Source organism: Serinus canaria, chromosome 2 (assembly GCF_022539315.1).
Source record: "Serinus canaria isolate serCan28SL12 chromosome 2, serCan2020, whole genome shotgun sequence".
NCBI classification, from domain to species: domain Eukaryota; kingdom Metazoa; phylum Chordata; class Aves; order Passeriformes; family Fringillidae; genus Serinus; species Serinus canaria.
In genome coordinates this window covers 149,176,206-149,417,495 of record NC_066315.1, presented here as the reverse complement: position 1 = coordinate 149,417,495, position 241,290 = coordinate 149,176,206, and the positions used below count along the sequence as shown (strand labels likewise).

Genomic DNA, 241,290 nt, shown 5'->3' with positions numbered 1-241,290 from the left:
AACTGCATTTATCAAAAAGAGAGTTGCATTTTTCCAACACCCTCCCTGCTGCTGGCAATTGGCAGCTTATCAGGAGTGCAAGCACTTGGAGACAGTAAAATGAAGGAGTCAAATCCATAATTTGGTCGTTCAGTGGGGGATTGGGAACAGGTAATTTCTTTGTAGTTATTCACAGGCTGTAATTTCAGAAACATTTTAAAACAAGGAAAAACAGAAGTGGCTGTGTTGCCCCTCCAGCCACCTTGCATTGATGCAGAGATGCTGAGGGGTTCCCATCGCAGCCACCACCAAGGACTGCTTGGTGCCATGGTCACACCAGAGTGTGAGTCTCTCAGAAATGTTCATTGTGTGGGAAGACATTGTCTTCCTGCTTTTTTTCCTCTTCCAAGGGCCTAGCCTGCTCCTCCACATCTCAGGAGGAACAAAGGCCCTGTTGTCCCTGCAGCGGAGCCTTTTTATCAGCTGTAGCCACAAATCCTTGGAGCAGGGTGGTAATAAACACTGAGAGTGTCTGGGGTGTCAAACACCCATTGTTGTGCTTCAATGATTCCCCCAGCTCTGCTCTCATTTGGCGCTGCCAAGCCGCTGATTGCCTTTGTGGCACTAATTAGAGTTGAAGCCTTGCAGTTGGGCTGCTTGTCTTTTCCACCGCTGTTTCGGTAGCGTATTTATTTGTATTTAAATTAATTATGGATCAATGTTAACTCAGGGTATGCTTTATTGCCCAAGCAATGCCAGCTCTGACTTCTTAAATTTGTCTTTTTATGACAGAGTCAATTTGGTGTCTGGGAGGTTCTTATTCCAAGTAGAGTCTTCTGGACAGCAGCCAAATATCCAAGGATAGTTACTTGGAGTGAAAACTCGATGGGAAATGCCAGGAGGGTTCTCTGTGTTTTCACAAAGTTCTCATCCCTCCCACAATCCCTCTCCTCCTCCAGGGACATAATAATGTCTCATAATGATTCTCATTAAACTGGAAAAATGTCAGCTGACATTATTCAGGGATAGGGAGGGAGTTTTGGGGAGCTCACTCGTGTACAGATTGTGTTCCCCAGGATACCCAGAGTTAAATTAAGGGGGGAGTCTGCTGTAAACCCAGGGCCTGTCAGAAGAAAGAAACCTCTGGAGCATAAGTGGATTTCTAGGTGGTAAAAGTAATTTCACCTTGAGGTTCTTTCTGATATTTCAAAGCAAAACTCGAGGAGAGGCAGTTTGAAGTTAAATTCAGGGGCAGGGAAAAGATAAAAATATTAAATTTGGCATGGGAGGCCATTAGGAGTCTCCTAGTTTATCTCAGCATCCAGAGCAGGATCAGCCACAGAGAAAACTTGCATTTATACAGAATTAATGCACAGACAAGTAAAACTATTAATTAATTCCAGCACAACAGACCCAGGCAGGCAAAATAACTTTAAACCTTTCAGTGGGGAGTACAGGTGAGAAACTTAAGATGGTCTTGGAAATAGCAGTGGCAACCAGATCCACTGTAAGATGTCCTCTGCAAGAGACCACACAGGGCAAACCTGAACCTGAGACATCTCTGAGCTGAACAATCCCAGAAAACACCTCTGGGTTGCTTCTTCCATGAATCCTTTCCTCAGGATCCCCCTTGGGGTAGTTCAGAATTTCACTGGAGTCAGCTACAGACCTTGATGAGCCATGTGAGGGAAACTGAGCTGGGGAGACCTGCTGGAGGGGAGGTGTCAGATCTGTCACTGTCCCTACCTGGGCAGAGAGCGATGTTGCAGAACTTGGTTTGCTTCTCCGGGCCCTCGCAGGGGTTCCCACCGAACTGGGGGGGTTTGCAGGTGCGGGTCCGGTCCCTGTAGCCTCTCCCACAAGTGGAGGAGCACAGGCTCCACGGAGACCACTCGTCCCAGGTGCCATGCACTGCAAGGGAAGCAGAAGAAGTGACTTTTCCTTTCCAAAGGAGGCCTGAGGAAGTGAGGGAGCCCACAGGGCACAGCTTCTTCCCACCCGGAATGAGCAGCGTGTGGGAAGTTGGAGAACAAACCAACCCAAAATGTGCAAGAGGAACATCAAGTAATTTTTTTATGCTTTGCTATCAACACCAAGTGTCTGCTGCTTTCCAGTCTTTGAAATAAACCACAAATCACTTTTGGCTGACCTTAATTTTTCAGATTTTTGAACCAACAGGTCATTTTTAAAGCAAAAGATAGATTTAGCTAGAAAGGAATAAAACCCCACTACCCTTAGGGAAGCATCATCACCATAATTTTGTCAATTCTTGCCTTTTTTTCCTCCGTCTCAACATTTTTTCATTGAATCCTCAAAGACTAAATCATTTTAAGGCTTTCAGAAACACTGTAGTCTGTCTACTGATTATTATCATAGATCAGTAACAACTCAGAGGCAAAGTTAGGGAAACTTGGAAGGGTAAAATGGAAGGGACAACATTCTCCAACAGAGCTCAAGACATCACTGGTAGCTCCTGGAATTAGACATCTAATTGATTTTAATCTAATCTAATTAACCTTCTAATCTATATTAATCTAATCTTCTCCAATCTAATCTAATCTAATCTAATCTGGCCAAGTTATTTATGGAATTTTAGTCACTATAATCTCCAGAGGCCAAATGTTATAAGAATGCACTGATCTCTCTAAATGGACTTCATCCCTTCCAGCTTTACCAGAGAAGCTAATGCCAAATCAATAATCCTTCAGAAAAAGAAGAAAAACAAATAAACAGGGACTTTTCCAGTCCTTCATCAGCTGTTAACAGCAAGTGGTGCCCCATTGTCAGGAAAGGGGGTTAAAAACTAATTCTCACCAGGCATCTTGCATGAAAAGAGATAACCAGAGGAGGAAACACAGGAAGGAACATGGATGGTGATTTCACCATGGATGGTGGTTTCACCATCATAGAATTGTTTCTGAACCATTATGTTGCTGGTCAGGAGAAATTAATAACATGCTTAGCTTAACAGCAAAATTCTTCAAAATGATTATAGAAACATAGAATGGTTTGGGTTGGAGGTGACCTCAAAAATCATCTCCTTCTAAATCTCTGCCATGGGCAGGGACACCTTCTACTATATTCCAGGGATGGGGCAGCCACAGCTTCTCTGGGCACCCTATGCCAGGATCTCACCACCCTGACAGGGAAGGATTTTTTCCTAATATTCAATCTAAACCTATTCTCTTTCAATTTGAAGCCATTCCCCCTTGTACTGTCACTCCATGCTCTTGTAAAAAGTCCCTCTCCATCTTTCTCGTAGGCTCCAAGTCACCTCAGAATTTATTTTTCCACCAAAATTGTTCCCGACCTGGAAATGCCCCAAAAGGTACCTGCCTGCAGGTGTACTGAGTTCATGGATTTCAGACAGTGTGGAATTGTCCTCACCATGCAAAGCAGGTGCCCACAAAGCAAGCTTGTGGTGCTTGGTCTAGCAAGAGTCTCTGTATGAGGCCTTAAGGCATGGAGAGAAGGAACAGGGAACAAAAACCATCTCCCTCCAAGAATTGCAGAATCATAGAATGGTTTGGAATGGAAAGGAACTGAGAGATTATTGCAATATTCTTGCTTGATGTCCAGGAGGAATGATGAGGAGGACTCCATCTTTCGGAAGGTTAATTTTTTATTACTTTATTAAACTATATTATATTAAAGAATACTATACTATACTAAAAAGTACCAAAAAAACCTTACGACATACTAAAAAATAATAACAAAAACTCGTGACTCTTTCCAGAGTCTCAACACAGCTTGGCTCTAATTGGCCAATGAGTCAAAACAACTCACACTAGAGTTCAATCAAGTAATCACTTTCAGTAAACAATCTCCAAACACATTCTACATGAGCACAACACAAGTGAAGCAAATAAAATAAAAATTGTTTTATTTTTATTCCCACTATCCAAGGTTGCTCCAAGTCCCATCCAACCTGGCTTTGGACACTTCCAGGGATGGAGAAGCCGCAGCTTCTCTGGGCAACCTGTGCCAGGGCCTCCCTGAAATATCACAGTGGAGGCATCACAGGTAGCCAGTCTCCCTCCCCTGCTGGCCACCAATACCTGGGCACACGGCAGAGTTGTTGCACTGTCTCTGCTCCCGGAGAGGGCCACTGCACTGGGTGCTGTAGGAAGACGAAACGCAGAACCTGGTCCTGGTCTGCCAGCCCTCCCCGCAGGTGGTCGAGCACACGCTCCACGGGGACCACTCCTCTGCTGCAGGGTCACCTGGGGGGGTTGGAACACAAGGTGAGGATGTGGCATCCTTGCATCTCCAGGGAAGATGTTTCCAAGTGACGCTTGGCCAGCGGTGAGATCTGTGAGGCTGCAATGTGTCTGGCAGGTGGGGTGAAAGATGGGTGGGAGGGTGTGAGGGCACTGGGGAGAAAATGTGAGATTGAGAATGGGCTAAAGGGGTTTTTTTGGGTACTGTGTAGGGCTGTAGGACATACATATTATAAAAAAAAAATAAAGAAAAAGGATGCTCTGGAAGCATCGGGTCATTGGGAAGGACAAGCTCCACCACTGAAGGTGGCATAACCACTCCAGAACTTTGTGAGCTGGGAAAGGGAGCCTCCATTTAGAGATTGTACCAACAGGGATTAGTCAGAGTAAATATATCCATAAATTGTTCACTTTTAAGGGTTCCACCCCTTTCCCTGCCTTCTCACAGCCCCTGCCAGTGCAGATTGGCAGAGGAGGAGCTGACAAAGTAGAAGGTGATGGTGCCTAAGAAGGGTCAGCTGATGAAAAAAGTTTTCTTGCCATCTCCCCTACCTGTGGAGATCTGCTGTGAGCATGTGACACGGAACAAGGATGGCTCTTCCAGGGCATCACATAGTCCCTATCAACTGCTTATCTGATGGGGCAGCGTTGGAAAAGCAACTAAAAATATCCCATTGATGGGAGTGAAAAGCTCTGAGATGTATTCCCTTTGTCGCTAATATTCCTGCTGGGGCTGTTTCAGCAGCCACAACCTCCAAATAAGTCACCCTAAGCATGAAATGAGCAGGGAAAGGATGGTTTGCCATTAGTTTTCATAGTCAATGTTCTACTCCTTGAAGAAAAATGCTTTTCTTCCCCACATGAAAACAGAAGCTGGCTCTGTTCTATTTAACCAAGCCATGCAGTGTTTGGGGTTTTGGATTTTTCATGGATTGCTAATAATTACACATAATCAACCTGGAATGTAGCATTTTGTATGTATAGAACACAGGCATATGGCAAAAAATAAACACCAGCACAGGAGAGGGGCAACCCCTTCTCGTGACAAATTCTCCAGAACCTGGGACTGCCCTGTGCCTCATCCCAAAAGGATGCATTTGGCAAACTGTGGGTGATAGGAAGGATCACAGCACTGGTAAATGTGACTCCAGGGGTCATCCAGGGAGCTTGGATGCGCTATCCCACACCACCATCCCATTCCCTAAAAAAGCTGGGCAGAGGATGCTGTATTAAACTGTCAGGCTGCAATGTGGAGAAGGAAAGAGACCCTGCGGCTGGAGATCTCAGTGAGGGTTATAAACTAGCTGCATGAAAATATCAGAGCAGGAACTGTAAAGGTTGGTGACCACCAAATTTCCCAATATGGCCTAAAACTGTTAATGTCTGGGTTTTTTCTCAGGGTAGTATATTTATTTTTAATTTATTTTTATTCCTATTTATATTTATTAACTACTGTTTTCCACATGCAATGACATTTCAAGCGTTTGTGTCTCTCATCAATCTGCTCTCTGGGATTTTTTTGGTAGTTATCTGTGTTGTTTGGTTTGTGTCATGCTTTTCAGCACATCTGCTTTGAATGCCTCCTGTCATTCCAGCAGTTGGGAATTAAAAATACACCCACTGATTGAAGCCTGTTGAATTAATATGTGTTGAGGGGGAAAAGTGTAGAGGAAGACCTGTCTTTGCTGTAAAATTGACAGGATTTCACTCCTTCATTTATTGTCTGGACACAGAAAGTGGTGGAGGTGAGGATCAATCTTTCCCTGCCTCATCTGTGCCATTGCAATGATTATCATGAGATGTGACTGCTGTTGTTCATTAAGCCAAAGTTGCTCAAAATCGATTCCTTTTGTGTTTTATTTCATTTTTCTGCCCAGTTGGTCCCACTTAGAAAGTTATGGACCACTGGTCTTTCCCTGGGATGTGTAGGAGACATTGTGTGTTTCAAGGCTTTGGGGCTCCAGGAAAACATCAGTTCCATGTCCTGTTTCACAAGTATCAGATCTCCTGGTAGAGAGAGATCTGCATTTCCATGGCAATTTTCTTGCTTTTCCAGAGCCAGAGTCCTGCCATGCTCCAAGCTCACCTCCAGCAAATTACATTTATGGTTTCATCACTTCATCATTTGCCATCCAGAGTATCCCAGACTCCAGCAGATCCCTCTCAGGCACACAGATCCCAACCATTCCTGCTCCCTTGCCTGCTTGGATGCTCCATGAACAGCTGGTGCCTTTGCATTTCTCCATGCACCTTGAGCAGCACCCAGTCTCTCAGGGGCAGGCAGCTGGGGGATTTGGTAGTTAAACACTCCAAGTCTGAATCCCAAAATCTTTCTGGGAGGCCCGAGGTGGGACAGGGGAAGCCTTCAGAGACACAGGAGCCTCCTCCATCAGCAGCTCCCTCATGTCACCAACCTCCCCCTCAGACCTGGCTTGGGTTTTGCAATCTCCATATTCAGAAGTGTTCCTGTGTTGCTGGATGAATGAATGGCATCTCTGAACCAAATCCCACCTCTCCTGCCTCTTTCCTCTTCATTATTTCTGGCTTTTACCCTTTCACAGCAGAATAGCTGTGCTTAGAGGTAAATCTCCTCAATTATGGTCCCTCACATTGCACAAATCCCTGGCTTTTAAACCTATAATACAGTTTATTTTCTAAGTGCTGGTGACTCCCTTGGGCTTGGTGTCATTCTGAACCAAGCAATTCATCTTAGTCCACTGGGACATTACATCCAGCCTAGTCTCAAGCCTTGCACAAAATTAACTAATTTTCAAACCAAGCAAGACACAGTTCTGAGAGGCTCTCAGGCATGAGACAAATTCACTCTCTACTCAAGAGAAACACAATAGTGCCCATCATCAAAACTACCAGTCAGAAGAATTTCTGCACTCCTCTGGGTCAAATGGCACCAAATGCAAATTACTGAGTGAAGTATATTGCAATTATTCATGCCAGAAGTGGATCTGACTCTGGTTTTTGATATAATGGCAAGATGTCTACCCTGCTCATAGGGTTTGAAAGCTGCCTAGTCCAGCTCAGTACTGTTTTGTAATTCAACCTGCCAGAGATTATAGAATCGTGCAATGGTTTGAGCTGAAAGGAACCTTAAAGATAACTTGTTTCAACCCCCTGCCATGGGCAAGGACACCACCCACTATCCCAGGTTTCTCCAAACCCCATCCAACCTAGCCTTGAACACTTCCAGGGATTGGGCATCCACAGCTTCTCTGGACAACCTCTGCCATGGTCTCACCACCCTCATAATGAAGATATTTGTTCTAATATTGAATTTAAATCTACCCTCCTTCAGCTTAAATCCATTGCCCCTTGTCCTGTCACTCCATGCCCTTGTCCCAAGTCCCTTTCCAGTTCTCTTGGAGAATCTTTAGGCACTGGAAGAGGTTTTAAGTTCTCCCCAGAGCCTCTGCATCTCCAGGCTGAGCACCATAAAGTTTTTCAGCCTGTATTTATAGCAGAGTGGCTCCAGCCAAACTTGTCTTCATCCCCAGAGGAGAAAGGGCCAAGCCCTGCCCAGCATCACCACCAGTGCCTGCAGGAAGCAATCTCAGCAGGGCTAACTTCTGATTAGTCCTGTGACGCCCCAGAGTAATTTGGGGATTAACAGGAATGTCCCAAAGGATTTTTCAGGGCTCTCTACCCCACTTGAAGTGGGAAGATGGCCCTTGCTGCTCCCACAGATCCAGGTGCAGCAGATGCAGAGGGTCCAGCAGGTGCTGCAGAATGAGACACACTGGGTGTTAACCCAAGGGATTTGGCACTGCAATCCAGGATCATTCCAGCTCCTGGCTGCAGTGTCCCCATCAGTGCCTGCAGCTGCTCCATGACTCTTCTTCCCTCAGCACTAATGGAGCAGGACATCCCTGCCATCCTCTGCCAGGAACCCTTTTAGTCTGGGGATCCATCTGACACCTCCCCATGTGCCTCTCTGCTCACATCCTGCTGCTGGCAGAGTCCTTCTGAGCCAGGAGAGCCCCTGCCAGGGACCTGCTGGGCTGGATCTGGCTCCTGTGCTGTCGCTGGGGCAGGCACGTGCGCAGTCAGCAGCACCCTGGCTGAGAGCACAGCCTGGAGGCCAACAGGAGCTGGACACCAAGGATGTGAAGGGCTGGCAGGAGAAAATGCTGCTCTTCAGCTGGCCAAAGCTGTCCCCTCATCCACAGTCCTTATGGATGGCATCAGCTGATTTCTGTATTTCATCTTTTTCCAGGTCTTGAGCAGTTGTGAAATGTCTTATTCCCCACAATCTGTGCCCAAAGGGAAGTTGTGGGCTTTGCTTCTGCATCCTCAGCTAAAAATTCCCTCAAATCCCTTTCTGGACTGTACCCTCTGCGTCAACATCTCCTCCATCCTGATTTCCTTCCAGCCTGGGACAGCGACAGGGATGTGGGAAGCTTGCAGCAGGACAATGCACATCTCCCAGCCCATGCTGCCCTCAGGGATGCCACAGCCCAAGCCAGCCATGCTACAGCGGTGGCCAAAATGGCAGGGAGGTGACAGAGACGTCACTGAGCCCAGCTCCAGCACCCAGCTACACGGCCGGAAGAAACGCCAAACTAAAAACCTGATGGCTGAGTTACAGGCTGGAACAGGAGCTCTGGGGAAGCACCTGGGACCAGGCAGAGTAGGAACAACAGGAGCCTGCCTTGAAGTGCCTTCCTTTCCTCTGCATTTGGACAGGGAGATTAAGCTCAGCTTTTCCACGTTGTAGCAGTGCAAAGGTCCTTCCTCTCCTGGAGGTTTTACCAGACTCCAGGTAATAGAGCTGCTCTCAATGGAGGGAGCAGAGTCTGTGCAGGGTAGACAGGAAATTGAGGCTGTCCCCTGCTTTGTGCTGAAAACCACAACCCCAACAAGTCACCCCCAGGTACTCCACACCACACAGACTCCTGATGCTGCACAGTGGCAAAGTCCTCCTGGGCTGGGTGGAGAACAGGTAACCCACACCAGAATATGACCCTCTCTCACTTCGAATCAAATCACCTCTTTGAAACCTTTCTAGAGCACAAAATGCTGGCATGGTCACTGGGCAGTGATTTTAACCTCTGGCCAGGTTCAGCACACTGCGCTTTGCCTGAGACCTCTGATGTGTTGAGATCCTGCCACAACACCAAGGCATGAAGGGAGAGCACAAAATCTTTCCAGACTGAATCACAGATTCACAGGATGATTTGGGTTGGAAGGAACCTTAAAAATCATCTACTTCCAACACCCCTGCCATGGGCAGGGACAACTTCCACTAGATCAGCTTGCCCAAACCCCCATCCAACCTGGCCTTGAACACTTCCAGGGATGGGGCAGATCAGATCTGGCAGAGATCTAGGTCGAATTCATCCCCATCTTCCCAGATCATGCTGTCTGATATTACTCCACATTATTCCCCTTCTGTGGCAGAAGGGTGGAAGGTCCTGCTGCAGAACCTACTGGAGACAACTCCTTGCTCAGCACTAAAGACCCAGGGACAGAGGAAACCAATCCTGCTCTGTCCCCACCAAGCCCTGCTCACCCTCTCTCACAGCCAATGGGAAGGCATGACATGGACATTAGCAAAAGGACTGCATTGCACCAAGGTCAGCTTTGGCTTCATGAACCACGTGTGGTTGGATAATTCAGACAAAGCAGTGACTCAGAAGTAGGCAGGGTGATGGGAAAACATTCTGTGGGGATGGATGGTCTTGTCAGGGCTTTGTGTCTGTCCCTTTTTGCCTTCTCTGGCCGATGGTGACGACACAAAACCCCGTGGGGTGATGGAATGGGAACACAGGGGGCGATGACCATTGTTCAGCGCGTGACAACATGGGGGGAGCGTCCCCCACACTGACCTGGGGGGAAGGAGATGGTTGGGGAGGGGGTCATTGAAACAGTGCAGAGAGCCCAGCCCCGCTGGGCAGTGCAGTGACCAGAGCAGTGTCCCAGCTCCAGAGGCCGCTGTGGGAGGTCAGAGCTTACCTATTTGAGGTGCAGGGTACCCGTAGTGCTGCAGTTCGTCAGGGTCCTCTCGCTTTCTGTTATCTGTGGACCTCAGCGATTGGCTTCTGGAATTATAGCGTCCATTGGCTATGGCAAGGTAATGGGTCATGTAAATACACCTTGGTTCACTCTGCAAGATCTTTCACTACAAAGGTTATACGCGTTAACAACAGCGACCTGCGACGTTCCCCTGACATGACCACCTGCTTTCCAACCCCAGCACCCCTGGCCACCAGTTTTCCCTGAGGTTTCAGCACCAACCAGCCTGAAAGACTTGGGCTGCTTGGTGGTTCAACCCCTTTATTTTGACTAAGATTTGGGACCATGCAGAGTATGATCCCCTATGTCTGGTCTTTAATCAATTTCAGTGGTTTTTGGGTGTCTGCACTCCTTGCTGCACTTGTGGAGGATTCATCCTCTTCAGACGTGCTGGCACTGAATCCCACCATCCCTAGTGGTGTTTTGAGATTTATGGCGGCAACTGGCAGGGTGGTTTTGGTGGGAAATTCTTCCTTGCAACCAGCACCTGCCTAGAAATACCCTGTAGAGGAGCCAGAAAACGCTGAGTGGAGCAGGCAGGTGAGGGCAGGTGGAAAGGAAAGGGATATCTCAAAAGGAAGTCTCCTTCACAGACTTTACCCTGCCACCAGCAACAAGGAGAGATGAAAGTCTGGTCTCAGCAGAGTACCAACTGAGCTATAACTGGGAACATTTCCTCCTCAGTGAGAGACAAGCTCCTGACCCTTGTGTCCTACTGAAAATCTCCCAGTGGAGCCCACGGTGTGGAGTTCAGAAGGTAAACAATGCATTCACAGTAAATCAAAGGCATCTAACTGTTCCTTCCAAGCCCACACTCTGCCAGCTTTTCATTTTCATCCCGTGTGGATCAGCCATGAGTTGGCTGGAGGGAAAAACTAAAATTTCTGTTGTCTGTACTACTGGACGTGCTGTAACCCTGACACATTCCCTTCCTAGCAAAGAGAGAAACAACCCAGCAATAACAACCAAATTCCATCTACTAGGAGTGCCTGCTGTAAATTAGGAGAGCTCAGCTGACTCCACAGGAGTCACACAGTATAGCAGAGAGCAGAGCTGAGCCCGAGTAATCTGTGATCTGGCAGCCAATTTGTTTCCAAACAGCAAGTACCAGACAGAAGATCTTTTCCCCCAAGGAGGCAAAACAGTCAGACATCTTTTCAAGAAGTATGAACTGCCAAGGGTTGAAATGGTGACAAATTTGGTCCCGGAACCCTGAGAAAATTAATAAAGGTTAATGAAGCTTCAGTGTGGTGGCAGGAGTCTTTATTGCCATCCAAAAAGGGAAAGCAGAGGAGGCAGAGGAATGATTCAGAGAGTCCCTGCCAGGAGCCAGGCTTTATATTCAGCAGTTTGGATCATGGGAGAGTTTGTGAAATTGTATTATTTACCATCACAGTTGCCTGAAAGCAGAACTTGAGGAGTCTAGGAATTGTCACATGGACTCCTCCAAATGTTCCCAGCACCAGCTGGCTGCTGGCTGGAGGGGATGGGATGGGGCAGTCACCCACCTTCCATCCTCTAGGGAAAGATACCCACAGCCTGAAATCAGGACCACAAACATCCTGGTATCTGCAAACACCTCTTTTTTGTCTGGCTCTTTTCTGGAATAGAGAGATCTCAAACCCTTTGCTTTTAATAGCTAAAAATCATGGGACTTTCCTGTGGGAGATTCAGTTCAAAAAAGACAAACTCTAAGTAGTTTTCCAATACTAATTTTTTTGAGTTTGTTAGGAGACAACTTATTCCCATATTTGGGACTTCTCACATCCCCACCACCCATTCCTGGCTGTACCCACACACTTTCATCTGCTCCATTTTAAGTCCTCTCCATGAAATCTCACAAACCACAAGAACACACAAAATCTCCATCTGCATCACATCCCATGGACTTCCCACAGACTTTTTTTGGCTGGGAGGAGAAAGTGGGGCTGGGCATCAAGGAGTAGATGTGGAGCTTGGATGGCTTTGTCACCTGCCCAGAGCAAGGAAGGTGACAGGGAAAACCTGGGATTGAATATCCCAGAAGCAGTCAGTGTTCACAGATGGACAGAGACATAGGAGGCAGCACAGAGGGAAGGAAAGATAAAAGAGCAAAACAAAAGTTTTAATTGCAAGTCTAACACCCTGAACCTCATCTCCCCAATTATTTGGCCCCGTGAAACTGACATCTCCTAATGACTTATCCCAGTCTTGAAGGACTGAATGATTTCCTTTGCTCCTTGACAGGTATGTCAAGTCTGCACTGTTAGTTCTCATGCTAATTAAAGCTAATCAGGCCTAGAGGCTAAATGAGCCACCCCTCCAGCTTCCCCCAAGCTTCCCCCCTGCCAGGGACACTCCACAGCTGCAGAAAGCCTTCCTGCCCTTTGGAAAAGCAGAAAGCCAGTTTGTCTCTGTTTAACACAGAGCACAGCTGAGATTTAACCTGGACAGTTTCCCTGGAGAGATGCACAAACCAGTCCGGGTTCCAAACACAGCAGGGAGACACCAGGTCCCTTCAGATCACAGGGAAGTTGGTGCAAGTCCTGCTTTGCTGTAGGCACCTGAACTTTATGGGCTGGAGGTCAAAAACTAAAGGAAGTGGGGACCTGCTTCGATTTCAGCAGCCTTTTTCCCACATCAGGGTCAGTGGAGAGGAGTGATTCCAGGATTAACAGAAGACCTAGACCAAATTTACATCCCAGATGGATAAATGCAGTGAAAATGGCACAAAAAATCCAATCACCTTTCAAATGCCAACAGGAGGAATAGAGGGATAATGCTCTTGGAACCAAAAAGGGATGTTTCAACTGCAAGCAGAGGCAAGCGCATGAGATTTTGAAAAAAACACAGCTCAAGTGTGGATGTGGAGGATGATCAGTGCTGGCAGGAGTAGGAATAGGAAGCAGGTGACCAACACTTCTAATGAGAACATGCCATGTGTCAGACAGCACCTCGCAACACAACCCAGGGAAAAATAAAATAAAGGCAGAGACTTTGAAGTGCTGTGGACCAAGGTTTTAACATCCAAACATGTGTCACCGCAGCTACACACTCGGTACTCATCCCCCAAACAGGAGAGGCAAAGCAAATAGCAGGATCATGAAAATTATTCAGGCAAGTTGGGATGGTGGGAATGAAGGGATGAACCAGAGCAAAAAGTGCAAAGAGATTGTTAAAAAAATACCGAAAAAAATTAAAATGAATCTCTGTGCAGTAAAACTGAAAGGAAATGTGGTGGCTATGGAGGTTTTGGGGCACCTATCAGCTGCTAAAGAGTAAAACTGAAAAGTACAAAATTACTGACGACCCCTAAACCCCAAAACGTGGATGGAGAAGAGGCACTTTTGGAGGCCACTGGATGTATTGCAACTACACCCAAAGCATTTCAATTTGAATATGTGAAATTTGTGAAAACATCACTGAAGGAGATCTGTGACTCTCAGACGTGAATGCCTGAACCAACCGGTAAAAAAGGGGGCAGGGCAAAGTCTCTGCAGCAGCAGCAGCAGGTACCAACAAAAGCTCCTCCAGCTTGCAGTGAGTTCTAGCCTGGCCTGCAGGGAATGAAGATGCTCCCATACATGCCCAGGATATTTCAGCTCCGTGGTTGCAGCAAAAAAAAAATTAAATTAATGAGAATCAGGGGTGGCAGACACTGAGACTGAGGCTGAGCTTTGGGAATGTCATGTGGAACACGCATTCCTTCACACCACTAACAGCTGAAGGGCTGCATCCTGAACCTGTTGGAAGCTGAAAATCCAGCTTGGAATGACAGGACCATGCCAGGGTCACCCTCCTGCACCTGACATCAGGATGTGGTCACCCCTTTTCACAGCCATGGGGAGCTGTGGCTTCCCAATCTGCATATCCAGAAATGTCAGGGATGGTTCTGTGCAGCCTCTGCCAGATGGGATGGCAGGATTTCAGCTGGCTCCTCTGCTGGTTCTCCTTCCCCAGGAATAAATGCAGGCTGCCCACATCTCTGGTTGTTCTTACATCTTTCCAGTACTGCTGAATTCCAGTGCTGGGGGTCAGGGCTGTGACATTCCCCCTCTGGTTTGGATGTTGCCCATCCTTGAGAGGACCCTCTGCCTGCCAGGTTGTGAGCAAACCCAGAACCCTGCAGCCAAAAAGAGCCACTGGAGCACATCCCTTTCATCCACAGTGGGTGGACCTGGGAAGTTTCTCTGCAAGCACCCACCACACTTGGGTTGGCATTTTTTCCCTCTCTATAAAACAGCAGCTCCTGCCCAAATCCAACAGAGGGAGGAAATCTCTGTCTGTGCTGAAGAGGAGGATATCACCAAGTCCTTTACCAAGGCAAAATCAGAATTACAACAAATTTCCTTCAGCCACAATAAACTTTGTGTTTTCCTTGAGCTGCCACAAATAAAGGCTCTGCCTAAGCCAAGCTGCTGTTACCAGACAAAGCTTCCTTCCCAGTTTGGGATGAGTCTTCAATACAGCTTTTCCTCAGCATTTCACAGCTTTTGGTTTTGCCCATGGAAAACTTACCTGGCTCACTTTCGGTTTGGCTCGGGTGTGTATCCGTGGGGAAATTTAGCCAGAAGATCATCAAGCAAGAGATTATCACATGAAACAGCAGAAATGGTGGCCCAAATGAGTGGGAAAACACAAATACCACATAAAAATGGTACCTGTAGAGTCATTCAGCCACGCTTGTGCACTGATTTTAACCTCTGTGGCCTCCAGGCAACGTGCTCAGACTCAGCTCTGGGGCCCAGGTGTCTGCACCCACATTTTGGTGACCAGGCTGGCACAAGTCACAGCTCTTGCTAAAAATGAGAGGTTTCTCCTATCATTCCCACTCCTGCATGCTGAGACCTGCTGAAGGCCCACCTGGGGGCAGCTCTGGAAGAGGAAAATGGCAGGACCTGGGAAAGGTCCCCCTGGGGGAGGAGCTGTGTGACAAGACAGCTCTGGAATGTTTGCCATGGCCTGGAAAAATAAAACAACCAACTAAACCCTCAAAGATCTTCCATAAAAATTTCTCTCAGCAGCTCCAGGGAGCTGAGTGTCATCACACTGAGAAGCTGCCCCAGAGGCTGGAGATCCAATTAAACAGCTAAAACACTCCTGCTAATCACTCATCAGCTTTTGAGCCACTTTGGCAGAAGAGGGAAAGGAGATGAAAAAAGATGGGTTTATCCTTGTTTTGAAGGTGGAGGGGATATCTGTGTTATTCTAACACAACTTGCTTGGCCAGCAGTTTTTCAGTGGACAAGTTTCAATTTACCTCCACAGCAAAGAGGAAAATATCAGGGCACTCATCCCTGTTTTGTTCTGCTGTTTTATCAGGATTACAGATGGCCCTTTGTTCAAGGAAAATATGTCTTCCTGCTTTTTTTTTCCCTACTAGAAAATTAAGACCTCAGCTATTCCACAATACCTGGAGAGCTGGTCAGGTATTATTACAAGCTGCTTAAATGCTGAACAATTGAAGATAAAGTTCTTCTCATGGCCAGTTTTTTTTTTCCTTCATTTTTTCTTTTAATTAAAAAAAGAAATTATTAGAATCTATTTAGCTGCAGCTTATAATGAACACTTGGAATAATAACAGTTCCAGGGGAAGAAGAAACATTCTACTCATCCCTAACAAATCTATGAGCAAAAGTCAATATGAAAATAACAGTGACACATTTAAAACAGGATTTTTATTCTGCTTTTAAATCCTCTTATGTTTTGGTGCAGATCAAAGTAAAGAGAAGGAAAAGATACGTGCAAGAAAATTAAAAACCCTTCTTGGGTCAAAAGTGCATCTCCTTAGGCAAAGGCAACAGGGGACAGATTCACTGAGAGGCAACTTCAGAGCCAAGTGAACAGTTTTGGTATGAAGAGATGCAGGTTTATCTTGAAGTAGGACACAGACCTCAAGATGTGCATGGAGAACTCTTCTGGAAAGATTTATTGCTCACATATCCCCTCAAACCCTTTCCAGCACGAAAACATCAAAATGGAGCTCGGCAGTTTGTGTGCAAAGAGGGTCTTGGGACAATTAATCAGAATTAATTTATTTCTATGGAATAAATCAGTTTGTGCTGCCTGACTCTGTGGTACTCTCCTTCCACACTAGGACTTTCCACTGAGCTTAAAATTCCTTCTTCCCAAATAATCTGAGCTGAACTAAGCCCATTGCAGTTTGGAGGAAAAATTGACTGGGAATGCAATGGAAAAAGGACATGAAGACAAGTGAAATTTATTGAATCACAGCCCCTTCAGGGCTTTTTTTTTTTCACTTAGGATTGGCTTTGCTGAATTGTTGTGTTCCAGAAAAAGTGAAGTAAATAATGAGTAAAAACTGATTAATTCTTCACTGCTGCACTCCATGCCATGGAAATCCAACCCAGTCTCCATGGTTCTCCACCCCATCCCACCCCCTGCCACCACAACTTCAGGAGATCTAACATGAAAAGAACCAAAGTTTTGCTTCTGGGGAAGATCAAGGGAAGATGTTACATGCCCCTGCTCAGTGCTGATGAGGTTGGCCCTGGAAAACAGAATCTTCCCCCTCTCACCACTTCAAGAAGCCTGCAGAAGAACAAAACAGGTCCCATGGACAGCCTGGAAGATGGTTAGGGATGAGGAAGGATGTCCTGCAAAGAGAATCTGGGGAACTGGGTCCCTCCTAGTTTATCCAGCATAGGGGGGACACATCAGGGAGGGTTTTTGCCTTTTGTCCCATGTGTTCCCATGGTCAAAGAGTGACCAGCCCTGCAGATGCCCCTCTCCCACTCCCAGTGCCATCTCTTCCTTCACACGCCAAGGCTGGTGTGGCCCTTCCTCCAACTCCACTCAGGCACACCCCAATCCCACAGCTGGACTTTTGACTTTGTTTCAGGACCAGCTTCCAGGTCCTTGCATTTCTACTCTCCCTGCCACAAGCCACAGCTGAGTCATGACTACAAAGTCACCACCAAGCATGGGGGACACAGATTAAATATCCCTAGTATGGGCAAACCTCAGAGGGAATTCAGCAAATGTGAGTCAAGGAGATGGAATTCAACATACCAGGTTTCATTAAAAAAAAAAAAAATCTAAGCCTAATTGCAACATATTTTAAATTTATGGAAATGTTAAAAAATGCATGAAATCATTTTAGCCCTTATTAGAGGAATACATTTGTGTCCCTTTATTTGAACTTCCCCCTTATCAGGAGATACTTCCCATCCTTTGAAGACAGTTGAACTTTCCTTAGTTATTTGGCTAGTCAGAGGAGTTATTCAAACATTCTCTATTCTGAATTTGAAATAAAAAGGGAATAATAAAATAAAAAGGGAATAATTATAACCAGCCATTTGCTTGCATTTATTGGGCTGAGCTGTGTATGCATTTGGCTTTGTCTCTTCATCCCCCTCTCAACACAGCTTAAAGCAATAGAAGAACTGGGGATGAAAGTGCTGGAGGTTCAGCACCTCAACCCATCAGTATCTGATGGTGTGGGCACTCTGTGTCCTGTTCCCTGGAGAAAAGGATCTGGAAAGAGGATGCATTACAAGGGGAGAGTGGAGCACACACCGAAGCCTTTGCATCACTCAATTCCTGTCTAGCAGCCAGATCTTTCTCTGAATCTTATCACCAGGGGCTTTCATTTGTAAAAGAAAGGGGCAGGGTCACTGCTCTTGAACTAAACCAAGAAGAAGCAAGATTCACATCTCTCTCAGCTTTAATTATTTGGGAGAACTGTAAAAAAAAAAAAATGCCTGTAAGGACGTGGCACCAGGATAAGAAAACCTGACGTAAGCCTGCTTACAGATTCCTATAAATTCTTTGGGCTGAAAGCCTGGAAGGTGCAGGAAGACTGTGCCAGCACGTGTGCGTGTGCATGCGAGACAGGCAGGGACAGGCAGGGCCATGCACAGCCGAATCCACACATTCCCCTGGGCTCCCTGCTCCAACACAGCCCTGGGGCAGCTTCCCCGAGCTTCTGCAGCACCCTCCATCCTCGATGGGGATGAGGCCATCCTCCTCCTCCTCCCGGGAGCCGCGCGTGCAAGGGAACATGCCTCCACTTACTATTGCAAGCCTTCCTATTGCACAGCCGTCCTTCCTCCAGCACTCCCTCGCAGGCCAGGCCCTCGTTGGGAAGGGGCTTGCAGGAGCGCATGCGGGTCTGCAGGCCGCCCCCGCAGTCCTTGGTGCAGTCGCCCCAAGCCGACCAGGAGTTCCAACCACCTGGGCAAGATCCAGAAAAGCCCCGTCAGCCTCCGTCAGAGCCCAGAGCCCAGAGGCAGAGCAGACCCTGCCGTGTACCAGCTGCCAAGACTCAAAACTGGGGTGTCTCTAAAAGTGGTGGGACTGGACGCTGCAGGGTAGCCCAATGTCCTGGGTTGACTATATGATGCTTTTATCCCCAGTCATCTTGGTCTGTTTATGCTGAATAATAAGTTTAGATTGTTTAAGGCTTGTTCCAAGAGTGAAAGGGGGAGAGAAGAAGCGTGCAGGTTGTTTTCAGACACTGCGCTCACTCCTCCGCATTCCTGCTCCTGGACTGTGTTGTCTGTGGATGGACAGACAACAGGACAGAGCTCTCCTTTGTTTTAGTTAGTTTTAGCTAGCTGAGACAAAGAAGTTCCCTGCACTGTGGGGTTTTTTTCCCTTTTCTTTGGACTTATTTAAGCCTGCTCTGGACTGAACACCCAGCAGAGCAGCGGCAGCTCCACCTGTGGCCCACCAGGCTGGGCCTGGGCCGCGACATTTCCAGGGCCGGAGGGGGGATTTTCTGAGTTTTTCGTCTCTTTTGGAGCAGCAAGGGGTTTTAATGTTTAATATTGTTTAGGTTTTACTGTTAATAAACAGGTTTTCTCCACTTTTATCCAAGGAGGTATTTTTCTCCCGGACCAGCTGTGGGGAGGAGCCAATTGAACCTGCTTTCCTAGAGGATCCCCTCTGGGGGGTTCTCTCCAAAATTTGCCTGGAACCACGACACCCAGAAAGCCAAGCAGGGGAAGGGAGAAGCATTGCCTGACTTTATGTTGAATTCTCTTTAGTTATTCCTATTTCTAGAGTTTAAGAAGTGTTTGGACAATGCCTTCAGGCACATATTGGGGTTCTTGGGGCTGTCCTGTGCAGAGCCAGGAGCTGGACTTCAGTGATCTTTGGGGGTCCCTTCCACCTCAGGATATTGTGATTCCAACTAGTCCTGTGCTTAGTGTGGCAAAGAGCTCCCCTCTGACAAGACCCTCTGTCCATTTTTGTGTCCTGTTGGTTTCCAACCTCAGAAGACATGAGCAAAAACCACTTCAAGGTACAAATCCACCATCAGTAAGGTTGTGCCCCCTCCTTCTGCCAGCACACAAATACACAATGTGAAGACAAGGAAGGTGAGAGGGGATAAGGTTCTACCACCCATATTCCCCAAAAAAAGACATTTCCTTTCTTCACACTGCAGACTCCACCAGCCACAGAGAGGCACTGCTCTCTGGGACAGCTTTGGTGGGGGAATAACATGGGAATGACATTCTCCTCCAACACCCTTTGTAGAACCCACAGGGAGCAACCTGTGAGTACCATAAGATGAAGGTGCATTTTTGGCTCCTCTCCCAGGCCATGCTCAGTGCTGGTGTCAGCAACACTCTGCTTTCCTCACAACAATCTACAGCTCTGAAAACTGATGGATCCACCAAACCACCTGGCTGCAGGGGTGATCCTGCTACTTAAGGGAAATTCTGAGCCTCTGCAGCCTTCTCCACCCTGTGTCTTTCCAGCTTCCTGCCAAGAGCAACTGGCCCGGGTGGAACGTCCGTAAATGCTGATGGCAATATGGACTGTGAGGACCATCTGAATCTGGCTGGCCTCCCACAGTCCAAACCCCTGCAGAGAGCACAGCAAGGCTGAGTTTTGGGTTGTAAAAGTCAGCAGGGGGTTCTCCAGTCTTCCAGGTGATGGATAAGCTGTCACATCCCTCAGTGGTCAGTTCACTCCCCATCAGCCACATGAAGCAATCTAAAATCTGCTGAAATAAGCCCTGGCTCCACTGTTCTGCACCATCGTTTGCCCACCTCATGTGGAGGAGCAGAGGTGGCCCTTCAGCCCAGAGGTGGCCACTTTCACATGGCTGCTCTTCCTGCTGTGAATTCTCTCATTACCCACAGCTACCCTTGGAGATGTTTCAGGTCCAGGGAATTCAGCTCTGTGCTGTGCTCAGGCACAGATGAGGAAAACGAGCTAAAGATGCAGGGTTTTTTGAAGACAGGAGACACTGGGAAAATTCTTGTTTTTAAAATATAAATTAAATAACCCACCCCCCCTCTTTTTCTTTTTTCCCCCTTACCAACAGACAGAGAATTCAGAGATGCAGATGATGCACTTCAGCTGACTCAGCCTCCCTGAATTGCTATTTATGAGACTGTGGCTGTACTCTGAGCTCTGGGCTCTGCTGGTCCCTACACAGGACACCAACCCTTCTGGAAAAATGAGCCTAACTAGGTGCCAGATCATAATTTAGGGACATTATTAGCACCCTCTTGCACAGGGATGGGCAAATACTCATCCATTTACACAGCAAAAACCCACCAGTTCAGACTCTGCTTCCTCCAGCCTGGTTGTGGTTCAACTTTTCCCTCCAAGGCAAAGTGAAAATAAACACAGGCTCAGCAACATTCCCTCTGCTCATGGCCATAGAAGCTGCTCAGATACTTAATCATGAGAATAACATGGAAAAATGGAGCAGGAAGGAATTGGAGGGCAGTCAACTTGCCAGCAAAATGCCCAGAGATCTTGGAGGCAGCATGGAGGATGGAACTGTTACTGGCACAAAACAAATACTTGACCTTGAAGAAGACTATCTTTCCTTCAAAAGTCACTTTCTGTGCTGGTCACTTTTCTAAAGAGCACAGGAACACAGACTTGTCTTCCATTTCCTTATGGAAGACAGATTGTGTTTCCTTTGTAAGGGAAACCGCTGGTGTAATGGGAGTATCCTGATGCCAGCCTCAAGCTGATCAATAGGATATCTGTAACCAGACACCCTTAGGAGTTAATCAGCTCCTGGCTTGCCCTTTTCAGGATGTCTTTCTTTCATCTTATTCCCTTGCAGTTTAGGAGTGAGGCTGGGAAAGGGAGAAAGCAGCTTCACACAAGCCTTGGCTTGGATTGTGATTTATTTGGGATGGCTTTTGTTGAGACAAAATGCATAATTGCTCCAGTGTCTTTAGAAGTTATTTTATATTGTGTTTGTAAGCAAAATTTGGGCCCAGACTCACTGGCTGTCATTGTGTTCCCAGTTTGATGATGGATTATTCAAACAGTTCTGCATTTTGGGACATGACCCATTATGGCACTGATCCCCTAAAATACAAAGAGAAATTAATGCTGTCTGGTCTCACTGCAGGAAAGGGGGAGGAATAATGAAGGTGCCAGTGTTTGAGTTCTTAAATCACAGTATCACGGAATCATGGAATGGTTTGGGCTGGAAGACACCTCAGAGGTCATCTCATTCCATCCCCTGCCATGGGTGGGAACACCTTACACCAGCCCAGATTGCTGCAAGCCCCATCCAACCTGGCCTTGGGCACTTTCAGGGATGGGGCAGCTGCAGCTTCTTTGAAAAACCTTTGCCAGGACTTCACCACCCTCATAAGGAAGAATTTCTTCCTGATATCCAAGCCAAACCTCCTTTCTTTCATTTTGAAGCCATTCCCTTTTTTTCCTGTCACTCCAGGCCTTTGTAAATATTCTCTCTCCATGTTTCTTGTAGGCTTCCTTCAGGTACTGGAAAGCCACAATTAGGTAACCCTAAAGATTCTTTTATCCAGGTTGAACAATCCCAGTTCTCTCAGCCTTCCATCACAGCAGAGCTGCTCCATCCCTCTGAACCCCCTGGTGCCTCCTCTGGACTTCTCCAACATCTCCATGCCCTTCCTGAGCTGGGTCCCAGGGCTGGAGTCAGCTCTGCACGTGGGGTCTCACCTGAGCAGAGCAGAGCAGAGCAGAGCAGAAGGGGTAACTCTTACTCTGCTTATCCTCAGCAATGGGAGAACCAGGCAAAATAAGATAAAAACTGTCATGATCTCAATCCTTAACTGGAATGAGATCAGTTTATGAGACTGAGCTCTGATAACTTCCTTCCTCTCCTTACTCCTCAGTTTCCATCCCATTTGTGAGTGCTAAAGAGGAGCTAGAGAACTACCAGGGCACTTAGTAAATCAACCCAGGCATTTACAGCCAAGACAAAGGTATTCCCCACTTTATGGAGTGGTCCTTTTTTATCATCAGGTTGTACCATGGTCCTGACAAATTAAATGCTGCATGTTATTTATCTTGTTTATTGGCTGTCAGATAAACCTTTTGAAATTCTCCTTCTTTTCCTGGGTCTAGTCCTTCACTGCTTCAAGTGATTTGTCTTTTTTAGTGGAGCTGTAAACAAGTGGTTAAGGGTCTATTATATGAAGTTATTCCTATCCCACATTTCAAGGGGGGGAAATGCTGTGCCATGAGGAAAACACAGGGTTCTTGTGCCCACTGCTGCATCTGGCTTCTGGAAAGGAGTGGATGAGGGAGCTGGGGGGGAGGTCAGCCTGGAGAAAAAGGCTGAAGGGAGACCTCATCTCTCCCTACAACTCCCTGGCAGGAGCTTGTAGTGAGGTGGGTGTCAGCCAAGTAACAAGTGACAGGATGAAACAGCCTCAAGATGTGCCAGGGGGGAGTTTGAGATTATTTATTTGGAAAAATTTTTTCACAGAAAGGGTTGTTAAGCACTCGAACAAGCTGCATAGGGAAGAGGTGGGGTCAGAATCCCTCTGAGTGTTCAAACAAGGTGTGGATGGGGCACTTGAGGACACGGTGGTGGTGAACATGGTGGTTGGGCTTGGTGATCTTTTCCAACCTTAATGATTCCATGGTTCTATGAAAAGAATGATCTACAATGGCCGTGGTGTCACACAGATGCTTTCAGCCCAATGCAGGAGCTGCAGAAGGGACACAAGTGTGATATGGTCCCTGCAGAGGCTGCACAGCTGCCCCATCCCTCAGTCCATCACTCAGTCTCTGCTGGCTGAGCTGACACAGACACCCCAACCTCTATAAAACCTTCATCCCCACGTGCCCACCACACAATCCCTTGCTCTGCCCCTTCTTCCATTTCAAGCATGGGAAGCTTGGAATCCACATGAAATGTAGTGCAGGCTCGCTCTGAAGTTAATGGGACCCTTTGCAGGCAGCCCCTGCTACCCCTGGAGTCCTGTTCCACGAGCTCTCAGCAAACTGCTGCTCCTGCTGATCGATGCGGGTTGAGTTGCCATCTGTCCTTAATCCACAAATAATGAGGCTGCTGCAACTGCTCTATAAAGGATTTTGCTTTTCAAAGGCACAGAATCCTCCCAAGGTCGCACACCCAACCCGTTCCCACTTTATGAAGTTTTTCTCAGCTATGGCCTCATAGAACCAAGGAGTTCTCTCACTTTGCCCTTTATGCCCCTAAACTGGAGGAGCTGTGGCTCATGCCTCCAGCTCCAGAGGTTCCCACCACAATCAGCAGTTGTCATCTTGATCATACAGCCAGGTTTAACTTGTATTTTTTATTTTTGGAGAGCAGCCCAAGCTCCTAGAATGTGTTTTACCGAAGGTGGCTGTTGCATCTGAGGCTCACGGCTGGTCTGAGTGCCTGTCATTCAGGGAGGCCTTTAATCCAGTTTCTAAAGAGTTTTTTGATCCTCCTCAGTCAATTCTTATCATGTCCATGGACTAAAACAAATTACTTTTCATGCAAGGCTGACCCAATGCATTTTAATTCTCCAGTTAAATGGAGAAAATTCCAAGGTGGTTTACATCAGCCAGCAAGATCATATTTGGCATTTCTCATTCTGAATCTTAAGCACAGATTCCAAAAGAATGGGTCTTTCCTACTGCAAATTAACTGAGAGGACTCCACTTAGACACCTCATCCAAACACCCTTGATCTTCAGGAAGATGTGCATCCTGATCTGGAGTTTATCTTCGCAGCTGACAGCTGCAATGTGTCTCAGATGCCAGTCACTCGATCATGCCTTTTAATTTAACAGCAATCCCTTCAATTAGATGGCAGTGACAACAGCAAAAACTAAAAACCTACATGAGACAATCAATAAAATACAGCAAAAGGGGCTTTGCTGATACTCCACATCCAACTCCGATTTTGCTTTTTTGGATTTAGCCTCTCACTGACCCCAGCTGAAGATGCATCTTGTTGGCAGCTGTCTCCAACTTGGTAGGTCAGGGCATTTTGTGTCTGAAAAACATGTCCAGACTGCAAAAACCCCACCAGATCTCTGTGTGCTACCACTGGGAATATTTGAAGTGGAATTTATATTACAGTTTCTGAATCATCTCAATTAGCAAATGAGGGGGGAAATGTAATTTCTTATGTAAATAGTGAGGAAGGATACTGAAGGGAGATCAAGAGTGAGATTGTCTTATAACATTTGAATCCTGAATTTGTTACACAATGGGACAAATCAGGGAGCTGCTCCTTTATCACTCTCCTTACTACTGTGCTGGAAAAGAGCAAGTCCAGAAGGGGTTATTGAGAAGACATCCTTCTATTACACCAACCTGTGATTGCTCTCTGGAAAGTCATACATTCAGTCTGTTCTTTCTGAGGGAAAAAAAGGAGAGAAATCTTCCAGGGGGATGTCCCCTCCTTGTGCCCCATGTGATGAAAGCCACAGCAGCACGAGGGAGTTGCTCCAGTGGTTTCTTCTTTGCCCTTTCCAATATAAATCCCTTGGAACACTTTGCTGTTTTGCAGATTGTGGACATTAATATAAAAACCAATGCCCCAAGATCTCTAAAAAGCAAAATCATTCATTGCAAGGACATGCAGTTATAGGACAATGGGGAATGGCTTTAAGCTGAAAGAGGGTAGATTTAGATTAGATAACAGGAAGGAATCTTTACTGTGAGGATGGTGAGGATAATGAGGCCCTGGCACAGATTTTCCAGGGAAGTTGTGGCTGCCCCATCCCTGGAAGTTTTCAAGTACAGGTTGGACAGGGCTTGGAGCAACCTGGGATGGTGGAAGATGTCTCTGAACAAGAAAGGAGGCTTGGAATGAGGTGATCTTCAAGACCTCTTGCAAACCAAACCATTCCATGGTCATTTGACTTTTCTTCATGGAAAGGAGGTCGGTGAGGGGAGAAAAATTATAAACATGCATTAAAAGTTGATGAGCTTCAGGGCAAGGTAACCAGGGACTGACTGCTCCTTGAGTTTTCCAGAACTGGAATTGAGGGGTGTCAAATGAAATGGGCAGGAGGCAGGTGCAAAACCAGTCAAGGACATAATTTACAGACACAGAGCAGTGTCAAACGGTGCAATGCTTTCACAGCAGGAAAAGGCACCAAAGTTTCCATGAATATAAAACCTAACTGGGGAGATGCATGAAAGACAAACCCATAAATGGTAATAGATACAGAGCCAGCAGCTCTTTTCCAGAAGTTCCCTGGGCTTCATGCTGCTGAGCTGTAAAAAGTTGGAAAGGACCTTCAGGATCATCAAGTCCAACCTCTGACCTTCTTGACCAAATCACAGCACTGAGTGCCACATCCAATCATTTCTTGAACACTTCCAGGGATGGTAATTCCATCACCTCCCTTGGCAGCCCATTCCAATGTCTGACAAGCCTTTCAGTGAGGAAATTCTTCCTGATCTCCAGCAAGAATCTCTGCTGGCACATTCTCTCTTCTCCTGTTGCTGGTTGCCTGGGAGAAGATGTCGAGCCCCACTTGGCCACAACCTCCTCTCAGGCTGTCTGGATGTTGTATGTTTGTCTTGTTCTGCTATTTTCCCTTGCTAGCCACTGCTAATGGAGGATATTGGGCCAAAAAAACCCTCATCTGGCCAACAAGAATGTTCCGGTTACTTTCCCAGTTGCTTGGCCTTTTCCTACCTTGACTTTAACCCTGTGACTCTCCTTCATGGAGAGGTGGTCAGGGCACAGCCAGCTCCACGTCAGGTCAGTATTACCCACCACCAAAATTACCAAAATCTGCTCAGGTCACTCACTTCTGGGCACCCAAATAAATGATGTGATTTTTCAAAGCTGCTGAGTGGCCAAAGCTGCCACTGACTCCCACAGCATTCCCCAGTCCCTGAAAATGAAGGTAACGAGGTCAAATCTGGACAATCATTTAGGACCAGCTTCAATCTCCCTCTGCTCTACAAATCACTTAAGGAGGATGGAAATGAGGCCAGTGTGCAGCTTTCAAGGAAACCCAGCATAAAGCTGTGCTTATTACATGAATCCCTGCAAATGAAACACTAGGGATAAAGAGAGATTATTTATGTGGAAATGGTGGGGGAGGTGGGCAGGGAAATGAGAAAGGGAATGTTTAGTCTGGAACAGGAGATCAAATAAAACCATGGAAGAATCTTCCCATAAGAAAGCCATAGAGGCCTAATCACTTAACTCATTTCAAAGCAGAGCAGGCAAAATATCAGAGAACAGACTTGTGAGGAGAAATCCAGCCTGCACCACCAGGGAGGAATGAAATGCTTCTCCACCCTGAACCTCTCTGAATTTGTATAAATCACGCCAGAGCTGGGTTCATGCACTGTTTGCTTCTTCACGTTGCTGCAGACCCCAAAGCACAGAGGGGACAGATCAGCTCAGCCACATGCGTCTCCCCATGGTCAGGAAGATATGATCCCATTAAAATCTAACTGTGCAACACAAGCTGAGTGGAACCTTCCCTGACACCAGGATCACTATCTATTTTCATAAAAAGCAGTCAAAAGAGGACATTTGTGAAATTTCCTTTCATGTCTTTACATGATCTGCTGGGGATGTGGTTTTTTTTGTGGGCTTGGCAGTGCTGGGTTAATGGCTGGGCTCACTGATCTTAGACTGTGTTGGCTTTTCCAACTTAAACAATTCAATGATTCTCTGTTCCATCTTTCCTGGCTGGAAGGGCCAAGGTTTTCACCTATAAAACACTTGCAGAACACTGCATAAACCCATAAATGTAATAAAATGCAACACCCAGGGCTCTGCAAGCCTGTGCAATTCCATCTTGTTTCCTGAACAGCATTTCCAGCTGAAGAATTCCTGTGGTCCCCAACACTGCAGTTTCTCACTCCTCCTCAAGCTGTCACATATTTCTTCTTGCAAGAGCACTGCAAGGCAGGGCTGTGCCAGTATTGTTTCTGCAGGATGAGCTGAGGAGGTTTTGTAAAGCTAAAAGACTTGCCTGTGGTATCTTTACAACACTGAGAGTCAAATTGTCTTCAGCTGAACATCTTCCAGGAGGACAGGGAGAAAATCACCCTGGGGGGGGGACAACCCAGGAGCCAAGTGTCCCCTCTCAGAGCAGTTCTGAGGAGGACACCACACAATTTGTGTCACCCAGCACTGCTGGCTCCATGAACAACTCCCAAAACAGAGCCAGAAAGGCAGCACCTTTGCACTATTAAACCAAATACTTAATGCAAAAACTCCATAGGTTTTGATAAGCACAGCCAATCCCTCTTCATACAGAGATGTGGATTTTGCCTGGAGGGGAACAGAGGTGGCTAAAAACCACATGGAAGTGTTTTTTGTGAGGTCACCTCTGAGGCAGGCTGGGGAACAAGCAGGTTGTCAGCTGGCATTTCTCCTGCCAGGGTCCTTTCCTTCTCTGAGCTGTAAGATACACTCACACTGCAGAGGAAGATGCTAATCCAGGCTGCCTCTGTCATTCCCAGCTCTGCACTTGACACCTTGTTTATGTTTTCCACTGCAGAAAGGAGCAGGTTTCAGGCTTCTCTCTGTGCCTCTGCCTCCTTCCAAGTCCCCTCATTAAGAGGGGGCAGGCAGAATGGCTGGGTCATGTAACACATGGGTGAGATGAGGGAGAATTTGGAGGAAGTCGAATCACAGAATAGTAGAATGTTTTGGTTTGAAGGAAGCTTAAATATCATTGAGTTCCAACCCCTCTGCTATGGCCAGGGACACTTCCCACTATCCCATGTTGCTCAGAGCCTCATCCAACATGGATTTGAATACTTCCAGAGATGGGACGGCCACAAATTCTCGGGGCATTCTATGCCAGGGGCTCACCACTCTCCGAGTGGAGAATATCATCCTAAATTCCACAATTCCTTCAGTCCCAGGAGAAGGCAGGGATATGTTCAAGCCATTGGAGGCACCCAAATGAGAAGTTCCTTTCAGGCTCTTTAATGACACCTTTAGGAGGCAGCAGCTGCAGTTCTGCATCTGGGATAATCACCACGTGATATCCAACATGCCTTGGAACCAAGGACAAGAAATCAATCAACCTTTACCAGCATTATACTGACAAGGTTAATATTGATCTTTTGACATTAAGGTGTGGTATGAGAGTCCTTAGCATCATTGCTGGGAATCTGAAGCTGTGGCACTATAAAACAGACTGCAGGCACAGCAATTTGCTCACAGATCCCTCAGAGACCCTGGATTAGAATGAATAAAGCAATTCTCCAGCCTGATTTGTAATTGACCGTTCCCAAAGTCATCGCCTTTTCTATCAGTGGAGAGAGGAGATTATTCAAACGTGTCTGTCCCTTCAAAGTTCCAGGGTGGCACAAGGAAATGCCAATGGAATTTGTGTGGTCCTGCAGGCAGCAGAGTTGTGGTCTCAGCCTGTGTTTTTAGCCTGAAAACTAAATAGGAGTTAAGCCCTTGTACTTTATAATGTCTTGATGTAGGACAGACATTGCCTTGCTACAGGTGAGGTCTCCCTCTGATTTCTCCTATAATCACCACTAAAAGAAAACCTTTTCCCCAAAGAAAGCATCTCCACGAGAATTTCTTAACCCTGAGTCTGCTGATCCAGCCCCTCATACTGGTAATCTTCAGCCCTGAGAGATCAAAGTCTTAAAGGCTTAAACCCCTTTGTTCCTAGAGACAAATCTGATGTGAAATTCCCTTGGTCTGAGGTGCTGCTTAAGAAAAGAAAGGCAGAGAATCCAGCGATTAAATCATCACAGATGAGGAGATGACACCGAGGCTCAGCATTTACCCAGGAATTTGTAAATGACTTTTCCTGTTGTTCCCATTTGCCATTTATATTCCAGCAGTGTTAAGAGGCCTTGAGTAAAATGAGACTCGCTCTGGGATTGGCACTCCTTGGGCAAAACAGGCACAGACAGCCCTTGATCCTGTGAGCCTGCTCTAGGCAGTGCCTAATCACTGCTGTGATTGGAGCTGCAGAGCCAGGGAGGCAAGTGTGTGTGGAGAGGGGAGAGAGGAGTGGGTTGAGTAACAGATATACAGGGATCCAGGCCACTTTACAAATTATTGACCCTACTTAATTGCTAATCATCATGTGCATTAGCTTTTTTTTTTTTTTTTTCTATGAGGGAAGGCAGAAAAATATCCCTGTGTTACAAGACTGTCTGAGCCAATAGGAGGGTCCTGGGTGGGCCAAGGGTGGTGTTTTCCTCCCAGCACATTCCCCAGATTGACTGGAAATTAATCTATGTGAGAAGAGAGGATGGAGACAGATGGTGGAAGATTTCCCTGCCTCATTTTTCCCTTTCGGCACCCTTGGTGCTCGGAGGAGTCAGGAGTGGTTGGGTTATCCTGGATTGCCAGGACTGTTCAGGATGGAGAGCCAGAGCACCAGGTGATTCCCTTTCCTATAACACTCCATGAAAAGAGGAACATGGCTAAATCTCCTTTGGATAACCTCATTGCAGCCTTCCAGTAGTTAAAGAGGGTTTAGAAAGGAGGGAGAGTGAATTCTTTCATGGACAGATAAAGATAGGACAAGTAGGAGTGGTTTTAAAGTCATAGAGGAGAGATTTAGATGAGATATTAAGAAGAAATTCTTCACTCAGAGTGTGGTGAGACACTGGCAAAGGTTGGCAAGAGAAGCTGCAGCTGTCCCATCCCTGGAAGTGCCCAAGGCCAGGTTGAATGAGGTTTGGAGCAATCTGGGATAGTGGAAGGTTCTGTCCCATGGCAGGGGTGGAACTGGGTGATCTTTAAGGTCCCTTCCAACCCAAACCATTCTGTGATTCTACCACTGCAATCTCCCCTAGAGATACCAACTGCTTGGCCAGCAATTCTCACTTCACACAAGGCAAACAACCTCTAATAATTGTATCTACTAATAACCAGTGACTGCTGTCTGAGGACTTGTGTCACATTTTTTTTTTCTCTAGGATGGCCCATGAAGGCCAAGAGCAGGAAGCTGGTGAAGGATGGATCTGCCCTGTTTGGCTTCAGAGGCTTCCCAAATGTCTCAGGTTGGATAGGATACAGCTTTTTTTTTTTTTTTTTTTTTTTTTTTTTTTTTTTTTTTTGAGCACATCAGGATGAGCCAAGAGCAGCATCTACTGGCCGAGCTGTTTAGCAAGACCAAGTGTAGATCTGGCACAATCCACAGGTTTTACACATCTGTGAGATATTTTTAGGTTTTACCCAAGCACCAGGATTAGCACCAGCATTTCCCAGCTGTTGCCACCAAAGCAAACATCTCAGCCCTGCACACCTGGTCTTGGCTTTTATCCATCCCTAATGTGAAAATTGCTTTTTAAGCTCACTGTGTCTTGGGTAGCACATCTCAAAAGATGAAAGTATTTGTGTATCTCCATTCCTTCTTAGCAAAGTCCTCCTTGCACTTCTCATTGAGGTTTCCTGGGATAAAACAGGCTAAAGGGGAGTAGCAGCCTATTTATGGACACCATCCTGCAAAAAACTTTCCATGGGGGGTATTCAAGTGATCTAACTCTATAAATTGAAAATAAAGGGTACAAGGAGGCTAAGCCTTTTCTGGTGTCTCCTGGTGGGACCTAAGAGAATGTGTGGACTTCAAAATAGGAGCTCAATAAGAAATGGTGCTGACAATGCTGGGTTATGAGTAAAGGTTATGGGAAGGGGCTTCACCTCTCAAAACTGTCCAAATGTGTCAAATTCATCGTAGTTATCAGCCCTTGGAGTTTTTTATTCTCAATTTGTCTCAAAAGGCAGCATGAGCATGTGTGGGAATGAGAGCGAGATATCAGTAAAGCTACACCCAAAAAATGTTAGCAAGATAAAAAAGGAAATGGAGAGACTGTGAGTTCATCTTATTAAGAAGAGTGAGAAGAAACCCCATGAAAAACAGGCACAGCTCATGTCTCCACCTCTGCAGCCTGGAGCACTCAGCTGTTCAGGCACTGACAGGAGAACAGAGCTCTGAGGAACTCCAAATCAATTGCACATAAAACACAATTTCCCCCCCTCATGAGGGCCATTTCTCCCAGCAGAGCAGGATTTAAAGGGGAGTAACACAAAAGCAGCCTCATCTGTATTCTGAGCTCACTGCAAGATCCCAGACCCCCCCAGACCCCCAGTGCTCTAGCACTGCCAGGTGAGCTACGAACAGCCCAGGTGATTTAGAGCTCTGTGGTGCAGATCTGGCCACTTGGGCACATCATAAATAAAGCAGGAAAATAAGAACTCAAAAAAAAAACCCCAGACTTTATATTTGGCCATGTTGCTAGAAACATCCATTCCTCTCTGCTGATTATAGAAGGAGACCAAATGACCTCCTCAGACACCAAGGATGATTTTAGTCAGAGAAATCCTTCTCTCATCAGGAAGGAGAGATGGCAGAGAACCACAAGTGGTTAAAATGAGCAGGACCCACAGGCCAAAGCTGTATGAAAGGAGAAGGAACAACCCTGCCTGCTGCAGGCAGGTGGTGAACTTGCTCTATCCAGGTGCTCCTCCTGCTCCTGCTGACTCACAGCCACGTCCAGCTGTCCCTTTGGCAGTCCCCTCTCAGGACAGCACCTGCAGGTGTTCTGTGCAGACCAAACTGGAACCAGGGCACCTGAGGTGTGCAGAGAGCTGTGCCACTCTGAAGGGGCAGGACCAGCAGCATCACAGCAGTCTGGATGTCTCATGTCAGAAATCTCATGCATGACCCCAAAAAAGTCATCTTCCCTCTGCCTGGTTTCCAGAGTGGGAGTGTCTCTGATAATGATGGGAAAGAGGATGAAACTGGGAGAGGAAAGACAAATTTTGCTCTTTGTGGCCATGAGCTATGGACATAGAACCCAGCTGGAAACAACCCTGTTGTTTTGAGCCTGTTGTGATCCCACAGCCACAATCTCATCCAGAAAAGGATTGTAACCAGACCCACTTCTTTGGGCAGGTGTGGTACCTGCCCACATAAAACAGTCAAGACAGGTGAGGAAGGTTTTTGTTCTGCTTGATTCTGGTCCATAGATGCTGGAAGGGCTGAGTCTATGTAGGGCATGAAGGAGCCCCTTCATGGGGAGGACAGGAAGGTTCTCACAGGGAAATGAATCACCCAGCTCCTCCAAACTACAGCACGGCCTGGGGTGTGACCCACTGCCAACAGAACCAGGACTAAGGTGGTCATTAAGGTTCATTTTACCTCTTCTTGAGGATGCCTGACCTTGTCCAATGTTTTGTGGTGATTTCCATAACTTCCACCTGGTTTCATGCACGCATTTCTGGACAGGGCTTCAGTGCAGCACTTGTGGGAGAAAAGGGAAAGGCCAGGGGGAGTTTGAGTCTTCCTCCACTCTCTGCCAGAATGATCTCCTGGTTACAGCAACTGGTACATGGAAAGTTATAATGACAAGTGCTTGGGAAAAAGGACTTGTCTTAAACCTAAGAAAAAAAAGATAACTCCAGGCTACAGAAGCCCAGGGGTCTGGTTTCAGCCTGATGCCTCCTGGAAATTATCTATTTCTAGATAAAAAGTGGAATCAAAAAGCTGCTTCCAAGCAGATGGGCTGGTTCTGATCCCTGGCTGAGCAGGCACACGAGGATCCACACAGGTAATGCGTGAGCAGAGGCCAAATAAAGAACAGAACAGCAACCCAGGACAGGAGGGGCACAAGCCTGAAGGGAAAGGTTGAGCTCTGGTGTCTCCCTGAATAATACAAGGCACAAAATATCCTGTTACCAGCCTGGGGAGCAGACAATTAAAACACTACTTGAAGCAAATGTCTCCTGACTCTGGCTCAGAATTTCAATTAGGCTGGGAAGGCTTATTGCACTTAAGTGCAGGTTAGTGACATTTCAGGAAGGAGAGATTGATTGGGAGCTGGGTCACAGCTCAGCAGCGGGGATCATGTCTGGGGGCCTGTCCTTAAAAACAATGTGTGATCTCTGCGTGGCATTTTCCTTGTTTAGCTCGTTTATGTTTCCTTTGAGAATGAATAATCCCAGCAGCCAGAGCTGTGTCCCCTCCTTTCAAACACTGCTTTCTTTTCTTACTCATTTCCTTTTTCAAAGCTCTTTCAGCATCCATAGGTGTCCAAGCAGTATTTCCTCTGGTTCTTCTCTTCCTCCTAAGGTAATTGACCTTTTCTTGTCTCAAGAATCAGGTTCTGACTTGCAGGAAACTTTTTTTTTCTTACTGGTTCACCAGCTTTGCAGAGCCATGAAAAACAGGGGAATGTCTGCAACTACAAACTGCAGGTACAAACAACCTCACTCCAGCATTTCTCTCTGGAAAACAAAGCGGGGAAATGCCCTCAACCAGCTCAAAAATGAAAAAGAATTATTGGAGGACACCAAATGTGCACCTGGAAAAGTCGAGTAAGTGATAAACTCATGCAGGACCATGCACCAGGTCCTTTGGTGTGCTTACTGGTGACTGAGAGAGCTACAGCTTTTGGGAGATGTGCATGAGACAGGATTTTTTCCCCCATAAAACATCCCAAAATTCATTAATTCCTCACCATTCCCACACATCTATACTGCAACTGCTGTAACCACACAACTGCATGGACTAATAAAAAACATCACACAAAATGAAACTCTCACAGATGGAAACTCTCTGGTCTACCACTTAAACTCCAGCGCAGACAAAAGCCCTGCTAGGGACACACTGGAGAGACGAGGAGCAAAGCAAATAATCAGGTATGATTAAATCAACCAGGAGAGGTTTAGACTGGATTTTAGGGATTTCTTCACTGGAAGGGTGGTCATATTCCAATAGGAGCCAAAATACTAAGGACTGTATAACTTGAGACCAATGAACATTGAACCAGAGAATTTCTCTGGGTTTTGACTATGTAAGTATGTGAAAAATCTAGTAAAATTCATGTGTGATTGAAGGACTTTCTCCGCACAACCTAGGCAATGTGTGGACGAAATTATTTCTGTTGCACATCCTGGCCAGAATAAAGTAATGCCTTGATTGTTCAACACTAAAAAAAAAAAAAAAAAAAAAAAAGGAGAATTTCTGTTTTTCCTGCAGTTTCAGTGATATTCACCCAGTGCCAGGCACTCAGGAAAGAGGAACCAGCCAGCTCCCACCCTGAGTTTCCATTATGATCCCAAGTGTAGAATTTGAAGGTCCTTCTCACCCCTCATCCACACTCCACCTCTAACCTCAAACAGAGCCAGCCTGCACTCAGCAGGCTTAGAAAAACCTTTCCTAAAAGCCAGGCTTCCCCTTTGGAAATGGATTTGGTTGTGCTGAAAGGCAAATATTTACCAGAGAAAGTTCTGGTGTGTCCTTCAGGGATCTCTGCACATGAAGGGCAAATTACTGGTGCTCGCTGCTTGGAGCATAGTAGTAAAACATGATTTTTTTTTTTTTTTTTTTTCCTTCATCAAATGGTGTTTTCTTTTCCCTTGGTCAGCTCTGAGAAAGGTTTTATTATCAGAGGAAAGTCCATTTTGTGCTGTCACTGATCGTTCCCCAAGGAGCCATTGATGGCCCAGAGCCCCTCAGAAACCACCCTGGCCCCTTGAAAGCACCGTGGAGTTTTTCCAACGCCCCTCCAACAGATTATTCCTCTCTGCATCCGTGGAGTGAGATGAATCCATGGGAGACTTAGGGGGGTTATTTTGCCCATGAATTATTTACACCCACTGGGTAATACTTCAATTTAGACTGGCCTTGTTTAACGCTTGTAATTTTTAATTCTTATAATTCCACCTCCAGCAAGCAGAGGCTCCTGAGAGCAGTAGATTATATCTCAGCGGGCACACTCTGGGATGCATAAATAACCTCTCCTCTGCTGACAGCGCATGGGAAATGGGCTGGGCTTTCACTGAGGTTAAGATTCCTCCCCCCTCTCTCTCTGTCTTAAAGGAATCTTTATCTCCGTGCAGCTATTCTGTAACATGCCTCTGTTTGGTAGCAAAAGAACTATTTAAATGCAAATGTTGACTTTTTGCCAGGGGCTGGAGGGAAACTACTTGTCTAATTATGTCCTTCCAAAAGTACAACTGGTGCTGTTTGTAAAGGAATTGCATCAGGAGGAGTTGGGACTTTGGTTCCTTGCACTCCTAAACACCTCTGCCCATACTGACTTCTACCCCTTGAAGTCATTGCCAGGAAAAAAAACCAAAATAACCTAAATATATGAATATATATAAAAAAATATACTAAAATCAAAGCTGTCTTTTGATGAAATTTCCTCTTCCTTTGCCCAGCCTTCTGAAGATGAAGGAATTGGGATCACGGCATGTTCATTCAAGTTTGAAATGTTTGGGTTTTGTTTTCTCTTCTCCTCTGTCTTGAGTCTGAGTTTTCAGACACTGAATATCAGGGAGACAGGGTCTGCAAGGTGACTTTTGGGCTGGGGCCCACTTCAAAGGGAAAGAGGAGATTCAGACTCTGAAGGTGAATGAGAGGGAAAGAAGACCTGGAGGGAAGAAAAAATGGAAAAGATGCCTGGAGCAGGGTGATTAATTTTGGCAGGGATAAACCAATCATCACTGTTTTGTACCATTTTCCTCTGCTGATTTCTGATTTGAAGCCAAAATTAGCCAGACCTTCCAGACTTGCTTGCAAATAAAACAGCCCAGAGATGCTGAAAGAAGACCAAAGTTACACCAAACAGGGAAAGGGAAGAAAACACAGAATACCCAACCAATATCCCCACTGAAGCACCTTCAGCCAGAGAGAGAATTAAACACATATTGGGTTCAACTTTGGGCCATGTCCCCTGCTCCCCATAACCAAGTTTTGTGTAGGAGCAGCAAGGGCTCAAAACAACTGGAGACAGATTTGTGGGATCCATCAGGAGTGGATGGGGCAGTGCCTGGACACACCAAAGTCTTCCTCAAGCAGAGAATGTTGGGAAGGGGTGGATGAGCTGTTAGACCTGTCATACACGGGAGCTGCAGCAGGAGCTGGAAGCTGGGAAAAATCCCAGTGGGATTTATGGGTCTGCCTGTGAGATGCTCTTCATGAGCCACACCAAGGCTTCCCACATCCTTCCTCATCCTTCCCCCTCCTTCCCCTCTCACAGCTCAGGCTCTGCAGGCTGATGAGCTCCAGCCTGTGCGATTTGATGTAGTTCAGTTACCAAGGAGACAACGATCTGCAAAGGGGAACCTTTGTGGCATCCGGGGGAGGAGAATCGACAGATCATTCAGGGCTTGAGGATGGTCCCAGGCCCAGAGCTCAGGAATTGAGGAAAGCAATTGTCCTGGTCCTCCTGAGGTATCCCGGGTGGGCTGTAGGCTAGAGGACCTCCAAAATACCATCTCGAATGAGATCAGTCTGTGGGATGAGGAAGAGTCAGTCTGTCCTTAAAGCCTGTCCTTAGCACCAGGTAGACTGTTCAGCTGGGACACTGGAGGTGAGAAATGGTCTCTGTCTAACATCACCTTACATCTCAATGAACCCAATGGGAAAATAAGGATCACCTAAAGCTCCTTCAGTTGAGAAGAGTTGGAATTGAGGTTTCAATCATTCTGCTTAGATCAGGGCTACTTTTTCAGAGTGGGGTAGTAAAATTTGGCAATCTCCTGCCAGTGTCCTGGCCTTCCTTTTTCCTCACCCTCCAAAACCAAGGGGTTGTCCCCCTGCCCTGACATTTACCCAAACTCAGGTGGAGTTTAGGTGCAGCAGGAAGGGTGCATTGCTTTGGAAGTCAAAAGAGACACATCTCTAAAAACAAGGATTGTGAAGGATAATAAACCCCCTTAGCTGGAGCAGTGCTGCTTTGGCTGTTCCTGACTGGTCCTGAGCAATAACTTCAAGTCCTGACCCAGCATCATCCCAGCTGGGACTGGGAAAAACTCCTTCCAACAGGCATTCCCTCCCAGTCCCCACCTGATGATCAAGCCATGACCATGAAGGATGAGTGATGAGGGACCTCACTAACTAGAGAAAAGCTGTTTAGTGAGTGTCTGAAGAACAGGGTTAAAACCCAGGAACTCAGGGGCTGATCCTTCCTCCAGCAGCTGGGGAAGAGTGAAAATAGAATTCAGTTCCGTATATTCTCCTCGCCTGGGGAAGGCTCCGTAGCTGAGTTGTCAGGTTAAATCTCTTCCCAACACGGATCCTGCAAATAACTCCTTTGTTCCTTTTTCAGTTCAGCAGCTCAAACTCCGAGGCAGTGACAGTCTCCTGCAAGGATTTCATGGGAGACGAGGGAGGCTCCTCCAGTGTCAGCTTTGAGATGTTCTCTGCATGAAGGAGGCTGTGAAAAAAGCACTCGAGATGTGGTGACCCCACAGTGAGCACCTGGGTTTAGAGGAACCTTAAAGACCATCTAATTCCACTTAAAGACCATGTAATTCATGGGCAGGGGCACCTTCCACCAGCCCAGGTTGCTCAGAGCCCCATCCAGCCTGGGGAATTTTTTTGTAATCCCAAACACCTACAAGGCACAGGAATAAACCTGGATGTGGTAGCTCCTTCATTGGTTTTGGAGAACAGATTATTAGGGCTGGACTGGGTAAGGATTAGGGGTGGGTTGAGTAGCTCCTGCCTAGGGATGGATGAGCCAGTTCCAAGGTGGTTCTGGTTCTTGAGTCTTGATACAGCAAATTAAAAAGGATGGTCATCAGTGTTACAGAACATTTCAGGCTAGTCTGGGGACAGATTTGTTCAGATTTTTGCATCCCCACCCTGTCTGGGAAACAGCAGGTACTAATTTTGGAGGGCAAAGAGGGAACATGGAAAGCAGACCTGCAGTTGTCATGACAGGAATCTGTGGGAATGATGCACATTTTCAGCTGTAACTGGTGCTGTTTCTCTGTGCATCAGTTTACAGGAACATCATTCAGGCTGGGGACATGTGGGAAGGATAAGTCATTCCCTGTCTAGCGAGCCCTCCAACTCACCCAGCCTGGAACACCCACAGGCCCTCCCCAGGCTACCCTGGGCTCCATCTGCACTGTGCTTTTCAGGTAGAAGTTCTAAACCACTTCCCAAGTCCCCAGTCAGCAGAGAATCATGGAATCCTAGCATGGTTTGGGTTGGAAGAGATGTTAATCTTGTTCCAACCCACCTTCCACTATCCCAGGGTGCTCCAAGTTCTGTTCAACCTGGCCTTGGATACTTCCAGGGATGGGGCAGCCCCAACTTCTCTAGGCAACCTGTGCCAGGGCCTCCCCACCCTCACAGGGAAGAATTTCTTCCCAATATCCAATTTAAACCTGCCCTCCTTCATCTTAAGGCCATTCCCCCTTCTCCTGTCACTACATGCCCTTAAACAAACAAATAAATATCCCGAAACAAAACCATTGGTGGGGCTTAAAAATCTACAAATGGAAGAGCTACCAAGACCTCAGAAGATGAACAAGAGTTTCGTAAGTAATGAATAACATAAATTATATTTCCTGAACTTTGTTTTCCCATGGCTCACGGAGCAGCCACACAACACAGCGAAGGAATATAAAGGTTATTTTACTCAGCACCAAAGTGCAGCTGATTCTGGTGTGGAACACCCCAGTTTCCAATTGACAGTGGTTTTGGGAAAGTCATGCTCCAGCAGTCATTGTTCCAGAACTTTCACACCCCAGGCAAGCAGGATCTCCAGGCTGAAGATACTTTTCCAGCACCTCTGTGATAGGATCTCACTCAGGAGCAGGAAAAATGAAACAAAACAAACACACAAAGCCCCTCACAAAATCCAGTGACAGCAGAGCAGCAGAACAAAGACCTCAGCACAGAGCAGAGCAAAGATGATTCATCAGGGCATTTGATAGAAAGAGTTCCCTAAAACTCTTTTCCTTAGAATATCTAAGTTGTTTTCTGACCTAAAGACAAATTCTTCATGGAAGCATCTGGGTTTTTCTGTGTTGTTAAATAAAAGAGGCGAACTCTTTTAACAGAACTCGATGTTCTGTGTGGGACATTCCTGCTAGACCCATTTTGAGGGGGAGCAGGCAGACAAGAACTGGAAGTGTGTCACTGCTGGGGGAGTTAGGAGAAGATTTTTAAAGGGTTTGGAGAAATAAAAGGGCATGAAATTTAAGACAAAACTCTTCAAGTGGGTGAAAATATCCTCCCATGTCTAATTAGAAATTAGAAGAATGTTCAAAAGGAAATGAAAGATCTGTGATGTGAATCATGGAATGAAAGTTCTGTGATGTGAATCATAGAATCATGGAATGGCTTGGGCTGGAAGGGACCTTAAAGACCGTCTCATCTGGGTTGGAAGGAACCTTGATTATCACCTAATTCCAACCCCCCTGCCATGGGCAGGAACACCTTCCACTGTCCCAGATTGCTCCAAGGCCTGTCCAGCCTGGTTTTGGACACTTCCAGGAATGGGTCAGCCACAGCTTCTCTGGGAAACCTGGGCAAGGACCTCACCATCCTCACACGGAAGAATTTCTTCCAAATACCCATCTGAGGCTCTGGAAAGAAAAGAAGTTGGACTCCAGGGAATGAGTCAGTAAAAACTCCAGCTTGTGATACACCCCAAGGCAGAGTGGCAGCAGAATTCCTCCCTGATCCTCTTGCCCTCTGCAGGTTTAGGGGACACATCCATTAGTCCTGGATCTGAGTAGGCATTTCTGGAGAGGCGGGAATTGCAAGGAAAAAAAGAAAGAAAATAAAGGGAGGAAAGCAGCCTTGACAACAAGTGATAGGACAAGGCAAAATGGCTTCCAGCTGAACTAGGGAAAGTTCAGGTTGGGTAACAAGAAAAAGTTCTTGACTTAAACAGTGGCTGAACATTAGAGCAGGCTGCCCAGGGGAGTGGTGGAGCCACCATCCCTGGGAGCGTTTAAAAACTGAGTAGACCAAGGACTTTGCCATATGGTTTAGTAGGCAAGACGGTGATTGGTTGAAAGTTGGATTTGATGATCTTGGAGCCTTTTCCAGCCTTAATGATTCAAGGAAGGAAGTGGCGGAAGGAAGGAAGAGGTGGAAGGAAGGGAGGAAGGGAGGGAGGAAGGGAGGGAGGAAAGGAGGGATTGCTTTTTGCTACTAACCTCTCTCTGAAAGCTTTAAAGATATTTAAATCTTTTATTCCTGCGGGGAAACTGAGGCACAAAGACATGACATTTTTTGTTCAAAGACATGTGGCCACCCATGAGCAGAGACCAGAAGCCCCTTTCCTCTGTTATGTGAGAGCAGGGAGAGTCACTTGACAGGCATAAAATCCATTCAGGAAGGCGTGAATGGAAGGGGTTGGACACCACATCCCATCAGCAGCAGCCTTGGAGAGGCTGCATTTGCAGAGCCCTGGCTCCTGGTGGTTGAGTCTCCCAGAGTGAGAGCAACATCTGCTCAGCAGAGCAGGGCACAGCCGAGCAGAAAAAAAGGTCAACTGCTTCCTCCCCCCGCTCCCCTCCAGGTTGGAAGCAGGGAGAGCTCTCCACCACAGCACTGTGGATGTTCCCTGGGCTCCTCACCCCCCTGATAATTATCCCACCAGGCCATGCGAGAGCAGCAAAGCCTCCCTGGGGCCAGCGCGTCGTGAGGGGAAGCAAAGCGGAGGAAAAGCCGCGTGCTCGCGGCCGCCCTGGATCCCGGAGAGGAAGAAACCCAACCAGCCAGTCCCTTCCCTGTGACCTGAGCTCACCCCTGGGTCCAGGGAACCTTATGGGCTGTGACACAGGACCAGGCTTGCAGGAGGGGATTGTGTCTTCCCGGGATGCGGAGCGCTGAAGGGGACACGGCGTAGGTTTGGAGTCGTCGCGGGGGTCTGGGAGTTCTCCCTGCTGCCTTGATTCAATGTGACAAACTCATTTCTTCTGCAGCGTGGCTGCGTTTAACCAAATGGCAACTTCTGTCCTGGGCTGAGATGTGGCATTTGGGAGGGCAGAGCTGTGGCATTTTGGAGGGCACAGTTGTCTCTCCCAGTGAGGCCCCACAACCACATTGACCTAAGTCGGTCGTGGTAAATGTTCCGTCCCTTCCTGCTGTCCCCAAACTCTATGGGGTGACCCCAGAGATGAACACACAGCTTCAGACATGGCTTTAATCCTCTAACCCAGCAGCCCAGACCCTTTTTATCCCCCCTGCCTCCTTGCACCCACTGAAAGTCATCTGGATCTGCAGAACTCTGCTGTGCATGCATCACCTGCCCTTTCCCTGCATCTCCATGCTTTGGGGAGCTATGCCCACAGGAACATGGAATTTCCAACAATTTGGGTTGGGAAGACCTTAAAGATCATCTCATTCCACCCCTTCTGCTTGACCAGGTTGCTCCAAGCCCTGTCCAACCTGGCCTTGGACACTTCCAAGGATTGGGCAGCCACAGCTTCTCTGGGCACCCTGTGCCAGGTGTCACCCTGTGCCACCTTCACAGTAAAGGAATTCATCCTCTGGAGCACTTACAAAGATGGAAACACTAGTGTTCATCTCTAAATGGCCTCCAAATCCCAACTTCATCCAGAAACCTGATCCAGCTGGTCACAGACTGAGATCCAGCTGCCAAGCCCAGCTCCTTGAAGTCCACTCAGGTTTGGGGCCAGGTCACTCTAGCTCATTCAGAATATCTGAATGATAAAACATCCTGGACAAACACCCTGCTCCACCCACCCCCACACCCCCTGCTTCCAGCAGGATCCAGGGTGTCCAACACTGATCAGCAACAGGAGCAAAACCCTTTCATTTCATGCCCCAAGGTAGCCAAGAGCACCACACCAGGCACAGATTTGAGCCCTGCAGGGAAGAAAACATCACTTTACCCCCTGAGAGAAGGGAGAGCTTTGCTTTCAGAGGAGCAAATGCCATCTGTTCCCATCGCCCACAGATCCGGCCACGCTGCGCGGCTGCGTCACCGCTCCGCCGAGCACAAGGCATCAGAGACAGGCTCCAGCAGCCTAAGGAATGCTTAACCCTCCTCCATCCTGGCCAGGAGGGTGCTGCCAGGACAAAACCAGGCCGTGAACACCATCACACCTGAGCTGGCACAATGTAGGGCTGGCAGTGCCCAAAAGGTGCCCCAAAAAGTTGCTCCAAATGTCCCTGGTGATGCTGCATCCAAGCAGGGAAATCTGGAAAACTCAGGAGGGAGGACTAGGGAACACAGAGAACTGCAAAGCAGAGGGAAGACAGCCAGGTTTGGCTCATTGCTTCTGGCCTTGGAGCACCCTGGTGCCGCCAGGAAATCCCTTTCACACCCACAGGAGGGGGCCTTCAGCAGCAAAAGAGCAGGGAAGCTCCTTTGGGATGGAAACCACCTCTACCAGAGAGACCTGGAGTAAACAAGGCAGAGGAAAACCTGATTCCTGTGCTTCCTCCTCCAGCTGAAACCTGCTTTGTTCAGAGGGCTCCTGTATCGCTGTTTAATGATCCACTCTGCATTTACATTTAATTAGAGGAATGAAAGAGCCAATTAACAAGATCTACACTGAATGCAAACAAAAGGGATGGCTGGTGACTCAGCTGCAGGGGCAGAGCCAAGGGCTGGGGCTTTGCAGGCAGCTTAACCAGAGCCCAGGGCAGGCTGTGGCCAGGGGGCACCATCCTTGTGCCTCCTTTCTGACAGTGCAGGGGTTGCTCCATGCTTTGGGCCCCCTCATGGATCCAAATTCAAACTCATCCCTGTTTTTCTCCCTTGCAGTTGGTTTTCATCTGGGTAACGAGCAGAGTCACTCACCACACATTGTAATATTGCTGATGTGGGGGAGGCCAAGACCTTGCTCAGAGAAAGGAGGGGAGGCCAAAGCACCCCTGTCAGGATGATTTTGGCTCACTAGGGTCTCAAGAATTTCCCAAATGATACAACTCCCTGTGCACAGCTGCTGTGAGGGCTTTAACTTACACCCCGGGAATTTATCCTGCATCACCCTTCCTGTGACAGCACAGCTGCTTGTGGGTCCTCACAGCCAATCAGACCAAGTAAGTGATTTAAAAAAGCTTATTTTTTTGTTTTTTAAGCTACACCAGTTCCCCATGCAATGTGGCAGGTGGTGGTTGCTGAGGAAGGAAGGAGAGACTTGGTGCCCTGGGCTGTGTGAGCTGGTCCCAGCCCTTCCTGCAGTGTGAAATTCATGTGCAACAAGGCTGAAAATGCTGCCAGTGCTGGTCCAAACTGAGAGTGAACAGAACCAGGTGTGTCAGCACAAGCTCTACCTTCTCACAGGGTTGGATCTTATTAATCCCAGATGAAGAAACATCTCCTCTGTCCTGCTGTGAGCCAGAGCTCATCACCAAGCCCAGCTCCAAATTAGGCATGGAAAGGTGTGGGTAAGGAAGATCCCAGATGGAATCCTGGTAATAAGAGGTCAGGCTTGAAAGGAAGGGAGCAACAAGAGGGTGGGGAACACAACCCCCAGGCAGGGCCTGAGGATGATCACGAAGAGGAGGCAGGCAGGAGAATAACCTGAAGGTTAGCTGAGGGTGATGTGAGAGCAAATCTCAGCAACCATGAAAGGGGAAACCTCCCGAAGGTTTAGACTTACTGAGAGCCTCTTTTCAATTTTAATTATTGATTTCTTTGTTTGCTTTAGTGCTGTGGAAAGGTAAGGCCTCAGCAGTGGAGGAATACTGTGGGATGCACAGGCTTTAGCAACATTCTGCTCGCAGTGCTCTTGGGCTCCAGCCCTTAGGGATGGATCCCACAAGAAAACCTCTCTTGGAAAGGGGATGGACAGGATCCAGCAAGGTCAGGTGGTACCCCATTTCACCCCAAAGATAATATTTTCAGTTAGAACCAGTGCAAAGTTGTGCTCAAACTGAGATGTCACCCATAACCACTCCTCATCCTCCTCCTCCACTATCCAGTCTCCTTGCTAAAGATCCTGACTCCTTCCCTCTGAGGCTTATTTTGGGATAGGTCAGGGCCTGCCATCACACCCACCACCCACCTCCTGGAACAGCTTTGTTGGCTCAGAGGGGAGCTCAGGGTGACTTGCTGAGGAGTGAACGTCTCCTCTGGGGCCAGCTGGAGTTACTGCCTCTCACGGGCCCTGGGAGCTGAGTTCCTCTGCTGCTCAGTCAGTCAGCTCAAATCAGAGCTGAGAGACAGAGCTTGTGGCACAAAGAGATCAGCACACCATTTACTGCAGTGGATGTCCCAGATACAGTAATGAGGGTTATGATCAAACTGAGCTTGGAGAATGGCACGTCCTAGGACACATGTGCTGGCAAATGAATCCCTGTCATTACCTGATCTGCCCAAAGCTGAGCTTCCCTGCCTCTCACAGTGCTGTCAGTAAGGATTTTTGAGTAGTGAGCAAGGATTTTCAGTCTGGACTCACTCCTCTTAATGGTCTCTCCAGCTCCTTTGTTGAAGCACCTCCAGCTGTGCTGATGCACAAGTGAGGAGTGTGGATCCATTATCAGAGGATAACCTTGACTTGCCCACGCTTGGCTCACATCCAGAGCAGCAGGAGATGCCCCAGCCATGACCAGAGCACAAACAAGAACAGCCCAGTGTTCTCACCTCTGCAAATGGAGCATCACAGAGGTGACAGCACCTTCAGAAGATGGAATGGAGACTTTTTCCATTAGACAAATTATTATTAAAGACCAGCCCACTTCTGTTCTTGCTCACCCTGGTGTAAAATCAGAGCCCTTCAGGTGAGCTGAGGAGTGACCCCACCTTTGCACTGAACTCTGGTTCTTTCTTGGTTTAGGATGAAAAATTTCAGTGTTAGGCAGGCAGCAAATGGAGTAATCAGTGTGATGGACAGAGGCATCCTCAGGGCACAATGTATTTCATCACTGAAGCACTGAAAACCTACACTGGGCCACCAGAGATGTCTTCTCTGTGCCACCCACCTGCCTCCTTCAATGCTGGACATTCCCTGTTTTTCCAGAGTAAATTCCAGGGTGCCATCATTTGTCAGATGATTTTTTTTTCCTAAAAGAGAAGCAGCTCCATGACCAGACTTTAATCATACCAACCACTGGAGTATTTATTGACTATTAGAACTATTCCCATCCAGACTTGCTAAGAGCCATCATCACAGCTCAGAGAGTGCTGGTGCTCAGCACTGTGCATCTGTTTGCTAAAAGATGCCAATTGCTTTCAAGATCTGAGTCAGAATAAAGGAAGAAAAGAATAGGAGGGGGAAAATAACGTGCAAAAATGCCTCGACTTCTTCAAGGTCATGGGCAGATGAAGGATCAGTGCCTAGGCTCTCCTACAAAGTTCTGGACCAGCATCTTTAGACCACTCCCATCACAAGACTAAGCTAAATTGGGTGCTGAGCCCATGTCACGCACTACAGATGACACACTCCCAAGATAAAACTAATTTCAGCATGCTGCACCATAAGAAAACACCCACGTGGAATAAAGTTTAAACTAACATTATTTTTCTTCTTTTTTTGGCAAGAATACATAAGTGGCAAGACCAGATGTTTCATGAATTCATGCATTCTATCGGCTTGTTTGCCTTCGATAAAAGCAAAACTCCAGAGCAGAAATGTGCAGTCAATATTTGGGTTTTTCAGCCCAAAAGTATTGGGCAAGGTGGCTGGTCCAGGTTTTCCCTCTGTTTTATTTTTGCAAAAAACATAATCTAAAACAAAAGCAACAAATTCACTTTCTAGGTGCAGCCAAAGATTTCATCAGCCCCAAACACTCACAGCCCTGAAGGGACCTTGAGCATGGGATCACAGAATGGTTTGAGTTGGGAGGGACCTTAAAAATCACCCAGTTCCACCCCCCTGCCGTGGGCAGGGACACCTTCCACTGTCCCAAGTTGCTCCAAGCCCTGTCCAACCTGGCCTTGGACACTTCCAGGGATGGGGCAGCCACAGCTTCTCTGGGAATTCCATTCCAGGGCCTCACCACCCTTAAAGCAAAGAATTTCTTCCCAATATCTAATCTAAATCTACTCTCCTCCACCTTAAGGCCATTCCTCCTTGTTCTATCACTACAAGCCCTTGTGCAAAGTCCCTCTCCAGCTTTCCTGACAGCTGGATAATTCCAGGTCTGCCTCCACCTCCTCCTGTGCATCTCTAGATGCAGCCCACTGACCTCTGCCCATGGCAGAACCTGAAGAGATTCCCATTTATTTACATCCTGCTCCACAATCCTAAGGAGCCCGTGGGCTGGGGAGGCCCCACTGGCTAAATGACCCATGGCTGTCATTTCTGTGTGTCTTTCTAATGTTTGTTGAAAAACATATTAAGATTTTTATTTTTTAGTTGCCTTCAAGAACAAACAACAGGAAAAAAATGTGCTGTGCCTCAGGCACTCTGTTTTATTGCCTTATATAGAGTTCATGCAATAAAGCCCATTAATTAAAACATGAATATTTAAAACTGCTTTCAAGAATGGCAGCCTTATCTCACCAGAGGGAATAAGAAAGAAGGTGGGGGGGGGGGAAGGGGGAAAAAAGTGGTAAAACACAAGAAAGGCAGAAGATAGTTCATTTTGCCAGAGGAGCATTCAATTATTTAATTGCTGAATTAATGCTTTGTCCCCAGGTGACACTGGATGTTCATTTGCAGAGGGAGGATCTGGATGGAAAAAGGTGGGGAGGGAAGGAGTGGGGGTGAAAGAGAAGACTTGGAGTTTTAATTAAAATGTGAGGTAGACAAAGTTGTCATTTCTGTGAGTGCTGCCTTTCCAAGAGAGGACTTCCTCTGTGGAATGGTCCTCGAAAGCAGAACAGCCACAATTATCCACTGCACTGAGGATTGGGCAGGGAGAGGCAGCTCAGCATCACAGCACCGCCTTGGAGGGACTCTGCTCCTCAAAAACACACCTGAGGGGCTTGGTGTAATGGGAAACAGCCCCCAGGGCGGGAAATGGAGACAGGAATGGGAAATCTGGGAGCCAGGAGTGTATTTCCAACCCTGCACTGGGCCTGTGCACAGGTACCACACCTGAGCTGGGATGTGGGGAAGGAAGGAGTTCAGCCAAAATTCTCCAAAACCATAACTCTCCAGTAAAAGCCCCAAAAACCAGTGTGGATGCTGCAGGGGAAGATGCTGCATAAGCAGCACATCAGGGAGTGGAGAGAGCTTTGAGGAAGAGCTGGGGGTCCCTAGGAGGGGTTCAAACCACCAGTCAAGCACAAACTGGACTTAGAAGCAGCGTATGGAGCAGGAGAAGTCTGTGCTGTGGAGGGTGGGGCAGAGGGATGCATATCCCACATTCTTTTGGGATTTGGGGACAGCTTTGGCCGAGTGCAGCCTGAGAGCAAATCCTTCTTTGTCCCCTCAGAACCCCAAACCATGCAGGCTGTCCCTTCCCACCGAGCTCTCAAGCCACTCTGGGGAGCCCCTCAGTGTGCTTTGGCTCTGGAGGGAGTAACAGCAATTCTGCTTTTGTGGGAAGGATCCCAGCAGGATAAACAAAGCCATCTCCTCCTGAAATGCACCAGGAGGCACAGAGAGGCCTCATGGCACATTTTGGGAGAAGCAGGGAAAGGTTGAAGGATGAGTCAGCCTCTTGTTCCTGCAGTGAGTTTGTACACTGCAGGTCTCCAAGGATGCTCTCCATCCAAGAGTCTCAGCACTGGGATTTGTTCATGGATGAGTTGGAAGAGACCTTAAAAATAACTTAGTCCCAACCCCCTGACATAGGTGTCCCACTGGATGTATTTGGTTTAGGGTAAATTTGGGAGATAATTTTTAAAGGTGGTTTTTTTAGAAAAGTAGATTAAGTTGTTCTTTTTTTAAACTGGTTTGGGAAAAATATTTATTCTTGGAGAAAAGTGGGAAAATTTTCTTATTAAATAATAAAACAAACAATATTAAACAATAAAATCTTGTTGTTTTAAAAGAGATTATAAGCTTAGAAAAGTTTTTTTTTGTGTTATAGTTTGTTTTATTTAGTTTTTTACTAGTCTTTTTGATGTTGGAAATGTTGTGGTTTAGGCTTGGCTTGGTGGGTTACAGGTGTGAGTTGTTGGTGCTTTTTTGGGTGTTTAGTTTAGAGTAGGCTTAAATAGGCTTAAAGAAAAGGAAAAAAAAACCCCAAAACTATAGTTTAGGGAACTTTTTTGTTTTAGTGAGCTAAAATTAATTAAAAATAAAGGAGAGTTTTGTTTTGTTGTTTGTTTATTTGTAGATAATAATAGTCTAGGAATAGGAATATGGAGGAGTAAGATTATATTTGAAAATAAATTGTGTGGGGTTTTTTTCCCTTTCTATTTTTGGAATAAGTTCCAAAGGTGTAAAACTTATTATTTAGTATAAATAGAATAGATGATTGGGGATAAAAGTATAATATAGTTAATTTAGGACATTTTATCCCTTATCTTTATACTAATTTTAAAGGGGAAGGGACACCTTCCCCTACCCCAGGTTGCTCCAAGCCCTGCCCAACTTGACCTTGAACACTTCCAGGGTTGGGGCAGCCACAGCTTCTCTGGAAAATTTGAGCCAGGGCCTCAGCACCTTCACAGGGAAGAATTCCTTCCTAATATCCAATCGAAACCTACCCTGCTTAAACTTAGGACCATTCCTCCTTGTCCTGTCACTAAATGTTCTTGTAAAAAGTCCCTCTCCAGATCTCCTGGAGCCCCTTTAGGCACTGAAAGGGACTCTGAGATCTCCCTGGAGCTTTCTGTTCTCCAGACTGGACATTCCCAACTCTCCAGCCTCACTCCACATTCCCCTGTGTGTGCACATCCACACTCCAGACCCAGCTGTGTGCTTGTTCCTCTGTCTCTCTGGACATGCACAAATGTAGATGAGCCCCAGGGCAGCTCTGTGCTTCATCCATTCCTTCCTCCACCACCTCTTCATTCATTTCATTTTCCTTCTGTGGTATTAAAAGCATTTCTTGGAGTGCCCAGTGCCTGCCCTGGCTCACTGAGAGGAATCCTGATCCAGAGAGAGAAGATACAAGACAAACACTCCTCTACAAACCTTTGAAGCCTCCAGACCTATTTATGGCATTTCTCCAAAGCCTTCTGCTCATCCAGCCCCTCTCCAGAGAGGAAGACCACTCCTGCTGGGTGACACTTCTCCCAGGACATGTTGGAAACCCCAGATCTCCTCTTGTTCTGCTCCTGGGATTTTTTGTTTGCTTGACATAGATCCCTTTGCTTCCTGCACCCAGCACAGGAGCATCCCCACCCCAAGAGTGGAAGTGCAACCCCAAAGCCAGAATAAGCATGTGGGACTATGAGGGAGAGGTCCCAGGACACCTCCTAAAATTCTTTGCCAGGTTTTCTTTCCAGGTAGAACTCCAAGGAAAGGACATTTCTGGGTTTATCTAATTCATACTCCTTCAACCACTATTGGAGGTCAGTCTCACCTCAAGGATGCTCAGTCTGCTCAGTCTATGAAGTTTCTGGTGAGTGTAAGCTCAGCCTGAGTGATCCCACTCACCAAAAAAATGGCTAGTACAGCAGTTAACTGGTTTATCTGACCCACCATTCCATCCAGGCCAGAAATGCTCCAGATATGCCCAGAAAAAAGCCCCAGGAGGGTGCTGGTAGGACAATCCCAAAGGCATTGCTGGAAAATGAGGGTCATGAAGGATTTGGATATGAGCAGGAATGAGAGGGGTTGAGATCATCACAGGAAACTTTGCATGGTAGGAAATTCCATCCTTCCCAGTAATCACAGAGCTCTGCTCTTCAGAAGGGACAGTAGAGTGCCAATCCAGCAGGCTCAGGAGTGGGGATGGCTGGGCATGGTCCTTAAAGGTTTGGAAAAGCTTCAGTTTTTCTCTTCCTCTGCCCTGAAGCCAAAAAAAACCCAACAGATTGTGCCAAGACCAAACCCACACCGAAGACTCCACCAGGTCCAGTGAGAACAGGCTCAAACGTGACACTGCTGAGCTGGGACAGGACACCAGGGCTGGTGGGAGGAAAGGGATGGCACACAGGGGGACACTGCAGGTGAATCTGCTGAGCCAGGAACGCCATCCCTGCCCTGGCAGCGGGTGGGACCCAAATACCTTTGGGATTGTCGTGGCTCACCCACAAGGTCTGTTTTCTCCTTGATGATTCCTCAGCTGCAGTGGGTCCATGGAGGCAGCTGGCTGAACTCCCCAAAGAGGCTTCCTGAGCTCCTCCGTGGCCCAAAAGCACAGAAGCACGACAAGCAATCTCCTTAATGACTTCTCTATGGTTACCTAGGGATTCTCCTGGTCCCTGCATCTTTTCTTCTTCATCAAGTGCCCCCCCAGCAACCCAGCCATCCTCCTGAGCAGCTCCCTTGCTGCCTTCTGTTGGCCTTCCTCTTAAAAACATCACTGATCTCAAGTCATGGCATCACTCCTTGATCCTGGCTGACCCTAAAGAGGATGCTCACAGAGCTGGAGCACCTCTCCTATGAAAACAGGCTGGGAGAGTTGGGGTTTTCCAGCCTAGAGCTCCAGAGAGACCTGGCACAGGTTGCCTAGAGAACTGGTGGATGCCCCATCCCCTGGGAGTGTCCAAGGTCAGGCTGGATGGAACTCTGAGAAATCTGGTCTAGTGGAAAATGTCCCTGCCTGTGGCAGGGGATTGAAATGTGATGATGATGTTTAAGGTCCCTTCCAAACCAAAGCTTTCCATTATTCTATGAATTCCTGCCAAGCAGGACATTAAAATGAAAAACAAACAATGAAACTGAGCAAACAAAACAAAGGAGAAAGAAAGGGCATGAAAAGGAGAGGATTTTGTGGACAAAATTGTCATCAGCCAATTTACTGATAATTCTTTAACTGACCCCTGCTAACAGGGAAGAAAACGAGTGTTGAGTGAACCCAGCTGTGAACAGCAGTCCTTGCACATCTTCCTGAGTGTTCTCCTGGGAATGGCCAGTAGCATCTTCCTAAGCACATCCAAAACTGGAATTCTGGTGCAAAAACCCTTCTAATCCAGGTCTGTAGAGATTATTCAGTCCCAGTCCCAGGTTAATGGGCATCAAGAGCAAGCTGGTACCATCCAGCACTACTTCCACCAAGCACTACTGCCCAGAGAATTGGTGGATGCCCCATCCCTGGAAGTGTTCAAAGCCAGGATAGATGGGGCTTGGAGCAACCTGGGATAGTGGAAGGTGTCCCTGTCCATGGCAGAGGGTTGGAAGAAGATAGGTTGAAAATCCTCTCCAGCCCAACCCACTCTGTCATTCTGTGATCTTCATGGACTGGAACTGTTCATGGAGACTGGAGCGGCATCTCCCATCAACAGGACAATCTTGCCTGTGGATATATTCACATGCACATCACCCCTGACTTTTAGCCTGGTTGGCCAAAGACTTTTGTGGTTGCCTCACAGGGCACTAACTTTAAAACCCTGAAGCTCAGAGCACACCTGAGCGGCTTCCTTGCCCACCTGAGCAGCTTCCTTGCCTGCCCACCTGAGCTGCTTCCTTGCCCACCTGAGCTCTGGGCTGGGCACTTATGGAGGTCTAATGGCCAATCTGAACCTGTCCTCATCATCCCCATGGCACATGCTCTGAAGTGCCTTTCTTCCATACCTCTACTTCTGACCAGAGTTGGGAAGAATGGGATTCTAGTGACAGTCTTGGTCACAAGTTCAGTCAAGTTATGGGAAGGAGATACCAAAACTAACCCTCAATTTCATCCAGCAGGCACTTGGGATACAGAGATGCATAGGACGTGCACATAGATGATTGAATAAAGCCTTCCATATGGATGGGTTTAGTCTGGGAGAGCACATTAAACAGGGAAATGTGGTAGAACCACCATTTTCCTTGTCCTATTCCAGCTTCCAGGAGATCCTGAAGCAGAATCTCTGTGTAGGTTCTTTTCTGATCAGTCTTGGGGTCTCATCAAAAGCTGAGGGGCCAGAACCCTGCATCTTTGTCCTTCAGACTCCAGATTTACGACATGAACCAGAAAAAGAGTGACAGCACCCCTGCTCCCAGCTGTTTCTCCTGTTTTCACTGCACTGAATTTCATCATTTTTCTGTGGTTTGGGCACCTTCAACTCAAATACACCCAAACTCCTGACCCAAACCAATGAGCAGGGAAGTGCCAGCTTCCAAATCCCAAAATCTAAACTGCCAGAGACCGGGCATCCTTCTCTTCATCCAAGCAAGGCAAAAAACCCAGCGACTTGCACCAGTTCCTGCCTCAGGGCATAGGGAAGCATCAGACTCCTCAAAGCGCCCAGGAAACAGCAGGGATAAGTTGCCAGGGCAGCCCAATTTCTTTAGGAAGCTGGAGCTGCAGCTTTCACAGCCTCCAGGTCCCTTCTTTACAGCTTCTAAACACCGTGCAGCTCCCAAGCCAGTAACTGTTTGTTTAATGACATGGACCACTCAAGACCTATTGAGAGCATTCAGCTTAATGAGGTGTGTGGCAATTATCTCTCTATTGAAACTCGAGCCAGGGAACACAAAGAAATATATTTAAACTCAACAGATCTGCAATTCTGATGTGCTAAAGGACGTCCTTTCCCAGCCTGGCTGTCTCACCGTGCTGAAGGATAAAATATGGGATTTCAGTATCAGATTGTTGTCTGCAAGAAGGGAGTGTGCCAAAAGGGAATTCAGCGGCTGGAGGTGACATTGGCAGAGCCACCCCAGAGACACAGAGCTGCTGAATCCTCCCCAGGATGCTTGCTGAGAATCCCAGACCAGGTTTCTAACCTAATTATCCCAAGCTTGCTCCAATACTGTCCTGGGGAATGTGGGATTTGTAGGAGATAGAATCAACACCTGTAGATGTTGTTAAAATTTCACTGATTGTAAGAATGAGAAAATGTGGGAAAATAGATGAGTTACAGAGGTGTTGGTGATGCTCTGGAAGTTTTACCGAACCTGCAGGAGAAACAGAAACTCTCCCTCAACATTTTTAGTGTTGGAGAATCTAGGCATTACTTTATTCTGGCCAGGATGTGCAACAGAAATAATTTCATCCACGCATTGCCTGGGTTGTGCAGCGAAAATCATTCCATCACACATGATCTTTACTAGAGTTTTCATGTATTTTATACGGCCAAGCCCAGAGAAATTCATTGGTTCAATGTTCATTGGTCCCACATAGGGCAGCTCTTAATATTTGAGGTCTAGGGAGTTCAGGCACCAAACAGATGAAACAAACACCTGAAAATCTCTATAGACCCAGTTCCTCTCATAAAAAAACCAAAAAAAATCCATTTTTCAGCCTTGCTCCCAATACCTAAATACATCAGAAAATCAAGGTGGGTGGTAAAAAGGGCCAAATATTTAGGCTAACTGGTGAAAGTGGACAGGAATGGCTCTGTGCACTCTCCCTTTGAGGTGTCAGCACCATCACCCTCATTTTCTCCATTCATAGATGGAAAACTACTCCGGAGATGTGATGATTTTGACTCTGGTGTCAGTGTTTCCCTGAACCTTGATTTCACCTTGTACTGCCAAACAAAACATTTTGCAGTGACTGCTACAGAACCTGAATACGAGAGGATGTAAAAAAAAAATTAAAATTAAAAAAAAAAAAAAGAGAGAGAAAAGGGAAACTGAAAAGCTGAGCCTTTCACCAGGCTGCCACTCATTAAATTACCCGTAAAAGTCCCCGTTGCAATAATGGGAGTAGTTGCCTGTGAAACTCCCTCGGCAACTGGATGTAAATTCCACCTTTACTCTCCCTGCGACAACAACGGCGGCGCATTGAGCCGGTAATTGCTGATGTTTCTGCATTGTGATCATGTCCACAAGCTGTTGGCTTCACAATGGAACTGATCGCTTTACTTTGCTCCTTTTTCTCCACGCTGTCTCTGTAGGGATGGATCTGCAGGGATGGGTTTAGTGCTGAGAGCAGCCGACACACGAATTTCTGCCCTGTCACTTCACAGCGGCGCTTCATTCACGCCTCATTCTCCCTGGGATCCCGTGAAGCACCTGGCGAGGTGTGGGCTGGACATTAGGAAGGGTTTGTTTGCTGAGAGAGTGGTGAAAAATCAGATCAGGCTTTTTAGAGAGGTGGTTGATGTACCATCCCTGCCAGTGCTTAAGAAGTATTTGGACAATGGCTTTAATTAAACTTTTGGTCATTCAGTGAGACTAGATAATCATTGCAGGTGCTTTCCAACCGAAAACTATTATTCTATTCTATTCTATTCTATTCTATTCTATTCTATTCTATTCTATTCTATTCTATTCTATTCTATTCTATTCTATTCTATTCTATTCTATTCTATTCCATTCCATTCCATTCCATTCCATTCCATGTGTAAGGTCTTTGATGATCCCAGAGGAGAACAGTGGGGCAGGCAGGGCTTGTACAGGTCTGCAGAGATCTCAGTGCTTAAACTGAGCCAGAATCCCCCTTTTCAGCCCCCAGGGAGGAGTTCTCCTCACTTGCCTCATCCATAAAACATCCTGACCCCAGGCAAGAGGGACATTCCCAGAAGGAGCTGCCCATATTGGTGCAGTGGGGATTCCCTGCAGGTGACAAAGTGACCTCTTTTCCACATGCCAGGCTCTAACCAACCTTCTCCTCCAGGAGCTGGGAAGGAGTATCAGGTCTTGCTGTCAGGTGCTGAGATTTGGAGTTAAGCTGGGGTGACATCAGGTAAAATCTCCAATGATTTCAGCAGTTCACGCAAGAAAACTTTACACATGAGGAGAAATCAGCGCTTCCTTTCCCTGTGTTTTGCTGTCCATCTCTCACCACATCCAACCTCTGCTCTCGGGGATGTCCAGGGACAGACACAGGTTCTTATGAGTAAAAAAAGAGTTACCCATTTTGTTAAAAAAAGTTGCAGTTACAAGTTGAGCTGGGAGCTAGTTGCTGGCAGAGGAGGGTTCTTTGTTGGCTTCATGTTGTAACCGCCTGTTAAGAGTCGGTCCTTAACTCGCTGTTGTTAAGAATTCCCATTTTTGTCAGCACCACCCTGCCTGTGGCCAGGTGGATGGCCCTTCTCCGACTGTGAAGGGAGGGGACATCGGAGGACATGCAAGTAAACTCGGACCCAGAATGCAACGAGAGAGGACCCCCACCCCACTTACCAAAAGAACCCCCAAAACAATGATCCAACACAGAATTAGGAGATCGAGGTGATGTCTGGTCATGAGGAACAAAGTCCAGATCCTGAAGAGATGCTGAGAACCTTTTTTGCCCCTTGCCCTAGCCACGGAAGACATCAGCTGGAGCCAGGAGCCTGGATTCCAAGCCAGCAAAGCAAAGAAGACCTAGTACTAAAACTCTTGTGAGGCTTGAATTCACAGCTCTGCCTGCTAGTTGGCCAAAACTGCACTTCTTTCCTTTAAGCCACTCCTGGGAGCTGTGGTGGTGTGACTGTGGACCCATCAGGCCTTCCCACCTGATCACTTTTAATAAAGACATTAAAAAGGAATATCTCCTGTCCTATTTATTTCATAGGTGGAGGAGCTGGAATGCAGCACGCTTTCCTGAGAAGCAGTGAAAATGCCCTCACCCAATTCCCTCTGCTATTTGGCTGGGAAATCCAGCACCGAGGCAAAACTGAAGCCAGACACCTTTGTGTGCAAGCTCAGCTGCTCCAGCCAGAGGGATTCTTGCTGGAGGAACAGACTGTGTGTCATAAGGACCTAAAGATGTCAGGGAGAGGATTGAGATCTGCCCCATGGAAATTACTGACCGCTCTTTATCAATCTCTGGAGCTTTCATGGCCACCAAAGCTCATCTCAAACATAGGAAATGACTTTTCGAGTTATTCCTGCCCTGGGTGTTAGAGGTTAGAGATTCGAGAGGAGGGGAGCTGTGCCACACAAGATGATTCCTGCATTAGGGAGGGTGGGAATTTATTCATTTCTGTGTGTCTGGCTCCTCTTCCATATCATGGACCCCATTCAGGACACACTGAGCCACAAATCCAGGCAGCCACAAATCCAAGCTCAGCCCTGCTGAGGAGACCAAAGCATGTTTTGACCAAAAAACATGCCAAGTATGAAGCAAAACTTCCCAACATCAGGGGATGTTTGGAGAGCATGTCCTGCAGTGAGAGATTTATGGAGTCTAGCCTACTTAATGCAGCAGAGGTTGAGCAGGAACTTGTTCATGGGCCTCTCCAAACAGAGATCAGACAGTCTGAGACACCTTAATCAATGTGGCAGAAGTGGAAAAGCACCTAAAAGTGGAAGATGAAATACCACTAACAAAACAGAGGTGATGAGCACATGTGAGGAAGGGGGATTTGATTTTGTTCAGAGCAATGGGGACAGCAAAAGAATGGAAAAATTTAGCAGGAAAGGCAGGAAAATCCCCAGCACTTCAGTCTAGCATTACTGCGTTTCAGTTACACATTCATTATAAAAACCCCTCCAGCCCTGGAGCCACCTGATTGATCAAGAAGCAAATAATATATTTTGAGGGGCACTTTTAGCCTTGTTTTGCAGCCAGCATCCTGGAGCCCTCCAAAGCAGCAGAAGGACATGAAGAGCAGAAGGACCAGAGAATGATGTTTATCTTTTTGGGCCACCAAAATGTGACAGCACTGCAATGGTCTTCCAGGAACGCTCACATGGAGACAAGACTAATTAGACATTCATTAAGTGCCTAACTCAGCACAGCACTTAAGCACACATTTAACCTTCTCTCATTACAGGGTCGCATCAACATCCCTGTTAAAGCTCCAATTACAGAATCCAGCTCACATTTGGGAGGGCCACCAGCACTTTCAGACTGTGAAGAACCAATGCTCAGCATTTCAGGAGGTTTTCCCTTCTTCACTCTACTGCCCTTGCCTTCCAAACCTAGTCCAAGAATGCCAGTTTGCATCCCAAAAAAGTGAGTTTACATCTAAACATCAGGACCTAAAAACACACCTCTGCCTTCTTCCCACATTTCCTGAATTAGCCAAGGGAGATCTGATAATGACCAAAAATGGTTTCCATGTTGAATTGTCTTCTCTTGGAAAACATTTCCAGTTCCAAGAGTTCAGAGCTTGTCTTGCTAATCACCAGACAAGCTCCATGTGCAGCAAGACCAAAATGTCCAAGGGATCACCTGAGGTATTCTTCTGCAACCCACCACTGCCTGCTGTACCCTCTGCAGTGTCTGTGTGGGACAGCGAGTGCAAAGAGAGTCTCACTAAACCTGGGAAGGAAATGTGGAGCAGTTTCTCCTTCCTCCAGACACTGAAGAACAGGTGCTCGACATAAGACAGGGTGACTTTGGCAGAGTTTCTTTGTGAAGTTCCCCACTAAATGATCATAAACTTCCCTCTGCACCTGAGCCAGGTGTAAAATCACTGGCCATGAGTGAAAACAGGCTGTCAGTTATGTTTTATTGAGAGTCCCTACAGTTCTGGAGCAATGGGATCCTCCTGGAGAGAAGATTTTCATGGGGATCTCACCCACAGGCCATGAGCCGAAGCACAGCTGTGTCCACTGCAACATCTCATTGTAGATTTGCACCCATCCATTTGCTTTGGAAATACCCAAGGAATAAAAAGGCACATTAGGGAAAGTCAGGTTTCATATTTTAGAATTGTATCTGGGCACCTGGCAATTCATAGAATGGTTTGAGTTGGAAGGGACCACAAAGATCATCTCATTCCAACCCCCTGCCATGGGCAGGGAACTTTCCACATTCCTTCTTGGGCCTTTAAAGTCATCAGAGTAGATTAGTACAACTCATACATCTCCGCTTGTTCCAGGATGAAAGTGTTAAGACAGGCCCAGAAAAAACAAATGACTCAGAAAGCAGCAGGGAGGGAAAAATAGCAATGATAATAATAATAAAAATTAAAAAAAATTAAAAAGCTTGTAGGGGAAAAAAACCCACTACAGACACAATTGGAACAGCAATGATTGCAATAACCAGCATCAGTACTTGGAAATCAGGAACCCTATCAAAATATTCCACCCACAAGATGCTGTTAAGGGATTGCTGACTCCCTGTCCAAATTGGATCTCGCCTCCATCTTCCTGATCAAGCCTTTGCATAAATCAAAACAGACACAGTGACAGACAGAGCAGCACATGGAGAGCCCGGGCACCCTGCAAGCATCGTTTCTGTGTGGATGGCATCCCACCAGCCAAGATGATAATTCCCTGTCTCCAGTATGGAGCAGATGTGAGCAGCCAGCAGAAAAATTATCTGCACTCTACAAATATTTGACACCCAAAAAGGATTTTGATTCAGCCACCCTTGAGCCTCTTTCATATTTACTTTGTGGGAACATTCAGGCACTCGAGCTGGACTAGGAGAGATCCCTACAAAAGCCAATATTAAGCTTGAATGCTTCAGGATTTGCTGAAAATCTTATTTCAAATTTCACCTTTGGTTGCAGTGAGAAAGGTCACACTGCTTGGGTGGAAGGCATAAATCACCCAATCAGCAAATTCCAGGCATGACACATGACAGAACTCCGAGAGGCTCCTCAGAGCTGTTCACACAGGAGAAAAGGGCATTGCAAGAAAAAAAACAACCCAAATCTGGAGAGTCTTGTGCTCATGGCCAGGGAGGGAGGCATGACTGAAGAACTAATTTGCAGGATTTATGGCTCAGCTGTGCCTTCATGTATTGATTCACAGACCAGTGAGAAACAAAATCTCCCCCAAAATACACTCAGGAAAGCACGAGTACCTGATCATACTCTGATCTCTCAGCTAATGCCAGGCTGCAGTCTGTAGGAAAATCACTCTGCTCAGCCTGAATCTGTGCCTGGTCACCTCCTGCCTACTGCAGAAGCAAATCTGGCCTCTTCCCCTCAGCCCTGAGAAATCCCACCCTCAACAGGGGTGGAAACGCCAGAAAGTATCCTCAAATTCCTGACCCTGACAGATGTCAACTTCCTGCTGGTGGCAGAGGACATTTCAGTCCAGCACCTGAAGAAGATGAGACCTTGGGGGGAGGCTCACGTGGGGGTCTGAGACTCACTGAACTGGAGGCTCCATTCCCTGCCACCTGTGTTGCTGTTCAACATCACACCTCTGCTTTACATAACCTGGGGTGGGAGCTGAGGACAAACACCCCGGAGCAGACCTGACACAGGCAGTAGGAAAAAGGCTCCACTTTCAGACCTCCCCTGAGTCCCTTCTGCTTGGCAAGGCTGTGTCAGGTCTCTGGAACATAATCAGACTTCAGGATCATCCCACCTTGACTCACAACCCTTTTTCTCATGGCTCTCCCACCTCCCCAGTCCATTTCCATCCCACACCATACTCAAGACCACAATCAAAAGCCAGTGAAATATCTGAGGAATGAGCCCAAGTAACCCCATGCAAGCAGCGTGGTGAATTCTCTTTCTGAAAGCCTCCAGAAGGAAAACGAAGCTGAGAACAAAACAACCTTGCTTTCTGTTGCCATCGCCTTCTGAACCAGACCCAAGAATTAAGTTTTCCCTAGGAATTAAAAGTGGTTGATAGGGCTGCTGAGAGCAGCCCGCCTCAGGAGGTAGCTTGGATCCTGTTTTTTTCTAGGACATCTGTAATTACTTTGGAAAACTGCTCACCCTCAGGTATGAAGCTCCCTCTCAGCAGCTCAGAGGCTGCAGGAGTAAAACAAGCAATGAACAAGCCCCGAGAACGAATTGCAACAACTCCGGGAATATTTAGGGGTAGCTGATTTGCAATTCCAGTCGCAGGCTCATAAAGAGACTCGTGGGTTACCTGACCTGCCTGTCGATTGGGAAATGAAATTTTTCATGCCAGGCATCCACAGATACGGACACAGAGGTGACGGGGACAGTGTGAGAGCAGAGCCCAAGCAGCCCTCCCTCCCCAACACCCCCCGACCACCCTCCACTCACCCAGGAACTCCGCTCCGTTGCTGTCCTTGGGGCTGCTCACGCAGTTCTCCAGGTAAATTCCATCCTTGTAGCAATCCTCCTTCTTCCTGGTGAACCCCAGGATCTCGCTGGCCTGATCCAGGACCTCCCCTCCCGAGCAGGAGCACGGGGTCTGCATGATGCCACAGGGGTGGGAGCTGCTGCTGATGGCCAGGCAGGCGTCCAGCCACTTGCAGAGCATCTGGCAGGCGGCTTTGCTGGGGTTCCTGTTGCCCACCACCAGATACTCCACGGAGAAGTCCCTCTCCTGAGCCTTGGTGGGCTTCCACCGCATGGGCCAGGTGTCCACGCCCGGCGGGGCCGTCTGCTTCATCTGCAGGAATTGTTTGTTGGACTGGAGGAAGGCAAAGCGGGTGGAGCCATCGCAGAGCTTCAAGACATCATCAAAGCTCTCCATGCCCAGGTAGGTGCGGGTGGACTCCAGGAAGGAGTCGAACTGGTAGGTGCGGATGTGCTGGTGGTCACATACGCCGGAGGGTTTGAGGATCTTCATGTACAAAGTGTACCTGCGAGGGTCGGGGTTCTGGATAATCCAAGAGCACAGGGAGGAGTTCAACGGGAAGACGGCGAAGGAGGAGAAATACCCAAAGAATTTCCCTTGGACCAAAGTGGTGCAGGGAGTCTGTGCCAGGTCCAGAGCGACCACGGTCCACACAAAGTAGAGTGGCGATACCAAAAGCAGGTTCAGGGCGGATCCAATGCTCCTCATCCTAGGTCTCGGGTCCTCTGGAACTCAAAGTAAATGTCAAGCAGGTGCCAGATCCTGGACATAACAGGGACCAGCTTAGAGGAAAAGCAGAGTTTAAGAGGCTCTGGATCCGAAATCAAGCCGATCCTCCCATGTCTGGATTTGAGCTCCCTCCTGTGGCCATAAACAACACCTGGAAAAAACAGGGAAGGGAAGGAGGAGGGAAGAGAAAGAGAAGAGATTTGGGATTTGGTCTTTTTGGTGCTTCTTTGTTGTTGTTGTTTTTATTAACCCTTCACATGGCTGAGAACCCACACAGCAGCACCAGTCCTGGCATTTCTCATGGGGGGAAGATGCAGCCCCACATCACCATCCCCAGACTTGGTTTGGGGTGTCTCCATCCCCAGGTTTGATTTGGGGTGTCTCCATCCCCAGACTTGGTTTGGGGTGTCTCCATCACCAGGTTTGATTTGGGCTGTCCCCATCCCCAGGAGGGGCTGAACTCTGACTCACTCAGGGGGGAGTGCAGCTGTGACCTGCTTTCCTTCCCAGTGCCCCCTTCCCATGCAGATCCCTCTGCTGAGCAGAGCAGAACCTTGCCTGTGAATCTGAACCATCTCCCCAAAGAAAACAGGGTTGGTATCTGGGTTAGGGAGGCTCCAGCTCGCTCCATCCCCAGGGAGCTGGTTCAACACAGACTTCAGGCTGCACCTGGGGAGGGTGGGCTGGAGGTCAGCATGGCCAGCTGGGCTCTGCCTCCTCTCTTCCTTCTGCCACTACTTATTTTTTAATGTCCCTCCCTTTCTCTCTCCCTTCCACCAAAATAGTGCAGGGAAGGGAGTTGTTGCTCAGGAACCCAGCTCTGGTGTAACCCTGAGGCCAGACAGGATAATGGATGGCGCTGTACACCCACTACAGGAGACAAAAAGGACAATAAAGACATATTTTATCTCTTTCCTCATCAGGCACCCACCTCTCCTTTCACCCCTGAGTGCAGGACACCCCACAGCCTGTGGTGCTGTAGCCAGGCTTAGAGCATCTGCTGAGACTGAGAACCCTCTCTGCCAGTGCCAGGACCTCCTTCAGCCCCCAAAACCCCTTCAACCGAAGTAGAATCCAGCTGCAATGCCCTAAGGATGCATTCCCTGCAACCTCCTGTGGCATAGATTGCTCCTTCAGCCCAGCTTCCCAGAGCCCTGCTCCCCCCCACCATGCCAAAGAGGCACTCGTGCAAATCTCCCTCTTTCTCACCCCAACAAAAGACTCTCCTATGGTCCCTTCCCTCCATCTCCTCTTTCCAGGAGAGAAGAGAGAAGGGGAAATAAGATGAGCAGCAGGACTTTCCTTAACTTGTACCCTCTCCCACTATAGGAGGGGGTACACCCCCAAATTTGGGGAGGGGTTCAGTTAACAGGGCAGGAGGGGCAGACCCTCAGAGTGTGGGGCAGGACTGCTGACCGCACAGCCGTGGCACCTTTTCCCTCCCACCTTTCCAGCTTTTTCCTTTCTTCCCCTCTCAGCTCACCCCAGGTAGAGAAAATCGGGCGTTTCCCCTCGGGTGAGGCTCATCCTGACCCTGCAGCGCCTGCTGCCTCCAAAACAGATCTGCTGCCCCTTTTCCGAAGGACAGAGGGGAACCTGGAGGGGAGAGTTCCCCCATCGAGTCAGACAGATGCCACCATTCCGGGAGACTTCGCGGCTCATAGTGAAAGCAAGTGCTCAGGACCTCTGCACTGAAATGCAAACAGCCCAATTCCGGAGGGGCAAACATTGCAACCTCCAAATAATTCAGATAATTTGGGATGTGTTTCCCACGATCAGGGTGGCACTGCCGGGAAAGAATTAGGGTGAGAAGCTGTGGAGAGGGGCATCTGCATCCGGGAAGGAGGGAAAACTCGTTTTCATTGCAGCCACTGATCCAGCCCCAGCCCCACTGCTGTCCCCAGCCCTGCCATCTCCCACCTCATGCCAGGCTCTGCTTTCCCAGGCTGCAAACAGAGGGAGCCTTACAAATTCCCAGCAAATCCACAGCTCAGGCAGCTAATCCCAGCCCCAGGAGAGACTGAAAAACAAGAGATGAGAAGCCCACAGACCATCCTGTGAATCTGGGAGGAGATGAGAAGCTAAATGCACCTCCACGTTCACTCAGCTTCTCTCCCTGCTCTATATCAAAGACTTGTGTCTGCCTCTGCCTTCTTCTGCCAAAACCTTTTCTTTTGGGCAGGAAAGGGTTAGGGAGCTCGAAAGTCCGACCTGCTATTTGCAAACTGTGTTTCATCCTGGCTTCAAATCACTGCAGCCCCTGCTACCACATTCCTGAGTGTGTGTTAGACCTGACACTAATCAGCACAGAGTCCAAATGCATTTGGACTTAAATTTTTTACAAGTCAGATCCCCACTCCTGGCTGGTTTGCAGTCTACAAAGCTCGACAGTGCAAATCTCCCCTTGCCAGGCTCCTGCCTGCCTCTGGGGCCAGACTTCAGGAGTGAAAAAGGGATGAAAACCTGGTCTTGCTTGGAAAAAACACAGGCACCAACCAAACATCTTACAAATTTCCTGATTAGCAGGAGGGGTTGTCCAAATAGGACTGTGAATATTTTAAATATCAGATTCCAGAGCTGACAGGCTCTTGCTTTATCTGAGACTCTGAGAGGGGCTCTCTTAGGGCAGTGCTGGAAAAGCTCATTCTGTTTGCAAATCCAAGCTCTACCCGACCTTCACCCTGCTGAGCCAGCCAGGGAACACAGAATTAGGGAATATATTGAGTTAGAAAGAACCCACAAGGATCACAGAACCACAGAGCAGGCTGGGTGGGAAGGGACCTAAAGATCATTTTGTCCAACTCTCTCTCATGGGCAGGGACACCTCCCGCTATCCCAGGTTGCTCCAAGCCCTGTCCAACCTGGCCTTGGACAGTTCCAGGGATGGGGAATCCAGAATCTCTCTGGGCAGCCTATGCAGGGCTTCAGCACCCTCTGAGTAAAGAATTTCTTCCTAAAATCCAATCTAAACCTGCCCTCTGGCAGTGGGAAGCCAATCCCCCTTGTTCTGTCACACCATGCTCTTGTAAATAGTATCTCCATCTTTCTTGTCATCTTCACCTCTGGTCCAGAGCAGAAACCTGCCTTTCCTGGTTGGAAGCAGGAGCCAGCAGTGCCTCCATAGCAACCAGATGATGAGGAGACAGGGTTTGTTTTGAAATCCAGTCCCTAATGGTGACTTCAGCTCCTGGGATTCAGCCCAGGCCTCCTGCTCGCCACAAACTCAATTTTTCTCACGCTGACCACAGACCTGCTTCTGTCTGAGGATGTGGCGAGCACAAAACAAATTCCCCCTCACTGCCCCTGTCTGGGAAAAGCACCATAAGAGCCAGCAAACTTTAACCAGACCTGTTATGGCTGTTAAGTCTCACAATTGATTTCCCCTCAGTGCAGTCCCATCTGGAAGGTTTCAACATAAGGAGCATAAACATATAATTTTTTTCCTCTTTTAACTAATCCCTGCTGAAGTGGAAATCTCTACTCAGAGCAAGAATGGATGGGCAAAGCCCCCTCCAGACGCGGATCTTTGGCTCAACAGGTGTTGGATGTGGCAGGGAGGGAAGATGCAACAGGCACCTGAGTGGCTGATGTGTGTCAGCAGAGACCCATCTCCTACATTTCCATCCCAAAAAAGCCCCAAGGGGGGCATATAATCACAGACTACAGCCTGCAACTGGGGAAGCGATGTTAAATGAGTGAAAAACAGATTATTGCAGTGGTGGAGGTCACATTCTATGGCACACAGTTAAATTAACCCACATTCCCATGGTTTTTGCCACAGTCAGTGGCTAGGTAGCCTGGCTCTTTCTGGGATTTTGAGTGATGGAAGATATCCCTGCCTGGTCCCATCCTTTGGCTCCAACTTGGAGCACACAACACCTCCCCAAACCTTTCCTTCCATCTCTGTCTGGGAGATGGGGCTGGCAGAGCAAAGCCTGGGGACAGCAGGTGACACTGGAGCACCTTGGGCTGTCCTTTGCCTGCATTTCTCAAGGACAAAAAAAAATATTGTTGCCTTTGTGCATGTGTCCCTTGAAAAAATGGTTTTTCATCCCAAGAAACCCACAGAAAGAGGCTGAAAAGTTTGGTCTGAATGGTCCTTCTGCTCTGGTTACTTTGTGCAGGTGTCGGGGTGACAAAGAAGGAGATTATGAAGAGCTGTGAGCCACCAGTGAGGCTCCTGCACCCTCACACAGCTGGGCACAGCCCTGGTAACTTTTTCTACCTCCTTGCTGAGCATTTCCCATCCCACTCTGGCATCCTCTGTATCAGAAGTCCACTGGGACAGACCTCCACAGCTCAAATCAAAACCAGGCAAGGACTGAATCGCAGGTTACACCTGGGCTGCCCAGGGGATTTTGACATCCAGTTTAAGCTGGTCCCAGTGAATTCTGGAGCCCAAGAGGTTTGAGCATCCAGTTTGTGCTGCTCCCAGTGAATTCTGGAGCCCAAGGGGTTTAGGCATGCAGTTTGTGCTGGTCCCAGTGAATTTAGGAGCCCAAGGGGTTTGGGCTTCCAGTTTGTGCTGGTCCCAGTGAATTTTCTATGCAAGCCATAGAATCATCAAATTATTAAGGCTGGAAGAGATCTCCAAGGTCACCAAGTCCAAGCTTTGACCACCATGGTGAGCCCTGTCTTCCTACAGGAATGATCTGGGTCTGAGGCTGGATTTTGCCAACACCCTCGTGTTCCTGCTTGATTCCTGCACACGTCCTGCACCACCACAGCCATTCTGTGGGGAGCAAAATCATCCTGATTTTACCCACAGCAGCCTGGATAGCCCAATTCACCCCATCCCAGCACAATGGACACCTCCAAACTGGCGTGTCCAGCCCTGCAGCTGTGCCCAGCCCAGAGATTTCAGCTCTGCCTGGGCAGGAGGAGCCTGCAGGATGCTGCCATATCCTGCTTTCCAAAGTCCCTGCATGGCAGAGTCCTCCCACGAGGGAAGGGTGACATCCCTGGTGGAGCACCCACCACCTCCCCTGCCTGTGCTGGTGATGCTCCTGGAGCAGCAGCGAGGATGTGGCCAATGGAGGGCACTCTTAGCCATGCACACAAACCCACAGGCACACAAACACTCCATGGAAAAAAAAAATAAAAGGAGAAAAAAAAATCAAGATGACTGCAGAAAGGGCATCCTTCCCCATTGCTGCCTCTAGGAGCATTCCCAATGATCTGGGAATCTGATCTGTTCCCTCTCCTGATCTGTTCCTCTCCTGATCTGTTCCCACTGGTTCAGCACTTCCAGCTCCTCTTTCTCTGTCCATTGGCTCCAGATGTGCCACTGGCCAGGATTTACTTCCCTCTGCTTTTCCTTCTCCTGACCTTGGTGCAGGGCTGACGTCCCAGCAGGGTGAAAGCCACTCTCACCAAGCTAATCCTCCTTTCCTGGGGCTTCCCATTTCCATGAAAGAAGGTCCCCAGATATCACACTAAATATTCCTTTTGCCTGAGGCAGAAAAATGCCTGGCCCTGAAAAGTCCCTTGCCACTCTGAGAAAACACAGGAAAGGAATTTGTTCTGTCCTTATTCACAAGGAACTGTGAGCAGAGAGAAAGAAAAAGCTGCAACAGCTTGGAAATTTTGAGGTTTTTTTGTGAGGGAGCAAAGCAGAGTGGGAATGCCTGGAAAAACACAGTGGCATCTGTGAGCTGACAGCACAGAGAGGAGTCAAGAAGAGCTCAGACCTGGCTGTTGTTTGGCTGCAGTGGCTCTGCTGGGCTGCAGGGACAGGAGTTAACCCTGAAAGGCACCCAGGGAGCTTGGACAGGTTCTGGAGCTGCGTCTCTTCCATAAAATCAGAGCTCAAAATCAGGGTTTTTCCTTAGTATTGTTTTTTATGGTCCATTTTCATCCCTGGAAGTGTTCAAGGCCAGGTTTTGAGCAAGGGAAGGGCATCCCTGCCTGTGGCAGAGGGGGTGGAATTAGATAATATTTAAGGTCTCTTCCAACCCAAACAACTCCATGATTTTCAAACCACGGATTTCTGTATGGCCACCTCACATCCTGGAATATTTGCTCCATCACTGCAGAGACTGATGTGCTTCCCCCTGCCTCTCTCTGAGTCTCCTGAGTGCAGAGAAAGCCAAAATCTCACCTGCCTGTTGTGTTAATAAATTCTATATATACACACCAGCATCCTTCATCCCAATTTTCTCCCATCTCCAAGCAGGAAAGGCACCTGCAGACCCCAGCAGATATGGAGCAGCCTCCAGAGCAGCATGAACAGGGTGGGAAATGTTTGATTCTGATGGAAATTGACTTGTGGGTCAGGATCCTGATCCTACTTCAACTTTCAAAGGCTGGAAGAGGGGATTTGGGGAAAGGGAGGGCCTGGAAATGGAACATCCTGGGGTTCCCCAAGTGGCTTTAAGCCACAATGAGGAAACTCCAAAGCCTCTGAGCTTGAGCTTGAGGTTGAACCCTCCCATCTGTGATGTCCTCCAGCACTGGCCAGATGGGGAGACACAATCAGGGGGAGCCAGATTTGAGTCCTGATCCAGGATTTGTGCACTCTGTCAGTGAAGCATCTCTGCCAGTCCTTTCCCACCTGAAAAGACGGATGTGAGAAGCATCCTCTGCTATCCTTTGGGGCTCCATGATCTGAAGAATTCCAGCAGAGTGCTGGAGATGAGGATTCATTCCAACCAACCAGGATTTCATCCCAAAAGGAGATGAATTTAAAGACTCCGGTGTGTGTTCCAGATGATGTTGACTGTAGATGGGCTAAAAGCTCCCAGGGTTTGCAAGGTCAGGCTCAGTTCCTTGCTCTGGATGATTTTTTTTCAGTTGGTGGGATCAGGGGACAGCTGAGCACAAAGACTGGAGCTCAAAATCTAGGATCCAGTCAAAATTCTGTAGGGAAAATCCTGGCCAAGCAGGAGGGCCAGCTGTGCTCCAGATGTGGCTGCCTAAGGAGAGGGGGCTCAGGGCTCTGTTTGCTCCAGCACAGCCTCAGCCAGGTGTTGTCTGTGCCCTGGGTGTCCTTTAACCATCACCTCATCCCAATCCACATCTATTTTTGTCCTCAGCTTTCCTCTACGTGTGTGCAAATCCCTTGGCATTGCCTGTTGGGAGCCCTGGCAGGACTTGGAGTTTCTCAAGGATTTCACAGGAGTGGCTTTGATGTCCTGGCACAGCAAAGTCGAGGAGCACGTGGGGGTTCTTGGCAGAAGGTTGTTGATTGGGGTCATAATGTGACATCTCACCCTGCCTCAGTTTAGCTCAGTTTAAGGGAAGCAGACTGAAATCCCAATTGGGAGTGGGATTACAGCAAGCCTGCTGTGAGTTCCCAGGCATTTCCTCACTCCCAGGGGAGTACACAGCCCCTCTGATCCAGGTAAAATCAGCTTTTCTTCCATGCCAGCATCACCCATACTCCCTGCCTGGTCTAACTCTCACCCATCCCCATCAGTGGTACCAAAAAATACCATGGATTCTGCACCAGCAAATCCTAGAAAAATCCTGTTTCACCATTCCCTTATTCCTGCCTGCCAGTGCTCACAGCCAACCCTTTGGGGTCTTTTTCCCTACATTTCCACATTGTTTTTAAGTGTCAGGGTTACACAAGAGGGCCTCTGAGGGCAAGGTCACCCCAAGGAGTGAGCAGAAACACTTCCATCGCTGCTCATTGGAGCTGGGAACCGGGATGGGATTGATTGGGAATTCAGCTGGAGGTTAAAAGCACTGGCATTAGCTGGGGAGCTAAGTGGGAACCCCCTGGGGATAGGGGGTGTTTAGGGAGGGGCTGTGTGTGCGTGAGGCTCAGGCTTGCACAGGGACATGTGCACAGGGATGTTTGGCACAGCTAAAACTGGGCTTTGGGATTCCTGGGGTGCACATCCTGACACTGCTCCCTTCTGCATCCCACATAAATCCCATCCTCAGGCTCCTTTTCTGGCCCCTGAGGAGAAAAGCCTTGACACAGCTCCTGTTCCTGTGGCTAAATTCCTATTCCCAAAGCAGAAGAGCCTTCCACAGGGCCTAATGCTCTTTCCTGAGCTGTGTCCTGGGATGGTCTGGGGTGGGGATTATTGGCCAGGGCAAAAACCTCACCAGGAAATGTCCTGAGATGTGTAGGCAGTGATGTGTCAGTGTTTCAGGTCAAAATTTAGGAAGAAATTCTTCCCTGGGAGGGTGGGGTGGCCCTGGCAGAGGTTGTCAGAGCAGCTGTGGCTGCCCCATCCCTGGAATTATCCAAGGCCAGGTTGGACAGGGCTTGGAGCAACCTGGGATAGGGGAAGGTGACCCTGCCCATGGCAGGGAGTTGGAACTGGGTGATTTTTATGGTCCCTTCCAACCCAAACTTTTCCTGCCCCATGGCACCTCAGAGCTGGGCTGCCCAAGGGAAAACAAAGGAGACAAAGACCCGAAGAGCTGATTTTGCAACCAGCTTGGGGCTAGGATCTGCACAAGCCCAAGTCCTAGTGCTTCTCCCAGCACCAGGGAAGGAGATTTCCCCTTTGCTGCTCTCCAGCTCGTACCTGGCTGTGGATAATCAGCAGCAGGAGATGACCAGAGGCCTCTGACCTGGAAAATGTAATGTGGGTTCTTCTTCTGGCTCCTTCCACAGCTTTGAATGACAGTGCCTCAGTTTCCCCCCATCAGACAAATAATTTTTCCACTCCCCCAGTGATGGGGATGAATTTCCTAGGAGGCAGCTGGGAAAAGATGGAAAGACTGCATCAGAGTCCAATTTTACATCAACCCTGAAGGTGCACCATGCTGTTTTTGAATGCTGCTGCCTCAGCAAAGTTAAAACTGGATTGGGAACATTTCCCCTTCTGACAACAGGAATTCAGCTTGTAATTTTAGGCATTCAGTTTCCAATGCCCAGTGAGGACGTCATTGCACACAGAAGTACCATGAGATCCTATTGCTCAGATTTGCAATTTTCCAGCAATGGGAAGATGGAGATTCAGGCTGTGCCCTCAAAAGACACTTAGAACACAGGTCCTTTCAGTAAAACCAGAACTGTGGCCATCCCTGCCCTCACTTTCACTGTCCATAGAGTGAGGACCACAGAAGAACTTGAATTCCAGGACTGCTTTAGCTGTGGGAGAGATTCCATCTGCTTCCACAGGGTCTGAAATGAGGGGCTTTGGAATCTCTGACACCACACTAGAGTAGGCAAATGGGAACTTCCCAGAGTCATGGAGGTGGCAGAAATATCTGAGCTTGAACAGGGTGTGGAGCCTTTCTACCAAGCTGAGCTCAGCCCCTGAAGGTGGAGAGAAACAGAGACAAAGCAAATCCCTTTTCAAGGCCCAAGTTTGTGGATCCAGCCATGACCTTGAAGCAGCAGAAGTCTGCACCCTGCACTTACAAAGCAGAAGGACAATAAATATGAGTGTTCCTGCAGCACCTTCTCCCCGAGGTCCTCGGGGCACATGGGGAGCAGCAGTGAATTAAGGCTGGTGAGGCAGGGAGCCATCCTCACTAACCCCAAAGCCTGAGCACAAACTAAAGGAAGTAGTTTTTCACACAGCTCATAATTCAATTGGGGACCTCACTGCCACAGGATGCTGTGGAGGCTAAAGGCATAAAAGGGTGACAAAATGGATTAGGGAATGTGTGGAGGAGAGGCCAATCCATTGCTCTTGAGCAGGATGGTCTGGGTGCAACTGGCAGTCTCAGGGTGGCTCTTTCTGTGCTTTTCCTTCAGCCTTTCATGGGTTATCCAGATGGTTTGGGTAGCCCTGGGTTGGGGCAATCCCCAGTTTCAGACTGGGGGATGATGGATGAAGAGTATCCCTGAGGAGGAGGAGGATTTGAGGATTTTGGTGGATGAGAGGTTGGACACAAGCTGGCAGTGTGAGATTGCAGCCCAGAAAATCAACCAGATCCTGGGATGCTTCAAAAGAAGAGTGGCCAGCAGGGTGAGAGGAAGGTGATCCTGCCCCTCTGGTGAGACCTCAGTGCTGGATCACTCAGCACAAGGAAGGCATGGGGCTGGTGGAGTGGATGCAGAGGAGGGCATCCAAAAAATTATCTGAGGGCTGGAGCCCCTCTGCTGTGCAGACAGGCTGGGAGAGCTGGGCTTGTTCAGCCTGCAGGAGAGAAGGTTCCAGGCAGACCTCATTGCAGCCTTCCAAAATATACAGAAGGCTTGGAAGAAAGAGGGAGAGATGCTTCCTACCAAGGCCTGTGGCAACAGAACAAGAGACAGTGGCTTTAAACTGGGTGCAGGTTGGATAAAAGGAAGGAATTTTTTATAATGAGGGTGGTAAGGCCCTGGAAGAGGTTGTTCAAAGAAGCTGTAGCTGCCCCAAACCTGGAAATGTTTAAGGCCAGGTTGGATGGGACTTAGGACAACCTGGCCTTACTTGTGGAAGGTGTCCCTGCCCATGGCAGAGGTTTTGCAGCCAGATCCCTTCAGGGCCCCTTTCAAACCAAGCTCCACTATCCTGCTGCCCATGGAAGCAGGGGAATGGAGTAGATAATAAAAATCCTTTCCAAAACCATCCCACCCTATGATTCCATGATTCTATGTCTCTTACTCCTTCCCTAAACAACCATTCTTTCATCTACTGTAGAAAGGTGCAGGGATATTATATCAAGCCACAAAAATTATGTTCACACTGCCAAACCATCTACAGAGCCTGAAACTGAAGAGTGCCACAAATCACATCCACGTTGTTAAAGTGGTTGGATCCATCCTCCCATTCCACTCTGTGGGAAAGCAGCCCTTGGGATGGATGGTGATCTGCCCTGACCTCAATTCCTCTGCAGTGTCACGCTGATCCCCACGCAGGGCTGTGCCTGAGCTAACCCTGCTGGACAGCAAAGGATCCTGCCTGCTGTGCTCCCCAGAGCCTCCCCTTTTCCTCACAGCCTCCTGGGGCAGAACCTGCCTTCCAGGCTCCCCTGTAAGAAACCCTGGGATGCTGGAATGCAGAGAGGCTGGCAGAGGGATGCAATCACAGCACAGGCGTTAACAAGCTGGATTATTCCTCTCATCTCATCCATCAGTCTCATGACAAGCAGTTCAGGATTTGCATAGAGGAGACAGATGTACTCTGCTCCCCTTTCCAGTCCTCTCTCCAGGAACCTTGAGCAATGTGATGAGGGAGAGGAGATTACGGGTGAGGGACAGGCAGGGGGGTTATTGGGAGGCGAAGTTCTTCCTCTGTTCTCACTTTCCTTGGCTTTGTTCAATTGCAGGAGATGATGGAGGACATTATGGAGTGATTTGTGCAGCACTGAGGATGTGCTGGTTCGGGGCTGGAGTTAGTGAGCTGTCTGTGTGCAGCCTTGATGAAGATGAAGGGCTGAAGGAGAACTGTTTATATTTATTCTGAGGAGGGCTCGGGTGATGCTTCATCACAGGGGTGACAGCAGAATCTGGGGTTTTTACACACTCCTTTATTTGTATGAGTATTTGCTTCTGGCTCGGAGGACGGGAAGACAGGACTGAAGAGCTGGAGGGCAGCTGGAGGTCTGCAGGCAAGAGGGCTTAAATTTAGGTTACTACACAAAACCCAAGACCTTGGAGGGGAATTCAGCTACAAAGCCATGTGCTGGCAATTCTCCTTGCCCCATTTCCTCCGGAGAAAGATTTTGAGGCTCTCCCTTCTGTTTCCAAGCCAGCAGTGTTTTGGGAAACCTCAGCCCCAGGTGTTCCCAAGCAGTCCTGCAGTGTCAAACACACCTGTGCAGCACAGGAACCTGCTTCAGTGAGCCAGGAAAAATGAGGAAGGTGCCAGGAAGTGAGGATTGGTGCCTTTTTTGCCCAGAGGATAGACTGACCCAGCACAGTGGAAGCCTCCAGTCTCCCAGGACAACCCCTGGAGGTGCAGGGGCATCTCCACATGTAGTTCCAGGCTGGAATCCAGCACAGCATGGTTGGGAATGCAAGCCCCCACCTCGTGCCAGACACAATGAGCAGATGGCCCTCCTTTAGTTCCTGAAGAACAGGAATCCACTTGCCAAATCAATGCTAATTTGCCCTTTTGCTGTCTGTCTCCACAGGCTACAGGCTCTACTGCTGAAGGATAAGGAGCAGGGGCTGTGTTTTGGCTCTGGGACCAGGCATGGCACAGTTGTGGACACACCCCAGCCCTCCATCCCTCTGAGAGGGGCTGGCCTCATCCCACAAAGCTGCAGGAGAGAGTCCCTTGGCTCAGCCATCTGCCACCATGTGTCCTGGCACTGCCTTGGGCCAAAGCTTCACCAGGGAGCATGGAAATAATTAATTGGTTTGGATGATCATGGGACCACTCTCCTGCCTGTCTGTAATCCCTCAGTTATTTATGAGGAGAAGTGGAGCCTCAGAGGGGGTGCAGGGACATGAACAGCAAAAGGGAGTGTTCCCTCAGGTGTCACTACAGGAACTGAGGGGTGGGGGAGATCAGAGAATCATAAAATCATGGAATGGTTTGGGTTGGAAGGGGGCCTAAAGACCACCCAGTTCCCAGCCCGTGCCATTGCTCCAGCCTTCCACTAGACCAGGTAATCAGCTCTCTGATCTCCCTCTGGGGAGCAAATCCAGGTATCACCTCTGTGGGATCAGGTAGATTTTTGCATTGGAGCCACATCAATGGGGAGCCTTTTTCCTGTCTTACCATTCTCTGCACATACATCATCAAATTTTTGAGTAGACTGTGACCCCTGCCAGTGCCAGCAGCGGATCAGAGCACTCCCCTCAACCCTCAGCATTCCTGACCCAAAGAGAAAGGTGAGGAAAAGCTTTAATCCAATTTTTTTTTTTTTTGTCAGGGCTGCCCTTTGGCAACTCACAAAAGCCAAAAAACGTGGGTAGAGCAGGTAGATCTTGGTTAGAGGAGCAGGAGCATAAAGTTTGCTGCCAGTGCTTTTCATGAGAACTGGATCAGTGTTTTTTCCCTCTCCCTCTTTCCCTCCTTCTCCTTTTCCTTTGCAAAGTGTGGCAGCGTGGGGATGAATCGCCCGATTGTGCGCTCCTCTTTCCCCCACCATGCCGCTCCAACAGCACGGCTGGGGGATGGAAAAGGAGCCCAGCTGCCTCTTGTGGGCTGTTCTCTCTCCACCCACCAAGCACTTTAAATCAGACACAAATTAACACCAACTCCTGGCATCCTTTATTAGCCAGGATTGGCTCAGCCTGAGTTTGATTTGCTTCTATCTTCTATTTTAATATTTCGTATCTTTCCGCCCCAGCCCCACCTTCCTGAAGGGCACACCTGACAATACCAGCAATGCACTGGAGAGCAGGGGTGGCCCTTCAGCTCTTACAGGTGGTGATGATTTCTGGTTTCTCGAGCTTTGAACCATGCACTGTGCCCCAGTAGGGGACAGCAATCCCTCAAATGTCTCGTATTTCTGGGATTTTTTTAACCCAAACTGCTCTCAAAGCGTTGTTGAGGGAGAAACGCCATGCACAGAGTCACAAACATGATGAACATCACCTTTAGGGTACAGAGTGTTTGTCATTTGTCATCTGAGAAGGAAATTATGTAAGATCTCCTCTCCAGCTCAGGGAATTGAGGTAGCTGAAAATTTGACTGCCTAATGTGGGACAAGGTGCAGGTAAAAACCTGGGTCCTGCAAGGGATCACTGTCTCCAAAGGCTCCCCAGTGGAGATGTCCCCACATTCTGGGAAAGGTCATCAGTGGCACCAACATGGTCACTGATCCTCGTCACGATTGGGATCCAGGACCAGAGTCTACAGAAGAGCCATCACTGGTGGAGATGCACAAAAGACTTCATGAAGGGCCACAGAGATGGTCAGAGGGCTGCAGCACCTCTCCTCAAAGACAGGCTGAGTGAGCTGGGGGTGTTCAGACCGGACAGAGAAAAGAAGACTCTGGAGACACCTCAACACAGCCTCCCAGTGCCTTAAGGGAGCTTATAAAATGGAGGGAGAGGGACATTTTACCCGAGCAGATAGGGACAGGGCAAGGGGCTGTGGTTTTAAATTGAAAAAGGACAGATTTAGATTAGAGATTGGGAAGAAATTTTCCCCTCTTAGGGTGCTGAGGCCCTGGCACAGGTTGCCCAGAGAATCTGTGGCTGCCCCATCCCTGGAAGTGTCCAAGGCCAGGTTGAATGGGGCTTGGACAACCTGGGATAGTGGAAGGTGTCCCTGGCCATGGCAGGGGGTCAGGACTGGATGATTTTGAAGGTCCCTTCCAACCCAAACTGTTCCATGATTCTGTGTTCACAGGGCCCTGTCCCTCTTATCCTCCTATTTTTATTAGTCCCCATCAGCAATGTGCTTGATGGAGACAAGGTAAGAACAAATAATGGGTTTCCTGCTGGAAGCACCATGGAATTGTCTGTCTCCTCCTGGCTGGCTGCTTGGCCACGTTTGCCAAGCCGCGCACCATTCGGCAACTGTCAAACCTTTTGTGGATTTCCATCTCTGCAATATTTGTTTCTTAGCAACTCTGTTTGCTTTTAGCAAAAACAAAATGTCTCTGCCTGTGGCATGCTATTTCGGGCAGAAATGGTGCCGTTTCAGGTCCACGCCAGTCAGAAGGACCCTGGTGAAAATGGTCCTGTCTGCCCACTCACTCTGAAGAGGACTGAGTGAAATTCTTATTTGTTTCCTGCGTTCCACCTGCCGCAGGGAAAGCGCAGCACTCCTGGGCACGGACTGTGGCAAACAGCTCCTACTGCTACACTGCTGTTCCACAGCCCCTGCCATTCCTGGGCCCTGGAGTGGATTGTATAACCCAGGTAATGAAGGTACAAGTCAGCAGCAAATTTTACAGCAGAGCAAAGTTCCAGTGAGAAAACACAGTTTGTGACCCCTGTGTACTTTATTGGGAATGTCCTTGGGCTTGCAAACTTTGATTGGATCCAGCTCAACCAGAAGCTTTGCCAGCACATCCTGCTTGAGAGAAAGACCAATGAACTTGGAGGCCTGACCTTGTAAAAAAGCTCAGCAACAATTTCTCCCATGGACCAAGAGTGAGCAGCACAACGTGAGGGTCACTGTGTCATTGCAGGATCCGTATCTTTAATTTCTTTATTTTCATGTCATCACAGAATAGTTTGGGTTGGAAGGGACCTTTAAGATCATCTCATTCCACTCCTTGCCAGAGACACTTTCTGCTAGACCAGATTGCTCAGAGTCCCATCCAACCTGGCCTTGAACACTTCCAGGGATGGGGAGTCCATCCTAGTGTTTCATTCCCACCAAAGTGTTACAAATCCAGTCTCTGTCTAGTGGAAACTGGAATGAGTAGCCAGCTCCTCTGCAACATAAGTTTTATCCTCCTTCATGTGTTCCCAGTAAGGGTAAAGACACAAAAACTGACATTAAACAGCATCATCACCTCTTGAGATTATGATTTAGGAGATCTGATCGATTGGAAACTAATTCCAATTAAAAACCAACCAGGCAGAAATGCTGTCTCACTTCACAGGCTCAGGAAGGAGCTGAATTAAATAAGATCCCAGAAAAACAAATGGGACTTGAAGGCATTTAGCATCAGTGTGGGGAGACGGATGAATGGAAATGGGACTTTTAGAAGGTGAGGATCAGCTGTGCTTTAAATATAACTGCAGACATCAACTCTCCCACCCATCACAATTCCTCTATTTTATATTCTCAGTTTGAGCCAAGTTGAGTTGAGTTGAGCACATCACCCTGAACATACCCCACACCTATGAATTCCTCGGAATATTTAGGACAGGATAGAGATCTCACCAACTCAGTCTGACTCTGGCATAAGGTTCCTTTACTTCTCCATTTCTCTGTGCCCACAGGAACTGCTGACCCCCTGATGTCTGATTTGTGGCATATTATGCACTTTGCAAGTGGCTCAAATAATGATAATTCTCAGTATGAACCCAAAAACCCCCAAAAGCTGGTTAAAAACCAGGCTAGACAAAGAGGGAAAAAATAAGACTTGAATTTTAAAGATCTGTCACTGGCAAAACAGTAGGTGCAGGATGAGAATAGAGGGAAGGAACTCAGCAACCCCAGAGTTAAAATCTTGAGGCCTCAGGATGTCTCTGAGAATCAGTGAAGCTGGACATGGAACTCAAGTGGTGTGGGAACTTGTACAGTTTGGAGCCATTTTCTCTGGAAATAAGGACCATCCGTCTTTGATATAGATCCAGAGTTATTCACTGACTCCAAGAAGCCTCAGTGACGTCAGCGGGGCCAGGAATCCATCTCTTTATTCCTGAGCTGAATGCCTACATATTGTTTTCATGCAGCTGTAAAGACCTCTTTTATGCATCTTCTTGATTTTTCTCTGGCTCATTCATCCTGATTCATCCTCCTCTGCTCAGAGCTCCTTGAATATCCTGCAAGGAGCCCACACACTCAGACACATTCTTGCCCGAGCCTACATCACAGTGTATTTGTCCAAATAATTTTTACTGAAATAAAGTTCCTGCCTTGCAAGATTGCCAAGAGCAATTGTTTTGGTGAATCATAAATACTGCAGAAAGTAAATGTTGGTTCAGGTTGTTTGTTTCCACCCTTGGCAGACCAAGCTCTAAGGGTGCGCACATTCCTCAGGAAACTGAGAATTTAGTTCAGCAAATAAACAAAGATGACAGTGGATATTCATCAGGAGAGTCCTACATTTGACTCTGGGAGGTGAATCTGCAGAAAATCATGAACTTCTCCCTGGCAAGGATCACCAAACAGCAGCAGAAATGTGGCACTAAATATGTGTGTATATCCTCACCTTCCTGCTCAGCCTCTTCACCTCACCTGCAAACCACCCTCTCCAGGCTAAGGAATGACCCAGGAAGACCCCAGGGCCAGAAAGAGAAGATCAAGTTGATTGTGCCACTGTAACTTGTGGGTTGAACCACAATGGAGAGAGGAACTGTGCATTTTATCTGAAGCTTTTTCAAGGAAAAGGACACAAATTGCCCAAGACTTGAGAAAATGGGGATTTTTTTTCACCTCCACTTTAACCACTGGGTTTTGATGTTTAAGATGTAGGCAGGACCACCTGGAAGATGACAGAGTCATGGATGGTTTGAATTGGAAAGGACCTTCAAGATGCTCTCACTCCATCCCCCTGCCATGGACAGGAACACCTTCCATTAAATACTTGGAATGAGTGATTTAATCCATGCTTGGATGCCTAAAAGACAGAGATGAAAATCTGAGCTGTCCCCTCAAAATTCCTTGGTCTTTCTATGGGAAGAAATGGGAATCTGCAGCAGGCAGTGATTTTGGACAAAGATCCTGTGGTGCAAAGTGTCTTGGGCAGTCCCCCACTGAAAGAGGAGCTTCCAGAGGCACATTTTGGGATCACTGCTGTCCCCATGTCTTTGGGAAGGGCATAAGTTCTCATGGACAAATTTATCCATGGACAAATTCCTCAGCAGCATTGCTCAGTGAAGACAATTCATGAGGAGACAGAAACCTCAAAACAGGGATCCAGATGCCACTTCAGGACTAATGCCAAAAATGTTGTTGAGCGAGGTTCCTTTTCTAGAGCTCACTCTGGATCTGTTTCCTGATATCCATGGAAGATCCTTATCTTCTTCAGCAGATGCTGATTACAAGGCCCTGTAAATTTTACTTTAACACAAATAGTATATAAAGGTAACACTGTCATATTTCATAATATGGTGACTGTAATTCCACTCCTGTTAAAGAGCAATTGCAGTGCAATTATGATAAGTGTGTTCTCTGACACGCTTTAATACCACAAATACAAATGTAACCTAATTATACTCCATTACGATATATATTACTATTGCAATTGAATTTTGCAATAATGCAACGATATAATTGGTAATTATGGGATGTATTGCATGTATCAGTGCTTCACATGTGTGCACACATGCACACACCCCCTTGTGTCTCAGGGAAGAAGTGACTGAGTGGTTCATGGTGTGGCCGAGAATAAATACTGTAAATGTCACTGCAGTGCTGTACATTCAATTCAGGTAGCACAGGGACACCAGAGAGCCAACACAAACCACTCACTCATGCAGTTAATGTTCTTATTATATCAACAGAAATAATTATTGATTGAGGAAAAAACCAAACCACAGTATAATTACGTTTTAATTGCAATATAATTCTGCTGTAATTACACTTTTTCTGTTATTTGGCTCGGCCAATAACAATCAGGTTAGTGAGACATTGTTCTCATAATTTTAAAAGATTGTATTATTGTGTGATATTGTACAGCATCCCGAGAGAAGAGGTTTCATCACTGATCAATTATTTCAACATAAGCCTGGATTAGTGTTGGAAAATTAAGAATAAAAAGCAACACTGCTGAGTAGCCCCTCCTGAACCCTTCATGGCTCTGTATCATCAAATCACCAGCACTCAAAAAATCTGAAAAAAATATTACAGGGAAAGATGAGATGCCAGAAGATGGGTCTTTACCCTCAGTTTAGAACCCTCTGTCAGATTTTCAGGAGTCTTTTTGAAAAACCCAAAGTGTTTGGAGTGAAAAAGGAAGATTGTTCTATCCAATTCTACATTCTCTCCCCAAAATATCACTTGATTCAAGAATACCCAGGAAATATGAGGGAGAAGGTTATGGATGCTGATTCCACTTTTCTCAAGATGCAATGCCATGAACACCCCTGGCTCCCTCCAAAGTCATTGGTGATGGAAGATGCTGTTCCAGAGAAGCTCTAAAGAGAATTTTGTTACTTGTCTCAGAAACCAGAAAGGTCTGGGAGACCTCACAAGTTACAAGAGACAATTATCTCATCATCAGCCTCGGAACATTTTTGTGCTCAAAGCATTGGCAAGAACAATTAGTGTCCCCCCTGCCTGCATTCCCCCTCTTATTTCCTATTCATTAAAAAAAAATAAAAAATCAAACTGAATGAAAAAGTTGGAGAAGGAATGAAATCCTGTGTGCCTCCTGGATACTCTGGATGATACAGTAGCCATGGCAACAAGCAGTACAACAGAACTCCTTTACCTTTGGTTTTTCCTTTTTTGTCTTAATGTTTACCAGAAAAAAAAATTGAATTTTTGTTCCCAGTTCACCTCCTGTGTAGGCCAAGCTAAACACTTTGCACAGTTTCTCATGAAGTTCTCCCTCTTTTTCATCACTTACATGTGGACATGACCAAAGCCCATCTGAAATCAGTTTGTCTATCAAGTTTTCAACCCCTGATATTAAACCCCCTCAAAAAAAAAAAACCCAAAACAACAGGAAAGGAAGGTGGGAGGTGATCTGGAGACATCCTGAACAGCACAACAGTTTAACACTGAGTCATTCCCACAGCAAACTCCAGAGACCAAAGGTTCTGGAGGGTCCCAGGAGGGATTAAACAGATTCACAGAGGCACGTTCGATCCATGGTTATAGAACAGGTTTTTTCAGACACAGCTCCAAATCAGAGAAAAATAATCATCCTTCAGTCAGCAACTGCTGGATGTAAGCAGTGAGCATCACAGATGGGATTACTTTATTCTCACTCCTTTCTACTTTTCTGCTCATTGGCATCTGCCCAAGAAAGAGATGGAGCCACCAACACTGGAAGGGTTTAAAAAATTTACAAATGTGGTGCTTAGGGGTGGTTTAGGGGTGGCCTGGCAGTGTTGGGTTAATGGTCAGAATCCATGATCTTCGAGGCCTTTGCCAACCTGAATAATTCCATGATTCTGCCCTGTTTTTACAAGCTCCATTAATCATTGGTCTCCCCCAAGATGGCTGTTAAAGATTTTGTCTTCAAAGTCGCACCCAGCCTTCAAACTTCCCACCTGTCCTGGAGAACAGAGGTGTTGGAAGTGAGGGATGATCCCAAGAGAGGACCTGAGCCAGTGAACCTTGGATCAGCATTTGACAAAGGCTCTGGCGTGGTCCCCAAGCTCAGGAAGGATCTCAGGTGGGATTCCCTGTCTGACAAATGCCAAAGGGTGCAGGAAACCACAGGTCATGTGCAGATCATGGGCTGCTGGTCTGAGCTGTGTCTCCAGGGCTGGGAATGGTTTGTGAATTTTCATGGCATTCCAGGAAAATCTGAAATGAGCACTGGGGCACAGGAGATGAGCTCAGAGCCATGGCCCAGTGCCTGCCACTGCAGAGGTATTTGAGCCTGGAGTCGTGTGGGTTTCTTTTTTTAAATGAGCTGATTGCAGGCCAAGGCTCCAAGCAGAAGTTCAGGGTGGTGAGGCCATACCCCACAGACATTAGATTCATCCAGATCCCCTGAGAAAACAGGACTCTTCTTGACTACTGGGAAAAGAACAGGAGTTTTATGTTGTTGTTGTGTGGGTTGTTTTGTGGTGGATTTTTTTGCCAACAACCCCCACAGGAGACACTGACTGGAGCCTGGCTTTGACCTTTGCTCTTTCTCACCTTGCCCAGCAATAACACCAGGGACACACAGAGCCAAGGAACCTTCACCCCTCCTTGCAGCTCCAGCCCTTCCTTCTCTCCTGGAGCAGGCAGGCAGACTGCAGCAGCTCCGAGAGGGGCCAAGTGTTCTCATGCTGCTCCCCAGAGCCAGGAGGCTGTGGCAGAGTCAGGCTCTGTGCTAGGGCTTGGGCTTGCAACCAACGCTGACACTGCATTGCAGCACTAGGAAAAGTGGGGAGGGAGGAAAACTGATGCACACCCTGCAGGGAAAACAGCAGAGGTGGGATCATCCTCCCCACCTCTGGTGGGAATCCTGTGTCCAACAGGGCTCTGCTTCCATGGCACTTCATCACATAAATACACAGAGGGGAACCTAGCACTGACAGGTGAAATAAAAAAAAAAAAAAAAAAAAAGAGATTAAAATAAAAACCCAACTCCCAAATGTGTAAAGCATAAGCCTAGCTGAGCTGGCACTTCTGCTTCCTTCCACAGCCTAACTCATTACTTTATTGAGTGCTCTGGGATACTTGGAGTGTGAGCCTGTGCTCTTAAAAAAATACACCACTGTCCTACAGTCAATTCCATTCGTGTTCAATAGAAAGCAGATCAGGCTGCTACAGAGCAAACCCTGCCAGAACCAATAACTGTACAAGCCATGGCGTTATGCTAAGATGCTGCTTCAATAAATTATCAGCTAGGAAAAGTCTGGATCCTTTAACACTCCAGAGATTTGTGACTGCGCAAACCTGTGTATGGATACAGATAAATGAAGTTAAAGAGATTCACCGGGTGCTATTGGCTGAGGATTCTGTGAGTAACAAGGAATGACACATTTAAAACCCTGGGTTAAAATTGGGACTGGCTGGCCCATCTCCAGAGATTAAAAAAGTCCATATTTTAGGAACACAGAAGGTAAAGAAGGGGGAATCCTGCATGTCAACCCCCAAACCACTGTGTTTATGTAGGGAAAGGTCTGTAAAGAATGATCCCAGTGGATCCCTGGGACTCATTTATGCTGCCAGGTCATGTTAAACACTGAAAACAATCTCCAGGAGAGGAAGCCATAGATTGGCTGGTGAGAGAGAGGAGATTTGGGAGGACCACCAACAAAATCTGGGGAAAAAACCGGGGAAAATTTTCCACTTTGGGAGAGAAAAGCTATTCAGTTGAATCCACTTAAAGAAGAACTGGAGAATAAGTCCACTGAGATATAACACTGTGAATTCTGTCCCCCCAGCACATAGTTAATGCTGAGGACTCAATGCCATTCCTGGAGGTCTTGAGGAGTCCCTTGAGATGGAGAGAGGTTTTTCCAAGAGTTTAGGTGGTTTGTGTCAGAAATCATAGCAAGGCTGCTCCTGAAAGAAGCCATCTCATCTCTTCCAGAGGGCCACACCCTTCAAAGGGTCCTGAGTTGTGTCTTCTCATGAGCAGAGTTTCTGCTACTGAGACATCCCCGAGTCTCTGGCAACATTAAAAATGGTCAGGTGGAATCTATGAAGCAATTTCCTGCTAATCTACAGGGATCCAACTTTCTCCTCAAAACTGGGGCAAAAAATCGATTAAGAACTTCCTGTATAACCTCAAGAGTACTGAAATTTGCTACAGCATCTATTGTGCTCACCCACCATTCACCCTACCCTTCCCTTTTTGAAACATCCAGCATCTCCTCAGTGACCCAAAGGACCACGTATTTTACTGTTACATAACAAAAATACTCAAACAAGGCAGGGAATGAGGAAGGGGAAGAGCAGCTACGAACAATGGACTGAATTTTAAGTCAAAGAAAAAACCAAAAAGTCCCCTGCCCAAACATCAGCCCAACATCTCTCCCTCCCTCAGTGGGCGCCCAGCTGAACCACAGCCTCGGCTCATTGCCTGGCTGATGAACTCTGAAAGACTGCAGCCTCAAGCAGTTCTCTTCCAGGGAGTTTCCTTGCATTTCTCTTTGCAGCCTGTAATCAGATATGAAGCTTTTTTGGGAGGCATTAGCACAGATGACACTCTGCAGAGAGGAATTGTGTTGCAGCGTCTGTAAGTTCTCCTTCCCTCCCCAGCTGATGTTACTATTATTGTTCTGCAGTTCATAACAACATGACTCGGAGCATTTCCAATTTGTCCTCTACACAAACCCCAAAAAATGATCTCTTCTTCCTTCCCATGTTGTTGGGTAGAATGAAAGTCTGACAAGAAAGTCTCACAGATATGTACGCGTAGCAGAAAGATTTTTGCATTTGAAAGATTTTTTTTTTTGTAGGATCTGATGAAGGAATAGAGATGGAAGCAAGTTTTGATATAAAAGAAAAGAATTGCTGGGCCAGTCTTACTCCATAACTAAGGAAGTAAAGGGTGTGCTAGTTAGAAGGGGTTTTTATGACTTAGAGCAAAGGATAAACCCACCCCAAACAAGATGTTTTTACCAAGCAGAAAGAGAGCACAGGCAAACAAGTCAGCAAATGCTGCAAGTAGAAAAATGGTCTCAGAATTTTCCACTGCAAGAAAATTGAAAAACAGCTTCTAGCTTAAACTGTAATGTACTAACTTTTAGTGATTGGAGAATAGTGACATGAATATGGTAATTACAGTAGTTATGACAGGCTATAGATAAAAGTTAAGGTATAGATTGGTTCTACTGTATTAAGATGCTCAGCAAAGAAAATAAATATAATGCACTGTAACCAAAACCAAAGGGTGTCCAGGCCTGCCTGCAGCTGGAGCTGACAGCTGTAGGCACAGGCTCTGTCATCCACAACCCTGGACTGCTGTGACATCTTGGATGTAATAAACTGCATTTTGAAGAGCCACCTGGAGTCTTGCATCTCTCATTCAGGCTCTTACACCATGTTTCCCTTGCCAGATTGAATTCCTGGGGTGGCAGCAGAAAGGGGAGCAGGTAGTGGGTCCAGTGTGGCAGAGAGAGATCTACTCCATTTCCAGGCCAAGCCCATCTGTAGAGGGACTTTTGACAATTGAATTCCCAGATCTTGTGCTGGGAACAGAATTTTCCATCAGTAGCTTTTGTAAAATGAAACAGGGCTGAAACTTTTAATGGTGGAACTTGCATGAATTTTATTTAATTTTGCTTGTTGGCTGTTTTTTTCCTAAGAACACGGATTTACCAAAAATAAAGGCAGTTGCTTTTACAGTGCTGGAAAAATTCAGGTTTTCCTTCCAGGAGAACCTATTTACAGCAAGATCTGCTTTCTTGGGAAAGCTGAGATGGAACAGCTCAACTTCCCCATGTCCTGGAGAAATGCCATGCTGGGAAGTTGGCTTTGGGCAACTTGGAATGAAGAATGGTGAATTTCATTTTTAGAGGACTGGCTTGATTCCTGTTTGGACCACTGAGGGGAAAAAAAGATAACTTTCTGTTTGGATCAATCATGAAAAAAAAGACATCTCCTTTTTGTGGCTCCCTGTTGAATTTTGTGATGCTTCCTGATTTTTAACAAGGTTGGTGTTTGCACCTATGAAAATGCAAAGCAAACAAAACTAACAACCCTACTGATGATATTTTTCAGTGAAACTGAAAGATTTCTTCTCTGCCACCTGAGATCTGGTCTGAGAGACACCGCTAGGGAAGGATGGATGGAGTCCAGTTTCTTTTTGCTTTCACTGTTTATTTTAATCTCTGCAGTCCCACACCTTTTACAGGCATGAAAATAAGCTTCCAAGCAAAGATCTTCTGCTGGTATAAACCAGAAAAACTCAATCCTATCAACCAAGAAATGTCGTTTCAAAGTGACTCATTATTTTTTAAGAAGGGACCAGAGAGAGAAAGCTTCTTTTCTTACAGTCAAATGATGCCTCTCCTTAGCAATTCAAGGGAGTGAGGCTGGGGAAGTGTCTGGAGCACAAGTTTACTGGGATTGTTTATTTTGGAGAAAAGGAAGCTCAGGATTCTTGCTCTCCACCTGACAGGAGGGTAAAGCCAAGTAGGGGTCAGTCCCTTCTCCCAGTTAACAAGTGACAGAATGAGAAGAAATGGCTTCGAGTTGCTCCAGGGAAGGTTTAGATTGGCTATTAGGACAAATTTCTTCACAGAAAGGGTTGTCAAGCACTGGGAGAGGTTTCCAGAGCAAGTGGTTGAGTCACCATCCCTGGAGGGATTGAAAAGACTGTGTAGATGTGGGGTTTAGGGACATTGTTTAGTGCTGGCCATGGCTGTGCTGGGTTAATGGTCAGACTCCACAATTCTAAAGGTGTTTTCCAACCTAAAATGCCTTTTGTTCTGCTGAAGGAGTTAAGAAAGCTGAAGGATGCTCCAGCATCCTAGATAGCTTTGATCCCTGAAAAAGAAACAGCCTGGCTTGACGTTCTCACAACACCAATGAAGCAGGCAAACAGTGCTCTGGAGGGTCCTGTCCCACCCTCTGGGACTGAACAGCAGTGATTGCTCAGTGCAATAATCCCAAAAAAAGAGCTGGTCATTTTCCAGAAGCTAATGACAAGTTTGTTAGTTAATGGCCCAGATCAGAGCCAAGGGCGATTAATGATCTAACAAACCAGTCGATGAACTGGTAATGAAGACCAATTATGATCCGTGTCATCACCCCCCCCACACCAAAGAATCCCCTTTTATTAGTCTTTTCTCCCCTCTGTAGAGGGTCTTGGATAAGCCAGGGGCTATTTCAGGAAATTGCTGGCTCCCTGGAAATCAATAACCAATCAACACCTGGAGCTTGTGCTGAAAAAATGCATATGCCAGGAAACAAACCCTGCAAGAAACATTTTACCTAGAAAATTAATGAACCCAACATGTAATGTGATTTGCCTTAGACTCAGCTGTTCAACAGCTTGTTCAAGGGACTGTTTTTTCTTTGTTTAAATCCCTTGCTAAAAATTTACAATGGAGGGGAAAAGCACATGGAAGGGGAAAACCATTTTCTAAGTTATGATACCGAGTGAGCTCAGAATGAGCTCCTTTGCTGTGATAGCCAGGGAAGCAGAGTAAAGGTTTGTCCAAAAGGGGCATCCATAATGTAGGGATGTTATTTTAGGAACTGGAGAGCTCACAACAAACTTCCCAGGTCCTTAAACAACCCTGGGTGGTTGGGAGAACATTGAGTCATAGATAAGACATGGAGGGATCTACTCCATATCCAGGCCAAGCCCATCTGGAGAGGGACTTTTGACAAGAGCATGCACCAGTAGGACAAAGGGGACAAAAAAAATCTAGGAAAAGCTCTGCTATGTCTAATTTGTATATCCAGCACTGCAATAAAAGCTAATGGCTGGGTTCTTTTGTCCTGTAAATCCAGAAAAACATCCTATTTCCTTTCTTTGCCACAGTTCCTCCTGTACCCCTACAGCAGGCAAAGTGGACTCATGTCTCTATTGTATTTTTCTGTAGACAGGAAAAAAAATTACTTTTTCTTCAGCATTAGCTGTACCCTAATCTGAACTTTGAACTCACCAGGTCATTAAAAGCTGATTAAAAAGATACTCTGCCATAAAATCTTAATACTGTTTTCAGCAGTACAATAAGAGACATTATTTGTGGTGAACACATCTCTCCTATTTAGGACCTAGAACTGCTGATTCAGAGTCATTGGGGAGACTCTTCCTTTCAGTATCCACCCAATTTAATCACCAGACAATTTCTTTTTGAGGACATGATATGGCAGCAGTGGGCAGTGACAGGCTCTGCTCAAAAGGGAGTCAAAATATCACTCAGGAGGTTTGGGAATTCTTGGAGCCAAGGGCTGTGACCCCAGAGCTGGGTACTGTGCCAGGATAAGACACCTGCATTCTCCTAAGTCTTGTGTGGTGAAAGTATGAAGAGCTTTAACTCCAACAATCAGCACCTACACAAGATTTACTCCCGCTTTTAATAATGACAGGGCTGGAGGCTCAGAGGAAGGAAGAGTGGCAGAAGCATGGGAGCCTTCAAGTAGTCAAGAGAGAAAGGCAGCAGCCTCCTCCGAGTGGTTTATCCCACCAAAGAGCTGAATCACTTCTAGGAGCAGATGATGGTGGTGCTTTCAAGGTCTGGGTGTGATTTCATGCCTGGTTCTGCCATGAGGCTCTGGCTTTGTGGGGAGCAGTGGGAACAGTGCACTGGTGCAGTCTGCATTGATGGCAGCAGCCCAGCCCAGCTCTGATTGCTTGAGCTGCACTGGTGTAAATCATCTCTCATCCCCCCACGATAATGTGAGTCACTGATCCTGGCACTTGGCTGTCTTGGCAGGTCTCCCAGAATATGTTGCATGGCTCTCAGCAGCCAGGGGATGCTTTCAATGGGATTTGTGGGTAGAGGGATATTGACTTCTCTATGCCTTGGTTTCCCCGTTGGTGGAACAAAGCTAATAACCCTTACCTACTCCTTCAAAAAAGAAAGGAAAACCTTATAAAAAAAACTCAGCCAACTGAGGTTTATGTAATGCTTTGTGATCCTGTGGCAGAGAGAACTCTAGGAGAGAAAAGTCCAGTTATTCTGAATAGTTTTAAAAGTCTCTCCTCCACACTCTGTCGATTGGCTCATGCTGACTTAATCTCTGAACTCAGCTGAGCATCTGCTCGCCCAGAATTAGCCCCGGGGATGGGAAACCCGATTCACATTCCACTTGCAACCTGCAAGGTGAGGCCCTGATCTTTTCTGCCAGCTGGAGCTGGTTAGAGGGTATTGTCTTGTTTCCCTTTTTAAACACTGAGCTGTCCTGCTAAGTCTTGTCTCGCTCCTTTGTTCCCTGGTGATCAAATTGATCTAATTCACTCTTCTTTTTCCACACGTTTACAAGTTCTTTATAATACAGCACCTACCACAGCTGCCAAACTTTTTTTCATTTCTTCTCCCCCTCCACTTCATCTAATCTTTATTAATTAACTAGTTAATAACCATCAATTATTCTATAAATAAACGAGTGGCTGAGCAGCCTCTGTGCAGTGGTTTCCTCCTTCTGAGCAGCATGGTACCAAATTCTCCAATTCACAGTCTTTGCAGCAGCTATTTTAATAGAACAAAATTTGTACCCTGGGACAAACTTTTTGCTGTTGCCCAAGAACAGAACATTTCAAATGCTTTGAGTACTTGAGAGCAGTGTTAGGACTGCCATCAGTCTTCTGAGCTTCAGGAAAGTTAAAAAATCACAGCAGAGCTCCTCACTTCCACAGACACCTTTTGTAACATCCCAGCTTTTGGAGGAGGCCTGAAGAAATGCAGCCATCCATGCTAGGCCACTAAATTTGGGATAGGGGGCCATAAGTGTTTCTATTTTGCACCCATGCAAACCCAGTGGGTCAAAAACTGGTTTTTCTTCTACCAGAAGAAACAGGAAGGCCAAAGAAATGAGAATGGGACTGATATTTCTCTTCAAAACAAGATAATGGATTGGGAACTGTGTTGACTTGATTCCCAGGTTTGTGACTTGTGGGTGCTCTCAGGTTAAATCACTTGGTTCTGTGGCTTGGTTGCTCTACTAAAAATGCACCATGGGGTACCAGACCTTCCTTAGAACATCTCAAGAAATGCTTTGGAGTCTCCCATGAAAGGCTTTGTGGTAGGAACCAGCTGTTTCCAGCAGGATCACACCAGATTCGTGCAGATGTGAGTGCTGAGGGGGTCTGCAAAATCACAAATCACAGAATGGGCTGGAAGGGACCACAGTGGGGTCATCTGGTGCCACCTCCCTGCTCCAGCAGGGCCCTCCCAGAGCACAGGCACAGGATTGTGTCCAGACAGTACTGGAATATCTGCAGAGAGGGAGACTCCACACCCTCTCTGGACAATCTGTTCCAGTGAGTTTTCACCTGCACATTAAAAAAGTTCTTCTTTGTGTTCAGATGGAACCTCCTGGGCATCAAATTTTGCTCATTCCCCTTGCACCATGGAGCAGAGCCTGGGCCCTGCTCTGACCCCTCCCTGCAGACACTGCCAGACATTGATGAAGTCCCCTCTCAGCCATCTCCTCAAGGCTGAACAGGCTCAACCATCCCAGAATTGGCCCAACTCTCTCAGAAAGTCCCAATGTTTTTTGCTATTGCCCTCTCCAAAACAACAATACAGTGCCCCTCTGATCTCTCACATTAACAGGGAGCTGGGGTTGTTTAGCCTGGAGAAAAGGAGACTCAGGGTGACCTTATCACTCTCTACAACCCCTGAAAGGTGGCTGTGCTCAGGTGGGGGATTGGTCTCTTTCTCCAGGTTCTGACAGAACCAGAGGACAGAGTCTCAAGCTGCATCAAGAGAAATATAGGTTGGATATTAGAAAAAAGTTTTTCATGGAAAGAGTGATAAAGTTCTGGAATGGTCTGCCCAGGGAGTGGTGGAGTCACCATCCCTGGATATGTTTAAAAACAGACTGGATGTGGCACTGGGTGCCATAGTTTAGTTGAGGTGTTGGGGCTGGGTTGGACTCGATGATTATGAAGGTCTCTTCCAACCCAGTGATTCTGTGAATTCTGTGAATTCTGTGAAACCCAGAGGTTCCCAATGCCACCAAGACCAGACCCGTTACAGTTCACAGAAGAAAGGAGCAAGGCAACTTTACAGATGAGACCATGGGCATAGCAAAAGTTTGAGGTTTACATTGTTGACGTGGGCTCCAGATGAGCCAGCGTTTGGCCCTGTTCACTGAGACTTGGCTCATCCTCTTGTACCTATGGCTGAGGTACTCCCCAGTCTCAGTGTTGGAAATCTTCCCTTTGATTCCCCCAGAAAAGAGACTTTTCCTTTCCATCATAGACGATCAGCCCTGTTCTGACTCAGTCTTCCCCCAACATGCCCCTGAAATTACCAGCAAAATTCTCACTGATTCTAGGAAAGAACATGTCAGGGCATTAATTTCTTGCTCTTCCTCCCCAGAAGGAACCATTTACTCTTCTCTCCCCTGAAACAGTTGGTGAAATTATTCACCACTGCACTGATGGAAGAAACGACTCTGCTTAATAGAAGCAGATAGAAAAAATATGAGGTCATTTGGTCACAAATGAAAAACTTGCCCAGTCTTATAGTTTAGTGCTGAGTTTGCCTGGCCCCTTTTATGATTAGATTATTACTTATTCACTTATTCGTCTATTTAATCATATCAAGGAAGAGTGCCCTACATGACCCTTCTGGGTACTTGCTGATTCCTTTGTTCTTTTATTCGGCTTTTAACTGAGATTATTTCCATACAGGTTCCTTTCATAATGAGCCTTGAATTATTGTACTTTATCATCCATAAGGTGCTTCTCTGGTTTGCTGGTGTATCCCTTTCTACCTGAGCTATTCCTGCAGGACACATTACTCTTAAATGACTCACAAGGATCAGCCATTCACAGAGTCCTGGATTTTAAGGATGGCTGGGCCCTTCTCTTTCTTAACCTCCTGAAATGTGATGGCCTTAGACATTACATTGTTCCTGAACTTCCTGGCTGTCATAGTGTGTCTTTCAAAACTAATACAGACTGAATCAAAAGGTACAAAACTAATACCGACTGAATCAAAAGGTACAAAACTAATACCAACTGAATCAAAAGGTACAAAGCTTGTCAGGGCACTAAGCACCGGCAGCATGTGTCAATGAATTAAAATTTCAGATGTCCTTTTTCTTTTTTTTTTTTCTTTTTAAAATTTTACCTCAGCTTCCTTAGCCAGAAATTTGGAGGTTTGCCGGTGTGGGGTATTTTAAAGTAAAGATGAAACAGGCTAAGAGAGAAGAGAATATGAAATTCTACACAGGACATGCTGTTTACAGATTTCTTGTGAAGCTGTCCCTGTGAACATCTATAATTTGTTTAAAAATTGACCCCATGTTTTCTGGTTGCATCTACCTGGTTTAACTAAGAGTCATTTCATACAGGGAGGCTTCTTCTATCACAGCACATCCATGAGACAGTAATATTATCTTTATTTCACATTAAAGAACACATAAGGAACAAGGGGACTTGTTAATGGCTGTATTTCTTAGTAGCAGAGACAGAAGGAAATTATTTGGTGCAGATTCAGAGTTTTATTGTTCAGTCATCAGACCACATCCAATCACTGCCCCAAAACGTGTTATGATTTATTTCTATTTCTGCTTATCTTTCCTTAGTGATGGGACTGCATTGGGTGACTTCTTGGGTTCCTTCTTAGCCTCACCCCCCAGGTATCAAGCTGGAAATTGAACTCTGCTTGTAAAATCAGAGGATCCCTTTGAAACAGCAAAAAATGCAAGAGACAAGTTGTGAATCTGCAATGGCACTGATGCATGTCTTGCTAAGAAAAGATGCAGTAAGTAGTCAAAATTTCATCTTAATTTTATCTAACTGACCAGTCAGAAGTACCCACTTAATCCAAGCAATAGGAAGGACAAAGCTCAGAAAGATGACTCACATCCTGAGCCAAGGAAAATATAAAATTTGCATGTTCAGCTTTGGTCCAGAGCATGGAAGTTTGGACTGACACTCTTTCACATGACTGGCAGCTGAAAGCTGTTCCCTGGGAGAGAACCTGGTAAGAAAACATGACCCAAGAGATTCCAGGGAGGCAGTAAGGCTCTCAAAATGCAGCTGTCCTGCCTCACCTCGTGGGCCAAAGGTCACAACCACGAAGATTTCATCCAGCACAGGAGCTGTGACCAGCAGCAATCTGTGCAAGGCCTTGGAAGGGACAACGCTGACTGTGGGAGGAAAGAGCTGGAAAATGTGCCAGGCACCTAAATGGCACTCATGGCACTGAACTGCTGCAGGACAGGCCTTGGAAACATTCACAGAATCACTGAGTGGTTTGGGTCTGGGAGGGACTCCAATTTTTATTGGAATAAAAATCATTTTATTCCAATCCCTTGCCATGGACAGGGACACCTCCCACTTGACCAGGTTGCTCCAAGCCCCATCCAACCTTTCCTTGAACACTTCCAAGTGATTCCCATAAATCCATGGCTTTCATGGCACTGCATGAAACACGTTGAGTCCCACACCACCAAAATATTCAGGTGTGAGAACATCAGAGACATGGAGCAGTGTTTGTTGGCAATGATGAGTCAACATACAAAATGTGTGTGTGTGCAGCCATGTTTCAATTCCTCCACCTCCAGTGATCCCTCCAACCTACTTGGAGAGGATTCCTGAGCCCAGCCTCCACAAAATTTGAGGAGGAGTTCCAGGCCCTTTTTAGTTATCTCAGTAAGTTGAACCAGGATGAACCAAACTTCTCCAGCAGATATTCATTTAAGTCCTCAAACATGATTTACTTCCAAATACAGGATATGAAACCAATGGATATAGAGAGCAGGCACCTTATTTCCTAGTTTTATCTGTTTTCATGGTAGATACTTCCATAAAAACAAGTTTTAATGCTCCCCAAGTAGGCAGTAGTAATATAGAAAATGGAATCAGTGAAGAGCCACCACATGTGACTGACTCTCCAGAGGGGCCACACCAATGGCTGCTCTGTCATTGCCAAGTTGTGTGATTTTTGAACATTTGAGATGGACAAGAACTCCAGAAAGAATTGGTGCTGCAATTCCAACTGGCATTTCACTGGAAAACAAGCAGTGTATACTCACTGGTGTTTGAGCAATGCAGAAGACTGGCCAGCATGTTAGACAGAAATATTCATCTGAGTTTGTTCTGTTGTGACCCAAAGCTCCAAGAACCAAAGTAGTGAGGAACTGGAGGAGTTGACATGGGGAGATTACAGACAGAGTCTTCAAATACAGCTAAAAGTTGAAAAAAGAACACCCATGGATAGGTGCTTGGTAGGAGGAAAAAACCCTGTCCTTTATTGTCCTTTATTGTCCAGATTCACAGTGTGCAGGAAGATATGATCAGGGACAGTGTTTGCCCTGAAAAAATGCAATTTTAATTCTTTCAAGAGGGTGGGGAATGAACTTGACTCTCTGAATTACGTTCATTCACAACACAGAATCAGAAACACCTTTACAAATAACATCCTTGTCATGCTGTGCTGTTGTTAAAGCCTGTGGGTTTTGGAGGGACTGGGAGCCAGGCACTGGTTTAGACAAAAGCTGATCAGAATTCTGAGCAGTGATTAAAGGACAAGTTTATAAAAGAAGCTGGCAGATGATGAAAGGAATTTGTCAGGTGATGCAAGCACGAAAGGCAAACAAATAAAAACAAATTCAGGAAGTAGCGATTTCTTTCTGAAGGCAGAAGAATCAACATCTCTAAAAGGAGAGGGTAGGGAGTGTGGAGATGAAGGAGAGGAGACAAGATTGTGCTTCCAGAGAAAAACCAAGTTTCAGACATGACAACCCAGTGGAATAGTTTATTACTTCAGCTTTCTGCTATTTGTTGCTGTCTATTTATCTTATTTTATTAAAGTACTGAAACCATCTCTTTTGTGAAGTGTCCATTAAACAGAGTTAAAAATAACTTTTTAAGCCTCCTGTGATACAGATTACAGCAGGAGCAATGAGTCAAAAAGAGAGCTATTTCTCATCTGCTGCTTCTATTTCCAAAAACCAATCACATGGATTTCCAAAAACCAATCACATGGATGTGCTAAGATGGACTTAATAGGATCAGAGCAGTGATTGGGATCCTGGAAGGAAATGGGGTCACAAACACAAGCTTTCCAAAAACCAAGGCCTAAAATTATGTGTTTTACAAGGCCAAGTGCAAGGTCCTGCAGTGGGTTGGGGCAACACCTGGTATCAGTACAGGCTGGGGGATGAAGGGATTGGGAAGAGCACAAGGATCCTGGTGGATGAAAAGTGGGACATGATCCAGCACTGTGGATCTGCAGACTGGAATGTCCACTATATCCTGAGTTTCCAGGATTATCCCCCTCAGCAGCACTCTGGTGAGAGGAGAAGGCTCCAAGGAGATCCCATTGCAGCCTTCCAGTACCTAAAAGGTGTTTGTAGGAAAGATGGGGAGAGACCTTTTAGTAGGGCCTGTAGTAATAAGACAAGGAATAAAGATTTTAAGCTAAAAGAGGGAAGATTCAGGCCAAATATGAGGAAGCAATTTCTTCCCACGGGAATGGTGAAACTCTGGGCCAGGTTGCTCAGAGGTTGCTGGTAGATTCCACATCCCTGTGAACATTCAAGATGAGGTTGGTTGGGGCTCTGAACAACCTGGTCTACCTGAAGATGTCCTTTTTCAAAACCTTTAAAGGACATCTTGTCCAATCTAAACTACTCTGTGATACCATGGTTGGCTGAACAGATTTATGTTATCACCATGAACCCCCTGCCAGCCCACCAAGGTGAGAAAATGTCCTGGTTGGCTTCCTGATATTACCCTTAAACACTGATATCTTCCCAGCTCACCTACTCAGCCTCTTCAAACATGGCAGAAGAAGACAAAAAAGCAGAAAAAAATGGGACATCACATATTCAGAGAGGTTCTAAATTTAATCATTGTGGGGGATACCAAACATCTCATCTCAGGTTTCTCTGGCTGGGAAGTAAGAGGTGCGAAAAGAAAAACCCAGCATAGAGGGATTTATGATGATGTAGCTTAGAAAATGACAGGGAATTGGTCAGAGAAGAATTAGATTCTAGAATTAGATTCTGGAATAATTAAGATGTAGTAGAATTAGAATGACCCAGAATTAGACTCCAGAATAATTCTAGAATTAGAATGATTTTCACAGTTCTGGCGGTGCTCACACTAACCTAGCAGTGAGCTGTTCTCACAACAGGGCAAGTCCTGCAGGATGGACTCAGGATCAAGCAGGAGCAGCCTTTCTCTGGTGTTTAAGCATCACTGGCTGCTGTTCTTTGGGAGAAGAGTGAAGATCTCCTACCTGGAAATCTCAGCTCTGAAGGAGCCCTTGCAAGTCACAAATGAGTGTCCACCAGCTCTTCATGAAAGGACTCAGAGATGTTTTGTCCATGTTGCAGACTTGGACTTCAGGCTGAGACATGGAACAAGTTTTTCAGGGTCCCCCAGGGCTCCTAAAAGTTGTAGTTTCCTGCTGATTAAATCAACCCTCCTTTGGAGGGTTTGTCTCTGCAAGCTCAAAGAATGAAAGACTCTGAATGGAAATGGCTGCGAATACAGGGGAAAGAGGGAATACATCTCCAGGCTCCTTTTGCACTAGAAATATTCACTTCACTGGCATCTCATGGAATCATACAATTGCAGAACATCCTAGTTGAAAGGGACCCACAAGAATCATCCTGACTTCTGGCCCTGAGCAGCCCCAAGAATCTCACCATGCATCTGTAGTTACTTAGCCAATTACTGCAGCAACCAGGGAACTTAAATACATTGTAATATAAATAGATGTACATATAAATGCATAGATAAATATAGCTACATAGAGAAATGCATGAATGAATATGCATTATATGCAAATATATACATATATATTTATAAAAATACATTTATATATGCATATAAATACATTATATTGATTTAGGGAAAAAGATAAAGGCAACAGCTGCTGCTTCAAAAAGGGAAAATAAAAACCCTGGAACAAATTTCTCCGACTCCTGTAGGGCTCTCTTTTACAGCAGCTCTCCCAGGCATAAAAAGAAATCTTTGGTGCCCTGGGTAGAAGGGCATATCAGCCCTGCAGCTCCACTGTTACGTCATTTAATGCCTATTGCCTGGATTAATAGGCCTCTCAATTGAAAATACTTTTTGGAGCAGAACTTGGCTGCAGCTGTTTTCCTTTCTGGGGATCTCCTACAGTGCTCTATAAAGCAGCAGATTAAATACTGATGGAGCAGTGCTGGGAAACAGCAATTGTAGCTCTGGTGATTGTTCATACTTTTGCCTGGACATTAGAGCTCGGCATCTGAGTGAGAGAATATTACTTGAGATGATGGGGTCGTGCTTTGGTGTACCCAGAATCATATTTAGGAGGTATAAATAGAGCAGCAAACACCTTCACAGGGCTAAAGGTACATTAATTATACTTTCTGTGACAGTCTGCAGTCTTGGTAGAGATAGATACACTGGTGATACATCCCAGCCTTGAAAATCCAGGTGCTCACTGGATTTATTAACAGCAGAATGGTCTCCCTTTAAACAAAACCATTTCAGGAGGTTCAATATATAATTGATCCTGTAATATAGAATCTGGATCAGCATCACTGCTTCTCATTTTCCTGAAGATACTTAGCAAAGCCTGATTTGTTTATGAGAGTCCTGGGTGAGAAGGTTTTGGAGAAAGGAATGCTATCCCATCCTTCTTCCCTTGCCTCTCATTCAAGGCCACTGGATCTTTTAAAGTATGGGCAGCATTGCTCAAACACAGATTTTTGGGGAGCACAGAAAGCCCAGCTGGCAGCAGCTGCTCCCTGAGGGTCCCCACACCCTCGATCCCAGGAACTGGGTCCAGTGCTGTGTGACCCACAGGCTGATGGGAAGCAGCACCAAACCCTCATGATGCCAAGGCTGAAGTCAGCAGGAGCCATGGCATGGCTGCACATTTTCCAGAGTGAGCTGTGCTGGATGCTGACCTTCTCTGAGGTGCTGATCTGTGTTGTGATATGTCCTGCAGAGAGGCCAGAATCATCTTCCCTGGGATTGCTCTGTTTGTCTGGGTCTGGGGATGGAGGTGAGCAGATTTCCTTGTTCTCCTCTGCCCACCTTGACCAGGCCCTTGGATTTGTTCATTCATTTCCTGTGATGTGGCTGTTCCTGGCTATAAATTATCAGCACTATCATCCTCAAGTAGCATGAGGTCTCACAGCTATCAGCTAATTCCTGGATTAGCAGGAATTTCCAGACCTCCATCCTTAGTCCAGAAAGTCCTTCCTACTGCCATCCTTGTGTGCAGGTTGCCCAGAGATGTTCCACAGTATCCTCCCCATTCCTGGAGGTGTTCAAGGCCAGGTTGGATGGAGCTCTGAGCAGCCTGGTCTAATGGAAGGTGTCCCTGCACATGGCAGGGGAGTGGAACAGGATGATCTTGAAGGTCCCTTCCAACCCAAACAATTCCAGGATTCTGTCATTGCATTTTCAATTACAGCCCAGAATAGTGTTCCAAAGAGATATCCAGTAAAGATTCTGACAGAGATTGGCCTGCACAGGTCACTCCTGTTTTCTTGCAACCAACATCATGGAGTGGTGCTTAAAATACTGCAGCATCCTGGGCTTGGGCAGTAACCTTAAACTCCCTGGAGACAGAAAAGCACTGAGAGGCAGCCTCGTGTTTTGCCTCAAGCTGAGAGAGGGCAGAATGACAGAGCTGGTGAATTGGGTTGGAAAGAGACCTCAAAGATCATCTCATTCAACCCCCCTGCCATGGGCAGGGACACCTTCTACTACACCAGGTTGCTCATTGTTCCATCCAACTATCTGGCCTTGAAGTCTTCCAGAAATGGAGCATCCACAGCTTCTCTGGGCAATCTCTGGGAAGATAAGATGGTTTTTATCTCTTCCAAACAACCTCCTGCAAGGGAGGGTCACCAATGCCTATCTGCTGCCATCCTAGAAACAAGCAGTTTGAGAGGAAGTAGCTGTCAAGGAGAGGAGAACAGTAGGAATCTGGGAGCAGATCTAATGCTAAACCCAGGCTTTCTAAAGCCTTATAAATGTCAGCCTTGTTTTCAAGTAGGTGGTGGGAATAGAGCAGAGGCTGCTCTGTGTTACTCCAGTCTGACTAATGCTGCCAGAGCCAGGCTGGTGAGCTGCTGATGAAAATGTAACTCAACAGGTCTCTGACACCTTTAAACACCTTTCCCTGTTTCCCTAGAGGAAACCTGGATCTGAGGTCCGTGGGGATGATGTGAAATGGCAGCAGAGCCATCCCAGAGGGACGTGCAGCCAGAGGCTTGCAAGGGAAAGAAGCAGAGGAAAGTTGTGATGCTGTCTGGAAACATAATTCCCAGGGGCGTGGGAAGCTCGACTAAATAGCTTTTCACTCTCTGTTCACTCCATTGAGGCCACCCTGCCACACACCCACAAAAACCAGGAGCTCCTCTTGGTCACCCCCCTGTCAGCAGTGCCAGCCTGCTCCTTCTGGGAGCAGGAGATGTCAGGGTTTGAAGAGCATCATCAGGATAATAGCACGGCTGCTGTTTTACTCCTAAATTATGCATCACCCCCCAGCACACGCTCCCAGCAGGTGTCTGTCTCCCAGCTGTACAAGGCCACTGTCAGCTCCACGCTTGTCACCAGCCTGGAGCAGCTGAAGAGGAGGTGGTCCCACTTCCCCTGGGTACTCCCAGGCATTTTAAACATGAAGTTAGGTCAGAAAATTGAGAGCCACCACTGGTGGAGAAGTAGGGACCAGAATTGGTAACAATTCTGAGGGAAGGTGACCTCTGTGTGCTGTGGACAGGGGATGGTCAGAATTTTTTAAGCCCATCAGATCAGTCTCACCTATTTTATATCATCATGTCCACCTGTTTTTTAGAGACCAAAAGAAAAGGTTTCTTTTTTGCATAAGTAGCTTTACTGAGTCTCTGTTGGCTCGTGGTCTAGCTCTGCCAGGATTATATTGGCTTTTCTGCAACGCAATCAATACAATTCTTTCCAGTTTAATTTATATTTTTTTGATCAGGTGAGAAAGAGGGGACATCCAAAAAGAAGCTGAGCAGTGAAGTAGAAGAGTCACAGTGCTTTTGTGCTGGCTCACTGAGCTCCATTTTTCCTGTGCATTATGACCTGTGGTCCCCTTACACAGCAGGACCGTGCTGGTTCAAAGCATGGTGTGACTTACATGTGCCTCACTAGAAAAAAGGTCCTTTCTTATCGTGGTGCATTCACAGCTCTGGCACGAACCCATAAGTGCCCCATAAGTGGTAAAGACAGGGCTGAAGCTGAACTTATCTCCAGGGAGGGAGCAGAACTGGAGAAGGGAATTTAGTGAAGCTCCTTTAATGTGGATGATGAATGCCTGACCTAAGGGGACTGGCTGCAGCAAGTGACCTTTCCGACATCAAGACTCCTTCACCACAGCCTGAATTAGCCTGTGATCCTTGCAGAAAGGACCCTGGGATCTGTCATTCTAGATTCAAAATGCCTTTTAAGGCCATCTGCCCCAGGCCTGACCCTGTTTGCTTTCTGATCCCAAATAGGTACCATGGTCATTTCTGGAAGCAGGGAGCACTGCCCTTACACACACAGCCCACGCACAAGCTCTTTCCAAACATCTAATCCATGTTCATTTTTTTTCCTCCTCGGACTCTCCTTTGAGTTGATCTTTCCAAAACACTGACCCAGTGACCCCATTCCCTCCCCCACCCCCCAGCCCTGCCCCCAGTAGGTCTCCAATTAAATCCAAAATTGCCTCTGCACAAAAGCAGCTCTGTCAGCTCCATTCAGAGAGGAACAAGTGGCCTGAATAGCTTTGGGCACACTGGAAACTGAGAAACAGTGTGGTCTTGTGTTGAAGTTGAATGGTGGCGAGGGGGGCGGTTGGAGGTTGAGGGGGAGCCTTGAATCAGTTAAAGTAATTATTGAGTCATTCAGGAGGCTGGGGATGGAGCAGGATTCTTCTCCAACAAAGCCCTGCAATAGACACATAAGGCATTTCACCCCTTAAGGACATCTTGGGCAGAAAAGGAAAGTATCAGGTATAAAGCAGCAATTTGTACAAGTCAGAGCTATTGTGATGCTCTGGCCTCTTGTTCCTCTTTCCAGATGGTTGATCTTGGACCTCACTCTTCTTCGCTTCTCTTTTCAATTCAGGGAGTCCAAAGGTCTAATTCAGTTCTTGTGGTGCAGGGGGGAACAGCTGAGGGTGTTTACTTACATGGTGCAGACAAGGGATTCGATTGCTTTGTGTGTCCTGGGCTCATCTCGGTGGTGACAGCCAGGGAAACACTGTCAGGATCATTACACAGAGAGCTCTGTCATTTGTCTGACAGCCCATACTGACCTGACAGCCTCCTGAGCAAAGTTCTCTGGGTGTAACCCAAACCCTAAAAACTGTCACCCATCAGCTCAGAGGGAAGACCACATCCGCGAACGTGTCAGTGCCATCCATCAAAAACCACCCCACAGGCACAGGGACAGAGGAGACAGACAGGGATCTAAAAGGCCAGGAGAGGAACTGTCCAGCAGGAAGATGAGGCAGCACTCCAAAAACAGCAGTGGCTTTCTACAGAGGTTCCTCTGCTGCTGCAGGGCATGTGCATCTCTCCCAAAGTGATTCAGGGGCAGGCAAACAGGCTCTGTTACTCTGTCACAGATAATATTAGCCCAGTAGCATTGCATCCACTGCAGGCTGCCTCTCCCTCCCCTCAGGATATCTCAAGACAGTTTTGGAAAAACTTTTAGTCAAGAAACTCATGTTGATGCTGTACATGTCAGACCGTATCATGCTTATCAATCAGAGAACACTGAAAGGACAAGATTTGTAGCAAAAACTTAGTTCCACTACTCATTCCAGGTCAGGGAAGACTGCTTAAATGTTCTTTTTTTAGTGTTTTGACTGTTCACACTGAAATGTGAGTCCTTAGTGAGTAGCCTATCTCAGGTAATGATCCAATAAAATTTGTTTTTTTCCCCACTGAGAGATTAGGCTTTCAACATATTTATTAGTTATTTTCACTAATTCACTTTTTTTTTTTATCCTTGGTGAACATAATTATTTTTTTCAATGCCACAAATGCAAGAAGAGCCATTTGGATGCCACACTGCTTCTTGATATCAGCAGAACATCCACAGATTGCTGCTCCTTCTTGGGCAGTGTGTGACAGTCCTGCTGGCAGGAACACTCTTGTGTGAGGGTAAAAACCAGTGCACATTAACTCTCCTCCCTCCCAGAACCTGTTTTCCCTGCCAATGAAATATTCACTGTGTTTGTTACTATTTATTCACACTGCAGCAGTTTGCACAAGTGTGGGCCACTCAACAGAAACTATTAACCTCCCATCCACATGTCTAGCATGGAAGAGGTTAATAAGAGAGATAAAGAAACCAGAATAATTCGATATCTGCTGGAGGTTTTTAAAAACGTGAACAAACATTTATAAAAGACCAGAGATTTTTAGGATTTTGACAAAATTACCTCTTTCCCTTTGGGCTATAAAACCACAACTTTGCAGAGCTTTTCACTGGCAAATACCCTAAATATCAACTGCATGCTTTTCCCCTAATTACCAGAGTTGATAATAACCCCACTAAAATTCAGCATAAGGTGCCATAGAATGTTTGGGTTGGAAAGGACCTTCAAGATCACCCAGGGTGGGTCCCATGGGCAGGGACACCTTCCACCAGCCCAGGTTGCTCCAAGCCCCATCCCAACCTTGAAGACCTGATATATCCATGCCCACAGTCCTAGCAGGGAATTGTTGAAGTCCAGGAATATTTCATCAGTTTATTTCTGCTTAGCTAGGCCATGCTCATGTGTCTAAGATGCTTCCAAAGTGTGACACGATATAGAAAGGACTTACCCAGGTTTCCTTACAGCTCTGTGCTGTGCCAGTGCAGAAATTCTTTTATATATTTCTGAAATTGTTTTCACTCCTGGAAACTCCCTCTCGCTCCCTGACACAATCTTGGGGTCCTTCTCCTGCTCAACCTTTTGCTTCCAGCATCTTTCTGCTCCTCAGGCTCATCTCAACAGCTGGGGGTTGGTTCCTCCCCTCTCACAATAATTAAATGTGCTACTACAACCTGCTGAGTCACGATTTGGCACAGCCCAAGGCAGTGTCATCCCCCAGAAGATGCTCACGGGATCCTTGCACGTGTGAATCTGTGACAGCAAGCACGTGCAAAGGCTGCCAGGGGACTTTTCATGCCTCTCATGCCACACCTTCCTCACCATAGCAAAACCAGGCTTTTAAGCAGAGCATTCCCTGGTTCATCCTGTGGCCAGAACTACCACGAGTGACGGCACCAAGAGAGGAGATAAATCCCGGCTAAATCCACCAAAACCAGCAGCAGGACTCAAGCTGAGCTCATCTGAAAGTAAAGGTGCTTCATGCCATTCTTACAGCAGGCAATTAGCCATGGACTGTTAATGACTTGGCTGGCCTTTGTGGGAACTGCTCCCAGGTGGAATCAGAGTCACTGGAGCCTGACTCATCGACTCTGTCCTGACAGAAATATTTTGTACCTCAAGCCCAGAAAAGGCCCATTTACCTTGGAGCTGAGTTTGCAGTCACTGCAGCTCTGGAAGCTCTGCTTCACTGCTACAGCCAGATCCTGCAGGTGCTTAAGCAGCTGTGGAAGAAGTGTCACCTCCTGCTTGTGCCACCAAGCTGGAATGAGAAAGTCTGAGCCTGCTCTGCCCTAAAAAAGCCTCAATCACTTTGTTCATTGCTTGTCTTTGGCACAGCAGGGGCAAACCAGGGTTCAACTCTCATCAGCTCAACGATTTTAGGGAGCTTGTTGCTCTAAATGAATCGTGAGTGTGGCCCTGTGTGTTTGTTAAGTACCTGATGGAATGGGGAAGAGTTTTAGCCACTGCTTTTAAGCGCTTCCATTACACTCAGAAAGTCCTTTCTTTTACAGTCCTTTTCTCCATCCTCTATAAAGAGAAGGGCAGGTTTACAACATCCATCACAGTTAACGGGGTGAAGTAGGGCAGGGGAGTTGATACTTCCAATTGTGCAGGAGCCAATTAAGGTTTTTAAGCAGAACATTCAAGTCATAAGACACTTATCACCCTTTTGGAACCTATCCTGGAGCAGTTACCTTGTATTTTCCCAGCTTTACCTCTCTCCCTGCTTGGCTCCAGACCCATTTTCCTCTAGGCTATTCCTAGTCTTCTATGAGCTTGATATGAATTTAAAATACAGTGTTCAAGATTTGGAGAGGAATCATAGAATCATTACTTAGGAAAAGGCCTCTGAGATCATTGAATTCAGTATTTGACTAATCCCCACCTTTTCAACCAGCCCAGAGCACTGAGTGCCACATCCATCTGTACCTTGAACATTTCCAGCACTGGTGACTCCACCACCTCCCTGGGCAGCCCCTTCCAATGCCTGACCACCCCAATTCCAGGAGGAATTTCTTCCTGATGTCCAGCTAAACCTCTCATGGCACAGCTTGAGGATACACCCTCCTGTCCTGACAAATTGCTTTAGTCTAAGAGGATAGAAAAAATAAAAATACTGTGGGGTGTTTTTCCCCCCTTTTCTCTCAATTTCCAGAATTATTTCATTATTCTCTTGAAGTCACATATGAGGCACAGAGGAAACAGTGAGCAGACCTTGTCAAGGTAAGAGAAATGCATTATGCCTCTACAAGGTACCAGCCAACTGTGTCATTAACAGCAATGGTAATAAAAAATGCAGCTCTCACCTTAAGGGGATTTGAGTCACTGACATTTTAATTAACAAGGTTCCCATCTCCCAGCATCACGTCTGCAGCCTGCACAACTTCTCCTTGCTGGAAGGAATGGAGATCAGGTGTCCTTTGCCTCGATGATTCCATGTGGAATGATCTGTCCTGGGCTCTGGGGACTCATCTCAGGAAGAGCCATACACGGAAAATGATGACCTTCCCCATTTCAGGAGCAAAAAATCCAGAAGAAGGAGTTGCAGAGAGCAGGATAAGGGCAGCCAGTCCACATGAGTCACAAAAAATGGTCACCAAACCCTTGAATTTATCAAAATATGCAAACCTGGAAACAAGTAGGTGGTTGGGGAATTTAAAGAGATGGAACTGGGGACAAAGCCTGTCACAAAAATCTGGTAAAGATCATGGGATTATAAATTACTCTAAATCATAACAAGAAATCTTTCTGAAGTGGTTCTTCACAGCCTCCCAAGCCATGGACCAGGCTGACCAACCCCTGTGTTCTGTCTGTCACAGAGGTGAAGCACGAAGTATTTCTTCCCTGACATTGATGGAGATGAAAAAGGGCACCAAAAAATGAATTAAACCCAACTTTTTTTGCTGCTCAAGACAATAAATCTTTGGTGCAAGAAGGAACTGCGAGATGGCTGGAAGGAGGCCAAGGAGAGAAGGGATGAAGATGGCTTTGGCTCTAAAAGAAAAGCCTACAGAAAAGGAAAGAGAGAACGTGGATAATCCCAGTATCCATGCTGGAAGATCCCAAAGATAGGTGAGATTTGAACAGATGCTACCAGGAGAGAAGTTATATCCAGCCCCTCATCAACCTGGCTGGAACCTTGACCAAGCAAGCCCTTCACCCACCATTCCCATCAGCATTCCATGGACAAAGCCTGGCATTAGCTCATGATATGGAATCCACACTGGAATTTATGGAAATAAAATGACTTAGTGTGTGGTATGTGTTCTAAACGGCGATAACAAACCACAGAAGGGGCAGATGCTTCTCTGTCATTGGAAAATGTTGAATTGGACTGGATCTAATTTTCCCCTAGTCTGAGTTAGGGAACTTTCAGAAACTGCTGAGTGCAGCTCCCTGCTTTTCTCCACACAGATGGTAGATCATCCTGTTCCCTCCTGGCTTTGAAATGGAGTGAGGCCTCGGGGGTCCTCTGTTCTCTGTGCTGCCCTGCAGCAAGAAGCACAAAACATCATTAAAACATCTTTACCTGGTACTTGTTTGGTTAGGAAATCTCTTCAGCTAGAAATTATTCCAGGTTAAATTCAGCAAAATTGTTTGAGTGCCCCTATAATATAGATCATAAAATCACAGAATGGTTTGGGCTGGAAAAAAACCTTAAAGCTCATCCAGTTCCAACCCCCTGCCATGAGCAGGGACACCTTTCACTAGAGCAGGTTGCTCCAAGCTCCATCCAGCCTGAACATGATGGAAATAAGGAGGTGAGATCCCATCCTCCAAACTCATGCATTTTGAAAGTCAGCCCATGCAGCCGTAAGACAGAAGTTGACTTCTGCAGACTCTCAGGGTGTTGATGAGATCTGAGATTGCCCTTTTCCTGCCTCCTGAGAGTCACAAAACCCTTTTTTGACTCCAATATAAACCTGTACAGCTCTTTCATAACAGCACATTTGCCTCTGGGCATTACCTTGTCTCGACACAATCCATTTTTAAACACCAAAGCTGCCAGTTGGCTCAGGGTTGAATTGTGTGTCTGGAAACCAAATGGTTCTTTGAAAATCGACAAAATTGTATTTACAAGAGCAGTCACTCCATCAGCACCGTCAAATTAATTTTTCAGACGTGGTGTTTTTGACAAACTGCTTTTCTTCCCTCACTCTCACTTTCTGGCACAAAGGTCACCTCTGAACTCTGTTTCATCATAGTTCATTTATAGCCACCTTTGAAATATTTATAAGGACAACTTATCTGTTGTTTCCACAATGTCTTTTTAAACTTCACCCATCCCACTGGAAGGCACTGATCACCACTTGGTTGTTTGGATGCCTCTCTTGAAAGCAGAATTTTGCAGGTACAATTTCTCTGTGCAAATTTGACGTAAGCAGCAAATCATGCTTGATCTTTGAGGACCATTTTGATTTTTTTGAGGAAAAAAATTGTTATTTATCATGCATCAATATTCTTTGATTTTGAGGCACCACAAGGCAGTCTAAGCTTTTTAACAGAGATGAAGAGTGGATTTTGGCATGTGGATTTTGGCAATGTCTTGTGTATGTAGTGGTGGCAGGTGTGATTTATGGGACCAAGACATTCTTGTCACCAGGTCCATTGACTTCCTGATTAAGGACATCACAGACAAACACACCCAAACACCTGGAACTCTTGATCCTTGGGTGCCATTCATGGCCAAACCCATTTTTTCTAGATCTAGCTCCCTGGTCACCAAGTGGTGACCCTGGGATGGAAATCTGTACAAAATCCCACACAGATTTCACAGGGAGGCAGAAGTGGAAGGTGGAATCAAACCAGTTTTGATGTGTTCTTTCCAACTTCATCAACATGTGAAGGAGCCTGGTTTCCCAAAACAGTTCTCTATTTCACGTCTGAGGTCTATGTATAAATAGAAACAGGATTGTGCACTGTTGGTATAACAGCAGGTAGAATAAGGGGAAAAAGAGTGAAGGCAAATAAAAACAGTGATAAAAATTTTGGAAGTCCACGGGACCATCACATCTATTCTCTGCATCATCCAGTGGTTCCTTCGTGGAGCTAAACAACTTGAAGCTGAGCTAGGACCTGTCTTTCAAAACCACAGGCAGCTCAGATTTGAGCAATGGAAAATCTACCACTTCCCTTGGGAAGCTGCTGTAGCAGCTAATTAATTTTTTGCTGTTAAAAATGTTTGCCATGGCTCCAATTTGAATTTGTCTATCTTGCTCCAATGAAGGATTTCATCAAGACTGTTAGGAGCTCCTGGTACTTGCACTCCACCTCCATAAGATCTTCAAACACTTGATAAATATTAGAGAAACCTCACAGCATCCCTGTGAGACACAGAAATGTAATTACCTTAGCACGTTCCGTGGATGAGAACAAAGGGAGAGGGGGATTGAAATTCTACTCAGGCAAAGCTGAGAGGTGAATCAAGTGGGATTCCCAGGAATAAAAGCTACCACCTCCATTCCCTGCTCCATGGCACTGCCCTCTGCATCCACGCTTGAGGGACAGTCACAGTTTCGTGTCTTTCACGACTCAGAGACAATCCCAAAGAGGGGAATCTCTGCAGGGCTGAGCAGCTCCAGGAAGATCTGACAGGCAGGTTAGATCTCCCTTTTCTCTGAATCTTGCACTGATCCACACAGGATCTCTTTATGTTGTGAGGTTTGATAGCAGGAGATACTTAATGGAGACCCCAGCTTCTCCTCCCCAAAGCCAGCAAGGAAGACAAAAATTACTGTACAAATACTGGCAATTTCCAAGATATCTCACTCAAGTTTGTAATTCCCTCAAGCCCCTTAACAAACCCCTCATCCCTATTCCATGTTAACCCCTCACTCAGTCAGTGACTGGCACTTTTTTGTCTCCACAAGCATTTTCTCCAGTACTTAGCCTCCAATGTCACCTGCCCTTCTCAAATGGGATTATATGACATGGTTGGCTTGATGACCTAGAAGGTCCCTTCCAGCTTTATGTTTTAGTGGAATATTAATGACTCTGCTAATTCAGAGCTGTCTGACCTCCACTCTGCACAGACACGAGCAAGATGATCTCTCTCTCATTATAGCTGTTGTGCTCTCAAATAACCTGTTCATGCAAAATGCATGCACAGTTTTCTCCTTCTCCCTGCAATACAGAGATTGCTCTCTACCAAAAAAAAAAAAAAAAAAAAGAAAAAAAGAAAAAAAATAAAAAAAAGAAAAAAAAGAAAAAAAAAAAAAAAGTAAAAGCCAGGCACTGCTCTGATTATCTTTTCTGTAAAACATTTTGGAGGTTATTTCCTTATTATTCCAAAACCAGGGATATAACTATGAAATAAACTGAATTCTCGGCATGAAATAATTGGACTTAAAATCTGGAAGGAATCTAATGGGATTCATTTATCTCATATACCCCCCACCTCCCAAATAATGCAAGCAAGGGCTCAGTGAGTTGTCAGGGAAGGAAAGAGGCTGCTTCTGTTCCTGCAGATAAGGATGGCTCCTGCTTGCCTTCAAGAATGCACTTCCCTGCCTGTCACCTTGGAAGCTCAACCAATTCAGGCAATTTCAGGTACCTGTGTGCCCCACGTGCAGCAGAAAGATCAGGAAATCACCAGGAGGTTTCCTTCCAGCACTCAAATGAATGTCCCAAAGGGTGGAAGAAGGTGAAAAGTGGAGTGCACATTCATGGTGCAGTGCAGGTACACCAAGGGCTTTTCTGTAGCTCTGAGGAGTTTAGAACAGATCCCCAAACTCTCTGCCCCTTGTTAGACCTCACAGGGGGATCTAAGAGTCAAATGATGGACCAAACTCATAACCTGTGCTGTGCAGGCATGGAAAGCTCTTCACTTTACCTTAAGATCTCATAGGAAATTCATTCACAGAATTGTTGTGGGGAATTAGTAATAATAATGATAATTACAATGGATTTTTTAAAGACTTTTCAGCAGATTTTGGGAATGTAAATTTTATGCCTTACAGATTCAGGCCTTTAGCCAAAGTTAGGCCAAAAGAGAGATGGCAGGGGAATAGGAATTAAAGATATGGGTGAGTGTGGAAGGAAAAAATACCTACCACCTCTACCACACAGCACTATCAGATTGATTCATAGTTCAGAATGGGCTGGAAGTTGGATTTAGTCTGACCAAGGACAACAACTATTTGCAGTGATACAACAGACTGTAAATCTTGTGTCAGAGGCTGGACAATGGGCGATTTCTCCCTTGGAGCAGTGTTTTGCTGGCACTGGACTCCTGCTGGTGCTGAAGTTCCCGCTTGCAGGTAAAATAAGACCCTCATTTCCTTGCAACTTAATATCTGAAGCTTGGGAAAGATTTCCTCCTACCAGGCTGGCCATCTGTTATCCTTCCTTAGTCTCTTCAGACTTCTAAGATATCAGTAATTTTCCTCCCTGTCTGTCAATTTTATAGAAATGAAACTGTCTTTGCATTTCTCTCCTGAACTATTTCTATTAAATTATTGTACTTCCTTTGTTGCCTTTCATGATTAATATTCTCATTAAAATCTCTTTTACAGGCAGCTCTGTGGCATATTCTGATTTTTCTGGAGCTCAATCCTTAAACATCTCCAGTTCCAAGCTCGTGTCTAGTCAACATCTGCTGTTTGCCAATAGTCTAAAACCAGTGAAGTCTTGTACAAACCCAGAAATTTTGCAGATCACTGGGATATCTCAAAGGAAACCCAACTGGGAAGCCACATGTCCTTACAGATATTATTTTACAGTGTGCATAAATCCTCATCCCATTTCAAGATGCAAGTCTTTTCTGAAGAGAATAGAGACAGACCTTTTTTAAAAAAGTAAGAAGAATATCAAAAAATCATCAGAATTTTTAAAAGAAGGAAAAAAGTTTAGAAATTTAGTCCCTGTTTTTGCAGAATAGTGGAAGCCTGAGCTCTTCCTGTGCCCAGGGAGTTGGAACAACATTGGGAAGAGTCTGCAGGGACCAGCTGACTGACAGAGATGAACGACTTGGTTAAGTGAAAGGTCTTCCTAATTTCTTTCCAACCATGATCCAAGGGCAAAAGCCACTGAAGAACAACAAACTCTCTTAGTGAAAGACCTGCTGATCAACAGGGAAGCATGGAGCACAATATTTTGTTTTAGTGAAATATTTGGCATGTCCTGCAGTGATCAATGCCAGAGCTTTGGAGGGAACGATGGCAGTGGACTATAATTAGCTGTGATAACTCCTTACAATAACAACCATATTCTGGTTTGAATTATTCATGACCCACTGGGTTATTTATGGCAATTGCAGCCTTTCTCTTCCTCTGGTAATGTGGGGTGGTTGTGTTTTGGGTATTTCTCTCTCTCTCTCTTTTTTTTTTTTTTGCCAGACACTATGTTTTAATTCCTAAGCATGGGAATAAATAAATAAAAAAGATCAGAAAAAGAAAAAAAAAAAAAAAGAAAAAGAAAGTTTTCAGCAAGAATCAAGTTTTATCAAGTTTTCATTCTCAGTAAGGGATGAGGAGGGAGCAACAGGCTGTGAATTTCTGTGTTCTTCATCAATTCCACATCTTCCTGACAAAGCAGGATATGGAATTACTAATTGGAAGCAAGGTGGGGCTGTTTCTTTGGGAAGAGCCAGGCTCCTCAGCTTTCTCAGCATGATTTCTCCCTGAGCAGATGGAGGGATTCAGCTTTCCCCCAAGGTTCCCCCAATGAAGCACCTGAGGAAGAGCTTGGTCAATGTTCTGTGTCTGACTGATGTCTCTACTCCCAGCAAATTGACCCAACGGCCAGGAGTTCTCTCTTTTTATCTTGAGAGATGCATTGTTTAGTTAAGTTCCTGCTAGAAAAAGAGATGAGGGAGGTATTATGCATTAAAAATTAATTTACATTGGCAGCCCAAGATAATGAAGTTCTCTATTCACAGACAAAGCACTTAAGGGCTGCTGCTTCAGTTTCATGTTGCTCCACCTCCCATCCTTGTCCTTAGGAGAAAATTTCCTGGGAGAAGAGGAGGTCTCTGCATTGCTGCAGGGAGTTCTACTTGTCTTTTAGCGATAAAAGGATCAGTCCTCAAGGAATGAAGGCTCTGAATCAGAAAATCAGAGAAATAACTTCACTTTCCTGTAAAATCAGGAGGTTATAAGGAAAGCAAAGCAGATTGCAAACCTGATCTGAAGCAGATTAATGGTCATAGCAAAGCTCCTTCCTCCTCTTCAGTGGCAATCTTTATCTTAGAATTAATTCAGCCCTGGAAGTGTCCAAGGCCAGGGTGAATGGGGCTTGGAGCAGCCTGGGATGGTGGGAGGTGTCCAGGCCATGGCAGGGAGGCTGGAACAGGATGATCTTCAAGGTTCTTTCCTATCCGAACCATTCTATGAATTCTGTAGGAACTTTTAAATTTCATTAAGTCCAACACCCAAATTTTGGAGATTTGGGAGGATCTCAGATCAAGAATTACTGATATTTAGTTCACCAGATAGTCCTCCAGCAATAAAAACTTCCTATCAACAAAATCCAATTTTCACCAAGACCTAGAACATCTGTTTCAGAGGTTTTCTGTACCCAGATTTTCAAACCACTGGCCCTGTGCAGCAGCTTCCACACAGAGCTGTTCTGAATTGAAGTGTTTCTTCCCAAGATGTGAAGCAATCCCCACTTTGCATCATCAGGTAGGAAATACTGCTTCTCACCACATCCTTCCTGAAGAAACACTGCTACTTATCTCCCAAAAGGGAATGAGAGTAATGCAAAACTCATATGAATGAATTAATTAATAGATAACTTGTTAAGAGACTGATGAAGGAGCTCTTATCTCAGCTACTGATACAGGGCATGAAGCTCTGTGCTGTAAAAAAGCTCACTGTGCACACTCTTTACTAATTATCATTTACCCAGAGCAGAGGAAGGGCACTGGTAACACTGATCACAGAGTCAAAGAATGGTTTGGGCTGGAAGGTTCCTTTGAAATCATCTTGCTCCAACCTCCTGCCATGGCCAGGGACACCTTCCACTGTCCCAGTTTGCTCCAATCTCCATCCAGTCTGGCTTTGGACACTTCCAGGGATGGGACAGCCACAGCCTCTCTGGGCAACCTGTGCCAGGGTCTCACCACCCTCACAGGGAAGATTTTTGTCCTAATATCCAGTCTAAATCCACTCTCTTTTGAAGCCATTGCCCCTTGCCCTGTGACTAAAAGCCCCTGTCGATGGCCTCTCTCCATCTTTCCTCTCAGCTCTGTTCAGGTACTGGAAGGCCACAGGAATGGTCACCCCACACCTTCTCTTCTCCAGGCTGAACAATCCCAATTCTCTCAGCCTTCCCTCACAGCAGAGCTGCTCCATCCCTCTGATCATCCTGGTGACTCCTCTGGCCTCCTCCAGCAGCTCCAGGTCCTTCCTGTGCTGACCCCAAGGCTGGAGGCAGCTCTGCAGGTGGGATCTCACCTGAGCAGAGCAGAGGGGAAGAATTCCCCCCTCACCTGCTGCCCACCCTGTGGGAACAGCCCAGGATACATTTGGGTTATTTTTGGCTGGTTCATGCTCAGCCTCCCATCCCCATCACCCCAGTTCCATCTCTGATACTCCGAGGGCATTACTGGGTGTTGGATTTCTGGACCTTTAAAATTAAATAACACCACAAGATATTTGGCACTGAAAGAGCTTTTACAAAACTTGGCTTTGAGGCCTGCCAGCTCCAGGGTGATCTCTGTGTGCCCTAGAGACCAAGAGAGGACAGACACCGTGTTCCACCAACAAAGGCTCTGCCTTGGTTTTTGATGCATTTCAAAAGCACCTTCCTGGTTGTGTAACACTGTCCTGAGACTTGCCCCCTGCAGTGGGAAAAAAAACACCCCTCAAGGGACCCTTCCAGGTTTCCCTGGCATTTAAAAGCAGTGGCTTGACACTTGAGATGTGACAAAAAGGTGAAATTCTGTGGGAGAAGGAGGGTGAGGAAGTCACAGGACCGTGTCTTTAGGAGAGCTCCTTGTTCTCAGCCGTGCAGAGGATGTGTGAAGTGCTGCTGAGCTGACTGTGCAGCTTTCACCCCTGCTGCTGCCTCTCCCCACCGGCAGCAACTGGGGCAGAGGACACATTCAGTAGCTACTGGATATAATTAAGTCTAATTGCAAAGTTAATTGTTGAGGAGAAGGGGGTGGGGGGGGAGAAAAACAAACAGCGTGAAGCTAAGTGAGGATATCAGAGCTCAGCAGTCTGATACCCTCAAGACAGAGCTGGAATTCAGCTTCCTTGCCCCATATTCACTGCATCCTCCTCTGTGTGTGTCTACCACTCCTTGCTTCCCTGAATGAACACCAGCGAGTGCCAAACCTCGCTCTCCCCAAGAAAGGATCAGCTCTATTAGCAATTAAAGCACCAAACAGCTCTGCAGAATTCACTTGAAAACTTGTTCAGGCTGGGACTCGAGGAGAACCAGGACATCTTGGTACTAGGAGGATTTTTTTTGTCTGCACAACAAGCCTGGCTGTCCGTGGTTATATTCCCAGATGATATCCATGGCTGGAAGTTCAATGACTAGGACAGAGCCACTCTGCTGCTACAGCTGCTGAGTTATCCCTCAGATGCTGCTTCATTCAGAAATCAAGCTTCAAGTCTTCCCAAACCTCACCTACTCTGACAATTCAAGGCCTCTAGCCTGAAGGAAAGTCCCTGGGGATATTTCAAGTGTGGAGAGTGCTTGGAGACATAAGAAAGAATGAAAAAAATTGTTTGCTCTCACTGCTGATGAGCTCAGGGAAAGGATATCCATCCTTCAGGGCTTAAATTCAGGATAGAACTTTTGGAGATTGGGGCGGGATGTGCTGTCTGTCCACAAAGGGACCAATTGTAGCCCCTGTCAGATGTGGGGTGCCAGCCCACCTGGGTCTTTGCAGGGGTCCAGTTGGGACTGGAGACCCCAAGGACTATGGTGCACCCAGCTTGCTGGTTTTGGCAGTGAACAGGACCTGGAAGCATTTTCCAGCCCTGAAAGAAGAGTGTCAGGCAGGGAATGCTGGGAATAAAAGGGTTTGTGACATGGCAGCACAAGCATCCCCAGACAGCCACTCTTCTGTGATGCAACATTAAATATCAATTTGCAACAGCAGTGGATTTCCTGTTCATTCGGGGGAATTTCTTCTCCACCCCACGTTCCATGCAATTTTGGTGTTTCCCAATGCAGAGCCAAAAGGAAGGAAGGAAGAAAAAGCACATCATTCTTCTCTATTACAAAAACAAAAACCAAAAAACAAAACAAAAAAACCCCAAAAAATCAAAAACAACAAAAGAGGAGAAATGAAGGCTCAGCCCCCTGAAATATGCACAACAATCAAATTCCTCCTGTGTTTGAGTCACACAGCCAACCAACATCTCACCTGTGCTGGGTGATGCCAGATAGAGTTGAGCATGCCTGTGGGCACAGGTGAGGTGCTGAGAGCTGATGCAATGACCTCTGACAAAGAGCTGGGCTTGCTTCTCCTCTGAGCTGTCACAGGGGAAGCAGCACCCCCAAAACCTCTTCTGGCTCCAAACCCCAAATCCTCTCATGGAACAACAGCAACAGCCCCCAAAAAGTCATAGTCACCTCCAAAGATATTTTTTGACCACAGCTCTGTCACTGAGCTCAGAGACCACAGGAAAAGTGAAGAGAAAGGTCTTCCCATCAAGGGCAAGCAAACCAAACCCTTTTTTTCCTTACCATCTACAAGCAAGAGTCACGAGATTGTTATACCAGCAACAAGGGTGCCAGGATTTGCACCGGGAAACATGGAAAGAGGCCAGGTGATTTTGTGGAGGAAGAGGGTTCTTTGATTCCCAGCAACTGTTATTTTTTCTGTTGTTTTAATGTAATCAGCAGGGAAGCAGGGTGAGAGGGATGGAGGAGATCCAGCTGTTGCCATGGCAGCCTCTAGCTGGCCATCTCCCACATCCCTTGGGTTGCTCGGTGCTGTTTTCCTCCAGTGCCAGCTCCTGGTTTCACATCAGAGGAGTTTTCCTCCTGGGGATGGCAGGGAGGGAGTGGTGAGAAAAGCAGTGCAGAGAAGGGAAATCTCCCCAGAAATCTTGGGAAGAGGTGGCCTGGGAGAAGGAGGAATCACAAGAGAGTGCTGAGGACAGAGCACCAGGAGTGAAGGTGAGTGCAGTGATGGATAGAAGGGAAGAGTTTAAAGGCAGGAACAGCATTCTCTTGGTGGGGACCCCAGGCAGACACGTAGAAACCAATCTAATTTGGACTGACTGGAACTTCCCCAGCCACAAGAGCTCCTGAAAAAAAAATACTCTGCTCCTTTCCCTCTAAACCCACTCTTGGCTTCTGCCACAAATAGCAGCAGTGCTCTCTGAGTTCAGGCTCCAAGTTTAGTCTCTGTCACGTTCAAGATCTTAATGCAGCCCAGACGTTAAAAATTCATGTTCTGGCAGTTCCCATTTTCACAAGGGCCTGTTGGAACTAATGATGTTGCCTCTGTGAGCACTTCATAAGTTAATCATACACTTTCCCTTCTCACTTGCCTGAAGATGGCAGCAGGGAAGTTATGCTCACAAAGTTTGAGCATTTGTGGCTCTTGTTTGAGACAATTTTTTGTTTTCTCTGCAGGATTTAACCAACTTCTTGCTGAACTCTCCAGGCAGGAAATGTGAGGAGCTTATAGGGACGTTTTTGGGATCAAGTGACAAAGACCAAGGAATTTTCTACTTTCCTTAGTACTAAAAGGGAAAATTCATTCAAAGGTTAAAATTCATGGCCTTCCCTATCTTTGGCATTATGCAGCTCTGGAGGATCCTCTGAGAGTTTGCTCCATGCACCACAGGAACCCTCCTCTTGCTGCTTTAACATGGTGCATTAGGGTTTAACAGATTTTGGGGTTTTCTTCTAAGGAAACCTGGTTTTTAAGGGTTCCTGTGGGAACTCAGTTCATGTTTTGGTGTCTCTGGTGCTCCACTATAGAGCTGGGCAGGTGCTTGTGTATCCTGTTCTCAGGCTTTGGCTGAGATCAAGGTGCTTGTGGGATATCAGAGGATCTAATCAGATATCACAGCTTCCTCACAGACATGACAGGGCAGAGATTTGTTGTTCTTTCCTCAAGTAGCAAGAAAAGGCAATGTTAAATCCTCTGTCCCTCCCCAGCTCCTGTTACAAATGGAGCTTCCAGTCCTTGCTCCTCTTTCCTTTCTCCTCCACCTGGGATTGCCACTTTCCACCAAACTTTACCCATGGCATTTTCTAGGATAATTTTTCCACCAAAGCTACAGATCTTGCTGCACTGGGATCCTTTTATATTCCTACTCTGATTCCTGATTCGTTTTGCTCCTCCTGAGCATCATTCAGGTACTTCTCCTTTAGTCAAAAGTGTATTTCCCTCTGCAGAAAAGGAAATTAGCACCACAAATTATCCCCAACCCCTTAACCCTTCTGATCCCACTGATGTTCCGTTTCAGCCTCCTCAAACTGAAGGCAATCCACTGATTGTTCCTTCAGCTCAGCCATGAGCAGGAGGCTTAGGAGGAAAAGAGAAGCTGGTTTCTGTCTTCCTGGGATTGTTATCACAGATCTTTTGATTTCACCATCAGGAAAGGCCCCTGATGAGGGGGATCACAGGGAAAAGCCCAGATCAGAGCAGGAGCAAAAGGAACAAGCCAGAGGGTCATTTAAATCAATGGCCACACGCAGTAATTGCATAAATCTAAAGCTATACCAAGCTGGGCATACGTGGTGTGATTTCAAAGGCAAAAAGAAAGATTATCAGTGATGAATGTGGATAGAGATGCTACACTGAGAGGTTTTTTGTGATGGCTTTTCAGGAATGAGACACTCATAAACATAACAAGGAAGTCTTTCTCTCCACAAAAAAAAAATTGCTGAAAGCATTGGAACAGCCCTACCACTGGTATGTGAAAAAGGAGAGACAGTTCTGGTTCCCAAACTGATCATGAAGTGTAACCTAAGCCAGGCCAACACCCAATTTATGATAAAGCAACTGAGGAGGATTAAAAAAAATGTAAAAAAAAAGGGCTTAAATAGCATTTATCATTCACATGTTGGGCAGGAAGGGCCACAACAAAAAGTCATCACAGAAGGGGATTTATCTCAGGAGGGAAAAACTCTCCTGCCTTGGGTGCAGAGCATCCCAGTGACCCCCAGCCAAGGACCACAGGGCACTGTCTGTCCTGGCATCATTGGGAATGCCAGCCCTCTGTGAGGTTTGTCCTCTTCCTGCCCTTTGGAGGCAGGTGCAGTCACAGCTCCCCTGGGATGGTTACGTCCTCTGATGTGCCCGAGCAGGTCAAGATCTGTAATTTTCCATTCCTGCAGCTGATCAAATGTCAGCCGTCTGCCAACCTTCAAAAAGGTCTGTTCCCCTTGGAGCCACTGGCACCTAAAGAATCTCTTACCCTCAATCCCTGTTTGGAATTTAGAGGAGGGGCTCAAACCTTGAAAAAATTGTGGCAAAAAGGGAATTATCAAACCTCTTGTTTGTGTCACCTTTCGTTCTCCATCCAGCCTAGCATCTTTTTCCATTCTTCACCCAGGACATCTCTTTATTGCAACTATTCAATACTAAAAAACGTTGCAAGGTTTTGAATGATCCTCCTCACCTTTCAAAAGCACAGAAAATGCTGTGGTATCATTGTTGTCACTAGTAATGAAGGGATGGGACTATTTTTGGGCTAAGAAGGATTTATTGTTTAGATAAACATCAGTTTCAGAGGCTGTGAGATTCTAAAGGAGCAAGCTGTCAGCCATAGTTTAAGAGTAGTCACAAGGTAATATATAACTTTCTAACTTAATAGACAGTTGTCTCAGGGTTTATTTTGTTTTTTTGAACCTATTATTTTTACTTCTGCTGCACTGTGGATACTTTCATCTAACAGGCTTCTGTCTCACTTGAACACATACACTTCCATTATTACTACCAAACTCTTAGCTACTCTATGCAACCATACCCTGACATTATAAACCCTTCACCATTTTATCAATACAGCTTTTCACTTACTTAAGGCACATCCTTACTTACAACTATGGAAACATAAGTTTATGATTTTTCTGCTCAATGTCTTTGCGTTGTATTTTTACATCAATCCAAGCTCTTTCTAAGGCTTCACATCAAACTCTTTCAGTATCTGTGGAAGTTTCTGTTTTTCCAATTCCCATACTGTGGCCCAAGAGATTTGGAGCTGCTTTCAGAGACCAAGACATAAATCAGGGTAAAATGGGCTCTGCAGAGAGAATGAGGAGATGTGGGATGTCCTCAAGAAAAAAAGGTGGATTTAGGAGTGTCTGATAGTTAGACAAAGCCAGTGACACAAACTTCATGGTTTCTGTATTGGGAAAGTCCTTGGTGGCTTTATTTATTTTGGCTGGAGGGTTTTCAAGGCATCCAAGAGCTTAGGAGAGTTTGGGGAGGATCTGTGACCAAACATTTGCCCGTGCTTTACTGAGATGTCAGTTGAGAATTGGGGGAGCCACATCCAGCCAAACCTGGGCAAGGGACAATCAGTTTTTAATCACTGTCCTTTGGAAGGGGCTTCCTGGGAGCTGGGGGAGTCACCATCCCTGGAGATGTCCAAGGAAAGCCTGGATGTGACACTCAGTGCCATGGTCTGGTTGATGTGGTGGGTTTGGGTCACGGGTTGGACTCAATGATCTCAAGAGGATTTTTCCCAACCTAAATTGATCCTGTGATTCTCCATGGAGTTACAGCCTCCCTGGAGAGGTTTATCAGCTCACTTTCACATACCAGGTGGGCAAAACTTGGTCTATACTTCTCCTCCAGAATTACCAGGACACTTAAACCAACATCAACAGCAATATCAGGGATATTCGGATTGCAGCTGTGGCTTTTAGCTCTTTTTGGCCACCTGTAGGTGAAAGCAGAAGTGCAAATGGACAGTAATAAGTTGTTAAAAATTCCCCAGTCACCTTTTCTCATCAGGCTTTCAGTCAGACACCAACACTCTTCATAAAGAAAGACAAAGAGATTAAATTAGAGTTGACCTTGAGTTACCCTTCCAGGCAGCTTGGATTCATGGCAAGTCTTGCCTTGGAAAGAGTTTGTGGATCAAAATTTGGGTTTTGAGTTCCCTGGCTCAGCTTTCATGCTACGGAACACCTTTTGCAGTTGTGGGAGTTGGAAGTCTTGGATCAGGAGCACATTATCCTCTGATGAAAGATGAGGTAATTAATCTCCATTTGGACTCTTTTTCCTGACCACAGATGTTTTATGTGTAAATTTTGTGATTTTATTCATATGGAGAGTGGAAACCTCTATTTAGAGGAGCAGGGAAAAGATGCTTCCTTACTGTCAAAGTGGATGAGACCAAAATCTATCAAAGTTTTTAATATTTATTTTTAATGTTATTTATTTTTAACCCAGCAGACAAATTCTAAATGTCACAAATGCACAACTAAGAAGAAAAGGAACCCACAGAGCTTCAACCTTCCTGGCTGATACTCCAGAAAAATTAGCAGGGCAGTTACTTAAGATGGATAGAAGGAAAATCTTTCATGGGAGTAAAGAGCCAGTGGGACTCACTCACAGAGGTCATGGGAGGAAAAGACACAAAGTCATTCTTCACACTCTGATTGGCCATTAATGACAAATAGTAATTAGCAATGTAAGTAACCTTTCAGCAGAGCTTTTAATCCTCACACATTCAGGCTGTTTGGGATGGCACTAAAGCTGTTTAGGCTGAAAGCAGCAGGTTTTTAATTTTTGTGATTTAGGTAATAGAAAAGCCACTTCAGGGAAAGAGAATCTCTTTTTCCAGGTACAGAAAAGATCAAAAGTGCAGTAATCTGCAAATGCTGTTGCAATTCAGCAGCTCTGCATCCTTTATTTTAATATTAAAAAAAAAAAATCAGTATTTTTCTTTTAGTATGCCATTTTCAGAATTAGATTCTCAAGCAGCCTTTAACATGCTTTGTAAATCTTCCAATTCCTTATTATCCAAGACACTCTCCTCTTCCACCATCTGATATTTTTTTCTTAGCAAACTCCTTCTACAGATGGAAAATCTTCAGATTTCATAAATCTGGTGGACCTGGGCTGGAGGAGAAGGAGGAGCAGGCAACAGAAGCTATCAGAGTATTTTACTGCCTCTTCTTTTCCTTCTTCATAGAGAACTTCTCCCGGCCCTGGGACATTGTGGAAAAAATTCCTATTTATTATCAAATTTTCAGCACTCTTTTTTTGGTCACCTACTTACAAAAGGGACAGAATTAAATGGATGCATATTAAAATAGGTGAAGAAATATGTGCAATCTGAAATGAGCCCCAGTAAATGAGCCCCAATATTAAACCCCAATCTGAAATAAGACTTCAAAAATTCCAAAATCTGTATCTGGAAGGGTTATTATATAACTAACATATCTCATTTTTTAAAAAATCTTGGAAAACTTCCTGTACTTGTTATATGTGGATCTGCTTGAACCACTTTATGAGTGAAATGATCGTGATTCACAATCTCTATTTTATCAAATATAATTTGGTATAGAATTCAAGTGAAGGGATCATTAATATCTGACAGGCAAAGAGAGTTTGGCAAAAATCACTGGCTAAAAATTAGTTCTGAGATAACGTGTTCTGAATGAAAAAATGGTTCACAAAAATTTAAAAATCTTTTAGCAATGGATTTAGGAAAAAGAAGGGGAGGGAGAGAGGAGGGAGGGAGGGAGGAAGTGGCGGAAGGAAGTGGCAGAAGGATGTGGCAGAAGGAAGGAATGAAGGAAGTGGCAGAAGTGGCAGAAGGAAGTGGCGGAAGGAAGGAAGTGGCGGAAGGAAGTGGCGGAAGGAAGTGGCGGAAGGAAGGAAGTGGCGGAAGGAAGGAAGTGGCGGAAGGAAGTGGCGGAAGGAAGTGGCGGAAGGAAGGAAGTGGCGGAAGTGGCGGAAGTGGCGGAAGTGGCGGAAGGAAGGAAGGAAGTGGCGGAAGGAAGGAAGGAAGTGGCGGAAGGAAGGAAGTGGCGGAAGGAAGGAAGGAAGGAAGGAAGGAAGGAAGGAAGGAAGGAGATTACCTGGGGTTTTGTTTTAATGAACAACAATTAAAATATATTGTAATACCATTAAATTTTGTGTGTTATTAATTGTGGCAACTCCCCTTATCAGCTCCTTTTTCTCAATCAATTTAGAAAACAAACACATAGAAAGGATTTGGATTTTCTCTCTGAAACAAATTCACTTTCATTTCAAAATGCCTCTTGTTTCCCAGTTTCAGCAGCAGTAGAGCTCAGGGGTTAAGGAGCTGTCACAGCCTGAGTAACAATTTGCAGCCTTGGATTCCAAGTGGTTGCCTAGCAGTAAAAGACTCCTTCCACACCACTCCCAGTTGGAGGTGTTCCCTATTCCATATATATACTTAGCTATAGAGACCACATTTAGGAATATATACAAGATTTATTAATAGGAGCTCCCTGTCAAAATCAGAGTATTGAGTAGAACTGGAAACAGCCAAATCCTTGCAGAAGCAGTGGAGCATCACACAGAGGCAGTGGCTCAGCACAGGAAATCAGTGTTGGATGCAGAGCAACAGATGCAAAAATCAACTACCACTAAACACTTTTCTCAAGGAATTTTTCAGGATTATTCCTTCAGCTCAAGAGAAACACTGGGATGATACTAAATCTATGTAATTCCTCATGAAACATCCTGAATATGTTTAGGTTTTTTAAGAATATATGTATAATGACAGAAGAGACATTCATGTTCATGCAGTTTGTCCTCAGGCAGAACGAGGCCATTGACTCTCATCTGAGAATTCCTGTGTTAATTAACCCAAAGTTCAGCAGAACTCCCCCCCGGTTATACTTGGCTTGTGTCTTTTCCCCATGAGCCTTTCAGCAATGGTAACCAACACCACAGTGGCTTGGATGCCATTTTTTCCCTTTAAAAAGCAGAAGTGATGAGCTGTGCAGAAGGAAACTTGTATTTATCCACAAGGCAGAGTCTCCTGACCCACCCCAGGAGTTTGCAAATGCATCAACCACCCCTTAACCCCCTCCTCATGGGCAATCCATGGCTATTAATGATCTTCCCTTTCTGCTCCGTAGATCACAGGCAGAAGCCATCTGGCTTTTCCTCGGACCAGTGGAACAGGCTTTCCATAAACTCCAGGCTCCTTTTCCCTATTTAGGTCAGGAGTTAATATCCCCTATCACAAGCAAGGGGTCATGTCCTGCTGTTTAAAGTCAGCCCACTCCAAGAGGGCTGGCAGGATGAGCTGCCCCTCTCATCCAGGGAAAGCTGGGCTGAAAGGAAACCTGTGCCTGAGCACAGCAGAGCGAACAACACCACAATATGCTGCCAAATACTCACAGTGCATCTTGAGTGAGCTTTGCACAGAGGCCTTTTCTGGTCTAAAACACAAGAGATAAAGAAATAGTACTAAATCCCCCCTCTTCTTTCCTTTTTTTTTTTTTTTTTTTCTTTTTTTTTTTTTTTTTGGCAGAAAATGCTACACTGTCCCAGTCTATTAGGCTTGGCTTGCTGAAAACTGAGAGGTCAGAAGGAGCTGCCCTAATCTGCAATAAGTCTGGCCCTACCATGCTGTCTGGGGAGATTCTCTCCCTGCAGGGTGAAAGAGTTCAAGTCCAACTTGGATAATGAGTGAAATGAGTTTCAGCATCCTAAGAACCCTAAAAATCCTCCTGCTCAGGTCACATGGATTGACCTGGCCCTCTCTCCACGATTGTCAGGCCCCAGCAGCTTTGGGGAGCAGTGGTGCAGAGGTGATCAGAGGAGCTGTGTTTTTCTCCTTCCCACCCCACCACACTCTCACCCCTTCCAGGAGAATGGCATCCACCCCACATATCTCAGGATATCACCACCGTGGACAAACCACAGCTCCCAGATGGATTTGCCCCTCTCTCCCTTTTCACTGCTACCTGCTTGGAAGACAAAAGCTGAGCCATGACCTCTGCAGCTGGCAAATCCTTCTGGGACAGGATTAATGCCCTGTCCTGAGGCATGGGACAGAATTTTTCCTCTCCCCAAACACCCACTGCCCCCTGCAAGGAGGAAAGCCGTCCCCACCAGCACAAGGGAGGCAGGGGACAAGGATGAGCAGTCACTCCTCTAAACGTACAAACTTCACCTTGCTGCCGACCAAAACCCCTGCCAGGGGGTTACACCAACCTCCTCCTTCCTCTGGCCCTGCTCCCTCGTGGCTCAGCAAAGCAAACAAGGCAAAGGGCTCTGTTGTTTCAGACCCCTGAGCAAAGAGAAGGGCGACAAAGCCGCCCATCCTCCCCGCCTCGCATGTGACGAGCCACAGAAGAGCAGCGGTGCTGCCAAGGCTGGGGACTAAAGGCCAAAGAGAGAGGAGATAGAGGAGCACAAGGGGCTGCTTGTGTGGGTTTTGTTTGGGGAGTTATTTGAAATTCAGCAGCGACTGGGCTTGGAGAACAGAGTCCACTCAGAGCCTCTCTCTTCCCATTCATCCCCGTCCCGGCGAAGGAGGGAGGGGGGTGCAGGCTGAGGAGCAGGGAAAACAACCAGGCTCCTCATGAGAATTCCTGCCTGGGAGAGGCAGCCTGTGCCCACAGGGAGGCATTGGAACCTCGACTTCATCAGGGCAGGACAAAGCCCTGATGCCAACAGCAGCCTGGTGTCCAAGGAATCACTGTCTCCTTGCTTTTGGCAAAGCTTTGCCACCTCCTCCCTGACGGTCAAGTAATTTTTTTTTTTGCCTCTGCCTTAGTTTCCCCAGGTGTGATGTGAAAACAACCCTGTCACATTGGGGTAATGAGGACATTCCTAAGCTAAAAGCTGAAAAAGAGTAAAGTGATTTCGGCAGAGCAGAAAAAAACGGCAGAAGATAAAGACAGAGATTGGGTAAAAACAAATAACACGCTGTGAAAAAGACAATGTATCAATCTAGGACACAGTGAGGGGGAATATTGACAGGTTTCCAGATATTAGGAAGACACTATCTTTGACCATGTCTAAAATATTATATCCATTTTTGTGCTTGGCTTCAAGCAACATGAATTCACCCTGAGACAGGGTTGAAAAGAATGATCACTAATATGACCAGACTTGTTACAAGATACTGGTGCACTTGGCTTTGCAAAAGGAAAATGAAGAGAAAATTAAAATGCTATAATTAAAACTCTGAGAAGGAAGTGCCAGAGGAATTTTAAAAAACCCTTCAAATTAAAGGGCAGTGATGCTGTGAGAATAGACAGGCTTGATCTGGCAAAAAAAAAAATATACCTGGGTTGAGATTTTAGTCACCAAGAAAATTATTGTCCAGGACAGTCAGTCCTGTATGATGAAGAAGGAAATCTCCCTGCTAATGTTGAGGTGGATTTCATTAGGAAAGCCTTTGGGAAGTGCCTTTCCAGTTCTGTCCTCTGTGTTTAATGCAGAAAGGTGGAAACTTCACCGCTCTGCAGATCCCACTGATAGAGCTAAACCCAACAGGGCTTTGCTTTGTTGTGGTTCTCCACCCCTGAGATGCTGCCTCTCTTTCCTCTCAGGTGTTTGGTGACTCATCAGCAACCAAGTGAAAGTTTTTGGCTCCAACCTTACATCAAAGTCTCCCATGGCTCAAGGACTCAGGTGACAGCCTGCAGTCTGACTGATGACCTTCTGCAGGCAGCAGAGACTCCTTCAATTTCTCTGCTCATTTTTAATTTAAGGTCCTCCACCTCTAATGCCTTATCCTCAAGGATACAGAGATTTTAGGAGTCCAGGGAAAATTCCAAAGAGCAGCCTCCTCCTGATAAGATACGGAATGATGCTAAAAGCTGGGACACTTCTAAACTACTCTGTCCAGGATCAGCAGACCTTCTCATTGAAGAATGATCCATTCTATGATTTTCCTCTTCCCTGTCTGAGCTTCCTCCTCCTCCTTTGAGCCACAATCTCCTGCTAAAACCTCTGTGGGGTGTTGAACACCACGGAATTGGGGACAGAAAACTCTTCCCCTCCTGCCTGACTTTCCTCTGGATGCCAAGCTGAACATTCTAAGAGAGAAGAAAGAAACATCCTGAACCATCTCCTGCCCCTTTTAACATGGCAGAAATCTTTTCAAATGGGCAAATCTGAACCAAATGATGAAATGATCACTCTGAGTACAATGGCCCCTGACCTTTTCCTGGTTTTATTATCCCATGAAGTCTCTCCCTCTCAATCCCACCCTCACGTTCCTCCTGCAGTCATTACTTTCCCCATCACAGGTGCCATGAGCATATTTGGAATCACAGAATCATTGAGGTCAGAAAAGATCATCAAGCCCAAGCATTAGCCCACTTATTTACTGAAGAGGCACAAGGCTCTTCAGGACTTTTCTCCCCACAGTTGTGATTCAGCCTCTATCCCATGTTTAAATCTCACCTCCAAGTCCACAGCTGGTTCATTTAAGTTGTCTCATTTTGGGCAAATTTAAGTAAAAAAAGAAAATCAGGTTTTCAATCTTCACATGCACAATGAACCTAAATTACATGACTTTTTCAGCCAGGATGCTGATAAATGTGGCTCCAGTGCCAGAGAGACCTTCACTCCCTGTGAACTGCTGCTTTCAGTTTCTGAGATGCTGCTGTTCCAGAGACAGAGCTCCTTGGAGACCGAAAGAAAAGATGCAGAGGCAAATCCTTCACTCCCCATGGAGACTGCATTCAGTCCTTATTACTGTTTGGTAATCTCCTGCTCCTTCCTGACATATCTCTGCCCTCAGATTCTCATTCCACCACTCTCATAGTACCTGGCATTCAGTTCAAAATTTCTCGAGTTCTGCTATTATGAAAGACAGATGATATTAAAACACAAGTACAAGTAATACTTAAAATAAAATCTAGGTGTGATTTTTGAGTCACTAGAGAGCCTGATCCTGGTCCACAGTCAAGACTGAAAAATAAACAAAACAAAACTAAGCAACCCAACATTTGACAATCTCAGTTTTATAATTTCCTTTTTTTTTTTTTTTTTCTCTCTTTTGGCTTTGTTTCTTTACTCAGTGAGCTAAGATGAGCCCACAGATCTCTCCACTCAGAGATGATTGTTCTATTGCCAGTTAAACCCAGCCTGGCTTTCAGGAAAGACCCTCAGGAGGAGCAGCAGTGTGAACCTGCTCAAGGAATGAGGGGTCTTTCTTCACCCCTTGCATCCCAACCAAGGGATGCAAGGGGTGAAGAAAGACCCCTCATTCCTGATGCCTGTCCCTCACCACTAGCAGGTATTTTGGTCCAAGTGTCCCTTGCCACCTTGTTCATATTCCTGGGTGTCCTTTGTTATCTTATTCTCATTGTAACAAAGGAAAGAAATTAAAATATATGTAATCAAACAAAAAACAGCATCCAAAAAAGCCCCACAATTTAAAAAAATTCCACTCATTAATATAAATGGAGGCTGAAAATATGGATATTTCACTGAAGTCCTGAAACAAATAACATCTTCTCAGGAGAACACTGTTGTGGACACGGGCACATGTGTTTTATTTATAGCTCAAGTTTTACTGCAGTCTCTCAATCAAGCATGGCCAGGGCTGTTTGTAGGCAAATGTGGCTCATTTCTCCCCAGCTCAGCTTTAAAGGGCAGTTAACAGCTTGTCTGGGGGGTTTGGTAAGGATTTTATGAGCACAACTTAATCACAGAGATAGAAAAATGTTGCCACAGGAATGCAGCTGCAAGAGAGGGAGGCAGATCCCCGCCTTGCTGCCCTCCCAGAGAATGGACTGTGACCTAGAAATGTTCCCATTCCTATCAGAGCCCTGACTGAGACTCAAATCTCCCTCTGAGTGCTCCATTCATCACCTCTTGGAAGCCTCTAAATCAAGGGAATGCACCTCTCTGAAGCTTTACCCAACTCCTGCCACAGGTTACAGCATCCATGGAGTTGTTGTGGGTTGGACACAGCAGCCCTGGCCAAAGGAGTTCACAACAAGTCCCAACAATCACAACAATTCCTGCAGCTGCCTTTCCTTGTCTGCCCCTCTCTGATGTCCTCTGCTCTGCAAAGACACCACTGAACTTATTTAAGGTGTGATACAGGTGACAAGGTGTGGGTACAGAGCACAAGTGCTGCAGGTAAAGATCAGGTGGTAAATTTAGGCTAATTCCTCTTGGTGTAACCCCCTTCCCTCTCTTCCCTCCTGAAAACTGCCTTAAAACTGTCTGATGACTTTCCTGGAATAAAAAAGTAACAATTCTTCACTATGACCCCCTCTGAATATTATGTCCCTTGCCTAAAATTTGCTGTTGAATTTAAGGGATGTGCCCACGTCACATGGCCATGGCAGGACCAAGACACCCACACCAGGTCACCTACTAACCCCTTGCACCTCGCCCTGACTCTGAGCTGCATTTTCCCCTGCAGACTGCAGCTCTGTCCTCCTGTCCTGCATTGTGGCAGGCTGGCAGAGATGGTGTTCCTTCCCAAACACCCAGGAATAGATCTGGGCCAGTTCCATTCCCTATAAACTTGCACTTTGCAGTCCCAGATGTCATCCCTGACGTGTTTAGATCCACCTCAGTCTATCTGCTGGCTTAAAGCAAAGGGGAGGGCAATCAGAATCTGCCTGACACAGCAAATCTAGGGAGGAGAAAAGGGGGAATCAATTTTTATAATACGTGTTTGGCACTACATAATAGATATAACTCTAAATGCAAGCCATAAAGTTGGAGAGGATTATAAATTAAATCCATTCTGTGCCTTTCAACTAAAAAAGTGACCTTACCATAGAATTAAATGTGGTTTTTACCCAGTGATCTATGGAGCTGTAAAAGTGCATTGTGGCAGGGGGTTGTTACAGCACAGAGAGGAGCCCCCAGACAGGCATCTCTACCCAGCTCAGCCCATGAGCTGCTGCTTGATTCAAAATGAGCACAGGGCAACAAAAGCTGAGGATTTCACCCCTCTCCCTGCCAGGAGGTGACTCATGTCCCTGCTGGGAACAGTCCCTGGACATGGTTCCCCTGAACTGGGACCAATCTTGGGATAGGAGAATGCTGCTTGAGAAGATGTTCTAAAACATTTCTAAAAATTAAACAGTCTGCACAAAACCAGGGCAGTTTTTGGATCTGTGTCCTATCCCTGTTGAGTTTACCAAGCCCTAAATATGGCACAAGAGGGAGAGAGGATTAGAAAGTGCCCTGGAGTTCATCTAAATACCCCAGTGGTGGTGAAAAAGGGGATGGAAAGTCCTTGATTGCTCATGTAGTGACTCCATCCCCCTGCTCCGATAATCATGCAGGAGAATCTGAAATACAAAAGACTTGACATTCTAATCCAGCCCAGAGGACACAATTTAGGATGTTCCTGAATGCTTTTGAATGGCCAGAAATTACCAGGTTTTGTCTCACAAGCAAATATGGTTTCAAAGCCACTGCTGGGTTACAGGTTGGTATTTGTGGATAAAAGCTCTCTGAGCCTGTGGGACACTCGGTGCCCCCTGAACATAACACAGGACTGAAGGCTGTTCCACTTCCAATCAGTACAGCAGTGAGGAAAATCACATCCCCCATGAAACAGATGCTCAGGGAAGTCAGTGGTGTGTTACCTCATTACTGCTGAGAAGTGGTGCAAAGGAGGAGCCAAGAGCCTGCCCAGACACTGAAAGTCACTGAAACTTGGACAAAAAAAAAGTGCTGCCAAGCCTGGCTGCCTCTTCCTGTGTGCACTGGACTGGTGTTGCCCTGCAAGCCAAGAGCATCCATCAAAGAATTAGATTAGGTTTAGTTTGGATATTAGGATTTTTGTTTTTCATGGTAAAGGCTGAAAAATATTGAAATGGACTTCACTGGCAGGTGGTGGGGTCATCATCCCTGGGAGAGCTCAGAAATGTGTAGACATGGATGATGGTGAATGTGGTGATGGTGGTGCTGTTGACATGGATGATTGGGAATTTGGTGGTGGTGGTGCTGGGCTGATATTTGGGCTTGATGATCTTGAAGGTCTTTTTGAATTTTATCAATTCTGTGATTCTATGAAACAGCAAGATTGGATTCAGGAAAGCAGCCCAGATGGTCAAGGTTATGTTGGAGACTCATCTGAGCTGCCACACTCCACTGTGCTGGACTGCCATGCCAGTGGCTTCTTTCTCATTTTAGCCTTTCTTTTTCTCCTGCCCACTCATTATTTATCAGCATTATTTCACTCAGCAGTTGCATTTTTGTCTGCAACTGAACTGCTGGGCTGCTCAGGGAGAGAACCCAGTCTTGGGAACCATCTGATGAACTGTCCCAGGAGCTGGACTTGATGATCCTTGTGGGTCCCTTTCAACTCAGGATACTCCATGATTCTGTGTGGAATCCATCTCCACCATGGATTTTCTACCCAGGAAATACCAAGCACTACCCAGGGGATGGCACAGGGCAGGGATTATTGCTAATAAACCTTAGGATCAGAAATAAATCACATATGGGGAGACAGTGAATTTTGTTCTGTGGCAGCAAGCTGCACCAGGTCACCGAGTCAAAGAACAAGCCCTGGCATGTATTGTTAATTAACATTTGATGTGATATTTCATTGATTGAAGATCTGCAAGGGTTCATACCCCTGCACACACGAGAGATGCTGGAAGAGCAAAGTACTTGCAAGGATTAACCAGAAGGGAAAGAAACTCTGACAAACTCTGAAACCACCTCCACTCCTGAATTAAGAAGGAAAGATGTCTCAAAAAATCTGACTTTACAGAGCACAGCCATGCTGACCTCAGTCAGACCCTCTACCAGCCCCCATGGTGCCAAGAACAGCATTGTATCTACTCAGGTCTCCTTGCCATCTTCTCATGTTAGAGATTTTATTCTTTAAGGGGAAGAACAGTTACTACAGCTAATAGCTCACCACAGATTTATGAGATAAAAGGAAACAGCCATTAATCAGCAGATGGTGCCCTCCACCTCCCAAATCTGCCTATCACACCAATGCAAAAATGCCAGGCTTTGTGCTGTTGCACATTTCAAAGCTATTTATGGTTAATATTTGGCAAAATTCAAATACTGCAGACATCCAGGACCTGCTGTGGATCAAGTCTAGACCATCCGGAGGACAAGATTCACCAGCAGGGGTCCTGATGTCCAAATAAATAAATAAACTTTCCTGAGGGAAAGGGTGCAAAAAACCAGAGATAAGAATGGCTCTCCAGGAACTTCACAGAGGAAAAGGGCTGAGCTGGAGATGAAGCACAATCCCAAGACCTCAGGTGTTGACCTTAGCTCTGCAAGAGGTTCCCTTTCTACCTAATTCAAGCCCCAGACCCAGCAGCTGCCTCTGTGCTCCAGAGCTCTGCATTGGCCATGCTCATATTCAGTGTTGTCCAACACACAGTGATCAAGTGATGTAAATCCAAAAAGGCTCATCAGGAAAAGTGCAGAGGCACAAGATAGTGTTGGTCAATAATTTGGGAAGAAATAAAGCATAATAACTTTAAATGATTCAGTCCTTTGATGAGCCAGGGAACAGCCAATCGAGTCACCAGAAAAACTGAGAAAATCAGGGTTCAAGAAGAGCTCCAGCTGACAGTGCTTGATGAGAGTGACTGGACAGAATAATTACACTGAAGTCACCTTCCAGACTGGGAGCCAATCTGCAGGGCTTAAACCCTCTTTGAAATGCTCCTTCTCTGACTGTCTAAGGAGCTGCAGCCAGCAGAGCAGCACCTCCAGGGCAGGACAGGCCCCTGAGTGGAAGGGTTGGCTGGGCAGCACCATTAATCCCCCACTCCAGTTGTGACCCCTGCTTTGGGGTGATTGATTTCCTTCCCCCCAGCTCCAAATACCTTCTGCAGGGAGATTATTACACTGCCTGCTCTGTAATCAGCAGCAACTTCAAAAGGGCTCAGCGCTAAAGGAAAACCCCCGAGGGACCGTGAAAAGTGGGAAACAAACACAGCATTTGGGCTGTAATTTGAGGTGGGAAGCTGGGGTTTTAATAACCACCTCTCCACGGCCTGCTGGGCACCTTGAGGCTCATAAATTGCATTCATGAGAGCAGGAGGTTGCAGGGAGGGTTTTGAGCCCACGTGGAAGGCGCCGTGCCTGGAGCGGCGCATCCGCGGCGCTCGCGGCCGTCGCGTTGAGCGCCAGCGCTGTCAGAGCAGAGCACTGCTGACCCAGCTCCAGGATTGGGAAGAGCCATGTCCTATTTACATCCAACCACTCTTCTGGGCAAGGGAAGGGAGTTGAGAAAAGTCAGTGCTTTGTTTGTCCCACATTCGCCTCGCCAGGGAAATGGAGATAATTGTGGTGAGATCTTCTACAAACACGCTTAAGGCCTGCTCAAGGCAGGGAAGCGAAAGAGGCTTCAGTTCCCTCAGCCTTTTAAAATGAGCTCCAATCCAACAAAGATACAAAGAGCTGTTAGGGATCACAGCTGGCTTTACCTGCCATCTTCCCCACCCCCAGCAGTTTGTCCCATGCTGTACCTGATGCTGTTGGCAGCCAGGTGATATTCTCAGGGACATTTCAGGATGGTCTTAGAAGTCCTTTTGGGAAATCATTCCTTCTAATCACAAATGAAATATCAAACCAGGCAAGGGAGGGACCCACCAGCCATCAGCACCACAGAACAAGGAAGGAGATGTTGCAGCTTGTGGTGGAGTGTCCCCCCATTCCACATCTTGGAAAACTCAACTGCAGAACAAGCCAAGGCTTTTCCCAGGACGAAAGAAGAAGATATTCACAAAAATATGGGTATTTTGTGATATGGGAGTAAAAGACTGTAAACATCACATTTTAGGGCAGGGTGAGTGCACATTTCTGACCAAAGATGATGTGGCATTGTCTCTGGTCACAGCTCAGCCAAAAAAATCAGTGTAAGACTCCAGAGAGATGCAGGGGTATGGAGCTGTCAAGAAGGGCCTTGTCTAGAAAACTGAGATCAAGTCAACAGGACATCAAACCAGGCCTTTGTCCCAACACAGGGAAGGACAGTGTCTATTTTGGAGGGGTTGTAAGCCTGTCTCACACCATTACAAAAGGTTTTTCTTTCACTCAAAATGTCAGATTTCAGACCCCAGACTTCAATCCCAATCAGATTTCCTCCCTTTTGAGAAGGACAACACAGAGGGTGCTGCCACACAGCCCCACACCGGAGTTTGTCCTGAAAAACATCATTCAGTTCTTCCCCCAGCACAACTTTGAATACCCTGCAGGCCTCCTGCTCACCAGGAGGCAGCTCCTGGGGACATCTGTGTCCAGTGAGGGCATCAAAATCTGCAGTACTTGTGTTCCATCTTCACAGATTCACAAATTCACATACAGGAATCACAGATGCTCGAAGGTGGAAGAGGCCTCTGGAATTCCCCTCCTGCAAGCTGCTTCACCATCGTCCTTGATCTTGGTAGAGGATATCCAGACTGAGGATTCCCCATCTGGAGAATGTCACTTCCAGTGGCATTTCCGTGCCTGCAGGCACTTCCCACAGTTTCTGCTCCCTGAGGGATGCCTTGGGTACATCCACAATCATGTCAGCTCTCACAGCAAAGGATGCCCTCCTGGTATTTCCACTCATCCCACTTAACTGGATCCCCCAGCCAACTGGCATTTTTCTGGGATCTCTCCCAGCTTCCCCCCTGCCCTCCCAGCTCTGCTGCTCTTCTGCCTGTCACCATCTCTCCTGCTGGTTGCAGCATCATCTCCATCTGGAGACTCTGAAAGTCCTGACAGCATTGCTATCCCTGGTAACATATCTGAAAACCCCAAGCTGGCAGGAGCCAGCGAGTGACACAGGACAGGAAATATTTAACATTGTTCATGTCATTTTTTAAAGCATTCAGAATATGCAGTGAACATTAATTCACTGTCTGGTGAATTAATGGTTATTCCTTCACTTGCCCTCATGGCTGACCTGGAGGTGCTAAAATGAGTGATTGGGAGGACAGTGCTGTGTCCAGTGATAGGATCTGATGGAAAAGCTTGGGGCTGTGTCAGGACAGGTTTAGATTAGTACAGGGAAAAGGTTTTTCATCTAGAGGGTGGTCAGGAACCAGAACAGGTTCCTCAGAGAAGTGGTCACAGCATGCCAGAGTTCCAGTTTGGACAACACTCTCAGGAACGTGGGGGATTCTTGGTGCTGTTCTGTGCAGGTCTAGGAGCTCGATGTTCCTTGTGGTTTCCCTCCATCACAGGGCATTCTGTGATTCTGCTGAGATGTGGGCAGCTCAGACACCCTCAGGCCTCCTCAGGGTTTGTATTCCCACAGGTGGACATAACTCACATGCTCCTTATCACAGTTTGTGCCCCTCCTTTGGGCTGCACTCACAGTGCAGACCAAGCACAGGAATGTCTTTTGTCACGGACTCTCCTTAAACCAAAACCCACCCCTGGAGCAATCAGAATTTCCCTAGAAAGATGCTGTGCCTTGGGGAACACTTGCAAGGCAGTGTCTGAGGAACTGAGGAACCACAGCACTGCCAAGCTCCATCCCCAGTGTCAGTGCCAAGACAGCTCAGCCCTGCTCAGGGGGGAGGTTCATTGACATTTAAACATTGAACATCACCCACGACCTGGGAGGCAGCAGCTGTACAGGCTGCTAGGTTACAGAGATTTTTCCTCTCCTCCCATCCCTGATTTCTGCCATAAAAATCAGAGCCTGTGCTGTAATTTTACCTTCACAGACAGATATTCCTGGGGCACATACAAATTCCCTCACCATCAGCTGCACATGGTGAGATTGCACTAAGCTCCAGAAAGCAAGGTGCTCACCCTTGCCCCTTTCCTTGCATGCAGGAAGGTGTGGAGCATTTTGTTAGCAATTAACCCTTATTTCAGCTCAATAGAGCTGATCAGATTGTGGAACAACATCTGAGAAGTGGAGATTAGCAGGCCAAGCTCTTTTGTACTTAAGGCACCAATGCAGCTACTCAAAATCAGATTTCCCTTTCTTCCCTAGCAGTTGATTAAAGCCTTTTCAAGCAATTCTTTCCAACCTGCAGATGTTTAAGTCAGGTGATGGAGAATTTTTATTTTTTTTTCTGTCAGGGAAATGGCAGCAGCATGGACCTCAAGTCTCTCAGGACAAAAATCAGGCCCAGAAAAGAGAGCTAAGTGTGTGTCTGTCTGTACACAGGCACTAAAGCAGAGCTTTGGTTGGCCTGACCACAGTGCAAACATGCAAAGGCTTTGGCTCCAGAAGGGAGAATACACTCTTAGAGCAGAAGCTGAATCCAGAAATAGCCTGTGAGAAGATCAATTTCTGCTGCATACTGATTTATTCAGACCTTTCATAGTGGCAAAGCCCTCTATAACAAAATATCTGATTACAGGACTATGACCATAAATTCCCCACGCCCTGGAGCAATGGCCAATGAATAACTGACTTGTTAAGGGAAGGGCCCTGCACAATGAATAAATCTACCAACAGGGCTTTCGATACAAAAGACCCCACTGGGACAGATTTCCTTGTGAAGGTGTATTGACTTTCATTTGCAGGAACCAGCAGATATTTGTTTGGAGGAGATCTCCATTGTTACATTGCTGCTCAACAACATCCAGCATAAAGCCTGACTTCTACCCTGGGCTTGATTGATTGGAGTATCCAAGTGGGCTGGACTCTACAAAGGAGCATTTTGCAGTGTTCCACGAGGTTCTCCTGGAAAAGGAGGTGTTTAATCCAGAGAAAATCCCAGGCAGGTGTGGGAGAATTGCCTGCTTCAGTTATAGAAGGATCTCAAGAAATTAAGGACTGAGAAAGGACAAGAAAGGATGGCTCTGGAGGAATGTTTGAGGGCGGAAACGTGCTCACAGTCAAGGCACAAGAAGAATAACTCATCCCTGGTGCTCTGCTGGTGCCCTTCACCTCAGGATCCCAGAGGAAATGTGGTTTGACCATGTCCAGCTGGACACAGAGCTGGCACAGAGCCACATGGGGAAGGAGGAAGCCAAGCTTCCCCATTTCACAAATGAGAAAATACCAACCTGCAGAAAGACCAAAGTCTAAACTAAGTGTGCCCTGAACCCTGCCCTGAGCCACGTGGTTTGGCAGGGGCTGAGATCAGCCCCGTGAGGGTGTCCTTGGCCCACAAGAGAACTGCACTACAGCAGCTTTTAAAATCATCCACAGGAGTTTGGTGTTGGGTAACCCAAACTTCAGCAGCTTGTGGAGCTGTTGGCTTGCAGGATCATCCCCAGGGAGACAGGAGCACAGATGGGACAGAGACAAAGCCTTTCAGCTCCAAATCTATTCTAGCAGGATATCATGATGACCCCTATCCCAAAAACATTGAGACAGAGAGCCGTGCTAATTCTCAATGAATATGGAATAGGGCATGTCTGCCAGGAATGGGATATTCCTAATAGCTGACAGAGGGGAGGAAGAAAAGAGCCATTTTGCAAACAGCAAGGACTTTGTTATAGGCCAGCTGAGCTAAAAAAAAAAAAAAATGAGGGAATATCTCCATCTAGCAAAGCCAGCCTGGAAACAGGCAGCTGACAAGGTGAGCCTGCAGGTGGGAGTGCTGAAATCACGGCAGGAGGTATCACAAGACCTGCCTCTGACCAAAACTCAGTGCTCAGAAAAAGAGCTGGCAACAATAAACACCAGCACCTGCACCAAATGGTGCCCCCAAACTCATTCAGGATTCCTCTGTCCTGCTCCCAGGCCATATCAAACCAGCAAAATGCAGCTCTACCTGGGGCAGATCACCAACCGAAAACCACAATGGTACTTGAAACACTGGCAGGAGGAATTTATATATTTTATATCTCTTGTTTCTTGCACTCACTTCAGCCAACATGCAGTGCACTACATGAGGTGACACCCATCTGTTCCAGTTTTTACCCCTCCCCAAAAATATCTATATTTCCTTACTAGGTCTCTGTCCTTTCTTCCTCCAGGTGCTGTTTGCTCTCCCTGATCCTCCCTGTCCCAGGGATAAGGCGTGACACCGAGCACTGCAGAGTTTGCCACTTCAACAGCTCGTTTGTCATCGCTGGTCACTCCTTAATCAATCTTTTATGGAGGGATATTTCAGAAGAAAATGCAGAGGGAGTAGGAGAAGGAGAGTAAGAAACCATCTCCTGTTTAATTTTGATAACATTGGCAGGGAGTGATTCGCTCCAACAAATTAAAATCAGCAAATCTCTCATTTTCTCTGACAGAGGTAACCAATTAAAATTTTCATAAAGGGGGCAGTGATGTGTGTCTGCCAGACAGAGTCACCAATCTAGCAGCCCTCTGATTTAAAATATTATCTTTCCTTTCCCTTTTTTTTTTCCTTTTTTTTTTTTTTTGTCCTCTTCTCTCAGAGCTTCCTGGAGCAACATGACAGATTATCTCAACATAATCAGACTAATACAAAACCCTCCCTCCAAGAGGCACCGCGAGGAAATTCTGAACTCGAGATGTGATGACAAATGGATGTTCTGAAGGGACTTCATTTACTGCTCATTTTCCTTTTCTTTATTTTTTTTTAATTGTTGTGTTTTGTGGCCTCAGCATGCTGCAAACCACATTAAAAAGCCAGATATCACACGGAGTGCATGGGAGGAAAAGGGAATTACACTCCCCTGTGGGCTGCCCTTCCAGATTGCTCTCCCAGAGAGAAGTTTGGCTTCCAGTTGATGGTTTCTTAGCTCTGAATAAAATACCCCAGTAATGGGTCAGGGATGGAGTGGAAGAATTGCCTTTTTGGCAGCAGGAGCATTAAGGGCAGGTCAGATCCCCAACACTGGGATGCTGGAGATTGGGATGACATCTATGATGGGCCTTACTTGGGGAAATGAGGGCTACAGCTCCATGCCATGGTGGTTTGGGATTTAGAGGGCTGGTTTCCTGTGAGTTTGGCATCTGATGGGGCCAGGCATAAATCATTAAATCACAGAATGGTTTGGATTGGAAGACACCTTAAAGATCTCATTCCACCCCTGTAACATGGGCAGGGACACCTTCCACTGTCCCAGGTTGCTCAAGCCCCATCCAACCCAGCCTTGGACATTTCCAGGGATGGGGCAGCCACAGCTTCTCTGGACAATCTGTGCCAGGGCCTCAAATCATTCACAATAAAGAATTTCTTCCTAATATTTAGTCTGAAGGAAAGCAGTGCATTTCAAGTCAAAAGGAGCCCCTGCCTCTCCAGCACAGATGGGACATTCAAATGCTGTTTTTCCTGGCAGAGATGTGGTTCAAGGCAACTGACAGGACAAGAAGGAGACCCCTGTCCCTGCCTTGGCTGAGGGAACTGTGCACCAGTCCTTTTCTTCCTGTGCTTCAGAGCCCCAAATCCCCACCCAAATTTATGGATGGACATCAACCCCCATCAACATTTAACTCTTAGTCAAGTTTCCCCCAAACACAAGCATCACCCTCCTGCCCTTTGTTATCCCAGCAAACTCCAGGCAAGCAGAGAACCTAGGGAATTTGGGGAAGGACCATGAGAAGAACTTGGGAGCATCCTGTGAATGGTGAACACTGGGATGTGATGGGGACCCCGGGCTTTGTCTGCAGCCACATTTTAGCCATTCCAATCCTTGCTGTGACAATGAGCAGGACTCTCCTACAAACCTCCAGCCAGGTGCCATCTCCCTTCCCTTTGCAGACTCTCCTGGGGATGTGAATTTTCTCCAAGGGGAGGAGACGAGCTGGTTCCAGAGACAGCCTGTCATCCATCTTGAGGAAAATACTCCTCTCTCTTTGTACCTCTCCTAGAAAGGTGGAGACCAGCATTCCACAAGCCTGGGATCAGGCCCGGAGAAAAGCTTTGAGTCACTTGTTTACCAGCCCAGGTTTTCCTGGAGCTAATTAATGAGCCAAGCTGATACCCTGCAACAGGTATCGATGACAGAGGATTTCCAGCCTGCTACACTTGAGCAACGGGAGGGGGTGAGGTTGGATCTGTGAGCACAAGGCTTCCCCTTCTCCCTTTCCCCCAAAAAACTGGGAAAGAAAAGCCACCTGCAGCCACGCAGGCACTGCGGGAAGCCCCTCTGCCATCTCCCCCCCCTCGAGCATGGGGCACCATCCCTGCTGGACGATCCCACGGGTGGATTCTCAGGAGCAAAGTGCTCGGGCATCCCCTTTTCCCACTTGCAGGGAGTGAGGGGTGGTGTGGAGACGTCCAGCAAGCCCTTGGAGCTGGGAGCTGCCTCCGAGCCCCCCCCAATTCTGGGCATGGGAGTAACAGAGCTGCGCTCAGCACCACTTCCACTCCCGTGGAGAGTCGGTGGAAGCCTCTACTTCCACAAGGATCCTGAAATTGGGGAGAAAAGGAAGTGAGGGGGGATAAAACGTGTGGGAGAGCATGGTGAAAAAATAACATGGGAAGGGGGGAGCAAAAACTTAGCGGGGAGGCGATGCTGGAGAGTGGGAAATAAACCCCATGGGTTTGGCGTTTCAGGTGCGGGGTGGGAGCCAGCGCTTCTTGCGAGCCCCTGCTATGCAGGTGGGCTGGTTTTTTTTTTTTTTGTTTTTTTTTTGTTTTTTTTTTTTCTTTTCTTTTTTTTTTTTTCAGAGGGGGATAGCGGAGAGCATCGCTCCGCGGGCTGTGCCGAGCATCCGAGCGCTCCGGGGGTGGCGAGCGGCGATAGCCGGGCGGCGAGCGCCACCTCCCCGCCGCTCACCGCAAGCCCCGGCAGCCCCCGGCAGCCCCCCCGCTGCCGCCTTGGGGATGGGGGAGGCTGAGGGGGAACCCTGGCATTGGGTGGAGATGCCCGACGCCTTTTCCCAACCTCTCCCGGCGAGAGTTTGCAGCGGGGATGGTCCCGGTGCTGTGAGAAGGATGGAGTGGGGATGTGTGTGTTGGGAGGGTTTCGCTAAGTTTGGGGTGGTTGTACAAGGGGCTTGTGGGGTGCTGTAAGGCAGGGAAGGGTTGTAGGGGTTTCCCATAGCACCTCTGGGTGCCTGCAGGGCACAGGGCGATGCAGGTCTCGCTGGGGTGGCAGAGGATGGGATGTGGGGTGCTCCCCCGGCTGTGGTGGTTGCCTTTGGCTGCTCCTTTGGGTGTGATGGGGGTTCAGGATGTCCCCCCGGCTCCCACACACACACAGGCAGTTCCCATCCTGGGTATGGGGTCTGGCACACGGTTCCTGCCTCGTTTCCCCTCACATAAGGAGAAGGGGCTACAGTCATTAATAGAAATCCGCTTTGCAGCCAGTCCTTCCCTGAGCCTTTCCACCTTCACTGGTCAATTCTGGGGACTCCAAGCTCCTCTTCCTGCACCCAGGTCTCTGCAACACCAACCCAAGTGCTATGAAAAGGGCCGGGAGCCCTGCTCCTGCCCTTGCTGTGCCTTTTTCCTGTCCAGTTCCTTTCTGGTCTTCCCTTTCGTCCTCCACAGCAGGAGCGATGCTGCACCCTGACCCCTCTGTAACACCCAGAGCATGGTATGGAGCTCCCCTGGGCTTTCCAAACCCCAGCAGCCCTGTGCCCCTCCGAGCCCCATCAGGCAGGGTGTCCTGGCTGCTCAGCCCTCTCCTTTGTCCCCTGCCTGGCTCAGCCCCGTGGCCACCCCGTCCCCTGGCAGTGCGGCTTGGCTGAGCTGGTGCAATTCCTCAGCACCCTCCAAAGGTAAAAACATCCCCAGCTCTGCCCTGCCACCTCCTTCCTCTTCCTCAGCGAGGTCTTGGGCACAGGAAGAACTGTGGGACCCAGGTTAATGAGTCATTAATTAATTAGGGAGCCACTTAATATGCATGGGGAGTTGTTTGTTTCCTTTAGCAGCCCGGACTTTGGATGAGATCCCAGCCCTGCGAAGCCTCCAGCCTCGTCTCCCAGCTGATAATAGATAATACAGATATTTCAGCACCAGCCAAAGCAGAGTCATCATCATTAATACAGAGCCCTCCCCGTTACGCCGCGGAGGTCACCAGGCAACTCCTCGGAGTGCCGGGGGGCTCAGCCCTCCTGGCTTTCCTCAGGCTCTGCCTGGCCAGGTGAGAGGGAACCAATAGGTGATCAACAGGTATCGGGGCTGGGGAGGTGCCCCCTGCACCCCGAGCACCCCTGGCTCCCTCCCAGGGCGGCTTTCGAGGCGCTGCGATTTTCGCTCTGCCGCGCACGCAGGTTTGGGCATCTGTCAAAGTAGCTCCGCTCTTCCTCAGCCCCCTTCCTCCCCTCCTCCTCTTCCTCCTCCCTCAGCCATCAGCTGTCAGCTGGCCCTGGCAAATCGGCAGACCCAGTGCTGGAGCTGGGTTGAGCCTGAGCCTCGGAAAGCCCCAGCTCCGAACGGATGGGGCGGTTAGGGATGGCAGGGGGGTGTCTTTGTGCCCTCCATCCCTTTGACCTTGCCTTGATGCTCCCCTCCCTCCCCGCACTTCTCTGTGCCGCTGATTCACAGGGGTTGTTTGCTTGGCCAGGGCAGGATCAGGGACTCGACTGTGAGTCACAGCCGAAGGTACCTGGCAGAGTTCATCTGCAACCCGTGCCTTCGATTCAGGAAGCGGTGCCTGCTTCTCAGCCAGGACTGAGAAGTCCCTTTGAAATCTCTACCTGATCCCCCTCGATCTCTCTTTTCCCCTTTTCCTCGCAGCCTTGGCAGAGCCATGGCTGAAACACCTCTCCGTGAAAGTCTGAAGATGCATCAACAGCCGCCCTCCATCAGCGAATGTCAGGCCGTGAAAGGCAAGGGGGCGGTGGGGGTAGAGGGAGAGACAAATTTTGCGGTTCATTCCCACACAGGGTGATTCAGAACAAGATGCTTTGTAATTACGCATCCCTGATGGAGACTCCTTCTCTCTCCACCCGCTCCCCCTTTCCCCAGAGAAAGGCTAAGCCGTGCCTGGGTGCCAGCATCCCCCAGGAGCACAGCGCCGGGAGCAGCGTGTGTGTGTTTGTGCGTCTGTGCCACACTCGGAGCTCTACGAAGGCTAAAGGTTAATTTTCACCCCCGGTGTGAAGCGGAGTGCTGAGAAATGGCATTTGGGGGGGCACATGAGGAGCTCATCGCCTCCCCAGCCGGAGCCTCCAGCCCTGGGTAGGCGCCACACAAGCAGCGAAGCAAGAAGGGACCCCCCCACCCCGAGAGCTGCGATGAGGGCAGATTCATACCCGGGACAGGCAGCTGCCCGTCCTTCCGGGACTTTGTTTGCCAACATTGCGAGCTGAGGAGTCCCGGACCCCAGGGCTGCTCGCGAAGGCACCGCGGCTTCGCGGCACTTTGCAGTTCAGCCCGGCTGGCTCTGCAGTCGCGATCCCCCGCTCCTCTTCCCTCGCCTGGCTGCCTTCTCCCCCCACAAATAACTCAGTCCCCAGCTCCCTTCCCCGGGACACGTCTGCATTTCCCCCTTCGCATCCTGCAGACATTCAATATTTTCCACCAGTGCTCGATGTTTGCCCACAGGACCTGCATGCACTAAAGTTAAAACTTCCCGTGTCAGGGTATGATTACGCTCTATCAGTCCAAATTGCGGAGTGGAAGGGACGAAAACATCCTCCGGGTGCTGTTTCCAGGGGCAAAAGGAGAGGAGTGGGTGCCCAGCGCTGCCCCCATCGCCGTCTCCCCTGGGGATGGAGACAGAACCCCCTGCGCTCCAGGCAAAGCGCAGCCGGAGAAGTCGCGTTCCCCCTCTCCCTCCCCTCCGTGGAAGAAGGAAGGGTGGCCAGGAGCCCCTTACCTTGCCGAGCTCCCCAGGTTTTATATCCTCCTTCTTCCCTTCGTCAAATTCCAAATGGAAACCAGCAACATATCCAGGGGTAACCAGCCCAACATCGGGCAGTGCGTGAAGTCCAAAAGGATGGCAGAGCTCTCTCTCCCCCTCCGCTTCCTCCACTCTTGCCACTACATATATATATACATACACATTTATATATATATATATGTATATATTAAATGGAAAAGGGGAAAAAATCCTAAAAGAAATGGGGGTGGGGAGGGAGAGGAAGGGAGAACCTTTGGTGTCTCTGCAGACAGGCAGGTAGAAGAGAAAAGCTGAAAATAATTAAGCCGTTTTTTGAGGAATCCTTAGGAGAGGGGAAAAACGCAGTTAAAAGCCAGTAAATCATTAGATCCAAGCAGACAATCAAGTCTTCTCCTTTGGAAAAAAAAAAAAAATATACAGCAGGGTTCAGAGTAGCTTTCCCAGCAGCGAGGAGCAAGAATGGTCTTCTTCAGGAAGATCTGTTTGTTTAAAATCCACTCGTCTGCTTTTCCTTCTTTCTCTCTCTTCTCCCCCCACACTTTTTTTAAAAATTTATTTATTTATTTTTTAAATTCTGCTTTTGAATCTCTCTCTCTGAAACTAGATTCAGTCTTTGTAGCCAGGGGCTGCATTAAGGATTACATCAGGCTTTTATAAGCTTTCCAGATCACACATTAGAGTGAGAGAGAGAGAGAGAGAGAGAGGGAGGGAGGGAGGGATAGGAGGGAGGGATGAAATGCACACACACATACACACGCACACGCACGGATCGGAGCTTTGTAAAACAGGCAGCTATAGGCGAGGACCCGAACTGACACGGTATCGCTTTGGGCATGCTCCGCTAGCCTCCAGCAGGAGAGGATGGATGGATGGATGGATGGATGGATGGATGGATGGATGGATGGATGGATGGATGGATGGATGGATGGATGGATGGATGGATGGATGGATGGAACGGAGGAGCCAGCGACAGCCGGAGCGCGCTGGCGGCTCAGCAGCGCAGCTTCCTCGGGACAGCTTAGCCCTAAGCGGGGAGCCAGGAGGTGAAGAGGGAGCCGGGATGGTGGTGGTGAGGATGGCGAGGCTTCTGCTTCCCCAACCCCCTCTCCCCGCCCCGCTCCCCCAAAAACCTGCGGAGGCTCAGCACGGAGAGGTGCCGCTCGCCCGCAGAGGGATGCGCAGAGACGCCGGTGCCGCTGCCTGGGTACCGGCAGGGAGAGGGGGGTGCAGGGGCTCTCTCATCGCCCCCCCCGGAACTTCCCCCGGAGCTGGCAGCCTGGGAGGGGGAACGGGACGCTGGAGAGGGCGGCGGGGACCAGCGGGGCAGTGGCTCCCCAGCCCTTCAGCCGCGGGGAAGGAGGGCGGGGATGGGGGGACCTCCCCCAGCACCCCGGCTCGGCCGTGCCTTTGCACCAGGGCGCACGGTTTGCCCAGGCAGAAGACGGCAACAGCCATTAACCCTTTCCTAATTGCTTAAATTTTACCTCTTTCCTAGCATCCTCCTCAACTCCTTGCTCCATTAACCCAAAATCTGGGCGGGAGTTGGGGGTCTCTCATCCAGGCAACACCCCAGGGTAGCAGGAGGCTGGGGAGGGGGGAAGGGAAAGTTTGAGCAGATGGAGGAGGAGGAAATGGGCTGGAGTGAAAGGTACGAGCTACATCCCGGCAGATTTGGGGTAAAGGTGCTGCCTCCAGGTTTGCAGCCTGAGGAAGGTCCTCCGGCAACGAGAAGCCTGCCGAGCAGAGAAGCGGGGAGCTTCCATCCCCTTCCCCGTTGGGAAGGGGATGGAAGGGAGAGGGATAAGGCTGGAGGCGTGTGGAGAGCTGGGGGACTTCAACATCCCGTCAGACTTCGGGACCTGCCCCTTGTTTTTAACCCTTCTTACTCCAAAAGGGGGAAACCGACCCTCTTTCCCTGGCAAAATCCTCTCCCTCCCTGCCCGGGGCTGCTGCTTCCCCAGGGAAAGGGGCTCAGACCTTGAGGTGAAGATCCCATCTGCCACCACCCTCTGTCCCTCTGCCTCAGGGAGGAAGAGGAGCACCCAATCTCTCCCCCGAGGGGCCCTCCAGGGCATCTCCATCCCCTCCCCTTGGCCTTCTTCCCCTTTCCTCCCTTCCCTTCACATCATCCAGCACTTCAGCCCCTATTTCCACAGCTTCAAACCTTTTGCATCCCTAAAAACTCCTGGGAGAAGGAGAAAAGAAAGAAAAATCTTCGTTTACACGAGCTGAGCTGCAAATCCTGGCTGTGGAGGAACGCAGCAAAGCAGCCTCTCATCCCCAGCCAGCACTGCAGTGTCGCTGGCCAAAGGCATCTGTGACATCTCCAGTTAAGCGGGGACTGGAGCAAAGGGGCAGCTGGGGCCTGAAATGCAGGGTTTCAGCCGACAGGCGGCTATGCTGGATTAGCACAGTGCATGCTCCGAATGGAAATCTCTCCCTTTCCCTCGCCAGCATTTTGGGAGCTTGTTTTCCATCAGGAAGGATTCCCTTCTCCTCCGAGTCAATCAGGGATTTCTTTCCTCTTTCTGCAGCTCCTCTCTCTCCAACCCTCACAGGTGTCAGCAGGAAAGGGGAAAGATTTGGAGGGAGCCAGGGAGTGCATGGCAAAAGGAGCCCAAGCCTAAAACTCAACCTAAACCAAACCCTAACACTAATTTGACCACCCCAACCCTAAGGCTAACCCTAACCCCAACCCTAACTCTAATCCTAAACCTAAACCTAACCCTAACCCCAACCTTAATCCTAACCCCAACCCTAATCCTAAACCTAACCCCAACCCTAAACCTAAACCTAACCCTAATCCTAACTCCAACTCTAATCCTAACCTTTATCCTAACCCTAACCCCACCCTAATCCTAACCATTACCCTTATCCTAACCCTAATCCTAGCACCAACTCTAATCCTAACCCTTATCCTAACCCTAATCCTAATCCTAACTCTTATCCTAACCCCAAACCTAACCCTAACTCCAACCCTAACCCTAACTCTGTCCCTGCCCCTCTGAGCCCCGTGGGGCAGCTCTGCTTTTCTTTTGGGATGCTGGGGGAGAGGAGAGCACTCACCTTCCCTGTCCTGTGTTTGGGGAGGTCAGGAAGATCAAGGTGCAGCTGGCATCTCTCCTGTGTTACAGGGTAAAGAAGTGCAAGCAGAAGGACAGAGAACCAGAAAGTGCTGCTGACCAAACCAAACCCATCTTCTGTTACAGTGGGGCCTGATGGAAAACTCATCTTTGTGGGAATGGGGAATTGGGCTCGATGAATCTGAGAATTGCAGGATATCCTGAGCTGGAAAGGACCCACAAGGATCATCAAAGCCTAGCTCCTGGCCCAGGACCAGGAATCCTACCCTGGGCCACAGAGCACTGTCCAAAGGTTCTCACAAATGTCCCTGCAGACCATTTATTTCCAGTTCTAAGTAGAGAGATTTGTGAATTCCTAGACCCCCATTCAACAAGAGGGTAAACATGGCCTGCCCCTCAAAATCTCAGAGAGGCCTGGTGTCCCCTTTTCTCACTGTGTGCCCTCCAGGGAGAACTGAGGGTGAGCTGTGACAGCAAACAGGATGTGGGGATTTGGGGTCTGCAGCTGTCTGAGGTACCCAAGTGCAATAACTCACCTGCTCTCTTCATCTCTGAAGTGATGAAGGCAAAATAACTTTAGCATAAAATGGATCTGTGAATTTCCCTGCAGCAGAATAACTCTGAGGGCAAAGAAGGCCATTGGCAGAGCAAGAGATACTCTCAAAGCATCAGATCTCCCCATTTGGAGGGACACAGACCCTTCCTTCCATCCTGCCAACATAACCCAAACATGGGATCTGTGAGGAGAATGGTCTATACTGGTAACAACAGATTTAAAGACACCTTTGTATTTGTGGTTCTCCCCTCTGCTGCCCTTGCAGGGACCAGTCTTAGGTCAGCACAATTTCTTTATGACACAGAAAGCCCTGAAACAGAGATCTCTGCCCTGTTTTGCTTGAAAATGTGCAGAAATAACCAAAAGTTCTCAGCTCAGCCCAAACTGCCAACCTCTGTCCCATCACAAGGTGGTGTGAGGACTCCTGAAGTTCCTCAGGGCAGATATGGGCACCATCAGCACCTTCCAGTGTCATTCCCAGAGGAAAAGAAGCAGACAAGAACATCAAAAACAGAAGCCACAAGGCCCAAGAGCTTTTGGGACAAACCATCCCCACACCATCATGGTGGTGCTGATAAGGTAAACCCACCCCTACCTCTCCTTGGTGGGGTGATGGGTGGGTTTTGTGACAAACACCAACTTTGTTGTGCAAAAACACAACCAAGAGTGAAGTATCTTTCTCCTCTCTGCTCTGTTTTCTGTCTGGGTTTTGGAGGTGGAAAGGCAGAGCAGGATCCAGCTGTAATTCTCCTCTTCCCCCTGTCAAAGGAAAACAGCAAACTCAAGAGGGATAAACAAACCTTTGCCCACATTTTGAATTTAGAAAATGTTTGTTTGCACAGAAAACCCCTCTTGCTGTCAGAGGCAAAATGGGTCCAGAGCAAAAAAAAAAAAAAAAAAAAAAAAAAAGGGATGGGAATATTCATGGTTAAATGCAGCACCCCTGGGAATATGCAAAGAGATTTTGGGAGAAGAATTAAGCTGCTCACTTCAGGAGCCTAAGCTGGTCTCAAACTACAAAGTACATGAGGGAGACATGAAAGAGCTGGAAAAAACATTTGCTATCTGCCCAATTTTTCCACCTTCTTTTGAAGCGCCGAGTACGGGCGGAAAAAGGCTGTTTGGGCTGCTAGCTGCTCAGAGCTGGTTTAGGTTTGTTAATTCGGTCCTTCCACCTCCCACATTGCAAAGGTAGGCTGGTTGTGCCGTTGGAATAATAGATTTGCCCCAAAAATCTGCTGGAAGCATAATTGCAGTGCAGAGAACCTGAATTTAGTTTATTGGAAGAGTCTCCTCCTGCCAGTGGTACCCCCAGATATCGTAGGTGTAGATGAGGATGGCAAGGGAAATAAAAAGGGAATGCCTGGGATTCCCAGGGGATCTATTTGAAAAGGATAACTGCAAAGCAGGACAGCTTGTAAGTAATCAGTTTACTTCCCCTCCAGCAACAGCTACCACTGTGTTTACATCTATAACACTTTCCATTTTGTCTGGTTTAAAATCTCCTTGAACAATTCAAATTTCGAAGCAGCCACATCCTTCTGCTGAAGGGAGATATGGGATAATTCAGCTTTTTGAAGCTATTTTCCCATGCCTGCCTCTCACATGGCTGCTGTGCTTTCCACCTTGGTTTTATTGTTAATTTTTATATATTTTTAATGACTTTTCGTTGCTGTTGCCAGCTGTGGTTTCTGCTGGCAGTGGCCGCTCAGGAGTGTCAATGCTCAGGTGTCACAGGTCAAACCCAGCAATCCCAGCCTCCCCAAAGGGCAAGGAGAAAACTCCTGCTCCTCCTCCCATGGGCTGAATTTATTAAAGTGTAGCAATTGTCTGTGTTCAAGGAATATCTTTGCTCAAACTCCTCAATTTTTGGGCAAGGGGCTGAGAGAATTCTCCTAGAACAGGAATTTAGCATCAAGCCCATTTTATAGACTTGTCAAGTGAGGCAAGGCAGATGTTCCAGCTTTCCCAAGTATGGGAAATCCTACCTCCATCCCTCTTCCCTGACCAGCCTGCTTTGCATGCCAGGGCCAGGGGACAATTCCATGGAGCCCCAAAAAGGGTCTTAGTGAGGGGAACAAGCACCAGCACAGGTATGGCCACAGCCAGTGATGGTGGAGGGAGCCTGGATGGGTGACTGCTGCTTTGTTGAAGAAGCCAAGCTATTCCCAGAGTCCCAAAGCTCTTGGATAACCAGGGGAGAGGATGGAATCATCCTCTGAAAGCTTTTGTGATGCTGGCTCTGGCAGAAGAAAGGAATGATGGAGCCCCAAACCCAGATGTTCACAGCTCCTCTTTTTCCAGAACTTTGAACTGATCCTGAACTTTCCTCTTTCCCCTCTCCCTGCCCAGGAAGGGAAGGAGTGGGGAGGAGATATTAATGAAGTTTTTCTTCTGGGGAAGATCCTAGGACCAGAGGCTGAGAACCAAGAGTGACAGCCAAGGCAAAGTGCACTTTGATGTTATTGCCTATGAAGACAAATCAGGAACATCCCAAATGGTCACAATTAGGAGAATTTATCTAACAAGTGCTCAGCTCTTCCTTGTCCTTGTTTAGAAACTTTCTTCAGGAGGGAAAGTGCTGAGCACCTCCTAAAAATAGCAATGTTAATAATAATTACAGCATGTTTCCAGAGTCACAGAATGGTTTGTGATGGAAGGGAGTGTGAAGATGATCCTGTTCTACCCCCTGCCATGGGTAGGGATAACTCCCACTCTACCAGGTTGCTCCAAGGCCCCCTGGTCCTCCTGGCTGGTCAGTCTTTAGCAGACCCTACTCCAATGTCCCCTGTCTCTGCCCTCCCTTGATCCTGACCCTTAAATTCTCCCTTAGCTCCTCGTCCATCCTCAGGGAAAGCTCCATGTATTCCATCTGCTCCTCAACAAAGAGGGACACTGCCCCTCCTATCTCCCTGTGCTTGTCCTTCCCAAAGAGAATTCCTTTTCCTGTTCTTCCTGTACCCTTCCATTGCACCCCTCCAATCACAGGAGTCATCCCAACCCAGTCAAAGGAGCCATCCCACCCCATCTCCACCAAGCCAGCAAGATGACAGCCCTACAGAGCACACATCCCTAAACCCCTGGTTCATTCCACATGCTCAGGTGTCAGAAGAGAGGAATTTAAGCTGGATCAGTGATGAAGCTGTTTTCCTGTGTGGAGTTCCTGGAATTCCTTTGTGCTGCTCTCCTGGTGCTTCCCTGCTGACCTGAAAATCCCTCTCCAAGCTCTTGACATCTGTTGCTGACCCTGGCACCAAACTGGCAGGAGAGGGATGGATTGAGATTCCTCGTCCCCTGGGAACTCTTTTCCCACACCAGCTGCTGGGAGCTGCGAGCCACTTGTTTAAAGCCCCAGTTAGCACAAAAGGTTTCTTTGACAGTGGAAAAGCAGATTCCTTTGCAGAGCTCTCAATGTGCTTCCCAAGCAGAGCCATAGATGGCAGTACGTGGTATTTACAGAGTTATTTCCACGAGTAAATCTTCTTATTTTAGCAGAAAGCGAGAGAATTTCATTTCCTTGTAGTTACAACGCACTCAGAATGAGAACTCCTAAATCAATGGAGAAAGCAAGAAAAGCCTCCTTGCCTGAGCACCAGCAGACAGAGCTTGAAATTCAAAATCCCTATGTGCTCTACAGGATTCTCTATCCCCTTTCACAGGGATGATACCTGAGGAGTTGAACAAGAAAACAATTTTCCATACTGGAAAAAAGTTGAAGATCTCTCAAGTGACTGTCACAAAAGCTCAAAATAAGCTCAAAATTCTGGGTTCACTTTCACAAACCAGCAGCTGAGTGTGTGAATGTGAATTTAATTCAGCCCAGACAAAAGGTGTTACTTTGATTTCAACTTACATTTCCACTTTGTTATCGCTTTAATATCACTAGGTTAGCTTCAAAAGTCCAAAATAATTTTAAAGAAACAATGTTTGGGATTTTTTCCCCTCCTTGTCTCCTTGTTATAGTAAAACACTGCTTTTCAACACACTGAGGTCCAATTTCAATGAACTGACATTTCTAACCTGGAGTATCATATTGAAGTAATATGCAACTTGTTGCACTTCCTGATTTGATTTGCATTAAATAAATTAATTTCCCCAAGTCCAGCGTGTTTGGCCCTTGAGGATAACTGGTGACTGATCTCTCGCTGTCCTTTTCTCAACCCAGGAGCCTTTCATTAATTTTTCTTTCTCCTGTCCAGCTGAGGGTCCTGACAGAGCAGCTTAGGAGGACCCCTGACATCCAGCCAGTGTCAACCCACCACAGTCACCTTCTTGTCCCCATGTTCCCAACACCCAGGCACTTAATCTCAGCTGGTTTCTTTACATCCGAATATCCAAGTCAGCTTTTCACAGATGTCAGAAGAAAAAAGCACAAAAAAATGATCTCCAAAAGTTCACATATTGGTAGTTTCCAACCTCATTTTTCATATTTAGATATTTTGAATCACCTCCCCAATCTAATTCTGGTGAGGTTAAGTGCTTCCAGGCTCCCCCAGAAACCAATGGAGCTGCGGAGTGCTCAGCACCTTTAGGGGTCTGTTCCTTTGATGCTCTCATGAATGGAAATCTGTCATTTTCCAATATCTGTATTTGATCTGAGCATCCTGAAATCAAAGGCTGATCCTCTAGCTGTGTAAATCATTTGACATAAGCATATGTAAAACAAGTTTGATCCCATAATTTATAGCCTATTGAAACTGGAAGTCCCTCAGTGGAAGGTGGGATCAATACCAAATAAGGGAGGAAAAACCAATTAAGAATAAATAAGCCATTTACCCCATCTCAGCCTTGTAACCTTTGTGTCTGTTCTATTTTCCCTCAGCTGTAATTATAATCTCTGCTGGGACACGTCTGTTTATGATAATGGAGAAGTCATTTATCAGAGAACTTATCTCTGCCTCCTGCCATAAATCCCGGGAGCGGTTGGGATGAGCCTGGCTCTGGAACCAGGTGGTACCAGCACCCACCTCATCCTTCAGTGCTGCATGTGCTCAGAAAGGCTCTGCAAAGGCTTCCAGCAAAGCTCAGAAGTCCTGCAAGTGCAGGGATGGTTTTAAAGCTGTGACCTGGATGCTGGGCTGCATCCAAAGCAGAAAAAACAGGAAGGGATGGAGGGGATTCTCCACTTCTACTCTGCTCTGGTGAGGTCTCACCTGGAGTGCTGCATCCAGCTCTGGGGTTCCCAGAACAGGAAGGAGATCAAATTGTTAGGACAAGTCCAGAGGAGGCCACTAAACTGATCACAGGGTTGGGGTACTCTGCTCTGGACACTGGGGCTGTGGCACAGAGTTGGGGCTGCTCAGTCTGGAGAAGGCTCCAAGGAGATCTCAGGTTCTGTTCCAGTCACTTCCAGTCAGTAGTGGTGTTCCTCAGGGGTCTGTGCTGGGCCAGTTCTGTTCAATATTTTTATTGATGATATGGATGAGGGGATTGAGTCTTTCATTAGTAAATCTGCAGATGACACTAAGCTGGGAGCATCGGGTGATCTGTTGGGGGTGGGAGGGCTCTGCAGAGAGACCTGGAATGGTTGAATGGATGGGCAGAGTATAACAGGATGAAGTTTATTAAATCCAAGTGCCAAGTCCCAAATTTTGGCCACCTGCAGTAACCCCCTGCAGTGCTATGGGCTGGGCACAGTGTGGCTGGGCAGTGCCCAGGCAGAAAGGGACCTGGGGGCACTGGTTGACAGCAGGCTGGACAGGAGCCAGCAGTGTGCCCTGGTGGCCAAGAAGGCCAAGGGCTCCTGGTCTGGATCAGGAATGGTGTGGCCAGCAGGAACAGGGAGGTGATTCTGCCCATGTACTGGGCACTGGTGAGGTCACACCTGGAGTGCTGTGTCCAGTTCTGGCCCCTCAGTTTGGGAAGGACATTGGGATGCTGGAGCGTGTCCAGAGGAGGCAACTAGGCTGGAGAGGGGCTGGGAACACAAACCCTGTGAGGAACCACTGAGGGAGGTGGGGGTGTTTAGGCTGGAGAAAAGGGGACTCAGGGGTGACCTTATCACTCTAGAACCCCTGAAAGGTGGCTGTGCTCAGGTGGGGTTGGTCTCTTTCTCCAGGTTCTGACAGAACCAGAGGACACAGTCTCAAGCTGCACCAAGGGAAATATGGGTTGGATACTAGGAAAAAGTTTTTTATGCAAAAAGTGATAAAGTTTTGGAATGGTCTGCCTGGGGAGGTGGTGGAGTCACCATCCCTGGATGTGTTTAAAAACAGACTGGATGTGGCACTGGGTGCAATGGTTTATTTGATGTGTTGGGGCTGGGTTGGATTGGATGACCTTGAAGGTCTCTTCCAACCCAGTCATTCTGTGATTCTGGGATTCTGTGATTCTTCCAGAACCCAAATGACCTCCAAGAGAGCTGGAGAGGGACTTTGGACAAGGAGTGACAGTACAAGGGAAGATAGTCCTAAATGGAAACAAGGTAGATTTTATTTAGAATAGGTATTAAGAACAATTTCTTTACTATAAGGTTCGGGAGACACCAAAACAGGTTGCCAAGAGAGGTTGTGGGCTCTCCATCCCAGGAGATGTTCAAGGCCAGGTTGGATGAGTCCCTGAGCAGCCTGGTCTAGTGGAAGGTGTCTCTGCCCAAGGCAGGGTCTTGGAACTGGACAATCTCTAAGGTCCCTTCCAGTCCAAACTATTCTGTGATTTTATGCTACACGAGTCCTTCTCTACTTACTCTGCATTATTAAATCTAAGGTTCTAAGATTAATCTCTTTGAACAGATTTCAGCAAATCGTTTGTTGGTGGTGCTCTTCTAAGGAGCAGTTCTGTCTCTTCTCACAGCTGTTTTCCTTAATCTGAAAATAAGTCACTCCAGACAGAAAGAACAGGTTTTTCTCCCTCTGAGTGTTGAACACAACATCGTGACTTGTGCATAAAGCCTGTTTCAATTATGGGTAACTTTCTTCTGTCCTGTTAAACCTCTGTGAAATCCATATGTACTCAGAGATGGAACAAGAGAACAAAATTAAATGTTTAAATGAGCTTAAGAGACACCGTCATGTCATGTTAACCTCAAAATATGCAACCAGTGTGACTCTTGTATGGGTTTTCTCTTCTGCTTGCTTTTCTTTTTTTAGTTCTTATTTTGAATGACATTCAAGTTTTATAGCCCACTTTAGTGCTAGAAATTGGTGGGGTTTGAATAAAACCTGACTCATTATTTCCATTATGTTCTTCAGTGGAAAGCAAGACCAATTTTACTCAGAGATATTTTACCATCATACCCAGGGAGAACATAAACTCTAGAAACCATGTCCCCCTCCAGTTTGAGAGGTTTTGGGTTTAGGCACAGCCTTTGGAGGGTGCTGGAACATCTGGAAGACAATCCAAGAGCCATGTTAGAACCAAAAACGTACCTTTAATGTAGGGGAAAGCTGTTTATCTGCTTTGGAAACATGGACCTGAGGAGACTGAGGCAGAGAGAACAGTCATGGTCCAGAAAAGTGTCAGTGGAGCAGATGACCCCAGGGCCAATTCCAGATCCCTGTTTCTGCCTCACTTTGATCAGTCCTGGCAACACATCCGAAAAGCCTCTGTGCTGATTGGATTGTCCTTTCCCTCTTCAGAAATGACATTTTCTTTCTATATTTCCGTCGAAGAAGGCTGCTTTATCCAGAGGCTCATTTGGAACATAATGAACCATGTTTGTTTGCTTGTTTTTTTCTTTATTTTCTTTTTTCCTTTCTAATGGTAGTGTTTTTACATCAAAATCTGCATTTAGAGTCAGATAATGCTAATTTTAAGCCTTGTCTTTTCATTCCTCTCCTCACAAGCCTCTCAGAACTACAGAGTGCCAGATCCACTGAGTAAGTCTGGGATCAGCAGAGAAGGCTCAAGCCCAAGCTGAGGCATCCATTGGTGCTGGAGACAGGGGAAAACAGAGGAGGCTTCATTTTGAATTTGTTTATTTGGAGCAGGGGGTGAGAAATATGTCCCATATCAAGGGACACAGAAATCTTTCACACAAAGGAGGCACAGCCTTGTTCTTCTGCTCTACTGGTGTGTAGGGATATGGGAACAATTGTGTCTGGATATTTTGTCCCAAGCACCATCCTGGTTTTCCTTCAACTCTACAGACTTGACAATCTCATGGGTCTTTTCCAAACTTGATAATTCTAAGATTCTCTGACTCTACCCCCAACTCCAGTGCAACCCTGCTGGGAAAAGCCCAGGAGCTTATAAAAGCTTAGTGAAATAGGAATAAAGATCTCCAGGGATGCTCAAACTCACAAAATCAGCAAATCCACAGGAGTGTAGGAATGGCTTGAAATAATTGGAAGAGACACAAAGCATGCTACTCAATACAGCTGCATATTCCTTCCCTGAATGCAACTTATTTTTGCTCAGTAAGCTGGTTTGCTTCAAGCTGCATGGAAAACTTGGAAGACACCATTTCTTTCCTTGTGTCACTAAGATACTGAGTCAAATAGCAGAATTGTAATATTTTTACATGTGTGATGGTGTTGAAGTCAGTTAATGGGGTCAAACCCTGCACATTGTAAAGGATCTGGGGCAGAGAGCCTTTTCTGCTTTGCATTCCTTGAGGTTCTGAGGAGGCAGGGCTTAGACAGGACAGAAATGTATAGTTTATGTTGTTATTTTAACAATGCTTGACTCATCTCCTGGGTTTCCCAGGTATCTGTGTCTTCCCAGATACATTTCACAGATAAAAACCTGATAGTGATGTACAACTGGAGGAAAAATACAAACAAATACCTGCAAACAAATGGCCCTGCAGTAGCAATGGTCCCACATCTGAACACAAGCGTGACCTTTTCTTTGGTCAAACATGCTCTTATTGACATAAAAGCTCTACACAGGTGTTTGGTAGGAGCTGGAGATGTACCTTCCCCATTTTCCAGAGTGGATGTCTCTCCACTGACATGGATTTAGACAAATCTATGAAGAAAAAGTTCACCAGAGCATATTTAAAATGGTGTTTGGATGTGAATTCCAGCACAAAAAGGAGAAATGGTTCTAGGATTTGTTTGCATGGGACTGACATTTAAAAAGAAAGGCTGATCACTCAACAAGATGAAAACCCAAACCAGGCTGAACTCATCAAATATTCTAAGCACAACACTAGGCCACAAAAATAGTTTGGGTTTGGGTTAGGCTTTTTAGCAATTTGCAAAGGAATTTGGAATAATAGATTTTAGACCAATTTTCAGTGTCTGTCTTCATCAGAATAACACATACCTGTGAAGAGCAATCTTTCTTACTTGTTGAGTCAGATACTTTTGGGCTAAATATAACAGCAAAACACATGGAGAGTATTGGGTGCCTGGTGGAAATGTCTCCAGTGCAGAAAAAAAACCAACAGGAAAAATGCCAAAGTAGGTGGTGAAAAGCTGGTTTAGATACAGACACTGGCTGGGCTACAGCTGGGTCACTGTCCCAGGCTGAGAGAGCCATCAGTGCTCAGGATGGGGGTAAATGGTTGGAAGACTCCCTGCAAAAACATGTCCCTGCACTAAAAATGTTGTGGACAAGGTGAAAAGTGCACAATTAGCTGATGTAAAATGGACTAGGACTCGTACTAGTATGTCTTTTGGGTCTAACCATCACTGCTCTTTCAAAGAAAAGACAAAATTGGAAAGAAAAAGAAAAAGATACATAGACTAAGCCAGTTCCATCCCCTGCCCACAGGGAAGGAGGAAAAAGAGATTGTTCCCTCCCTTATCTCCCTGGTTATCCTCGCTTGGGGGAGATGCTGGGATGGAGCCTGTTTTTCACTTAAGATGCTGTTTGTCGGGCACAGCAGCACAGACAAATGAAGCTGCAGAAGGTGCTGGATCCCCCTGTGGGCACCATCACAGAGGGAGCGTGTTCAGCCTCACAAAGTACCCTGCTCCAAAGCCAGCCCCAGAATCCAGCCCTAAGCCAGTCCGATGTATTTGCAGCAGAGATTTCAACCAAGTCAGCAGTGAATATTCCCTCTTCCCAAAAGCCAGAGCGGAAAGGTATTTTCTAAATGTACATTTGCTGCCCAGAAAGCCAATCCAAATCAGGGTGGGCAAGAGGGAGAGGGAGATTCTGCTCCTCTGCTCCTCTCTGGTGAGATCCCACCTGCAGAGCTGCATCCCTCTCTGGGTCCCCAGCACAGGAAGGACATGGAGATGTTGGAATGAGCCCAGGGGAGGCACCAACACGATCAGAGATTTGGAGCAGCTCTGCTGTGAGGAAAGGCTGAGAGAACTGGGATTGCTCAGCCTGGTGAAGAGGAGATTCTGGGATGGCCTAATTGTGGCCTTCAAGTGCTTGAAGGGAGCCAACAAGAAAGATGGAGAGAGACCATTTAAGAGAGCCTGGAATGACAGGAAAAGGAGGAACGTCTTCAGATTGAGAGAGAGTAGGTTTAGATGAGATATTAGGAAGAAGTTCTTCCCTTTGAGGATGGTGAGGCCCTGGGACAGGTTGCCCTGAGAAGCTGTGGCTGCCCCATCCCAGGAAATGTCCAAGGCCAGGTTGAACAGGACTGGGAGCAACCTGGGATGGTGGAAGGTGTCCCTGCCCTTAGTAGGGGGGTTGTAATGAGATGATTTTTGAGGTGTCTACCAGCTCAGGCCATTCTATGATTCTAAAATCCATGTCCTCATGCCCATGAAGGATGTCTGCCTCACATCGTGCTCCTTCCATGAGACCAAGTTGTTCATAACCCATCCAACCTGGCCTTGAACACTTCCAGGGATGGGGCAGCCACAGCTTCTCTGGACAAACTCCTTCTCCTTCTCCTTCTCCTTCTCCTTCTCCTTCTCCTTCTCCTTCTCCTTCTCCTTCTCCTTCTCCTTCCCCTTCCCCTTCTCCTTCTCCTTCTCCTTCTCCTTCTCCTTCTCCTTCTCCTTCTCCTTCTCCTTCTCCTTCTCCTTCTCCTTCTCCTTCTCCTTCTCCTTCTCCTTCTCCTTCTCCTTCTCCTTCTCCTTCTCCTTCTCCTTCTCCTTCTCCTTCTCCTTCTCCTTCTCCTTCTCCTTCTCCTTCTCCTTCTCCTTCTCCTTCTCCTCCTTCTCCTTCTCCTTCTCCTTCTCCTTCTCCTTCTCCTTCTCCTTCTCCTTCTCCTTCTCCTTCTCCTTCTCCCTCTCCCTCTCCCTCTCCCTCTCCTCTCCCTCTCCCTCTCCCTCTCCCTCTCCCTCTCCTCCTCCTCCTCCTCCTCCTCCTCCTCCTCCTCCTCCTCCTTCTCCTCCTCCCCTTTCCCCTTCCTCTTCCTCCTCTAGAGTTATATCTGTTTTTTACTCTACAGTTATTTCTAGTCTGCTGCTTATTCTCATTTATATTAAAATGTAATCTGGAGATCTGGAGCAATTTCTGGACTCCTCGAGGCACTGATCATGATATGCTATTTCCTAACCTGAAATATAGGAATAACAGGTTTTCCATTTTTGCTTCCAATTCCTCAAGGTAAGCAAATAAATGAATAAGTTGGAGGCAGATCTTAAATAGAGCTAAGAAAAATAAAAGAAAATCAGCTGACTGAAAATGGAAAACAAACAAACAGACAAACAAGCCTGGCACATCTGAGTTTAAGTGAATATTGTCTTCCTCCCACAGTGAATTTCTTCATGTTGTTTTCAAGCTTTATAATGTGTTTCCTCAGCACAGCAGAAAAAAATATCTAAATGGAATATCTTTTCAAATTAAAAATAAATAAAAATAAAAAGTGAGTATCTTTTTCTTTTAGAAGAAGAATATGAAATATTTTCATTTTGCTTGTTTTTCCTAAAGATTAAAAAATAATTAACTCTTCTGTCAAAAATTCACATGGAATTTATATCAATTTGGAATCTACCATTTCCACCAAAATTCTTTATGATTGAATCTTTTGGATTGCCTTAGAGCAAGTCACAAAATAAGCAGATCTGTGTTCGGGGAGCTAGAAGTGCAAACCTGTACTTCAGAATAGCAGTCCTCTTATCCTAGTCATGATTCCAAGTTTTAAGTCACTGGCATGGAATAAAGGAATCACTTGCTCTGAAATTGTCTAAAATCAGAGAAAAGTAACTGGTAGTGTACTGCAAAATTCACTCATTCATAAATTCAGGGCTATTTAAAAAATATTGATTATTTCTGCAAGATTTCTGAATATTCTGAATATTTCTATCAGACACACTGCAACTTTAGGGGTGTTCCTTACTCCAGCGTGTATCCATGAATCCCGCAGTGTTCTTTAATAATTTATATTAATAATTAAGTATTCAAGAACCTCCTAATAGACCAATCACTGTCTAAAGTAGGGAATTAATCTTGTCAGAACTCCACTGATAAACTTCCTGTGAAATGATATTGATACTCCCTTTTCCCAAACATCTGTTCCATGAGGGGCACTGGAGGATCGGGAACTTTCATGTCAATCCACCAAGTGCTAACACATGACAGGGAGAGGAAGCTTTGATTTTTCTTATGTATAAAGAAGTGCAGATACAAAGTTTTGAAAGGGCTGCCAACCCTGGAACTCCTTACTGAACTTGGAGTATTTAAAAATCTCCTGAAAGTTGCTCAGCAGGAACCCCTGTAAATCAATAGAAAGAATCATGGAATGGTTTGGGTTGGAAGGGACCTTAAGGATCATTGAGTTCTACACCCCTGCCATGGGCAGGGACACCTTCCACTGTCCCAGGCTGCTCCAAGCCCCATCCAGGCTGGCCTTTGACACTTCCAGGGATGGGACATCCACAGCTCTTCTGGAAAACCTGTGCCAGGCCTCGCCACCCTCTGAGTAAGGAATTTCTTCCCAATATATGACCTAAAACTCTCCTTTAGTTTAAAACCATTTCCCACTGTCCTTTCACTATCTGACTGTGCAAAATATCACTCTTCCTCTTTTTTATAAGCCCACATTAAATACTGAAAGGTCACAAGGGGTTGTCCCCAGATGCTTGTCTTCTCCAAGCTGAGAAGAGATGGAGAAGTTGACCTCTTGTGAAGCCTGAGTGTTCCACCCACCCTGATGGTCTGGCTTGGATCATTATCAAGAAGAGCTGAGCTCTGTGTTGATCTCAAACCAGCTGAGACCCAGCCCCTGCCTGTAGCCAGCACCAAGCCAGGGAGGTGACATGGATCCTGTCCCCTCTTATACAGTGTCTCTTGTTTTTCCACACTTCTGCTTTGGGTTCATTTCTTCCTGAATGTGCCAAGACACCTGAAAACACAGCAACTCTTGCAGTAAGTCTGTTCCTACCTGTGTGTGACTTTGTTGATTAAAACAAAGGTCTATTCCTGTTGCAAATGCAAAATGCTCCCATTTTCTCTTGAGTAGAGCAGGGGAGAGCAGGGTTTCCATCTCTTTCTAAGGGCTGCCCAGACTGCCCACAAATTTTGCAAAGCAAAGTTGGCCAAAGGGACAACTGGGGACATTGTCCATAGCACAGGAGGGCCAGGAGCACCTGCTCACAGCTGAAAAGTTGACCTGTGAGAAGAAATCTTCCGTGAGGGAAGAAAAAAGCAGGCTGAGTATAAAACTGTGGAGAGAAAAGAGCTGTAAGGTGGATCAGGTGAGGGTTTCACCAGTGGGCATTAGGATCAGGAGTCAGTCTGTGAGAGAACACGAAGGTTGTGAGATAATCTGGTATCCTGAAGGGTCATCATCCGTGGAAAACTGGCAGAGCTTGTCAAGGAGGAAAGAAAAGAAGAATTCACATTAATGTCCTACAAATAATGCCTGGGATACACCTGACTGACCTTGTGACCTCCTGAGGGTTGTTACCTTCCTTCCTCCTTTTCTGTTTGCTGTGTAGTCTCATCAAATAGTCCACAAATGTGGATTCCCACTTTGATTTTCCTGCTGGACCTTTCCAGCTTCAGCTGAGCCTGGGAAAGCAGGTTAGGTGGACATGGCTAAATAAAAGGTGACCAAGACTCAAGGAAACATCTCAGGATAATTTGTGTTTTGACTGTATAAATCAGCTTTCCATCACATATCAAGTTCTCTGTGTTTCAGGTACTGTATAAATATTTCATTTCAAAATCTGAGCACAAACCAAAAAAAAAAAAAAAAAAAATAAAAATCATTCAGTCTTCTGTTGAGGTGCAGTAGGGAAAGAACTGGAATTGTGAGAGCAGCAGACTGCAGCCCTCATCTCCTTACTGATGCATTTCTCACAAAACACTGTAAAATTTTTCAGGGTCTCAGGCATCTTCAGGAGTCCAAGAAAAAAAAATAACAAAAAGAAAGATGGGGTTAAGTGCAGATCATGATAGCAATTATTGCTGCCCCAAATTCTTACTGCTGGGAGTTCAAATTTCTAATTTCTCCAAACAATAAATAAGCCCCAAAATTTCCCTGGTGTTAGCAAGTGGCAGGCTCAGGGAATAGGATCAACCTCTCCCAAGCACTAATTGAAACTCAACAGGTTTCTGCTGCTATCACAGCAGCTCTGTTATTGATTTTCCAACAGGAACACTTGTTTCCCAAGCAAGGCTCCTGTATAGATAATAAGGCTGCTTTCAAAACAAAACAAAAAAAAAAAAGGAAAAAAATACAAAAATAAAAAATAATAATTGCCTCTCAGAGCCAGCATTTTCTTCCCCATTCCAAATCCAATTGCAGATCTCTCTGATAGCTAATAATTTAATGATCATTTATGTACAGTTTAGGGTCCATTGTGAGCGAATAAGCCGATTTGATTAGCTTGGGTCTTGCATTCATGTAAAACAAATACATATCAAAGCAATTAAATGTGCAGTTTAATCTCTCCCCAACTATGGAGAAGACAGTTGCCTGAAGCTCTCAGCATTTTTCCTGCCTCCCATTCCCAGCTCCTGATGCCAATGAAGCGAGAGTGGGTTTGGAAATGCTTATTTAGCACGGCAAGGTACAGGAATCATTGACCTCAGTATTTCCCAGGTGGGGAGGCTGAAGCCCTGAGGGAGAAGAGGTTTCTGCAAGATGCTGAAGGTATCAGCAAGACTGGGAGTATTTTTATTTTTCCCTCATTGCCCACATGTGCTTCTGCCCCATAAGATTTGGTTTTCCCTCGCAGCCCTCTCCCACACAGATGATTTAGTGCTGCTGAGGCCTGGAGTGTTTGTACACTGACAGGCAGAGGATGGGAGGCCACAAAAGAGTTGAATTTTTAATCAGGAGTTGCTACTCTGAGAAATGAGGGGGTGATCTCATCTGCCCTCTGGAAGAGACCCTGGAGGGAGATGAGTCCTGCAGAGGGTGCCTATTGCTTCTTGCTGACATAGGGGATTCAGATAAATTCAGGTTCTTCCATCCAGGGCTACTCAAAGCCCAGGGAGACCACCAATCTCTGCCTGAGCAAAACCAGGGCCCTCTCTTGGTCCTCTTGTGAGGTCAGAAGGCAGCTCTGCCTTACTTGGCACTGATTATTTATGAAATTTCCTCCATTATTTGAGAATATTCCATATAGCCACCCTTGGTTTAATGCTTCTCCTGCTGCACCCTGGGAATCTATTTCCTTTCTCATTACACGACCAGAGGAGTTGATCCAGGTTAACATTATAATATCCCTTTTTGATGGAAAAATAGACTGGTTTGGGTTGGAAGTGACCTTAAAGATCATTCAGTTCCAACCCCCTGCCATGGGCAGGGACACCTTGTACCATCCTAGGTTGCTCCAAGCCCTGTCCAGCCTGGCCTGGAACGCTTCCAGGGACTGGGGCAGCCATACCTCCTCAGGGAAACCTGTGCCGGGGCCTCAGGAGTAGGAAATTACCCTGACTGTCTGCTTCTGTCTTATCTCCTAATTGGAAGTGTGCCTGGTCTCAGGGTTTTTTCTCAAAAAGTTTTTATCATTTTTTTATAGTTCTGGTATCTACAATCCTCTGCCCATTTTGGTCTATCACGCATGCCTGGACTGATCCCAAAGCGTCCCTGGAGCTAGAAATCTTGAATAGTTGTTTTGGAAAATAACAATGAAAAGGGTTTCCCAAACCATTGCAAAAGTCCAGCTCCAAGTATCTCTTCATGTTAATCACTAGAAACTCTTTCTTGGCTGTCTACAACTGGTTTAGACATTTCTGCAGTTCAGGGAAGGGAAGATTGAGAAAACAGATGGAGGGCTTCAGTCTTCCTAGAGGGAAGAATCCCTACAGGGTGTGGGAGAAGCTTTGGTTTATATCAGAGTAAAATCAGCATGTTCAGCAAAGAGCAACTCACAGTGAGAACACCTCACAGGGGACAGGACGGGAGGGAACAGCCTCGAGTTGCACCAGGGGAGGTTTAGATTGGATACTGGGGAAAATTTCTTCACCCAAATTGTTGTCAGGCTGCTCAAGGAAGTGATGGAATCCCCGTCCCTGGAGAGATTTAAAAGATGTGCAGATGTGGCACTTGGGGACATGGGCTAGTGGTGGCCTTGGCAGTGCTGGGAGAAGGGTTGGACTCAGATCCCAGAGCTCTTTACAATCATTCCATGATTCTCCACCATCACTTGTGTTGTGTGGTAGCTCCAACTGGCTGTTCTGCACAGGTCAGGGAGATGACATCACCTCCTTTACTGATATGACCTGATTTTTGGGGAGCATCAGTGGTCACAGTGTGCACCAAATGTATTGCACAGATCTGGGGTCTCAAAATTCAGGTGATGGTTTCATTTTAGTGTAGGATTCACCTGACCTGTGGTTCTTCCCTGAGTATCTCATCCCAGGGCAGAGGAAGGCTGAAACTCCCAGTGGATGATTCATTTGACTTTCTTGTCAAATAAGTCTTCATGCTCAGGTGGTGCAATGCTGGGACAGCTGGCCTGTACTCTGTCACAAAGTGGTGCTGAGAAGAAAGATCTCAAATCCCTGTATATTTAACTGGTGCCATTTAAAGAACAAGGTCAGACAAGCAGAACCTTCAGAGAAATAACAAAAAAACAAATAACAAAAAATTATACTTATTTTTTTCTTCATATACAAATGAAGGACATCGGGACATTCTTCACTGGTGGTCTTCTGTTCAGTCTAACAAAGTGGGTTTTTTTTCAATCCCTGTTTATGTCTATTTGCAGTTGAAAATTCTGCAGCCAGATCCTCTCAGACAAATCTCTGTTCTTCAGCTCTATTTCCTCCCAGCTGAAGCTGTTTTTTGCTGATGGCATCTGCCCAGCTTCGCTCAGGATGTTAAACCCAGAGGAGCCAAATCAAACCACCTTTCCCAGCAAAATCCAGGCAACAAGCAGCTTTTTGCATGCCTTAAAGATCAAGTCCAAGTGACTGATTTTGGAACATCATTATGTCAAGCACTGTCCTATTTGTAAAAGGCTTTTAAGGAGCTGTCAGCTTTCTTCTTTCTCTTTTACACTCTCTTTCCAGCACTGTCACTTCAGCTGAGCCTGGCAGCATGGAAATGCCAGGTAGCAGCAGTGGCAGTCACAAACTGCAAGTGCAAAGCTGGTGGTGCTCTCATTGCTGCACCAGGAACGAGGAGCTGGCTATGACACCCACAGAGAATGTCAGCTTGGGCAAAATGTTTAAAGAAATTTAACAATTATTCTATGAGGACAGTCTGAGAAAGCTGGGGTTGTTCAGCCTGGAGAAGACCCTGGGCAGATCTTAGAGCCACTTCTAGTGCCAAAAGTGTTTCCAAGGGAGCTGGAGAGGGACCTTGGACAAGGCTGTGGGGTGACAGGACACAGGGAAAAGCTCCCCACTGCCAGAGGGCAGGGATGGATGGGATATTGGGAATCAGTTCATTACTCAAAGGGTGATGAATCACTGGTAGAGGTTCTCCAGAGAAGCTGTGGCTGCCCTGTCTTCAGAAGTGTTCAAGGTCAGGTTGGACAGGGCTTGAAGCAACCTGGGATAGTAGAAGGTGTCCCTGCCCATGGCAGGGGTTTGGAAGGAAGGGATGTTCAAGGTTTCTTCCAAGCCAGACCATTCTGTGATTCCATAATGCCCTGAATCTGTGCCCTCTACCCAGCAGTGAGCAGCCACACCTGGAATCTGTGTTCTTTTCCAGACTTCCCAGTAAAAGAGAGACAAGAGCACTGGAGAGAGTCCAGAAAAGGCCATGAGGATGATGAAGGGACTGGAGCATCTCTCCCATGAGAAAAGCTGGATCTGAGATTGTTCTGTTGGCCTGGAGAAGAGCAGACTTGGGAGGATTTTATTAATGTCTAAAAATACTTGGAAGAGAGAGGAGGCTCCTTTGAAAAAGGGGGCATAAACTGAAACACAAGATTTTGCTTCCAAACAGCAGGGAACACTTTTTTTTGTGTGTGTTAAGGGTGACTGAGAACTGGCATAAGTAGCCCTGAGAGTTTGTGAAGTTTCTATTTTTGGATATTTTATAAAGATGTCTGACATAATCTTGGATTATTGGCTGTAGGTGACCATGCTCCAGCAGGGGGGATGGACCAGATGACCTTCATGGGTCACTTCCAACCTCAACCATTCTGTGATTCTGTGATTCCACGTGTCACTTGCTCCCTAAACTGAGTGAGTTCAGTGTCCCCCATGTTACACATGACAACAAAACTCAGCATCACTCATCCCCTTCTCAAAGCAAGAGAGAACTCAGAAATGCAGTGCATTTATTGCTGAGAAGGCTGAATCCTCCCCCCACATCCCACCTACATTTTTTCTCTGTCTTTACTCTTTCTTTCCCCCCTCACCATGTGAATTCTGTCAGTTTTTACAGGTGTAGATCAGGGGCAGGGCCACAGTTTAGTCTCATTCCCCAGAGCCATCTCGGTGTGCTCAGCATTGGGGGTGTCACCCCTGGGTTTTTCTTACACGGCAAATCCTGTAACAGGTCAGAATACAGGTCAGCTAAAAACACTGTGAAACCTGGCAAGCACTTTATTAACTGTTACTCTCTGGCTCCAGGATGACTTGGGGGATTCAGTAAGTGGGTTAAGGAGTTTTCCCATCAAGGTCAGTGGAAGGAATCTGGTGCAAAGTGGTAATAACACAAGGAGTTTTCAGGCCAACAGGAAGTCAATGAGTTTGGGTTTCAGCTCCTGCTGTGGGAATAGGAACATTAAAAAAAAACCCCTCTAATAATAAGAATGGAGGGGTTTGGTTGGTTTTTTTTTTCCTTTCATTTTTTGTCCGAGACAGGGAAATGTGTGAATGATGGCAAACAGCATTGCTTTCTCCAAAGCAGTTTATGGAAAATAAAGGAGAGGACAACTCCATCATGATGGCATGGCTTTAGCACTGTGCCTAGAGCCATGGGGCAGTGGTCCCTGGATGCTCTCCTTCATCTGTGCAAAGTCACAGTGATTAAAAGCATCTGTGGAGCCCAAAGTATGAATCCGGCATAATCTGGTTGAGTTTTTATACTGGAAAAACCTATCTGGATCCTTTTCTTGTTGAGGAAATTTTGGAATAAAAAATATTCCCAGACTGGACATTGAGGACTTGGCATAGCCAGTGTTAAAAGATATTTTTCCACACAGAGATGTGAGGATACATTTCCCATGGCCCAGTTGGTCTGGTTGTCTAAAACTGTGGCCATCTAAATTCTAAACCAGGTGGACACTTCTGTTAGGTGGCTGATCACCTTATTTGCACATTTTTCATGGGATGGGTTTGATCATACTCTGAGGTAAAGCTATGGAGGAGTTGTTGCCAGGTATTTCCACTTTTTGACTTTTCTGGGATCCACCCTTCCAGTTTAAGTTGTCCATATTTAGTATTTTCTTCCCCTGCCCACTGTAGTAATGGAGAATAAGTCAACACATTAAGTGAGAGCAGGGATGTGATTCATCAAACCTCAGAGAAGCATCTTCTTCAGGATAAACCAAACCTTGTCCTGAACTTCTTCAGTGCTACTGGCTTGCTTTCCTGTGAGAAGAAAGAAAGCCTGGGTTGAATTGCTCAGTAGGCTCTTCCTCCCTGGAAATGCACAAATATTAGGATAAATCCCATCCCCGAAGACAAATCAGGTGAATGTCTGAGAACAACTCAATCTTCACTGCCTGTCCATGATGTTACCAATATACTTAAAATCCTTGCTCTGTTTCAGCTGCAAGGCATTCCTGTTACAAAGACAATAAATCCCCTTACAATGAGAACTCCATCCCACAGCTGTGGAAAAGATTTTGGGAACGCTCTAGTGAGGTCTATATACCACAGATCTCTTAGACTTTTGAAAGCCAAGTTATAAGCACAGAAATTAAATTGAAGCATGCCCCAGACCTGTCTTGATTCCACCTTGGCTTCTGAAGAGGATCCATAGGTCTGACTCCACCAACAAGTTCCTTGAAACATTAGTGTCATTCCTCTGTGTCCACCATCACAACAGGGAGGTGAACATGCGTTGAAGACTCGTCTGACTGGAAGAGGGAAGAGAGCTGGGGTCAGAGATTCCCTTCTGTGCACAGCACTGGAATGGCCTGGATTATCTTGCATCTGTGGACCTGTCAGGACTGCCACCAAGCTCACCAGCTTGACGTGGGCTGGCACATCAGCAATCTTCTCCTCTGAGCTTCTTGTTTTCTTGTCCCTGTGATTTACTCCAGGGTCACATATGGCTTGGCAGGGTGCTGGGGTTTATTTCTGTCAGCACATCCAGATATACCAACATTAATTGTTCTTTCACAGCTTTGGCTACTCCTCCTTTAGCAGAAAAATATAAACTCCACCAGTGATGAATTCTTAGTTCACGCCTATAAATCAAGACTGTGAACTCAACCCTGGATTATTATTGTTTGTTTACAGATGATCAGTTGGGAAGATGGAGAGGGACCCAAGCACTGCTGTCAGCAATATGTTGATGAGCTCCAGTGCCTTGCAGTGATGCTTCCACCCTCCTTGTAATCTGTCAGGATGCCTACAAGGAAAAGCATCTGGCTCCAACTCAGCCTAGCAAGACAGAGCTCATCCTGACTTTAAAAAAAGAGCTTGAGACACTCCCCTTGTCACCAATATTTTTAGGAATTTGCTTTGTCACTTTGTCCCAAGGACCTGTTTCTCTCTTCAATTTACTGCAAACATGAGTTAATAGCTACATGCCTGAATTTAACAGTGCCTACAAAGGCACTTCATCAATCTGGTCACTGACAGGCTTCCTTCAGTGACAAGAGCACCTAGGAGGAAAAGGGAAGGAAAAGGAGCCAATGCAAACATGTTGCTATGGAGAAAATGAATGGAATCCTCATTGCACATTACATGGCTTAAAAAGCATAAAAATCTTCAAATGAGGAGAAAAAATGTGGGGAAGTTTGAAAGAGATTCAATATGTGAATTAACATCAGACATATATTCTTTTCATCAGAGGAGATGAAATCCAATTTTTTTTTTCTTTTAGCCTCTTTTCTCTCTTTCTCTTTTCTGTCTCTCTTTTTTATTTTTTTCTCAATAAAACAGCAGTCCAAAAATAGCAAGAGTGGGAAAAGTAAACTGGCAGGTATTAATTAGCTGGACAGGTAGCAAAAGTAAAACCTCCACAGCTACGTACTCTGGAAATTCCGGGGCGGAGTAGGAGGGGGCAATTCACATTTAAATATTTAACTCATTCTTGGTTTTTTCCTTAGTTTTCTTATTGAGCTAGAGGGAAGAAAGATGGAGATTGCTTGCATCCTTCTCTGATGAATTTCTTGTCTTGGTTCTCTTCTGATTTCTGCACCAGAATCAACATTTCCTGCAGGAACAGCCAGTGCTCTCCCTGCAATGTCCCAGTGCCTTACTTCCCCCTGCACAATGCTATTCTTGGACATGAGTGCCTTTGGAAACCAAGGCTTCAGGATATAAGTAGGAACACAGAAAATCAGGTTATTGTTTAGCTCCCATTCCCTTTCTCTACACTTAAAGAAAACAAACTGGTTTTGCTCATTCCAAAGCCTGCCAAGATATTTTTAAATACTCACGAAATCCTGACCCTTATTTCCTGTGTCTTTCATGTTACAAACAGAAAGAATTTCAAAACCACTCCTTTTTACCAGACATGAGAAGCAGAGGCTGCTAAAGAGGCTGAGCATAAATTCCTTGCCATTTCTGGTGGCAAAGTGTTTTCCCATAGATCCACAGCACGCTGGATACAACCTGTAGTTCCACCAGGTCTACACAGCTGCAACATTGGATATTTGGAAAAAATTCTTTACTCTGAGGCTGAGGAGGCCCTGGCACAGATTGTCCAAAGATGCTGTGGCTTTCCCATCCCTTGAAGTGTTCAAGAGCAGGTTGGATGGGGCTTGGAGCAACCTGGAATAATGGAAGGTGTCCCTGCCCATGGCAGGGGTTTGGTACTAGACGAGCTTTAAGATCCCTTCCAACTCAAAATATTCTGTGACTTTGTGATTCTAGTGCAGAAAGTTCTTTCCAGGGCAGCTTTATAAGCTACAAATTTCCTACTTTTCCATATTTCTGGTAGGGAGAGCAAGAGAAAGACAATTTTTTTCCTTATACAATCCTATTGCTAGTCTTTTGGGGGAGAAGATGTCAAGTTTCTAAGACCTTATCAGTTCTTGGTTTTTCTCCTTTGGTTGCCAAACAGGAATACAGGTGTCAGGCTCCTCCAGAGAAGAACAAAAAGCAGGAGCTGATTAATGGACTGTATGAACATGACCCTGACATGTCCATATAATCCATAGTCCAAAGTCCCATGAGGCTTTGCAGTCTCTGATCCAACACCATGTCATCCCCTGTCAGCCCTGAGCTGGAAATCATCCAGGGTTGTGGTTGATCAAAGACTGGGATTGAACAAGGAACAGAAAAAAAAAAATAGGACAACACCACAGAGGGTTGATTGCCTTGAAATGATAACCAGATTATTTTTTTAATTTCTCAGAGGACACAAGTGTGGAGGTCACCTTTTTTCCTTCTCGACATGTCAAAACAATTTCCTGAACTCTCTGTGGAATTGCCACCAAGGTTAATTTGGTGTCATAAGTCTACATTTCCCAAGTATCTTCCTCCTGGAAACAATAAAATACGGTAGAAGCAAATAATCAGGTGAAATTAAAACATCCTAAGACTCATTGCACCTGTCTGTCTCATCCTTATTATCTGTAAAATAACCTGAGAGTATTACAGAAGAGAGGAGTATAATTTGACATTATTAATATCATCAGTCAATCTTCACCTATGCTGATATGCACAAATGCTTGTGTTCCCAAAGACAGGAATGCTTTGTTGTGTTAGGAACACAACACCAAGAGTGACTGCACTCCTTAGAAAAACCCTGATACAGGAATTTCCCACTCTGCTACTCACACATTAACACATTCCAGAACAAAGGACGGAGCATGGAGTGCTGATTAGGCAGCTCAAGAAATTCAAGTGTTCAACATAGAGTCTATTTTTCAATACTTTAGAAAAATTAGAGAAAATCAGAGAAAATCACCAGTGTGATCCAACACGTGATGGAGAAAGAGCCAAAGCCCTGGTAGCAGCAATGGGGGAGAGGATGAATTCACCTGGCTCTTTTTCCAATAACATCCCAGACTGACAACATCTTCAACTTCTGTTTTTTGCCTCTCATTACACTTTGCTTTTAACTCTTCCCTACAGGAAGGTCTAAATCCCTTGGACATGTTGAGAAGTCCTTTTCTTTAGATGAAAGATGGGAGAAGAAACAACAGATGGATAAAAACCAACAACAGAGCGCAGGGAAGTCATGAGACAATCTGGTGCCACCATGCTCAAGATATTCCTCCTTGCAGTTTTCTGCAGGCACTAATTTCTGTAGACAGCTGCTTGGGGAAGGTTCTCAGAGGTAGGTGTGCCATAACTCCCACAGCTTGGGAATCTCTGGGCTAGAGGAAAGAGGATATTTTTTCCTCCTTATGTTCCAGAACTCAGTAAAGTCCTACATCCTACACAGAGTACATCTCTGCTGAGATGTTTTTCTAATCCCACCTGCAGTCTCTCTCCGTTCCTGTCCATCCCCAGCACTGACAAGGCTCCTTGGATGTCAGTATTTCCACCAGAATTGGCTGAGAGCAGCAGGAACCTCCCAGGAGGTCTGAAAGAGAAAAGAAACTCAAGCTGCAATTAAAAAAAAAAATCACTAGATATGAAATACTTTCTTCAGCAGGGCAGTAGTCAATCTAGGAGAAGGCTTCTGAGTAACCTGCTGAGAGAGGGAGGTTCCATCAGGAACCATGGATCTTTCCCTCCTTGTGTCATGGTGAAAATTGTAAAACGTGCAGTAACATCAGTGCTATGGGAAAGGACAGCTGGACATGTCCCATGAGCTCCAAGACAATCATCTCTGTACTAAGCATTGCTTGATTCTGCTTCTTGGGCTGAAAAGACAGCTTGGAGATCCTCCCTGGGGCCACCAGCACCAGGGGAACAGTGAGGGGCAGGAGCCAGGCAAGAAAACCTTGGAAAAGATGGAGTTCCTCCATCTCCAGGAAATTCAGCTGCTTTGCTTGAGGTTGCCATCAATTGCCACCAGCCTTCCCCTTAAATTGTTGGGCACATTCTGAGCTCATGGGAGATGGTGGGGATGCGACCTGATTCTTCTTCAGACTAAAGAATGAAGCTATTTGCTATTATCCTGTTCTGTGTGCATTCTGATTGTTGGTGGTTTGAGTTGGGCTTTTTTTTGGTTTTGGGTTTTTTTTGTGTGTTTGTTTGTTTTTTGTTTGGTTGGTTGCTTGCTTGTTTGTTTCATTTTGTTTTGTTTTGGTTGGGTTTTTAAATTTTTCTGTTTGTTTTTGTGGGGGTTTTTTTGTGGTTTTATTTTTTTTAATGTTTTGTAAAAAAGTAATGTACTGTCAAGTGGTGTAATCATAAATCATAGAATTATTTGGGGTGAAAGGGACTTTCAAGACCATCTAGTTCCAACTCCTGCACCATGGGGAGTGACAGCTTTCACTGTCACTCCCCATGCTCCATCCCCAAGCCCAAGCCCCATCCAACCTGGCCTTGGACACTTCCAGGGATGGGGCAGCCACAGCTTCTCTGGACACCCCATTCCAGGGCCTCCCCACCCTCTGAGTAAACAATTTTCTCCTGCTATCCAACCTAAACCTTCTCCCCTTCATCTCAAAGCTGCGTGAAGCCACTTTTGCAGTCACCAATCACCTCTTTGCTTATTAAAGCATCTTTTCCAGGAGGATTTGCTCCATGGTCTTGCCAGAAAAAGCAGTGAGACTGACAAGACTGTAATTGCCTGTATCTTCCTTTTTTCCTTTTTAAAACATGTGGGTTGTGTGGGTTCCTTTTCCAGTCAGTGGGAACGATGCCAGACCAGGGACCTGCAGGTGGGTGAACTATTTCAGATGGTTGATGTTGATGACACAAAGATATCAACCCATCAAAAACTGTTTGTTCACAAATATCCACGGGAAATTCATCTGTCTGCACTCATCTCTGGGCTAATCCTGTGTCCAGGTTAGAATAGAGGCAATTCAATAATCAATTAATGATTCATCAAAATATATTTTTAAAAGTGAGCAATACTTACTCGGTTTGGAAAATGGAGTGGCTTTATTTTCCCTGATGTCCCCAAACACTCACTTCTGGAATTTTCTCATGAATATTCATGTTGAGAGGTTGATGACCCATTTAATTCCTGTACAAAATGCAAGTTTCTCCTGCTTGGCCCACTCCCTCCCAGAGATGCTGCTGGGAAGGGCAAGCACAAATGAACTTTCTGTACTGGATCTTTTCCTGCTTTCATAACCTCACACCTTTCTGACAGGTGCAAAACCCCAGAGGGTGTTGAGATTAAATTGAAACACTTCCTAAAGCCTTGCAGAGGTGCTTATGTGAGAGGAAGCACTGCTAAATTTTCCACAGACTGAACTCAATTTCTGCCATCAGTAACCACTCCTTTTTCAGTCAAAACAGCAACACAAGTTTAATTTATTTAGTTCAAAGGGTGTAAAGGCACTCACTGAAGACTGAGTAAATGGTAAAACTGCAAAGCTAAAGTAACCTGAAAACTTGAAGAGACACTAAGGGGAGTTAAGTCCTTCCATGCAGATCAGAAACTTCCAGCAGAAATCATGAAAAGTGATGCTGGAAGAAGCTAAAAGATATTTTATCCCTACCTAGAAACATGTATCTGTTAATAATTTAGGTGTCTATTCTTCAGGACTTGACCTCACTGAAGAGAGTCAGATATTAACATATAAAATAGCATTAAAGACTAGAAATATCTTTCTTTTCTTTTTGACCAGTCAAGCTGGACCTTGATATTTGCACAAAAATAGGTCTTTTCACCCTCAGATGAACGACACTTTTTATCTGTATGTGAATCTGACGAAGAGACTTGTGCACACACGCCCATGGAGAAACACACCAGGCTCAAACCTGTTCCCACATGCTAAAAAAAAAAAGTGGAAAAACTTCCACTTCTGCTATCCTGGCCATTGGAGTGTCAGCTTTATCCATTCAGAGAGTCAGCATTTTATATCAGAATTAATTGAAGTGGAAGAGCTGCTGTGAGGGTTTCATCATCAGGAGGGAAAACAGACAATTTCCCAGACCAGAACAGATCAATTCAATGTCTGGCAGCCTAGAGGGTTGTTCTTAAAAAAAATCAACCCACTTTTCCTTCAGAGCAGCAGATGATCCAGTCATTAGCACTTGAGTCTGTGGCAACCCTTCCCAGCTGATCCTCAGAGTTGTATAAAACACCACTAACAATTCTGATAGATTTTTTTTTTCTTTTTTAGGGAAAGGACACATCATGGTTTATCAGAAATTGTGCTGGATGCTAATTAAGCCAAGGAATTTTGGAGTTTCTACAGTGAGAATAAGGTTAATATTATTTTTTTTTTTTCTGCAGCATACTGTAGAAGCCTAAAAAGCCCACCAAAAAAAAGAACAAAAAAAAACCAAAATTAAAAAATAAACCCAAACAAACTAAAAAGGAAACAGGGAAACAAAGACTCTGGTGTTCTGCTTTGGTAACCCAGAGGTTCCAACACTCTCAAGAAAAAATATCTCTTAGGGGTGCAGGACTGCTCTGTTGCTCCATTGCCTGCAGGATTTCCTGGGATCATCAGGGAATTGTTTCAGAGAAGTGTCTCCAACCATGTAGGACACGTCTGGGCCATGAGGATCAGACTTTTGCTATTGATTTATGGGATTTATGGGATTTATAGAATGGTTACTCAGGTCCCATAATGATGGGACTGTAAAAACTACAGGGAGATACCCAGCTCAACCCATTCCCCACTGCTCATAGGGAATTCTCAGCACACCAGGACAACTCAAGGCCACTCATATTTGAAACATTTGCCTTGGCCAGAGGGACAAAATCTTCCCCCTTATTAGTGCAACAGGCAGCCTGCCTCAACTTTGGCCTTTTTATTCTCCTCAGAATATTCAGGAGAAGGCTTTAAAGATTTTGGGAAAGCACAGTTTGCCCTGAGGGACACTGCACTGTCAGTAGGATCTGAAGGAAGCTGCTGAGTGTTTTATTTTGTTACCTGTAGCACAAAACGTAAGCAAGCAACAATATGAACCATCCCTGGGCAAGTCACTGCCCAAGAAATGCTACAAAGAGCATTTCATCTGGAATTCTGAACACAGATCAGAGTCTGGAGAGCTTCAGGATAGTCCTGAAGATGTTAATAAGAACCAATAGAAGTATTTTAAAGCACAATTGCAAAAAATAAGTGTCAGAGGAAAGAATTTGAAAAGTAGTATTAAAGATTAAGGTTTTTTTCCCTATTGCTTTAAAACTTTGGGGTGCTATGAGTCAGAATGAAGTGTTATTCTCTAAAAACACCTCTGGGGGACTGGCTATAGGTAGGCAAGAAAGGAATGACAGAGCTGGGGGAAAATCAGATATTGCCTTCAGTGAAGTTGGAGAAGAAGAACCAGCTTCCAGGTTCCAAGTGAAATGTGAATGTGGGATGTCAGCAGGACTTCAGATGATGAAAAAGCTTCATAATTTATGTATTTCTTCTGTTCCATAGTACATATTCCTTCAATCCAGCTGCTCCTTCATTAGACCAAACGCTGGTGCAAGTCTCTGTGGGCAGGCTACATCTGGCATATGAATATGTAATTATATTTCTCTGTGAGTGTCCAGGTAACTGTGACATTTGGTATCTAAGAAGATGATGTGTTATCTAGGTCAAATTAAAAACAATCAAACAACAACCAAAAAATCCTCCCAGAATTAAAATAAGAACATGTCCTTGTCATCAGCTCTTTGGAGGATGCATTTTTGTTGACCTACCTTACTCAGTTCACTGTTTGGGAGGAAGAATGGAAGAGCAATAAGTGCATGAGAAGTGGTCTCAGAAGTGTTACAGACAGAGAAATCTCTTAGGGGGTTATGAGAACACAGATTTGCCTCATATACTTTCAAAATCCACCATGTTTATCACTTTCAAATGAACCTGTTTCAAAGCAGATTTGGAACTATTATTTTGCCAACAGGAGCAAAAGTAACAAAAAAAATCCTGAGGCTTTAAAATTATTGGATCTTGTCAACTGTGTAAAAATTATGAACAAATATTTTGGTAGGAAAAATTTTTTTGCAAAACCCTAAAAAATGAAAGATTTCCAAATATGCCTCAATTCAGAAGGGAGCAGGAGCTTCAGCCTTACATGTTTTCTCTAAAAGGGATGAGAGCAAGAATCTCAAATTCGGGCGCTCTGAGATTTGAGAAAAATTGAACTCTAGATCTGGCATTTGCAATTCTGACCCAGGTCTACATTTCTCAGAAAAGTGTGATCTGAATTTCCTTCTCAAACCATGCCCCAAGCAGGCTGAGCTCCATTCCAAAGAGCTCTGCTCTGCACTGTGGAAGCAAAAAGATTTCAGCCAAAAATAAGAGTCTGAACCACAGCCTGAGATTCATCTCACCTTTGCTGGAGGTCCTGAAGCTCATTCTCATTTCCTTCCCATACACAGATGAATTTTTAATCTGGTAAGGAACAGTGCCTGTGCTGCTGAGGACTGGGACTGAATGATGAGTTGAACTGGTCTAATCAAACTTGCTTTCCTGCACAGCATCAAGCTGCCTGCTCTGCCTGCCACATTCCTGCCATCTGCCCCTCTGCAAAGTCTATTATCTTCACTACCTTCCTTGTAATAATGTGGAAGGACTCATGGTCTGGGTGTCTGGAGGCAGGACCTGTCTTTCTCCTCAGCTCCAGGAGTTCCGGGTGTGCACTCCCACGTTCCTCTGCATAAAAATATGGAGAGGATGGATGGATGTGACTTTTGTGCCAAGGTCAATGTGATTTTCTGGGCAGGCTTATGGGGCCTGACTCAATTCTGATTTCACTGCTATGGTATCAAATGTCATTTAGCTAACCACAGCTCTAATTTTCACACAGCACCTTCTGGCCACAGGCAGACGTGGAATTTCAGAGCTACTCCACAGAAGTAGGTACAGGAGTGCTCTGACCATGCATCTGCCAACAAGGGAAATGAATAAAATGGAAAAGGCTCCCAAAATTCAGCTGGAAATAGCTCAGCAGAAAGCTGCCCCCAGAAAGGGGCAGCCACAGTCCTCATGGGGCTGGTACAGGGACATGGGGCTGATGTTTGAGGTTGGATGGGGCTTGGAGCAACCAGGTTGGGTGGAAGGTGTCCCTGCCCATGGCAGGGAGGTGGAACTGGATGATCTTGAGGGTCCTGTGCCCAAAAACCATTCTGGGAGTCTCTGGTTGGAAACCAGGTTGGCTCCCGATTTTGCTGAACACATCAAGGCTCCCAGAAACCTTTCTGCCCTCACTAAATCAGTGCCTGAAGGAAGTGGATCCTTGTACATCAGGAAATGAAGCCTCACTACCAACACATGCACACTCTTTATTGTACAGCTCTGGATCCACCCCTCAGCTGCTTTGCCAAGTATTCTCCCCTTCCTTTCATTCTCTTCCCTGGACAAAAATACATCAATTTATGCCCTTGCTCATTACCAGCCTGACTTACCCCTGTGTTTATGCAACTTGTAGCTCTGACCTTTCCAGTGACTTGAACATTCGTAGCATTTTCTTGCATCAGAAGTTCCACAATCCCCTTTTCTGTGCCATACTCACTTGCCCTTTATCTTTGCCTGAATTTTTTGTTCTCCTAACCATCACCCCAAAGGGGTCAGCAACCCCAGCTCTGGGCAAACCTTTTATAAAGGGCTTGAAAAACTCAGAGTTGTTCCACCTTTTAAGTTTTATTGATCTCTATAAAAAGCTCAGCTGCTCTGTTAAGGGCGTTATGTGGATGAATGCACACAAATGATGATTCCAGCCAGAGGAATGTAAAAAAATAAAAGGAATAATGTTTAAAATTTTTAACTGTTCAGTGTGGTAAGATGCTCAAAACCAGACTTACACATCACCTTCCAACCCTCATTCTCTTGTTACCAGGTTTTGAGGTGTCTCCCTGCTCTTCTCAGGAGTGGGTTGGTGGCTCTGAAGAGAGATTTGGTGGTGTTCAAATGCCCAAAGACACGTGGAATTGCCTGGATAAAACTTCAGACCTGCTTTCACCTGAAATATTGCACACAAATATTAAGGATAAAACCTTTAAAGATCCATCTGGAAATGTCCATGTGAGGAACCACATTGTCCTCTCTTCTGTGTTCCATAGAGAGCCATGGACATGAGAAATGACTCAGATTTAAGCTGGGCTGAGTCACTCCTGAAAGATGCTGAGCTTTTCTACCCAAAAAATATCTCAAATCCTCATCACTAAAAGGATAATAAGCTCCCCACCCTTGCCTCTGTGTGTGTTCATCTTGTCTCAGATGGCAGTTCTCTCGGGAAGGAATTATCTCTGAGTATTTTCAAGTGGCACAAAGCATAATGCAATTAATCACATTTTGTTCAATGATGTAAATTAGGAAAATAGCAACAAACATCCTGGAAGTTTAACACCTTTTGTGTCCTGAAAGAGTTGGCCTGAAAACCTTCCTGTGACACTTGGAGAAGCTTTGCTGTAGGGTGCATTCACCCAACCCTACATCCAACAGAAAATACCCAATTCCATAGCACATTTATGGCCACATTTTAGTAACACAGAGAGAAACTTGCAGCAATACAACAAAGAAAGCAATTGAGGTGGGCGCATCTGAGTAGAGGAAAAATACACACAGTAGGTCTGAAAAGAGACAATTAATTGAGGGAACAAACTGTAGAGAAATCAATGCAGGTCCACCCCTGAGATGTGTCACTCAGACTCTGATTCTGCCTTTGTCATGGTGTCACTGGTAACCACCAGGTGCCCCAGGGATGTATTCTGCATAATTCAACCAGCCTGATGCCATCAACAAGTGAGGTTAGATGTTAGAATTATTTTATAGAGGATGGAAAAAACCCCACTTGTTCTCCAGGTATATAAAAAGAGAATGTTCCATCAGCACCTTCCTCCTGCTCTGGGCAATTTAGCAGCTACAGAAGTTAGTAAAGCAAGCAGACTATCAATTGTGTCTTAATTTCTTTTCTCTGGAATGAAAAGCGAATCAATGCACAATTAACAAAAATTATGCTGTAATAAAAAATACTCTTTGCAGTGCTGGGAAATATCAGAGTGCAATTTTCCTTCTGGAAAAGAGTGGAAGACCTCTTAACTTCCAGCAAAAGCAACATGATTTTATGGTCCCCTTCTTCCTTCTGAGCTGCTCCTGTGGTCACTGTTCTGGGTAGTCTGTGCTGGTACAGCAGGTCCACTTCTCTCTTCCCTAGCCATATTTTTCTTCTTGCTACCAACATCATAAAATCAGACACTGGTTGGGGTTGGAAGGGACCTTAAACACCACCCAGTTCCACCCCTGCCATGAGCAGGGACACCGTCCACTAGACCAAGTTTCTTAAGGCCCCATCCACCAGCCTTGAACATTTCTTCAACATTTTCAGACTCGACTTCCCAGGAAATCCATCTGAGACTGGGAAAACTGAGATTTTTTTCACCCCATTCTACTCCCCAACAGCTGCTGAATTCTTGGGTGAATTTCAGGTAACTCTTGGCAAACACAGGAAGCTGGAGGAGAGTCTCATGCAGAGAAGTGACTGTTGCATGTCAGCTTTTATTAGATAATAAGGAGCCCACGTCTGAGAGGTACAATCAGAAAGGTATTTTGGACACTCACAACTGAAAGGAAAGCTTTGATCATTCCCTGGGTCAATCAAGAGAGACAAATCCAGGGGATTTCACTGATCAAACAGGTTTGGGTTTGCAGTATCATCCTTTACTGCTCCGAAAGGTGCAGCTGCTGCCAGATTAAGAAAATCAAAGACTGACTTGTGTTGCTACCAAAAGGGACAGTGCCACTTCCTCTGGCATCCCAGGTGATGTGTTCACACAGCCTCCCACCAGTCAGCTCTGGCAGGTGTGGTCACACACAATGACTGCTCCCCTCCCTGATCCAGAAAAACCACGGCAGAAAACCACAAATTCTGCAAAAGAAGAGGCAGAGGGAAAGGTGATCCCATCTGTGCTCGCATCCATGGAGGGAATGTTGTGCCTGTGGCTCGTCAGGCAGCAATTTAAGCCAAATGTAAAGTCACAAACTGGCAGTTTCCTGAGAGCCCTGGACAACCATTGGTCCCATTTCCCTAAAACCTTGAATTTTTACAGAAAGCCACGTGCACACACACTGGGAAAATTGTGGGAATTAATGCTTGAAGGTGGAGCTGGTACAGAAGGAGCATTAATATGATCTTGGGACCAGTGGTGCTTTCATTCCATGCCTTCTCTGACTTCTTCCCATCTACTCAACTCCCTCTCTACAGTTTTCCTGTGCTGATTCCTGGGGAGAAATTACCTTTGTGCAGGATTCAGCACCCAAGGAAGGTGTCTCCAAGCTTTCCCACCCCATGGGCACCACAATTACCTCAAGGCCACAACAAACATCCCTGATGTTTCAGGTGCTGTGAGGTGTCCTGCAGTGTAAGGAAGGCCCTCATGGTGTTTTAAGGGATGGCTTGGAAAAATGATTGATGACTGAGGGGAAACATGAGGAGCCAAAAGATGCTGAATAAGGTAATAATAATTTAAACTCCCTTCTAAAACAAGGAGCCCACCACAAACACCAGGAGAGACCCTTTCATGCTGAGCTCTCTGCTGGATGATGCTGCTGCTCCTTGCATGGATTTAGGAAGAGTTTGGATAAACTCACAGGGGAAAAATCCACATTGTGCTGCCTGGTCCCATCACCCCATCTCTTGTTCAGGAGGTCTCTGAGCTCTGCCCAGCTTGGGGTGGCCCAGGGATGCATTTTCAGTGCATTTACTGGGCTCTTGCCCTCTCCTTGACATCTGCTTTGGCCGCTCAGGGCTGCCCTGTCCTTTGCTCCAATCCATCACTGCAGGTGTTCCATCCCAGGGAAAAGCTCCTGCCCAGATGCCTGAGGGATCCCTCAGTGGGAACTGGCTGATTTTCTGCCCCCACCTCACTTTGGGCTGCTCCCTTCCCCTTGGCAGCCTCCCCCTGTCTCTCCCCTCTCCTCAGGACTCTCTTTCCTGAGCCAGATGTGAAACCTCAGCCCCTCCTGCACCCCCTGCCTTGTCCTCCCCTTCCCTCCCCTCCTTCCCTCCCAACTTTCCCTGCTGCTGTCCTGTTTTCCACAGCAGGCAGCCCACACCAGCAGAGAGAAGCCAAACAAAGGGGCTGACGTTATGCTCCTTGCCCACCAGCTCCTCCAAGTTCTGCCAGAACTTTGGAATTAGAGCCGCTGGGATTTTGAAATTCCCTTTTAAAACCATGCCTGGAATTTGCTGAACAATTGTCATTACCAGGGAAGGATCTTGGTCTCTATTTAAGAGAATCAGAATGGAGAATGTTGAAATTCAGAGTGGGGCTGTAAAAAATCTTTTTTTACCCCCTTTTTGTCCCTTTTCCTGCAGCTGGTGGGCCTTTCTCAGCCTAGGAAGGGGCAGAAGGAAGATCCATGTGAGGATGCAGCTAAACCTGCCCCACACACCTTGTGCCCACCAGCAGCTCCCCCACACCCCACAAAATGACAAAGGAACCTTGATTACTGACTCACCACGCCAGCTGAAGGAGAGGGGAGGGAGGAAAATAATGCATTTATAATAGTGGGCTCTGAGCCTGCTGGGAGATTGGCTGGCATTTCAGCAGCTGAGGGGGCTGCCCCGTGCCTGAGCTGTCACACTGACTCACCTGCCACAGCAGCAGCTCTCAAAGGCACCTCGGCAGGAGTGGGAGAGGGAGAGGCAGGGCAGGGAGGAAGATGCACACGCCACAGACCTGCAGAAGGAGGTTCCCAGTTCCACCCCAGACACGCACATGTGCCTCTCTCTCATGTCACATGTCACTCTCTCTCCTGCATTTGGAAGCAGGACAAAAATTTGTGTGGCTTTTCAGCCCCCCTCAGCACCCCATCCATGTTTGTCACAGGATAATGTGGCATTGAGGAAGTTCAAAGGTGTGAAAGACAATTGTTCTGTCTCACCCCCTGCCTCACTTCACCAAAATGTCACCTTTTTTTTTTTCCTTTTCTTTACAGGAGCCCACAGAACTCTTTTTTCTGGATGCTGGACCCAGCCTTGGTACAAGAGCAATTTCCCCTCACCAGGGACTGGCCATGACCATCCCTGCTGAGTCAGTGCAGCCCCTTGCCCTGAATACAGAGTCAGGAGACAAAATCTGAGTTTCTGCAGGACAAACTCCCTTTCCAGCACTCTATGGATAATATCAGTGTTCATTTTCCTACCAACTACCTTTTCTCTTTGGGAATTTCCCAGTGTTTTAGGACCATAGGGTGAGTTCTTCCACCTATCTTGGGCGCTGCTCCCTCTTTCTGCCATCCTACTCCTCTTTCCTTTTTCCCTTGAATAATTTTCATGCCATATCAGGCCACCCCAGCCCATTTCCATGTATTAATCTCTCCACCTTGCTACTTCCTCCTGCTTTTACAAGTCCCCTGTATAAAAAAAGACACCAGAGTATCTGCCTTTGCATTGACAAATCATCAGAAAATAAATGGGAAAACAGGGAGTTCTCCTGTGTTTTTTCACCACTTTATTTCATGAGCAGGTACCTTCTGCATTAAAACTTTATCCACTGCTCAGAGCCCAATCCACTCACCTCACCACTAATGGCATCCTCAAAGGGTTCAGTCTCTGCTCTGAAGGTGTGTGGGTGCATCCCTGTGTGGAAAGGGAGAGCTTTGATATGGGGTTATCAAGAAATCAGTAAGGAAGGATGAGGAAAAATGCCTCAAGGTCTGGGACCAGGGAAAGGAACATCAGTGGTGCAGAGGGGTGGTGACTAAGAGGTAATTAGAAAGAAAATGGGGTTGATAACCAGGATGGTCTTTTGGATTCCATCACCTGACTGGTTAAAGCACCTTGGAATGAAGAGCCCAGCCTCACAAGGAGGTTTCTGTGTGTGCTTGCAGCTCCCAAATGCTTCCAGATTAATAAGAATTCTGAATGATAACAGGTAACTGTACACTGTAATAAACTTCCTCCCATTTCCAGTCCTCCTACAAGCCAGAAAGTATTAGAATCCCCAGAACATTATTATTCAGGACATTAAACCCTCAAAGGAGAGATTTCTCAAAGGAGAAATCTAACACTGTACAGGCTGCAAGGCACAGGACTTCCATCCAATGCAAACAAAAACTCAATGAGAGAGGAAAGGAAAGAAACCACTAATTCCAGGGAATTTTGTTCCTCCTTCCAATACTGTAAGCACACAGGTGAAGCTTTTTCCTTTCTCCCTGCACAGAGCACTCCAGTGTTTGATTTCTAGCCCGAGGCCTTGTTTGCTGCCTGGCTTCTGAATCAGATTTGACTGGCACAAGTGAGATTGGGAAAGCTCACAGCTGGTTCACTCCTGGCAAAACAAAAAGAAACAAAAAGGAAAAATAAAATGGGGAAAAAACCCACTCAACCCCGAGGAAAGAAGGGAGGGAACACCACAAAGGAGTGTAAAAGTTTGGGGAAATGTTGGTAGCTCTATCTTCATTTCCAAGAGTTACTCCGTTCATATCCGATTAATGCTGAGCTGGGAGTGACTCCCCAGGACTGATGTGCACACTGCACTGAGTTATTTAATTTCAGCTTGTACTGGAAAATCATTTCAGTGGTGTCTCCTGGTGTCTGGTGCTGTTCCTTCCACCTCTGACGCACTGGGTTTGGCTGGGAAGTTCTGCACAGGGCAGAGAATGGAATTAAAAACACTGGCAAAAGGTCAAAGTAGAGAGAAACTCTTCAAAAAGAGAGAACAGGGGAAGATGAGGAAGCCACATGGAAAGGGGAGGAAGAAGTTGGTTTTGTGCTGGGAAGTGTGGTTTAATGTCCAGAACTCAGCTAGTTTTCACTTGGGTCTTATTTTTCTGGCTATTTTCTACAGTTGTTGGTGTCTTTGGTTTGCTGGATGATGGCTTGAACACTTTCCTCTCCAGGCTCTGCTTTCATCTTCCCAAATTGAGAAGGTGGGAGCTGCCCATGCTCTCCTGTGCCCACTCCAGGGTTTTTACCAGAGGCCAATATCCCCACATTGATATTGTAAATCCTTTCTCATCTATGAAAATTTATTTTTAGTGGAGGGAAGACCCTGGCTGGCAGTGGAACAGTTCCCTTTGCTCAGCTCTTCCTGCCAACAGCCAAATTTGATCAGCAGAGCTGTACTCTCCTTCAGGGAGTCACAGGTCAGGCGTTTTCCTGGCGTGGTACCAAGCTGGTCAGAAAGGAGCAGCGACACAGATGGAAGTGGGGTGGTTTTGGGAGTCATGGATTTATCTTCACTGCCTGGCTGGATGCTTCTCCCACACCCTTACTCCAGCAGAACAACCTCCTGGCTTTGCTGCTATGCACTGTCCGGTGTGGGATTGTGGGAATCCATTCTGCATGGAAACTCTGGGAATTGACCTCCCAGCAGTTCAAGGGAGAGAGTTCTGACCCCTGCTCCGCTCAGGTGAGACCCCACCTGCAGAGCTGCCCCAGCCCTGGGACATAGCACAGGAAGGACAGGGAGATGTTAGAATCCAGGGAAGGCCACCAAGATGACCAGAGGAATGGAGAAGCTCTGCTGGGAGGGAAGGCTCAGAGAATTTGGGTTGCTCAGACCAGAGAAGAGGAGGCATCAGTGGCCTGGCAGAACCTGAAGGGAGGGAGCCTACAAAAATTTCTGGGAAGGCATTTTATAAAGATATGGAATGAGAGGGAAAGGGGGAATGGCTTCAAACTGAAAAAAAAGAGTAGTTTTACTTTAGATATTAAGGAAGAAATTCTTGGCTTTGAGGGTGGTGAAGCCTTGGCACAGGGTGCCCAGAGAAGCTGTGGCTGCCCAATCCCTGGAAGTGTCCAAGGCCATGCTGGACAAGGTTTTGAGCAAGCTGGGATAGTGGAAGGTGTCCCTGGGCATGGTGGAGGGAGTGGAATGAGATGATCTTTAAAGTCCCTTCTAACCCAAACCATTCTATCATTCTCTGACATTCTTCAATAATCTGCTGAGCCTGGCAATGTGAATCCAGTGACTGACAGCTTCCAAGGAGTCCTGCAAGCAGCAGGTTCATGGAAAGGTGGCAGAGAAGCAGGAATGCCTTTCCCTTCTCCTTTTCTCTGACCCAGGTTCTGAGTTGTAGGACCTGATTCTCACCTACTTTGCTGTCCATCCTTTTTTACAGACCTCTCTCAGCATGAATTGCTTCTTCGGCTCCTTTACATTGACACATTTGAATTTATTCCTCTGCATCTCCTCACATCCAGCATCATTTCAGTCTTTTCTGCCACCATTTCTCAATTATGAGCCATCCCATCTACTTTTCTTCCTTTGCTTGTTGGTTCAACCCTTTAGTGCTTCAGGCACCTTTTAAAAAAAAGCCATGAATATGTTAAGAACTGACTTTAAGATAATTAAAACCTCTACAGGTCCTGATTCTATTCCATCCTCTGTGCTATGCCTGACCTTCTACTTGCAGGTTTTTTACCTGGTTTCCAGTCCACACATTAGTGGGAATAAATCCAAAGTTCCCTAAATTAATGCTTTGAGTAACTTTGGTGAGACACAAAGGCTTTTTGACATTTTCTGGGTCTGGATTAACCCTTAATGAAGGAGAAAACATGTTCCTTAGAGTAATTTGCTGGATTGCTGGTCCTCCTTCTCTTGATCTTTGTTGATAGGTGAATCTTGTGGTGTTTTATTTTTCTTCTGCTGGATTTTCAGCTGCTTCCAGAGGAAGCCCAGGGTAGGGATGAAGTGTCAGTCAGATTCCCCACCAGCTGGCCTGTGAATAATCAAAGCTTTAGCCATGCATAGCTAACATTTTATAAGGATGTCCTGGATGAGCACGGCCACAAAAAAAATCCTCCAAGTCTCTCCCTTCCCAGCCCTCTCACCAAGAGGTCAATCAATCCTTTTAGCCACCACAGCAGCAGCTCCCAAACCCCACGGAGGGATGCGAGGAGCTGACCTTCTCTCCTCTGCTGGTGTCAGAATCAGAGCAAGAAGTTCCTCTCCCACACACAGCACTCGACTCTCCACTTCTTATCCCACTGGGAATGCAGGCACAGCACATGCCCCCACATCCACTGCAGGCAGGCAGACACACCAGGCAGGATGCTGTTACCTAGGCAATGCTTATCACAAGTCTCTGGGAAAGGAGTCAGGGGAGAGGTGCAGGACAACGCAGGACTGGGGAGGGAGAAATAAAGCCACAAAAGAGATCAAAACTGAGATATAAGGGCTGAAATGCTGTGATAGGGGCAGCATCTGAGAGTGGGAGACTGGGTTTTAGAAATTATTTTTATTTTATTTTTGAGTGGTTTTTTGTTTTTGTTTTTGTTTTTTTTCTTCTTGTTGTTGTTTTTGTTGTTGTTTTGTTTTGTTTTTAATTTGAAACACAGTTCTGAGATGGACAGAAATGCTTTGACTCTGATTTCTTACCAGCTGCCAGCCTGTAGGTCTGGGATCTAACCTTTGCTGGTCACCCCTCCCATGGTGTCATGGCTGGTCAAGATTTTGGACCAGGCTTGTCCTTCATACAGCTGGACCTGAGGAAAATCCATCTGGAGATGTTGCCTAAACCTCTTTTTTTTTCCAGGTTTCCCCATTGAAAAATGGCTTTTCTCTTGCTGGACTTCACCCCAGACTCTTTCTTTTTAAACCAGCCCCAAAGAGAGCAACAATGAGTTTATGGCACAACCCTCCCTGAAGAGAAATCCTTGTTAGAAAAGTGGATCCAATCGATACATGGATCACACAGGGATAACACAAGAGTGCAACTGCACTGCTAATGAGCTCATTTGGGAAGCCTCAAAGCCTTTCAGAGGCAACATCTGCACTGCTCTGTGGTGTGTTTAAGAACAAATTGTTCCCTGTGAGGCTGGGGAGGCCCTGGCACAAGTTGCCCAGAGAAGCTGTGGCTGTCTCATCCCTGGAAGTGTTCCAGGCTAGGCTGGGTGAGGTTTTGAGCTACCTGGGATAGTGGAAAGTGGCAGGAGGTTGGAACTGGATGAGCTTTAAGGTCCCTTTCCAGCCCAGGACATTCTGTGACTGTGATTTCAGCCACAGCAAGACTGTTGAAGTGCCCTCTGCATGGAGCTCAGTGGGCATCGTGTGAATGCAGGAGACTAAACAGGATGAAATCCTTCCCCTTCCTCTTGGAGCATTTGAGTGTGATGCTTGTGAAAGTAAAGGAAACGTTGGGAAGTGGGGGAAGACAAAGCTCTGCTTGCAGGTTTTGTTGTCAGTTGTTTTTGAACCAACAAGAAAGGAAATGTGGAAAAGAGGGCTTTAAAAAGGAAAGAAACAGAAAACACCCCACACACACTTAAAAAAAATGAAATAAATACCTCCCCTCCCTGGCAGCTCAATATCACAGGGAAGGGAGTCATTTTCCTTGCTTGCAGCATTTCCTGTGTCCGCCTTCCCACTGGGTCTTTCTGGATTTGTGAAAGGGAAAGGATGTTGTGTACAAAAGGGACCAAGCTGCCTGGGTGGAAAAGCGATGGGGGAGGACCAAAGAGAGGGAAAAAGGAGTCAGGAATAATAAAGGACACACAAATATCTTGTGCAAAGCAGAGGGGTTCAGACCACTTAAGCAATTAAGCCTCTTGTTGGATAGTTTATTCTCGCCCAAAAGAAGAACTGCTGATTGGTGACCAAAACAGCATTTTGATGGTTACCAAGGGGGTGGAGAGAGGGAGGTGGGGTAGGAATGAGGCATTTTCTGTGAGTGGCTTTGAGGAAGATTCAGTATGGCAGGAAAAGAGAGGCCTTGTTAACACGGCACTGGGGTGGTCCTTGTGATGGACAAACCAGACAGGAGCCCTTGGCATGGCTCAGCACCACCCCAGCTTTGCTGTGCAGTAAGGCAGGAATCCTCCAAAGGAGGGGAGAGCTCCTCCAAATCCTCCAAAGAGCCTGGAGAGAGCTCTGGGGTCCTACCTGGATTTAAAGTGAGCACAGACAAACTCACAGCCTGAGAGATGGGGGAGTAAGAGGTTGTTTAAAGTCAGGAGTTCTGCTACCATCAGGGTCTCAACCAGGGTTCACCTCACCTGGTTGCTACTCAACCAGGGTTCACCTCACCCTTATCTTTCAAAAAGCAGTGGTGGATGTAACAGCAGTGGCACTGAAGGACAGGGGTTGGGTTGGTTGGGTTGAACCAGGCTTCTGACACGTCCTGCAGTCCCATTTTCAAAGGTGTCCATAAACTCCCAGATCCAATCCCAAAGGACAGGCTGGAAGGTTCCTAAAAGCACTGCTAGAAGAGGTTACCCTGTTAGCATGATGTGCCTTGCAGAAGTATTTTGTCCCCAGGGAATCCAGCAGTGTGGAAAAAGGTCTCTGTGCTGAGTTTAGTTTCTAACCCATGTCTCTTCCATATTTTGCTGCAGAACTTTATTTCTATTTAAGTCCAGCACACCAAAATTTGCCAGGCCAACAAAGAGCAGCAGTACATGATTGCAGAAACAAATTTATATTTGGATGGACATTCCTACCCACCTTGAAATTACTTCTTGTTGAAGATTTCTTCCAGGGAAGTTGCACTGTAGGTAGCTAATCTAGGTAAAACCCAGACTTTTCCAGGCAAAGCTCAGGAACTGCCCAAAGAAATGGTGGAGTCACCATTCCTGGGGGGATTTAAAAGAGTTGTAGATGGGGATGTGGTTTACTGATGGCTTGGCAGGGCTGGGTTAATGGTTGGACTCAACGCATTAAAGATCTTTTCCAACCTAAGTGATCCTATGATTCCATGACTCCATGACTATGTGACTATGATTCAAGGATTACATGAACAGCTCACCAGCAAACACCATTAATTCCTGCCTAGAATATCACCCATTTCTGTGAGATGGAAATGTTTGCCTGAGCTTTCAGTCTCAAAATGCATTTCCATACCATGCCTTTTAGACAGCGATGATTTAAGAATGTCGATTCTCTGCCATGAGTCACTTTGCAAAGAAAACTCTGGCAAAATCTGAAAACCTTAATTTCAATTTGTGCTTTGGAGCTTGGTTGTCCTTATCTCCCCCTGCAGTCCATGGAAGAGGGAGGCATGCAGGGACCTGGTCTTGTTTAGGCAGGAATTTGGGTAGGTGGGAAGCATCCAGTCCATATGAGGATGTCCAATTATCTCTGATTTTAGCACAGGCACCAACTTGACATGACCTGAATCAAGGCCAGCTCATTGGATTATGTTTGCATTGACTTCTGTGTGCTATACAGATGAAGCACCCAGGACAGGGCAGGAGAAGCAGAAATGAGCTCAGATAACTCATTCTAAAAAGCTGCTCCACAGTCCTTAACCTTGATGTATTCCTGCTGGCCTGAAAAATCCTTGTCTCTGACTATTAATCATATTAAGGCAACTCAGAAGTTGTTATCCCACCACCAACCCTGGACTGCTTGTTCTTTGCTTTGCTTGCAGAGTCTTTAAAGAGCAGGAAGATGCTGCATCTATTCAAACACCTCCAACAAGCACTGTGAGTAAGCAGCCTTTGGTCCTTGCTGAGGACTTTTGGAGAGCCAGTCTTTAAAAATGCAATTTATGGAGAGGGGTTTTGTGTTAGAACAGTCATTGCTGCTGAGCTCAGTCGAATGGGAAGGGAGGAAGCACAAGTAGAAAAATAATTACTCCAAAAATAAAGAAGTAAAGGGCAAATAATATCAGCCAACTTAAGGGACAAGTGAGTGGTCAAAGTGTTTGCATGTAAATGTTTGTGTCAGGAGCAAAATCTTGGAATGTTGGAGGAAGCACAATGTGAGGTTTCTTCCTGGGCAGGGAATGTGTCTCTGCTTTTGGCAGGGCTTGGAGCTGGGTGATCTTTAATGCCCCTTCTGACCCAAACCATTCTGTGATTCTCACTGCCAACAACTGCCAGGCTTCCCAGGCAATCCTGGAAGAGTCTATAAAAGCAAGACACAGGAGTACAAAACATTTACAAGGAGAAGGCCAAACTGCTGGATTTAAAGCTGATAGAAGCTGACAATTTGCAGACATAACAGGTAAATTAGTTACACCAGGAACATTTATCATAATCAGCTGTGGAGTGTGAGCAGTCCTCCAGGAGGAACAGCAAATAACCAAAGAAGGATGCTGTAGAATTCTTTAAGTATTTCCAGAAAAAAAGCTCCTAAGGAAAAAAACCTAACAGACAGGGCCAGACAGAGACAGAACACAGAGAAACACTGAGACTGGATCTGGATATCAGCTCTAGCTCTCTCACTAAAAAAGAGACTCCTAAATCAGGGGGGGCTACCAAAGTCCCAAATGTGACTGTGACCAACAGCCCACAACATCCTTTTTAGCCAAAGTTTGTCTGGATCTGATCTGGTCCTTACAGATAATTATTATGTGAAAATTTCTAATTAATCCCTATCTGATTTTAAAAAAGCCCACAAAACAAAAACCATAGAAAACATCTTATTTTCTTTTTCTATTTTGTCATCCCTTTAATTAGACATGAATAAAGAAAGTGCTGCCCTAAATTCCAAAGTTTTGACTGGAGATGTTGAACCCTTAACTTGTGAAAGGAGCTTCAACTTCTGCATGGTGACAATGAAATATAAATTTAACTTCCAGCACGTACCCATCACCTTCCTCTGCCAAGGAGAACACACCTCAGACACCTGGAGTCTCCAGCCCTCCTGCTCTTCTTTCTCTGGCTGAAATCTCAGCTCACTGAGAGCATTAATTCAATGTACACTTTTTTTTTTTTCCTTTCTTTTATTTTTTTGCTGATTTTGTTTCATTCCTTGTCTCTAATGGGAATGTATTATCTTTAACTCTTCTCAGAGCACTCAAGATGACGGGAAAGCTGTTGAAAATAAATTAGACTAAAATAAACTCCAATTGGAAATGCTAAGTACTGCATGTTCCTGCTTTAGGAAAATGAAATACTTCATTCACATTCCTGAAACAGGACTTGGGACCATTTCAAGTGTTGTGACTTTTTTTAAATCCTCCAAAAATAGTGAGCGAGTTTTATAAATTCTTACTTTTCTCATATGATAAGGAATGAATTCATTATTAACAGAGCTTTCCTCTCTATGCATTTAATCAGAGCTGGGCCTCATTAACTAAAATGATCACATATTACAAGTGATTTTTGTCAAGTGCCTTTTGACTGGTCACCAGGGACTGCCTGAACACATCTATGCTGTAATTAATAATATCAAAATTAAAATGTTGTTGCACCTAACATACATTTAAAGGTGAATTTGGCTTTCTGCTAAAAGCTGGGTTTATTCTAATTTGGAAGAGAATCACAGATACAAAGGATAGTTTGAGTTGCAAAGCACCTTAAAGACAATCCAGTCCCACCCCCTGCCATGGGCAGGGACACCTTCCACGGTCCCAGGTTGCTCCAAGCCCCATCCAGCCTGGCCTTGGACACTTCCAGGGATGGGGCAGCCACAGCTTCATGAATTTTCCAGGGATTTCTATAATTTACAAACAGGTAGAGGGACAGACTGCATTGCAGAATTGAGAGGAGGTGTGGACTCCACCTTCCTTTATGTTTCATTTATGGTCCCAAATTTATTTTGCTTAGAACTCTTGTTCCCTTGTCTTTTTTTCCAAGGACAGTATCCACATAGATTAAGCTCTGACAAAACACCAAAGTATGAGAAAATGACATACTGCAAGAACCCTTTCCTAGAGGAATAACCCTACAGAATGAGCTACAGGATTTTCAAGGGAAAAAACAGAGGGTGGAGTTCCCTGGGGGTACAGAGGTTACAGAGGTCTCCCATTTGCCCAACATATTTTCTCTTCTTTCCCATCCATGTACCCTTCCCCATTTGGTCCTCTTGAACCTTTATGTAATTCCTCTCTCCCCTCCCTGTCTGCTTCACCTTAAAACTGATGGTCTGTCTTTCCAGGTCACACTCCTCTCCTGAATTGTTCTTCTCTAAGTTCCCCAGGTGGTCCTTGCAATCTCCATCCCTATTTATCCCTATTCCCTGCGTCCTTGTCCTGACTAAAAGGCCTGGGGGTGACCAACAGCTGCTGCAGCCTGACAACTTGAAGTGAAAAGCTTTGAAAATAGAGCAGGGACATCTCATCTCTTTTGAGGTTGCCCCACAGGGGAATCAGGCAGGGAGTGGGGAAATGAAAGAGCAGAAAGAAGCTTCTCTCACAAAGATTCTTTGCCCCTTACACCTTTTCCCTCTTATCCCTAAGGCTCCTCTACTCCTTTCTTACCAGACATAATGGGGAAGGGTAATGGGGTCGCTGTAGGGGCACTGTGTCCAGCCCCACAGTATTGGAATTTATACACCACAGCCTGATAACTTCTGCAGTAAGGTGAAGCATAATGCACACAGAGCAAATTCCCGCTGAGATTCTGCTGTGTCACTCAGTGCACTTGTCACAAGCATGACGCGGGTCTGAGAACCCTGGGATGATTAAATTGCAATAAATACTACTGTGAAAAAAGATGTTTGTAGATGGTTTGAATCATTATTATGTTTTGGAATTGTTAAAAAGAGATTAAAATGTTAATTAATGGTTATAATAAAGTCACCACTTATACCAGCCCCTTAGGGTATTGTGTTTAGATGCCCCCCCCCCCCAAGTTTAAAAGGGTGATGAAGATGATTGTCCCAAGCTTAGACAAGGAAAACTCTGCATGCAACACTGCAAATTATTTCTTTTGTATCTCATCACACAGCTTTTGTTGTGGTGCTCACAAGTTGCTCCCACCTAATCTTTTAAGTGACAAGCTCTGACCTTTGAGTTTCTGATAATCCCCATTTGTTTTGCTGATATCCAGCCAAACCTACCCAAGTTTTCACTTTGGGCTAGCTGACAGGACCTGGGGTAGGCTGTGGCTGGGGAGTTCTCAGACCTGTCAAGTCCTTTATTGAATAAGAGACTCCTCCTCATGGTCCCACTTCGTGTTACCCAGCAGCCTGGCTGGTGTAAAACTCTGTCCCAGCACTGTCCTGCTCTGCCCTGCAGCCATCCTGAGCCCCCAGATGATGGTGCAGAGCAGGGGGCAGCTCTGGGTGCAGCAGCTGGCAGGGCATGGTGCTCAGCAGTGCCTTTCTAAATGTTCTCCCCTCCCCTGCTGCTGCTGAGATCCTCTCTGCATGCACAGCTGTGCCCTTCTGCCTTGGCTGCAGGAGGAGAGTGGGATGGACAGCAGGAATGATCAGACATCCCTGAACACACGTTTTTTTCCTCTGTGCCAGAGCTATGAAGAGCCCTAGGGAGCACTGCTGAGGGAGAAGCCAACAGCTTGGCCAAAACCCCTCCCCTTCAGCCCCTCCGTGCAGCAAAGCTTGCTATCCCTGCATCTCCCTCCCCTCCAAAGAGCAGAGACAAGGCTGATAATGCAGGGCTGTCTCTTCAGCCCTCTGCCCATGGCTGTCCTCCTTTCCACCTTGTTTCCTGGAATCTCCTCTTCAGCTCTTTCCAGACCACTCATTATCAGTCAGAATAACAACCTTTGATTTTGGTGAGGCTCTGGCACAGGTTCCCAGAGATGCTGTGGACTCCTCATCCCTGGAAGTCATCAAGGCCGGTCTGGATGGGGCTCTAAGTAAGCTGGAAGGTGTCCCTGAAAATGGCAGGGGGCTGGAGCAAGATGACCTTTAAGGTTCTTTCTAAGCCAAACCATTCTATATTTGATGTTTTTGTGATTTTGCTCACAGTGCTCAAGCAGATCTGTCTCTATCATGACTATTTTTCCATGGTGTTTTAGCAATGAAAATCTAGAGAGAAATTCTGATTCCCAGGAAAGGTAGCTCACCTCTGGGCACAGGACACAAACCCTTCCTTCCTATAATCTTCAGTGCCTTAGGGCACTGAATGAGCCTCACTTTGCATCAAGGCAAATCCTGAAGCCCTCAATTAATTTTTGAACAGTTTTTATCCAGTAGACTGGACTGTTTGCTTTAAAGACACATGAAAATGAATCTTCTCAACTGTCAACTTTGCACCTCATTAGGAGCAGTGCGAATCAGAAGGAAAAAGAGACAAAAAAAAGGACAGCAAATCTCTATTTCCAAAATAGCACTCAGTGCTTTAATGGATTCATACACACAGCTCCAAAAACAAATGGTTGATTAAAATAAATCAGATTAAATAAACAAAAGAAGCAAAGGGAAAGCACAGATAAGAATTTGGCTCAGTGACTGGTATTATTAGGCGGGGAAAAACAGTTAATTTAAATTTTAAGAAGGATGCTGTTTGTCAGGGTGGTTTCATTTAAACAGATCTATTCTGCCCATGACACATTGCCAGATCTTCTCTTTAGGAAGCCAACAGGGAAAATCAGTGTTATTTTGCCAGCCCTGTACTATGGAGAGTTTGGGATGTACTGACATGAAGTTTTCCTATCAGGAAGAACACTCTGGGCAGGATTTATTTCTGATTTAAAGCATTTCATGCATGGGCAGCCCACCAAAGCCTGCTGAAGCCACCTGTATCTTGGTGTCCAGGGATGTCCATGTTCCAGAGCCAGGGATCTATCCCAGCAGAGCTTTCACTGGTACCAGTGCAGGTCAGGGAACAGTCAGGGATAAAGTGAAGCATCATCTGAGTCATACAGATTCACTCAACCTTACAATGCCTATTTTTTTTTTCAGTATTCCTGGTTTAGTAATTTATCTTTACCATTTTCACATGATGACTCTGGGTTGTTTTTCCTCTTTTCTGGATGGAAACAGGGTCCAGCTGAAGGTTTTCATTGTATGTCCTTGATGATGATTTCAGGTTGGCAGTTCTGCCTTTCCCCCCTCAAACACTCAGCCATGGAGGAATGTTACCAGTGGCCCATTCTATCCTTTCTCCAGCTCATCAATATTAATTAAACAGGAATCTACCAGCATTGATTAGGAAAATGCTCCCATTAGCTGCACAAATGAACACCAAAGGAAAACCAGCAGGGACATCCCTGTGGAGAGGGTGCCACGGTCAACACAGGGCTCGGTTCTGAGAAGGGAACAATGAATGCTCTTGTTAATCAGCCACCCAAATATTCATAGCAGCAGAATTAAAACAAGACAGATTTTCTACAGAATTGTGAGCACAATATTTTGCAAACAATCCTGCCACCACATCCCCAGCTTTCCTTTCATGAACAGAACCCTCTCCTCCTACTGAGATACAAGAAGGACCTTCCAAGTCTCAGGTCTGGCAATGCATCAGCTTTGCAGATCCCCACATCTCCAGGCCTCCACAATCCTCAAATTCCCCAAATCCCTCCAGCTCATGCTCAGAGCCCCTGAACTCCCATCCACACTGTCTCCAGTGCCTCTCAGGTACCCTCATGATGAGTTTTTAAGGAAGCAGAAGAAGCAGCAACAGACACATAGTGACTGATGTGCCACCAGGGCAAGAGGAATGGGTCATTCTGATTTTCATGCCAAGGCTAACAGATGAAGCCTTCTGTTCATTTCTAAGAGCAAATTATTGGGGATTTGAGTAATTCTTTCAGTCTCATTGAAACTGGCAAGCAGACAGAAACAGCTCTAGGAGGGGGAAGCAAGACTGACAGTCAGCTAAGACAGACGGACAGTTGCAGTGTGATCATGTTAAAAATGGAAATCAAGGTAAAAACCCATTTTTGAAATGTATCCAGAGGTTTAGGTACCTGTCACTCCACCCTGAAGTGCAGTTAAATGGTTTTGAATCAGTTAAACCTCCATTGGGATTGGCTGGTGTGATCCCTCCAGCTTCAGGCAGTGAAATGTGCAGCCCACTCCCACAGAAGGATCCTCTCAGCACATCTCAGGGGAAAGGAGGGATTAAAACAAAAGCAACATTTCAAAGTTAGAAATCTTTCAGATGGCCATTGGTTCTGATCATCCAATGGTAGCATTTCTTGTGGTGTCATATGAAAGAGGCCAGCCCAAGATGTCACGTGCTTTCTGCTCTGGAGTCATTCCTGGCTGAGCTGTCTGAGGTCCCAGATCCAGATGAACATCTGAGCAAAATTCCAGAAAACCTGGGGTGAAAGCTGTCCTCCTGAATAGAGCTGTCAGGAACACCTCAGGAAATACAGCAAGGCCAAATGCAAAGCTCTGTACCCAGGGCAAACCTCAGTATCAACACAGACTAAAAATGAATTGCATGAGAGCAGCCCTGGAAAAAAAGGATTTGGGTTCACTGGTGGATGAAACACTGGACATGAGTTAGCAATGTGATATTTCAGTCTAGAAAGAAAATTGTAACCTGGGCTGTATCAAAAGCAACATTGGCAGCAGGTTGAGAGAGGGAATTCTGCCCTTCTACTCAGCCAGGAGTGCTGCATTCTAACATAAAAGAGATGTGGAGCTGTTGGAGCGAGTCCAGATGAGGCCACAAATGTGATCAGAGGGATGGAGCATCTCTTATATGGAGACAGGCTGAGACAGCTGGGATTGTTCAGCCTGGAGAAGAGAAGGTGGCAGGGAAAATTTGGACCCCTTCAAGTGCCTAAAGGGGCTCCAAGAGAGCTGGAGAGGGATATGGGTATGCAGGGATATGACAAAGGCTTTCTACTGAAGGAGCATAGGTTTAGATTATCAATTATTAGGAATAAATTCTTGACTGTGAGGGTGGTGAGGACCTGGTACAGATTGCCCAGAGCAGCTGAGGCTGCCCCATCCCTGGGAGTGTCCAAGGCCAGGTTGGATGGGGTTAGGAACAACCTGGGATAGTGGGAGATGTCCCTCCTTATGTCATGGAAGTTGGACAAGATGATCTTTGAAGGTCCCTTCCAACCCAAATCACTCAACCTTTCAATGTGAGTGAGTCACCTCGTGTTCCCCATGTAGGACTTGGAGTGTGGGGACAAATTGTTCCTACAGCTGCCTGTAACAGCTCAGGTCACTGACGAGCTTCCACAGAATCCCTGATGCCTGCATGAGGAGCCTTGACCTATCACTGATAGACAGACCCACATCCCAAACACAAAATATGGGATTTTATCACCTCTGCATGGACATGTTCAAACTCTTCAAACACTGGTGATAACCCAGAAGAGAACAGGTCCTCTGTAGGTTCTCTGTCACCTCTGCCACCCCTGTGCAGATCCCTTGGACACCCTGGGAACTCCCAGAGTGCAAAACTTCCAGGCATTTGCAAGCAAAACCCAGCTCTGGATGTAGGTGAGATGCACCTCACATGTGGCATCCGAAGTTCTGATGGGTTACAGATGTTTTAGGCAGGGATAAACCCTCCCTGCACTTTGCACAGTGGGATATCAGTTGGGAATGCAGACCTGGCCACAGTATTTTCAGTTGTGATAATAATAATAATAATCACAAGGACTCAGATGTTTAAGTTCAGCCCTCGAGAGACTGTGACCACAGAAGTCTAACAGCAAGAAACAGCCCCATCTGCTTTCCCATCTGAAATTAGCTGGAAATAGTCTTGTTATCCACTCGGCCCAAGCATGTCATCCCAAAGCACTTCTCAGCATATGCTTTTCAAAATACATTAGCTTGGTTCTGCAGGGTTTTGGCAAAACATTTCCCATCATGGTTTGCAAAGTCATCAAAATCTCAGCCTTCCTGAGGAATGTGCTGATTTCATTTTGACGTTGCTTAAAACCAGCTTTTACATAATATATTTCAGCATTTAGTTGGTGGAGTTATTCCATTTGAAATATATATTTAGGATGCATTGTTTATTCTGATTTATTTTATGTTAGAAGCTTATTTATTATGTTCTCTTTTATTCAGCATTTATCTTCACATTTAATTTTATATTCACTTTCTTATTATAATTCCATATTCCACAGCTTTATCTAGTAAAAATGAAATACTAGAAGTCAAACAAAAATAAATGTTGGAATAGTTTCAGTGATATATTCTCATTGACCAAAAAATGTGATGCTTTTTTAAATGCACGAGAAGCCGAAATCAAAATATAGCATTATATTACAGACTGCAATGAAAAAAAATATCAGAACTACTGAATTTCTCATAAAGCTGAGTCTCAATAACTCTCCTGGCTCACTATACATGCTGATATATTTATTCAATCGTGCAAATATAAAAGACTCTTTTCCTGATACTGACATTGCTTGTGTCATTAAAAATTGATTTACAAATATTTTTGCTTTTCTGAATAAACACTCCCCTTGCTGTGATTTTTTTTCCTTTTTTTTTTTTTTTTTTTTTTGTTGAATTACATCATTATTATTCCTGCATATTTGACGTTGCTTGTTTACACTCTCTGGGTTTGGATCCTCTTCAATCTGACTCTAGATACATCCTGCTTCTCATTAGAAGAGCTAAAGAGCACACAGATCCTGCCTAAGCATATGTGGCATGTGCTATTCCTTATCCCCAGGCTGGAAACATTGATTTTCACAGTGAGGGACAGGCAGCAGAACAGTGCAGATCCCGCTAATTATCCCTACGCTGCAAATTCAGAAGGAGAGAAAAAAATCTGAGAAGGACCAAGTCCTGAAAATTGTGTGAGATTTTCCTCTGCCTGTAATTCCTCAGCAAGTTTTCAGCTGACAAATGCATTTGGTGAGAGCCAGGACTCACACATCACCGGCGTTTTAACCAAAATATGTGTGGTAAACCCATCTCCAGTTTATCCTTCCTCACCCTGCTCACAGCAAACCCCTGAATCACAATCACCTTCCTTCCCCTCTTGCAGTGAGCAGAGCATTAGGTAGAGATCTGCTTTTGTTTGTGATTACTTCTTAATGTCTTTTCACTCCAGCAGATAGGCCTGACGTCATTAAGGCTGTTGTTATCTTTTAAGAGGATTACTGAACACATAATTGATATCAGTTTCCCTTCCATTCGAGGTTTAGGAAGTTTGGTAGTATTTATACAAGTGGATTTGTTTTGTAAAAATATCCTATGAGACCAAAGAGCAAAAGTGTATGATTTCATGATGTTCCTCAGTGCTGAGGGATTGTTTTGGGTTGCTTTGGGTTGATTTTTGCTTTCATTCTATGGATATTGAATGTTGTTTCATGTAACACTAAACTTTATGCAGATATTGAGAGGCCAATAAAGTTGAATGCTGAGAACTGATGCAGAAAGATTGTCCAGGAAAGCAACTTCCAGCAGACAAGAGCTCTCCTGGTCTCCCTCTTTTTATTTTATTTTTTTTTTTTTGTATGCACTACTAAATCCCCTCTTTATTTTCTTCCTTCCAATGAAATTCGTTATTCCTAAAATTGCTGAGTAGAGTAGCACCCAGCCAGTCCTCCAGTGAGGATCTCAGACAGGCAGAGAAGCACAGACAACCACCAGAGACATTTTGTAGGACCTCACACAGGAATTGCACAGCTTTTTTATTGAGCCTGGACCAGTAGCAGCATCCAGAGCTGGCCCTGATTTGTCTCAGCTCCTGCACCCACAGCATGGGGAAAGGGACTTTGTCTGACTCAGAGGATGAGCATGGGTTGGATGAGAGGGCAGAAGGAGGCTCTGATACACCCACAGTAAATCTCAGGGCATAACCAGACATGACTTTTCAGTTTCTCCAGCAAAGCCCAGCTTCCATGTAGGGTTTAACTCGTAACACTGAGCTGCCTCTGAAGTAGCCAAATCCAATTACAAAAATGCCCATATTCTGCTTGATCTCTTCTTAAAGATATTTAGAAGGGAGTCTCTTCTATATTAGACAGAGAGAAAAATGGGAAAAGACAGCAAAAATCATAAAATACAAGCACCAGTCCCTCAAGGCAGGAGTGAAATTGTACAGAACCAGATGTGCCCACTGCAGAAACATCTTTGCAGAGCTCCAAGGCTCATCAGAGGCTGTCTGAGAGAAGCAGCAGGAGGTTCCAGCAGCAGCAAGAACTGCTTAATGCAGAGGTTTATTTGTGTCTCCTCTTTCAATCTCACTTTTTGGCAGCCTGGGGAGTGAAGCCCCAAACGTGTTTGACACATTTCCATTTCTCAAAGCCAAGCTTTTCCTGCCAGCTGCTCTTTGCTCCTCCTGATCCACTGGCAATATTTCCCCAGGGCAAACTGGAGTCACCTGCCCAAACTGTGCTTTAATTTGTGGGACTGCTCCCTTTGGTCCCAAGCTGGACCAGGCTGGCGCCCTGGACTATAAAAGACCAGAATAATTAACACTGATTTTCACCCCTCCTCACCTTACAGAGCTGCCTTTCTATTTGCCCCAGGATGGTGGAAATTTCTTGTGCTTTGAATCACATTGATCTATTTTTCCCAGGAAGACTGAGCCTGCTTTTGAATTCACCACAGTGGTAATTTCATGGATTTTGTGGATTTGGTAGGTGGAGATCTTGGAGATCTTTTCCATCCTTAATGATTCTATGATTCTTTAAGTGTTTCCATTGCACTGAGTTTATAAGAACACTTTTTCTGGTTCTTACCTCCTCCTTTGCTTTGGTTTCCCTCACCTTTCAAAGTATTTGGATCAGGGTCACAGCCAATCAATCCCTCAGCAATACTGAGTTCTCAGGTTACTCTGCAGTCCTGGTCCTTGAGGTGCAATTTGGATGCAGCCTTCTCCAAAGGAAATGGATTTGATAACAAGGCAAAATCAAAGAATCATTTAGGTTGGAAAAGACCTTTAAATTCATTGAGTCCAACCCCAGCACTGCCTAGTCCACCACTAAGCCATGTCCCCAAGTGCCACATCTGCAGATCCTAAATACCTCCAGGGATTTAAGCCACTCTCCTGGACCACAGTGACCACAATGAGGTCCAAATCCAGCAGAGAGCAGGGACAGCCCATAATACCTTTGGAAAAAGTAAAAATTCCCTGATGTGGTGTGCATACTGAGTTTTAAATCATATGAGTTGGGGACTTTTCCACTGCTCACCAGCTTCTAAAAAAGACCCCAAATCATCCATTCAGTGCAGGAGAGCTTCATTCCCTGAGGGGTGAAGCTACAGGTAAATCATCTGTTTAACCAGGGAGAGGCTGCCTGTTTGAAAAAGGTGATAAATCATCCTGTGATTTAAAATCTGAATTTAATTTCAGACACATACAGCAGAAAAAAAAAAGGGGGGAGGAGGGGAGATGGAGCACTAAGAAACTGCTATTTTGTCTCCAAAGCAATTGAGCAGCGTGTAATGAGGACCAGCAGGGACAGATATTCAAGGATGCAGCGTGGTTTCCTGAAACAAGAACAGATGGAAAGCATCTCCTGTGTGTTGCTGATGACTCCACCCAGATGCCTTTGTGCTGCTTCAGTGTTTCCACTTCCAAATTCACCGTTTCCAGGGAAGGACTGATGCTGTAGCCCCATTCCATCACCTGGGAGAAGTTCTTGGAGGGAGGTATTGCCTGAACTACATGTAGGAGGCAGCAGATGGGCTGTGTCCTGAGAGGAAATTATGGAATCATAAAATGGGTTGGAAGAGACATTAAAGATCATGGAGTCACAACTTTCTGCCATGGGACACCTTCTGCTATCCCAGGTTGCTCCAAGCCCCATCCAGCCTGGCCATGGACACTTCCAGGGGTGGGTCAGCCACACCTCTCTGTGCCAGGGCCTCAGCACCCTCTGGGAGTACAGCAAGGTCTGGAGGTGTAAATCACCTGGGGTCATAGGATTCCTTCTCCCCTACCAAACTTCTGAGCTCCCCAGTTTACTCCCAAGTTCTGATATCTCCAAATCTGTGCCAGCACCAGCACAGATGAGCCAGGGGCAGGACTCAGATTGATTTTTCAGAAAGAAGATCTGCAGGTAGGTGAACATGGGCTCATGTATGAACTGAAGACATTTCCCCTGCCCTTGTCCTCACAGGAGAAAGGTTTGACCTTGAGAACAAGGAGACTGTAAAACTCTAACATCTTTACCTGTCTTTTTAAATTTTTCCTGTGAGATGTAATATGAAACTGCTCGTATTATTTTTTTTCCCTCCCAAAATATCCTCTCCCTGCCAAAGTGGACTGGAGAAGGCCAAGGCTAGAACAAATTGAAATCTCCAGGTATCTAACAGTCATTTCAGCTTCTCCACATGATCCTTTGCACTGCTGGGGTTTCTGCAGTCGGGTTGTTATTTCAGTTGACATCTCCAGTCATTTCTATTTCTTGGAGAAGTGGAAATGCTGAAACCTGTATCCAATGGGTGCTGATCTGCAGTGCCATGAGAGCAGGACTTGTCTGAGAAGCCTTTGGTGAGAAGGACACGACAACCACGAGCAAAATATTCCTTGAGAGTCATTTCTTTTTAACACATTCCAGTTTCCTGGCCCTACTGCTTCTGCATGAACTGCTTCCCCACGAGTAAATGACAAAATTCTAGTTCACGAATTACCACCAACTAGTGGATGGCTCCTGTGCTCAGCAGCTACCCACTCACATGATGTCTGAAGCTGTGTGTATATTATTCCCTGAAGTACCAGGAATGTTCTTATACATCTAAATTCAGCTCAAGATTTGCCGTGGTTTGTGCAGCGATTAATGGAAGGTCTGAGTTATTTCATGCTGCAGGCACTGTAATCAGTTTACTTGGGGATTCACGTCGGGGATTAACAATTTTGCAAAGATTGTTACATCAGATAGAGTTCCCAGAGGTGAAAATGTCATTTTTGACATGATTAACTGAGTGAAGTTGCTGTTATAAATAGACATTCATGGGGCTGGCAGGAACCAAGAAACTGAGTTGCAAGGGGATGCTCAAAGCTGATTTTTATCCCACCTGATGGTTTCTGTCATTCTTCAGGAGCACTGTAGTTCTTGGGCATTGCCCCATACCTGTTGAACTCCTGGGACCAGGTCTTTTGCCAGTGTAAATTTAAATCTCTGCCCAGTTTGCATTGGAAAGGGCCAGTTGATGTCTTCACACCAAAATATTGCATGTTGCATTGCAAATTGCCCGACACTTTTAGCAGAGAAGAACTCCAACTTATTTCATTGCTGTTACACCCACTTTCATGTGGTGTGAAGTGCAGCAGATTTCAGGATATTTCAGTTTAAAGGACTGAATTTTAATGAGAGTATCTGTTAACCTCTCCAGTCCCAGCTATTTCAAACAGTCTGCAATTCAATGCAAACTCACTCTGACAACTATTTGGCCTCTTCAAAGAAATCCCTGCCTTTTGAGAGGTCTAAGAAGGCTGTAAAATGTCCTTCATTATTCTTTAACACCATATAAAGGTGTCTTTGTCTGTTGCTTGCTGGATAACACTGTGCCCATGGGGATGGACCCAGGTTTTGGATTAGCTGGGATCATGGATCAAAGCCCCCTTGATCCAGCACATGTCCAGAGTGATCTCTCATCCTCCCAGAAGTCTCCATGGAAAGCTTTAGGATGGAGGAGTTTATACCAAGCCATTTTTGGGAGCCCTCTCTGTGACTAAAAAATAAAAAGTCCTCAGTCATTGGTTTATGAAAAACATGTCACACAATGGATCTGAGTGTTAGATGAGCTTCCCTGCTCTTCCTGCAAAAAATAATGGCATCTTACACACAGATAAAAGGAAATGCAGGGGTGAAGAAAGCTGCCCAGCCCCTGTTTGAGATACAACAATTTCAGAGCCTTTCTTCTTGCTTTTTCACTTCCAGGTCACTTCCTGGACCTTTATGCACATTTTCTTCCATCAGCTTTTGCTTCAGTCACTGAAAAGAAAATAAAAAAACCAAACAGAAACTCGATGGCCAAGGGTGATGCTGCTGAGCAGAGCCCGCCCTGCCAGCTTGCTATTTCTGGCTGGATCCTTTTAAACTTGTGGATGGCTCTGTAAGCCTTATTTACACTTATTTACCAAACTCCATCTGACAGAAAACACAGCAGCTTCCCTCCCATCCTCTCCGTCGCTCTGCAGGACTCACGCAGGCAGAACCACAGAGCCCAGTGCATGGCAGAAAATGTGATGGGAATGGGTGTGAATCCTTGCTGCTACAGGAACAGAGGAGGAAAAGGAGCAAGAGAGACCTCTCTAAGTGACCCCTGCAGACTCAAACGAGGAGAGCAATGTTTCACACTGGGTGAATAAAACACCCTCTTCTGATTCAGGGTTTTTTGTATTTTTTTCTGAGAATGGAGGGAGGCCCGCTTAGATGTGGGACAGAGCAGCTGTTTAGCAACACCCAAAATCAGTTCCAGGCAGAAATTCTGCAGAGACATGAAATGCCTGGGAAAAGTGAAGCAGGTAGGATGTGATTTCTTGGCAATGTGTGATCACAGCACCTCCTGGAACAGCACTAATCCAATTTAAAGCACCACCAGCTTTGCTGAGCTCAAGAGCACCCTCAGCATCATGGTGGGACCCTGGAGTGAAAATAACCTGAAGCTGCTGCACCCCCAGAAAGGTCCTAGAGCAGACTCCTCCAAACTCTGGGTTTTTCTCTGCAGAGTTCATCACACATGGGTGAGCTTCTGCAATATGGAAATCCATGTGTGATAAATTCTTCCAACCCATAGCAGAGATCTTACAGCTTTTTTAGCCTTGAAAATAAAACTAAATGAACATGGCCTACCAAATCACTAGAAAAGGGACAAGATGTGCTATCACTAAGTCTAGAACAGCCATGAATGAACCTGCAGAAAGATCATTAACATTTAAAAGCTGGGCTTTGGAACAAGATGATCTTTATGGTCTTTCCAACCCAAACCATTCTAAGATTTTATGATTCTATGATTCATGGGTTCATCAGCAATTTCCTTGCTAAAAATTCTTAGGTCTTTTCCTTTACAGATCAACAACATCTTCATAACTCTCCCACAAGGGTTTTAGGCTTCTTTGTTGCTTCAGGTGGGTGTAAACTCAGAGAAATGATTAGGGCAAGGAAAAGTCACAGGAGATTCTATGCTTGACTCTTCTCGATCTTCTCTCTCTATAGCGATTCGCTTAGCGTCTATGCGATGCATTCTATGCTGCTCGCGTCGCTTCTGTGGAGCGGTCTGTGACGGTCGCGGATATGCGCGTCTGATTCTCTGAGCTCTGCGGAGAGGCTAGTCTCGTCTCTTCTCGTCGCATGAGCTTCTCGTGCTGCTGCGCGGAGAGTCTGCTGTAGAGGCTCGTCTCGTAATCGTTCTCTTCTCTTTCTGTATTCGTCTTCTCTTCATCTTCTCTTCTTCTCTTCTCTTCTCTTCTCTTATCATTCTCTCTCTTCTCTTCTCTTCTCTTCTCTTCTCTTCTCTTCTCTTCTCTTCTCTTCTCTTCTCTTCTCTCTCTTTCTCCCTCTTGCCTCCACAGCCTGATCATTGGAATTTCAGCCAGAGGTGGTACTTACCTGCATTTAAAACATGATTGCTTTTGGCATAAGGGGCTTTGGGAGTTTCAGAGCAGCTTTTGAAATCAGAAAGATGCTCTCACTTTTATAGCAGAGTGACTTTCAAAGGGAAACAGTGGCTGGTGGATTTTGAAGCAGCTCCACAGCACCCCACACAAGGATAGGAGAGTTGATGATACACAGATACATTAACCAGTGCAGGGAAGGCTGGAGGACACTGAAAAATAATAATTATGGTCCCTGGCATGACTTATTCCCTCTCTAGAAACTCTAGGAACTCTTGCAACTACCTCAGCCCCTCGAAGGTCATTCCTTGCACATGGTGCTCTCTCTGGGAGACCGCGTGGGAGAAGGACTGGAAGGATCAGGAGTTCCCTCTGCTCTCCTGCTCTGCACCCCCCTGGCCAAGCTGAAGGGCTTCAAACACACCACAACTCATCTCCCTGGTGAGATCCCCAAGGAGAGCAGACAATGGATTTAATTTGAAATCACCATTGGATAACTTTTTTAATAACCAATAACTAACGAAAAGTGCGCTGGCCAGGAAATTGTAAAATCACAGAAACCTCTGGAATAAATAAATAAGTAAATAAATAAATAATAAACAAACAAACAAATAAATAAATAAATAAAAGCCCTGCTTTACTGGAAGTGTTTCTGTAGTGAAACCAACTGCAGTGAGACGAGGAACAATCTTGCCAGTAATGGATAACATTTATCACATTCACGGATTCATGGAGCCATTCTGCACACCTGAGGCTGCTAACAACGTGGGGGACGGGGGGGAGCTGCACTAAAGGCCAACATATGGCAGTAAATCTGGAACAGCTGAACACTGGGATAAATTCACAGCAATATTTCCAAATTTTTAGGGCCGTGACTTCCCAGTTGCCCTGTAAAGAAATATCAGTGTAGGGGATTCAAAACATCCTTTCATCTGTGAGTTACAGGGGGGGAGAAAAAGTGAAATTCAGTTTTAAGAGAAGATTTCCTGCAGCTAATTCCAATAATTAGGCATCTACTGTAAGGCAGGATTCTACAACAATCAGGAAAATCAGCCACTTCTGCACATCCTTCTCTCTTCACCTTCCATTGGGAGCCTTGTTCACCCATCACACAGGAAACCAAAAATGTGTGACCATCATGAGGCTGGAAAAGGACACAGGGTTTAAATTACCAGGTCACAGAAGAGAAAACTGATGTCTTAATTTTCATTTTACTGATTATTTGTACTGGCCCTCTGTTTGCCTTATTCCTGCAACTCTCTGAGGCATGTGAGGGAATAATTAAGGCATAATCTTTTTTTGCTTGGTAAAATATGGAGCAATAAATGGCTGCTAAGATTGATTAGGGGCTGAAGCAAAGCAAAAGCTTGGGGTAGATTTCACCTTGCTGTTTCTCAGGATGATGCAAAAGAAATTGAAGTTGAGCCTTTTGCAGGTAAATCACAGGCCCAAATTGAGAAAAAATAATCCCTGTGCACAACTCCTTTCTTTGAGGTGACTGAATTGTTCTGTAGCATTTCTGCTTTTACTTTTCCAGTAAAAAAATCAGTAAAATCAGTTTCTTTGAATGGATGACCACACTTCAAATGCAAATATAACTGAAAAGCCAGTGTGAAAACCACATATATGGAATTTTCTGAACCAGCTGAGAGGCTGGAAAACAACTTCTTTCTTCCCCAAAGCATCACCAAAGATTTGTGGGGCCAGGATTGATGCCAAAAATCAAAATTTAGTTTTAAATTCCGGGCTGAAGTGAAAGTGGGGCCATGAATAACCCAGGAGGATGCAGAGGACACAAGGACGCTTGCATGGGGCAGAAGTGGCTGCCAAAAAATGCAGAAGAAATCACTGAAAATGGGAAATCCCTTCTCTAGAAAGATGCTTTATCTTGCAGATTAACAAGTAATGGTGCCCTAGAACCAAACTGACTTTTCCTCCTTTTCTTTTCCCTTTTCTTTTAATTTTTCTTTCTATTCCTTTTGAATTTCCTTTTTCTATTTCCTATTTCTTTTCCATTTTCTTTCTCTCTTGATTTTCCCTTTTCCCATTCTCATTTTCTTCATTTTTTCTCTTTTATTTTTCCTCCATTTCCTTTTTTCTTTTTCTTTTTCTTTCTTTTTCTTTTTCTTTTTCTTTTTCTTTTTCTTTTTCTTTTTCTTTTTCTTTCTTTTTCTTTTTCTTTTTCTTTTTCTTTTTCTTTTTCTTTTTCTTTTTCTTTTTCTTTTTCTTTTTTCTTTTTTCTTTTTCTTTTTCTTGTTTTAGTTTTCCATTTTTGACCTCCTTTCCCCCCTTTTTTGGTTCCATTTTCCTTTTCTGTTTTAAGCATTTACAAAGTTATTCTAGTTTAGAAAGTGGTCTATGTTAGCTCATCAGCTGTCTGCCCACATGGCTGAATACCTGCTTACCTGATTTCTCCTCCCACTCTTGGGCTGACTCTTGCTGCCCAGCTCCCTGCCTGAAGGCAAAAATGTAAATGACAAAGATTGTGGAGGTTGGCAAGCAAGGAACATCACTTCCATTTTTGCTGATGGACAAACAATGCTTTTGTTGCAAAAATCGGTGTAAGAAATGGTCACATGAAAATTTTGATGTTAAAAACACAAAATGTTAATATCATTAGAAAATCATCCCAGGTAAGTTTTTCCCCCATTGCATGGATAACAGGGAATGATTTGTCCTCTGGGCAGAGGCAACTGCAGGATTGGCTGAGGTTTGACTTAGATTTAGACTTAAAAATTAGATTTAGGGATAGAAGATGCAGGAGCTGAATCTGAGCATGGGCCTGAGTGTGGCTGAGCATTCACAGTCCCCTCTTGGTGTCCACTGATGGCTCTCACCCCTGGGCACAGCTGAGTCAAGGATTTTGGTATGATGATCCTCATTCTGTGATTTTGACCCCATGTGATCCAGGAGTCAGAAATTTGGAAATGTAGTGACCAGTGAGGTGTAGAGTGAAAACAAACTCTGATCAAAGTCATGCTGGTAGAGCAATATTAGTGAGTGGCAGAGACCTGCAGCTCTAAAAATCATCATGCAACAAATAGTGACACTCTGCTTTTGTCCTTTCTTGATCCCCCAACAACCATAAAATGTGCTCAGCTGAAATATTTAACACTTTACTTGTGGATGGAATGATGCCCAAACCCAGGGAAAGCAGATGCTGTGGAAGGTGAACACTCTTCAAATGCTACTTATGGCTTCACACTTCCCTCCCTTGTATTCTTGTCACGTTTTCCTTCTTATCTGTATTAATATGAAACAATAAAGACAGAGGTAACTTCCTATTGATCTGGAAAATAAAGTGGGAGACACAAAGTGGAGAGAACAAAAAGCTCTGCTGCAGTCCTTTGAAAATTAACTCAGCATCTGTGTTTGGACCTTCTCCTGCAGATTGTGGCAAAGGAGGAAGCTGAAAGGAGAAGAAAGATGTGCAAAAGTAACTTTAAATATGTTTTTGTCCCAGATCCAAAAGGATGAAGACACCAAAAAGAGGGAGATTCATCTTGAAGCCTTCCTGGAGATTGATGGAAGCAATCTTTTTTAACACAAGGAAAGCACTTGGATTTGATCAGTGGCAACTTAGAGATCACCAAACTGAATCAAATCCCTTCAATTTTTGTGATTTTGACTTCCTTCTCCTCCACCTCCTCCCATTTCTGATTCCCAGGAGAAGCCCACCAGAAGCCCACCATGCTCCCTGGAGGGGAACGTGACCTGAATTGTGAGATTGGGTTGCAAAAACTCCAACCAGAGGGGAAGGCTCAGAATTCTGAGCTTGTGAATTTACTCCCTGAGAGGAGGGAAAAGCCTTGGTGAAGGGTATGGAGAGCTTATGGAGAGCTTTTTGTATCCTGTAGGTTTCTTTAGACTTCTGCCACACACATCTATGGCTCCACCTCACTGAACAGCATCATTTAAAAACTCTCAAGCTCAGTGGTTTTTTAGTCCATAAGGGGTGAAATTTAGCATTGACTTCCATCAACTTCCAGGGAGCTATACAAGTTGTGCCAGCTGAGAGATCTCAGCCCTCAATTGTCCATTAGCCCCCTATCCCAGGCAGGAAAATATTCCTATATCAGACCCACGGCATCTCCCTCCTCATCAGCCCTTCTTTTATGTAACACCACCTCCACCATGATGGATTTGCACGGTTGTGCCAGAGGAAAAAAAAAATCATCCCTCTACTTGAAAAACAGGATTTGTTTTCTCTCCTGCTTTTCTTTCCCTCAAAGCCCAAATGCTCTCCTGGCATTCTGAATTGGGGATGATAAAAACCAGTACAGGTGTAGGGCACATGAGGAAAAGACAGCAAACCTGCAGAGTATCAAAGAGATCATTTCTCACAGAAGCATCCACAGAAATGAGAAGTAATGAGCTGACACCTCCTAAACAGCTCTTTAGAATGCAAAGCATTGGTCAGCTGGTCAGGAGGAGAAAAACAAATAACCAACCAACCCTCTCTCTTCCTTTTTTTTATCTCTTTACTTTTTTTTTTAGCCAGAGGATGTGTTTAGTCCAGGGTGAAAAAAATCTGTCATGCTGGTGAGATTGTCCCCACCACAGCACCACTCAGAAGAGGACAGCTACTCCAAATGGGTCACTTCTGCCATCAGCCACGGGGTGAGCACAGCAGTGGCTGATTCACAGCATGGGGTAAAAGCCATGTAGGACAAGGATGAGGTGGAAACCTTGCTCTGAAATGAAGCTGTGGGAGAAATGAGGGGTGTTAGGTTGTAATCTTCCATGAGCTTGCAGCCACAGCTGCAGCAATGAGCCCTTGAGTTCACAGCTCTGGGTTGCTTTTGTTCTGCTGCAACACTGGGCATAGCTGTGCCCTAAGATAGTCCAGGCTTAGGCTCACAGCTGAGTTCAGTTAGCCTCTGGGGGTGGCAGGGGTTAGGATAGAAAAGTGTCACCTGAACTGAGAGTCCTCAGAGAGAGGGGTGTCCCTGCAAAGGCCACTGCACTGGAGATTGTTTCAGCCATAGCACAGCTGAGAGAAGAGTATCCACACCCACCAGTTTTAGATTTCCGCCTCTATCATAGAACCATGGAATGGTTTGGGTTGGACAAAATCCTCTTATTCCAATCCTCCCACTAGATCAGGTTGCTCCAAGCCCTGTCCATCCTGAGATTGAAGTCTTCCAGGGATGGGGCATCCACAGATTCTCTGGGGAACCTGTTTCAGTTCCTCACTACCCTTTACTGACCTGAATCAACAGATTTTCAGTTTCCTTCTACACCTGACAGTGAGAAAGTGTAGGTGGGATTTGTCCTGCCTGTCTTTGGGTGTCTTTGTCTGCATGGGATTTCTGGCTTCCTGTAAAAGTGGATGTCAAGTCAGCAGAGTCAGTAATGTCACAGGTCTGCTCGTGCTCAGACAGATTCCCAAATTTTGTCAGACAAATCATGCCCTGAACTTGTCTCAGTGAAGAGAACCTGGGGTGACTTGTTCAGATGGAGACACCTGTATTGAAGGTATCCATGCAGGTCAGATAGATCTCACCTAGAGGGGAGTGTTTGGTGAAGGTTTCTGGCTTGGATGTAATTTATTGGAGTTCACTCCAATGACTCCAGAGAAGACCTCGTGTGATCAGTTGGCTTCCTGTTTTGACCACAGGATTGTCATGCAGACATCAGTCAAAAATCAGAGCTCTTCTCACATCTGGTCTAGCACAGGCCATCAAAAAACTGTCAATAATGATTTTACTGGGAAAAATTATCACAGATCTCTCTTTGCAAATGGAAATGACTGTGCTGCCTAAATTTTGAGGCATCTGCCACAGCACCTTAAAAGTTTCCAGACTCACAAATCTGAAAGGGAAAACTTTTCCTCCTGAAATTAAACTTTTCCTTTTTTCCTTAACAAGACATGCAATTTATTCCAGTATGACCCAACTACTCACCACACAAATGAGCAAGAGAGGAGTAAATATAATCATTCAAATGCAACTTTATGTAGATCAGTAAAAGAAAACCAAAGGAGAGATCCAATAGAAAACTAAACTCTGAAATTTGAAGTCTCATATGAATCTTGAGGTATCCTGGGACTAGATCTGCATGGATGGAGAGGATGATTTCAGCTTGCAGCCTTTATTTAGAACCGAGCACTGATGTCCAGCCAGCGAGATGTGGATTCATGTTTACGAGCCGCCTGGCAAATACTTACGCACCTCCCACAAAAACCCTCTAATTAAATGTTAATTAAATGCAACACATTAGGCTTAGCAGACTCTCTGCTGCTGAGTTATATACATACACTGCAGACACTCTAATGAAATACTCGACTTTGATTTACGAACATGAATGCAGCTAGAACTGGGGCTCGCGCTGGTATCTAATTTTGCACAAAACAAAGGAGGCTGCCTTGCCTCTGCTAATGGCTCCAGCTTTTTAATGAATACTTCCAGCCATGATGTGATTACACAGTGACTTACAGGCAGAGAAGAGACACAAGCAGAGAAATGCTTTGCATGGAGGGGACCTCCTCTCCTGGCAGTGGGGAAGGATTTTGCCGGGTCTCCAGCTGCAAACACCCTTCAAGCCACCACAGTGATCTCATTTCAGCCCTCATTGCTCTCGCTGCCATCACAAAGCCTTACTTGATCTGAAGGGATGGAAGCAGCAGGTGAGGCTCAGATTGTGTCATGCCTGTTACAGTCAAGATGATGAACAGCCACGGGTGAAAATCATCAAGAGAAAATTAGAGGTGTCACTTCAGGAGTGAACTCGTCTATGCAGATGGCTCCTGATAGAGCTTCTCAGTGCTGTATTCACTCATTTCACATACAAAATAATCAACACATTGTTAACCTTTATTCAGCTTCAGAGTAAGAAAATACCACAGAATCTTGAAATTCTGTGATGGAAGGGACACTCAAGGATCGTTGAGTCCAACTCTTAAGTGAATGGCCCATATGGGGTAGAACCTACAACCTTGGTATTGTCAGCACAGTGCTCTAACCAACCTAATTCTGGCCTGAGTATGGAGTTATCTCAAGTTTTCCTCCTTTTTAATTTTATTTTCCACCTTGCCCCCTACATTTCCAGTGCAGACACTGACTGGCAAATTTAGAAACAAATTCTTAAGTACTTCTTATTCTCAACCAGCAAGGTGCAGCCTGGCACACAGAACAACTGAAACTCTCTAAGATTTATAATATTGCTCATTTTCTCCTAGGTTTTTGGTAGAATTCTCCTTGGTAGAATTGTCCAGAAATGGAGTCAGATCCTGTCATGCCACGTATTACAGCTCCTCAGTGGTGATCAGCACCTAGCACAGGGAATGAATCCATGTGGCATCCACAAAATACACTGGCAGAGGAACAATATTTTTTCAGTTTCCCCAAAGCTCTGAGACTACTGGAAAGTAGCTTCCTGCCAGGGAAATTTTCAGTCATCCTTCCCAAGGACTCTTCTTGGCTCTTGGGCAATGGCCCACCCAGCAAAAATGCAGATTAAATTGTCCCATGAAATTCTGAGGCTTTGTAATGACCTCAGGCAGAGTTTGTGGTGCTTCCCTGATGTCAGTAGCTGGGTTGGAGACTTAATATTGGCTGAGATATCTCCTGCCTCCACTGTTACTGAGTTATTTTTAAGCCCACCTCTATTTCTCCTTAAAAATGGGTAGATTATGTCTCAATGGGAAGAAAAGTATTCCTTCTCCAAGAAAACCGAGCAATACAGAAAGAGAAACTTGAAAACAACAGCCCTTGCTGAAGTGGCAGAAGGCTGAAGTCACTCGTGTTGTGTAGTACTTTGAGATTCCCAGGATGGAAGACACGGCTGAAATGCACATTACTGTCTCAGGGACAAAAAAAGGAGAGATCAGATGAAATAATGATAAGAAAAGGCAAAATAAATGAGTTACTCGCCTCCCTGAGGGCAGGCTGTGCCGGTTTTATGAATGTGAGAACCTATTCTTGTCCTTGCACAGGCATCTCTGAAAAATGTGCCACTGTTTTATCCCTCTGTGTACCCTGCCAGAAGGAGCGAGCGCGGCGGAATTTGCGCGCCTGACGCATCCCGCAGGAAGGCGCGAGGGACTGACCACGTCCTTCTGGAGGGCTCCGTGTGCACCACAGCTGACTAAAGGACCAGCAAGGTCAGAGACTACCTTGGATGCAGTCCTAGAAAACCATCCAGGCGCACTAAATAAAACAGAAGCCAGTAGGCATCTGGGGAGAAGTGATCTTAATGCGTTCGGATCAGAGATGTCGCCGGCAGAAGGCTCAAGCAGCAAAGCTCGGGGCATAAAGACCATGGGAAACTTTACCTTAAACAGAGGTCCTTACCTGTGAGGAAATAAAAACAGATGCTGGAAACCACTCATTATTCCATATTTCTAAGTGGGAGCTTTCCTTTAGAAGTCCCAGACATGACAGAAGAGGCTGCTGTAGGAAGAAGCCAGAAAAAATGGACATTCAGGCACTTTACTTGTTAGCACAGAGCTGCAGAAGATCTGAACGTTCCATACCCATGGAGAAAAATTATCTTAAAGATATCAGAAAAACCTGCTGTAGACATCTTCTCCAGGATGGAGAAGGTTCACACCAGGCAGCTCCACTACTCTGAGTTCAGAGTGCAGAGAAATTTTAGCCCTCAGTCCCTGTAAATAACTCACTTTCTTTTTGGCAAGACTGGGGGAATTTTAAGGACTTGTATTCTTCAAGGGACACCATATGCTACTTTTGGCTCCAAAAGAAGTACAGAATGTAATTTTGGGGGCTCAAAAGGCACCTTAATTAGCTGTAGTCACCCAGGAGTGGAACCTACCATTGAACTGATCTGATGGGCTACAAAAACCAAATGATGCTGGTGTTAACAAATTATGCTGTCTGTTGAGGAAATTGAATTCTTGTGTCAGCCTAATCTTTGTGGGTAAAACTATTCCCCAGCCACAGGATCTGAAAACATTGAATGAAGTTGACATAGTTCCAATCTAAAACCTATGAATCCTGAAGCTGTGCCTGTTTCAAAATATTCCTTGATTTTTGAGATTTATGGCCTGAATTTTCAGAAATTTCATGAACTTAAGGTACTGTTTTCCCCCCTTAAAATCATTAGATCTTTCCTTCTCTGCATGGAACAACTTGCAATTTTTTCCCTTTGAAAACATTATAATTTATCACTGGATCTCTGTCCTGGTTTCAGCCAGGGTAAGGTTAATTTCTTCTCAGAAGCTGTATCTCAGTAACAGATTTTCCTTAAAAGACTTCAAGAGAGCAAAACAGAATTTTAAAACAGGTTTTAAAACTTGCTTTTGCTCCTGTAGCCCGAACTGATGTACTTCCAGGGTGGAATGAACTGAGAAGCAATTAAGGGTGATAAAATCAAGTTAATTCTGATGAAACCCAAATGTTAAACACTGCAATGAAAGTAAATGCTGCTTATCTGTTGTTTGAGGGGCACAGTGAGAAGCTGAGCAGAAAACTACAAAACACGTAAGAAAATGGACAAGTGAGTTGTACACTCTGAATGAATCAGTGAACAAATCAATGGCCACCAGGACTTCAGGCTGGCCACCATGAAGTTAATTTTATAGCAGCAGCAGTGACCCCAACACAAAAGTGATGAGTGCTGGATTAGACTGTCCGTGGCATGAGAGAACAGGGCAATGTTGGTCTGTGGATCTGTGATCATGATCTGTGATCCACAGGGGAGAGTAATGGTTCCAGGGGGTGGAAGTAGATGTTTTCCATGTTTTGAGGTCCTTTCCAATGCAAAACCTTCTATGATTCTTCTCCACGAAGAAAAAAGTGTATTTCATAAATGAGCAAACTCAAAACTTTGTATGAAGAGAAAGTCACTGGTCCCATGGATGTGGGAAATATTAAAACCTGGTTTCTTGTGAAACTGCATCTCACCCTGTTTGTAGAGGGTTATGCTAAAATTGTAGTTTGGATTCAACCCTATTGGATGTCAGACAGAAAGATTTTCTTAATGCCCAGCAGAAGGGAGCGGGAGACAAATTACACTTTGAAGTCTGCAATAGTCAGGACCATTCTCCCAGTGGAACAAGTCTTCATCTCTTTACCTGGGAATCCAATCATTTTCACCCAAGCTTGTGGCAATTTAATATTTTCCTTCTCTCAGGTTTCACTTATATTAGCCACCAGACCCAAAAGTCATGAGTAAGGAACAACTGTCAGGCTTAAGTGTGCAGCATCAGCTGATTAAATCCCCAACTCATCAGTGCTGAGTTATGACACCCAGAGCTGCAGAGGTTGCCAAGCCAAACAAGATGCACTGAGACAGAGCTCATATTTAGTAAAAGAAAAAAATAAAACAGAAATATGTATGTAAGTAGTCTGAAGTGCAGGGGAAGATCTGAAAAGGAGATAAGTTTGAAGAAGACACACAACTGGGAAGAATGGCTGCAATGCCATGGGACAAGAAAGTCATGGGAATTTTTGTAGGTGTTAAAATTGTTTCTCCCATTTTAAGGGAGTAACTAGTGGTCTGCTCTAACAATAACACACTGAATCTTTCATCTTGTCCACAACCAATTATGCCCAGAAGTGGGATCATTTTAATAACAGAGGTGTCAACTCCCTGCAGACAACCTGTGATTAGGCTTGGTTCCGTCACACCTACCTAGGAAATGGGCACCCGCTAAACCTGCTGGCCTTGGCTCCTCCCTCAAGATCAGCACCTAGAGAGGTGACTCATCTTCCTCTCTCCCCACACCTGATCCCCCCTCCCAGAATATGGTGGGATGAATCACCCTATGGAGGTATCACTCAAGCCCTAATAGATATTGAGGAAATCTACTTCATTGTCTTAACAAATGGTACAATTCTTAGTTGGCTTAAAGTATAAATCCAGCCTAGAGCATGTCTTGGTTGCTGCTGTGGCTTCTTTCCCTCTGGGGCATGAGTTTTCTGGGTTTGTGGGATGGGATTTCTCCATCGCAGAAGTATTCCAGGTGTCAGGAGCAGCCTCCAATTCAAAGAGAGCCCCATCCCTGCAGGAACAGCACAACTTTATCCAACTCCTGCTGAAAGCTCGCTGTCACGAATGATCAAATCTCTTTATATTGACAGGAAATCGTTTAGAGCTGCAGGAAAGAAGAAGCCATCAACATTTTCCCTGTGAAAGCCACTGCTTGTTTTCCCATTGGTTGCTGGTGTGTGTTATGTGGATATCAAACTTTGAGGAATGAGGGAAGACACGGATGACTTCGGAGACTCATCTTCACCGCAATTTGCTTATGATCTGCATGAATAAATTCCATTCAAATGACCTTGAGGAAAATATTAATAATATGATAACGGGTCATTTGCATACACTGCTGAAAATGTTGTCAATTCAAACAGAAGGGTTTTTCAACAGAAGGGTCCAGAGCTCTGTCAGCAAACAGAGAAACAGAACAAGTCGCTCTGAGAGTAACTCCTACTAAACCCCCAGTAAACCACCCAGATGATATCTGAAAATATTGGTCAGAAGCTTGACTTTTTGGTGAGATTTTTTGAATGCTAGATCACAGCAAGAGGCAATGGGACTTGGGTATTTTAAAAATATTTCACACTGTTCAGAGCTTGATTTCACTGTTTTCATGTTTTGTCTCCTAGTGATTTCTTGCATGCTTCAGAATTCCCTAAACATCAGAAAAAAAATTACCTGACTGTAAGAAATCACAAATTCATTTCAGTTGTGCATTCCTTAAAATCCATTTAAATTTTAATCTAATTTTATCAACAACGAGTTATACACAAAGAACAAAACACGAAACTAGCCTTGCCCACACAATTTTAGGTATTTTTACTGTGCTATACCTTTCCCTGAAATAGAGCTCTGATAATTTCTTTCAGATGATTTAGAAACTTGAAAATTTAATCTCAAGTTGAAAAAAAATCCATTCTGTGGACTTATAATTTTCATCTCCCTTTGTGGCGTAACTTTCCCCATGGTGATCACATTTATTATGGGCATGGAAAGGACAGTCTCATACATGAAATATGTGCTTTGTGTGCTAACAGGGTTCATCCTTCAAAGCTGAGAAAAATTTTGAGAGAAATTGACATAAGTGCGGAGAGGAAATTGTGAATGAAAATTGAGAGTCTTTTAGGAATAATTTATTAGATGGCCCAAAGCCAAGCATCCACAATCAAGACAGGATAACTTTGACTAAAAAGCCATTAGAATTTCCTGATAAAGTGAAAGCCTCAAGTAGAAGTATCTATATATAGGCCTGTTATCTTTGTGGGCATTTAGCATGGCTACTTGATTCTTTACTTCTTCTGTATATATTGGACATTTTTTCATGCAGATTAAAAAAAATGCATTTATGTATTTTTTTTCATAGAATCAGAGAATAGTTTGGGTAGGGAAAAAACCTCTAAGATCATTGAGTCCAACTGTTAACTTAACACTGTCATCTTCACTACTAAACTATGTCCTAGGTGCCACATCCCCAAGTTTTTTGAACTATGAACAGAGACTGTAATATCACCACTTCCCTGGGCAGCCTGTTCCAATGCTTGACCCCTCTTCCAGTGAAGAAATTTTTCAAAAATATCCAACCTGAACCTCCCTTGGTGCGACTTGAGGCCATTTCCTCTTATCCTATCACTTGTTACCTGGGACTTTGTTATCAGCTTGCTCAAAGTCTCAGCAAACCTGGCTCTGAACCCTTCCCATGATGGGGCATCCCCAGCTTCTCCAGGCAGCCTGGTCCAGTGCTGCCTTTTCCAAAGTTTCATCCACCAGTATCCCCAGGTCCTGCTCCTCAGGGCTGCTCTCAATCCGTTCATCCCCCAGTCTTTATTGATAACACAAGTGCAGGACCTTGCACTTGACTTTTTATGCACTTTTTTCCATTATTTACTTGGTATTTCTTAGAAATGCCAGGTGGGAGGGCAAACAGAAAAGGACAAAGTTTTAAGAAAGAATAAGTAAGGAGGGAAAATCTCAAACTGTCAGAAAATTGAGATGAGAATGAAGCCAAGACTGTGAAAAGGCCAAAAATTTAACTGTCTCCAGGTGATGCCATTATGGAATATCCTGAGCTGGAAGTGACCAACAAGGACCATCAAAGTCCAGCTCCTGACCCTGCACAAGACACCCCCAATAGTCTCACCATGAGCCAAGACTATCCAAACACTTCTTGAACTCTGTCAGATTTGGAGCTGTGAGCTCTCTTTTCCCTGGAAAGCTGTTCCAGTGCCTGACCACCCTCTGGATGCAAAACCTTTTCCTGATATCCAGCCTAAACCTCCCTGACACAACTTCAGGCCATTACCTTGGGTCCTGTCGCTTATCAGCAGAGAAAAGATCGGTGTCTCACCTCATGAGGATGTTGAAGACCACAATGAGGTCTCCTCTCACTCTTGTTCTCTTCAGGATGAACAACCTAAGTGATCTCAGCTGCTCCTGAAGCCTTGAGTAAACATTTTTTATTCTGTTTTAGGACATCTCAAAAATTGCATAAATTTTCAGCCTTTTGCAAGGTTAAGTTTCCATGTACATGGGGATCCCAGAGACATTTCCAAAGGCAATTAGGGCAGAAGTCAGTAGGGGTTACAGCCACAGCTATGGGTCATGGGAATGGAGAAGTCCTTTAGGACAACCTGGGCCTATTCCAGCAGCTTCATCCATCCAAATGCCAAGAACAGGGAGCACAGGCTGCGCTCACGAAACAGAATGTGAATTTCCAGCTCACAGGGGTTGCAAACAGGAATTTTGGAGCTGAATGGCAACCAGCCATGACCTCCCAACACAACATTGTGGCAAGAGCAGCCTTTGGCTGGCTGACCAAGAAAAGTGAGTGGGAGTGAAAAGCAATTCTCTATTTACAGAGTTGGTCAAGCTGGTATTGATGAATTTGCGTCACTTAGTGGCTGATCTTTTCCAAAAGGTCACTGGAGGTTCTGGAAAATACTGCACTAGAAGTTAGGATGAAGAGAAATCTTCCTTATCAAATGAGACATAAAGAGGTCATGCTGTTTATTGAAAAAATAATCAAAAAAGAAAAGCAGTGCCTAGGTTGTGGCACAGACCTACCTGCACCAGAGGAAATTGTGGCTGTTCAAGCTTTCAGTCTACCAGAGAAAGGCAAAACAAATACCACAAGCAGAAAACTGAAGGCAGAAAAATCCAAATTAGAGGAAAGACACACATTATTAACGATGATTAATCACTGAAACAAACTATCCATGGAGGAGAACAGAATCTCATCTTCTGATGTTTTCAGAGCAAATGTATTTGCTTTCTCAGGTAGGATGCTTTCAGTAAACATATGTTATTGATCTTGATACAGGAAGGACCAATAGAATTTAAGAAAGCATTCAAAAATGTGACTTAGTGACCCTTATTCTCTTATCTCTTCTTCTAAAGATTTTATGAGTCTATGAATTGTAGCTAATTAGAAATATTTAGTCATTAGAGAGATAATGAGAACACCCTGGTTAAATCAGAACCATGATCATTTGCATAAAACACCTCCAAACAAGCACAAAAGTATGCCAGACAGAAATTTACTATTAATTGACAATGGGAGGAGTGAAATAATCCTTTTTGTCTGCCCTATTGATCTTTATTCTCATTTTGTCTCAGGCAATTTGTTCTGACCTGGAGATCTTTGGTCTGGGTGTTTCCATCCCTGTCATTTTGCTTGCAAACCTTTTTAAAAAGTTGATATTGTCTCAAAATGTGCAGTCTCCCCAGCTTGCTGTTTGTTGGAGAAGCTGAAGGCAATGCCTGAGTTCCCCTTCAGTCTGAGTGTTCAACACTGCTTAAAAACATCATTTAGGAGATGTCCCATATGGCCACCCAAAAGTAGTGGATATTCAGATGACTAAAGGAAGAGAGTCATAGATTGGTATTTGATAACAGAACGAATATTAAAGGCTGTCATATAATGTCTGTGCAGGAGTTGGTTTATGTTAACATGATCTCAGAGAGAATTACACGGTCCAAAATTATAGCATCACTGTGTTAGTATTGTTATGACATTATTAAAAAATGCCAAAATTAGCAATTTAATGCATTTTCTTCCCTTAACTAGCTAATCTTCACCCAGAACAATACCCTGTAACAAAATATAATGCAAAGTCTATCAGGCTGGGAACAGAATGATTCTAGGAGCTGTAACATTAATTAGGAGTAACAGGATTCTGATCTATTCTATTCCCATTCATCAACACAGCTTGGGTCTTCTTTTTCTGGTCTGGTTTCTGTTGTTTACCTGCTTTTCTTTGGCTTGTTAGTAAAGCATCCAGGATTCCCAAGCAGTCTCCCACCTAAATACTGCCAGACTTTGAATGGGTTCATTTCCAAGCGGAGATGAAAGCAGCACAGTTGTTTCAAAATGGGCATAGGCCAAAACATTCAATGATCACAGCCAACTGCTCATGAACTGTCTACACACCAAGAGTTATTGGCAGGCAGCGTATGGCAAATGTGCTGCTCTTCAGAAAACTGTGATCTCTTTGTGAGCCACTTTTAAGTAGATAAACGGACCAAATGGCTTGTTATGAATTATACACGCCGTTTCTATATGTCACCAGATGTGTTTCAGTGTAAAACCACCGGTCTGCAATGATTAGTTATCAAGCTGGAGATGAGGAGAGCTTGGACAGGCGTTTTCAGCTTGCTGGCTCTTAAACCCTTGCCAAGCTAAATCAAATTTTGCCCAGATATCAAATTGTGCCTAATGAACTCCTGTGCTGATAATGAACACCTGTATTTCTCACTGCTATGTCCCAGTGTTGCAGCAAAAATTGGTTGGGAAGAAGAATTGTTGTGTGTGGGCATAAAAGTGACCACTGCAATTGCTGCAGTAATTGCTGGCCACCACAATATCATTGATGGCGAATCAGATGAGGAAAAGTGGAAAAAGGTTTGTCCCTAAATACAGATGTGGATTCACATCATCCCTTGTCGTGTTTGGAGGGTATCCTTGCTCTTGTGATGGAACTTCAGCTTTCCATCCCAATACATTTCTGCAATATTTTTTTCCTAGATTTGTGTTCTGTAATTCACTTCAGGTCAAGTTTTACCCCTTCACTCTTGAATTCAGGGAAGTATCCTACAATTTAAGACTGTGGATGAGCAGTCACACATACGCTGTGAGCTTTTGTCAGCTTCTTCATGGACCCTTCTCTCTCCAACAAAAATATTCATAGAATAGTTTAGGTTGGAAAACTCATCTAAGATCCTTGAGTCCAACCTTTCCACCAGCAATTCCAAACCACCCCTAAAGCATGTCCTCAAGTGCCACACACAGAGCTTTTAAATCCCTCTGGGGGATAGGGGCTGTACCACCTCCCTGGGCAGCCTGTTCCAATGCTTGACAACACTTTCCATGAAAAAAAATTTCTTAATGTCCAGCCTAAACCTCCCCTGGTACAACTGAAGGCTGATTCCTCTTGTCCTGTCCATTGTTCCCTGGGAGAAGAGATCTACCCCCAGCAGCTACACCCTTCTGGCTGGGAGTTGTGGAGGCTGAGGTCTCCCTGAGCCTCCTTTTCTCCATTATCAGACTTGTGCTCCTGCCCCTTTCCCAGCTCTGTTCCCTTCTCTGGCCATGTTCCAGCACCTCAATGCTTTTCTTGTAGTGATGGGTCCAAAACTGTCCCCAGGACTCGAGGTGTGTCCAGCAGAGAGGGACAGTCACTGCCCTGGTCCTGCTGGCCACATGAGTGCTGATCCAAGCCAGGTGCCCTTGGCCTTCTTGCCCACCTGTGCTCATGTTCAACCAAACCAGCACCTCCAGATCCTTCACCACCAGGAAGATTTCCAGCCACAGGAATCTTTAGATGATGTTTACCTTGGAGGGGAATAAGTTCAACCTGCCTGGGAAGTTCATTTGGAAAGGGCAGTGGGGAACCCAATCCCTGAAAAGCCAACTAGGAACGCAAGAACATGTAAAAAACCCATCCTTCCCTCTCTCCCATGCCATAATTTCTGCTTGAATATCAGGCTGATTGATGCTGGGGTGCTCACCCAGGCTGGAAGGCGAACTTTGCCTTCGTGCTTACACAGCCTGATTTTAATTTACCATTTCTCTTTCTCCCCTGTGGGTTCCTGTCCCTGCCCTGCTCTGCGAGTTCATGGGTTTTATGAGTTATGTGCTAATCATCCTGCCAGGGCTGGGCTCATCCATCATCTGGGCTCCAGTGGATGGATGGAGCTGGGTGTGTGTCCTCCTCCCTCCACAGCCCACAGCCCCAGCAGTCTGGAGGAACAGGCTGGTGGGAAGGACTGGACCTGCTGGGAGAAGGAGAGGAGAAACTGCTTGGTGGAGTAGAAAGGTCAATGGGATGCCCATTCCTCTCCATCATCCTGGAAGTGGATCTCCTCTCTCCACACAACTTTTCCTCCAGACAAAACGATCCTCCAGAAGTCCAGTGTGAGGATGGGGTTTTGGGGAGCTCCAAAAACAGCATCAGTGTCAGTGAACTGTCAGGAACTAGCCTTGCTCATCACGGGGTTTGGGGAACTGCCAAGGACCCTACAGTAATTCAGGTGAGTTTCTTCCCTGCTAAATGAGTTTACAGTGATGAATAGTGTTTTCTGGGTAATTTAATAATATTAATGGGATCTCATTAGGCTGGCATTCATTAACATTCTTGAAGGTGTATCCCCTGCTGGCAGTCTTTGGGAAGACTGGGAAGGAAAAGGAAAGCCAATATCCTAATTCATTCCCATCCCTAAATACTTCCAATGAGGCAAAGGTTTTAAAGCACTTTATTGGTTTGGTTTATTTAATTTACGTCGCTCTTTGTGTACTGTGGTTTTATTTCCTACACAGGCAGTAAAACCAATATTGTTTAGCTGAAAGTGCCCTCAAGAAAAATGATATTAGAATTAGAAATAGATATCAAATGGCCAGAATTATTATTATGACCATTATGATGTGAGAATCAGATGATGGAAATGAAATAATTTACTCAAAATAATTCTGTCTTCAGAGCTCAAGTAACCTCTCTGTATGAGATAGCTGAGCTGATAGCACTGGTGGCTGTCATCTCTGCCACTGCTCCAGCTATTGAAAAGGAAGTGGCAGAGAAAAGGTATTCACTGAGTTTGTTTTGATCTCTCAGAAGGAGATTGTCTCTTTGATTTGCATTAAATTACACCTCTCACTCTGTGGAACTCTCTCCCCTTTTTTTTTGCTCTGCAGGACACACAAAGGTAACAATCACCACCAACAACAACCAGAATAACAGGATCAGGAAAAGGAATCATTCCAGAAATTAATGTGCTGCCATAGTGCTCCAGGAGATCCATGGTGGCAAACTGAAAGGGAAATTTAGGTTAAAATTTATATTCAAAAAGGAATCTCTCAAAATATGTTTCTGTGCTTCATGTTCTCAATGGCTAGATCATAACACTGGTTGCAGTTAATTTTTCTGAGCAGATGACAGTTTTCTGCAGAATTTTTGCTTGCAGACCAGTGCAGGAGATATTAAATTTAACTCATGTGCTCCCTGATATTCACCTTACTGAATTTCTCCTAAATTTTCCTATTCATATCATTTGTCAATACCTTTAAAGAAACCCTTATTCCCAGAAACTCATACAGTCAATTGAAAAATGCCTCAGTTTTGAGAGAAACTCTTATTTTCAGTAAATATTTACTTCTCTTTCTGAAAAGAACCTCAAACAACTCATCCTTTATAAAATGGAAATTTGAACTTTAAAATATTTTTATTTCTTTTTATGCTGTATGGTGATGAATATAATTTTGGATAGTGAAGATTTAAACAAGCTGTTTCTGTGTTAGAATGCAAAAAAAAAAAAGTGTAGACAAAAGTAGTGATATTTTTAATAAAATGTGTTATTCCATAAAAACTCTCCCACATTTTTCATCACAAATTTCAGATATATATATATATATTTTTTTTTTTTAATGCCAGCTGTAGTTTACCTCTGGTACCAGAATGAAATCCCTATCATGATAAAAGCCTCCAGATTCTCAGAGCTCATATTTCATGCCATTTTTGCACCAGAAGAGTGAATAATTCAGCAGATTGGAGTAATGAATCATTTTCTCATCCCAAGGTGGCTGCTGCTCACGATGATTAATACTGATTTATATATTACTCATGACAGTCTCAACCAGGTCAGGGCCTCGCTGTGTGACATCCTGGATGGGAGACACTGAATAAACACTTCCTGCCCCAAACCTCCCAGTGTAAGGTTTTGTTCTTTTGGGCCTCACCAGTGGGTGGCTGACCTCAGTGAGCAGCCAATCTTCACCCACACCAGCCTTGGAGAAGAGTGGGGAAGAGAGAAAAAGGGAGGGAAGAGAGGAAAGGAAAACGGAGAGAAGTAAAAGGGGAAAGGTTGTCTGAGTGCATAAAAACCTAACCAGTATATCCTACATTTGATAAACACCAGTTGCTTGCTTTTTTTTTTTTTTTCCAGCAGCTTTACCTCATGTCACCTGGAAAAAACTGGATGATGAGATGTTTTTGCTAAGAAGGTACTCAGAAAAAAGCATTTCCAGGCTTCCTGACAGTGTTGTTGGGAGTTGCAGTCACATTATTCAGCTCCCCATGCTGGGATGTGTTTAGGCTTTTTGACAGGCTGAAGTCCCTGGCCAGCAAGGAGCAGAGAGATGATACACAGGTTATGCACAGCTCCATTTCTGTGCCTTTATTAATCATTTTGAAGAAAAAAACCAGTATATTTTCAACATAGCCATGCCACCAGTTATGTGACTGTGGCTCTGCACAGGTAGCAGGTTACACCCAGGAGAGGTGAGCACTGGATAACTGAGACACAATCACTCAAGCATTGCATCTTCTCAAAATAGCAAAATGGACTGGCCTTTCTGATAGCAGGCTCTCTAAACATTTAAAAAGAGGAATTAAAAAAAGAAAAGAAATCATATATTTGCTTGTAAGTGGAAATCATGGCTTAGGATTTCCCATTTTCTCACAAATATTAAAGAAACTTTTTGCTGTTATTACTGTTATTATTATTGTTGTTGTTTCACGATTACTACTAGAAAATAATTGTGGTAATATTATTCAATTAAGTATTATTACTATTATTCTGTCCCAAGCACAGATTAAAAAGGCTATTTCCCAATAAAAAGGATAAAGATTTAAAAAAGAGGAAGCCTGTCTGTGTCCCCTGCTTTGGTCCAAGGCATGGGACTACCCTGCTCTCCCTGGCATCCCTCCAGCCCCTCCAGATGCTGAAACAGGAGAAGGACAGAGTGGTTGGTACCTTTTGAAAAAGTGCTGCTTCCCTTCTGATCCTTATATTGTGCTCAGACTTATCCCTTAACTCATCCTGCCTCACACATGACACCTGGCAGTGCTGCACTCAGCAGTGTGTGATACTTTTTACCCAGAATCTCATCCCTCTGCCTTCTCTGACAGGTGTTTTTACCCAGTCAGCTTTGAAGGGGCAAAAATTAAGCTCATGTAAATTCAAGACAGTGGAGTTTACCCACAATTCTCTTTCTCATCCCTGTCACTCCACAGTGAGGAATGGGATTTCTCTTCAGGAATCCTCTGTGATTTTCTCCCTGAAGGGAAAAATTAACTCAAGGGAGCCTGACTCACACATGCCCAGCTCAGATGTGAAGTGGTATCTGCAGGCTGGGATCAAGCCTCATCTATAAATAGGACAGTGTGGCTGTGGAATAAACTCCTCTTATCTGTGGGTGATGCCCCTGTAAAGGCATCACCCTGGAGGAGGGAGATAACTTTGTGATTCGAGAGTATCTGTCCCAAAATATTCAGGAACTGCAGCTGCAGGGCTACACCAGTGGTGCATCAATGCCAACAGTGTCTCCTCCACTGTTTCCTGCTCAAACAAACATCATTCCTTATGTTGTCCTACACCAGGGAGGGACAACCCAGCACTGCAATTTCCTCCAGTCAGTGATTAGAATAACAGGGATATAAGTTTTTTTTCTTAAAAAAAAGATAATCTCAACCTGCACCTTCTGCTGGAGAGTCCAAAAGCAGTGGTGTAAATTTATCCTGATCAATAATTTCTCCCCCAAAAAAAAAGAAGTGCTGTTCCAAGTTCATGTGCATATTGTAAATTTGGAAAGTCTCATACCTTTTGAGACTATTGGATAGGTCTGAGATTGTCTATTTGTTGTTCTTTATCATCTGTCTCCTTTCTTTGCACTGTTTACAGTGCAAATTTGCAATTGCAAGGTTAAAATCTCTTCTGGTTTTTAAGATTTTGTTTCTTCTCAGTTTCTAGAATCTGATCTTAACTTCTGGGATTTTTTGGGATTTTTTCTGGTGGTAGGTCTCCAGCCCCTTGTCACTGCTTTTCTCCAGGAAAATTAACCCACAGACACACATTTATCCATAATTGTCATGTAAAGTTCCCATGAAAAAACTCATCTTTGCCAGCTACATTCCAAATGGAAATCTCATCCTTTCTCCTGGACACTGACCCATAAATGTCCTGATGTCTGCTCAAATCTGTGCTGCAGACTGCCCCCTCTCAGTGGCTGGAACCAGATGATTTTTAGGATCCCTTCCAATCCAAACCATTCTATGTTTTTATGATTCTCTGCCTTCCTTCCTCTCTCAAATGATCCAGATTAAAACTCAAAACACACTCAAAACAAGCCAACACAGCGTTTTCTTTTGGCTCCTTCTCGATGCATTTCCTAGACTGCCCCACACACCCTGAATGCTCATCCGCTCCAGAATAGATTTGTCTCTGATCCACCCATCCAAATCATGCCTGGGTTTTGAAGATTCACCCTGGAACCTCCAGGGTGAATCTTCTACAAGGGTGAATCACTCCAGGGTGAATCACTCTACAACCTCCCCTTTCTGACCCCTCTGCCAAACCAGTGGGCCGAGGTCTTTTACATCTCCCCTGGGCATTTTTCTCTGCATCCCCCACAGGTAACACTGGGAAAGTCACTTCCCCAGGCTATTTTTACACATCTCTGTTGACTCCAGCAGTTCCCTGTGTACACAAAGGTACTGTGCAGTTTCTTAAACACTGTCTTGCTTCTCACCTCCCTGATCTTCTGCTGTCAAGGTGCAAAACATTCCCTGTGGACAAGATTCCTCCCAAACCAGCAACCCTGTGCCCTTCCCTGGTGTGAGCACCAGCTCGAGAGCCCAGCAGGCACAGAGCCCTGAGATTCAGGGCAGGATTCATCTCACCAACCCTGCTAAACCTATCATAGAAACATCTATACCACAGCTCCTTGCCTGGAAGTTCCCTGTACTGTCAGTGGGGAAAAAAAAAAAGATACTCCAGGGTTCAGCTGACCCACTTTATTTTGGGATGACTACTCCTAATGACAAAAGGCATTGTACACAGCTGTGCAATGCTCCACTGCCTGAATTGGCTGGATCTCTCCCAGTTAGCTGAGGGCAGGTGTTTCCTGTGAAGACATCCCACTTAGATGAAACCTGTTTATATTACCAAGTGTAAAAAGAATTTGCTGCTGTCAAGTGTACCACTTTTTTTTTTATATTTTCCACAGCGAGGTGAAAGCATTTAGTTTCCTTGCAGGAACAAGCCACTGGCAAGGTGTAGGCTCTGAATACCAATCCAGAAATAACACTTAAAGAACTGACTGCTTCCTTGGGAATGAAAGTGCAGACGGAAAATTTATGGGCATTCAGCCTGGCCCTTTTATTCAGCATTTACAACAATTTCCACACAGGACATTTTGGGTTAATTAGGTCAGCTCAGATTAGTCACAGCTCTCCTAACGAATGTTTTTAAATAGGTTTCCCTCCTTAGGGCTCTGTGGAATTAGTAAGAGTCTCATCAAAATACAGGGACATAATAGCCTTTTCTGGGCTAGGGCTTCACAAAGTTTATTTAGAGAAAGCTATTTAAAAAATCCAAGTTCTAGTTCAGCTCCCTGTGAGCACGAGGAAATAAATAGTGTCCCTGTAGTGCAAAGATGTGTCCCTGGAAATAAACAAAATAAGGGATACTTGCCATCTCTGCCCTTTGACTTCAGAGCTGCAGACCAGACTGATGGCAGGTTGCCCACAGACTCAATAAAATGTGTCCATTATTGCAGTCTGTAAAGTAGAGCACCGAGGTCACACTGCCCTGCAGAAAATACTCAGAGGAAGGGAAAAAAAAGTCTCTTTTTTTTTTTGTTTTGGTTTGTTTTTTTCCCTTTTTTGCTTTATGTGAATGCTGTTTGATGTCACCCATGCCAGCCTAGATCAGCCACCCCTTGTCCCCAGCTGTCACATTGACCATTGCAACTCAGAAATCTCCTGAACTGATGGAAAAGGTTTTGTGGGATGTTATAGGCCCATGTCAAGTGGTGATCTCTGTGTGTGTTCCCCAGTACCATGGCCTGTAAATCTGGGATTCCAGCCACCACAAATCCCTTTGGAATTATCTCTAAGAGAGCTGCAGTGTCCCCACATCCATGGTTGGGCACGGACACGATCGGGAACTATGGAATACTTTTCAAACCTGGCTGCTACCAAGCCTGCATCCATCAAATATTCTCAATTATAATGGTCCTCCTGCTGCCTGAGCTGTTCTTGAAGATGTTTCAGCATGGCCAGGAGTTTGCCAAGTGTGTTCTAGGGCTGGGTGAGGTTGTTGTCCTCATGGTACACTCTCTTGTGGCGGCCACACCAGCTCTGGCCAGCCAGAACTCTGCCCTACCTTGCTGTGCTTTGTCTCACCTCCACAGACATACAGGCAGTGATGGCCAAGGCCATTCCAAGTGTAATTGATGCATCTCCAAATACCTTGTGTATTATTTGGAGGAGAAAAAGAGAAGGAATGCGGCTAAACGTGTGAAGCTTTGGGCACTATTTAACCCACTGCCCATTTCTGTTCCCTCTGACCCTTTGGGTCACCCATGCCTCTGACTCCTCTTTTTATCCTGCTAGGGATCCCCCAGATTCCCTTCAGTCTAACATAACAGAAACTGCTCCCAGGGCTTTGGGATTGGCCTGAGACAGATTTGTCCATCTCATCCTCAGGGATGGAAATAGGACATGAGGCTGCTAATGCTTCCTGAGTAGTTGTTAAGGAGACCATCAAACAATCCTCTCCCCTGGGGCCTGCCAACCCACACACAGTGGCAAAACACTCTAGGGAAGAAGATCCCTCAGCTTGAGAAGGAATTGTCAATCTTGGCCTCATTGTAGGTCTCTTTCTGATGTTTAACTCCAACCATGTGCTGGTTTCATCCTTTCCAAGCCATTCTTTAATGTGTTCTCCTCCAGTAGCTGTAATCCTGTGAATATTTTTGTTCCCAAATGGAGAGGAGAAGAAAAGTATCCTTCTCCCAAATGCAGCCTGGGTTACAACCTCATCTGATGGAGTTGCTGGTGGAGGTGAATAAGAGAGATAAAGGTGTTGCCTTTACTGGGGAAATTTGAAGTGACTAAAGATGAACAAAGTCAGAACCACAGTTTCTCAGGAACAAGAGATTCTTGGGATAGAGTGGGGGCAGTGCAAACCCTGAGTGCAGATCTTCCCTGCTGCTTCCCTGTGGATGGACACCTGTGCATAACATCACAGGGATAAAAAGCTCCAAGAATTATTTCTGCTTGGGGTCTCTCCCAGAGTAGAGTAGACTACACTCCTGAGACCATCACTGGGAATAATCCCTCTAGAGACTGTTGTTCTGGGATTGTGTAACTCTAATCCCCAATATCCCCTACCAGGAACACTTCAGACCCCCAGTGTTTATCTGAAGGTGATTTATAACATCCCAACCACTCCTGAATCCTGGAAGAAGCTGTCGTGGTTTGAGAGGAAATGAAGATTTTTTGGGATGGTGTGGTCACGCCAATGGGTGTTCAGATTTTAATATTGGCACCTGGTTTGTCCACTGAGGGCATGGATACGCCTCTGAGAACACAGGGGGTTAAAAGCTGTCAACTCCCAGGGGAAATTCTCTTTGGGTTCCGGTCCTGGATGAGAGCAGACCTTCCCCAGCTCAGCTCCGAGCTGGGCAGGGGGGGAGGGGAGCCGTGTGGCCGGAGGGAGGTAGGCCAGGCTTGGGACAGAAGGGTGGAGAAGCACAGCGAGGGCTTCGGCAGCCATCCCCCATTTCCCCTCCGGAGGGAGAGAGAGAGTGAGCAGAGCAGCCGGTGCCTGTGACAGCGCGGCTGGTGTGAAGGAGAAGGGGGGGGTGCCCAGCAGGGCAGCCAGGCGTGGGAGTTCATGAACTAAACCGGCAGAGCCTGGGACTTTTAACCCTTCTTGGGATGATGGAAACCTTGCAAATGCTGATTCCTCCTGAAGTTGATGAGATTGAGAGAAGTTGAGAAGAATCCTAGGTGGGAGGAGATGATGGAGTGGCCTTTGGCCGGACTTTTCTTGGATAGCCATGACAGAACCTTAAGTTCCAGTGACACAGAGACTGCATTCTAGGGGGAGGCGATGGCTCAGAGCCAAGAGAGTGCGGTGATGTGGAGGTGTGTGAACAGAGACGACGGGTGAGGAGGGTGGTGGTGGTGCCCTCCACCTTCGAAGAAGAAGAAGAGGAAGATGATCTCTGTTCAAGACACCCCTCAGCCCCAGGGGGTGAAATTTTGAGGGGGGACAGGTGTTCCAAAAGGAGAGGGACTGTGCTCTTTTTGGAACTGGACAAAGCATCCTTAAAGGGAAAAACCCTAGAAGCAGCTCTGATCCATGTGCAGTGGTGAGAGCACTGGACATGGAAGGAAGAAGTCACGATGGCAAAATGTTCTCCGGGCGGTGCCACATGTGACACGGAAACACGAGAGGTTTCGACTGTTTCCTGGGGAAGTCTGTGGTGCAAGAGGGACTCCTCTCTTCTCGAGGAGCTGAGAATTGATTATCTAAAGGGTAGTGATAGACTTAGAGCAAGTGATCTAAAGGGTGGTAACGGAATTAGAAATTTGGTGGGGGGAGGAGGAGGAAATTTGGAAGGTTTTCATCCTGTGTTCTGTATGTTTTTCTTTGTAGTTTTAGGTTAATAGTTTTAGGTTTTTTTCTTTCAGTCTTAAGTAGGAGCCTGCTCTGCTCTGTCTCTGATCACATCTCACAGTAGATACCAGGAAAAGAGGCATTCTCAGGGGGGCACTGGCATTGCGCCAGGCTCAAACCATGACAAGAGCTGGATGTGTCCCTTTCTCAAAACATTCCAATGTTTTGAATGAGAGAGGAGAGTCTACCAAGAATCATGTCCCCTTCCAAGTGGGTCCATCCTTGTTCCATCCTCAGGCCATCCTTGAAACAACACAAGGACAAATATTTGCCTTTAAATCAGCTTTTTTTATGTGGACTCATTGCAGCAGGGAAAGGAGCCCTCTGGAACTGACACTGCTCCCAAATCCACTACACACCTCAGAGGTCATTTTCACAGGAGGGAGCCAAAGAATTCAGATATTTCCACACCTTTCTGCTACAGGTCTGTTTAGCATGGTAAAACAACATAAAATAAAAAGAGAAAGTAAAATGCGTAAATAAAATGCACAGAGATAACACGGTAAGAAGCGTTGTTCCAAAAATATGTGGCATCATTTATGCAGCCCTAAAATTTATGGGCACTGTTATTTTGAACTGAAGTGGTTCCCTGAGTTTGGTTTTACATCTGCCTTGTTTAATGGTGGCTACTCCCATTACCTGCAGGTAATGGTGCTAAAACAGCTTTGGGGGAGTCCTGGGGAGCAGAGGTTGGGGAGAAAAGAGGGATATATCCAGAGGTACAGGAGTCTTTTGTCACTTTCTGGCAAGCAGAAATGCTGTAACTTCTAAAATAAATTTCTGCTTGTCTCTGTGGATCATGCACTGACATGAAATTATACAAGTTTAGGGCAAAGCTGGGTAACCACAGACAAAATACCACAGCTCAGCAGCTGTGTGTGAATCCCTGGGCAATGGGCACACAGGTGTCCAGGAAAAGGTTTTTGGAGCAGCCCCTACCTGAATGCTGCAAAGCCCACCTGAAGTTCCTGAAGGTTTCAGGCACTGGGTACCTCATTCTAGCTCCTGTTCTGAATCTGACGCTGCCCAGACCCTGTCTCAGACCTGGGTTCTCAGGATGGGCTGCCACCAGGAATGACAGCTTTTCCCAAAGCTGAAAAGTTTGGGAAACTGATTGGAAACATCTCAGGGGTGTATTTGTCAGTTGGGAAATCAGCTCTGGGATTTACTACTGGGAAGGCAAAGGTGATGCCTTGAGAAGACTGACCTAGAACAGAGGCTGGACAGAGTTACAGAATAAAGTAGGGATTTATTAAAAGGCCTCCATGGATACACCTTGGGCAGGACAAGAGCCCAGCCAGGGCTACACACAATATGAACCCAAAATGGCCACAAAATGCATGACTGGTCATGAGGTCTCACACTTTTATTTTGGCCCATTTGCATGTTGGGGTAAATTGCCCAGTTACACCTCCAGATCATGAGATCCCATCCTTCTTGTTTTTCTCCTTTCAGCCCACACTGTTTGTGCTTTTGGTCCTGAAACTTGTAATCATTTTCCTCGGTCCCAAGCTAGAAAAGGAATTGTTTTGCCTCCCTATTCCGTGAACAGGGTTTGCCAACACTTAAAATGAAGCTCAGAGTTACACCTGACAGAACAGAATCTGAAAAAGGTGAAAGCTAAAAGTCAATACATCAAAGGAAGGATGGAAACAGGGAGGAGAGAAAGTGGAATATGTCCTGGTAAGGAAGTAACAGACACCAAATGATCATAATTTGGGTACCTGAGCCCTGATCCTCACTCTCAGCTTTAGCATCTTCCTCCCTTCTTGCATCAGCAGAAATGAGAAAAGGCTGAAGTGACCTTCAGGGCTGCTGGACAGAGAAATGGACATTTTGGGGAAGGATCTTTTGTCTCCTTAGATTCCCTCATATTCTCACTCTGAATTTTCCAGCAAGACTTCTGCAAAGGGGAGTTCCTTCGTGACTGTCAGTTGTAAAGGGAGTTTTTGAGATGGGGTCAGACCACTAAAGACCCTCCAGACACCAACATTTGGATGTTTCTGGCAAAGGACTGATGGGATTTGAAGACCTGGAGGGCCTTTACACAATGGAGTGAGGTGTCAGTCACCCAGAGAACAGCCAGAAGAGTTTGAGCCCCTCTTGGATGTGCATTGAATAATCTGAGGTCTCACATGAAAGATAGGGAGAAACTCCTAAAAATTATCTCTATACCAAGCTGGAATAAAACTTTGAGCCTGTTGTAAACTGAAAGTCCCTTGAAATGACTTGATGACCTTAGAGATCTAATGGATTCAGGTCAACCTAAATGATTTTGATTGTAACACAGGCAGTTTTTGGTGGGGATTCACAGGGAGTGGCCCTGTCAGAAAAACAGTTTGGGGACCTATTTTAAGTGGTGGAATAAAGCCTGTGATGAAGACAAGACGCAAGGACTGGTGGGGATAGCAAATGGTCCATGAGAGACACTTGGGAAAAAAGATTTACACTAAATGGAACTGCCAAAACCTCCTGTGAAAACTGGGTGTTTCTTGACTTTGAGAAAAAAAGCCCTGCCAGAGCCCTCTGTCTTCCTGTCTGCCTCCACTTCTACTTGGTTATTGATCACCCCTGGGGAGTCTGGGAAATCTTCTGAATACCTGCACCTCAGGCAGAGAATTTCAGGGCTTTGCATGGTTTAGAAAAGTGACAGGAGGGGTGTGAAAATGAGCCACACGTGCTGTTTTCATGGCTGAGACTCGATGTGCCTTGGATTCAGAAGCAGCCCCGATTAATACTCATCCTGCACTCACCAAATTAAATCAGGCTGCTTAAAATTAAAAATACATATTTATTTTAGCCAGCCTGGGTATTCTGAATGAAGTGAAAAGGAAAAAGGACAGAATATTACAAATGAGATAATTAAGCAAAGCGAGCAGAAGAAATTGTATAAATTACAGTCCTGTGATGAACACAGAGCTTTGATGCAAGGGAGGGGATCTGGCAATGATTCCAGAGAGGGAGAGTGGTGGGGATGGGTAGTGGGAAAGAACTGAAAGTAGAAAGAAAAAAAAGAAATTAACTCTGAGAAAATCCATTAGTATTGATTTAGGGTGGTAATCAAGGGGAAAGAGTCTCAAACAGGCAGGATGGAGTGTTAATGGTAACACATGAATGCTGTGATGCTCAGGGCCTCACACGGCTCCTTCAGCTGCACAACTGCACTTCTGGGAGAGCCTTGATCCATCCCTGGCACCTCCTGACCTGGCTGGATTCCCAGCACCTGCCAGGGGAGATCAAGCTCCTAGGTGTGAAAAAGGATTAGATCAGAGCTGAAGACTCTTCCCTTGGACAATGCTCAGGATGGAACCAGGAGCAAATGGAAAGGGAGGGAGGGAGGGTGGTTGCTGCAGTCAGAGGGAAGCCAGTGGAAAGAGGCAACTTCCACAGCAGCATCTTGCCAAATTTTGATGGTTTTGGAATAAGTAAAATTCCCAAAAACTCTAGGAGAAGAAGACAAAGTTGGCCATGGATATTATTCACAGCTTGGTGGAAACTAGAGATGCTCAGCATATTGCAGAATCTGGTCCCAGGCAGGTGAACTCCTCCTGAATGCAGAGGAAACAAGATTTTCTAGTGAATACACTGAAAATGTTTCCAGAGCACACAAATTTAATGATGTGAAGAGGATCCTGGTTAATGTGGCAGGGACACCTCCCACTAGGCCAGGTTATTTCAAGACCCATCCAAGCTAGCCTTGAACACTTCCAGCCACAGTTTCTGTGTGCCAGGGCCTCACCACCCTCACAGGGAAGGATTTGATTTCCATTGTATGTGTGTGGTTGTGCAATTTCTATGCATGTTTAAAATATACAGTCTACATTTTTTTCCTTGAACAATTCAGCACAGAAATATTTTGGTCACAACCAAATCAAATATCTTTGGGATTAGTTTTTCAAAGGGTGAAATAATTTCCATGCAGAGGCTTGGGCTGTCAGTGGGGGAGATTTAGAGACTGTTGAGTGAGGCATGAGCTGGATTAAAGCAGTGAATGGGCCTTCCATACTGATTTTTACTTCATCCACCTGTCAAGCAGGCATTTTCACCTTTCACAAGTCTTACTGTAGCTACAAAATCCTAAAATCACATTTTCCACTGCACCCAGTGGCTGCTCTATCCCTGGAGGTGTTCAAAGCCAGGTTGGAGGGGTTGGAGAAGCATGATCTAGTGGAAGGTGTGTCTGCCCATGGCAAAGAATTTGAGATCTGATGGTCTTAAAGGTCTCTTCCAACCCCAATCATTCTGTGATTCAATTAAATAGTCTTACAGAAACCCTTTTTAATCCTCCATATGAGTGTTTAGTGTTTGATTTTTGATTTTTTTTTTAATCTTGTGGATCACTGCCTTGGGTAGATCTGATTGACTCTGATTGTGTTAGGGATGAAGGGGAATTTAGGTGCTCCTTCAGTATCTCTTAGCCTGTGTTCCTTTCTAGAACTGTTATCTGTAGGTCTGAGATCCAAGATCTGCTTGATCACTGAGTACCAGGGCTCTTGAATACAGCATTCACTTTCCTTGAGAGCTTCCTGCTAACCCCAGTTTAGCTACGTACTGCAGAATTATGTATCTAAATACATCCATAACTACTATAAAAATGCAAAGTGGTTATTATTAAGGGGAGAAGAGAATTGCTGTATCCATCTAAATAATATGATGGTAACTGTCAAAGAGCAAATACACTTTCTGCTAACAGGGTTTTCTAATTCTGAGAGGAAGAATAACAGGGCTGGAGGCTGGAAGACATTTAGCAGCAAATATGAAAATGGGTTTGTTTGTTCCCCTCCTTTGTTCTGCTAAATTCTCGGTGCTTTGCTGCCTGCCTGTTTTCCAAAGCTCCAAAGCACTTTCACCCTGCAGCAAGCTCTGAAAGCAATTTCCCATGGCCAGCAGAGCTGAAGGAGGGAGTGAAGGGGAAACAGATTGGCTTTTCAATCCAAGAAAATGGAACAGGGCATGGAGAGAGACCTGAGAGACAGGCAGGTGTCATGAACCAAGACAGCAGCCACAGATCTGCATCTCATGAGGCCTGGCTTTCCCTCCCTTTAGCTGCTGTGTGCTTATATATATATTTATATATACACACATATATATGTTCATTTGGACATTTGGGTGTCTTTTGGGGACAAATACTTTGTGGAAGAAGCATTCTCCCATTCCAAATCCTTCTACTGAGTCCAGGTCTGAGTCCTCAGCACAAGAAAGGTGTGGACTTGTTAGAGCAGGTCCAGAGGAGGCCATGAAGATGATCAGAGGTTTGGAGCTCCTCTGCTCTGAAGCCAGCCTGGGAGAGCTGGGGATGTTCACCTGGATAAGGGAAAGCTCCAGGGAGACTTCAGAGCCCCTTCCAGTGCCTGAAGGGTCTCCAAGAGAGCTGGAGAGGGATCTGGGGCAAGGGATGGAGTGACAGGATAAGGGACAACATTTTTAAACTGAAGGAGAACAGGTTTAGATTGGATATTAGAAATAAATTCTTCCCTGTGAGAGTGGTGAGGCCCTGGCATGGGTTTCCCTGAGAATTTTTGGATGCTCCCCCAGATCCCTGAGGAGGTCAGGTTAGATGGAGCCTTGAGCAATCTGATCTAGGGAGTGGCATCCTGCCTGTGGCTGGGGATTTGAAATAAATGATCTTCAAGATGCCTCCCAACCCAAACCATCCCATGATTTTATAATTCTATGGCAAGGGAATTATATTTGGTGCAACAAACACCCCTTGTTGCTCAGGTGGGTTTCTGCCCACCCTACATGCCAACAGAAGGTAGAGGTTTTCCACACTGCTCTGTCTTCATCAGCTGAAAGCCACACAAGAAACCAGCTGAGACTTAAACTCTGCTCAAGCAGATGAATGGTAATGTTTTCTTCAGGGTCTGCAGTGCACACTTCTATTTTTATATTAATTTTTTTCTGTTCAGAAAAATACATGGTGTTGATCAAGAGGGAGTTTTTATAATTTTTAAAATATTTTTTTATTTTTACGCTTTCCTTTTTTTTTTTTTTTGTTGCTTTGGTGGAGTGTTCAGGAAGGAGAAGGAAGCAGAACTGCAGTGGAGTGATGTGTGTTTACAGATTGAGGCAGATAAAAGGTGCTGTCAATCATTTTGCTTCATGAGCAACAGAAGGCTGAATGAGTGCTCAGGAGAATTTATGGGTGTTCTCTGTGATTAAATTGCCAGGGCTACGTAAGAGCCCTAAAATGAAACAACAATAATGAGAAGGCACTACAGAGATGTCCTGCTCAGATCCAGACATGGTCTAACACAAGTGGTCAGTGTTGCACCTCCTCTGACACCTCCTGACCCTTCTTAGGCTGCTCTGTCCTCCTCACCACCTCTTCTTCCCCTTGTTTCAGCACATTCCTGCTGTTTCAGGCAGGGATATCCCAAAGGTGAAGAGTAAAAGGAGAGAATAAAATGTGACATCCTCTGACACATGCGGGACTTGTAGGGATGCCCAGTTTATATGGAAAAGAGAAGTTCCATGGGAGAACTGAGGTGCTGGGATGTGAGGACCTGCAAGGTTCCAGCTGGTGGTGATGCTCATATTTTGGATCTGGAGGATTTGCAGGATGTTGATAACTGTCTCCAAAATACAGGCAGTGAGGAGGGTTGTGGCTGAGGAATATTTCAAAGCTTTGTTTTGGACATATTAGACCAATTTGAGGTCAGCCAGCAGGAGATGCCAGAGGAAGACTGCCTGTGTTACTGTTTTGGACAGAAGGGTCAACATTCTTCTCATTTAACTTCAGATTTCTGTGCTACAGACTTCCTTCCTCTCCTTCAACACTGAGAATCCCAACAGCCGCTGGAGAGACACAAATATTTCTCAGTGCTTCTCACCACATCTTTAGGGAGGTCCTGAAGAACCAAGTTCCAAAAGTACCTGTTAATTCCCATTAACTACAAAAAGAATTTTCATCAGTGTCTCAGATGCAGAAGTGTCTCTTATAGCTGTATAAAACCAGGCAAGATCAATCCCACCCCAGGAGACACCTGATGAAAGGGAAGCTCTTGAAGCAGCTGCACAGGGATGGCAATTAAAGGGGCAGATGAGACCAGCAGGGCCATGAGCTGGTGGGAATCCCCAGCCAGCTGGAGGATAAGGAGAATCCCTCACGAGTGCCATGGGAAGGGTAGAAGACACCAAGAATGAAAATTAAAAGGGAAAAAGGAGGGTCCATAGTGAGTGAAGAGAAAATGGAGTGCTGATCGTAGCTTTGGCTTGGGAACAGCCATTGGAGATTTCTGAACGAGCAATTCCAGTGCTTGGGGCAGGCACTGGAATACAGATTAGCAGGTGGAATTGGCAGAGGGGAGATCCATACCTTGGAAGCAAATGCTCAGGGAGGTTGAAGATGAGTGGTGACAAATGAAGTAACTTTTTCTTTTGATAAAATAAATAGAATAAAGCCTTCCAATCCATTATCACAAATGGTGAAAAAAGTACATAAATAAAAGTGGGGTCAGGTATGCACCATCCTTCTGGTCAGTAGCTCACCTTTTGAAAATCACTGATTCCACAGAAGAGCACAAACTCAGGAATAATGGCTGGACTTGGGAAAGGACAAGGCCCAAGTCTTGTCTATAAGCTGGATTTTTCAAACTTTATCAGACAGCTTTGTTCAAATATCCCTGATGTGGGTATCATCAGTTGGGTCTCATCTCTGAGGGTGTTCAAGGCCAGGCTGGAGGGGGCACTGACCAACCAGGTCCAGTGAAGGTGTCCCTGCCCATGGCAGGAGGAACAAGAGGATCTCTACCTTCCCTCCCAGCACAAACTATCCTGTGATTCTATGATTCTATTTAAAATAGTCTGGGGAGACAGTTTTTAACAGTGTTCTTGTCATTGATGACCTTCTTCAAGAGCAAAATTATGAGAATCCACTCGTTGACTCTGTCACCAATTCCCTCTGTAGTATCAGCTTAAATTTATTAAGAACAACCTGCCTCAGTTTCCAGTTGCTAAACAGGTGTAAAACTGTCCTCTGTCCTGCTTGCTCAGACTAGAAATGTTCTGGGTTACTTTAGGATGTACAGAAGTACAACCTTGACCTCTTCTGAGGCCCTGGGAGCACCTTATTACAGCCAACAACCATAATTTTTTGCAATTTTACTAAAAAGATTTTTACTCCTGCCTGTCTCAATATCCATACACATGAATATTAATCCTGCCGAAAGAAAAGGGGGAGAAAAAAAAAAAAAAGCAGAGAGAGGGGTGATAAAAATTCAGTACATCAAACTGACTCTTGTTGATTTACAGTGGGTAATTATCATTCTTCACACATGGCTGGTCTCCTGTTGTGGGAAAGCAGAGCAGGTGGAGCAGTGCTTGTCCAAAATCTTTCCTCCATCTGCAAACTCCCCACACGCCTGCAGCAGAGAGGAATTGTCAGGACCAGACAGAAGGACAGGTGGGAAAAATAGATGGAGGTAGCTGTGCAAAGACATCTGGAAACGTTGGGTTAGTCCATACTTGAAATCTTCCTAAACATCCACTTTTGCATTTAATGTGACATGGCAATGGTTCTGTCTTGTAACTGAGGGGGTAAAAAAAAAAATAGCAGTAAAATTAAAGGCCGTAAAGTAGTATGAAATGATAATTGGAATTACTCAGGTAATGGATTAAAACTATTCCAAGTACTCAGATCTAAATCTGAATGGTGAGGGAGGGGGGAAGAGGGGAGTAAACTAATAGAATTTGGAATTGATTTTCAAAGAATACAAAAAAATTATTACTGGTAAAATTTACAAGTGCCGTAGATCAAGCTCGCTGCTGCCTTGTTTGTAACAGAAGTATTCAATTCCAAAATGAATTGGTCTCTGCTCAAACTAACTCTTGCTGATGGTGGCAAGTTGTTAATTAAATGACACTTTTGCACTGTTCGTTTTGAAAGTCTGTGGAAAGATAACCTGAGATTCTCAGTTTCAGACATGAGGGGGAGAGGGAAGCAAGTGCAGAGTTTTTAAAGGCTTCAGGGGTAGGGGGAAAAAAAAATCCCCTCAGGGATATGCTCACCAGGACAGGATTTTATCACATAAACTCTCCATGGCAGGATTTTAGTGCAGAGCTTGAGTTTGGCTCAGGCCATGTGGCTGTGGATGTCTACAGAATTGAGACTGAACATGTCAAAGCAAGTTGTCTCTATAATTAATGAAGAGATATAGGCACTTTTAAGCAGTGAGTCACCTGACCTTTTTTTATAAATCTGTTTCATGATCCAATGAATCATGTCCTAAATTCCACTGTCTGTGTTGACTAGCTGTCCATTTACTGACTCAATTTATTCCCCATTCATTTTGACAAATATGTTTATTTAATCAGATGTACTCCAAGCCAGGAAATGTAAGAAATTACCTCCTTATGACTCCCATTTCATGCTCTTAACCTAACTGTTCATGAGATCCAGCTGTCACAGGCAGGGGACTGGGGCTGATGGACAGGCTGATCCACTGGAACAGGTCTGACAAACCACTTTAAATCATGTTTAGGAGTAATTAGCTCAAATTCTAAATAACGAGGTCTAGGGGAAGGTTCCCTGCCTATGGTAGGGAGGTTGGAATGAGGTGATCTCTAAAGTTTGTTCCAACCCAAACCATGCCATGATTTTGTGATTCACCACCAAGTCATCTACATTTAGAATCTGGAAATCTGATATTGTGCCAATGAAGAGACAATTCTATCTCTGTAGAGAAGCAGAGAAAAGGATCCTAGTTTCCATCTCCACAATTGCTCTCTCTCAATTCAAATACAAACCAAAACTGGACTCACAAATACCTCATCAAAGGTATTCCACAGAACCATTGTGGAATCACAGAATCTTCAAGGTTGGAAAAGAGCTCCAGGATCATCAAGTCCCACCAATTCCCAACAGTAGCTGCAGGTTCCTGATGGGATGATCACATTAACTATCTCTACTCATTTTTCCCAAGGGCACGAGCTGAGCAAGGCCACCTATCCTGGAAGGCTTCACTGCAATTAGGATGAGTCTAGTGGGAGCTTTCTTCCCACTCTCTTTAGAGAGTCTGAGCCCAGGTTTTGGAAGTAGGGACATGGAGGAGCATGTGGTCATTCACTCTGTGGGATAATCCCTCGTGGGAATCTTCACGTCAGATACTCTGCAGGTTTACTTTGATGTTCAAAGTGGAATTATAGAATTCTAGAATCATGGAGTCATTTGGGTTGGAAGGGACCTTCAAGATCATCTCATTCCAATCCCCTTCCGTGATCAGGGACAACTTCCACTAGACCAGAACCTGACCTAGCCTGGCCTTGAACACAAGTAGAATTGGAATGATCTTAGTGCATTTTCTAATGGTCACAACTCCTCATCCTTCAGAGGTCTTCCTTCCCCATCCAAACAGCCAAAAGAGCAGGAGAGCCAAATCAGAACAGAAAACTCCTTGGAATGTGGGACTGGGAAAGGAAGAAGGGGACAGTTTCACTCATAAACCTGACACCCTGATTATTTTGTGGCCAGGACCAGTCCAGCCTTTCTGTTGAGAGCCTCATGCACAGAAGTGGGGGGTGAGGAAAATAAAGAGACACTATCAAATGTGCCACCTTTTGAGTGGTGAGCAGCAGGGGATGGATGCAAAAGGGTGAGAAGAATTACAGCATGAAAAATTGCTTTCTTTGACAGAATTATAAAATTATTGGGTGAAGGGAAATTTGCAGATTTAATATGCCAGTTAATGACTTGACATTTGAAACAATCTCACACAAAGCACCGCTCATGATATTAATTGATATTGTCTGTGAGAGGACTGCTGAGTTTAAAATTGGTGGGAGCATAGAAAACAAAGGATAACCTTTATCCAGGCTGGTGTGCACCCACAGAGAGGTCTCAATAAACTTCAGTTTTGGTAAAAAGGACTAATAGTGTCTTTATTAAGTACTAAAATCCAAAGTGTTATTTTGCCTTTTTTTTTTTTTTTTCAAACCAGATAGAAAATTCAAGATGATGGGAACTTAAAGTAATTCACTGTACACAGCATTTGCAATATTTGCTCTCTCTTAGTGACTGAGGAAATAATCACAGCAGAAGATTGGTGGAGATTCTTCAACTCTGGTCCACTTAGTGACTGGAGGAGATGCCTCACACAAGTACTTGAGATGACAAAAATTCATACTTGTCATTTCCTGAGAAATCACAGGATAACAAAATCTCTGTTTTTGTGACATACAAAATCAACTTCAGACTGGCAACCAGCTCAGCCAACCAGAGACTCCTCAGTGTGGATATCTTCATGTGGCCATAGCTAAGACAGAGCCCATAGCAAATTTAATTAGTGCATCCTAAAAACTCTTCCCTGTGGGAGGGCAGTGACCTTGTGCATGCTGTACCAAAGGAGAAACAGTTCAAAGGAAATAGATCCCCTGTGCAAACACAGCAAGAAGATAAATGAGAGAGAGATGGACAAGCGCCAGACCTCCAAAATCCAAACCCAATGCTTTAATAGGAGCATGTCCTGCTTTGGGATATAAGGTACATGTGAGTCACAAGGAGCTGTCACTTGGATCACAATGTGACTCAATGTCAGATCAATCTGCTTAAAAGCCTTATTAGCAATATGGAAGACAGAGGTTGGAGAATCCTGATGGCTGCTGTGGGTTGGAAACTGGTACAGAAGTCAAGGCATCTCTCAGAAGGGAAGAAACACCAAAGTGGGTTTAATTTCTCTGGAATTAAAGTCCTGTCAGGAGGCCTGTTACTGGAGGAGGTCACAGAATTGTAGAATCACAGAATGGTTTGGGTTGGAAGGGACCTTAAAGATAATTTAATTCCAATCCCCTGCCACAGGCAGGGACACCTTCCACTATGCCATGTTCTTCCAAGCTCTGTCCAAGCTGTCTTTGAACACTTCCAGGGATGGAGCTGTCACAGCTGCTCTGGTCAAGCTGTGCCAGGGGCTCACCACCCTCACAAGGAAGAACTCCTGATATCTAATCTAAATCCACCCTCTTTCAGCTTAAGGCAATTCCCCCTTGTCCTGTCACTCCAAGCCTTTGCGTTAAATCCCTCTCCAGCCTTTTTGGAGTCCCTTTAGACATTGGAAGGAGCTCCAAGGTCTCCCTGCAGCCTTCTTTTCTCCAGCCCCTCTCCCAGCTAGCCTCCATAGCAAAGGTGCTCCAGCCCTGTGATCAACTTAGTGGCCTGCCCTGGACTCATTCCAGGAGGACCAAGTCTTTCTTGTGTTGGTGACATGCAAAAAAAAAAAAAGTGAGAAAAACAAATTTCTGGTAATCTTCACAGGAGTTACAGGTGAGGTGTTGGGCTCATGGGGAAAAGATCTGCAGGGAAGAGCCCACCTTGAGAGTCTTTGCAGGACATCTCCAGAACCTCTCTTTGGAGAAGGCAGAGGCAGCAATCCAGGAGAGACTGAGAGACTGAACTGCAGGACAAGTCAAATAACAGCCTATTTTTTTTTCCTCCCAATGACACAGCATTGTAAAAGCCACTGCTATTGCACAAGATGTTCAGTAAAACACAATAAACCCCTCATTGTGAGCGACCTGAAAAATGCTGATTAGAGACTCAAAAGCAGTGTAATAACGTGTGATGAAAAAGGAAAGTGATAACAACTGGGCTGAATAATGATATCTGAAGTGCTGAGAAGCCATCCAGGAAAAATGAAGGCATCAATTAAAAGGCCATGCACTTTGGGATAGAAAGGGAAAAATAGCAGTGAGGTGTGACCCAATGATAGAGGGAGATGGCTTATGATGTCTAAGAAGCACAGTGAGTGTTTCTTTACATCCCTTTGGAATAGCAATAACAGTGGAAAATTAATATCACCTTTGGGTGTCAAAGCCTTTGCAGTTGTTCAGAAACCAAGAGCATTGAAATGCATATCTGCTGACAGAAATACATTGGATGTTTAGGCAGAGTGACCTGCACCCTGAAATTCTGAAATGCAGGGGCAAATGGTTGCCTTACATTTGGGGTCAGCCTTGGAGAAACCTTTACATGTGGTAGAAAATGCAGAAAGCGTGGGAGTGTGGATGTCACATGGCTGATGAAGTGGAATGAAACTGATCTGGGGTTGCAAAGCTGCTTTGTGTGTTCTTCTGCAGAGGAAAAAACCTTCCCAAAGCATTTGATGTAGCAGTGATGACAAAAATAGCAGATGGAGATATTGGTAAAACACGTGGCAAATAGAAGAAATTGATAATCAATAACAATTAATCCTCAGTGGGGGAAAGAGGAGTTTTAGAAGGATACAGAGAGGTGATTTCTTCACCTGATCTACACAACATGTACACCACCAACAATGGCATTAGTAAAAATAGATAAACAACAGATAAAAAATAACAAAATGATTCAGTGAAATGTTCCATGAAGAGGAGCAGCCCAGCCCTGGAGATTGTTCCCTCCATGTCTGGATAAGACACTGACCATGAACTCCCAATGCAATACTGTGGCAAAAAGACTCAATTCAGTTCTTGCTTTTAGAGTGGTGAATATGAATAGGAATTTATTGATGTCTCGTTTCTTTCTTGCTTCTCTTTATTTTAATTTTTTTTAATCTTTCAGCACAGGCAAAAAAGGAATTCAGAAAGAAGGAAAGGATGGGTAAAATGCATATTGAATGCTGATGGATTTTTCAAAAGGTTTCACCAGATATCACTAAAGCCAGGAAAATGTGAAACTTACAAACAGCCGTGTTTTGTGTTTGTTTAAGAAAAAAAGTTGTTTTTATCTAAAAGAAAACTTTAAAAGAAAATATTACAAATAGCTCTATTTAGGACTCTGTAAGCAAGAGTGAACTTAATGCCAAGGAAGGCTCTGTAGAAAGTAAATGAGGCACCAAAAGACTTTCTAACTGCTCCATTAGCCCTCTTTCATCTTCTCCATCTATGACACAGCCAACAGAGACACCCTGAGTCTCAGAGCAGCGTTTTTAGTGGTTTGCTGGGGGATGATATCAACTAACTGTGGTACAAACCATCCAATTTGCACTGAACTCTCCCAGCCCAGTTAATTCCTGCTGTAATGGGACAGGCAGAAGCTTCAGAGAGATTTATCATTTCTTTCCTTCCATCCAGAGAAACACAGGAATGAAGGGCACAGAGCCACTGCCAAGAAGTTGGACGGTTGTCATTTAAAGTGTAATTCACCCAGAGCCACTGGAGAAGATTCAGCCTTGGTGGGCCTGGAGCTGCAAGATTAATGGAGCTGAAGCAGAGCTGAAGCTTTTTGCATGCAATTCAGGAAATGTCTAGACTTTGTGAGAAACCTGCTAAATTAGAGTGGCAGGATTTCG

At 45.7% G+C, this 241,290-nt stretch overlaps 1 protein-coding gene across 1 annotated transcript; it reads right to left on the bottom strand.

Annotated features, from left to right (window-relative positions):
* Positions 1-16,740: 16,740 nt before the first annotated feature.
* On the bottom strand, positions 16,741-140,735 carry LOC127059263 (adhesion G protein-coupled receptor B1-like). Its single transcript, XM_050971047.1, has 4 exons — positions 140,100-140,735; positions 59,874-60,793; positions 18,243-18,401; positions 16,741-16,757 (listed from the first exon to the last, which is right to left on the bottom strand). Exons 2-4 carry the CDS (start codon positions 60,619-60,621, stop codon positions 16,741-16,743), a joined length of 924 nt encoding a protein of 307 aa, XP_050827004.1. The 5' UTR covers positions 60,622-60,793; positions 140,100-140,735.
* Positions 140,736-241,290: the final 100,555 nt, after the last annotated feature.

Excerpts from the sequence above, each read along its gene's own strand:
- LOC127059263 (XM_050971047.1), bottom strand. The coding sequence starts at position 60,621 with ATGAGGAGCATTGGATCCGCCCTGAACCTGCTTTTGGTATCGCCACTC. Across the intron at positions 18,402-59,873 it reads CAACGGAGCGGAGTTCCTGG|GTGGTTGGAACTCCTGGTCG; the intron begins GTGAGTGGAGGG and ends GATCTTGCCCAG.